The sequence below is a fragment of the Diabrotica virgifera genome, chromosome 6, assembly GCF_917563875.1.
Source record: "Diabrotica virgifera virgifera chromosome 6, PGI_DIABVI_V3a".
NCBI lineage: Eukaryota > Metazoa > Arthropoda > Insecta > Coleoptera > Chrysomelidae > Diabrotica > Diabrotica virgifera.
The window spans coordinates 29,230,382-29,474,345 of record NC_065448.1 but is presented as its reverse complement, the minus strand read 5'-3'; the positions used below and the strand labels follow the sequence as shown (position 1 = coordinate 29,474,345).

At 33.4% G+C, this 243,964-nt stretch overlaps 1 protein-coding gene across 1 annotated transcript; it reads right to left on the bottom strand.

Annotated features, from left to right (window-relative positions):
• Positions 1-50,912: 50,912 nt before the first annotated feature.
• LOC114335751 (voltage-gated potassium channel subunit beta-2) lies at positions 50,913-227,279 on the bottom strand. The gene is made up of 10 exons (XM_050653927.1): positions 226,961-227,279; positions 159,723-159,970; positions 150,230-150,340; positions 140,066-140,162; positions 123,134-123,261; positions 91,713-91,925; positions 84,592-84,758; positions 84,310-84,519; positions 69,960-70,090; positions 50,913-51,632 (listed from the first exon to the last, which is right to left on the bottom strand). Exons 1-9 carry the CDS (start codon positions 227,056-227,058, stop codon positions 69,989-69,991), a joined length of 1,374 nt encoding a protein of 457 aa, XP_050509884.1. The 5' UTR covers positions 227,059-227,279; the 3' UTR covers positions 50,913-51,632; positions 69,960-69,988.
• Between the last annotated feature and the right edge of the window lie 16,685 nt (positions 227,280-243,964).

The window sequence follows — 243,964 nt, the reverse complement described above, 5'->3', positions numbered from 1 at the left end:
CAGTGTTTATCGAGATATTTCGAATATTTGTCAAATCCACCACATATTTGTATATGGTTAAGTACGATTATAGGTCTGGATCCCGCGTATGAAAAAAAGTTGATTAATAGCAAGCTGAAAATTTGTTAACAGCTTAAGGGTGTCTAGTCGGATAAACTTTGATATATGGGAACACTGTAACAGGGGCAGTTTTAATTGTGGAACAGGTTAAAAATTTGGAACGGTCAGAACACGAAAATGGCACATTTATTTTGTCCGACAGAACAGACATAAACTCTCCGAACAGAGATTAAACTCTCATGCAAAAATCAGACTGCTATTTATCACCTGTCATAATTCCTGTCATTTGACATATTCTACATGTTCCACTCATTAAAACGCCAATTTGGTGATAAATAGCAGTCTGTTTTTGCATGAGAGTTTAATCTCTGTTCGGAGAGTTTAAGTCTGTTCTGTCGGACAAAATACATGTGCCGTTTTCGTGGTCTGACCGTTCCAAATTTTTAACCTGTTCCACAGTTAAAACTTCCCCTGTTCCAGTGTTCCCATATATTAATGTTTGTCGGACTAGACACCCTTAAGCTAATAACAAATTTTCAGCTTGCTATTAATCAACTTTTTTTTCATACGCGGGATCCAGACCTATTATGGAGACTTGGTAGTCATGAAAATTTATTTATGATTTACATTTTTAGGCATATTTTGAACCATATTAAAAAAGAAGCCATATCTCGATAAAAGGTGCCTTATCAAAAAAATACAAAGAGGCAAAAAAGTTTTAAAAACACTGTGTTTAACTAATGGTACCGCAGTAATAGTTTAATTGGAACGTACACAAACATTTGGGGGGTTTAAAGGCACAAAACCCCCATAAATTTTTTATGTAAACATGTTAAAAAAGAAGCCGCCTCTCGATAAAAACTGCCTTTATCGAAAAAATACTAGGAGGCAAAAAAGTTTTGAAAATATTGAATTTAACTAATGGTACTGCAATAATAATTTAATTGGCACGTACACAAAAGTTTGGAGGGGTTTACGGGAACAAAATCCCATAAAATTTTTAGGGGGTGCACAAATTTCACTATAATTTTTCCTTACGATGTTCCTGCCATAAGAATGCCACATGTCCATTTTCATTAAAAAATCTCTAACAGTTTTCGATATATTCGAGAAAATTGATTTTCATTTTGTAACTTCAAAGGGCTGTAACTTTTTTTATGTGCATATCTGTACTAAGGTAAGTTAGGTTCATTTGAACTATTTTTGGTCCCAAAATATGTACTTTAATCTATGACCTGTATTTTTGTTACACCTTGTATATCATGAATTACGATATAATCAACCTTTCTTTTTACTTGTTTTCTCCAGCTGTTCCATTCTGTTTTGTAATTGATTCACTTCGTCTTTAATTTTATGTTTTCTTTCTTTCTCTCCTTTAGTTGTTTATAACTTTCAATTTGTTCTTTCCCTACTTGTTTTATTTCATTCATCATTGCTTTATTTTTTGACAGATCACTTTTTGAACAGAAAATGCTGAATTTTTGGAGGTAATCCAAATTTTCGGTGATACGAAAAATGGTCAATCCCCATTAGTTGGTATTTAAGGGTTTCCACGCCATATAAAATTGGGTCAGATTCAAACAAACATTTTCATTTTAAAGGATATATTAATTTTAATAGAAAACTTCAAGCACTCAGTATATTGCACATACCACCGAGTTCGAAACAATGTAACCCACGTGGTTGTTTTCAAACTATTTTATTCAAAATAAAAGAAATAAGAATAAAAGTGAAATAATGTTCGCTATTATTTTCAATCGATAATTAACAGTAGAATCAAATTAAATTTTTAATTGAATTTGATGGTGACACATTTTTTCAGATAGCAAGTGTGGTATTTTCTATGATTCGTAGAAGCCTTGAATACTAGAGTATGAACTTGATTTTCAATGGTAATAAATATCTATATATTGTGTTTATGCCATAAATTATTTTTAATATGTTGGTAATAAATTATCGAATTTTATTAGTAATCTGAAAATTATGGTTTTGTTAATAATATATTTATGTTTATTGCATATCGCAAATTGTGGAATTACATTATCAGTAGGGACGTAAAAATGTGCATTAATCCCATATTTTCCGATTTGGTGTTAATGGAAAGATCAATGCTGGGGGTGAGGCTCATAGACAAAAAAACAAATAAATAGATAAGAAGCAAAACCAAAGTAAAAGAAGCAGGAGAACATGCTGCCAAATTAAAATGGAGCTTCGCAGGGCACAATGCCCGACTGAAGGATAAAAGATCATCATCATTCTCTTTGCCTTATCCCTATGCGGGGTCGGCTTCCCTAATTGCATTTCTCCACACAATTCTATCTTGGGTCATATCAATGTTAATCCCTTTTACCAACATGTCCTGCCTTATCGTCTCCCCCAGGTCTTCTTTGGTCTTCCTCCCCTACTCCTTCCAGGAATCTGCACTTCAGCTATTCTTCGTATTGGGTGATTAACGTCTCGACGTTGAACATGACCAAACCATCTTAACATGTGCTCTCTCATTTTGGCGTCAATTGGTGCCACACCTAGACTTCCCTTAATATACTCATTTCTAATTTTATCCTTCTATGTCACTCCACTCATCCATCTAAACATTCTCATTTCCGCCACATGCATTCTTTGTTCCTCTTTCTTTTTCACTCCCCAACATTCAGTTCCGTACATCATAGCCGGTCTTATGGCTGTTTTATAGAATTTTCCCTTCAGCTTCATTGGAATTTTTCTGTCACACAACACACCACTCGCTTCTTTCCACTTCATCCATCCAGCCCTAATTCTACTGCATGCATCTCCATCTATTTCTCCATTACTCTGTAATACCGATCCTAGGTACTTAAAACTATTGCTTTTCACAATCATTTCATCATCCAAAGATTCCATTTGGATACCTCTGTTTTTGTACTACTAAGTTTTAAACCTTTTTCATCCAGAGCTTGTCTCCACTGTTCCAGTTTTTGTTCTAAGTCTCTTTCACGATTTCCTATTAACACTACATCATCAGTATACATTAGGCACCATTCGCTGTTATCTGGTCCAAAACTAATGAGAATAAATAAGGACTAAGCACCGAGCCTTGGTGCAATATTACTTTCACCTGGAATTTATCAGTCTCTCCCACACCTGTCCTAACACTAGTCGTTACTCCCTCATACATATCTCTCACAATCTTTACATAGGGACTCCTTTCTTATTGAGTGCTCACCAAAAAATCTCTCGAGGAACTCTATCATATGCTTTCTCAAGATCAATGAATACCATATGAGCATTGATCTCTTATTCCTGTATTTTTCCATCGGTTGCCTTACAATGAAAATTGCATCTATTGTTGATCTGCCCTGCATAAAGCCAAATTGAATATCTGATATTTCGGTTTCTTCACGTCTATCAATTACTCTCTCCCATATTTTCATAGTGTGGCTAAGTAGTTTTATAGCCCTGTAGTTTGTACATTGTTGTATGTCTCCCTTGTTTTTGTAGACAGGTACTAATATACTGCTTTTCCATTCGTCTGGCATTTGTCCAACTTCCATAATTCTATTAAATAGACATGCTAGCTAACTTATTCCTGTCTCTTCCAATGCTCTCCATACTTCCCCAGGAATGTCATCTGGTCTGACTGCTTTTCCTTTCTTTATTTTTTGAAGCGCTTGAGCCACTTCCACGTTTGTTATTCTGTTAATCATTGCTGTTACTGTCTCCGTTAACTCCACAGGCTGTCCGTCAAATTCTTCATTTAATAAACTGTCAAAATACTTTCTCCATCTCTTTTTGACATCCTTTTCGTGAACTAGTATTTTATTATTTTCAACTCGGATACATCTAATCTGATTAAAATCTCTTGCTTTCTTTGCTCTCTGTTTGGCTATTTTATATATCTTTGCTTGGCTTTTCCTGGTATCAAGTTGATCGTATAGGTTTGAATACGCTTCTGCTTTAGCTTTTGCTCCTTCTACTTTGGCTTCTTTTTTGGCGACCATATAGTTTTGAAGATCTATGCCCGATCTGGTTTCTTGCCACTTTTTATAGAACAAAAGAAGGCCACTGAAGGATAAAAGATGGAATCACTAAATACAACAATGGAGACAGTGGTTAGGAAGAAGAAGTAGAGGAAGGCCACAAATGAGATGGGCTGATGACATAAAGAAGTTTGGAGGGCACAACTGAAAACAGGTGGCGCAAAATAGACAACACTGGATTGAATTGGGGGAGGCCTATGTCCAAAGTTGGATTACTGAAGGCTGAAGAAGAAAAAGAAGAAGGGTCGGCCGAAAATTTAGCGGTATTTACGTTGTTGTCAGATCTTCCGTTTTTTTGGAAATCTAATGAACTTTATTATTTCAAATAAATCCTGTACCTATACTTTTAGCCTTTTAAATTACTGATTATTTTTTATGTAATATTCTCTATACTGAAATGCCATCATTTCGGAGTTATTGCTACATTTACATTCTCTTCGCCAAAGTTCAAGTAATCCATTTAGTGTGATGACTGTTACAATAACAATTTGACAGTTTCTATAAATTAGTGTAGTTGGTGTTTATTCAAAGTCAGAATCTATCGTATACCTGAAAAAGAACGAATTGAGATTTGAATGCCGTTAGGAAGTGGTGATAGGTATAGAGAAACTTGGAAAGTGTCAAGAAAATGTATCGGACAGATGCAGGTGTTCATAAATAAATGCCTAAGGAAGATTCTTAACATTTACTGGCCAAACCGCAAATTAAACCAAGAGCTATGGACAAGAACTAACCAGGAACCTATATCTAAGACAGTATGAAAAACAAAATGGAGTTGTATGGGGCACACACTAAGGAGACATGACACAGATATAGCGAGGCAAGCCCTAGAATACACACCACTTGGAAAGAGAAGACCAGGTAGACCCGTGGAAACATGGAAAAGAAGTGTCGAGTCGAGAAAGAAATTAATGCTATTGGGAAAACCTGGACAGAAATAAAAATCAGTGCAAAGGATAGGACATAATGGAGGCAGACAGTTGGCACCCTATGCTCCGCATTGAGTGAAGAGGAATAAGTAAGTAAGTAAGATAGGCATAGAAGTCAACAAGAAACGTGTAATATCTTATATCTGTGTTTAATAATTTATGTCATAACCGAAATCCCATACCAAGATCTAAACGAAATTGGTTCAGTAAATGATTTATCCAAATTAGGACGCACAAAAACTGCATCAACTTAAAAAAAATCTTTAGATGTTAAGACTAAGTTGAGATTTCCTAAAAATCTGTAATGAAAATGTTACGTGAAAATAAATTCCATCCATACAAAATAAGATTAGTTCAAAGTTCAAGAGTTGTCAGATGATAATTTCGATAGACGTGAAGAGTTTTTAGACATAATGATAGAAGAATGTTCCACTTAAAATGATCAAAATTTTTTAAGTAATGTTATGTTTTGCGATGAGGCCTCTTTTTTAATTAATGGAAACGTAAATCGGCATAATTTTAGATACCGAAGCTAAGAGTGTTATTAGTTTTTGAGGAAAAGAAGAAGCCAATCAAACCGTAAGCAGAAAGCAACTCAGACGTTACCAGTTATACATTGGAATGGCTCTTAATCAACATTTTTGGCTTGCAGCTTATCTGCGATATATAAGGTGAGTTTCTTCTAGGTCGTCGAAGTACTCATCAGGAAGTTACCAGCCAAGTGCAGAAGTTTGGCTGGAGAGAATGGAACTTTTTCTTGGGGCGGCTAGTGAGTATGAGCTTTATTTCCAGCTCAATTCCCAGCGAGCATCGGTGGTGGTGGTCAGTTGTTGGTGGCAGTGCGGGCACACAAAGAGCTAACTGTTAGCAAGTGATGATGGCGTTCAGCCGCCTTACAAGGGGAATGTATAGATCAGTGGCTATATTATAGTACCGAGCTTTGAAAGGTACGTCAAGCTTTCGACCCCTCTACGAGAGTAATTAACTCTAAAATCTGAGCCTAAGGTTACATAAATAGAAGATGTATACTATGCCAATTAGCTGCTGTATGACCGATTTTGAACAAGAAACAGCTTTCAAAAAAAGTTCGATGAAAACACTATAAACGATCTAAAAAGAGTAGACAGGGATATCAATAAACACTGAAATGTAAGAAATAATAATTAGAAAGTGAAAAAGTGGTTATGTGAATGACACCACAGGTTTCACAGTCAATATTCCTACCACACACAAAAAGTATTGCAAATATCAGTTGTAGACGGGATTATTTAAAAGTTTATTAAAAAAACATTAGAGGAGTGGAAGAGTGAATTCTTAGTGAAAGGTAGTTTCTGGGCTTCTATTTTATTACACACGAAGACTGATATTGAATTCTTCTTCTTCAAATGCAAATCCACTAATGGATGTTGGCGATCACATATTCCATTAACTCTCTGTTTCTTGCAATGTGTATCAGAGATTGTATGTCGGTAATCCCTGTCCATTGCCTTATGTTTCGGAGCCAGGATCTTGCGTCCTATTCCTCTCTTGCCTTCAATTTTACCCTGGATTTTAAGTTGAAGGAACTGGTATTTTTCGTTTCGCATGATGTGACCCAAATACGCCGTTTTTCTTTTCTTGATGTTTTCGAAAAGCTGACGTTCTTGGTTGATTCTTTTAAGGACATCCACATTTGTGACTTTCGCCGTCCATGGTATCTTTAGGATACGGCGATAAAGCCACATTTCGAAGGCTTCTAATCTGTTTATATCCCTCGTTTTGAGTGTCCAGCCCTCTATGCCATATAGCAGCACCGACCACACGTAGCATTTAGTAAACCTTAGTCTCAGTGTAAGGTCGAACTCTGAGCAGCTCAGTACCTTCCTGAATTTTACGAAAGCTTGTCGAGCTTGCTCAATGCGACATTTTACTTCCCTGTCCGATGCCCAGTCTTAAAAAAGCCACGTTTCTAGGTATTTGAATTTGCTCACTCTCTCAATGGACTTAGTATTCAGTGTTATGGTGGAGTTTTCAAATGCATCCAAGTTTCTGGAGATGATCATGAATTTGGTCTTTTTGGTATTAATCTCTAATCCCATTCGCTTACTGTATTCTCCGATTATAGTGACAAGTTGTTGAAGATTTGCTATGTTGTCGAAAATTAAGACAGCATCATCAGCATATCGTATGTTGTTGATTAATACTCCATTCACTTTGATTCCCATCTCTGCATCTTCCAAAGACTCTTGAAACATGGCTTCCGAATAAATGTTAAATAAAAGAGGGGAAAGCACACATCCCTACCGAACACCCCTTCTTATATGTATGGATTTGGATATAGAATTGTCTATTTTTAATTGTGCTGCCTGATACCAGTACAAGTTTTCAATGCATCTTATGTCTTTTTGGTCTATATCAAGCTTCTTGAGGATCTGCATTAACTTGTGATGTTAGACACGATCAAACGCTTTCTCGTAGTCTAGAAAGCACAGGAATACGTCCTTCCTCTGATCGTAACAATTTTGGACCAACACCTGTGTTGCTACTATTGCTTCTCTTGTTCCCAAACCTTGCCTAAACCCAAACTGAGAATCACTGATGTCCCATTCACATTTTTTGTATAATCTTTGATGTAGTATTTTTAATTGTATTACGTTATGAATTGTATTTTGTTATTTCACAAACAAATTAAATAAGTATAAATATTTGATTTTAAACAAAATATTGTTCTACCTACGCATCTATTGAGCTTATCAAATCCTAGAAACAGTTTTACGTGTTATGCCATCCGAAAAAAGTTTCCAAAACATAATTTATAGTTAAATATTAAATATTGAAAATAATAACAACTCGTTAGTTACAAGCATCTTGAGCTTCATTTTAAATATAAACAGTTTAAACAGCTACAATAACAACAGGGCCGAAAAGGGCCCAAAGATTTTTTGAAACATGGCAAAATATTCAGATTTTTTAACATTTTGGTTAAGGAATCTTTCATTTCCGTATAAAAAGTACACACCTACATGGCAATAACTTTAAAAAATATACAGAACACTCTGTAAATTGGTAGACGATAATGAAATTATTTTACACGACGACAATATGAAAATATTACGATTTGCCTCAAAGTACATCTTATTTTAAACCAGAAAGGAAGACCAGAAGTTGGTAAAATTAATATGTTGTAGTAAATATTCTTTATACTTTGTAATATTTTCATAAGAGAAGGATTTTATATTATTTCTCATATATTATCTTTATTAGCACAAAATTACTCAAAATGTTCAGAACTATTCAGTCAAAAATGCGATTTTTAAATTTTGTAGCCAATTCAAAGACAGTAATCTTCATGTGTTCTGATAAGCATGAAGAAAATGATGTTGAACGGTCAAGAAACTGCTCTTGGAAAGCATAATTATCCAGCAGCAAATTCTTCGATATAATCTATGTTTGGACAAGAATTTATTTGCAATAACTTACTAAAGTTTGGCAAGATCTTGGGCAAGGTACTGCGATGAGATTGTGAAGTAAACGTACATACCTAACTTCATTATAAATACGATTAAAAGATAAGTTGATTAGATTCCTTTAACTAATAAATTATACTTATAATATCGGAATTATTTTGCCACATTTATAAAATTTATAAATCGGGACTAGAAGAAATGTTTATAACAAATATGAAACTTTATGAATAGTCAAATTTCAAGTTTGAAAATTTTATGAAATACCGAAAAAGCCAGTTTTTATTCATAAAGAAATTCAGTTAAACATAGTCAATCATATTATCATATTGATTAAAAAGTATAGGCATCTCAAAAGTCAATAGGTATCTCTCAGTTAGAACGTTTTATGATTTTTTAATATGCTACTACATTTTTGTTTGATCATTTTGAAGATACAATTAATGAGATATTCAAGCAGCCATTCTTTCTTCATTTATAATTTTATACAGAGAGAGTCTGTAAAGTGGAATAAATTCAATATCTCAAATACTAATTGTTTTTTTGGAAAATGCTCAGACCCGTCGATTAGTATTTCAAATTGTCCTTTTTGACATTCAATAAAAATGTATACAGGGTGTCCCAATTTAGAGATATGACGTCATCGTCGATTTTATTAAATGGCAACACTGTCATTTTGATAGCTAATTTGATAGGGTTTGTAAAGTTATACATAACTGCAAAATATCAAATTTTTATTCTCTACCATTTACAAGATAATAGAAAATAACAAAGTTATATCTGTAATTTGGAATATATTCAATAATTAAAATACTAACTGTTTTTTTGAAAAATGCTCAGACCCTTCGATTAGTATATCAAATTGTCATTTTTGACATATAATAATAATGTATACAGGGTGTCCCAATTTAGAGATATGACGTCATCGTTGATTTTCTTAAATGGCAACACTATCATTTTGATAGCTATTTTGATAGCGTGTGTAAAGTTATACACATCTGAAAAATTTCAAAATTTTATTCCCTACCATTTACAAGATAATAAAAAATAACAAAGTTATGAAGAACAAGAAGTAATCAAATAATAATTGAATTTATTTATTTCAATTAAGCAAATGCTCATAACGTTGCCCATTGACAATTTGACAATAATTGAGGGCAACATTATGAGTTTTTGCTTAATTTATTGAAATAATTAAATTCAATTATTAGTTGATTACTTCTTTTTCATAACTTTGTTATTTTTTATTATCATCTAAATGGTAGAGAATACAAATTTGAAATTTTGCAGTTGTGTATAACTTTACACACCCTATCAAAATAGCTATCAAAATGACAGTGTTGCCATTTAAGAAAATCAACGATGACGTCATATCTCTAAATTGGGACACCCTGTATACATTATTATTATATGTCAAAAAGGACAATTTGATATACTAATCGACGGGTCTGAGCATTTTTCAAAAAAAAACAGTTAGTATTTTAATTATTGAATATATTCCAAATTACAGATATAACTTTGTTATTTTCTATTATCTTGTAAATGGTAGAGAATAAAAATTTGATATTTTGCAGTTATGTATAACTTTACAAACCCTATCAAATTAGCTATCAAAATGACAGTGTTGCCATTTAAGAAAATCGACGATGACGTCATATCTCTAAATTGGGACACCCTGTATACATTTTTATTGAATGTCAAAAAGGACAATTTGAAATACTAATCGACGGGTCTGAGCATTTTCCAAAAAAACAATTAGTATTTGAGATATTAAATTTATTCCACTTTACAGACTCTCTCTGTATATTTGTTGTTAAGCTAAGGATCGCTTGTATCGTTCATTTTTTTATATAAAGTTAATCAATTCATGAATCACAAAAATTGAAGTTACAAATAATTATTAGACAAGATCATTGTTCTCTTTAATTCTTGTCTAGACAAAGTATCACCGGATAAATGCGCGATATGTTATAGAAAGATAAAATTGTTATAAACACATTTGGATAAGAAATCCAAACAATAGATAGGAACGCTTTACGACGTATTAGCTTCGTCAATATTACAAAATTGATAAGAAGTAGGAACTATAATTTTACATTTCTACAAACATTTCTATCCAATTCATATATAATTTAGTTCTCCAAGTCTAGAAGCTTGGTTACTAATCTTTCTTATTTATTTCTGTTTGCTGCTTTATTTTTTCAATTTGGGTTTTTAAGTTCTTATACATCTTTTTCAATATCCTTCTTCCATCTGGTTTTCGGCCTACCTTTCTTCCTCCTCTTCTTCTTGTTAGTACACTTTTGGGCAGTCTCGTGTTTGGTTTCCTTTGTATATGTCTCAGGATATTCAGTTCTCCATACATCTTCTCTGGCCCAACCATCTTCTTGTGTCAGTGAATAAAATTGAGATAGCTATGATGATATGAAAACCAACGTTCTGAAAGGACATGGTACATGATGAAGAAGAAAGAAGATACATCTTTAGTTCTATATTTGATGTATTTATTTAGATTCCAGTCCATAATTTTCCTCCAAATATTTTCCTCAGGACTCTTCTTTCTCACTGTTGGAACATGACTTGTTCGGATTTGATCGTGGTCAATATTTCACTGCCATATCTTAGCCCATTTAGATATTTTTTAATTCTTAATAACCTGTTTAGAGCAAAGATAAAAAGATTAAAAGTCATCATTCTCGCTTGGATTTCTTCCTTCATATTTCGTCTCCTGGCGAATGTTGCTCCTAGGGGCTGAAACCTTCTTACTTCTTCGAGTTTATATATCTTTCCTTCTGTAATTATTGTCAGGTGTTTTCGTTGATATATAAGTCCTGTCCTATTGATTCCGGCTTCTTTGATGACAAGTTCAAGAAAGATACTGAACAACATTGATGACGATGAATTATTCTCTATTCTGAGTGTTATTTTTATTATTCTTACTAATTTATTACTATTCCCGTTTCAGTAGTATCTTGTATATTTCTTTCTGTTTAACTTTGTCAAAAGCTTGTTTAAAGTTGATGAATAGGATCACTGTAGATTTCCAAAATTGATCTACTGTGCTGCGACTTCTTCTGAATCCACAATGTTATTCATCTAGGTACGTCTTTAACTATTTTTTGTGAAATCTTGTCACCTTTGTTGTGAATTGGGCACAGTGTGGCTGCGGCCTATTTTTTCGGTAGGTTTTCTTGTACTCATATTTCTTTCAGCAACTTTTCCAAATTCTTAATTAGTACTGGTCCTCCATATTTGAACATATCAGGTGTTATTATTTTTCTTTAGTTTCTCTATTATTTCTTTTTCATTAGGCGGTTCTTCCTGTATTCGTTTTTGATCGGGATTCAGTTTCTTCAGTTCTATATCTTCTTCATATTCTGTTTAGGGGTATTTAATTTAAAAGCTGTTCGAACTATTCTTTCCATCTGTATTTCCTCGTCACTTACTAAATGTTTTCCATTTTTTGCTTTTGTAGTGTACATGTTTTCTTTGGTAACATCTTTCTCACTTTTCACCCCTTGATATGTTTCTAATTTCTCTATTTTGAGAGTTTTCTCCTATAATTTTATGTTTCTTTGATTTTCGGCTTGTTTATCCCTTGTTCATTGTATTTTCTCTCTATCTCTGGTATTATTTTTACATCATTTGAATCTTAATTTTCGTTCATCTAGTTCTATTTTACATTCCTCATGGAACAATTCTTTGTATTTATCTTTTATATTTCTATTACTGGCTTGCGCTGCTTTGGTCATGTTGTCTTCTCAGTAATTAAACCATTGATTAAGTGGAGTTGGTGTTCCCTTAAAAAACGAGTTGTTTGTTCAGATATAAGTATTTTAAACCTTCTACCTGTCTGTCCCATATATTTTATTGGTTCTCGAACTTGGTTTTTACCATCTTTATCTTTATTATTATGTATATGTTTGTTTTTGAGCTGCTCGTTAGTTGAATCGTACTGATTTTTTTTATTAGTGAATGAATTATCTATTAGATTTACAACAATATCTTGAGAAGTACTTATACTCTATTATATAGTTTCAAATAATGGATTAATACAATTTTTTGATTTTTATGATAAAAAATATCTTACCTCTTGCTTGTACCAACTGCTTGTATTTCATAAAACCTTCGGAAATTTTTAAAACCAATCATTATCAAATTTATTTTTCATAGGTGTCGAAATAATAGATACGTTTCTTGTATTTACATCGTATGTACAGAATACATAAACTGAAGTTTACGCAATAATAATATTTTGAGATATTTACAAAACTTGAAAGATCAACAATAAATATATAACAATAATATCAATATAGATCAACAAATTATAGTTAGTGTTATTGCTAAAGCGATATGTAAATTACAAACTAGAAAGGTACGTAGAATAGGTAAAATCCCGATTTTTGAGTAAAAAATGTTAATCAGGAACGCTAAAAATGATCAGTTTTATACCAGTACATTGCACTAAAAAGAAGAAGAAGAACGTATAAAATGATTTAACATTATTTTTAATTTACTAATTAACAATAATTTGCCAGCGTTGCAAAATGTTAAAAATAAATGACAATAGTGTTTAGTGTTAATGTGTGCCTCAAAGACATAAATATCTAGTTTCAAAAAAGACTCTGCACAAATTAGTTTCAATCTAGTTTCTGAACAAATTAGAGCAAATTAAGACGGGACTGGGGACGGGGACGAAGAGGACAAGGATTGACGGAAGAAACCTGAAAATAATAGCTAACTTGTATTGGAATCAATCAGCAGTGCTCCGAATAGATGGAGAATATATAGATCAGGTCAAAATCTTAAGGAGAGTGAGACAGGGGTGCATAATTTCACCGATGATATTCAATCTGTACTCAGAGCACATTTTTGAAGAGGCTCTAATAGAATTGATGAAGGCATCTCAATAAATGGAGTCAAGCTCAGTAACCTGCGGTATGCAGATGATACAATAGTGTTTTCCAGTACCAAAGAAAAGCTGCAAAACTTAATGAACAAAATAACGGAAACAAGTAGAACAAAATAATATGGACTGGATATAAACACCAGCAAAACCAAGCATAATCAGCAAGGAAAACATAACTGGAGCAAATCTGTATGTGAACCAAATGAGAATTGAACGTGTCTCACAATACAACTGCGTGGGAACTATTATAATCAATGAGTCTTGGGACAATACCCAAGAGATTAGATGTCGCATCGGAAAGGCAAAAAGTGTAGTTTGAATATACACGCATAAACGTCGCATAAAATTTACTGCTTTCTGAATTAAATGGACTTTAGTTACAACATAAAGATACATCGACAAAAAACCTATATTTTGCAATATACTGGTATAAAAATACTATTAAAGATGAGAGTAAATAAAATTTTAATAAACAATTCTTTTTTATTTAACTTGTATAATATATACCACATACTTTTACTTTTACAACTTTCTTTAAACAAATGTTTTCTTTTGCTTTTAAAATCGCCCTTTACATTTTCGTATTATGTTCTGTTTTGTATAATATTAATATACCAAAACATAACACCTTTAATTTGCATTTGTTTAAAGAAACATATTGAACCATTTCTTACAGGGTGAGACTAGAGTGCTATAAAGAAATTTCTTGTTGTAGGATAGAAAGAGCTAACTCTCTCTGCTATATGTTGTAATTAAAGATGAAAAAATATATAGCTTGGAGCAACAAGTCTCTTAAGACATTACGAATACGAAAGAATTTATTCACATTTCGATTAAAAAATCACAACTTTCTAGGCTGCAATTATTATGAAACAGCCCTAAGAATATACTGGGTTAAGATGGTAAAATCTGCACTCAGCTGCATTCTTATTTGGGATTATGCACTCGAAAGTGAATATTTAAAAATCCCTTTACCCAAATTTTAAATTTGGTGACCTCAGGAGTCCCTATCGCAAAAATGTTTTGTTTTTAAAAAAAAAACTTGAGAGATCCTTTGCTTTAAGACGTCTAAAAAAATTCATAAATACCCATTTTCATGCCAAAAAACACACTGATGTTTTTCAGATTTTTTTGATCAAAAGTGAGCTCAGAAAAAATATTTGAATTTTTCAAAGAATTTTTAGGTAATGTAGGCAATTTTTGACAAACCTCTAAATAATTATATTTCGTGCATATTTTTTCGTTCTTTTGAATGGCTTATAGGTCTGGATCCCGCGTATGAAAAAAAAGTTGATTAATAGCAAGCTGAAAATTTGTTAATAGCTTAAGGGTGTCGGATAAACTTTGATATATGGGAACACTGGAACAGGGGCAATTTTAATTGTGGAACAAGTTAAAAATTTGGAACGGTCAGACCACGAAAACGGCACATTTATTTTGTCCGACCGAATAGACTTAAACTCTCCGAACAGAGATTAAACTCTCATGTAAAAATAGACTGCTATTTATCACCTATCACAATTCCTGTCATTTGACATATTCTACATGTTCCACTCATTAAAACGCCCATTTGGTGATAAATAGCAGTTTGATTTTTGCATGAGAGTTTAATCTCTGTTCGGAGAGTTTAAGTTTGTTCTGTCGGACAAAATACATGTGCCGTTTTCGTAGTCTGACCGTTCCAAATTTTTCCAAACACCAAAACATGACCAAAAAATATTTTGGTGAAAACACCAAAAAATATTTTTTTTTTCAATTTTTGGGGATGTTTTGAAGAGAAAATGGCAATATCTAAGTACACCATTCAAAAGAATGGAAAATAATACACGAAAAACAATGATTTAGAAGTTACCTAACCAATATTACCTACCCTACCTTAGCCAAAAATTACCTACATAACCTAAATTTTTGTTCAAAAATTAAAACATTTTTGAAAATGCACGCTCTTGATTTTTTTTCAGATTTTTAAGGCAAAGGATCGCTCAGGATTTTTTTTTTCTCGAAAAAACACGATAGGGACACCTGGGTCCACATAGTGAGCTAAAAATTTGGCTAAAGAGGTTTCTAAATATGTATTTAACCTGCTACAGTCTTTGTAAAAAGTGCTCCTTTGGAAATCACATTATATGGCATAGAAAATTACTAATTAAGATTCAACCTATAGAAATCATCCTACTTCATTGCTTCTCTGGCCCACCCTGTATAAATCCAATTTAAAACTTACAGCTTTACATTAATGTATTTGTTCAACAATGAAAATGAAAAGTATTTAATAAAAAAAGTTTCGAACTCGATGCTTCATAAGAAATAACTGTTTTTCAAAAATATTCACTGGAAATTTTCAACGCACAAATCTCAGTACCGATATTTTTAAAAAATTATGGATTATTTGAAATTCGCGGAACTTTTGATTTTCAGTATCACTTGAAAATCTAATCTCAATAAGAGCTATTTAAGAAGAGGATTTTATGAAAAATGTATTTAAAAATGTATTTGAAACGGAAATATATCTTTATTTGTTTTTTTAGTGGTTAAGCCATATTTTATTATACATATATTAGTTATTGAAAATGATGTTATCTACATTTTTGTTTCCTAGAAAATTACACAGCTTAGGAAGTTTTAATTTCACCCACTTTATGGAAGACTTTGAGAATTGATCTTGTCTTTTGTGCTTACAAAATTTATTCATGTAAAAACCGCCAGACAATGCGTAGATTCAGAATGGGACCAGAATAAGATTGTTTTTGTTTACGTCAATAAGCATTGACCCATTTAATTATTCAGAAGAAGCAGAAGAACAAGTGTAGATAGGAAAAAGAAATATATTTTGAAGGACAACCTTGAAAGAGATGTCAAACCTTTTAAGCTGATACAGGAGTATACAAGCATATGACTCAATAAACAAGGCAGATGCACATGCACAATTTGACTTACCATCCAAATTAGTTAGGCTTATCCAGATGACGATGATGGACATAGTAGCTCAGGTAGAGATACAAAGCGAGATGACATAACCATTTCAATTAAAACAAGGACTAAAACAGGATGATGGGCTTAGCAGCCAAGAAATCTGTATCCAGGATTTCGCTGACGACACTGTAATAGCGACTAAGGGAAAATTTCCCAGTACTGTAGCGGATCAGATGCAACATGCCCTTCATTGAATAAAAAATTGGCGTCTAAAAGAGATCCTCCATCAATAATAAGAGGACGCCTCACTAAACTGAGTAAGCTGTAATTATTTGTGGAGGAGCTAGAAAGAACCAATGATGTCGAGTATCTAGGGGGGGGGGGGGAAACCCTGATTTCCAAATTCAATTGGAGCATTTATGTTAACAATATAATCATCAGGGTTACGCGACTCTTCTGGAACTGCAGACGAGTTGTGGGAAAAACCTGGGGGTTAAAACCAAAGGTAAACTGAAACCATAGAAAGACAAGCGCTTGCTAGCCTTTATGACTATCCTAGGATTTAAAGCAAACAATACATGGAGACTGAATTATGTATTAAATAGCCACACAAGTAAGTACTACTGGGACTCTACTTGAGGAATCCATCTTTATGATGAACTCAGATATGATGGCACCAGAACTAATTTTCACTGAGATTAACACGATTATACCATCTAAAAAACAGAAAGTTCCAAATATTAATGGGGACTTAATATGGTTTACCAATGGATCTAAAACTGCCTATGATACTGGATCAGCGGTCTTTGGACATACATGTAATTATAACAAATCTTACAACCTAGGTCAATATACAACGGTGTTCCAGGCTGAAGTTTTTGCTTTGGTGGCCTGCATTGATAAAATCATGGATCGAAACTTCAAAACAAAGAGAATCAACATTTATGCAGGTAGCCAGGCAACTATTCTCGTAGCAAAGAACACTCTCATCAAATGAAAACTGGTGAGGAACTGCAAAAATCTCCCAAAGAACCTGGCAAAGGATTAAGATGAGTGCAGGGTCATGAAAGGGTGCATGGGGATCAGAACCGGTGCTATGGTATAAGGTGCCCGCCTGCAAAACTAGTATAGGTACGTTCGTTTTTTTTTAAGTAGGTATTTTGTCAGCCAAATACTAATTAGTACCAGCAAAAAAAAACTTATTTTGAAACAGGGGCACCCGCCTGAAATGCATCCCTTGCAGGCCCGTTATCGCCGGCCCTGATGGGGATGAACTAGCAGATTTGTTGGCAAAAAGTCTCTAGAGAAATTTTTGTAGGCCAGAACCATTTAGGTTCAGAATTTGGTTCCTTCTAAATAAGGAATCATCAAAAATAATGGAGAGCCGCTAAAGGGAACATCTAAATTAAGAAAATAATCAAGAAAGAATGCAGGGGACGAGACCAATTGGAAGACCGATAAAGCAATGGGAGGATGATGTGGATGAGGACGCAAGAAGTCTTCTTCTGAAGATGTTTGCTGAGGGAGGCCATGGATCGAATTGAGCTGTAGAGCCATAGCATGGATGGATAGAGACAGAATTCGCATTATTTATCTCTCTTGCTTTCAGGATTAATCTATATAATGTATATTGGTTGCTTTAAACATACCGTGATGTTTTTGCTATCATTGAGGATGCTAATATTAGGATCATCTGTAGTAACTTACAAACACTCTGTAATTTTCTAAAAAAGTACTAGACAAGCGGCTAAAAATTAGTAGTTAAAGACTGACAAAATCTTTATATATTTTTTATTTCTCGAAAAAGTTTATTCATTTTCATTGTTATATAATATTAATTAATAAATAATAACGAATCCTAGAAACATTTATAAAACTCTTTTCATAAAATTACGCCTTATACGTTTACAAATGTTTCGTAATAGACCAGTAAATGAACGTGAAATACGGCGATACCGTGTAATTTTCCGCCGAATTGCATGAAAATTTGGATTTAGGTTTCTCTTACCCTCTATGTACTTAATTATTGGACTTGAGCCCAGGTTTGCTTTTACATGGGAGGTGAAAGCCACTCCTTCTCGGGGGCGAAAAAACATACGTTCAAAATAAGTCCGGAGATGGATAAACTGACTAATTCTAAGCAACTTTTGTTCTATAGGGATTTTTCACTAAGTGAATACTTTTTGAGTTATTTTTTGCGAGTGAATATGTTCATTTTTCAACAAAAAACTTCGGTTTTAGATGTTTTTTCTCAAATAACTCGAAAGCTTATAAAAAAAAACGAAAAAAATATGTATGTATGAAGTCTGTAGACCAAGTAAAAGCAGAGTTGTATAATAGCAATAGCTCATGAAAAGTAGGTTACAAATACAAATACAAATCGTATATTTCAACTTGAAATATCCAAAAAAAAAAATGAAACACTTTTTGGGACTTTTTTAAAGTCTTGAGTGTTTTTTACTCATTCAACAAAACTTTTTTAAAGTTTTTAAAAAAAGCTTTATTTTTGTTTTTTTTTGTAAAAGTTTGTATGACCATAACTAAGTAAGTCACGTTCAAAATAAATAAAATAACCATTTTCTGGTAATAAAAATCTTGAAGTTCCCTCCCTAAATAGCATCCCAAATGAAATTAATCGTTTATATTGTCTATATGATCTATAAGTTTCACCGGTTCAAAGTGCTTCTTATTTTTGAAAAAGAAGGCTTTAAAGGATTTTTTTTAATTTTAAAAGAATGCCTTTCTCTTTCAAAATACTTTAGAAAGTATTAAAAAAATACACGAGGAAAATAAATTCCTGTGTATACCATGAATCACAAAAAATAGTTAAATTTATTTGTAAAAGGTACACTCACCGGCACAAAATTCCGCCACCCAAATTTTTTGAGTAAGTTTGACAATTTATAACTTTATTATTTATGCTCCGATTTTCAAGATTCTTGCAGCAGTTTGTAGGTATGTGTATTGATATCGTTTGGTATTATTGCAGTAACAAAAAAAATTTGCTTTCATGACATTATACAGGGGTAAATGGAAGCATTGCATTTTCTCCTAACTTTAAAGAATTCTGTGGAAAAATGGAAGAGCTGATTTTGTTTCATAGCTCTGTCATACTATCCCAGAGGCATCACTAAAATTTTGTTTTTTGAATTATCCGAATATCTTTTTTTTGCAAGAGCTAAACCATTTTTTGTAAATAAAAACACTGATTGACTCATAAAATACAGGTTGGATTGATAAGATTAGAATGACCCGCAAGCAGCCCAGATCTCAATCCTATTGAGCATTTATGGGATGAATTAAAAAAAGTTATTCGTTGACATCTTAGGCCTACAGAAAATTTGGTACAGTTATGGCTGTGGTAGAGGAATATCGGGCTATTCCCCATGCAAGGATAACACATCTATTCCATGCCAAACAGATTGCGAGCAGTCGTTGCTGCAAGAGGTGGACATACCTGCTATTGAATTGTTTTGTTTTGTTGTTAATTTTGTTTTGTTTTGTTAGGTAATTTTAGTGCGCTTGATAATTTTAATGAAATAAACCTTCAAAGCAAGTTTTTATTTACAGCTCTTACAATAAAAGAGATATTCGGATAATTAAAAAAACAAAACCTCAGTGATACCTCCAGAAAAACACAAAAGGAGAATGAAACAAAATCAGCTCTCCAATTTTTCCACAGAATTGTTTAAATTTAATTCACCCCCGTATAATGCCATCTAAGCAAAAATTTATTGTTGTTGTTACCGGAATAATAACGAACGACACCAATACATGTACCTACAAACTGATGCAAGAATCTTGAAAATCGGAGTACAAGTAATAAAGTTATAGATTGTCAAACTGAATCAAAAATTTTGGGTGGCGGAATTTTGTGCCGGTGAGTGTATATAACCGTACAATCATACAATACAAGCACATTGAACATTCAAACTGAAAGATATAAAAGTCAATGTTATGACATTATATTGACAGATATAAAATAGAATAAAGTTAATGATTTAAAAATAGTTTCATTTTATTAAGTGATTGTAGAAAAAATGTTGTATGTATTATAAGAGCAAAGTGACATTATTGCTTTCGAGTATCACTTTTATCACTTTTCGCTCTTAATACATAAATAACTATTACATAATATTGTTGAAAAGATAGGATGTTTAAAATATTCCTGGATTTAACTTCAGGGAATATAATATAATTCTGCCCCATGTGAGTTGCAATATCCAGAGGCAACTGTAACAGTTGCCATTTGAAGTTGGTCAAGAGAGGTTCCATCCTTTGGACATTGCAACCCGCATGGGGAAGATCCTATGTTGACCGAAGTTAAATCCAGGAATATTTTAAACACCCTATCTTTTCAATAACATTATTTAAACATTTTAAAAACTTTATAACATTTAAAGGGTTACCCAAATATCTTGGTGGCTACAGCATGTGATTTAATCTGAAATAAACACTGATGATGGAATTGTAATTCCGAAAACGTTTTGTTGTGATGTAGCCCTTCTTAGGGATTTTTTATAAATATACCTTTCACAAATAAATTTAACCATTTTTTGTGATTCATGGTATACAGCCTGCTACGGGAATTTATGTTCCTCGTGGATTATTTTATAATTATTAAGTTACTTTGAAAAAGAGGCATTTTTTCAAAATTAAAAAAGTTACTTTAAAACCAAATTTTTTCAAAAATAATCACTTTGTACCCGTGAAACTTACAGATCATATAAACAATACATAAATAAAGTAATTTGTAAACGGGTAACGATTAATTTCATTTCATTTGTAATTCTAATTTGGGGGTGATTTTTACCACATTTTTTATCAAAAAAGGGACTAACTTTATTTTGAGCGTAACTTGCTTAGTTTCCATGCTAAAAACTTTTATAAAAAAGGAAAAATAAAGCTTTTTTAAACATTTTAAGTTTTTATGAGTATTTCCCGAAAATTGCTTAATTTTTGATTATTTCACGTTGAAATATTCGATTTGGAATTGACGAATAAGACCCTAAATTTCATGAGCTCTAACTCATTCTAATTCTATTGAGTCTATAGACTTCATATATTTACCATTTATTTCTTTTTTTTATAAGCTATATTTTTACTATTTTTTTCGACAAAATACTTTTCGCAAATAACTCTAAATTGAGGTATTTGCCAAAAACCTTCTAAAAACGTGTTTTTTTTGTTGAGAAATGAACATTTTCACTCGCAAATAACTCGAGAAGTATTAGTGAAAAAACTCTATAGAATAAAAGTTGCTTAGAATTGATCACTTTATCCATGTCCGGACTTATTTTAAACGTATGTTTTTCACCCTCGAGAAGGGTTGGATTTCACCTCGCAAGTAATAGCAACCCTTGGCTCAAGTCTAAAAGTAAATTAGAGGTTAAGATTTTTTAAAACTTCCAAATTTTCAAGCAAATCGGTCGTGACGAGAAAAATTGCACTCCAAAACGGTCATTCTCTGGCCTATAATCATTATTACAATATCTAAAATGACTTTTGAAATTGGTCATATTTGTTAAAAGTTTTTTAATTATTGACAAATACTTTTGAAAAAGTATCGCGGAAAAAATATTTTTGTGTTAAGTTTATACAAGATTTTAATAATGGCTTATTATAGCTTTTTATTGTTACCTAAATACGAAGTCTATGTACAAATATCGCAAATGTTTGTTTTAATTTAAAACAATTTCTCGATATATGGCCGTGTTTTGCACTATAAATTAGTCTATTTGATTTCAAGCTGTTCAAAGCCTACTTTTAATTATTTGAAATACTTTTTCGACTCCAAGATCAAATAATACATTCAAACTTAACAGAAGTTTTTTAATTTTAAACTTATAAACTTACGTTTGTAACTTTTAAAAACGTATAGGTATAAATAAAAAATGTTTTGGGACTTTATCAGTATAATATTACGCGTTATAAACTTTTTATTTAATTAATGATACCTATTTTAGGATTTTTTTCAGATGAATAAATGTAAAGATCTTTGTGTTGAGCAAATCCCTTCTGTTACTGCTCGATTAGAAAATACCACATGTTGTAGTCAAAGAGAAATAGCAAGAAAATGTGGTAAATCTCAATCATAAATCCAAAGGTTGAGATTGAGTAAAAAACTTAAAAAAAGAGAAACGCCCTTATATGTCGGTTCGAAAGGGTCGGTGTGACAGAAGGCTGTCAGTCACCCCAGTGGGACTTGAATTTTAAAATTTTAAAGAATTTGGCTATAAAACGCAGAGTCATACATAGAAATATAAGGAATACATTGGAAGAAGCAGGGTGTACAGTATCGGTGGTCACTGTACAACGAAAGCCAAAACTAAGACCATAAATGCCAAAAACCTCTTGTTTTCATACTCCTATAGTATAAGTTTCATATTCTAATTTTTATTCATATTTGCGGGTTTGCTTTCGCGATGAAGCAACATTTCAAATTATGCATGATAAAGCTTAATTTGTCCAAAGACGTCCAATGAAACATATGAAAAGGGATGTGCAATAAAAACTGTTAAACATCCCACCTCAGTAGTAATCTGGGCTGTAATGAGTGGCAAAGGATAGGGACGTTTAGGTACATGTGGAAGAAGAATCCATTCAAGAAGAACATTGTAGACAAGATTGGTGCCACTAATGAATAAATGGTTTGGTAATGATTACAAGGTTTTTATGCATAATGGAGCACCTTGGCATATGCATTAAAAGTTTTTTGATAAGGCAAGAAATTACTATATTACCTGAGCCAGCAACTCAGCAGATCTGAACCCCATCGAAAATGTCTGGAAGTGCCTAAAAAGGAAATTATAGTAGTAATAGGACGTCATAGAATAGGGCGAGGAAGTAATAATAAACAAGGTTAAATTAATAGAGGGAATTCATAAATAACATACCTAGGAGAGTGGCTGCCCTTTTTAAAGTCAAGTAGGCGAAGCAATGAAGTAGTAAAAAGTCCAAATCCTACCATGTTTTTTAAGTTGCATGGATCCTAATGAAATTTATTGCACTTGATTTGTAAGAGCGTTAGGAAATTTTTTGAATTAAAGTGGGACGTCGGAATATACATTGAATTATTGAACAAGAAAAAGGCTATTTACAAAGTACATTTCAAGTGGTAAAAAATAATAAATTTGAAATTCGGAAATAATTGACAAAGATGAGTTCAATGAGAGTCCTCTGGGGTTTTTGGGATCGCTGAATACGAATATCATGACTGCGATAGTCTTCGAGACACCTGGTGCCGGGGATGGGCTTTTTTGGGGTCGCTGATTATGAATATCAGCTCAGCAATGGTCTCCGACGCAACTGGTGCCCAGGACGACCTTCGTCTTCTGAAATTTTGTGAAAATTAGATACAAACTCGGTGCAAACTTATTATCCAGAGGTTTTTGGGATCGCTGAACACGAATATACGTCGGCGTTGGTTTCCAAGGCATTTGGTGCCCAGAACGAGACTCATCTCCCAAAGTTTTGTGGAAATTCGATACAAAATCAGTGCAATCTCGTTACTTGGAGGTTTTTGAGATTGGTGAAAACGAATTTCTTGCGGGCAAAGGTCTCCGAGGGATCTGCCTAAAACGAACTGATTTTGTATAGAATTTCAATAAAACTCCTGCAGGCGAGTCCCTTCATGGGCACCTAGTGCCACGACCGCCTCCGCGTCTTCTGACAGTTTTTAAAGAGTTTTTCGGATAAAAATTAAGGAAAATCTCAGTTTTTTTAAAGTATCTTCATCGATTTGCGGTATAAAAGTTTTTTAAAAAGGCAGAAAAGAGAAATTTTTTCATTATCATCAATTACACAAAACGACCACATTTTTCACCTTTCACTTGTCGCCACTGTCAATAATCATCATAATACATTAAAAGATTAAATCCAAGTGATAAAAACGCTTGAGATTTAGCAGAATTATTGTCACGAATTGAATATTAAATTATTGTCACAAAAGTACGTTATTTACTTGGTCAATCTAACGATAAATTACATCTTGTGGGAAATTAAAAAAAACCAACCTTCTTTTTCTTCGAATAATAAGCATTGTTTCATAGAAGGAATTCGTGACTTCGTGAATGTATTTCTAATACGTTTTATGTCCACAGACGTTTAATATTGATTTGTATTTTCCAGTACAATGTGGTAATTTTTTACAGCACTTACTTAGTGTATGTAATTGTACGTTGTTATTAGGTAGTCTTACTTGAATTTTCATTAATATTATGGACATATAGTTCTTAGTAACATGTATTATTCACATAATATACCAGGGCGCATCTGTAAAAATATTAGTACATTTGGACGTTGAGAGGTGACCCAAATTTTTTTTTTGCAGAAATTGCTTGAAATTGCTTGAAAATAACTCAAATAATAATATTTGAGTTATCCTCCCTCTCAGAAAGGTCCGGAACATTGTTTAAATAATCAAAATGCCAAAAAATGAAGAAAAAATTCGATTTTTTTCGTCGTTTTTTGATTATAACTTTAAAAGTGTTCATTTCCGAGAAAAGTTGAACTGACATAAAAGTTGCGTAATTAAATTTCCTCCGATATAGGATTGGTTAAAAATTTCAAAAATAGTCACCCTTGTTGCAAAATAGCAATAATTGCGAAAAAATCATACAAAAACAAGTATTCGCATTTTACGTTTTTCAACCATTTATGCTATATTTAGGACCTTCATATTTCACCCAGAAAAACTTTATGATACAGTAAAACAATACTGTAAATTTCATTAAGATCGGTTCAATAGATTTTGCAAAATAAATTTTGCAATCTAGCTTTCGCAAAAAAAATTCATTTTTTCAAAATGTTACAGGACTTAAAATAAAGCAGATAGCAAGTTGAATTTTTTTTTGCGTATAGGAGTGTACTGTAACTTTCATTTGCAATGAGCAAAATTAAGAGAAAACAGTAGCGATCAACAGGTAGCGAAAACGCGTACCAAGATTGCGGGTGTAATTTTGAATATTTTTTCGAGATATTTGGCACACGTATTCGTAATTTAATAAAGAATGGCGGTACAGAGCCCAATTTGAAAAATATATGAATATGTGGAAATTACTCTGTAAATAAATACAATATTAAAAAAACGAGCCTGTACCGCCATTACGAAGAACAAAAAAATACACTTTCTTCAAATAAACTTTTTTATCCGATGCCTAGATTTTGTGTCATTTTGGAACTACTAAAATTTTTTATTTCATTAGTAGTTCCAAAATGACACAAAATCTAGGCATCGGATAAAAAAAGTTTATTTGAAGAAAGTGTATTTTTTTGTTCTTCTTAATGGCGGTACAGGTTCGTTTTTTTAATATTGTATTTAATTACAGAGTAATTTCCACATATTAATATATTTTTCAAATTGGGCTCTGTACCGCCATTCTTTATTATATTACGAATACGGGTGCCAAATATCTCGAAAAAATATTCAAAATTACAGCCGCAATCTTGGAACGCGTTTTGGCTACCTGTTGATCGCTACTGTATCACCTTAAAATCGATTAACTACCACAGCGTCAGGAATTTTTTTGAATAAACATTAATTATTGGTGCTACGCGCAGGACAGCGGATAGTTTGCTCTGATTGGGCATTCCAATGACCTTTGATAATGATTGATACATTTTAATTTTTATTACATTTCGATATAAATAAATAAATTTGTTTACTGCAAAATAAAAACACATACTCTATCCTTTGAAATAACACTTTTTTTAGCAAAAATTTTCTTTGTTCATATATTTTAACATAGAGAATAAAAGTTTATTATTTTTAAACATATGCAATTGTTTAAACAATATTTCACAAACAATAATAAAATTAGTTTGATTTTTGTGGAATTAAAATATTAACATGCAACAAAATATAGAGTAAGAAAATAATATATAAGGTAAAGATTGGAAGAAATTTTGGTGGAAATCAACTTGTGTGAATCGAACACCGCTGTCCTGCGCGTAGCATCAAAAATTAATGTTTATTTAAACAATTTCCTGACGCCGTGGTAATTAATCGATTTTAATTTTGCAAATTGCAAATGAAAGGTACAGTACACTTCTATAAGCAAAAAAAATTAAATTTGCTATCTGCTTTATTTTTAGTCCTGCATCATTTTAAAAAAATGAATTTTTTTGCGAAAGCTGGATTGCAAATTTTTTTTTGCAAAATCTATTAAACCGATCTTAATGAAATTTACAGTGTTGTTTTACTATGTTGGTAAAATATGAAGGTCCTAAGTGTAGCCTAAATGGTTGAAAAACGTAAAATGCGAATACTTGTTTTTGTATGGTTATTTTCGCAACTATTGCTATTTTGCAACAAAGGTGATTATTTTTTAAATTTGTAGCTAATTCTATATTGTCGGAAATTTAATTACGCAACTTTTATGTTATGTGAGTACAACTTTTCTCAGAAATTAACAATTTTAAAGTTATAATCAAAAACGAAGAAAAAAATCGAATTTTTCTTTCATTTTTTGACATTTTGATTATTTATACAATGTCCCGGACCTTTTTGAGAGGTAGGATAACTCAAATATTATTATTTAACTTATTGTCAAGCAATTTCTGCAAAAAAATTTGAGTCACCTCTCAACGTCCATCTCAAAACAGATGCGCCCTGGACTATAAGTTTATTAAAGATTTTCCAATATGACAACATGTAGAATAAGAAAAAAAAAATAAATTACAAAATATCAAGACAGCCGCAGAAAAAAAAATGATGAATCTTAACTAGCATAACTCCGGACAATACAGTCAGCAGAAAAGCAAGGAAAAGGATATTTATAGACACTGTTCAAAGCTCGGAAGTGTGAAAAGTGCTCTAGAAAGTGACTCTAGAAAAGAAAGAGGATATTTTGGATAAGTTGAGATGACGAAATGTACTCACTTATGAAGCCGAAAAATTAACACTCACAAAAAGTAGTGAACACATGTCAGAAGGGCAGACCAAAATCGTTGGATAAACCGAATAACAGAGTTTAGCCCGATAGGAAAAAGAAAGAGGCAGACCCCGAAGATCCTTCAGAGACGAAGTGGACGAAGCAATGGAGAGAAGAAATGTACAGGAAGGGGACTGGCAAGCCAGAAAGAGCTGGGTAGAACGGTTGAATGAAGGAATACAGTGAAAACTGTGGAAATCCTTAGTATATGTAGAATTGTAAATATTTTACCTTAATTTTTAAGACTCCTTTATATAATTTTTCTTAATTATTATTACGAAAACGAAATAAGAGTCTCACGCATAAGAACACATATGCGGATTAGCTTGGGGATCGGGAATCGGAGTTAGCTGAGACGCAAGATAAACATAAGTAGCCGCCTTTACTAATTTTATTGGTTTTCGTTTATTGGAAAAAGTCGGTACATACTTTGGTCCAATTTTAATAGGTTAAAACGGAAAAAGGGAGATTAGATATAAGAGAATTTGTTTTAGCGTAGGGATGCGAGAGGCAGTCGATTTTGAGATTCTGAGAAAAGATATTGTATTTGGCAATATTCGAAGGGACGAAGTTTAAGACGTACTTATATATTGACAAACCGGTCATATATTAAGTAGATAAACGCGATTATTTCAAAGACAGTTTCTTTTGTGAGAACTCGTAAAATTTTAGTCGCAATTACACAAACACTTTTACATTTCGTCAATTTAATAGTATCTATAATTTAGTCATCTATTTTATTAATTAAAACTGTTAAACATCACACGGACTTTTATTACGATTGTCTTTAACGAATCCCACATATATATAAAAAGTGCTGAACATGATTCAAGTAACTCAGAGGGCTATGGAGTGCGAGATGTTGGGTGTCTCCTTGAGAGATCGAATCTCAAATGAAGAAATTCGTCGTAGAACAAAAACAACAGACGCTGTCGAAACAATCCTGTTACTAAATGGCATTGGCCAGGACACTTTGCCAGATAATCAGACAACATATGGACAAAACGTATTGGAGTGTAGGCCACGACAAGAAGCACTACGGAGCAGAAAACGCCCACCAATCAGATGGACCGACGACCTAAAGCGTGTTATCATTAACTGAATGCAAGCCGCACAAGAGAGAGAGACAAATTAATGGAAAGAGCTAAGGGAGACTTATATCTAGCAGTGGACACATAAAGTTGATGATGATGACAATAGCAGTAAATAATTGATAAGTTGGAATGGAAAATGTGGAAGATGAGAAAAATTAATTAATAAAGAGTAATCCATGATAAATATAAAAAATATAATCTAAGTTTTAGGGCTTTCAGTTGCTTAATTAAGGACAACACTATTACGCAATAACTAGAAATATTAAAAAATTTTACACTGCCAAACAAAAATATATTTTTTATCATATAAATTAATTTAGAAAAGTAACTTTTATAATTTGTGTTTCTGTAATATTTGATTTTGAGTCTTTCATTTTTAAAATTTTGTGCAACATGCCATATTTATAATAATTGTAAGATCTACTTAGCTTCCGATATACTAATGGTAAAAACCCTTATAGTTTGATGTTTGTCGACATAATTTTAAGAAATATGTTTAAAAAGTATCACATTTTTCTTGAAATAATCGGCGCAAATTCCATACCTACCTACTTGTAAATTATTTCCAAACTTTTACCTAAAAAACATCTTAAATAATAAATTTTTTTAATAATATGTGTAACTAAGTTTTATTTGCAAATATTAAAACAAAGTAAATACACCGGATTTCGTTATACTTATTGGTTTTACTTACGATTTAACTTGGCGGTAATAACCGGCCAAAAAACCGGGTATTCCAAAAATCAGTGTTCGTTTTTTAATGAATAGCCAGTACCCAATAGGTTACAATGTTACATTTACATTGCACTTTAGTTTGCGATACTCGTCGAATCGATATCAATATTATCGATATCGATAGAATATATCGATACCAAGATAATCAATCGATATAACAAACGGTGTTAGCGTGTATTGGATACTGCGTAGCGGAATGGAGGAGGGGGAACTGGAAGTTGGAACTAGCCAATTGGGATCGAAAATAGAAATCACTTATCAATGTTGTCAAATCGGTTTCGGTTAGCTTAAAATGTCAGCTTCGCGAGCGAGGAGAAAAAAATTTCCCCATTTTTCTCTGAATTCATTCTTTTTTCCAGAGGTAACTTATTCGATTTTTTAACGGTTATTACTTTAACCAGAAAAAACAGTTAACAAAAAAAAAAAAAACAACTGGCAAAGCCGAATATTGTGGAGTAACAAATAGGTTATAAAATCTTACCAAATCCTCTCTCTCACTGTTTCCATCTGCGTATTGCGAACACATATGCCGTTTCACACGAAAATTAACTGGTTCACGAGTTTTATTTGTTTTTAACGGATAAACGGATTATCGTCTTTTTTGCCGAGATGTGTTGCAAAACGAAAGCTAAGACACAAGAGAGTTTACTGTTCACAATGTTCTTTTTCATACTGAGATTTAGCCGAAAAGAATGGCTCACGTATTTTGCCTTCAAGCGGAGAAGGCAGTGAATGAGAACTGTCCCGTGTTCAGATGACAATCGAACGAGAAAAAAAGTATATTCGCACTTCTGTTGGCTTTGCAGGTCAATAGTAGAAGAATTTTAACCCAAAAAGAAAAGATCAAGTACTTAAAATGATGTGTCCTCAGTGGCGAGTGATACTCAATAGAGGCTGACTTCATCCTTTCGAGGATGGTACTCAATAGAGGCTATCCGCACTTCTCTTACTTTTGCGGGTTAACAGTGGAAGAGTTTGAACATAAATGAAATGTTCAAGTACTTAAATTGATGTGTCCTCAGTGGCAAGTGACTGAGGCTAAGTTCACGTTTAGGCGGATGATACTCAATAGAGGCCATAAGCACTTCTGTTGCCTTTGCGTGTCAATAGTGGAAGAGAAAGAATCGGGCGCTGCTATCTCTGATCATAATTTCTGTAGTTAGGTAGCTAGTGGGTAAAATCAGTATTAGGATATTAATAAGAGTTGGATTGAATAGTTTATAATTGAGGATGAAATGTACTGAAATCATACAGCAAAAAATATAAGATTATTTTTTGCATGTGAAAAATTGAACAGCACTACAGAATAGCAAATACATAAATCTATTCGAAAAACATCAACCAATGAAGGGTTTTTACCAATACATCAGAAACCGAACCTAAGTAAATTCTAATTGCTGTTGAACCTTTGTTTAGGCAACTCGGTTTAGTGAAGTAAATGACGCGGAGATTTACTCATTACATTTCCACGATTTTTTTTTGCTTACTTACACGTTTTTTTTTCTGCCACAAAGTTCGTCTTTATTTGTTAAAAATTTTAAATTAAAAAAGTTTAAAACTTATCATCTACTGAAACACTATGTACTATATAATATAATACAGCCGCAGTGGCTATGTAGTTAAAAATTTGTTTTGTTTTTTGTTAAAAAAACACTGAACTAGTATCTAGTAGAAACTTCAGATTCACTTGGAAACTTTTAAAAGGTAATATTGTCTTTTAAATTTTTTTTTACAAAGAAATAAACATATCATTAGTTTTAGATGAAATGAAACATCCAATATAGGTTGTTAGTATATTTAGTAAGCTTTGGAATCTTTTAACACGTTGACTAGCTTTTCAATAATTCGTTAAATTCTACATTTAACTAATGGAGCATTGGTCTTGACTGCTTTAAGAATATTTTTAATATATTTTCTTAAAAGTCACTCAACTTTTGAATCTTGTTCTGTTTATATTTTAGAATCTAATCTACTTTAATAAAATGCTACGACGACACGTCAAGCGGAAACTCAGTTTGTCCGGGACGTTAACTTTTAGCGCCATCTAGGAAGGAAATCTGAACTAGCAGCTTTAAATTGTTCTGTAGCGAAATTAGCGTGATGATGGCAATTGACGAACAATTAGATGGAGACGAGATAAAATAGGAGAGAAGGGAACAGGAAAATTGGAGGGAGACACAATAAATTACAGAGAGTCAAGGAAAATTAGAGGGAGTCAAGAAAAATTAAAGGAATTAAGGAAAATTGGAGGAAGTCAGGAAACACGATAGGGAAAAATTAGAGGAAGACACGATAAAAAATAGAGGGAGACATGATAAATTAGAGGGACTCAGAAAAAATTGGAGGGAGGCAGAAAACATTGGAGAAAGTCAGAAAAATTAGAGAGAGATACGATAAAATAAGAGGAAGCCAGAAAAAATAAAGTGCAGTGACTATAGATGGCAATTGATTGGATTTCCCGTCGTATCTCTCTCTCTCTCTCTTGTCGTTTCCCCATTAGGTACTGAGGATCGTGATTTCTTCCAATATTCTTAACAATGTTTCTCCATTGGTCTCTATCTTCAGTTGCTCTAAGAGCTTCTCAGTATGAGTTTCCAGCTGAATTCTTTATTTGGTCGGACCATCTAGTTGGTGATCGTCCCCTTGATCTTCTCCCCGGAACGTTTCCAGAAACAATTAATCTCTTCAAACAGTCGTCAACTCTGCGAACCACGTGACCAAAGAATTGCAGTATTTGTTGCAGACATATTGTGGACAGCCATTTTTAATCTTGAGTTGGTTTAGAATGGAAACGTTTGTCCTATGAGCTGCCCAAGGTATGCGCAGCATTCTTCTCCAGCACCACATCTCAAAGGCATCAATTTTTTGGCGCTCGCATGCGCGAAGAGTCCAAGTCTCTACTCCTTATAGAAATATTGAGAATACAAGGGCATTCACCAGTCTCATCTTGATATTTTGAGAGATAGATTTGTCTTTCCAAACTTTAGTTAGGCGACTCATCGCATTTTTTTGCCATACCAATACGTCTCCGAACTTCTGTTTCACAGTTATCATCGTTAGTTATACTAGACCCGAGATGGACAAAGGTGTTTATTATCTGGTATTCCTGTAACATGTCGACCACCATTATTTTTGTCTTAGCTTTATTGATTTTTAGACCAACTTATTGCTTTCGTACTCAACTCTTCGCAGGAGATCAAACATTTCTTGCTCATTTGCTGCTATAAGTGTAGTGTGATCAGCAAATCTTAAATTGGAGATTTTCCTACCAGCTACTGTTACTCCACCGGCCCATCCTTCTAAAACCATCCTCATGACATGTTCACCATAAATGTTAAATAAATCAGGTGACAAGGTGACAAGGTGACAGGACCCGTCCTATGGCGATGGGAAAAATCACTGGTTATACGAATAATAACAAGTTATAGGATTATGCATTGAATAATAATGTAAATTTGATTGTAAAACAGATGATTACATTTAAAAAAACCTTATATATTTTGATGTTATTTCTGACATTCATTTTGCCATTTTGACCGTTCGAAATTTTGACGTTGTCACTCTAATGTCATCATCATCATAATGGCATCTAGACGCCTAGCGGAGTGATTACAGCCCTCTTTGGGCTCTTACGATTCATTTGTCGCGGTGAATCAGTCCGCATCGTCGTATATCTGGCATCTTCTACAATTTTTCTCCATTCGTTCCTATTATTGCTTATGGTTACCCATTCTCTAACTCCCATCTTCTTAAGGTCCTCGACTATCCGGTTCTCCCATCTGGTTATAGGTCGGACATCTTGGATTTTAAAGCACCCTAAAATATGTGTGTAGATATTGGCATTGAATCCGGCCCGGTCCGACCGTCACATGTAACACCGTTGCCGTATCCTCTATTTTTTCATACTGTCACGTTACAATTTTTTGTGATATTATATTTGTGTGTGAAATGTATAATTTTTGTGTATTTTAGGTATGTTCTAATATGTTATGTATATATAGGTTTTTACTTGATTATTTTAAATCATTGTGACGTTTAACTTGCTAGAAACCTTGTAATATTTGTACCTAATGTGTTAAAAGTAAGTAGTTTTGAAACACCAATTAAGTAAAGTTTATTATGTTGTTGTTTTCACCCATTTTGAAAAAATGTGAAAACATTGAATTGTCCACGTCCGTCTGTCCGTCCGTCCGTCTTGTCTGTCTGTTTGCAAACTCAACTCCCCCGTCATTATACCAGGTAGAATGACAAATGAGGTGTCAAATGAAAGCTTATCCAAGGATGGTACTAAAGGTGAGAAATTTAACCTAGGCTGTCTGTCCGTCTGTCTGTCCGACCGCGTATATGATTCCTTCGTCACTGTACCAGGTAGAATGAAAAATGAGGTGTCAAATGAAAGCTTATAATCCAAGGATGGTACTAAAGATGAGAAGTTTGACATAGGCTGTCTGTCCGCCTGTCCGTCCGACCTGGTATAGTGACGGAGGAGTTATATTCGCGGACAGACAGACAGACGGACAGACAACCTAGGTCTAATTTCTCACCTTTACTACTATCCTTGGATTATAAACTTTCAGTTGACACCTCATTTGTCATTCTACCTGGTACAGTGACGGATGAGTTATACTCGCAGTCGGACGGACAGAGGGACAGACAGCCTATGTCAAATTTCTCACTATTATAAGCTTTCATTTGACACCTCATTTGTCATTCTACCTGCTATAGTGACGGATGAGTTATATTCGTGGTTGGACGGACAGGCGGACAGACAGCCTATGTCAAATTTCTCACCTTTAGTACCATCCTTGTATTATAAGCTTTCATTTGACACCTCATTTTTCATTCTACCTGGTATAGTGACGAAAGAGTTATATTCGCGGTCGGACGGAGAGGCAGACAGACAACCTATGTCAAATTTCTCACCTTCAGTACCAGCCTTGGATTATAAGCTTTCATTTGACACCTCATTTGTCATTCTACCTGGTATAGTAACGGAGGAGTTATATTCGCGGTCAGACAGACAGACGGACAGACAACCTAGGTCTAATTTCTTACCTTTAGTACTATCCTTGGATTATAAGCTTTAATTTGACACCCCATTTGTCTTTATACCTAGTATAATGACGGAGAAGTAAATGTTATTATTCTATTATTCTTGTAGGTACATTTAACATTGATTGAAATTATGAAAGAAATATATAGAAAACAGCATGGCAACACTGTGATGCACAAACATAAAAATCCAGCCACATTCAGCTGTGCCGGCTGTGCGTTACATAGGGTGCTTTAAAATCCAAGATGTCCTATAGGTCTTCCTCGTGGTCTGCCTGATACAGGTCTCCATTTGGTAATTTTCTTGATAACGGCTTCTGGATTTATGCTTTCTATATGTCACATCCATCTGAGTCTCTGTGCCTTGATAAATCTGACGATGTCTTCTCCTTTCAAAAGTTCTCTTACTTCGTGGTTCATAAGTTTTCTAAATTTATTATTACCTAAGTTTAGTGGACCTGCTATCATCCGAACTATTTTCCTCTCTAGTATCCTCAATCTTTCTTCATCTTTCTGTGTCAGACATATTACTTCAGCACCATATGTGATTACTGTTCTAACTTCTATAATTAGTTCCATTATATAAGACTCCAAGAAATAAAGTGTTCTACCCTTTTAAACTCATATTCACCAATATTTAAACTTGTCATATTAGCTGGATTTTTTGTTAAGCATAGTAGGTATTTTGTTTTGTTTTGCTTTATTGCTAAGCCTCTTTTGGATGCTTCCTTACATACCTTCGTAAATTCTTCCTTTAAACTGTTTATGTTTCTGCTAATTAATGCAATGTCGACAGCATACGCCACAAGTTGCGACATCGATATTATAATTGTACCTTTTATTTCTGTAGATCTTACTGTTCCTTCTATAGCGACATTAAATAGTGACGTTGATAGTAGTGATGTTGATTATAGTTACTTTCGAGTATTCGTTACAAATCGTTACTTTTGTATAAAGTAATCATTTACAGTATTCGTTACTTTGATTCGTATTTCCCAGTAGGTAGGTATTCCGATATAACAACGACCTTCACCGATCTTTTAAGGGATGAAAATGATTTGATTACTATGATTCCTTTTGTATTTGAGTACCGGTAATCATATAGAGAATCGTATTTCTCAGTACGTACAAGGTATTTCTCAGTAGGTGCTCAGTTATATCAAATCGTATTTCTCAGTAGGTTCTCAGTTATAGGTATTTTGTATAGGTATAGATATAGATCTAGATAAAAATATAGGGTTCTCGCATTCAATCTTTGTTAATGACATACATTACATATTTTACGTATACCATTATACCTCGACCTCACTCTGTTTCATCTTCTATCTTCTCCTCACCCTCACACTCTTAAAACGCTTCATACCGATAACGATATTCGATAACACTCGTAAAATACCGGGCCCGTCCGTTACTCACTGGGATACGATGGGTAGAAAGTGTACTGGTTGTAGATACAATAGTCGTTACTCGCTCTGATACGATTGGTACGAAGTAATCAGAGTAATCAAAGTAATCAAAGTAGATACAATAGTCGTTACTCTCTCTGATACGATTGGTACGAAGTAATCAGAGTAGTCAAAGTAATCAAAGTAGACACAATAGTCGTTACTTGCTCTGATACGATTGGTACGAAGTAATCCGAGTAATCAATGTAACGATTTGCCTCTCTGTATAGTAATCGTTACTTTCGGTATTCGTAAGTAACGAGTACTTTGTAACGAATAGTTACTTTTTCAACATCACTATTGTGCGTCCCACCTTGACTTTACAGTACAGGTTCTTATGACCAACAGTGATGCCAAATTTTATCAGAAACAGGTTTTAAGCAAACATACTTTTTTCTATAGGATAACTATTGATAACTTAGGAATTAATATTATTGGCATTCTGTGGCTGTCAGGGGTTCTAAAACATTTTTCTTTTCGAAAAATACCTTTGTGAACAAAATAAAAATAATTTTGTATAAAACATTTATATGATAATTTATTCAAGCGCATACATTTGTTAAACCTTAGTAAATACGTAGGTACCTACAGAAATAATTAAAATACATTTAAACTATATATTTTAGCTTCTTTCTATAATCCCGTCTTCCTCACTTTCACTGCCACTGTCGTAGGATATAAACTCATTAAAATGACATTAATTTCATCTTGGAAATCAGTCATTAAGAATAACAATAAACTGTAATTGGGATCCAAATTTTCCAAATAAGCAATGAGTTACTCAATACAATGTTATCAGTAATAATTTTAGGCTTATTTAATATTCTTTGTTATAATTTAATTTAGGTGAACTGACCATCAACAATAATTACACTTTATTTATTGTCAACTGTAGGACCTGGTAGGACAATATAAAACTTTACTTAAACTTGACTGACAATCTATTTTATATTTTTCTTGACATTACTTCAGAACTGTCTATACTGTCAATACATAAATTAACAACCGTAGAACAACATCCACTTTTAATGTTGAATATTCTAACATTCTTAACCAAAAACAGTTATTACGCATATCGATTATAAAATTGCTAATTACTTTTCGAAACACTCACAAACAAACAATGAAAAATATTGTTTTACTTGACTGTAGTGGGTTAGTTTTAATTTAACATTTTTAGGGACCTACATTTTTAGGACCTTGGTAATGTCCGATTAAAAATTCTTTTGAAGAAAATCGGCATCGCCGCGCTAAAAACTCCCATAACGATTGTATTGCCGTATGTTCGTGTACTGTAAAGTCAAGGTGGGACAGACTATAGTTGATAGAGAGTCGCCTTGTCGTACTCCAGTTGCTATTTCTATATTTTTGGTGATCCCGTTATCTGTTATTATTGCTGCCGTCGATCCTTCCATTCTAATTTTTGTAAGCTTTATAAGTTTCATTGGGATATCTAAGTTTTTTATGTCTTCTATTAGGTCGGGTCTTGTTAAGATCTCATTTCTCAATTGACTGTGTGATTATGTGTACTGCATCTATTGTTGACCTTTTCTCTCTAAATCCGTGCTAAATAGTAGTCTCCTATTTTAGTTTAAATGTATTTTGAGAGTCTTTGTCTGATGAATGATGTTAATATTTTGTAGCAGCTGCTTAACAATGAAATGTAATATATTTCTAAATATGGACCGCACCCATTAAAGCAGTGCAATATGGAGCACACTGTATTAAAAAAAAAACAAAAAGTGGTATAGTGGGTAGTACTGTAGACTATAGCGAAGCTTCACACTCATACTACATTTTCTGTATTGTTAAATTTTAAATATTTTTAAAATTTAATAAAGTAATTTTATTATTTATTTCTTATTTTTTATAGATCTTAATAAAATTGAAACAGTTTACATGTTGTGTAACGGACTCTCATCGTCGCGTAAATGAACTCTTCCACCTGTTTACGCCTGTGTTTCGTGTTTCGTGGTGACTTCCGTGACGCTCGCATAAACATTTTATTATAGAGAAAAAGTAATACATACATCAGTATAGCCAATAACGTTAACTGGATCAGTATATTATAATATAATAAAATGAAAAAATAAGGAAATAAGAAAATAAGGTAATGGCCAATATTTTGGGTTCTCACTATTTTAATCCATACTAACAAAATGACAACATGTAAGAGACCCTTGTTTCGCATAATATAAAACATTTCTTAATTTTAAAAGTTTCCAAATGAACCTTACCCATGGACATCATCTTTTCAAAACCTTATCACCCCTCAAAACTTATCTTATAATTATTTGAAACACTATCACAGATTCGAAAGGGTTAAAGTAGAAATATGGAAAAGGAAAGTAGACTTAAGTGCTAAGAGTAATACAGGGTTAGCCATAAATTTGAAAACAGTAGCTTTTCACTTTAGGGACAATTGTACATTTTTAATGCAGTAATTACAATAAGTCGTCATTTACATAAAAATAATAATAAAACAAATAACACACACTGCACAAAGCACAAATAAATTAAAAGAACTGATCGGAGGCTACATTGTCTGTTATGTTTGGAAGCAAAAAACCTCCAAACCAAAATTCGGTTTTTGTTCCAGTATTGGCTGTTTATATTGGAATCAAGGTATGGATAGCTGTTTAACCTCTCAATTGGCTGTTGGTTAACTAAAATCCGTTTATTTAATATTTCGCGCTTACCTACACCATGTACTTTGTTTTTTACGAATTGATTTCTCTCCATATCCTCTACTTATATCTGATATGCGCGATATTATTGCTATATTATTATATCCAAGCTATAGTGTAGCTTATATTATCTAATGTTCTTTAGACTAACTTTAGCTGACTAAAACGTCTTCCTTTAGTTTACTCAGTGATTGCTTGAAGATATGTTTAGAGTACATGTTAATTAACACCGGGGACAGAATGAGTCATTGTCTTACTCCTCTATCTATGGAAATCTTCAACTGGTCATCCACTTTGATGCTGGCAATAAGGTTGTAATTTAAATTATAAATGATTCTCAAGTCTCTTTCATCCAAGCCTGCTTCTTTTAAGATGATTATGAGCACACATCATGTGTTACTCTATCAAATGCCTTTGTGTAGTCGATAAAACAAATATATACGTCACAGTTGAGATATTTGTATCTCTGAATGAGCACTTGTACAGCTAATAGAGCCTCTCTGGTGCCCAAGGCATCGCGGAATTCAGATTGTGTTCCAGACACTTGTTCCTCGCATTTTTTATATTATGTATTCTGCTGTGTATCACTAAAAAAATAAAAACGTTTTAAGTAAGTGGCTCATTAGGCTAATTATTCTGTATGTTTTTACATTTAGGGCCGGTTGTTCGAACGCTAATCAACAATGATCATTATCAAATATTTAATTACTGTCACCAACTGTGAGTGTCAACTTTGTTTGGGTTGCTGAAAACATAATTATTGATTACAATTATGAAATTACTTAATCAATTATGTTTATAATTGTTATGTTAATTGATTAACTAATCTCATAATTATAATCAATTATGTTTTCAGCAACCCAATAAAAGTTGACATTGACAGTTGGTGACAGTAATTAAATATTTGATAGTGATCATTGATGATTAGCGTTCGAACAACCGACCCTTAGGGCCGGTTGTTCGAACGCTAATCAACATTGATCACTATCAAATATTTAATTACTGTCACAACTGTCAATGTCAACTTTGGTTGGGTTGCTGAAAACATAGTTAATTATAATTATGAGATTAGTTAGTCAATTAACATAACAATTATTAACATAATCTCATAATTGTCATCAATAATTATGTTTTCGGCAACCCAAACAAAGTTGACATTGACAGTTGGTGACAGTAATTAAGTATTTGATAGTGATCAATGTTGATTAGCGTTCGAACAACCGGCCCTTTGTTTTTTTGCTATAGTTACGAAGGTCGATTTTAACTGGCTTTGGAGCATTTTCGTAGTTAAATATGTTGGGTTAAATATAGTTGTTATACATTTTATTCCCTGTTCATCCATACGTTTTAGGAAGTCTGCATAAAACTTTCAGGCCCAATAGTTTTACTATACCTATTTAGTTTTTCTAATAGCTGACGTGAATTCTTCTATGGTAATAAGAGGTCCTGTTTGATATTCCATGTCTGACATTCTCTTCACTTCCCAAAAATACTTCTAGATTTTGAGAAAATTGAACATAGAGCATGCATTATAGCTACCAGACTTCTTAGAAAATTTTCAGGTAAGAAATGTTGCTCCCATTGATTCTTCTTCTTTCAGTACTGAATCCTTAATGAACCTTCTGACTCAGTAAGTTTGTTCACAATTCCTCTGAATGATTCTAATGATGTACCCGTCAACTTTCTTAGTTTTTTCAAATAAGAGATTATTTGAAAACTTTAAAACAATACATAGACTCGGCTTACGTAACATATTACAGCGTATACATGTTAGGAATCAGTCCGGAAAGAAGTTTTAAATTCAAAAATAAACAGAAAACAAAGAAAACTTGTTGATAATATCCTGTTATAGTGGGTGCTCCGCTAATGATGGAACAGAAGCCGGTCGTACGACTCGAAGGAAGATAGAGAGATTTCTGGAAGCAGAGACGCAATATAAATAGGAGCAATTAAATTGTAGGGTTAGTCTCATATAGTATTTTTACTACAAAAACGTTATTACGTAGGTCAAAATTTTTGACGTAAGAGAACTGTCAAAACATTAGAATGTGACTTTTCATTATTGCTATGTTTATCATAAACACGGCAATAATGAAAAGTCACATTCTAATGTTTTGACAGTTCTCTTACGTCAAAAATTTTGACCTACGTAATAACGTTTTTGTAGTAAAAATACTATATATACTTTTTAGTGGATACTAAACTACTTCTTGTTAGTGGATACTAAAAAAAAAGAAATACACCACAAGCTTAAGTTGCATTAGTTAACCATTTTAAAATTACTACTTCGCATTAAAAATGTACGACTGTAGCGCAATTCAACTTTACTGTATAATATACCCAACATTCTCAACTTACGCTTAACCCTATATTAAACCGGACAATTTTATAACAAAACTCTTTCTACCATTGCAGATAAATATACTCAGGTTATCTACTTGTGCTCAAGTGATATAAATATTTTATGTTTAGAAATACGATTGCAAAATAATTCATGTTTTGTTATAAAATCACCCAGTTTTAGGAAAATAGTTTTAATCCATTTTAGACTTCGGAAAGAGTGATTCAACAATTACTCTTCTCTTACAAAGTACATAGTAGATACAAGTGATTTAGAGCAGTGTATTGTTTGTAGGTGCCATAAAGATTTACATGGTAAAACTTCCACGTCATGTTTTTTTTGCAGTTATGGTTTCATAAAGATGATTGGTAACTTTCTACTATGTATTTTATGTATACAGGGTTGGGATAAAGTATGGAACTGGATAGAGTGTATCTTTGATGAAACAAAAAAGACTATATATGACAAAAAAAACATAACCAAATTTTTCGTTTCGACTAGTTGGAGTGCTTTTCCACTATTATCGACAATTTTTTAATACAAATATTCCATAGCGATGCATTGGAAAATAGAGTGGCCTGCTGGTTCTTCTTCTTCTTCTTCTTCTTCTTCAACTGCACTGTGCGTTGCGAACGTTGCTGGTTCTCCGGACCTTAATCCGTTAGATTTTTTTCTTTGGGATGGGGTGGCAACCACCCCCATGGTAAAAGCGCTTTTCGGCATCATATAGATTGTGATGGACTCTCCACTACTTCTCAAATTTTCAAGCAAATCGATCCATTCTGTAAAAATTGCGAGGTTTTGTCCTATTTTAAGCTCCATTACTTGGACTACATGTGCAAAAACATCATTTAAAATATTTAAATGACATCCATTTATGATCAGTGTAGATAGTACCTAATCATTTCATTGTATAAACAATACTTTGCTATGTGGAATATGTACGTTTAATACGTAAAGAGAGCAAGATGGCGAGATAGCACTAAGGCGAACTATGTATACGTAGAAAGCGCGTCATGATCGTCCCAATTATGGACGAGATAATTCTCATTATCGTGTGAAGAAAGCGAGACTTTTATAGTAATTTTCAAACGAGGGACGATTTTTTATGTTCTGTGTATAGCTTATAGTTTTGTAAATTCAAAAGAAACAAAATATTTTTCATCCAGCATTAAAAATCTTTTTTAGTGAGAATAGAACGACAAAAAAATGCAAGTGTGCAGTTTGAATTATTAATTATGATCAAAAAAGGAAATTTTACCTAGATTTACTGACGCCTAGATTTGGGATTTCAGATATTGTGTAAATAATATACACAAAAAGGGCCTGACTTATATGTAGGTGTGTAAAAGGATGGATTTAAAATTTTTTTAAACCAGTATCCTCATTTTACTTCCGTCTAGATTTGTCCCTTCAGATATTATGTAAATAATTTTTCTTAGAATAAATATGACAGCTTCTGATTTATGTGATATTAAAAACGTAAAAAAGACATTTAGCGAAAATCGAATTTTTTGTCGATAAAGTAAATATATCACGAAGAAATATAGTACCTACAGATGAGTACTTAATATAACATATGTTACAGGGCTGTAACAGTATGTGTCAATATGGCCCAATTCATTCGTACCCACCTAAAAAGTGCATTGAACATTTAAATTCTTTAAAACTTGGTAAGTAATTTCATGTAATTTTTCATAAACTTATTTCATTGCAACCACAGGTTGATAGCTGTTTACATTACGAGTTCGGCTATAATTTATAGCCTATAAAAGAAGGGAAAAATAAGTATGTTCTAGAAATTTTACCACGTAAATCTCTTTAGTTGCACTTAAAAAATCACTGTAGAATTCAATTTTTAAAACACTCTTTTTATAATAAAATCACGTTAATTTTTATTTAAATAACTTAATTAATTACTAACATATTCGAGTGTTTCTTAAACACTCCCTTGAAAATCACTTTCAAAGTATTTTTATTATTACAAAAACTTCTTAATAATAAAAATCTTATCATTACAAATATTTATTATATTGGTGTTTGACGAAAACGTATACGAAAAGAAATCGTTGTTACAAAATTTAATAGATCACAAATATTCACACAAAGTCAAGTGTTTTAAATGCCTTATTAGAAAGAAAGTTGCCTTCATACATTTGGGATTTTCCAACACTTAAATAGCATTTCAATGCCTTCACACTTCAAATTCGATCTAGACTAGACTATCTAATTTAAAATAGGGTTAATTATATTCATATAAAGTATACAGGGTGGGCCAATGATATTTGACAGTATTTATTAGATTTTAAGGAAATGAGGAAACATGTCGATAGTGGTACTTTTTAAATTTTAACCGTGGCTCTGAAGATGGCTTTATAAGCCGAGAGCGGTCAGAGGAACTAAATATTTTACATTCTTAAAATACTTTTATTTTCAATTTATTCAAATATAGTTTTGTATTAGTTGACCCTCGTCAGCGTCAGCTTGATATACAGGGCAAGCGTTTAGGTATGGACACATAAAGAAAGGTATATACAGAGAGAGTCTGTAATTTGGAATAAATTCAATATCTCAAATACTCATCGTTTTTTTGAAAAATTCTCAGACCCGTCGATTAGTATTTCAAATTGTCCTTTTTGACATACAATAATAATGTATACAGGGTGTCCCAATTTAGAGATATGACGTCATCGTTGATTTTCTTAAATGGCAACACTATCATTTTGATAGCTATTTTGATAGTGTGTGTTAAGTTATACACAACTGCAAAATATCAAATTTTTATTCTCTACTATTTACAAGATAATAGAAAATAACAAAGTTGTGTCTGTAATTTGGAATAAATTCAATAATTAAAATACTAATTATTTTTTTTGAGAAATGCTCAGACCCGTCGATTAGTATTTCAAATGTCACTTTTGACATACAATAATAATGTATACAGGGTGTCCCAATTTAAAGATATGACGTCATCGTTGATTTTCTTAAATGACAACACTGTCATTTTGATAGCTATTTTGATAGGGTGTGTAAAGTTATACACAACTGCAAAATTTCAAATTTTTGTTCCCTACCATTTACAAGATAATATAAAATAACAAAGTTGTGAAAAACAAGTAATCAAATAATAATTGAAATTAATTATTTCAATTAAAAAAATACTCATAATGTTGCCCTCAATTATTGTCAAATTGTCAATGGGCAACGTTATGAGCATTTGCTTAATTGAAATAATTAAATTCAATTATTAGGTATTTGATTACTTGTTTTTCATAACTTTGTTATTTTTTATTATCTTGTAAATGGTAGGAAATAAAAATTTGAAATTTTGCATTTGTGTATAACTTTACACACCCTATCAAAATAGCTATCAAAATGACAGTGTTGCCATTTAAAAAAATCAACGATGACGTCATATCTCTAAATTGGGACACCCTGTATACATTATTATTGTATGTCAAAAATTGACATACAATACAATTTGAAATACTAATCGACGGGTCTGAGCATTTTTCAAAAAAACAATTAGTATTTTAATTATTGAATTTATTCCAAATTACAGACATAACTTTGTTATTTTCTATTATCTTGTAAATGGTAGAGAATAAAAATTTGATATTTTGTAGTTGTGTATAACTATACACACCCTATCAAAATAGCTATCAAAGTGATAGTGTTGCCCTTTAAGAAAATCAACGATGACGTCATATCTCTAAATTGGGACACCCTGTATAAATTATTACTGTATGTCAAAAAGGGCAATTTGAAATACTAATCGACGGGTCTGATTATTTTTCAAAAAAACAATTAGTATTTAAGATATTGAATTTATTCCAAATTACAGACTCTCTCTGTATATCTTATGATATAATAACAAAATTTTGATTATGTAGGTCTATTAGATCGTCTAGAGATTTACAATTTTATATTTTCTACGTTGCCAAATATACAGTTTCTGAGACAAATGGATAATATGTGTACTTTTAAATTAAATATTTATGTAGAATTATATCAAGAAATTAGTAAAAAGATTTTTATTACAACCGTTGATATTAACAAAAGGAGAAAATAAAATGGGTCACTTAGTATTTATTTAAGTTTAAATGGTCTCATTTCGTTAAATCAAGTAGGTTTTATTGTCGGCAGGTACATGGTGATTTACTGTCAGTAAAAATGAAAATAAGACTAAAATACTTCACCTGTACCTACATTTAACAGAGCGTCAAAAAATTGAAATTTTAATACCAAAAGGATGTGGTACAAGTACTTACCTAATAATACCAAAAAATTATGAAATTTGAGTATGTTTTACTTGCGACATTATTTGTTGGACACGAACACAAGAAGAGCTATACACGAAGACAGAACGTCTATAATACGTGGGACTATATCTAAAATTATTTAAAAATTTGAGGAAAGTGGACATTTACGAGACCTACCAGAAAGTGAGAGGAAACATTTTTTTTGTCGATGGTTGTACAGGTGGTCCAATTTAAAAATATGCATATTTTCCGTGTATCTCAGAAACCGTACATTTGGCAACGTCGAAGATATAAAATTTTAAATGGATGGTCAATCTAATATACACAACCAACATTTTGTTACTAAATCATACGGGGTGCCACAAATATCTTTGTTTCCATACATTACGCGCGCACTGTATATTGAAAGATAAACTACAATGCATAAAGGATATTACTTACAAAATAGATTAAGCCATCAGTTTATAGAGTCCCCATTCTTTTCTATATGTAGATTCGTTTTATTTCTAATAGACATTTAATACACATACGACATTAAAGAAAATTTAAAATTCCGTCATATGACCAACACTGCCATGGCAATATAAATGTAGTATAAAATGGCATACTACCAGTATAGTGGTAGTATTGGATGTTTTTAAAACTTCGAGCTTGTCAAGTTTCTTCAAACTGTCCTTAAAAATATGTTTTAGAATGTCCGAAAAAATAAGGTTAGGCAATCATCGGTAAAAGTCATGGTAACTACTCCGCAAAACTTAATACTTCTTGATAACATTGATAACAAGGTTAGATGTCGTAGTTATTTCAGTGTCGTAACACAATCAGTTTTTAAAAACAATTTATATTTATACGATATAAATGCATAATTGATTTTCAGGTTGACAGTTTCTTACTTTGTGGTATAAATAAATAAAAGTATTTTCAATAAAACTTCTTACTAGAAACAGAATTTAAAGATCTAAAGAATAGACACCAAAAACTTACATAGGTCAAACTGGTAAGACCTTTGACAAATGTCTAGCAGAACACAAAATGGCTTTCAATAATAGAAAAAAATATTCTACGTGCGCACTTCACCTTATAGATCATAATCATTTTTTAGCGACGAATTTGAAATTCTTTATATTCAAAATAAAGTCTTTAGGTTATCCTTATTAGAATCTATGGAAATTAATAAATTAAAAAAATACAGATAATTCTGAATGACCAACTTGAGATAAACAGCTCTCCCCTCCTCAACTTATTCAGTTAAGAGACTATAAAGTGTAGACGCAGGATAAAAACTAAAACTAATCACTTGGGAAAGGCACTCTGCCGAAAGAGCTGTAGTGACATTAATTTGTAATAAATTTTCTGGAAGGAGGGATTGAAAACAAAAGTTTTCAATGTTTTATTGTTAGAGAATAGAAATTTTTTATATCAATTAAAAATGAATACATCAGTCCCTAGTTTACAAAAATTATGGATATAGAAATGTTTAACAAAATTTAGGATCATTTTAGTCACAGTACTAGCTACCTGAGACTACAAACAAATAATGACTTTGAAAACCACTGCAAAAATTCTGGAGATACAAAAAATTATCTTGAGGCCGATTCTCTGTATATAGCGAAGATGAAACCACCTAAAAAATCACCGCTTTTCACTTCGCTCTATGTCGCAACATATTGATTACACTCTTCTTCTAATCACGTATGAATATTCAACAGAAACGATTTTTAAAAAGTACAAGTGAAACGAATAGAAAATATATTCACAGTATAAATTAAATAGCATGGCGAGAGAATACATTCCTCTCGTATTCTGCATATTTCACCGTCTCCTTTCGAAGGTTAGCGATCAAACTGGCAATTATTGTAGCTTTGATAGATACTGTAACGAAAGAGCACTCTTGGCCGACCCCCGTATAAAGGTACACAACAAGAGAATTACGTAATCGAATCTTCGCGGCGTCGGCGATAGTTCTTGAACGTACCTCACGTAGGCGTGCTGACAGACAATGGATCGAGTGGTATAGAGATGGGAGATATATCGAGATGGGCGCGGATATTTCTGAAATGTTCCATAATAACTGTATCGCATATATAAATACGGGCAGATTTGTAAATAGAGTTAGTTTAAGCTAGATATTTGTAAATAAAACTTGTATAAATAAATAATAAAGTCGTAAATAAATACGAAATCGCTCGTTTTATTACAATACATACATCTCAGGCATGCATTCTTTTTTCTGTTTCAGAGTCCATTGTTAACTTTCACAGCCATATAGCAAGACAGAAAAAACGTAACATGTGATCATTCGGATTCTGAGCTCATGACTAAGATCTGATCTTGTAAAAAATGTTTTCATGTTTATGAGTGTTTTCCTCGTTTGTTCGATTTTTGATGGGATATCTTTTTGTGGGTTACAGTGGCTCCCTATATCTGCTCCCAAATATTTTATGGCAGTTACCTGCTCTATTATTTGTCTATTGCCATACAAATTTACGTTTATTGGTGTCTTTGAAAATACAAAAATTTTCTTTTTGGAAACATTTGTTTTTAAACTGAACATTTCGCTACGATGAACTACCATTCTGTAGTGTGAATTTATACCATTGTGTAGTTCTTGTGCGTTGCTTGCTATTATGGACGGTGACGGTTGTCATCAGCCTTGTCTATGCTGGTTCCGTTAATCTTGATTCCACCATCCCTATCGTATACCGTTCTTAATACTTGTTTCCTCGAACATGGAGCCTTCATGGAGTTTTATTTTTGTCGCTTGAGATAGTAGATAGATAGAGTAAAAGAGGCAGGAGAACTGTTAAGAGCGAATTCAAATAGCCGCATGAGAAAAATTGGGATAAGTACACACTAAGATTGGAGTGGAAGGACAGTATAGAAGAGAATGCGAGGAAGGAAGGATCGAAAAATTACCAAGTCTTCGCAATGGAGAGGGACTAGTTTCGAACAAACTAGGGAAGAGCAAGTCTCAACTGATGATGACGATTATGTCATCCAAGACATAAGGCAAATCGAAATAGGAAACTATTTTCTATAATTTTATATATTTCTATTACCGTAAATTTCTAAGGTCACATATTAAGAAATATTAAATGGAATATGATCCCATTTTTGCTTTAATAAGTTCGAAATATCATTACAATACGTACAAGATAATTTAACTATGCTACCACTTCAAAAGGTTAATAATTATTTGTGAAAAAAATTTTTTTCTGTCTTTTTCGTTGCTATATTTCAGCTATATTCTTTTAAAACAATTTTGTAAAGACAAAGACCTTTGCAATTTTTACTACAATATAGAGTTAATTGCAAATTGAAATAATAATAATCATTATTGCAAAATTAGGAAAATTATTATTCTATTTGTTTATTAGCCTAAAAATAATTGTAAAGTTGGGAGAAACTTCATAGACTCTCCTATTAACGGATTTCAATGATTAATTTTATTTGAAAGCTTGAATGACCTTTTATATGCAAAAAATTTCAAGTACTTAAAACTTTTTTTATTGGCTCTGTATGCTTTTAAAAATTAGCAACCTTTCTTCAAAAATTTAGATTGTAAAATTGTTTTGCAAAAACTAATTAATCGATCATGCCAAAATTTTGTATAGTGTTTTTTAAATTAATAAAAATTCTGGGTAAATTTTGAACGGTAATTTTTGAATTCACCCACGAATTCTGGGTGAATTTTTGAAAAAATTCTGGGTAAATTTCCGCTAAATTTTTTTCTGGGTATTGAATTATAATTATTGCTTAAATTTGCAATTCATTTTATCTTGCAGCAAATCGAATTGTAAAGCTTTTTTGTCCTCAAAAAGTTTTTCTAAAACGCACAGCTCTATACAGGGTGAGGCAAATAAAGGGCCTATTAGAAATATCTCGAGAACTAAAGGCAACAGAATCATGAAAATAGGAATAAAGGGGTTTTGAAGGATGATCTATTAAATGAAAATATTTTCATCTCTTTGCAACTTCCGGTTATACTGGAAGTTGCTTATAACTTCGTTTTTTTAAATGGGACACCCTGTATATTTTTACATTTTTGGATTCTCTTTGATGTCTTTTTTCTTAAAATATGAGGATTTGTAATATTATGCAGGGTATTTTAAAAGATATTTACGTTTTTTTATTAATTTCGTAGCAAAATTAACACCCTGTAGAATTGTAGTAGTTTGACATCTAAAACTCTACTTACGTTCAAATGATTTTTAATAAACTCTACTATTGTTAAGAATCATTAGTATAGCTAAATTTTTAATTTTAGTATACAGGGTTGGTCGACACTCGGAATGAGTATTTTCTGAGTTTTCTTAAATGGAACACCCTGTATTTTAGTATTGTAATGAAATGATATTTTATGGTACTTTTTTATTTCTTAAGCATTCCCTATACCTAACTGCTTTAGTGTGTGCTTAATTGTTAATCGCACCAACAATCTTAACTACGTAGATATTTTGATAGCTAAACCATTATTGGTAATTTTAAAGACCAGTCTGGATTAATATGTATTTATTTCTGAAAAATTATTTGGGATTGAGTATTTTCACGGCCAACCTAATAAAATTTTACGTATATTTTTTTTCAATTAATATTTAGTTTGAATCACCAATAACTCACAAATTAAAGCAGTTAGGTATAGGGAATGCTTAAGAAATAAAAAAGTACTATAAAATATCATTTCACTACAATACAAAAATACAGGGTGTTCTATTTAAGAAAACTCAGAAAATACTCATTCCGAGTTTCGACCAACCCTGTATACTAAAATTAAAAATTTAGCTATAGTAATGATTCTTAACAATAGTAGAGTATATTAAAAATCATTTGAGCGTAAGTAGAGTTTTAGATGTCAAACTACTACAATTCTACAAGGTGTGAATATTGCTACGAAATTATTAAAAAAACGTAATTATCTTTTAAAATAACTTGTATAATATTACAAAAGCTCATATTTTAAGAAAGAAGACATCGAAGAGAATCCATAAATGTAAAAATATACAGGGTGTCCCATTTAAAAAAACGAAGTTATAAGCAACTTCCGGTATAACCGGAAGTTGCAAAGAGATAAAAATATTTTCATTTAATAGATCATCCTTCAAAACCCCTTTATTTCAATTTTCATGATTCTGTTGCCTTTAGTTCTCAAGATATGTCTAATAGGCCAGTTATCTGCCTCACCCTATATAGTAACAACAATAAAAAAAAATTACAAATTATTTTTTTTCACAAATTGTTTAATAAAAACTTTAGCCCCGCTTTTACAGTGTCCGGATAGTGAACTTATTATTTCTTATAATATTTCGAAGCGATTAAAAATAAGGGTGTTTTAGAACCGATACCACCTGCTCCACTAATATCAGACACCAAGATAACTACGAATCTAAGCTTTGCAGTTTTAGGTTCTGGAAAATTAAAGATATTCCTATAGGAGTTTTAAAAAAATACTTTTGACAAACCAAAAACATTTTTTATAAAATTTTAATAACGAGAAGGTAGTTAATATACATACAGAATAAGCGAAATAAAAACGGAACATATGCAGTTAATACAGTGTATCAGAACTACGTTTGAAATAGTAGACCAATATAAAAGTTTAACACACATAAGTCATAGAAACTCAACTATCTGTCTCGTTTTAGGTTAAGGCTACGGCCAGACAAGCGACAATTTACAGCGCCATAAGAGCAGTAAAATGAAGCGCGAAAATGGGTCCCGCGGTGAGTGTAGTGGACGGCCAGACTGAGCTGTAAAATATCGCGAAGCAATATCGAACAGGTCCATCTTCGGCGTCGTGTTGCAAACAAATGGACCTGGGTCCAAATTTGTATCACATGTAGCCACAACCACGACCAAAACACTGTATTTACATCTTGCGACACGCTGTAATTTACATCCCCGTCTGGCCATGCTTTTTACTGCAGTTACTGCCGCTTCATTTTATTGCTGTTACAGCGCCGTAAGAGCAGTAAAATGAAGCGGCAGTAAAAAGCATGACCAGATGGGGATGTAAATTACGGCGTGTTGCGAGATGTAAATACAGTGTTTCGGTCGTTGTTGTGGTTAGATGAGCTATAAAATTTGGACCCAGATCCTTCTTACCAGGACCCATTTTCGAGCTTCATTTTACTGCTATTATGGCGCCGTAAATTGTCGCTTGTCTGGCCATAGCCTTAGCCTAAAAGGAGACAGGTAGTTGAGTTGCTATGATTTATGTTTGTCAAACTTTTATATTGGTCGACTATTTCAAACGTAGTTCCGATACACTGTATTAACTGCGTATGTTCCGTTTTTATTTGGCTTATTCTGTAGAAGAAAATTTAATAAAGACTTAGTTAAGCCCATTCTAATTTCGTTTGAAGAAACCAATCCAAGTCTTTTAAAACCTTAAAATCGACAAATTTCTCTTCCTACTCGTGACGCAACAAGCAACCTCAAACGTTTAAGTAACGCTGCGGTCAAAGTGTTAAAGTGACTTTAAACTTTTGTATTAAATGAGCACCTCTTCCACGAAATTTGTTTGTTTTCATACCGGCACTGGACTAGAAGCTGTCTTTTTCTCCTTCTTCTTGCTGACGAACGTTTCGGTGGTACATTTCGGGCCCTCGTCAGGACTGTACGACCATCTAACCTTTTCCTTAACGGGTTTTTCGTCGGGCGTTTTACTTTTACGAGTTTTGACAAACTCGGTAGCCTTTTGTCACTGAATCTCGCAGAAGGGGAGTTTTTGGCTGTCCTTAGTGTCCGTGTCCGCGTTGCTTAGTTCGTCGCCTTTCGGGCTGCCCGCTGTGCTGGTGCCTCCCTGGTTGCCACTGGAAAAATAACACACTGTAGAATGCAAGTTGTAGCAGTGATTTGGAAGCAAAGAACCTGCGTGAAAAAGAGTACCCCCCTTTAAGATAGGCAAAATGCCCTCATTTTCAGATATTTTAATTTTTTTTACGTTCTATGCGATAAAAGATAAGACTCAGCGCAAGTTTAGCTAGCTACCCCCACCTCTCCCCCTATTAACATATTTTTCATGTTTATTTTTTTTTGGTGGGTTGAAATCTATTTAAAAATTTCAAAAAATTCACACGGATAGTTAAGGTTTTTACAAAACTTGTCTATTTTTTCATCTTCTTCTTCAGGTGCCATCTCCACTACGGAGGTTGGCAATCATCATTTTAATTTTTGAGGCAGCAGCTATAAACAGTTATTTTGTGCTGCATCCAAACCATTCTCTCAGGTTCTTCACCCATGAAATTCGTCTTCTTCCTATGCTTCTTCTGCCATTTATCTTTCCTTGCATTATGAGTCGCAGGATGCCATACTTTTCGCCCCGCATCACATGTCCGAGATACTGTAGTTTTTTTTATTTAATTGTAAGTTCAACTTCCTTCTCTTTACCTATTCTTCTCAGTACTTCGTTGTTCGTAACTCTATCTACCCAGGAAACCCTCATAATTCTTCTATAGTTCCACATTTCAAAGGCGTTAAGTCGTCTCATTGTCTCTACATTTAACGTCCATGATTCCACTCCATAGTATAGTACACTGTATACGTAACATTTTGTTAGGCGTACTTTAAGAGCTAATGTTAATTCTTTGCTACATAAGACCTTTTTCATTTTCATAAAATTAGAACGTGCTTTTTCGATTCTGACTTTGATTTCTGTAGTGTAGTTATTATTTTCTGTTATAAATGTTCCTAGGTAAGTGTACTTTTTTACTCTTTTCATCTGCTGGCCCTCTACTATCAAGATTTTGTTAGTATTATGGTTGTTTTTACTAATTTTCATAAACTTCGTCTTTTTGATATTGAGAGAGAGTCCGTACTCCCTACTTCTTCTTCTTTAAGTGCCATCTCCGCAACGGAGGTCGGCAATCATCATAGCTATTCGTATTTTAGAGATGGCTGCTCTGAAAAGTTCATTTGATGTACATCCGTACCACTCTCTCAGGTTGCGCAGCCACGATATTCTGCGTCTCCCTATGACCTACTCCCTACTACACCTTACTATTTTACTCATGAGTCTTTGCAGGTCTTGTAAACTATCGGCTAGTATTACTGTATCATCTGCATATCTGATGTTGTTAACTAAGACTCCATTTATTCTTATGCCGACTGTTTCATCTTCCAGAGTTTCTCGCATTACCTCTTCAGAATAAGCGTTAAATAATAGAGGTGGTAGTATGCAGCCTTACCTGACTCCTCTCTTTATTTCAATTTCTTCAGATGTTTCTTTTTAAATTCTTACTATTGCGATTGTAACAGAGGTGTGTTATTAGTCTTAAATCTCTTTCATCTAGGTTTTTAGTTTTCAGAATTCCCATGAGTCGATCATGTTTTACTTTATCAAACGCCTTATTGTAGTCTATAATAAAGACGTAAAGAGGACGATTAACATCCAAACATCTCTGTGTCAGCACGTTGAAGGAGAATAATGCCTCTCTGGTACCCATACCATTGCGGAACTCATATTGAGTGTCACTAATATCCAGCTCCAGTTTAGAGAGTATTTTGGCGTGGATAATTTTCAGCAGAATTTTCAAGGTATGTGACATTAAGCTTATGGTTCGGAAGTCACTGCATTATTTGGCATTCACGTTCTTTGGCAAACACACAAATGCTGATGTCAACATTTCTCTAGGGATGCTTTCCGTAGTATAGATAGCGTTGAACAGTTCTACTATTATGTCCAGGTTTTCCTCGGTGACCAACTTTATCAGCTCGCTAGGTAATTCATCTGGACCAGCAGATTTATAGGTTTTTATAGAGTCTATTGCCTGACTAACCTCTGATTTGGTTATCTCTAGGCCCACATCTCCGATTTGGCTATCTACGAATGTACTAGCTTCTCTCTGGTCATGAAATAGTTCCTCGATGTACTCTTTCCATCGTCGTAGTTTTCGTTGTCTCCATTATAATATTTCCATTTTTGTCGAGCAATATATTTAAGTAATTTATGGATTCGACCGTTACTTGATGGAAGTTCATTTTATCTCACAATAAAACACTGAAAACTTTTGTTTTCTATACTTCCACAAACTTTATTATTTACAACTATGTGACTACCATCCTACACAACACAAATTAGCAGCCTACCATAGCATGATACATAGACTGACATAAATTCCCATGACAAAAAATAACTTCGAGATAGAACTAAACATCATTAAACAAATAGCAGTAAACAACGGCTATAACGAACAAACAGTTAACAAAATTTTAACTCAAAAACTCCATAAGAAAGCCCTGAAATTAGTGTATCCACCACCACAGAAAGAACCCAGTACCTTCTGCTCTCTCACATATACTGGCAAGATAACAACAAAAATAGCCAGATACATAAAAAAGAAAGGAATAATACCAGCTTTCAGAACTACCAACAACTTAAGTAAATATATTAAGAACAATAAAAGCCGAAAGAGAAAGCAACTACAGAGTGGTGTGTACAAACTAACTTGTGGTGACTGTCCGAAAACGTACATCGGTCAAACTGGCAGAACTTTTGACACACGGATAGCAGAACACAAAAGGGCTTTCAACAATAGAAAAACAGACACTTCTACATACGCACTTCACCTTCTAGATCACAATCATTCTTTCAATGAAGAGTTTCAAATTCTGCATATCCAAAATAAAGGCCTTAAGCTATCTTTTTTAGAATCTATGGAAAGTAATAAACTGAAAAATACAGATATAATTCTGAATGACCAACTCGAGACAAACAGCTCCCCACTCTTCAACCTCTTCAGTTAGAGACTTAAAAAGACAAACACATTGTAAATTATATCACTTGAGAAAGGCACTCTGCCGAAACAGTTGTAGTCACATACTTGTAAATAATAAATTTTGTGGAAGTATAGAAAACAAAAGTTTTCAGTGTTTTATTGTGAGATAATATATTTAAGGTTTTTCTATTTCCTATTCCGGCTAGTTCTTTGACTTTTTTATGTAGGTTGACTATTTTTTATAGACACGTATATCTATTGAGTGTATATAACCTAAAAATATATTTTTTTTCGAAAAAAGCGTAAAACTTTTTTTTAGAAATGGCTGCAAGTGTAATTTTTTGTGGTTTGTATTTTATCAAAAAATATTATGTTTTTACATTTTCCATATTTTGCTGTAAGGTGAGGCGCGCCAAAAAACTGGGTTTTTTTTTATGGATTTTTGGCTGTTTTCTCGATTTTATATACTTCAAAATAGATCAAATTAGGCTTTATTATAGTTTGAAGTAACTAATTCCTTTACGATGTTCAAAAATTGAGCGAAACATCTTTAAACCACCAAAAACCCATGTTTTTCAAGGTTTTTAAGCATTTTTACAGAGTTACTCATATTTTGATAAACGATTTTTGACAATCGTCAAAAATAGTTTCAGGCCTCAACAAACAAATACAATCTTTTCAAATACAAATTACAAATACAAATTACAATTAATTCAATTTTTTATGCGAAAAACCAGGTTTTTTTCTTTTTTCAAGGGTTTATTGGGGGGTTTTACTAGGTTTATTAAACTTTTTTTTACCTTTCTACATCACTAAATAGCATGTCTTCAAAAGTTTTATAAACTAACATGAAGACGATGTATTTTCTATATTCAGGGATGCTAGAGATTTCTTGAAACATGCGAAATACCCGGTTTTTAAGTGTTTTTAGGTGATTTTGCTGGATTTTTTTATATTTCTTAAGACCCTTACCTAAACATTATTAAGCCCCGCACAAGTGGGGTAAATCTAGTAAAAACCCCCGAATAACTCTTGAAAACCTAGTATTTCCCATAAATGAGGGTTGTATTTGCTTCTTTGAGGTCTGAAACTATTATTTTTCATACTTTTTGCATATGAATTGGTGACAAATTGATTCAGGTTGTATCGGTTCTAAAAAATATTGACCCCAAAAACGCATAAGCCTTTAAAAACCTTAAAAAAAGTTTCTTGGGGCTTTAAAGGCGTTCCGTCCATTTTTGAATGTCCTAAAGAAATGAGGTACTAAAAATTATACATAAGCTACAAAAAACCTGGACTTGATCTATTTTGAACTCTATAAAATGGAAAAAACCCCCAAAACACATAAACCTGTTTTTCAAGGGTTTGAAGGAGGCGCACCTTACGGAAAAATTTGTAAAAAATCAGGAATATTTTTTTTGATAAACTACACAAAATATATATAAAAAATAGACCTGCAGCTATTAGAACTGCCTGCATTAGAACTGCATAGGTTAAGTACTCTCAACCTACAGATGTATGAAAAATAGACAAGGTTTATAAAAGCCTCAATTATGCGTGTAAATTTTTTGAAATTTTTAAATTAATTTTAACCCATCGAAAAAAAATAAATATGTAAAAAACTGAAAAAAAAATGGAATTCGGGAGTGAGGGGATATTGCCTATCTTAACGGGGGTTAGGCTTTACGTAAATTAAACAGGTTATAAAACGTTGGAACTTTCTTAATAGATATTTAAACAGGTTAATTACCTAAATTGCAAAATTTATTAGCAAATAATATAATAAATAGAAAATAACTTTAAAAACATTAACTTATAGCATGGACTCCTCTTAAATATGTGAAAGTTTAAAAAATTGAATTATTAGCTGCAGCAAGGGAGCTTGTGTACCCTAGAAGTTTGATATTTATTTGGTTCCAGTTGCTTTTCTATTCAATTTCATATGGAGTTTGTTGATTATTATAATTATTGCTTTATAAATTTTTAAACCTAGTTTAGGTAACAAAAAGTTAAAGTAGAGTCCACCAAGTTTATTGTTTCCTGTTTAATCTCAATTGAAGGTAACACAACTCAAACTTGTTTTTTAAACAAGTCATGGTAAATAAATGTTAAATAATTCGGCATAAATACGTAAAATAAAAAACGAGTCCACTTACTAGTATAAATTATTATCAACAGTAGGTAATATTAATATCTAATAAGTATACTAACTTCATTTAAATTAAGGGTACGAAGTCTGAATATGTTAAAAGAATGCTTACTAAACATAGGTATATATCACGGGAAAAAATAAAGAAATATGATCTATAAGAAAAATATCAATAAACATTATTTAATAGCCTTCAAACCTGTCCCAAATAGAACCAACAATGTAATACAGTAATGTAATACAGGTTAAATTTTAGCTATTTATAACGTTGATTTAAGACAGATTAAATAAGTTTTCCAAATTAAAAATTTAAGCAAAAACCCATTTGCTAAGCTACAGTTTAAATTTGTTAAGAACTGTGTTCTTTAGCAGTTTCTTCCTCAAAATTAATCAAAGGCGATCGTCCAACAAAGTGTACTTATGTAACAACATATTTAAATTTATGGACCCATTTTTTAAATATTACCTTCAAGCATTTTTTTAACTATAGTTTTGACGAGTATACGCAGATGCAAATGACTCCCTATATTCACACTTATCGGAGAAAATTAAAATTAAATTACCTAAAGAATGTGCTGTTTCCGATGCCAGACTGGTCAGACACAATTTACTTCTTCAATATTATAGATTGGATGGACGATGATTAATGACAACATAGTACCCAGACACAGATATAACTTATAAAGTAGGGCAGTCAATGAGGGTATGTGGCTCCGAATTCCATCCTACTATATCGATTTACGTGAAATTTTCACAGTAAGTAGGGAATAGCCCAAGAAATAAAGTCTACCCTATGCCGATGTGTGCTTTTGTCTTGGAGGCGGTTCCCACCCCTTCTCGGCGGTGGAAAATTTTTTGCTTAAATAACTACGGAACTTGCTAGAGAACCTAATACTAAGCAAAAACTGTTCTATAATTTTTTTTTTCGAAAACTCCATACTTTTTGAGTTATTCCGGGTTGAAAATTGGCAATTTTCATTGAAACATAACACCTTTTCAAACGGTTTTTTGCGAATACCTTAAAAACTATGCATCTAACTAAAAAAATTATATAAAACATTTTTGTAGCTTATAAAATAACAAAGATATTCTTTCCTTCATGAATCTTCTAGTTATAACACAAAAAGAGATATGGTAAGTGAAAAAAACTTGTTTTCTTGGTGCATGCTCAAATCAGTGTATTTAACTTGAAATAACAGAGAAACGGTCGATTTTAGGTGTATAATGCTACCAATAACTTTTGTTGTGCTTGAAAAGACCTTTAAAATAAGAAATATTAAATGTCGATTACATTCAAATTCTGCGAGATAAACTGTAAAAAATTTGATGACTAACGTATTTTAAGAAAAAAATGAGAAGTATAAATATTTAACCCCTCATCCACAAGAATTTAAATGCATCGTTTCCGTTCTACAATACATTTTACTATAGTGTTCTTTTTATGTTCAAAAATTTGGGCGGGTTTAAAATGAATGGTTTTTGAAAAAAATAAGATCAAATTATTGAGCGCATTTTTAAATTTTCTTAAAAATCTTCCTATTTCTCCATGTACCTCGAAAATGATAAAAGATGCCATACAAAAATGTAGGTTTCTTCTAGATAAACATTCTGATTTTATTTTATTTTTTATAACAGTATCTCGTATCATTTTCAGGTTACATGGAGAAAAAGGAATATTTTTAAGAAAGTTTAAATATGCGCTATATAATTTGATCTTATTTTTTTCAAAAACCATTCATTTTAAACCCGCTCAACTTTTTGAACATAAAAATAACACTGTAGTAAAATGTATTGTAAAAGGAAAACAATGCCTTTAAATTCTTGTTGATGAGGGATTAAGTTAAATACACTTCTCAATTTTTTTCTTAAAATTCCTTAGCCATCAATTTTTTGCAGCATATCTCGCTTAGTTTGAATGTAATCGACATTTAATATTGCTTATTTGAAAGGACTTTTCAAGCACAATAAAAGGTATTAGTAGCATTATACACCTAAAATCGACCGTTTTTCTGTTATTTCAAGTTGAATACACTGATTTGAGTATGCAACAAAAAAAACAAACTTTTTTTACCTACCATATCTCTTTTTGTGTGATAACTAGAAGATTGAAGAAGGAACGAATCTCTTTGTTTTTTTATGAGCTACAAAAATTTTTTATTATATAATTTTTTAGTTAGATGCATTGTTTTTAAGGTATTCGCAAAAAACCGTTGGAAAAGGTGTTATATTTCTAAAATTTCATTAAAATCCATGCAGTAGGATATAAATCGGAAGTAATAACCTGTTCTTGTGCTCATTGAATGGCGTAAAGGTATAACAGGTACTTTTTCAAGTGTATATTTGCCCACGAAAAGGCACGAAAAATTGGATACGTGGGCCATATCCTGAGAGGGGAAAATACACAATCTCTCAACTAGTCATCTAAGGAAAGATTGAGGGCAAGAGCGGGGTAGGTCGCAAACAATTGTCGTGGCTGCGAAATATAAATAACTGGACAGGCATAAATAACCCTGGCGAAATTTTGCACGCCGTAAAAGACAAACGTCTGACTTTAAGATAGTTCGCCAACGGCACCATAAGAAGAAGATATTTGCCCACGATAGGGATAATATGACAGAAGAAACACTCGATCTAGACTACAGAGTTTTACCTGGTACACAGACGGATCTAAAACTGCAGAAGATTCGGGTGGAAGAATAATCAGCAGTGACGGAAATTTAAATATTTCTATTCCCCTAGGACAGTGGTGGGCAAACTTTTTTAATGAAAATTTAAGAAATTCTAGAGGATGGCCAAAATTATAGAAAAAATGCGTTTTGTGTTAAAGCGGGCCATATACTACCAATGTTCATGGATCCTCGGTGGGCCGGATTAAATACTTTCGCGGGCCGCAGTTGGCCAGCGGGCCTTACTTTGGCCATCACTGCCCTAGGAAGATATCACTTTATACAGGCTCTGCATTAAAAATAACGAAAAAAAAGAAACAAAGACCAACATATACATGAAAAGAGTAATACAAAAGAAACTAAAAGAAAGTAACTTAATATAGTAAGAAGGAAACATAATGTCAAAAAGAGGAGAGAATGCAAAAAGCTGGCAAAAAGATCAAATTGGGCTCAAGAGTTATTTTGCGAGATTAGCGGTCTCATTATCAATATGTTTGGTAATTGAAACCTCGGATGGTATCTTTTGTAATAATGAAATAAAGATACGAAAACCTACCTAACCATTGAAAACCTACCATGAAGCTACTTAGTGCAGAAATGGACTTTTTGAGGAGAAGTTGTCGAGATGTTTTCGAGATTAGAACATGTAAGAAATAAAACAATTAGAGAACATATGAAGGTGGAAAAAACTATAATAGACGATATTGGAAGGAGAGAGCTGACATGGTTCGGTCACGTTAAAATAATGAATGAGACTCGCTGGCCGAGAAAATATTAGAGTGGGTCCCACCGAAGAGAAGAAAAAGAGGACGACCACGGAGAAGCTGGAGGGACAATATTCAGGAGGCAATGGATTAGAGGCAATTAGATGAAGATATGTGTTACGATAGAAAAAATAGAAAGCTGGGTATGGAGAGGCGGCGACAGCCGTAGAAATCCATTATATATATAAATAAAGATACGAAAACTGCAATACCTTGACCACATGATATGAGGAAAAAAGTAGCAGCTTCTACAGAATATCAAACCGAGAAAATTTTTTAGGAAAGCGTAGGAAGGCGATGAATGTCATGGCTGCGCAATCTCAGAGAGTGATCTAATTGTTTATCTCACCAGATATTTAGAGCAGTGATGAACAGAGTTCTAATAACCATAATGATCAATAACTTTCAAAAGAAGCCGGCACCTTAAGAAGAAGATGGTACCTTTTGGCCCACTGTAAACTATGTAACATATATATGAAAACATAATTAACGTAAGAAACACCATAATACTTGAAGTTAATAAATTGTTTAGATCTTCTTATTCTACCGCACTACAGCCCAAATTGAGCCTTGGCGTCCTTTATTTTTTGCCTCCACCCTTGCTTGTCTGTGGCTGCTCTTCTCCATACACGGACTCCTGAAAGGCTTGTGCGTCGCTGTTTACTGTGTCTTCCCAGCGCTTTCTTGGCTTTCCAACCGGTCTCTTTCCCTGCATTCTAGCATTCAGTGCTCTTTTTGGTAGCCTAACCTCTCCCATTCTTATCACATGTCCGGCCCATTGCAATCTTTGTATTCTAATGAAGTCCGACAGGGGTGTTTCCTTATCAAGTTGATAAAGCTCGTTGTTGTTGTTTAGATCAGTGTTTCAGGGACCCCTTTTGGTCCCTCATCAGGGACCCCTTTTGACAAACAAATTAGTTGGCAACCCCTCGTCCTATCGCACCCAGGTCCTTCGCCATTTAATAATATTTACTAATTAATCAGTCTCCCACCACGTTTAGATCTTAAACCGTTACTTCCCAACGGTACTTTTAAGTCCGCGTCATATTTTGCTCATAACTTTTTAAAATAAGCTACAGCGTTGTTTTTTCTTAACGATCCTTTAGAGTTTTAGAGTACCTACAAATCTTATTGTGTATTTACTACCAAATCGTTTGAACGACATTTGAAGTTAAACATCAGCTGATAACTAATAAATGCTATTTAACAGAACATTCTCTGTCATTATTAGATCTACTTCAATACTTGGGATATAAGGGTACCATAATTTGGTGGTACTCAAAAGTACCATGGGGCCACTAAGAGTTAAGCGGAAGATCAATACGCTTAAATACCTACGAAAGAAAAACTTCTATTAAAAATATCAAGTGATGGAATGTTATAACATTTTTCAAAAAGGCTTTTTTCACAAAGACCGTATCAGTTTTGGACCAGAAGGATATGGAAATACCCCGAAGTGACTTAGAACTCGAAAATTATATAATTTTTTCCATATCCAATACAGATCCCAGGATTGAAAAGCTAGTTTCGGAAAACCAGTCACATACGTCGTATTAAGACATATTTCTCGACCCTGTTAATGTACTTGTTGCTGAATTTAAACATCGGTCGTTCAAGTCTTGAAGACAATTCACAACAAGGACGTCGAAAAACAGCAACAACACCAAAAATCGTGGAAAAAATACAGGATATGATATTGGAAAATTGGCTAGTTGACTGAAAGGGATTGAGTAGAAGCTAAAGCTAAAGTAGAAGCTAGTGCATCTCATTGAGCAATATATGCAATATTTTGACTGAAGTATTGGGTTTCAGAAAGCTGTGTTCACAACAAGCATTAGCATTGTTAGCATTCGCTAACAACAAATACACAAAAACAAAAAATTCAACTTTTTTTTTTCCAATTTTTGGAACAAAAAGCATATTCGAATGCGACTTTCTCAGCAACATTTATAGCGTTTTTGAAAGGATAAAGTATGAGAAAATAGATGAGACTTGACTTGGGCATATCCACATGATCCTGAATCAAAATAAAGAGGTGAAAGAGTGGTGTGATTCTGATTCTTCGGCTCCGAAACGATTCATGTCCAGAAATCGGCTAAGTAGGTGTTATCATCAGTTTTTAGAATGCGAGAGGAATTTTGTTTGTGTATTACTTGTAGATTGTTAAACAATAAATTCTGGATTTTATTATAACCTTTGCCGAACCTTTTAAACCAGCCGAAGAAAAATATCCACGAAAAACAGGCCCCGTTTTCAGAAGAAACCAAATCTTTGGCAACTAGCGACTTCAATATGTTTCAATGCCTAAAAATTCATGCGTGGAAAGTGTTTTTCATAAAATGATGAGGTCAAAACAGCTGTGGAAGCGTATTTTGCAGCCCTTTCAGATTGATTCTCACTTCAGGGATGGAATTTATAAATTGGATTCTCCTTGGAACAAGAGTATTTTTGGAAAAAATAAACGACAAAAATATTATGATAATTAGGGCATTATATTCTTATTTGAAAAGTTTGTTATTTAAGATATGAAACATCATCCTAAAAAACGTTTTTTTTATATTCATATTGCGACCCCCTCAGCTATTTTACGCGACCCCTCAAGATCCCCACAGGGGGTCGCGATCCATACTTTAAGAACCACTGGTTTAGATTATTTACTAAGAAGTAATGTATTCATTAAATAAAGAAAATGCTCGAAAATAATATAAAATATTATTCAAAATAGTTCATAGCGATATCCTAGCTACGTTTCAAACATAAGGTATTGAAGCATCGCAAATGTTTAGCGGTAAAAACGGTAAACTTTTATTGATATACTTTAAAAAAGCGAAAAACAGCTCTTCAAAGGGTTGCGTGGTTTGTCCTGCGTGGGAATCTACAAAAAAGGGGAAAACCTATTTTACCTTAACTTAAGAGATAACACATATATCGAGAACGTAAGCCCTTCTTCGTCTAAAGTAAATAAAAATTAAAAAATAATGTATATATAACTTATAGAATAGAAACAATTAATTTTTATCTCAGATTTATTTAACTTATTTTGTTTTAGCATTACTTTAGTGAATACTTTAGAACATTATTAAAATATATACAAATTCAATACGGTGCTTCCTTTTGGACACATATGTGGCTATTGTTATGATATGCTATTCTTATTCTTTGTACTCAGCCAGTTTCTTTTAGTAAACCCATCTTACGTAAGAATGAAACGAATCAACTTGAGGTTTTGTAAAGACAGACTCCAATTCAGCCACCAAATTGAGTATCTAGTTAGAAAAAAGTTACATACAAAACGTACATTTGGCATCAGATTGAACATAGAGCACTCTACAATATCTACACTCTGTTCAATCGAGACCTCCCACAGAAGCTGCTAACTTTGAAAAGGAGTATTCTGCAGAAAGTAAATTAAAAACTCAGTCATTTTTCTTCATGGTTCATTTACCTTAACTAATTTGTATAGGTGTTTTCTGAAACAGCAATTCCCAGTTACCATTTCGGTGCCCGTTTTACTCTTTCGTTTATTAAGGTTCATCAATTATTGTTCGAGAGTTTTTTTATCAATATTCGTGATTATTTTATTAGTCTGCATTTGCTCTTGAGTGGCTTTCCATTCCTTTTGATGACTCTTTATCAGCCACTTCTGAACCTCGTTTCTTGCATCGTTTTTGGTGATAATGCTCTGGGTCTACAAAGGTTTTCTCGAGTCTTGCTTTATCAATAAACCTGCTTGTTCATTCCTATGCACCTTTTCATGACCTGGCACCCATAATAAAGACACTTTATTGTCTTTTAGTAATCAGTCTTCAGGGCAAGAGGTGCCCTGGAAGTAAACATATATCCTGGCCGGCCAATCTTCGGAAATCGACTGGTCTAACATCAACTGATCTATTTCGAGTTGCTGTGAATAGGATAGGATGGGTCAAATTGGTCGCTAAAATCACTATAAGATAGGCACTTTTAGACGGAGATTGTCTTTTGCCAGGTTGTTGAGGAGATCCTCGGACAAGCTCTACTTGTCATACATAGATGATGTCATAAGCCTTTAACACTAGAAAGTCGGGCTTAGCTTACCTACCTAGAAAGCCGGAAGGGATCATTTTGGTCCCACGTTCTTTAATCAATTAAAACTCAGTTTAAAGAAATTAAATCTACTCTAGACTCTAGTATAGACGATAGAATCTGATTTTATTTGTTACTTTCATTGTTTAACACATTCGCTGCCTATCAAAAACATTCGGAACACCATAGAGTTAGCAGTTTTTGATATTTGCCACACATTGCCTTGTTACAGCCGCGGCAATGATTGGAAGTATGATTTCCTTTACAAAATATTTTCAACTGATATTTTTGTCGTTTTTGGATAGTAACAGTGATAGTTGTTGGTAGACCTGGTGTTGCTAGGCGTAGTTCCAGATTTCGGGAGGAAAAGTATGTTGCCCATAATTCTTCACACAACCGAAGAATAAACTTACAAAGACTGAGTCTACTTCCAGTTATTTCTTTATAAATAATCCATGCATTTATTGCTTCCAAGTCAAGAGTATTATAAAACACGTACATGGGTCATCGTCTTGAAGTTACTTTTGTAGTATAAAGACGCGTCATTTGGTCCTCTACACCCACAATAATTGTATCTTTGTGTTCACTTGTATTCGCCAACAATTGTATCTTTATTACGTAGATGATCAGTACCAGTATAAGGGTAACCATTTACAATAAACATACATAAATATAATTTTACCCATCCGACAGGAATTTGAAAGAAAGGCTCGTCGAATTTACCAGAAAACGATAATAACTTACACAGGGCCAATTTGGTCCCTTTAGACTTCTATGGTAGATTTGTTAGAAAAACCATTTAATAAATTTAGTAAACAATATTTTTTTGTGTTAAATAAGTCTTTGTATCAAAATATTAAAAGTCATAAAATATGAAATCATTATTGCCTCAAATAAAAAAACTACAATAACTTCAAATCGCAACAGGGGCCAAATTGGCCCCTCCGACTTTCTAGTGTTAATACTTCAAAAAAGTAGATATTCAAAAAATATTTTAAGCTTGTTTTTATGTGATTTATTAGCCGAAATAAATAAAAATCTGAGATAAAAATGTTAAACAAATGTTAAAAAGAAGCTTATTTTGTAACCTAATGGCCCATGATGATTCAAATGCTTATTTGCTTAGGGAATCAATTTCAAGAAAATTTAAATAAATAAAGTAGGACATAGTAATTACATATTATTTACATATTACAAATCAAAATGCATATTTGTCCTATGTCCAATCAATTCTGTGAATTGGGTAATAATAAGAATATTACATTGTAATCACAATTTAGCTTCTATTTTTATTTGATTTCTTTTAATTTCATAATTTCTCTAAGTACGTTGAGTTGCCCAATCTAATTTTTACATGAGCGTTTTTGTTAGACAATTTTATGTTGTTTTGTCACTTTTATTCTTGAGAATTTGAAGAATTTTTTAAATCAACAAACTAAACTATATTCCCTTCTACTTTAACTTAATTTGTGTAACTCATATATCGTTTGTAATTGTGATCAAACCTGGACAATTTGAAAAATCCAGATTTAGAAAAGCGATTGCGAGAACAATTGAATATATGACTCCTAGAACAGAGGGAGGAAACAATACAAGAAGAACGAAATAAGATTAAGAGTGAATTAAAATGAAAGAGCTTTGGTTTTAAGAAGAATGTAAAAGCAATAGACAAAATAAATTAACTACACCTGCCGCTTACTCAAAAACGAACAGGAGAAAGGCGTGAAAAATTCGAAGAAGAACGAAGAAAAGTAAACAAAGTCAGAACCAGAGAAATGAATAAACATACCTATCCACAAGACATGCACTGAAGCATAATACAGCTCCAGATATTAATAACGTACCAACTAAAATTCTCAAAATTGTAGGACAAACACTAATAGATTTAGTAAACTAATAACAAATATCTGCAACACAGAAGAAATTCCAGGAGACTGGAAAAATCAGTTATACAGGGTGTCCCGACAAGATTGGTCATAAATTATACCACAGATTCTGGGGTCAAAAATATGTTGATTGAACTTAACTTACCTTAGTACAAATGTGCACATAAAAAAAGTTATAGCCCGTTGAAGTTACAAAATGAAAATCAATTTTTTCCAATATCTCGAAAATTATTAGAAATTTTTTATTGAAAATAGACATGTAGCATTCTTATGGCAGAGTCATCTTAACAACAAATTATACTGAAATTTGTGCACCCCATAAAAATTTTATGGGGTTTTGTTCCCTTGAACCCCCCCCAAACTTTTGTGTACGTTCCATACGTTCCAATTAAATGATTATTTTGGTACCAATAGTTAGACACAATATTTTTAAAACTTTTTTGCCTCTTAGTATTTTTTCGATAAGCCAGTTTTTATCGAGATGCGGCTACTTTTTTAATATATTTACATAAAAATTTTATGGGGGTTTCGTTCCTTTAAACCACCCAAATGTTTGTGTACATTCCAATTAAACTTTTATTGCGGTACCGGTACCATTAGTTAAACAAAGGGTTTTTAAACTTTTTGCCTCTTAGTATTTTGTCGAAAAGCCAGTTTTTGTCGAGATGCGGCTACTTTTTTAATATATTTACATACAACTTTTATGGGGGTTTCGTTCCTTTAAACCCCCCAAATGTTTGTGTACATTCAAATTAAACTTTTATTGCGGACCATTAGTTAAACAAAGGGTTTTTAAAACTTTTTTGCCTCTTAGTATTTTTTTATATTATAAAAATGTAAATTAAATTTTTTTCATATTATTACCAGGTCTCTATATTATAAAATTATATATGTACCATACTATAAAATTATTCAAAATATCTCGATAAAAACTGACTTTTCGAGAAAGTACTAAGAGGCAAAAATGTTTTAAAAACACTGTGTTTAACTAATAGTACTATAACAATAATTTAATAGAGGAACATACACAAACGTTTAGGGGGGTTTAAGGGAACAAAACCCCCATAAAATTTTATGGGGTGCACAAATTTCACTTTAATTTTTTGTTAAGATGTTCCTGCCATAAGAATGCCACATGCCTATTTTCAATAAAAAATCTCTAATAGTTTTCGAAATATTGGAAAAAAATTGATTTTAATTTTGTAACTTCAAAGGGCTTTATTTTTATGTGCACATTTGCACGTGACCAGACACCTCGTAACGCGACAGTTCGTAACCGGACAGTTGGTAACGGACAATTCGTAACAGCGACGGTTCGTAACGGCGACACTTGGTAACGGCGACAGTTCGTAACTAGACAAATTCGTAACGGACAATTCGTAACGTCCAAATTGAATTATTCTGTTTATTTCTGTTAATGTGAAAACTAACTGATATCACAGTTATAATTGAAATTATCTTTATCAATTTAACGAAGCAGTACGGGGATAAACATGTTTAACACATTTTATATTTTGTGTTTCAGAGTACCTATATTAAAAGCCTTTAAACAGAAACAAATATTTGAATACATAAAAACTTTTAACAATATCCTTAAAAGTTTATTTCTCTTATTGTTCCTTAAATTTTCATATACAGTAAAACCTGTGTTACCGGCCACTCGCCAAAAACGGCCAGCTGTACTAACAGCCAGTTTAAAAATTCTCCAAACCAATTATGTATACAAGACTACAAAAACTGGCAATACCGGCCACCTTTCTATATCGGCCAATAGTTCTTTAATTTTTAGTGGCCGTTACTGACAGGTTTTACTGTACCTAGACAAAGGAATAATGAAGTACTTAATTCCTGAAATCTTTAATCTGACATACAACTTTTTAAATAAACATTTTGTAAAGAAAAGATTATAATTACCTGTTATCATAAACCTTGTGATTGGTAATAGCTTTGGGACATTCAATCAACGGTTATACATAGTTGATAAGAGGGATGGCTTTTTTATTATATTCTGAAACACGAAATATGAAATGCCTTAAAAATGTTTATCCTGATACTGATTCGTTAAATTGATAAATATAGTTTCATTTATAATTGTAATAACAGTTAGTTTCCACGTTAACAACAAAAACCAGAATAATTCAATTTGGACGTTACGAATTGTCCGTTACGAATTTGTATAGTTACGAACTGTCGCCCTTATGAAGTGTCGCCGTTAAGAACTGTCGCTGTTACGAATTGTCCGTTACCAACTGTCCGTTTACGAACTGTCGCGTTACGAGATGCCATGGAACCACATTTGCACTAAGGTAAGTTAGGTGCAATCAACATATTTTCGATCCCAGAATCTGTGGTATAATTTATGACCAATCTTTTCGGGACACCCTGTATATCAAATCCACAAGAAGGTAGACAAACTCAGATACAAAAACTACAGAGGCATATCCTTACTCTGTGTAAGCTATAATGTGTTAACGTGGATCATAAACAGAAGATTAAGCCACTTCATAGAGCAAATCAAAGAAGAATACCAGGCTGGATTCAAACCAGGACGGTCTACTATTAATTGACCAGCTGTTCAACGTAAAACAAATATTAGCTAAAGCCTGGAAGCACGATATAGATATCCATTAAATCTTTGTAGATTTTCGACAAGCCTATGACAAAATAAACAAAGATGAAATATACTTAATTATGCAATTTGCACCATATGCACAAATAAATTGTGGCTTATTTCCAAATTAAAATACTAAATTGTATCAGATACCACAAACAAATAGCTTCAAAACAATACTTAATTATGCGATAATTTGGTATACAAAGGACATTGTTACAGTGGAACCTCGATAACTCGGATTAATCGGGACCACGGCCGATCCGGGTTATCGAAAATACGGGTTAGCCGAAGAGTATGGTAAAAATTAATAAAATACGGTATACTTATAGATAAAGTCCCTTATAATTGAAATAACATGAAATATATATGCACAGTACACATCTAACTTACCTATAGTTGTATAGAGTATAGTATAGACAGTATAGAGTATTGTTCATTTCTAGGTAAAAAACTCAGTCAGTTTCGGTTTTGTCAATTTCGTCTGCCATCGGAACGATGTTATGTTATTTAAGAACAGTGGCCCTTTCATTGTTTAAAAGACCATTATTAAAAAAAAATAATTTTAAATATTCTTTTAGTCTTTTTTAAACAATGCTAAGACAGTTGGAAATAAATAAAGGAATAACAGGTGCCTGTTGCTTCCGATGGCCCGAGTAAATGAACCATAATGAACGTCGCTCTGCTGCCGCCGTGTGCCATAAGACATTTTTATTATCGTATAGTTCAAATTACACAAATACCCATTATCTCTCAAATATTATACTATGGTCGAAGCGAAGATCGATGGGATATGCGCATTTTATCAATGAAATTCGATATTTTTAAGACATTCCAGAAGCGGCTACAGATAAAATGTTTTAACATAGTACATACATTTTTATTGTTGAAATGTTTGTCTGATGAAAATCGGTCCGGGTTAGCCGTACTTCCGGGTTATCGAGGGCCGACTTATCGGGGTTCCACTGTATATGTAATTATTTCAAGCCACCCTAACTCACAGAGAAACGCGTACGAGTCCAAAACTAATAATTGACAGGTCTCTTCCAGATAAATAAGAGGCTAAAACATTGGTGGGAATATTTGTGGTTTGGAACAAAGTTTTAAAACCATTTCATTTGAATCGCCATGAGCCACTATAAACTTTGTTATCAAAAAACATACACTTACATGTATTTTGTACCATGCAGAAAAGTTGTAAAAATAATGTTTTAGTATTATGTTGTGCTTATTATGGAAAATTAGTGTTATTTTGTTAATAGAATATAATTTGAACATAATTTACCTGATGGAGCCAGGGGGGCACATTGATTGTCATCTAAGCGCTAAAGTAGAAACCATAGGAGGTCGGGTTGGTTTATTTTCTAAAATTCGCTCAATTTCCGCCACCATATTCGTGTTCAACTTCGGAATAAGCTGCAGCAGTCAAATAAAAAAAGTTCAAATATCAATTTATCATTAAATTCATGGTTTAAGTACATATCCAACTTAACAAAATTAAGAAATTGTAACCTACATAATGTTGACTTCAAAAAATCTGCAGGACACGACTTAATTAGTGCTACAATTATTCTGATCGAACTTTTGTATAAGGGACTGAGGTATTTGACACAAATAGCCCATGATGTTTTATGGACGAGATACTTTCTGCATTTGTGGAAGGTAGCCCAAATTATAGTAGTCCCTTCTTCTTAAGGTGCCTTCTCCGTTACTGAAGGTTGGCTATAACTACAGCATATTGCTCTCTATCTTGAGCTATTCTTAGTGTCGAACGTGTGTCTATGCCTGTCCTGTCTCTTACGTTCTTTAGCCAGGAGCATTTTCTTCTTCCTGGACCTCTTCTTCCTTCCACTTTCCCTTCCATTACAAACCGTAAAAATTTGTATCTTTCTTCTCTGTAAATATGTTCTAGATAACTCATTTTTATGTTTTTCACAATATTTAGGAGTTCTGTCTCCTAAATATTGTAAAAAACAGTCCCCATTCTTCTCAGCACCTCGTTGTTGGTCGCGTGCTCTGTCTAAGAGATCTTCAGCATCCTTCAAAAAACCTACATCTCAAAGGCTTCGATACGCCTCATATTTGTAATTCCGAGAGTCCATGTTCCACTCCGTATAGTAATATGGAATAAATAAATGTTTTTACAAATTGGTATCGGATATCCAACGATAAGGTAGAGTTTATAAGGATTTTTTTCATTCTTTGAAAAGTGGACCTACTATACTCTATACGAGCACGTATTTCGACCTGGAATCGACCTGGAATCCTTGTACAGGTTATATCTGTTTCTTATAAATACGAATATTAATGTCGGAATTTGGCGCACATGTAACAGCCATTAGTTTTTTTATTTGTGTTTATATTCAGCCCCAAGCTATCTCCCTCTCTGGTTATGACATTCAAAAGTCATAACCATGAACGGTGAAGTCATCCATAATTTGCGACATGCGGAAGATACAGCACTCCTAGCTTCTACTCAAGAAGATTTGCAAACATTACTTGACAATGTCGTTGAGAGCTGTACAGAAGCAATTCTGGATCTGTATATATGGAAAACCAAAATACTCGTAATAAGTATATAAGACAATATAAAGCCATCTATTAAATAGTACCAAACTTGAGCAAGTTGATCATATTGTTTACTTTGGATATTAAGCGTCGTTTAAACACAACGACAAGTCACAGCAACTAGTTGTGATGACAAGTTGAAACGCTGTTTAGACGCTGCGATTCAATGCGATACCACCTTCAACCCAACTCCAACTTTGATAAGTTGTGCGATGCACCGTTTACACACAATGATAAGTTGCAACAACTCGATTGACCTTGATAAGTTGTTTGATTTATCGCTGTGTTTAAACGACCCTTTGTTAAATTGTAACACAGAGAGTCACGGTGAAATTAGATCCAGAATTCAGCAGACCAGAGATGATTTTAGAAGGATGTCCAAGGTATTATGTAATGCGAGACCTAAAATTAGCATTGCGGATTCGCCTACTTCGCTGCTACATGTTACCGCTCTTACTTTATGGGTGTGATCTAAATCATGTGAAAAGTGATCTAAATCATCTTGAGGCTTTCGAAATGTGGTGCTATAGAAGAATTTTAAAAGTTTCTTGGGTAGAGAAGATTCGAAGCTCCACAATACTAGAACGTCTCAGCGAGACTACTGAGATTATAAAAAGCATCAAGTAGAGACACTGGAGTATTTCGGACATGTAATGAGAGGTCCCAAATATAGGTTGCTACAAAATATTATGTAAGGGCAAATAGCAGACAAACGCAGTCTAGGACTAATAGTTCAGAGAAATAAGGGAAAAAAATAGCCTGTTGGTGACACAACCCCCTCCAGGCCGAAACCAAATTTTTTGAGTAGTGTGGACATCTATAATAATCACCTATATGTTTCCTGCAGCCGATTTTGATGATATACATAGTTATAAACAATTGAAGATCAAAAAACGCTAAATTTTCGCTTTTTTCGTTTATTGCCAAATGGCTAAGCATTTTAAACAAGTTTGGAAGTAAGAAACTCATAAACCATATAAAAAACTTCAATATGGCTCCCGCTGAATATGTCTATCCTTATTGGTTGCTTAGAAAATTGCAAAATAATTCATAAATTTTGAGTTTATATAAATATTCATAACTTATGTAAAAATGAACTTAGAATCTTCTTATTATACGGAATGTTGGGACTTCTAATGCTTAAATTACACACTAAATTTCATAACAATTGGTCAAATAGTTTAAAAGTTATTTAATTTGTTTATCCCAAATAAATTTTTTTTGTAACACTATAAGTCAGAAAATGATGCAGTTACAGTAATACTTTGGATAGTTTATGAAAGAAGAAGATTTATACTAATAACTTAATTAAAAAAGAATGACAAAAAATAATTCTAAGTATCGCAAAATTATTTTGCAAAAACATGTCGATTTGTTGCTTATACACAATTATAATAACTTTTTAACCATTACCCGTAGAAAAATTATTTTTTCACATTTAGAAAGACTGAATTTTTATACAAATTTAAAAAAAGAAAAAAATTGTCCTAGGACAATTAGGGACGAAGTTGCCGCCCCCCATTTTTTAATTCACAGCAGCTTTCTTTATAACAATTACGAAATAAAATCAGTCACATTGGAAAGAGCATACTTCAGAGTTTTAATGTACCAAGTATAAAAAATATATACTTTAAAACAAATCGTCCACAAAACTTCAAAATGTGACCCTTAAAATCGGCCGGCCTCGAAACTTGGGAGATCGATGAGAAGGGGGAAGGAAATGTTAGCTGTATCTCTTGTTCTCGCCTATGAATTTCGACGTTTCTTTTTTTAATTTGTATGTACTTTTTGCGTACAGTACGAGTATGCATTATTTAAATAAATTAATTGTTATATACACCATCAAATTTGTTTAAACAATTTTTTTTCATTTCTTTTAATAATATTTGAAGTAATTTTAATCACAAAACATACATATTTATGAATAATATAATAATACATAGTTTTTTATTAAACTTGGTAATAATTTAAAGTATGAAAAAACAAACTATCCCATTCGATTGTTTCTAAAAATAGTATTGGTCTATGGAAATCAGAAAATCTCAAATAAACTAGGTTTTATTTTTTTAGTAAACATGCTATTAGATGAATAAAAAACTGAAGTTACAGAACCACCAAAAAAGAGATAAACGTAATTGATTGGGGTTGGAAATTAAGCTAAGAACCGTTAGTGACGATCCGATCAACAGATCTTCTTTATATCAGATATTTTATTAAAATAAACTATCTGCTCTTGCAAAACTGGTTGCACCGAGTACTTGTTAGTACAGAGATATAAATAGTTTATGGACTTCGGTTATCAAAACCTCAATCTTTCTCTATTATCTATTTTGGAGTTTCTTTTTTTAATCTGCATGTACTCTTTGCGTACGTTACGGATATGTTTTTTGTTAATAAAGTGGTTATTTAATTAACTATGTAAATTGTGTAAACAATTTTTGGAAATTCTTTTACGATATTTTTAGGATGACTTTGTTGGCAATTATAGGAGTGGATCATATGCACTTGACTTTACAAAAACTTATAATAAATGGGTAACTAATAATTGTTACGTTTTTCATATAAATACAAGTATTCCTAGATAAACCTCCTTTAATTTTATTTTAATAGTCTTGCTATCATACCAAAATGTATGAAATATATTTTGTTTTTTTGCAATCTTAAAATTATAACTTTCAATGTTGTAAGATACAATTATTACAATATTGTAGAAAATTTCTGAAAATAATTTTGTTCTTTTTATCCACTCTCTAATTTTGTTACATTTCATTTTTCGTTTATCTAGTAGCATGTTTATCAAGAAATAAATCCTAGTTTATTTGAGATTTTTTATTTTCAGTTTAATATTATAAGCCAATTTTAGATTTAGGAATAATTGAATAGGATTAGTAATATAATAATTACAGGGTGTAACAAAAATACAGGTCAAAAATAGTTCGATTAAACCTAACTTACCTTAGTATAATTATGCACATAAAAAAAGTTACAGCCCTTTGAATTTACAAAATGAAAATCGATTTTGTCCAATATATAGAAGAGATTTTTTATTGAAAATAGACATGCGGTATTTTTATGGCAGGAGCATCTTACAAAAAAATTATAGTAAAATTTTGACACTCCATAAAAATTTTATGGGGGTTTTGTTCCTTTAAACCCCCCCCCCCCCAAACTTTTGTGTTCGTTCCAATTAAATTATGAATGTGGTACTGTTAGTTAAACACAATGTTTTTAAAACTTTTTTGCCTCCTAGTACTTTTTCGAAAAGTCAGTTTTTATTGAGATATTTTAAATATTGTATATGATAAATATGGTTAAGTACGATTATGAAGACTTGGTAATCATATGAAAATTTATTATTTATAATTTACATTTTTAGGCATATTTTGAACCATATTAAAAAAGAAGCCACATCTTGATAAAAGGTGCCTTATCGAAAAAATACTAAGAGACATAAAAGTTTTAGAAACATTGTGTTTAACTAATGGTGCCGCAGTAATAGTTCAATTGGAACGTACAAAAACATTTGGGGGGTGTAAAGGAACAAACCCCCATAAAATTTTTATGTAAACATATTAAAAAAGAAGCCGCAACTCGATAAAAACTGCCTTATCGAAAAAATACTAAGAGGCAAAAAATTTTTAAAACAGTGAGTTTAACTAATGGTACCACAATAATAATTTAATTGGGTTGTACACAAAAGTTTGGGGGTTTAAGGGAACAAAACCCCCATAAAATTTTTATGGGATGCAAAAATTTCACTATAATTTTTCTTTAAGATGTTCCTGTCATAAGAATGATACATGTCCATTTTCAATAAAAAATCTCTAATAGTTTTCGATATATTTGAAAAAATCGATTTTCATTTTGTAACTTCAAAGGGCTATAAGTTTTTTTATGTGCACATTTGTATTAAGGTAAGTTAGGACCAATCGATCTATTTTTGGTCCCAGAATTATGTGATTTAATTTATGACCTGTATTTTTGTTACGCCCTGTATAACTAATATGTACGTTTTACAATAAAAGTTACATAAAATATTATTAAAAAAATTGAAAAAAATTGTTTAAACAAATTTGATGGTGTATATAAAAATTAGTTTATTTAAATAACGCATATTCGTAATGTACGTAAAGAGTACATACAAATTAAAAAAAAGAAACAACGAAATAAATAATCGAGAACCAGAGATACAGTTAATAGCTCCTTCCCCCCTCTCATCGCTATCTTAAGTTTCAACGCCGGCCGATTTTAAGGGCCACATTTTTAAGCTTTGTGGACGATTTCCTTAAAACGAAATCTTTTGTGTACTTGGTACGTTAAAACTTTGAAGTATGTTCTTTCAAATGCTGCTAATTTTATTTCTTAATTGTTATAAACAAAGCTGCCGTGAATTAAAAAAAGAAGGGGGCTAACTTTGTCCCTAATTGTCGTAGGACAATTGTTTTTCTTTCTAAATGTGTATAAAAATTTAGTCTTTCTAAATATGGAAAAATAATTTTTCTACGAGTAACGGTTAAAAAGTTATTCTAATTGTTTATAAGCAAAAAATCGACACGCTTTTGCAAAATAATTTTACACTATTTATAATTAGTTTTTGTCATTTTTTTAAATTAAGTTAATAGAATAAATCTTCTTCTTTCATAAACTGTCCAAAGTATTACTGTAACCTCATCGTTTTCTGACTTATAGTGTTGCAAAAAAAATTAATTTGGGATAAACAAATTAAATAACTTTTAAACTATTCGACCAATTGCTTTGAAATTTAAAATATAATTTAAGCACCAGAAGTCTCAGCAATCTGCATAATAAGAAAGTTCTAACTTAATTTTTACATAAGTTATGAACATTTATAAAATCTCAAAATTTATGACTTATTTTGCAATTTTCTAAGCAACAAATAAGGATAGACATATGCAGTGAACGCCATATTGAAGATCTTTATATGGTTTATCAGTTTCTTACTCTAAAATTTGTTTAAAATGCTTCATTTTTTATTAATAGACGAAAAAAGCGAAAATTTAGCGTTTTTTGATCTTCATTTGTTTATAACTATGTATATCATCAAAATCGGCTGCAGGAAATATATAGGTTATTAATATAGATGTCCATACTACTCAAAAAATTTGGTTTCGGCCTGGAGGGGGATGTGTCACGAGAAAAATCTTATTTCTCTGGACTATAAGAAAGACTTCTAGTCCAAGTAATGAAGCTTAAAATAGGACAAAACCTCGCAATTTTTACAGAATGGATCGATTTGCTTGAAAAATTGAGAATAAGTAGTGGATAGTCCAAGGATCAAAATTTATCATCAGAATCACTTTTACCATGGGGGTGGTTGCCACCCCATCTCAGGGGTGGAAATTTTTTATTATATCTTAAACACAAAAGTTGGTAAAAACGTTCATTCTTAGCAAAAAACGTTCTATCCATTTTTTTTAATAAAATTGATAGTTTTCGATTTATTCGCTATCGAAACTGTTGGTTTTATATCGAAAAAATCAATGTTTTTAATAAGTTCTCTGCTAATAACTCCAAAAGTTTTCGTTTTATCAAAACAAATTTACTTAACAAAAATGTACCTTTTGAAAAAATAAACAAAAACGTGTTTTTAGATTTTCTTTAAGACCAATAGTAATCGAGCTATACTTTATTATATGTTGGCTCTTCTTCGTCAAATGCTAAATATTGTAGTTTCAAAGTCAAAAGACGAGAAAACTATGCATTTTTCGAGGACAACTTGTTCAAACTAATTTAAAGTATTAAAAATATCTATCTCCAGAAATAAAAAAAGTCTCTAGCTCAAAAATTAAGTAACTTATAATGAAAAGAATGTCAGTCCCTATTTTTTTCAGCGAAAAAGTGATTGGAGGCAACCCCTAATCACCACCCTAATTAAAATTGGTCATTGACCTTATTTGGTCTTTTTTATTTTGTATTAATAATAGGTTCTAGAAGTTTGACCGGCTTAGAATAAATAGTTTAAAAAAATGGATTTAAAAGCAAATAACGAATTTCTGTAGTTCGGAAAAAATTGCCTTTTCTTCAGAATAGCAAGATTAGCATCAGAGATACGAAAAAATGTTCAACTGTGAAATTGTAGCCGATTTTATTTCCAAAAACTTGGTTTCAAAAATTTTTCCTACGGCAAAAATTGAGTGAGCTATCGACAATTAAAACTTGTAATAACATGCAAAAAACCACCTTTACCAACCCTTTCAAAGTCACCTCTTTTTGCGACTGAGGATTTTAACAAGAATTAGTATTAATAGCCTTATAGTATAGACCTTATAAAAACCTACAAAATTCTTTTTTGTCAAACTTCTAGGATCAAAATTAAAAATGTTAGGTTTAAAAAATCAATATATTTTTTTGAAAAAAAAAAGAGAAATCCAATTAGAAGCATAATAATGTAAGTTAGCGGTGTTTTTAGTCATTGGCCTTATTCATTCTTATTTATTTATGTATTATTATAGATTCTAGATGTTTGACTGGCTTAGAATGATTAGTTTTTAAAAACAGGAGTTAAAAGCGAATAACGAATTTTTGTAGCTTGATAAAAAATGCCATTTTCTTCAGAATATAAAGATTAGCATCAGAGATACGAAAAAATGTTTCAATATAAAATTGTAGGTTATTCAATTCTCAAGAACTTGGTTTGAAAAATTTTTTCTACGGCAAAAATTGATAAGATCGTAAATGAGTATACCTATCAAAACATTGATTTTTTCGATATAAAACTAATATTTTCGATGGCAAATAAATCGAACACCTAATTTTATCAAAAAAATGTATAGAATATTTTTTGCTTAGAATGAATGTTTTTATCAACTTTTGCGGTCAAAATATAATAAAAAAAGAATGTGTGTACTTTGTACGCACGTAAGAAGTTATACTTCTATTATATGATTCCAACGATATCAATATACTTTTAACAGTTTCTCTACTACTTTCCAAAAATTTTTATTAAAACAATACCAAAAATTAAAAAAAATAAAAGAATAAAACACACACAAACACATTGAAAAATGCCACAAATGATTTCTGAACAATAATTGTTGCCAAAAATTTTAATTAAATACGTATTTTCTGAAAAAAATTATATAATAATATACTTACAATCATAATATCTATAAAAAAAAAAAATAACAACTTGCTTGGGGCTTGAACCCACTTCACGTCTATCGCGCCGTACGAATTTCGAACCGATTTTCCACTGGACCACCTTCGCGTATACGTCATGTGGGAATATACACAAACTAAACGTTTACGCCATAAACTTTTTGACATTTTGTTTATTTATATGAATTTAATTAAATTATTAGTTTGATTTTTGTCGAATTAAAATACAACAAAATATATAGTAAGAAAACGATATATTAGATGACGATTTGTAGAAAGTTGGTTCGTAATCAGATTATGTAAATTAAAGCATTGCCTACTAATAGGTAACTAACTACATTATTTTTTTTTACATTTTCCAAATAGATAGGTATGAAGATAATTTTTTATTGGAATACAACTAAAACATTTAGAATTACGTACCTGCGGCTTTTCAAAACTATTTAAAAAGTCAGTATAATTATAAATTTGATTTTATTTCCTCCATATTGAACAATTATTGACAGATCATTTCAACACCCAATCAGAGCCCGTATAACGACTAATACCATACTGTCGGTGTGCGCATGCGCCCAGATTATTAAAATTTCACCCTCAATGAAATCGCGCCTAAAGAAATATAACTTCAAAAATTTCCACCCCCGAGATGGGGTGACAACCACCCCCATGGTAAAAGCGCATTTCCGCATCATATAGATTTTGATTCTTGGTCTATCTACTACTTATTTTCAAATTTTCAAGCAAATCTATCCATTCTGTAAAAACTTCAAGGTGAAAAGCTTCGGTTCCTGGCCTATTCATGGTTAAAGAACTTGCGAAATTGGTGCGGTATTGATGCAAGCATGCTATTTAGAGTGGCAGTGAATAAAATTAAGGTAGCTATGATGGTAACCAACGTCCTGAAAGGACATGGTACATAAAGAAGTTGATTCAAAAATAAAACGATTGCATACATAATTTACACTTTATTGAGACATATTTACATTTTCTTTTATCATAAATAACGATTTTTTATTATTAAGCGTTTGGCCAACTTTCTTGATATTGTGGATAATTTTGATACTTATCATCACGATCTTCATTAACTTGGCCTTCAGGACATCCCTGGTTCAATAAGGTTTGCTTATATTTCTCAACTAGTTCAACATCCCACTCACCTTCAGCATGTACATTTGGATGAGGCTCTTCCTTTTTAGGTGGACAAACTTCTTGAGCCTCAACAGTTTCGTATGCATAATTATTATAAGATTGTTCCTTTGTTAATCCTTTAAACGTATATCCTGTATCTGGGTTTCCTACTACATTATGAATTTGTTGAGGCACGTTTTGATTTTGATTTCCTCTTAATTGTGAAGGTTCAGCTGCTACGTAATTTTTATAAGGTACACTTGGAGTCCTCTGTCTCTCTACGTAGGGTCTCGCATAGTTCTGAGGAACAGGGATATGTGAAGTATGAGGTTTGGTCCAATTTTCGGCAATATACCGTTGGTCCGAAGAAGTTATCCTTGGACTAGACGGTTGTCTTCTCTCGTATGCTGAACGTGGAGCTGTTTGGTTCCGCTGCACAGTTGTTTGGTTTCGGTGAACAGTTGGATTTTTGGGAACTTTAAGAACTATAGTATCGTTAGCGTCGAAAGCCCCTTGTGGAATTATAATAGTTTTTACCTTATTTTTGCGATCTAGTTTTTCCATTTTTACGAAAAATTTGGACGGTTGATTGAAAGTTTAGCTAATTTTATTTATTTGACAATTATGCCAATGCCTACTTCTGACAAATAATTATTAGTATTTAGATAAAAGGGTAGTACGATTATGTTTATTCACTTCAAAATACGTATTATAAACAGCGACGTACTCAAATTTTTCCTAATTTAATGATTATAAAAATCATTTAAAAATTATTGTCTTATAGGAAAGGCAAAGTTTCCAACCTAATAGAAACATTAATAATATTGGAAAATATTAAAAATAACATTTAACATTTGTTGGTTGCAGCTCTGAACAAACTGTATTGAACTGCACCCATACCACTCCCTGAAATTTCGCAACCAGGAAATTCTCCTACGTCCCACATTTCTCTTTTCCGACATTTTTCCTTGGATTATGAGTCTTAGCAGAGAATACTTTTCTCCTCTCATTATGTGGCCTAGATATTCCAGTTTTTTCGTTTGTATGGTTTTTATTACTTCGCATTCCTTCCCCATCTTCAGCAAAACATCTTGATTTGTTACTCTTTCTGTCCATGGTATTTTCCACATTCTCCTGTAGCACCACATCTCGAATGCCTCAATATTTTTGATGTTTATCTTTTTCAGTGTCCAAGCTTCCATGCCGTACAGCAGAACGGAGAAAACATAGCACCTTAACATTCTCGTTCTTAAGTTTATATTTATGTCCCGGCTGCATAGGAACTTTTTCATTTTGACAAACGATTGTCTCGCTATCTCTATTCGCCTCTTGATTTCTCTTGTCTGGTCATTAGTATCAGTGAACTAAACCCCTAAATATTCTAACTCTTTCAACTGGCTGATTATTTATGGTTAAATTCACATTGGTGTATAGCTTCTTTGTTACAATCATGAATTTAATCTTTTTGATGTTCAGTTTTAGACCACACTTATTGGTATGGGTGTTTATGTTTTCCATCAAATATTACTAAAGGATTTTTAATTGAAAACTTATTGATCCATTTCCCTGGTATAATGAATATATGAATATGAATAGGTATATGAATAAAAATGATATACATTTTTATTGTCTTATACTTATTTATTTTTATATTTTATTCCTATCGGAGGTATATTTCGTATCGCGGCGTCTCCTTTCGAATATTCATCATCATCATCATCATCATCATCATCATCATCAATGGCCTTACAACTCTTCTTGCGTCTTTGCCGCGTTTACTATTGCCTTCCATGTTTGTCGGTCCTGTGCCACTAATTCCCATTGTCTCACTCCCATTTTCTTCAGATCTTCTTTGACTGCATGTTTCCACCTTTTTCTAGGCCGTCCTACAGACCTTCTTCCATTTGGACTTTCCCAGAACACATTATTTATAAGGCGATTGTCGTTACTGCGTATCACATGCCCTGCCCATCTGAGTCTATTGACCTTTATATATCTGACTAGATTTTCCTTTCCGAATAGAGACGCTAACTCGTTATTGTATCTGCGCCTCCCTCCGTATGTCACGCTGTCTCTGCAGGGGCCATATATCATTCGAAGGATTTTACGTTACCACAGCAGCAATTTATTTACTTTTGGATATTTAAAAATATATATAAAAATATATTCAGTCGATATAACATCACAGCGCCGACCAGACGCGTTCTTAGGGATAATACTTAGAAAAGACGAATTTAGACGGGTATTATATTGATTAGACGCAAATTATCTATAAATACATTTCGTTTTTGTAAGAATAAGAACACGTAAGATTTTGGTCGCAATTACACACTTTTACACTTTTACATTTCGTTAATTTAATGGTAGCAATAATTTAGTCATCTATTTTATTAATTAAAACTGTTAAACATCAAACGGACTTTTATTACGATTGTCTTTAAAGAAAACCTACATAAATATATACCTTTTATAAAGGATTTTACTGTTTTTTCTCTTGAAGCAAACGTTGAAAAGTATGAGCGACCAGAGGTAACCCGGCCGTACTCTTCTTTTAATATTAAGAACCTATGATTCCAAACCGTTTTCTAAAACTGATGCTGTTTGATTTCAATATAAATTTGCAATTATGCGAACGTCTCTGTCATCCAAGCCAATATCTCTTAGAACGTCGATCAATATAGAGTGCTTAACACGATCAAATGCCTTTTGGAAGTCAGTAAAACAACATTACATGTCTACTGATATATCACGGTATCTTTGAGCAAGCACGTTTATCCCAAACAGAGCCTCTTTCGTTCCAAACCATTACGGAAACTAATTGACTAAACTATGTCACTTAGGTATTTCTCACACTTATTATAGATATGGTCATGTATACTGAAATAAGAGATCTAGCGTATGAGAAGAGACACCTACACACCTAGAATACTGCACTAACAAAACACCAAACAATTACCAACAATACAGAGACACAAGAAATTACATCAATTCTAAGATAAGAAATATAAAAAGGGAATATTGGACACGCTTTACCAAAGAAATGGAACACGATTTGTATGGGGTGCAAAGAAAAGTTTGGAAAATACTAAAAAATAGGAAATACCCATTAACGAATATAGAAGTTTAAATAAAATAGAAGCAGAACAATGGACCGCCTATATAGAAGAGCTATATAAGGAAGATACTATAACACCTGAAGAAGAGGAAGAAATAGGAAATGAAGACGAATCCAACATAGACACAGAACTAAAAATCACAAAAGAAGAAATAAGGAATAACATACGTAAATTAAAAAACAAAAAAGCACCAGGACCCGATGGGATACCAAATGAACTCCTGAAATACGGAGGAAAAACCTTAATCGAAAACATAGAGATCCTCTTTCAAGAAATTATATGTAGCCAGCGTGTACCAGACCAGTGGAGGACGAGTATAACAATACCTATACACAACAGAGGAAACAGCAAAGACCCTAGCAACTACCGTACCATCACCTTGCTGAGCACAACTCTTAAACTCTTAACAAAAATACTTGCCAATAAAATAAATGAAGAATACACAATAAGTGAGGAACAACAAGGTTTTCGGAAAAATATATCCACAATAGATGCCATATTCATAGCCAGACAAATTGCTGGTAAAGCACTGGAATATAATACACCTGCATTTATGTGCTTTATAGATCTGACTAAGGCCTTCGATTGTATAAGATTGGAAGATGTGCTAAGATTGCTAAAGGAGAAAAATCAGCCCAGAAAGATGATAAGGATAATTAAAGACATTAATACGAAGAACAAAACCAGAATAAAAGTTGAATACTCGGGAATCAGACAAGAGGATAGCTTGAGCCCATTGATTTTTAATTTAGTCATGCACAAAATCATAGAAAACATTAAAGGTACTGGAAAAGGATATAAGATGGCGGAAAAACAAATAAAAAACCTCTGTTATGCTGACGACGCAATCTTAATCTCCGATAACGAGGATAACCTACAGCGAATGGCACAAACTTTCAATACAGTGGCGAAGAACTACAACATGAAAATACCAACAGCCCAGACAAAACCCCTGATAGTGTCAAGGGAACCCATAAGATGCAAATTAGTAATTAACAACGAACTAATTGAACAAGTCTCGGGATTCCAATATCAGGGAATCGAAATATGTAGTTATGGAGATGTTAAAGAGAGCGTCGAAAGCAAGCAAATAAAGCCAATTACGTGTCAGGATGTCTGGGGGGTGCCATCTGGAGAAACAAAGATATGAGGCTGGAAGGGAAAGTACGCATATAGAAATCATCTGTAAGACCGATCATGACGTACGCGATAGAAACAAGATGTGACACTGCAGAAACCAAGAGGATACTGAGAACATCAGAAATGAGAACGTTGAGGTCAATAACTGGGAAAACACTGAGAGACAGAATACCGAACGACAGAATAAGAGATCTCTGTAACATACAAGATATAGTACAGTGGGGAAGACAGAGACGACGAGAGTGGAATCAGCATGTGACGGGAATGGACTGCGAGAGAATAGCCCGTATAGCCAGGGATTCGAAGCCAACAGGAAAGAGACCTTTAAAAGGTGGCGAGATAGCTGGCAGTCAACATCACAGCTACGAATACAAGCTCAAAATCGGTAAGGAACAGGCCAAGAGGCCTATTATAAGAAGAAGAAGAAGAAGACGGTCATGTATTACCTTTAGAAAAATTTTCAATAAATAGCTTAACAAATTAATGGTTCTACAATCAGTGCACTAAGCTCAGACACTTTTAGTAAATCATACCTAGTATAACATAACATTGTATAATTCTTACCTGTAGGGATTGTATACTATCGTACAGTTGGTCAACGGAGCTAGCTCCTAGCAATAAGCACTGTACAGATTCATTTTTCAAGCACCACGCTATAGCCAACTGTGTCAAAGAGCAACCGAGTTTCTCAGCCAACGCATTCAGTTCCCGAATCTTCTCAGCTTGTCGTCTGGATTCATCAGGTTGAAGCCTGTCTTTCATCCAACTGTAACCCTAAAACAATAAAATAGTTCATTTTAAATATCTATCTGGACTGATAAATGAGTAAAACTTTTATATTCTTACTTCCTTGTTGGCTGCTGTGGTTTCGTCTTCGGTCCACGAAAATGAGCTATATTTATTTTTGAAACTAGCACGAGAAAATAGCTGCACGCTGCCTCCTCCTCCACTTCCACTTCCATCCTCACGACCCTGAGTGAATCCCATGGAAATAGGCGACCAAGCCATAAGACCTAAAATATTTAAAATGTACATGAAGAGTACTTATATCTACCAGATGATCTAATGTTACACCTTAGAATGGTTTTTAAAATAAATATATTATTTATTATTGTAGCAAACAGTACCTACAATTTAGTATTAATTTATTGACGAACGACGAAGTAGTTTTCAATCCTAATAGTAAATTATTAATATTGAAAATATTAAAAATATTACTAAAAGATTTTTAAATTGAAAACTTATTGGTACACTTTCCTGGTGACACCTTCAAGACTTCTACAATTTGCAAGTCAAATGGATGCTGCAGTGAAGACGAGAGGGAAGGAATTCTACACTATGCAATTCACATCCCCCGTCTGCAGCTGGTAAAGTTCCAACGGAAAAATGCACCTAGTTATTCTACGGAGTAATACGACTATAAAATAAAATAAAATAAAAATAAAAAATAATATAAAATAAAAAATAAAAAATAAAATAAAATAAAAAAATAAAAATAAAATAAAATAAAAAAATAAAAAATAAAAAAATGGTATACATTTTTATTTTATTAATTTATTGTTTCTAAATTCTAAATAGATCCTTCTTCTTCTTAACGTGCCCTATCAAGTCCCCTTGACGTTGGCGATTAACATGGCGAAACTATCTCTGTCTCGAGCTATTCTGAATAGTTGCTCTGCTTTCTTTATACCTGACCACTCCCTGATATTCTTCAACCAAGAAGCCTGTTTTCTACCAATTCCTCTGCGTCATTCGATTTTACCAATCATAATAAGTTGAAGAATATTATAGTGGTCTCCCATTACTAAGTGTCCAAAATAAGCCATATTTCTACATTTGATATTATCAAGCAGCTCGCGAGTAGCATTTGCTCTTTTAAGGACTGCCACATTTGACAGCATAGTCGTCCATAGTATTTTTAATGTACGTCTGTGCAGCCACATTTCAAAGGCCTCCAAACGATTAATGGTGGATATTTTTAATGTCCATGCTTCGAGAACGTATAAGAGGACTGACCCAATGTAACATTTAATCATACGCCTTCGAAGTTGAAGTTGCAAGTTATCATTACAGAAGAATGACCTCATTTTTAAAAATGTTGTGAGGGCTATCTCGATTCTACAATCATTAAAATAGATCCACGGTCATTAAAAAAACTTCATGAACTTGTTTCAGTGTGTAAATGTTTGCACAACTATTGCAACAAAAATTTAACGTCCGGAAAGAAATCTAAATTTAAAACAAGTTTCTATACAACAAAATACAATTACAGATATTTCCTCCTACTCTATATACGCTCCGAAATATATCAGCTTCACTTATCGTTTCAATACACGTATTCAAGAATGGTCTAGAATTTTAGATAGTTGTATTGGTTCAATATCTCTAAAATTGGTGCAAAATCCTCTAGAGTATATATTCCTTTCTTCCTCAGTCTACTTCGGATATAGCCCCGAGAGATCATATCTACTTTAACGTTCCTTATGGTTCATCTACGTTTGTGTGATTTGAAATAAGGCACAGAATGTCCCTTAAAATTTGTGTTTTTAAAATTATAATCTTTTCTTAATCCAAACGGAGTAATAAATCAAAATATTAAGGAAATTTACAGCACTGACGGCGCAAACAAAATATGTACAGGGTGTTTCATTAATAATTGTCCATATAGTAACTGCAGAAAGCTTAGCACAAAATACGAAGATTTAACCTAAAACACTTAAATAAAATGTGGTTCCTTACTGAGTTACAGGGTGTTTTATCTACAAATTTAAAAATTATTTTTGCTCAGCATTTTAAAACTATTCGACGTATCCTTTTCATACTTGGCAGGAAGTATATTTACTGTACAAACTACTAAACTATGTTAAACAAACGTTTCTGGATATTACCCGATGCGTACGACGGGGAAAGCGAATGGTTGACCCTTTCCAAATTCTACGCCACTGGCGGAATTCCTATTTAAGCTCAATTTTTGGATACTCCAATACTTTCTATGAAATTAACATACTCTTCATTCGTAACGATAAAGTCATTAGTTTTCGAGATCTTTGAAGTTAAACATGAAACGATACGGTTGTTTTGATTAAAGTATTGTGTCGCTTCATTTTTAATTTCAAATATCTCAAAAACTAATCATTTTATCGTTACGAATGAAGAGAATATTATTTATATAAAAAGTATTGGAAAAACAAAAAATTACACTAAAATAGCAATTTCGTCAGTGGCGTAGAATTTGGGAAGAAACGTATATTTATTTTAATTTAGTAGGGTGTACTGTACAGTACCTACACTTTCTGCCAAGTATGATAAGGATACCCCAAATAGTTTTAAAGTACTGGGTACGAATAATTTTTAAATTTTAATAATATGCATCATACATAAATTAATCAAAATAACTGTGCCGTTTCATATTTAACTTCAAATATCTCGAAAACTAATGACTTTATCGTTACCAATGAAGAGTATATTATTTACGTAGAAAGTATTGGAGATTATAAAAAAGGCACTAAAATAGTAATTCCTCCAGTGGCGTAGAATTTAAGCAGAGTCAACCATCCACTATCTACTGTAGTACGCCTCTACTAGTAGCTAGAAACGTTTGTTTATAATAATTTAGTAGGGTGTATAGTAATCGCACTTTCTGCTAAGTACGAAAAGGATACGTCGAATAGTTTTAAAATGCTGAGCAAAAAGAATTTTTAAATTTCTAGATAAAACACCCTGTAACTCAGTAAGGAACCATATTTTATTTAAGTGTTTTAGGTTAAATCTTCGTATTTTGTGTTAAGGTTTTTCCAGTTACTATATGGACAATTATTAATAAAACACCCTGTATATAGGGTGTGATAAAACAAGCGAGATGGTCTAATATTTGGCGCATTAAACACCGCATCGAAAAACTGAAAAAGACGTATTCAATATTTTTCAAAAATCTATCGAATAACACTAAACACGACCACTAGTAACACCCCCTAGAGCAGGGAGGGGGACAACCATGCAATCTTAAATGGAAACCCTCATTTTTATTACAGGTTTAGAGTTCTTATAAAAAATAAATAACTTTTATTGGAACATTGTTACTTGGAAATAAGCGACGGTTTAAGTTAGAAATTAAATTTATTGATATTTTGACTTTCGCTTCGGATATAGTTATCGAAATACAAAAAATTAATACATTAAACCTTTTTTTTTTTTTTTTTTTTTTTTTTATTTACAATTTGCTTCAACCACAAGGGTTATTAGCAATGAACTGTATTTACATCAAATTACAAAATTTAGGTATATTAAATTTGGTTAATGAGTCCTATAGTACGTAAAAAATTAAGAGTCTTACATGAATTACTTTCACTTAAACAATCTTTAATTGTAGTTGGTAACTGTTGATGTTGCCGTTCTATAACGTAGAGGGGACAGTCTATTATTATATGTTGCACTGTTAGTTCACTATCACACACATAACACATCGGAGGTGCTTCCTTCTTTAATAAAAAGTCGTGGGTGATCTTCGTATGACCAAGTCGCAATCTGGACATGAGCACTTGGTCTCTTCTCTTTGTAGGATGTTTCGACGGTGATATACTTTGTTTGATTGTTCTTAATGTAGAGTTTGATTCGTTCCAATTTGTTTGCCATTTTGTCATGATCTTGTTTTTAAAATATTGCTTTAGATCAGTATGAACGCAAGTAGTTATGATGTCTGTTAAGGGATTCTCACTCGCATTTTTTGCTAATGTGTCAGCTTTATCATTTCCACTTATCTCGCAATGTGATGGTACCCAGAGGAACTGAACTAATCTTTGATTTTGTTGGCATATCAAGAGTTCCGCCTTAATTAAGAGGAGGATAGGATGTTTGGGGTATACCCGCCTCAAGGCCGTTAATGCACTTAGGGAATCGCTAATGATTATTGAGAATTTGATGTCATGTGTGTTAACAAACTTTAATGACTGGAGGATAGCAAAGAGTTCAGCTGAGAATATGGAGGTTTGGGGAGGGAGCTGGTAGGAACTGTTATAGTTATCTGTTGTGAAAGCCGCTCCTACTCCATTTGCAGATCTGGATGCATCGGTATAAATATGGATGTGATCATTAAAACCATTTAATATCTCTAATAATCTCTGATTGAAGATTTTTGCTGGTGTGTCACCTTTCTTGAATGCAGATAGGTTTGTATTACAAGCAGGGAGAGCAATTGTCCATGGTAATATGTGTTGGCTGACTTTAAAAGTATTGTAAGTGTGTGGAATTATTGTGTCTAAGCTCTGTAACGTTGCTCTCACTCGATGATACATTAAACCTTGAATTGAATAAATTAAATTATACAAATTGATAGATGGCACTATAATCCGAAAAAATATTCATCGTGATACGAATCATCATCATCATTCCTCAATCTCTTGCATCCACTGTTGTATATAGGTCTCCTCCATATTTTTCCATTGTTCTCTATCTTGTTCAATATCCCATTGTTTTTCTCGTGATACGAATACTCTAATAAAATTATGGAAGTGGTTAATATCTCTAGAAATAAGTACACTTCCAAATGAAAAAAACCAAAAAACTCTTTTTTGTTTTGGATGTTGTGTAGAATCAGCATCTGCAATAAAAATGGGAATTCCTATTTACAATTTTAAAGCTGACCCCTGCCCCACCCTCAGAAAGTGAACCCTGTCGTGTTTGGTGCCATTCGATAGAATTTAAAAAAATATTAAACACTTTTTTATTGTCCATTTAGAATTCTATTTCTTGAGATATTGAACCGTTTCAAGGGCATCTATCAACAATTAAAAAAAATTTCTTTATAAAAGTAACTTATTTTTTATAAACAATATAAGCTATTCAACAACGTTAGGCCATAACGTACTATGACGATGTAAAGAATATTAACGCTTTCTCTTTTTATTGATTATAAAATACTTTAACTCTATTATATTTAGAATGTATGTATTAATTTTTAATACAATAACAGAAAAATTAAATATACTTTTCCTTTGTATTTCAGTTAGATATTATAAATTTATATATTTATTTTTAATATAAATAGGTATATCAGAAAAGAAAAGTTGTTTTTCTTTTTTTTTTTAACAGAACCAGGTCGTGTTAAAGAAATATAAAGAAGTATAAGTAAGTTTTATCGACATGGAAAAAGCATTTGATTCAACCGAATGGAAAACTATATGGGAGAGCTTGAAAAAGAAAGAAGTAAACGAAGACCTGATACATGGAACGAAAAAGATGTATATGAAAACAATACAATAAGAACACAAAATATACAATCGAAACCATTTGAAACAACGCAAGGAGTTAAACAAGGAGGTAGTTTAAGCCCAATACTTTTTATAAATGTAATAAGTAGATGAAATAGTGAAAGAATGTAAAAAAATCCTTAAAAAGTACTGTATGGGATGGAATATAAGGCAAATGATAAATGCAAAGATATGTGTATTTGCAGATGACATATTATTATTCGCCGAAACAGCAGGAATACTGAAGCACAATTTAGAAAAATGGAACTCAGTGGCAAAAAATACAACCTATATGTAACTAAACAGAAGACACAGATAATGAAAATAACAAGGAAAAAAGTCACGGATGACCTAATCGTATTGAATATAGATCAACAAAAAATAAAGCAAACAACCTTATAAAAATACCTAGAAACTGTACTCCATCTCCATAACGGAAGAATAATCGGGGACGATCTCAATAACAGACTAGAAAGTACAGGAAAACTATTCCAGGATCTAAATAGAGGACTATATATATACAAGCTATACGCTCCCGAAGAAGCTGAAGCTGTTTTAACTTGAACATCCTTTTTGTGGGGGATCATCCCATTCTGAGTTTGGTTTTACAGTTGCTGGTGTGACTTCGCTGTTTCCACTACCTTTCTCCATTCTTCTCTCTCTTTTATTTTCCTTCCTATATTTCTAATTTCCATACTTCTTAAGTCTTCTTCCACTTGTTGTCTCCATCTAAGTTTAGGCCTGCCTCTGGTTCTTGTACCTGGTGGTATCCATTCGGTTATAACTCTTAACGGATTGTTCTTCTCTCTTCTCATTATGTGTCCATACCATCTAATTCTCTGTGCTTTTATTGCTCTAACTATGTTCTCTTCACCCATCCATTCTTGTATTTCGTAGTACATCCATTGTCTTGCCTCCTCTTCGTTTTCCCTCTTTGGTCCCAGAATTTTTCTTATAATTTTTCTCTCAAAAATTTTCAGCTACTCTTCTTCTCAAATAGAGGATTACCCCACAATAAATATCAAGGAAAACGAAGATCACAATATATAGGCCAACACTGACATATATAGCAGAAAACTGGATCTTAAACAGAAGACACCAGAGTAGGATACAAGCACGAGAGATAAAATAACTCAGAAGAACGATAAGGAAAGAGAGACAGACAGTATCAAAAATGAAGAAATAAGAAACAACTTAAAATCAAATCGCTACATGACACATAACAATAAAGGAGAAAATATTGCATGGTTCGATCATTTAACACGAATGGACAGTAACAAGCAACTGAAAAGAGTATGGGAAGCTAATCCAATAGGGAAAAACAAAAGAGGTAGACCAATAAAAGAGTGGAACAGCGACATCGCAGAGATATTACAAAAGAGATTATAGCAGAGATATATTATAACATAAAGGCAAATATTGGAAAGAAGCAACACAAATGGCGAAAAACAAGAAAAAATGGAGAAAATTCATCAAAGGCTAAAAGCACCTCCCTCGACATCTGACGGTAGATGAGAAAAGGTTATGTATGGATGAACTTAACACATAATTTTTGTTACTATGAGTCAAAACCTAGAAAACCACTTCTACTCTAAGGAAAGAAAAATAAGTGGAAGAGTGTAGAGAACAAGTTTAAACGAACAAATTAGCAAATTCCTATGATTGTAATCTGTAACATTATTTTTTAAATATAGCTTAATAATTGAAAAAACCTTAACTTACCTACTCCTATTTTGTTGTATAATTCAGGCATATACAACTCGGTCTTTTCCCTACAAAACATGTGGTATTCCGTCTGTTCTACGATCGGCGTCACGCAGTTGAACTGCCTGCAGTTGGTGTACGCTTCCATTATTTCGACGGGAGACCATCGAGCTGTTCCCCAGTACATAACCCATCCCTGGCATATGACGTAATGCATTGCTCGTACAACCTCTGAAAAACAAAAAGGAACATAGTTAAAAAACGTAGAGCTTTGCTAGATTAATGTGTCTGTTGGATTTAAATAGTCAATGAACAGCCGTAGCTTAGCGGCAAGATACTGGCTTCCTAAGTCAGGGCGCACGATTTCGAATCTCGGCAATAAAAATATTTTTATTTCTAAAAAGATACGAGCTGTTCACCGTGCTTCTCAAACATCAATACGAACGTTTAGAGCAGCAGTCTGTAAGTCCGAAAAGCTATGATGATTGCCGATCTCGATACATACATTAATGGATCTGACGTACTTCGATCCACTATTCCCGTACCTTTGGTATATAAATATAAATATAAATACAAAGTACAGCATTAATCTCATAACAATACACTCAATTGGAACATCGACATCCAAAACACCTTAAATAAGGTCATGATTTTGCATAAAAAGTAATTCGTGAATAATTTCATGCATGTGCAAAGATATAATGGAAGAACTATATAGTCCATGTGGTGAGACCGCTCCCGTCTGGAAAAATTTCTGATTCGGTTTCTTTGTGGATTCCTATTCAAAAATGTCCCCTTTAAACAAATCTGAAGGGTGCTGGGCGGAATTTTTGGGCAGAAATTGTTTAAACAATTTTTTTAAACAAATACAAAAGATCACGTTTTTTGCTCCGAAACATATATTTTTAAGTTTTGTGAGTAATTCTAAACAAGAAAGGTATCTTGTAAATTTTCTCAAAAATTGTTAGTTTTCGAGTTATAGGCGATTCAAAATCTGAAAAATGCTAAAATACGCATTTCCAGGCCTAAAACTCATATTTAAATTAGTATTTTTGGGGTTGCCAGATACTTAAATTGAAGTTTAGACATTCAGCTTCAAGATTCTGAAGAGTGATTGCGTCTAACCTTAATTTATACCGTTGTTTTTAATTGTTAAATATGCGTGTTTATCCGATATTTTTCCGGTGCGGCGAGCTCTATTTCAAAAATCTCCTATTTTCCTCCGAAAAATATTTTTTCTAGTTTCTTTGGAATATTCTAAATAAAATAAGTTTCTTAACATTTTTCTCAAAAGTTAACAGTTTTAAAGTTATAAGCAATTTAAAATCCAAAAATGCGTTTTTTGGCATTTTTCGGATTTTAAATTGCTTATAACTTTAAAACTATTATTTTTTGAGAAAAATGTCAAGAAACTTATTTTATTTAGAATATTTCAAAGAATCTAGAAAAAATATTTTTCGGAGGAAAACAGGAGATTTTTGAAATAGAGCTCGCCGCACCGGCAAAAAAATCGGGTAAACACGCATATTTAACAATTAAAAAACAACGGTATAAATTAAGGTTAGACGCAACCACTCTTCAGAATCTTGAAGCTGAATGTTTAATCTTTAATTTAAGTATCTGGTAACCTCAAAAATACTAATTTAAATATGAGTTTTTAGGCCTCGAAAATGCGTATTTTCGCATTTTTCAGATTTTAAATCGTCTATAACTCGAAAACTATCAATTTTTAAGAAAAATTACAAGTTTTTTCTTGTTTAAAATGACCCAAAAAACCTAAAAATATATGTTACAGAGCAAAAAACGTAATCTTTTTTTATTTGTTTAAAAAAATTGTTTAAACAATTTCTGCCCAAAAATTCCGCCCGGCACCCTTCATATTTGTTTAAAGGGGACATTTTTGAATAGGAATCCACAAAGAAACCGAATCAGAAATTTTTTCAGACGGGAGCGGTCTCACCACATGAACTATAAGGAATAGAGCTAAACTCCTTGAAGCGCTATCTGGAAGGTTTGGAAGCACATCAAGCAAAACTTTCCTACACACCTACAAAACATACATAAGGCCCATTGTCGACTACAGAGCTGGTCTCTATGCCTCACTCAACCACAGACACAATAACACCATCCTTGGTTGTGAGAGTAAAATCCTTAGAAAGTGCCACAGGAGGCACTGGGTTATCCGTCGGTGTTAGTACACCCATTTGCAAAAATTCCCCCCATAAAAGAAAGAATCCGTTCTCTCAGTAACAAATATGTAACACGAACGATTAATGGTACAAATGTTAGAGCTCAGAACGTTCTAAAAATCCCTTGCAGGATTTCTAAAACCAAAGTTCCATTCCATCCAGCCAATCTTCTACAAGTGGACAGAAACGAACTTCCTGACGAGTATTATGAAATTCTAGAACAAATTCCCCTAATATATCACAGATAACATAAGCTGCATCCACACACGCTGAGTCCAAGAGCCGTTCCCGATTAGTGGCAGCTTGGCGTCCTCGCTGGTTTGGGCAAGTTCATGGCAAAAGTTCTTCTCCTTCAACTTCTACAGCTTCTGCGCTAAAATAACAACAATACCACCTTCTAAGACCCCCGCTTCACTAGCAGTTTTGCTTCTCCACTTACATTATTTTAATGTCCACAGGTTCACCTACTCAATATCGTCCTTACACTCCTGAAAGGGAGTTTCCAGTACCCTGAAGAGGCTTAAGCCTAAACGGGGTGTTAAATTTTCACATGTTAAAAATATTATTATATTTTTTACTGTGTTTAATCTCTTATTAAAACCCTTAACTTTAAATAAAACTCCAGTCAGCCCTGTTCAATAGTACCAATTTATCCCTCCTATTTCTTACCCTCTCTCCTCATCCCTTACAGACAGACAATATACTTGGATTCGCGACAGGAGAAATCCTTCGTTCTTCTCGTACACCCGCCAAAGCGTGAACCTCTCTCTCTCATAAGCTATTCGACAGTCAACAAGCACCACTCACACGTGAGGGTGCAATCTCTTCGCCACGATCTTTCGACGTATACAGTCGGTACCGCTCATCTTTTGTTGACGGTCCAGCCTTTCTTTTGGGCTGTTTCGTTTCGAACAATAGCAATACGTGCACGAACAGTAATTCGGGAGTGACGCCATACACGATTTCTCAACAGTCAAATCGCGAGGCATGCACGTCGTACGGAAACAGTCATCTCGTATGTGACCGGCTTTAGTGTTCCGGACAAGATTTCACAACTTGGTAAGACTTTATGATACATATGAATACTGTCTGTATAAAACCTTTTTACTCCCCCTTGAACCAGTAAACTAGCAATCCCTAACTACAGTCCACACCCTCTGAAAGTATATTCATACTCTCACATATGTACATATTTCGTACACGGGGATAAAAGAACGTGTGTTCGTTCGTTCGTTCATTAATCTCAACACGTATTTTTAAATTCAATTTTTTATGAAATGTAAAAATTGTATATATTGAATATCTAGGAAAATCCGTCCACGGCCAAGTTATTGTTCCACTGTATTTTTCAATAAATTTTAAATGAAAATAAAAGAAATTTGAAAACGCTGGCTGCTGGCTAATGTGCGTATGAAAGAATTATTTTCTTTCTATGAGTATACCACCACGCCAGAGTTAAATTTTGATAAAACACGCTGATATATACATTTCTCTTTTATCACATTATTTTTATCGTTTTTGTTTTGTTACGACCACTAAGTGCCCTAACCACGTTCATATATTATTCGCTAATGTTTTTCCACCCCATAAACTTAAAATGCTGTACGTGCAAAGCAAACTCCACGAGCAAAAGTGTCTTCTTCGTGAGAATAAAAGATACCAATCAATACATTCCTTTTTTTATTTGTCTATTACGGAAAAGGGAAGTAAAATAATTTTCAAGATATTATCTTTTATTTATTTACAAATCTCAACAAGTCTTGAAGGCCTAGAGCTAAAAATACAATTAATATACCTAATACAATAATATAATATTGATATACTACAAAACTTCTATCAAGCAGGCCCGCCGAGAGCGGGGTACAGCCGGTACATTTTACCGGGGCCCGGCGATGTAAGGGGCCCGGCGTCGACCAGACAAAGAAATTTTTCCCGTTTTTTTTGCTTCTCACTTTATGTGCATAATGCGTTTAATTAACAACCGTCTAAGAGCTTTACCTCTATTTTGAAATATATTTTATTGTTTTATTTTAAAAACGGCGCAAAAAGCTTGCCACATTTTTTGATGATTTGCCTGGGCCTAGTAGTGACACGACTGATAATTTTAAGCCCGACTAAATATTTCGCTACGAAATATTTAATATTGTCATAGATAGTTTAAGCAATAATAATTAAGCAATTTAACCCTCTGAAGAGGAAAGATCATTTTAGTTGTCTTTCTCGCATTAAAAATGTTATGAGATCTACAATAAAATAGGATCCGTTAACTCTCTTGGCAACTTGATGCATTGATAATGATTTGGTAAAAGCATGCGATTTTTTGAAAAATATAGAAATCTTTGCCAATCATATAACTCGAAAAGCGCCTGTATTATAAAAGTTTTCCCTATTAATATAATCAAAATTTAATAAAATTTATATTTAAAATGTTTGTTTTTATTTATTATTAATAATTTTAATCTCTATATAAACAAAACAATTTTTGTTAAACTAAACTCTTCACTTGTTACCAGGTCCCGATCATCCCTCTCGGCGGCCCTGCTATCAAGTGAGGTAGCTTCTTGTCAAATCATGCCCCTTGCCTTCTAAATTGACTTACTATTCTCCTCGATTTATCCCTGTTTGTTGCTCTTTCTTAACAACCAATAATTCCCTCATTTCTAACATCTTCCCGTAAGCTGTCAAACTATCTTTGCCTAGGTCTTCCTTTCCTTCTTTTCGTGATTGGACCCCGTTTTAGAATCATCTTTGGCCTCCTCTTACTTTCCGTTCTCATCAAGTGTCCCGTCAATCTTACTCTTTGTGCCTTTATGATGCGACTGATGCTTGGTTCGTTATACAGTTCCTCTAGCTCCCTGTTTGTTCGTTCGTACCCAACCTTCCACTTCCACCATGCTCTGAGCATTTTCCTTTCCTATCAGTGAAGGCCATTGATGCTGGTTGTTGAAGACTGATCCGGTCGTTTTAACTCGGTTATTACTGATTATTGTTTCCAATATTAAGTTAAAAATCGCCGTGGATAACGGATCTCCTTATTGTTCGTCCGCTATAACTTTTCCCATGCGTCACGATTAATTTTCAAACAAATTAAGTCAAAAATAAAGTAAAACGAACGTCGATGTGTACTTTTGTATACTTTTGTAACTATATACTATGGATACGAAGAAGAAGAACAATGCGGGTTTAGAGCTGGAAGGTCCTGTACGGATAATGTATTTTCGTTAAAACAAATCATCGAAAAAATATTAGAACGGAATAGGCCAATACACCTAGTTTTTATAGATTTGCAAAAAGCATATGACAACATACCGATACCGAAACTATGGGAAGTATTGCAAAACTCCAACATTAACTTTACTCTCATAAAAGCTGTCCAAAATTTATACAGTGACATGAAATCTGCAGTAAAATTAGGAAACAAAATAACAGATTTGTTTACAGTCAACAAAGGTCTACGACAAGGATGTTGCATATCACCGAGTCTGTTTAAGATTTATGTCGCCAAAGCCCTTACAATATGGAAACGAAAATGCAGTGGGATGGGCATCCAAATCGACGACAACACCTGCATGTACACCCTTCAGTTTGCAGACGATCAGGTAATATGTGCAAACGATAAAGAAGATTTGGAATATATGACTCGCAAATTGAAGGAAGAATACGAAAAATGGGGATTGCAGATGGATGTAGGAAAAACACAATATTTATGCCTAGGTGAGGATTCAACTGATATTATATTGGACAATAATCAGAAAATAACTAGCTGTGATAAATATAAGTATTTGGGCATTAATTTCAACAAGGAAGGTACTGACGATGCAGAAAATAAGAGCAGAATAAATAAAGCAAGAACGATAATTAAATCTTTGAACGGAGTTTTGTGGAGTACGGAGATAGGGAAACAAAGAAAAATGCGAATATACAACACCATGATTAAGAGCACATTGGTATACGGATCCGAAACATGGAGAATAAAGGAACACCAAAAACGAAAAATAGAAGCTACTGAGATGGACGCCCTAAGAAGAGCAAGTAGAACATCGAGATTGGACCGGGTTAGAAATGAGGAAGTAAAGCGAAGAATGAATTTACAGGAAACGGTTGAAGAATGCATTGAGAAGAAACAATTAACGTGGTACGGACATGTTCAGAGAATGGGGGAGGAAAGACTGCCAAAGAAAATTATGAAATGGATACCTATAGAAAACAGAAAAAGAGGAAGGCCAAGAACGACATGGATACAGGGAGTAAGATGATCAATGAGTGAACGAGGATTAGAAGATGAAAACTGCAATGATAGAAGATATTGGCAACAAGGCATCGGACAACGTCGGAGGACGTTTTGAACCCGAATTTATATATATAACTATATACTACATATATCGGCGTACGTTTCACTTTCTGTTTTGACTTAATTTGTTTGAAAATGAATCGTGACGCACGGGAAAAGTTGTAGCACTAAGACTTCTGTTTACTTCAAATTCATTCGAGCAGAATCCTTTTCATAGCCTTCAAACTTACCGTCAAAGCCGTCATTCTTACTAACCTAATCAATTTTGCGAGTATGCCCAAGGAGCTCAGTGCTTCATATATTTTATTCCTTCTTATCCTATCATTCTTCTTCTTCTTTTAGCCAATTTCTATCCCACTTTGGACATAGGCCTTCCCCAAATCTTTCCATTTCCGTCTGTCCTTGGCTGCGTTTTTCCAGTTAGTTCCTGCAGCTTTTACAATATCGTCGTTCCATCGCATCTGAGGTCTTCCTCTTCCTCTTCTTCCTGTCCACGGTCTCCAGTTTTGTATTTCAGCATTCCATCTTTTATCTTCCTGTCTCGCATTGTGGCCCGTAAATCTCCTAGTCCATTCTTTCACGGTTTTTGCTCTAAATTTTAAAGAACCGCTTGGATTGACATGAAATTTAGCATACATATAGCTTACATGTCAAAGAAAAAAGTGATATTGTGCCGATGTGTGCTTTTGCCATGGGGGTGACTTTCACCCCCTCTTGGGGGTGAAAAAATATATGTCCAAAATAAGTCCGGAAATGGGTAAACTGACTAATTTTAAGTAACTTTTGTTCTATAGAGCTTTTTCGCCAAGTCAACACTTTTCGAGTTATTTGCGAGTGAATATGTTAATTTTTCAACAAAATAACCACATATTTAGACGGTTTTTTGCAAATAACTCAAAAAGTAAGTATTTTGTCGAAAAAAAAGAACGTTCTTACCAAAAATATAGCCTATAAAAAAGTAAAAAAATGGTGTACGCGTTAGGTCTCTGGATCTCGTAGAACCAGAGTTATAGCCAATGAAAAATAGATTCATACTCACTAACTCACTAAATTTCAAATAGAATATTTCGACGTGAAATATCCAAAAAATTAAGCACTTTTTGGGGAAACCCATTATAACTTTTTTAAAGTGTTTAAAAAAAGCTTTATTTCTACTTTTACAAAAAGTTTCTAGCATTAAATTTAAGCAAGTTACGCTCAAAATAAAGTTTGTCCCTTTTGTTTTTACAAAAAAAAAAAAAAAAAAATCGAGAAGACCACCCCCTAATTAGCAACTTAAATGAAATTAATCGTTGCCGCTCCATAAATTATTTTACTTATGTTGTGTTTATATGATCTGTAAGTTTCATCGATTCAAACAAAGTGCTTATTTTTGAAAAAAATTGGTTTCAAAATAAAATTTTTAAAAATTTAAATTTTGAAAAATATGCTTTTTTTTAACTTACAAATTATTAGAGATACCAAAAATCTCGAAAAACAAAAAAAGTCAGATTTGTTTTTCTGAATATCATGTATTTTTTTTGTTTTTCTGTTAGACAAAAATTGATTAAGATTCGGTGTTTCTAAATTTGCATACATTCGTGATCAGTGACTCGTTCAACCCCTTTTAACTAGAGCCCTTTCAATAATAAAGACTTTGAACCGATGAAACTTACAGATCATATAAACAATATATACAAGAGTCAAGAAACTTGTGAAGTCGTAACGATTAAGTTCATTTAAAATACAAATTGGGGGGTGATTTTCTCGATTTTTTTACCAAAACCAAAAGGGACTAACTTTATTTTGAGCGTAACTTGTTTAATTTTGATGCTAGAAATTTTTTTTATAAAACAAAAGTGAAGCTTTTTTAAACACTTTAAATAAGTTGTAATGAGTTTTCCCCGAAATGTGCTTCATTTTTGGTTATTTCACGTTATAGTATTCCATTTGGAATTTAACGAATATGAACCTATTTTTCATTAGCTATAACTCTGCTTCTACTAGGTGTAGAGACGTGATATATACACCATTTTTTTTTTAAATTTTTTACAGGCTATATTTTTGCTAAGATTGTTTTTTCGACAAAATTCTTACTATTTGAGTTATTTGCGAAAAACCGTCTAAAAGCGTGGTTATTTGGCTGAAAAAATGAACATATTCACTGCCAAATAACTCGAAAAGTATTGACTCAGTGAAAAAACTCTATAGAACAAAAGTTACTTAAAATTAGCCAGTTTATCCATTTCCTGACTTTCTTTGGACGAATATTTTTTCACCCCCAAAAGGGGTTTTCACCCCCAAAACGGGGTGAAAACCACCCCCAGGGCAAAAGCACATATCGGCACAATATCACCTTTTTTCTTTGACTTGTTAGCTATGTGTATGCCAAATTTCATGTCAATCCAAGCGGTTCCTTAAAATTTAGAGGTTTTGCAATATTTTACCGTTAAAGAACGGACTATCCATTTTAACCCTGTTATATGTTCAGTTACATTTTTTACTTTTGTTTTTTTTCTTCTCCATTTGTTTGATTTTCTGTCTTGTAGTTTTATTCCCATCATGGATCTTCCCATTTTTCTCTGAGTTATTTCAATTTTGTTTATGTTGGCCTTTGTTAATGTCCATGTTTCTGAGCCATACGTCAGAACAGGAAGGATGCACTGGTTAAATACACGGGTTTTTAGGTACTGTTGTATCTTTGTGCTTTTTAGTATCCATCTTAACTTTCCAAATGCTGCCCACGTCAATCGGATTCTTCTCTGTACTTCAATTGTTTGGTTCTCTTTATTACCTTTGATTATTTGACCCAGGTATATATATTCGTCAACAACCTCAATATTGACATTATTTATATTTACATTTATTCTGTCGTTTGTATTTGTCATGATTTTGGTTTTACTCATAATCATGTTCATATCATGTTCATTTTATATCATGTTCATATTATGTTCATTTTTTTCCTATCTTCTCCGATGCGTGTGCTAGTTGAGTCAGTATTGTGGCTAGTTCTTCTTGATTGGTTGTGATAAGGACAACATCATCGCAATATCTGAGGTGATTGAGAATTGAGATTATTTCCGTCTATGTTGATACCCATTCCAGTTCTTTAAAGACGTCTTCCAGAGCTAAGGTGAAGAGTTTTGGGGATACTATCCTATCATACGCTTGTTTAAAATCTAGGAACAACGCATGAAGGGATACCTTATGTTCATAGAAGGTAGTTTGGATTTCTTTTAGTGTAAAAATCTGATCTATCACTGATATATTAACTCTAAAACCGGCCTGATATTCATCTAGTTTATCTTCAGCAAATCTGTTGAGTCTCTCTCTTAGCATCATGGGCAATACCTTGTAACAAGTATACAACAGAGCAACACCTCTGTAATTTTCACATGCCAATATATCTCTCTGTTTGTATATTAGGTATCATAGCGCTTTGGTCTAATCTTTGGGCATATTTTCCTATTCCCATATCCTCTTGATAAGGCTATACATCATTTTTTGTAGTTTGTCCCCTCCATTATTTAGCATTTCTGCAGCTATTTCGTCTTCTCCTCTTCTTTTGTTGTTTGTGAGCTCATTGATTAAAATTTTAATCTCTCCTTCACTAGGCAGTTTTATATTATTATGCCATCATCCTCTATAAAGAAATTTTCATTATCATCTGTATATAAACTTGAAACCGCTGTACGTGCAAAATAAATTCCACGAAGAAAATTGTCTTCTCCGTGAGAATAAAAGATACCAATCAATACATTCCTTTTTTTTTATTTGTCTATTACGGAAAAGGGAAGTAAAATAATTTTCCAGATATTATCTTTTATACTAGAGAGCAAATAAAATAAAGAGCACAATAAGATAAGGTACCGATTTGGCTTTATTTTTATATCGGAATGAAATTTCTCGATGTCGGTTCACTTGAACCGAAATAAAGGAATTCTCATTAAATAAAACCTATATCTAAGGAGATAAACAAACAAAAATTGAAAAGTAATTACAGTTTAAAAGTTAATTAATTCAAAAAGGTTCTGAAATTGTTTTCTTGTGGTATGTTTCTAGAATACTATTGAATGAGAGAAAATAGAAACCACTATGTGTCTTAAAACACTTGTTCTATTTGTTTTTTCGAGCACCTATTTTTCTAATTCTACATCTTTTTCTTCAGTCCTTGTTTGTCCACTGCTGGACATAGGATTCCCCCTTTTGTTTCCATTGATATCTAATCTTACCGAGATGTGGGCCATAGAACAAGCTATTAATAATTGTAGAATAAATTCGAGATATAGGCAACTAATGCCTGGTTGCACCAACAGATCTTAAGCTTAAGACGTGCTTTAAGTTCAGCTTACGAAACCTACACATTGCACCATTGATTCTTAGATTAGTTTTCAGCTTACCACATAGATTGCCTCTTATATTTCGTCTTAGCTATGGTGCAACGTAAGTGAGACTAAGACGGCCCTATTTATAAGCTGAGCTGGGCTAAGCTATAGCTTAAGATTGAATTGAAGTGTCTCGTTGTTTCTTCGAATGTTTCACCGACGTTAGTACTGCAGTGTCGTCTGCAAATATGGCCAGTTTCATATTGTTTATCTGCAAAGTTGGTTTTTGGATATAGATCGCTGTACGTTCAGTACGTTGACTTAAACGTTGTGAGTGGATCCTATCAAGAAACTTGATTGAATTAAGCATGCTAGTTTTATCGACTAATGTTTAAAAAGAAGCTTTTTAACTGTTACATAATTTTTTATTTATTATTAGTATTTTTCTTCTGGTGTCATATACTTGAATGGAATATGTCCTTGTATATAAAGAAGTAAGACAGAGAAAGATAAATTTTTATTAGTGTACACAAAATTTTAGTTTATAAAACCTATACAAAAATATTGTATCTTAGTAATAAAATGACGAAAGGATACAATAAACGCTAAACCAAACTGAGATATATTTCATATTATATTTATTGATGTGATATTACATCATTAATTATTAGACCGGGCAGTATCGTCGCCCCCGCTAGCGAAATTATTCCGATTCGATTTTTTTGCACAAACTTACTCAAAAACAGGTCCTTATAACATATCCACAGGGTGCCAGGCGGTGCCGTGGTCTAAAAATTGTTTAAACAATTTTTTTTAAACAAATTCACAAAAATAATTTTTTTATTTCGAATAAAATTTTTTAGATAAATTGGCTTATTCAGAGCAAAAAATGTCTCGTATCATTTTTTTCTAAAATTGATTGTTGTCGAGTTATATGCGATTAAAAATTTGAAAAATGCGAAAATGGCCATTTTCAAGGCTTAATAACTCGATTAAACATTATTATTATGAAATTCAAAAAGTCACCAAATCAAGTTTTAAATCCCTTCTTCAAGGTCCTGAAGAGATTTTTGTCATTATTTTATTAGAAAGTTGTTATTTTTAATTATTAACAATTAGCGCTATATCCAGGATTTATGGTCGCCCCCGTTAATGAAATTATTCCGATTCCATTTTTTTGCAGAAACTTACTCAAAACGAGGTCCTTAAAACATATCCACAGGGTGTCGGGCGGTGACGAGGTCAAAAAATTGTTTAAACAATTTTTTTTTAAACAAATTCACAAAAATAATTTTTTCACTTCGAACAATTTTTTTTTATATAATTTGGGACATTCTGAGCAAACAATGTCTCTTGTGATTTTTTTTCTAAAATTGATTGTTGTCGAATTATACGCGATTTATAATTTGAAAAATGCGAAAATGGCCATATAACTCGACAACAATCAATTTTAGAGAAAAATCACAAGAGACCTTTTTTGCTCAGAATAACCCAAATTATCTAAAAAAAATCGTTCGCAATAAAAAAAATATTCTTGTGCATTTGTTTAAAAAAAATTGTTTAAACAATTTTTCGACCACGGCACCGCCCGGCACCCTGTGGATAAGTTATAAGGACCTCGTTTTGAGTAAGTTTCTGCAAAAAAATGGAATCGGAATAATTTCACTAACGGGGGCGACGATGCATCCTGGATTATAGCGCTAATTGTTAATAATTAAAAATAACAGCTTTCTAATAAAATAATGACAAAAATCTCTTCAGGACCTTGAAAAAAGGATTTGAAACTTAATTTGGTAACTTTTTGAATTTCATAATAATAATGTTTAATCGAGTCATTAAGACTGGAAAATGGCCATTTTCGCATTTTTCAAAATTTTAATCGCATATAACTCGACAACAATCAATTTTAGAAAAAATGACAAGAGACCTTTTTTGCTCAGAATAAACCAATTTATCTAAAAAATTTTTTTCTAAATAAAAAAATTATTTTTGTGAATTTGTTTAAAAAGAATTGTTTAAACAATTTTTCGACCACGGCACCGGCCGGCACCCTGTGGATATGTTATAAGGAGCTCTTTTTGAGTAAGTTTGTGCAAAAAAATCGAATCGGAATAATTTCGCTAGCGGGGGCGACGATACTGCCCGGTCTATATCACCCTTTCACTAATAGCTTTTCATTAAATGTAATATCAATTGTGCATATTTTAAATACATTGCAAATTAGAACTTTGTATCCGGGGTTGCAAAACGAAAACGAAACAGAGGAATTATCAGGAACTGCGTCATTTTTGATTAAAGGCGGGCATATACCGGAAACATACATTTTTCCGGTTTTTTCGATTATTTTACTTGGACCCATGAGCAAGGGTAGCGCTCACTCCAACATTTTTTAATGGCAATGGGGGGGGGGGTCAAAGATATCGTTTGAAAGCACTTACAATTCCCTATACATTAATTCTTAAATTTTTAAATTCGGTCCAATGCTGTATTTGATTTATTAAAAAAGAAATACAATTCTTGTATTTCTTTCAACTTTAAATTGTATTTCCCTGATTAATTAGCTGATTAAGCACCCAAACGGTTTAAATGTATTATGATTATTCGTATAGTTTTTGTTTTTTGTCACATTTGTCACACTAGTAAATGATAAAATAGATACGAACACATAAAAAACGTAAACTTAGAGGATTTTCTTGTGAATATCAGTTGTGAGCATTAATTTGTAGTCTTTGAAAATTTATTACCATAGTTTAATCCATTCCAAAAAGGATACATATTCGTTGTATTTTATGAACAATAAATGTGCCAATATGATAACTCAATAACTTAATGAACGACATCAAGAAAAACATGTCAGTAGGAAATATGTTTTGACGTTCTGAAAACAGATCAAGAAACTGCGAATGTAGGTAATAAATGAAAAAATATGAAAAAAATACTTTTAAGAAACGCTTTTCTTATTATATCATATTATAAGATAATCAACTAAATAGCAAAAAAAATTGAAAAAATCTAACATATTGGTCAAAGAAAAGCGTGGCGCGTCGTCATCGAATAAACGGTTTTTGCACCATGCTCGAAGGTGTTAGTTTTTTCAATTTTTTTTTATTTTTTGCTTTTTAGTTGATTTTCTTATAATATGTTTAATTTTAATCAGTCGTAACTAAAGAAAAGCGTTTCTTAAAGGTATTTTTTTCATATTTTTTTATTTTTTACTTTTTAGTCTTAGACTTTTCAAACATTAAATATATCGTCATGTTTATTAAAATATGTATAAAACATATTATGATGTACAAACATGAAAAAATAGTCGGAATCGGCAAAACATTTGAAACTTTATTGTTTATTTATAGAGCAGAAAAGTGAAATTATTTACAGTTCATATAATTAGCTACAATCTGTAAAAGTTTAAAGTTTCTTCATTGTAAAAAACAAGAGAATTTAAGCATTTTCCGTTAAAATCGTTTTTTATTTAAACAATTAATAAACAAAAAAATATTTTATTGACTATTTGTGTATTGTTCCCGCGAATGCATATGTCTGCAAAATTTTAGTCAAGAAAAGGCAGTCAAATTAACGTCCAAAGATTTGAACCAAACGATTGAACTAAAACGTTTAATTAATTAATACGACAAAACGAATTCTATTGTTAATTGTAGCACAAAACATCTCTACCGGTGGTTTTTCTAAGACTACGATAAAAACACGAATTTTTTGAATTCGAGTTTTGGTTGAAGTTTTGTTTCGTATCGTTTTGAAATTTGTCACGATAAACGCCGATTTATATATAAACAAATATATAAGCGTTTAAAATTTAAAACTTTATTGTTTATTTATCAAGCATAACGTAAACAATTAACGTAAAAAGTGAAATTATGTATAGTTTATATCATTAGCTACAATCCGTAGAAGTTTCAAGTTTCTACATTGTAAAAAACAAGAGAATTTAAGCATTTTCCATTAAAATCGTTTTTTTTATTTAAACAATTAATAAAAATAAAAAATTGTTTTTATTGACTTTTTTATTTATTTATTTATTATTTATACATATGACCTGGCCTCTAGTGACTAATCCAGGTCGTTTTTTCCTGATGGGATTACAGATATTTTTTTTTATATTTTTACATTTTTTACTCAACTATTAAATCTATTTTTACAATAACAATTTTCCATAATCTCTTAATTACGTATAACAAACAAATTTAAATAAACAATTTAAAATATTTTTGGTACTATCAACTCCCTTCTAAGTTATAAAGACAGTCCCTCTATTTTCAGAAGAGAGTTGGTAGTTTTTTTTTTTTTATTTTTTTTTATTTTTATGAATTATGTATTGAATTATTATTTTTATTTATTTATTTTATATTGAATTATTATTATTATAATTGTAAATATCTATTTTTGAATTTATATTTTATTTTATTTATTTTAACTTTATCTTACTCAACTTCATCAGGGTTGGATTATTGGTTGTCTTCTTCTATTATTATAGATTTCTTGTTGTTTTTTAGATATTATTTGTGCGAGATTGTTTAATATTTCAAAATATTCTTCATTTTGTAATATATCTCTTATTTCAATTCTTTCTAATCTTCTTCTCATTTCTCTGTGTTCTTCATTTTCTATAGTATTTTCACAATGTAACACTATATGTTCTGGTGTACCTAGTTCTCCACATTCACAATATGCATCATCTTTTAAGTTAAATCTTTCCAAATATGTTGGGTACGGTCCATGTCCTGTTAAAAAGTGTATTAAACCTTGTTTTGGATTAAAATAATTTGGAATGTTTTCTAATGTTGGTATAAAATTGTATAAACGTCTAGATTTTGTTGAATTTTCCCATTCATTTTGTCTTTTTCTATTTATTATTTCTTTTAATTCTCTTTTATTTCTTATATCTAATCCTATTATTTGTATTATTTTTTCATGTTTTTCGTTTTTTAGCCAATAATTACATGCTCTTTTTTGTGTTTCTAAATGCATTGGCATTACTCCAGTTAAAACTGTGAGTGCCTGTGTTGCAGTTGTTCCAAATGCTCCCGTCATTCTTACAAGAAATCCTCTCTGAGCTCTATTTAATTTTTCTGCGTTTTTTTTATTTATTAATCTATGTGCCCATACACTTGAACCGTACCCTACAATTGATGCAAGTATTGTACTTAGGTATATTCTCATCTGTCGGAACGAAATTCTATATTCCTTCTGTGCTAGACTAGCAATGCTATGCATGATCTTTGTTGCCTTTTCACAGACACAATTCATGTGTTTTGTAAATAATTTTTGTTCGTCTATTATAATACCTAAATATCTTGTTTCCATTTTTCTTTTTATTGTTTTCCCTCTAATTTTTATAATTGGATCTCTTTCTAAATTTCCTTTTATTAAACTATATGTTGTTTTTGAATCTGATATTGTTAATTTTACTTTATTCATCCAATCATTTACTCTTATTAATACTTCATTTGATTTATTTTCTAATTCTCTTCTTGAGTTTGCATCTATGATCAACAACAAATCATCTGCATATGCTATGCTTCCAAGCACTTCAGGATCTATAGTCAATTGTTCCAACAGTTCCTCTAGCATTACATCCCAGAACATAGGTCCACAAACTGATCCTTGTGGACATCCTTTTGTGATATGTTTTGTCTTTTTTCCTGTTGGACAGCTTAGGCTTGCATATCGGTCTTGACAGTAGTTTCTGAGACTTCCGTACAGATTCTTTGGACATTTCATTCTTCGAAGTCTTTCAAAGAATGACGGCCACCAAAGATTGTCAAAAGCCCCAGACACGTCTATAAAGATCATTAAAACATACTTTTTTATGCTTTCGTTTACTATTTCAAATACTTTATTTATTGCATCTTCTGTTGATCTACCTTTCCTAAAACCATACTGACCAGGATGTAATCCAATTTCTGTTCTTATTGACTGTGTGCTTCTTTTATTCTTTTATAGAATTTTCTGGTCTCGTGTCTGTTATTATGTTCTAGGATTTCTTGTACTTGTTTTTTCAAAGCCTCTCTTTTTTTTCTTCTGCATATTCTGGTCGCTTGTATTCTCTTTTCATTATAAATTTCTCTGCCCTTTCTTGTGTTTCTTTGAAGTCGGTTAAGCCTAGCTTGCCTTTTTCCCTCTACCGCAGTTCTGCATTCATCATCATACCATTCCGCATTTCTTTGCCGTTTGTAAGGGTTTATCAACATCCAAAATTGAGATCAACACATATTCATTTAATTCTTAAATGTACTAGAAACGAAAACCAACACATACACATTTGTTCACATTTTTACTGGGTCACCTAGTTTTGTTAGAAGCACCAGTCGACGATATTGCATAGTCAACTAATTCATATTTTCGTATGTCATGGCCACGCTGAGTCGACAATATAAACAAACTAGATGTTATAACAAAAATGAATAACCATTTTCAATTTCGTTGCAAAACGAAAATACAGCCGAACCATATTCCAGTCCAATCAGAGAGTGCCGCAAGCACCTCTACCGGTTTCGAAACTTATTAGTCTCTCATCAGGAGGCACATATGCTGCTCTCCCTGATCCAACCAAAACAAACCCCAGCGTGCAGTCCCGAATTGCAACGAACGAAATGGCATAGATGCCCTAGCGGCAACTGCTAGCAAAAGACTAAGTTTTCACTCTAATGGCATACAACATATCCCACCAGAATGAAAACAATGGGAACCTTCTCTGGTTACACCTCCGAGGCTTCTACAATTTGCAAGCCATACGGATGCTGAGACTAAGGAAGATGAGGGAATTCTACAATTTACAATTCACGTCACATCTGCCCAGCGCGGTAAAGTTCCAACGAGACTGGTTCCCTTCATACTCCACACAGAGTAAATGTAAAACAAAAATGAATAACCATTTTCAATTTCGTTGCAAAACGAAAATACAGCCGAACCATATTCCAGTCCAATCAGAGAGTGCCGCAAGCACCTCTACCGGTTTCGAAACTTATTAGTCTCTCATCAGGAGGCACATATGCTGCTCTCCCTGATCCAACCAAAACAAACCCCAGCGTGCAGTCCCGAATTGCAACGAACGAAATGGCATAGATGCCCTAGCGGCAACTGCTAGCAAAAGACTAAGTTTACACTCTAATGGCATACAACATATCCCACCAGAATGAAAACAATGGGAACCTTCTCTGGTTACACCTCCGAGGCTTCTACAATTTGCAAGCCATACGGATGCTGAGACTAAGGAAGATGAGGGAATTCTACAATTTACAATTCACGTCACATCTGCCCAGCGCGGTAAAGTTCCAACGAGACTGGTTCCCTTCATACTCCACACAGAGTAAATGTAAAACAAAAATGAATAACCATTTTCAATTTCGTTGCAAAACGAAAATACAGCCGAACCATATTCCAGTCCAATCAGAGAGTGCCGCAAGCACCTCTACCGGTTTCGAAACTTATTAGTCTCTCATCAGGAGGCACATATGCTGCTCTCCCTGATCCAACCAAAACAAACCCCAGCGTGCAGTCCCGAATTGCAACGAACGAAATGGCATAGATGCCCTAGCGGCAACTGCTAGCAAAAGACTAAGTTTTCACTCTAATGGCATACAACATATCCCACCAGAATGAAAACAATGGGAACCTTCTCTGGTTACACCTCCGAGGCTTCTACAATTTGCAAGCCATACGGATGCTGAGACTAAGGAAGATGAGGGAATTCTACAATTTACAATTCACGTCACATCTGCCCAGCGCGGTAAAGTTCCAACGAGACTGGTTCCCTTCATACTCCACACAGAGTAAATGTAAAACAAAAATGAATAACCATTTTCAATTTCGTTGCAAAACGAAAATACAGCCGAACCATATTCCAGTCCAATCAGAGAGTGCCGCAAGCACCTCTACCGGTTTCGAAACTTATTAGTCTCTCATCAGGAGGCACATATGCTGCTCTCCCTGATCCAACCAAAACAAACCCCAGCGTGCAGTCCCGAATTGCAACGAACGAAATGGCATAGATGCCCTAGCGGCAACTGCTAGCAAAAGACTAAGTTTTCACTCTAATGGCATACAACATATCCCACCAGAATGAAAACAATGGGAACCTTCTCTGGTTACACCTCCGAGGCTTCTACAATTTGCAAGCCATACGGATGCTGAGACTAAGGAAGATGAGGGAATTCTACAATTTACAATTCACGTCACATCTGCCCAGCGCGGTAAAGTTCCAACGAGACTGGTTCCCTTCATACTCCACACAGAGTAAATGTAAAACAAAAATGAATAACCATTTTCAATTTCGTTGCAAAACGAAAATACAGCCGAACCATATTCCAGTCCAATCAGAGAGTGCCGCAAGCACCTCTACCGGTTTCGAAACTTATTAGTCTCTCATCAGGAGGCACATATGCTGCTCTCCCTGATCCAACCAAAACAAACCCCAGCGTGCAGTCCCGAATTGCAACGAACGAAATGGCATAGATGCCCTAGCGGCAACTGCTAGCAAAAGACTAAGTTTTCACTCTAATGGCATACAACATATCCCACCAGAATGAAAACAATGGGAACCTTCTCTGGTTACACCTCCGAGGCTTCTACAATTTGCAAGCCATACGGATGCTGAGACTAAGGAAGATGAGGGAATTCTACAATTTACAATTCACGTCACATCTGCCCAGCGCGGTAAAGTTCCAACGAGACTGGTTCCCTTCATACTCCACACAGAGTAAATGTAAAACAAAAATGAATAACCATTTTCAATTTCGTTGCAAAACGAAAATACAGCCGAACCATATTCCAGTCCAATCAGAGAGTGCCGCAAGCACCTCTACCGGTTTCGAAACTTATTAGTCTCTCATCAGGAGGCACATATGCTGCTCTCCCTGATCCAACCAAAACAAACCCCAGCGTGCAGTCCCGAATTGCAACGAACGAAATGGCATAGATGCCCTAGCGGCAACTGCTAGCAAAAGACTAAGTTTTCACTCTAATGGCATACAACATATCCCACCAGAATGAAAACAATGGGAACCTTCTCTGGTTACACCTCCGAGGCTTCTACAATTTGCAAGCCATACGGATGCTGAGACTAAGGAAGATGAGGGAATTCTACAATTTACAATTCACGTCACATCTGCCCAGCGCGGTAAAGTTCCAACGAGACTGGTTCCCTTCATACTCCACACAGAGTAAATGTAAAACAAAAATGAATAACCATTTTCAATTTCGTTGCAAAACGAAAATACAGCCGAACCATATTCCAGTCCAATCAGAGAGTGCCGCAAGCACCTCTACCGGTTTCGAAACTTATTAGTCTCTCATCAGGAGGCACATATGCTGCTCTCCCTGATCCAACCAAAACAAACCCCAGCGTGCAGTCCCGAATTGCAACGAACGAAATGGCATAGATGCCCTAGCGGCAACTGCTAGCAAAAGACTAAGTTTTCACTCTAATGGCATACAACATATCCCACCAGAATGAAAACAATGGGAACCTTCTCTGGTTACACCTCCGAGGCTTCTACAATTTGCAAGCCATACGGATGCTGAGACTAAGGAAGATGAGGGAATTCTACAATTTACAATTCACGTCACATCTGCCCAGCGCGGTAAAGTTCCAACGAGAGAAGGTTCCCATTGTTTTCATTCTGGTGGGATATGTTGTATGCCATTAGAGTGAAAACTTAGTCTTTTGCTAGCAGTTGCCGCTAGGGCATCTATGCCATTTCGTTCGTTGCAATTCGGGACTGCACGCTGGGGTTTGTTTTGGTTGGATCAGGGAGAGCAGCATATGTGCCTCCTGATGAGAGACTAATAAGTTTCGAAACCGGTAGAGGTGCTTGCGGCACTCTCTGATTGGACTGGAATATGGTTCGGCTGTATTTTCGTTTTGCAACGAAATTGAAAATGGTTATTCATTTTTGTTTTACATTTACTCTGTGTGGAGTATGAAGGGAACCAGTCTCGTTGGAACTTTACCGCGCTGGGCAGATGTGACGTGAATTGTAAATTGTAGAATTCCCTCATCTTCCTTAGTCTCAGCATCCGTATGGCTTGCAAATTGTAGAAGCCTCGGAGGTGTAACCAGAGAAGGTTCCCATTGTTTTCATTCTGGTGGGATATGTTGTATGCCATTAGAGTGAAAACTTAGTCTTTTGCTAGCAGTTGCCGCTAGGGCATCTATGCCATTTCGTTCGTTGCAATTCGGGACTGCACGCTGGGGTTTGTTTTGGTTGGATCAGGGAGAGCAGCATATGTGCCTCCTGATGAGAGACTAATAAGTTTCGAAACCGGTAGAGGTGCTTGCGGCACCCTCTGATTGGACTGGAATATGGTTCGGCTGTATTTTCGTTTTGCAACGAAATTGAAAATGGTTATTCATTTTTGTTTTACATTTACTCTGTGTGGAGTATGAAGGGAACCAGTCTCGTTGGAACTTTACCGCGCTGGGCAGATGTGACGTGAATTGTAAATTGTAGAATTCCCTCATCTTCCTTAGTCTCAGCATCCGTATGGCTTGCAAATTGTAGAAGCCTCGGAGGTGTAACCAGAGAAGGTTCCCATTGTTTTCATTCTGGTGGGATATGTTGTATGCCATTAGAGTGAAAACTTAGTCTTTTGCTAGCAGTTGCCGCTAGGGCATCTATGCCATTTCGTTCGTTGCAATTCGGGACTGCACGCTGGGGTTTGTTTTGGTTGGATCAGGGAGAGCAGCATATGTGCCTCCTGATGAGAGACTAATAAGTTTCGAAACCGGTAGAGGTGCTTGCGGCACTCTCTGATTGGACTGGAATATGGTTCGGCTGTATTTTCGTTTTGCAACGAAATTGAAAATGGTTATTCATTTTTGTTTTACATTTACTCTGTGTGGAGTATGAAGGGAACCAGTCTCGTTGGAACTTTACCGCGCTGGGCAGATGTGACGTGAATTGTAAATTGTAGAATTCCCTCATCTTCCTTAGTCTCAGCATCCGTATGGCTTGCAAATTGTAGAAGCCTCGGAGGTGTAACCAGAGAAGGTTCCCATTGTTTTCATTCTGGTGGGATATGTTGTATGCCATTAGAGTGAAAACTTAGTCTTTTGCTAGCAGTTGCCGCTAGGGCATCTATGCCATTTCGTTCGTTGCAATTCGGGACTGCACGCTGGGGTTTGTTTTGGTTGGATCAGGGAGAGCAGCATATGTGCCTCCTGATGAGAGACTAATAAGTTTCGAAACCGGTAGAGGTGCTTGCGGCACTCTCTGATTGGACTGGAATATGGTTCGGCTGTATTTTCGTTTTGCAACGAAATTGAAAATGGTTATTCATTTTTGTTTTACATTTACTCTGTGTGGAGTATGAAGGGAACCAGTCTCGTTGGAACTTTACCGCGCTGGGCAGATGTGACGTGAATTGTAAATTGTAGAATTCCCTCATCTTCCTTAGTCTCAGCATCCGTATGGCTTGCAAATTGTAGAAGCCTCGGAGGTGTAACCAGAGAAGGTTCCCATTGTTTTCATTCTGGTGGGATATGTTGTATGCCATTAGAGTGAAAACTTAGTCTTTTGCTAGCAGTTGCCGCTAGGGCATCTATGCCATTTCGTTCGTTGCAATTCGGGACTGCACGCTGGGGTTTGTTTTGGTTGGATCAGGGAGAGCAGCATATGTGCCTCCTGATGAGAGACTAATAAGTTTCGAAACCGGTAGAGGTGCTTGCGGCACTCTCTGATTGGACTGGAATATGGTTCGGCTGTATTTTCGTTTTGCAACGAAATTGAAAATGGTTATTCATTTTTGTTTTACATTTACTCTGTGTGGAGTATGAAGGGAACCAGTCTCGTTGGAACTTTACCGCGCTGGGCAGATGTGACGTGAATTGTAAATTGTAGAATTCCCTCATCTTCCTTAGTCTCAGCATCCGTATGGCTTGCAAATTGTAGAAGCCTCGGAGGTGTAACCAGAGAAGGTTCCCATTGTTTTCATTCTGGTGGGATATGTTGTATGCCATTAGAGTGAAAACTTAGTCTTTTGCTAGCAGTTGCCGCTAGGGCATCTATGCCATTTCGTTCGTTGCAATTCGGGACTGCACGCTGGGGTTTGTTTTGGTTGGATCAGGGAGAGCAGCATATGTGCCTCCTGATGAGAGACTAATAAGTTTCGAAACCGGTAGAGGTGCTTGCGGCACTCTCTGATTGGACTGGAATATGGTTCGGCTGTATTTTCGTTTTGCAACGAAATTGAAAATGGTTATTCATTTTTGTTTTACATTTACTCTGTGTGGAGTATGAAGGGAACCAGTCTCGTTGGAACTTTACCGCGCTGGGCAGATGTGACGTGAATTGTAAATTGTAGAATTCCCTCATCTTCCTTAGTCTCAGCATCCGTATGGCTTGCAAATTGTAGAAGCCTCGGAGGTGTAACCAGAGAAGGTTCCCATTGTTTTCATTCTGGTGGGATATGTTGTATGCCATTAGAGTGAAAACTTAGTCTTTTGCTAGCAGTTGCCGCTAGGGCATCTATGCCATTTCGTTCGTTGCAATTCGGGACTGCACGCTGGGGTTTGTTTTGGTTGGATCAGGGAGAGCAGCATATGTGCCTCCTGATGAGAGACTAATAAGTTTCGAAACCGGTAGAGGTGCTTGCGGCACTCTCTGATTGGACTGGAATATGGTTCGGCTGTATTTTCGTTTTGCAACGAAATTGAAAATGGTTATTCATTTTTGTTTTACATTTACTCTGTGTGGAGTATGAAGGGAACCAGTCTCGTTGGAACTTTACCGCGCTGGGCAGATGTGACGTGAATTGTAAATTGTAGAATTCCCTCATCTTCCTTAGTCTCAGCATCCGTATGGCTTGCAAATTGTAGAAGCCTCGGAGGTGTAACCAGAGAAGGTTCCCATTGTTTTCATTCTGGTGGGATATGTTGTATGCCATTAGAGTGAAAACTTAGTCTTTAGATGTTATAAGTTTGTTTATATAAACACGAAGGTATGGTGATTCATTCTAATTCAGCGGTTCTCAAACTTTTTGAGTCATGTACCACCTACAGTTCTTTTTATTATTTTTGGTACCACATATACAGGGTGTAACAAAAATACAGGTCATAAATTAAATCACATGTTCTGGAACCAAAGATAGTTCGATTGAACCTAACTTACCCTAGTACAAATACGCACACAAAAAAAGTTACAGCCCTTTGAAGTTACAAAATGAAAATCGATTTTTCCGATATATCGAACTATTCGAGATTTTTTAATGAAAATGGACATGTGGCATGACTATGGCAGGGACATCTTAAAAAGAAATTATAGTGACATTTGTGCACCCCATAACAATTTTATGGGGGTTTTGTTCCCTTAAACCCCCCCAAACTTTTATGTACGTTCAAATTAAATTATTATTGTGGTACCGTTAGTTAAACACAATGTTTTTGAAACTTTTTTGCCTCTTAGTATTTTTTAGATATACCAGTTTTAATCGAGATGCGGCTTCTTTTTTAATATGTTAACATAACAATTTTATGGAGATTTTGTGCCTTTACACCCCCCAAATGTTTGTGTACGTTCCAATTTAACTATTATTGCGGTACCATTAGTTGAAAACAGTGTCTTTAAAACTTTTTTGCCTCTTAGTATTTTTCCGATAAGGCACGTTTTATCGAGATGTGGCTTCTTTTTTAATATGGTTCAAAATATACTTATAAAATCTGTAATTTATAAATAAATTTTCATATTATTATAGGGTCTCTATAATCGTACTTAACAGTATACAAATATGTGGTGGATTTGACAAATATTCAAAATATTTCGATAAAAACTAGTTAGAAAAATTACTAAGAGGCAAAAAGTTTTAAAAACATTGTGTTTAACTAATGGTGCCACAATTATAATTTAATTGGAACGTACACAAAAGTTTGGGGGGTTTAAAGGAACAAAACCCCCATAAAATTTTTATGAGGTGCAGAATTTTTTTTAAGATTTTCCTGTCATAATAATGCCACATGTCCGTTTTCAATCATAAAACTCAAATAGTTTTCGATATATTGGAAAAAATCGATTTTTATTTTGTAACTTCAAAGGGCTGTAACTTTTTTTGTGTGCATATTTGTGCCAGTTAGGTTCAATCGAACTATTATTGGTTCCAGAATATGTGATTTAATTTATGACCTGTATTTTTGTTACACCCTGTATTTTTAGAGTGTATTATCAAGACTTACTAAGTACTACTATTTTAATTTTTTTTGTGTTTTGTGTACCACCGCAAGTAATGAATTGTACCACCAGTGGTACATGTACCACAGATTGAGAATCGCTGTTCTAATTCATTCGTATTATTAAAAAAGAACATTCTCAATCCAGATGCTCTAGCAGATGGTTTTACCGCGAGCACATCAACTATTTACTGTGGTATTTATAGTTGGTAATAAATAAGCAGTTATACATATTGTTTAATTCAGCAACCCCTCTTGGTAGGGGGTAACTACCCCCAACTACCCTAAGATGTTTCCCGAGGGTGCATACCCGCATACGTTTGACTATTCCGACAGTTTCTTCTGCAGATTCAGTTATTATTGTTTTTAATTGTCTTCATTCTTCCTCTGCAGTATCTTTCTCCCTGATTCCGTTGAGTTTTATTTGGAGAGTATTTTGATACTCTTGTGCCTTTGTTGGACTTTTGAACCCTTCAACATTCCATTTTTTAATTTGGCTATTTTTCCCTTTTGCCACTGTCGCGATTTTCTGCCGCAATTTTGCTCCCACAAGATAGTGATCTGAGTCAGAGTTCGCCCCGCGATACGTTCTGACATTAGTTATATCATATTTTTGAGATGAGGATGTGGTCAATTTGATTGGCTTCGTTGGTTCCTGGTATTTTCCATGTTCCTTTATGGATATCTTTTCTCTGCACATTGCAGCGAGACACATTGAACAAAACAGAGAGAGTCATGTCTATACAAAAAGAAGAAGAAAAATAGAATACAATAGAATATAATAGAATAGAACCATTAATACGAATTTTGACTTTTTCCATAAAATACGATTGAGTTTGACCTCTCATTTCTAATTACATACTTTATATTTAATAAAATAACTTTTTTAAAAGAGGTAAACTAAAAATATAAAAAGCTCTCATAAAAAGTGAACTAAAGACCTTTCCGTTAAATTAACCTTCTTTTATTTTTCCACTGCTGCACCTCTAGCGCAAATATTTCCCGGAAAGAATGTATCAAAGGAAATTCTTCTCTATAAAGAGAATTTTTTTTATATATATCTACAGTTTTCAACTTAACTTTTATCAATGTTTCAAATTAAAGTATTTTTTATCAGGCATAATTTATTATACAGGGTGTTAGTAAATAAGTATGACCAACTTTAAGGGTTAATTCTACATGAAAAAATAATAACAATTTGCTCTATAAATGTATGTCCGCAAATGCTTCGTTTCCGATATATGGGGTGTTGAAATTTTTATTTCAAACTGCTAATTTATTATATAAGACTGGTTGAGCTATGAAAATGAAATTTGGTGGGTTTTAAGACGTAGTTATTGCGCATTTTTTGATATACAACTACGAATTTTGCATTCATCATTGGAGCGCATACGGATAACCGTCTGAATTTTTTTAAAGAAAAAAATAGTACGCCACTGAAATATTCCAAATTAAAAATCATTTTTAAATTCCACGTTTAATTTATAAAAAAAACTTTATTGTCTTTTTTTCATATGGCGCACCGTTTTTATGCAAAGAATAAAATATCTTGGCGCGTATTTTTCATTTCCTAATACATTATCAAGAACTATACAATACAATAATACTAAACTGGAACAATTACAGTAAATACCACTCAGAAGATTTTAACTAGGTGCAAATCTACAAGAAATTTTCAAAATGACCTCTTTTAGAGGTGACAGAAGAATTTTCTATTCATCATTGGCGCGCGTACGAGTAATGGTCTGAATTTTTTTAAAGAAAATATATTACGCCAATGAGATATTTCAAATTAAAAATCATTTTTGAATTTCTCGTTCAATTTATGACAAAAAAATCTTTTTTGTCTTTTTTTCATATGAGGCGCCGTTTTTATGCAAAAAATAAAACATCTTATCGTTTACAAAGTATTTGAAGTAATTATGTAAACTACCTCGAATACTTTGTAAGTGATGATGATTTATTTTTTTGTATAAAAACAGCGCATTATACATATAGTCCGTCCGCTATAACTTTTCCCATGCGGTACGATTCATTTTCAATAAAATTAAGTCAAAACAGAAAGTGAAACGTACGCCGATGTGTGTAGTATATAGTATACAGTATACACAATGTATATACACATCGACGTTCGTTTCAATTTATGTTTTGACTTAATTTGATTGAAAATGAATCATGGGAAAAGTTATAGCGGACGGACTATATATGAAGGAAAGGCAAGATATATTTTTTGTCACAAATTATACCAGGAATTCAAAACTAATTTTTAGTTTGACATATCCCAGTGGCGTACTATTTTTTTTTAATTTCAGACAATTAGGTAACCGTACGCGCGCAAATGGTGCATAAAAATTCTTCTGTCACCAGTGAAGACTGCCATTTTGAACATGTGTTGTACCTTTGCACCTAGTTAAAAGTCTATTAGTAATATTTTCTGTTATTGTTTTAGTTTAGTATTACTATTTTGGATAGTTCTTGATAATTTATTTAGCGTATGGCTTAAGTATATCACAGAATATATTTAGATTTATGCATTATACAATGCATCACAAACAGATGTCCAATTTTTTTATATATTCGATTGGCCCTTCGGTTGCCATTACAAAGTCTATAGGGTCGCCTGTGTATGCTCTGCGTGGGCAGTCCTGAACAATGTGACTGATCGTCTGTCTTGCAGCGCCGCAGTCACAAGAAGGCGAGGGGAGTTTACCCCATCTGTGGAGGGAGTCGGCGCATCTTCCACAGTTTGTTCGAATTCGATTAAGGGCTGCCCAAATCTTACGGGGACGTTCAAATTCGCCAGGTTTCCCTATGATGTCCGGTAGACTATGGTAATGCGGATCTGTCCTACTTTTCCAATCTTCTCTCCATCGGGTATTTAAGTCAAAGTTGGATTGCTGCAGCGCTTGAGCAGATTGTAGAGGGGGTAACCTGGATCGGAGACGGTTTCCAAGAATATCGGGGATGTCGTTGTGGACTAGAAGCTGGCGACTGTCCATTATTTTGTTATATTCTTTAACCAATGCATGTTCGCGGCGTAGGTTGGGTGGTGCTATATTACTAAGGGTAGGTAGCCACATTGTAGGGGTGGGCTTAATTGTGCCTGTTATCATACGCATAGTACGGTTTAGTTGGGTGTCGACCAGGTGGGTATGCCTGCTATTTAGCCACACTGGAGCACAGTATTCTGGCACCGGATATATCAGGCCAAGAGCAGAGGATCTTAATGTTGATGCTGTGGACCCCCATGTAGTGGCGCAGAGTTTCTGTATTATATTGTTGCGTGTTTTCAATTTTGCTGCTGTTTTCGTCAGGTGTTCTCTGAATGTGAGCGTTCTGTCTAGAGTAACCCCAAGGTATTTCGGGTATTTATTGTGTTTTAACAGCTTGTTATTAAAATACACTCGCAATTCTGTGTTTGCCAACTTGTTGTTTAGATGAAAAGCTGATACTTCAGTTTTTGTAGTACTTGGCTGTAGTCTCCATTTCTTAAGGTATTCGCTGAGGATGGATAAGTCATTCGTGAGAGTGATTTCTGTAGTTTCTAAAGATTGGTGGCTTGTTGCAAGGGTCCAGTCGTCAGCATATCCAAACTTCCGAGATTCGGTTTCAGGCATGTCAGCAATATAGAGGCTGAAAAGTAAAGGGGCAAGGACAGAACCCTGTGGAAGACCATTGTTAAGTTTCATCTGTCTACTCGTCTCCTTTCCCATTATAACCTGGAAGGCTCTGTTGGTCAGCATGTTGTCAATGAGGTTAATTATCTTTCTGCAGGGGATAATGCGGGCCAGTTTATATATTAATCCCTGTCTCCAAACAGTATCATATGCTGCTGTTAGATCTATAAATACTGTTGCTGTCTTTTGTTTCTTTTGAAAACTAGCTTCTATAAAAGTTGTTAATGACAGCACTTGGTCCGTACAGCTTCGATGAGGGCGGAAGCCAGCTTGTTCAATGGGGACATTTTCTAGTATCCTGTGACTAATTCTGTTGAGGAGAAGCTTTTCTAATAGTTTATATACCATGCTGAGTAAAGCTATGGGGCGGTAGTTTTCTGGCTTATCGTTTGATTTGCCCGGTTTCGGAATTGCAATTATCTTTGTTCGCTTAAGTGAGAAAGGAATGTTACCTGACTGAAGTATATCATTAAAGAACATTGCAAGCCACTGTTTCGTGTATGCACCACTGTGTATCAAGAACTCTGGATGGATACCATCAAAGCCAGGTGCTTTACCTGATTTCATTTCTTTCAGCGCATGTGTGATTTCAGAAATAAGTATTCTTGCTGAATATTCGGAGTTCGTTCTGTTCATTTGTTTTAATGCCCTTAAGTCTCTTTTCACGTTGGTAGTATGTGTTCGATCTCGTGGAGCTCTGGATAGAGATACTATATGGGAGGCAACCTTGTTAGGAGACATTTTAGACTCTCTGGATTCCAGCTGGTTAGCTCCTCCAATTTTCCGCAACAAGGACCATGCCTGCCGGCTTGATTTTTTGAAGTCAAGGTTTTCGACAGTCTTTATCCATTTTTGGCGTCTAGCTGTATCGATGTTGTGTAAAAGCTCATCGGCTATTTCTCGGTCACCACTTTCGAGAAACTTCGTGTATAAGTCTTCACATGTTTCAGTCCATCCAGGCACATATTCTTTGCGATACCCCCTAGGGATGGTTTTCTTGGCAGTGCTTATTACTGCGCCCACAAACCTCTCATAATGTTTGCTTGTTGGAGGGACCCAGCTCAAGGTCCGGTCTAGTTGTTCAGAGAACTTCTTCCAGTTTGCTTTTCTAAGATTCCACCTGGGTCGAGGATATGATCTAATTATTAGAATTGATATTCCGATGGTGATAAGCACCGGACGATGTTGAGTATGTGGGAAGTCTGCAAGGACACTTCTCGCAGTTGTTAGTGGTCTGTCATTGGTATCTTTTGAGACAAAACATAGGTCTGGGTTATATTCTTTTCTCCATGCAGCTGATTTAAATGTTCCTCTGTCTTTGGCATCAAAAACTAGGTATGTGTTTTGCTCTTCGGACCATTCTACTAGTGCCTCCCCATTTTCATCATTCGTGGTGTACTTCCACATTTTGTGGTGGCTGTTGAATTCGCCGATGTATATAGTAGGATGTGGATGAGTCTTTAGCACTTCTGGGTTCCATGTAGTGGCTGGAGGTTTGTATATGTTAACTACGGTAATATCTCCAATCTTGGTGACTACTTCATGTATATTATTTTCATTGGAAGCAGAAAGTAGGAAACCATTTTCTATATTGCAGCGAATGTAGGTTGCGACGCCGTAATGTTTATCATAGGTGGCTCCCAGTAAATCGTAGCCAGGTATCTTTCCCCTTAAATCAAGCTGGACTTTGTCTTCAGTATGGGTCTCTTGTATGGCAACCAGGTCAATGTCGTTATCGTGTAGGATTTTTTGCAACACTTGGCATTTTGCCTTGATAATTCAGTTCTTGATAATTCTAGTTCTTGATAATTTATTAAGAAATGGAAAATACGCGTCAAGATGTTGTATTTTTCTGGAGAAAAAACGGTGCACCATATGAAAATAAGAGAGGATAGATTTTTTATCGAGAATTAAAGGTAGAATTTAAAAATGATTTTTAATTTGAAATATCTGTGGCGTACAATTTTTTTCTTTAAAAAAATTCAAACCATTACCCGTAGACGCGCCAATGATGAAATTTTAAATTGGATGTCAAAAAATGCGAAATAAGTACCTCTTAAAACCCACCAAATTTTATTTTCATAGCTCAATCAATATTAGAGCAATACATAAATTGGCGGTTTGAAATAAAATTTTCAACATCCTGTATCTCGGAAACGAAGAGTTACTTACGTGACAGAAGCGAGCGCGACTGCTCCCAAGTTAAGTCATTGGTAATTGTTACTAGGTACTCATTTTACTACATATTTCTGCAGCGGTTCTAAAGAGTTCTATTCTATTCTATGCTTTTCTTTTTCTATTCTATTCTATTCTATTCTATTCTATTCTATTATATTCTATTCTGCCATATTCTCTCCTGTCCTTATTCTATCCTTCTATATTCTTTAATCCTATTCTATCCTATTCTGTCCTATTCTATTTTATGCTAGTCAAAGTATTCTAAAGTGGCTATAGTAGGTAGTAGCTCATTTTTGTTGAGTTTTTCTTTTTCATTTTCATATTTCTTAAGGTTTCCGTGTTTGTTACCTGTTTTGTTCATCATATTTTCTATATTCTTCTTTTGTTACTCAGCATATTGAACGTTTATTAATTTTATTATCTTTGTAAAAAACAAAACTTCCTGTCGTTTATGGAGCGTTAAAAAATTCCAAGCTGCTCACTTATTTTCTGAGGTAATATTACGGTTCCGCGAAGACATCGAACATCAATAACGTTGCAAAGGAGAAAAAGGCCATCGATCTTTGCGCAAAGAATGCAAAGAATAGAAAGAATTGAATGTAAAATATGTGTGATATTTACCTTCCATGGGACACATCGGATCGGCTTTGTGAACAATGACAACGTCGATGTAAGACAGTTGAAGTCGCACCAGGCTGGCTTTTACGCTCTCTATAATGTGTTTTCGGGAAAGGCCCCGCTCCTCAGATCTGAAATTCAAAAAGTTGCGATAAAGCTTTTAAAAATTCCTTCATTTTAAACGTATATTTTTATAACCTTGTATTTAAGGTAACATTGTTGATTAAAAATTGTTATCTAAAAAATAGTGGGGATTTCGAGCAATAGTTGATTTAAATTCATTTTATTAATTACTATTATCTAATTAATATCACTAACTATGATATAGTTTCAAAAATGTGGGCAAGTTTCCAGAAAAGCAAATGCCTTAATACGATGTCAATTTGCAATAAATTAATCATTCCCATGAAGACAAAGAAGATATAGAAATTCTATATCACCTAAAACTTATCCAGGAGCGGACATATCCTCCGATCACAAACCTGTTGTTTTGTCTATGAAAGTGAAACTAAAGAAGGTAAAGAGTCCTAGCTCCAATAAAATCATTGATACAAGACGGCTCAAACAAGACAACATATATAACGAAAGTTAAAATAAACGAGAACTTAAGGAAAGTCAAAGAAGATAGTACGGAAACTCTGACTATTGACCAAAAATAACGAAAAATTCAACATGCCTTAGTGTCAATTGGAAAAGAAACCCTTAAACCACTTGAAGAAACAACAAAACCTTGGATGACAGTAGAAATTCTTGAACTTATGGAAGAACGAAGAAAACATAAAACAAAAGACCCGAATAAATACAAAGAAATTCAGAGAAACATCACAAAGAAAATTCGAGAGGCAAAAGAGAGGTGGCTCTCCGACAGATGCAAAGAAATAGAAGACCTGGATAAAAAGTATGACAGCTTTAATTTACACAATAAACTCAAAGAAATGACAGGTTCTAGAAAAAGCACAAGAACGAATACCCTTAAAAATGTTAAAGGGGCTATTATTACTGACGTAAAGAAGAGATTGTGTTACTGGACCAATTACATCCAACAACTATTTAATGATGAAAGAGGAGAACTGTCATTAGAAATCACAGAGGATACCGGACCACCAATATTAAGAGAAGAAGTCATCTATGCCATTAAAAACACGAAAGAGAGTAAAGCTACTGGACCAGATGATGTGCCCATCGAATTATTAAAACTTATTGATGAAGATGGTATTGATGTAATGGTTCAGCTCTTTAATCTAATATATCAGACTGCCACAATCCCCAGACAATGGCTGCAATCGACCCTTGTAGCATTCCCAAAAAGCCAAGTGCAACAACCTGCTCGGATCACAGAACAATATCTTTAATGAGTCACATACTTAAAACATTTTTAAAAATAATACATAGCAGAATTGTTAAAAATCTCGAATATGAAATCAGTGACACACAAGAGGGAGTCCGTCAGGGTTGCGTGCTGTCTCCACTACTTTTCAATGTCTACATAAGTGAAGCGGTATTTTAAGAAGCGCTCTCAGATTCAATAGAAGGTATATCTATCAATGGAGAAGTTTTGAACAACTTACGTTTTGCAGACGACACAGTAATAATAACGGATAACAACAATGATTTACAGAACGTAATGCAACGCCTTAATGAACGCTGTCATGAGTACGGACTGAAGATGAATTTAAAGAAAACTAAATGCATGATCATAGCTAAATAGCACACGCAAACATCCAATTAACTGTTGAAGATACTGTAATTGAAAGTGTGGATAACTACAAATACTTAGGAACATGCACGTGCATCATTCATTAAACTTAAAAAGTTTCTTTGTTGTTGGGACATAAAGTTAGAACTACGCCTAAGGATGCTTCGATGTTAAGTGTTCTCTACTCTTCTTTATGGCTTGGAAGCGTGGACATTGAAACAAGTCCATTTGAATAAGTTGGCCGCCTTTGAATTTTGGTGTTACAGAAGAATCCTACGAATATCATGGATTCAAAGAATGTCGAACCTGGAAGTAACTAGAAGGATAGGAAATCAACCGGAAATAATACTAACTATCAAAAGACGAAAACTTGATTACTTGGGACATGTAATTAGAGGGCAAGAAAACTCATTATTACAACTTATTCTTCTTCTTCTTCAGGTGCCATCTCCGCTACGGAGGTTGGCAATCATCATAGCTATTTTAATTTTTGAGGCAGTAGCTCTAAATAGTTGTTTTGAGCTGCATCCAAACCATTCTCTCAGGTTCTTCAGCCATGAAATTCGTCTTCTGCCGATGCTTCTTCTGCCATCTATCTTTCCCTGCATTATGAGTCGCAGGATGCCATACTTCTCGCCCCGCATCACATGTCCGAGGTACTGTAGTTTTCTTTCTTTAATTGTCAGTTCAACTTCCTTCTCTTTACCTATTCTTCTCAGTACTTCATTGTTCGTAACTCTATCTACCCAGGAAACCCTCATAATTCTTCTATACGTCCACATTTCAAAGGCGTTAAGTCGTCTCATTGTCTCTACATTTAACGTCCATGATTCCAGTCCATAGTATAGTACACTATATACGTAGCATTTTGTTACGCGTACTTTAAGAGCTAATGTTAAATCTTTACTACATAGGACCTTTTTCATTTTCATAAAATTAGAACGTGCTTTCTCGATTCTGACTTTGATTTCTGCAGTGTAGTCATTATTTTCGGTTATAAGTGTCCCTAGGTAAGTGTACTTTTTTACTCTTTCGATCTGCTGGCCCTCTACTATCAAGATTTCGTTAGTATTATGGTTGTTTTTACTAATTTTCATAAACTTTGTCTTTTTGATATTGAGAGAGAGTCCGTACTCCCTACTACACCTTACTATTTTACTCATGAGTATTTGCAGGTCTTGTAAATTATCGGCTATTATTACTGTATCATCTGCATATCTGATGTTGTTAACTAAGACTCCATTTACTCTTATGCCGACTGTCTCATCTTCCAGAGTTTCTCGCATTACCTCTTCAGAATAAGCGTTAAATAATAGAGGTGATAGTATGCAGCCTTGCCTGACTCCTCTTTTTATTTCCATTTCTTCAGATGTTTCTGTTTCAATTCTTACTATTGCTCGCTGATTGTAATAGAGATGTGTTATTAGTCTTAAATCTCTTTCATCTAGGTTTTTAGTTTTTAGAATTTCCATGAGTCGGTCATGTTTTATTTTATCAAACGCTTTATTGTAGTCTATAAAACAGACGTAAAGAGAACGGTTAACATCCAAACATCTCTGTGTCAGCACGTTGAAGGAGAATAATGCCTCTCTGGTGCCCATTCCATTGCGGAACCCATATTGAGTGTCACTAATATCCAGCTCCAGTTTAGAGTGTACTCTGGCGTGGATAATTTTCAGCAGAATTTTCAAGGTATGTGACATTAAGCTTATGGTTCGGTAGTCACTGCATTCTTTGGCATTCACTTTTTTTGGCAAACACACAAATGCTGATGTCAACATTTCTCTAGGGATGATTCCCGTAGTATAGATAGCGTTGAACAGTTCTACTATTATGTCCAGGTTTTTCTCGTTGACCAACTTTATCAGCTCGCTAGGTAATTCATCTGGACCAGCAGATTTATTGGTTTTCATAGAGTTTATTGCCTTATTATTACAACTTATTATGCAAGGCAAAATCCGAGGAAAGCGAAATGTGGGAAGAGGAAGAACATCCTGGCGGGAATGGTTCGAATGCAGTAGTGCAGAGCTATTTAGAGCGGCAGTCAACAGGATCCGCATTGCCATGATGATTTACAACCTTCGATAGAAGATGGAACTTAAAGAAGAAGAATGAAGACCAATAGAACTTCAACAAATTTCAACAAAATCAGAGTGGTCAGCACAAGAGATTTAAAGTTGGAGCTAAGACTTAGGCTGGCACTACAAGTACTCAAACTTACAGAATACAGCTGCTGGATTCAACGACAAGTATATACAGGGAGAAACTTGAACATGAAGGACTGACATACAAAATAAGAGATTATGGATACAGTGAGGTATTCTATCTGAACACGGAATCCCGGAAGCTGGAATACTATACACTACTATACACTATCACATCTCGTGTATAGCATATATACAGCAGCTGTTCCAATAATACCCGGAATTCTAATCAGCCATTATGGAGACAACACTGCAATCGAGGCAAAGCACAGGAACCTGGATATAGCTGTAAGTAATCTATATACGGCATTGAATACGACAGAAGAATGGTGTATTCAATGGAAAATAGCAATAAATAAAAAAAAAGACCCAAACGGTTATCTTCAGAAAGAGAAGAGATAACCCAGGAAGATAGCTAACAGTTCGAAGACGGACCTATCGAATGGAAGCTAAATACCTAGGAGTTATAATGGACCAATATCTAACATTCACACCATTTGTTAACGCGATAATCCAGAAAATAGCAACGACCAGAGCCACAATAAGAGGACTTACAGGAAAAAGAAGCATAAGAACCATACTACCAATTATTACATACAGTCCGTCCGCTATAACTTTTCCCTTGCGGTACGATTCATTTTCAATCAAATTAAGTCAAAACAGAAAGTGAAACGTACGCCGATGTGTGTAGTATATTTATAGTATACAGTATACAAAATGTATATACACATCGACGTTCGTTTTAATTTATGTTTTGACTTAATTTGATTGAAAATGAATCGTACCGCATGGGAAAAGTTATAGCGGACGGACTATATGTATCTCTTGCATGGGAATACACAAGTCATAGAAATAAAAAGAAGATTCAAGCAGCACACAACAACTACCTTAGATAAGCTGCAAACGTGCCCAGATACAACGCCGAACGGTTCCTATTCAGAACCTAAAACAAATAAGGGTACTGGATATGATGAACAAAAAAGCCAGAACAAAATTAGCTCAGCCAGAAGATCACCCAAACCTTATCCCGCGAGAGAAGCAAGATATGATGTATTCGATAGATTTAAGTACAGAAGGCCCAAACAGCAAATATTAGCTATTATATAATATTATATATTCTATAAGTCTAGATAATCGTAGCCGTATCAAAAGAAGACAACGCGCTGACCTTTGGAATCGCAATGTATTTACTAATGTTGATTTTATATGTTTCAGACAGCTCTCAAAAAAACTACAAACAACACAAAAACAGCTGCGGACACTAAAAATAAACTAACAAAATAACAAAAACGAGCAAGAGCACATCCTCGAGCTCCCAGCCACCGAACTATACGTACCCCAGAGCGGGGAATCGGGTTTACGGATGTGCTGTTAGTTCAAATAAGTTCTGTCTAGTTCGACCAACCACAAAACGCTAAGTACCTAAAGGTGCTTTTAACTATGTCAATATTTTCCTATAAAAAGCACATAGATTGTGTTCCACTAGCATTCTCGTCCCGGTCGTCGAAGAGTAAGGTCACTGCTAGCACACCCCACTCTTACCGACGAACAGCGAGAAGCCTGAGAGCACCAAGTGCTGAAGAAGCGGCGCACGGTTAGCCCTAAGCGATTAGTTTGGACTCAGTGTGAAAAACCAACGACGCTTGGCCGTGTAAACCAAAAAGGTAGACGGATTGCGGGGTTTCAGAGGAATACTCTGGCCCTGGGCTCGAGCGAGTTCGCTCGCCCCGAACTCTACCTAGTGTTCACATACGGTTCCAAGAACAAGTGCGAGTAAGGGGGCCAAACTAACCGCGAAAAAGGCTTACAACGAGGGACCCACCAGCAGCAGGGTAAACTGCACCCATCAGGTAGATATAGTCACTGTCTAACGCCGGAAAAGCACGGAGGGGTGGACAAGCCACCTTTATCCCTGGGGTTTACCCCCCAGAACACCTTGAGGCTGAGGTGCCCTCCGATCGCTAGACTTGCATCCTCCCATTTGTCATGCCTTCATCAGTAAGGTCCGTCAGTTCCACCCGGTCGCTTCGTCCTCGGACGACGACCTCGACAAGCGTTGCCACCACCACCACCACCACTACAGCCACCACTACAGCCAACCAGTTTGCTTCCTTGCAACAGGAAGGCACTGTACCCCCATCCAGAGGCTACAACCGTGTCACGGCGGAGCTGGACCTCGAGACGCTTAGCGCGGAGATGCAAATCGTCCGCGATAAGTATCGCGAGGCCTACCTCCGCATCGAGCGGGACGACGCCTCCAACCCCCTTCTGCAGCGATATGCAAACGATTTTCCGCCTTTAACTGGTCCTCAGCGTCAGAGCGCTCGGAATAGGCATGGTGCTATACCAAAAATTCCAACCCAACCGTCTAAACAAGCACCCCAACAATCGCAACAACAACCCCCGCAACAGCAACCCTCTCAAGCATCCATCAGCGCATCCAACAATCCAGAACCCAACGATTTCGTCTTCCAAAGAAGACAACTAAGACAAATGTCTTATGCCAATGCCGCAGCCAATCCACGCCCCAAAACCCAAGCCAGAAACCAAAACGTCATTAACGCCATAAACGATCCTACACTGTCCGAATATCTCATCAAAGATCTCCCAAAAGATCTGTGTAACAAACGCACCTTCTTTCGGCAAATAAATGCCACCACTCTCTTAGCCAACAAAATCCATTCTTGTAAAGTACTCTCACATGGAATCGCACATCTTCGACTTTTCAATCCGATAAATGCAGGGGATATAGAAAAAGCTATCCACACAGCAACTGGCCAAACCATGGTTACGGTGCACAGCCGTAGCAGAAATGCTAACACTTCCACTAAAGAGCCCACCTACCTCCTCTGCATTACTGGTATCGACGTGGATTACTCCGAGCAGGAGGTCACCGACTTGCTCACAGAACAACAATTCCCAGTCGAAAGACTGTGGAGAGTCAAAGCCTATAAAACAGGCAAGGACTCTAAAGTGATCAAGGTGGTGACCAAATCCTTGGAGAAATTCACGTCAGCATTGAGCCGAGGCATAACTCTAGATGGTGAAATCTACAATGCCGAACTTCCTCATGGCTCTGACCCTACAATCCCCACCCCAAAATATTGCAGCAAATGCTGCATTAACGGACACTCCATCGACGAATGCCCTCAAAAAGCATTCGTCTGCCCCCACTGCGGCGGCAACCACAAATCCAGCGCCTGCACCAAACAGCAGGAACCCAAATGCCCGAATTGCGGCGGTGACCACCCCGCATACTCCAACAAGTGTCCACAAAGACACACCATCCCCTCCGCCCAACACGAAATACAGCCACTAACGATCGAAAGATCATTCCCCCCTTTCGAACTCCCAACAGAAACTTAGAACATCTTGTCGATTCAGACTGCTCTGTTGCTGAACTTGTTGCCCGAACTTCGCGAACATATCGCTGCAATCACGGCTAATTTAATTAGCCAAGTCTACGACCACTCGACAGTGGTCCACGGGTACGGGAGCAATGTCACGGTGACATTCCGCTCCAACCACTAAAACCCTCCCTTTATGGATTTCACCCTAGGCACAGTCAACTGTCAGGGTCTCTCCAAAAAGAGACCCCTCATCAAGAATATCCTGTCGAAGCACAACATCCAGATCCTCGCACTCACAGATACTCTGTCGAAAAACGATCCACACTTCGCAGGATATTCGATCATCCATCGAAGCCGCTGTCAGGTTTCACGTGGGAATGGTATTCTCGTGAAACACGGAATACCGCACAACACACACACATTCCCACAAAATTTTCGTCCACCTGATGTGGACTTCCTGGCAATTGACGTGCATATCCCCAATAACGAAACCCTCACGATAGTCTCTTACTACAAACACCCGGGTCAGCCACTCAGCAGGCACTTGCTTGAGTATTTTTCAACGCTCAGCAAGGCCGTGCTGATGGGTGACCTAAATTGTAGACACACTCAGTTTGGTGATCACCGTTTAAACCCAGAAGGCATCCGCCTCACGGATTATCTACTAGACCTTCCCATTTCAAGAATCACCAACACTGAATTCACGTTTTTGAACGCCAATGGGGCCTCTATTGTCGACCACATCCTAGTTACTAGTAACATTCTGGATCGGTTCGGGGATAGATGCCACATGGGCGATTCAATAACGTCAGACCACTTACCTCTTCTTGTCGACACCGACATACTAATTCCAAAACAACCAAACCCTCCAAGATCTATAAGAGACTATCGTCACGCTAACTGGACTGAATTCCAAAACTTCATCACACAAAATCTCCCTATGTTAGGCGAACTCGATACTAACGATAGTATCGACACCAGTGCAACCGAAATCGAGAACCTCATCACTGAGGCGATCACGCACGCAATTCCACTCAAACAAATAACCTATACATCACCGGCACTTCCACAATACATCATTGCCAAAATCCAACAAAAACGACGTCTTCTACGTCAATACAAGGCCAACAGAAATCCACTAATCAAAACAGAGTACAACCGGATCTGTGCCAGGATAAAGAGGGAGATATCTGTCCTAACGGCTCGCCGGTGGGAAGATACTACCTCAAAACTGGACTACAGAGACGGAGGTAAATTCTGGCCAAAAATTCAAAGTCCTAACAAAACAAAAACTATCTCAACCATCTCATCTGTTGGTCAACAATCACATAGTCAATTCCCCAGAAGGGAAAGCCGAAGCATTCAGAAATTCGCTTCAAAACAATTTTCAAACTCCAGATAACCCGAACTTTGATCGCATATTTAAATTCAACACAGAATACATTGTAAATGTTACTCTCAACCACTACATTCCAGTCTATGATCCTATCATGGACCCCCTCACAAACAGGGAAACGGAGAGCTTTTGCCAAATCGGCAAAAACAGCGCTCCCGGACCTGATGGCATCAACCGAAGGTGCCTCAAAAAACTTCCAGAGAGTATCATTCCTCTTCTAACTAAAATATTCAATGCATGTCTCAAAAACAGCCACTTTCCTACTCCTTGGAAGGTGGCCAACACCATCATGCTTTTGAAAAAAGGCAAACCCCCAACCGACGTGGAATCCTATAGACCAATTTCATTAATCAATACTCTGGGTAAAGTTCTTGAGCTAATCCTAAAAGAGAGGCTCAATGACTTTCTCGAAAACCACAATATCATACCAAAATTCCAATACGGATTCCAGTCAGGTAAATCTACTAAACATGCATTAATAGATTTCAATACCAAAGTTACTCAAACCATCAACGATGGTTCATTCGCCATAGCCACATTTCTGGATGTGCAGAAGGCTTTCGACCAGGTCTGGCACGACGGGCTTGTTCGGAAACTTCTGGACATCGGGCTACCATTGCAATTTACCAAGATTGTACACTCCTACCTCCACAACCGTACTGTCAGAGTTAAAATAGGCGATCAAAAGTCCACCCCCTTCACTCCACAAGCTGGAGTTCCCCAGGGTTCAGTCCTAGCACCGCTGTTGTACATCATCTACAACAGCGACATCACTAACCAAAATATCCCAGGTACTCGGCTGTTTCTCTATGCAGACGACACGACTCTGCTCTCAACAACCTCTCGATACAACCCAAGACTCCTCTTCAGAAGAGCCCAGGCTCTGTTGGACGGCGTCGGCGAATGGTGTTGTAAGTGGAGAGTCACGCTGAACGCGAATAAAACATCAACAATTGTGTTTCGCGCCCCTTCTGTGTCAAATAGAATCATACGCAATGAAGACGACCAATATCCACTGAGACTGTTGGGAGAAAGGCTTGTTGTTAGCCCGACTGCGAACTATTTGGGAGTACTGTTCACCAGGACTCTCAACTGGAACGCAGATCTAAAGGCAACTTTAGATAGGGTAAGGAACAGGGCCAGACTTCTCAACGCTCTCTCGGGAAAAATTGGCAAGACACACAAGAAGACTCTCATTCACACTTACAAGACCTTTATTCGACCCGTCATGGAGTACAAATCATGTATCTACTCTCTTTGTTCAAAACAAAAACAAGAGTGGTTGTTGAGGACAGAACGTAGAATCTTGCGTAGATGCAACTATGAGCACTGGCGATATCCCTCAAACGAAATCCATAACATCTCGAACACCCCCAAAATCACCGAGAGAATAAACTCTCTGAACAGGAACTTCACAATCAAAGTAATCAACGGCCCCCCTTCCGACACACAAGAATCTCTCAAATGTTTCTGTTCATCTTCCGGCCACGTACTCCACCGAAAGCCCAAACGCAAAAAGATTCATGTACCGTCCGCTCTAATGCAAACATGCATTGACGAACTCCCGGTGGAGTACGAAAACATCCTTGAGGCTACCCCGTTAGCCTACCGTACCCACCTCTAACATTTCCTCTTCCCTACCCCGAACAGGGAGAAGTTGGTTTTTTGCGGTTTCCCAACTTCATTGCACAATTATACCTGTTCGTCCCAAGAAAATAGCCGCAACTATTTTCTCCACTCGAACGCACACTGTCCACGCTGCGCTCAAAGCCACCTCCTGACCGCCGACGAGGGACGCAGGTTCGCCTGTCGTTGTACAATGGTTTCTAGGGAGACTGGTCGAGAGCAAAGCACGGACAGTACACGTAAATGTCTATGGAACCAACAACAATCCATCAAACTTTCTTCTCTGTTGACTTCTTAGCCTTCTGGACACCACCGTCCGGCATAACCCAGGATCCAAGAACACCAGGACACGGCGCTTGCCCCAGTGTGTTTTTCGGACTGTTTGCTTTTGCTGCCAACACAATACATTCACCTCAAACCCTGAAGAGGACAAAATCCTAAACGGGGAAGCACATTGCACGCATTTCTTCTAAGCATTTTCTAGACAAGCAAATCAAACAATGTGATGATGATGTTCCACTAGTGTTTTAGAGACCCCTGCTAAAGGGTAAGATATTTTTTGTACCTTTGTATTCTTTATATTTTTATCTTTTACTTCCTCATATAATTTGACTTATTTTCTCCACCAAACATTTAAAAACGGTAGCGCCTTTTATTTCGAAGAAGTGTTCTCTTCCTTGTTTCTTTTTTGTTATTTTATATCTATTATTTCTTGTTGTCTTATCTATAGGAACGACCCCGCTCATAATCTTTTAGGAGTGAGCAACGGTGTCTTCGAGGCAATAGTTTACCGGTATTCTAATTTTAATTCTTCATAATCTAGTTCACTATGAACTAGACAGGTGGAGCCCATTCATCTAATAAAGTATTCATTAACTTGTGTCAATAATTTCTTAGTTATTTCTCGGAAGAAATGTCCTGTGTTATAACACTCAGTGTGTAATTCAACAAAATTAGGAAATGTTTCAAATAAATAACGATGGCACAGAGCAAACACGTAAAGTGCTTTAACGCACCATATACGCGTTAACTTCGCTTGTGCCTTATATATTTATAACACTGTGCTTTTGCTTAATTACAACCCTGTAGTGCGAATGTAAGCCTAGTTTATTTTCCCTAAGAGCTATCAATGGCGCATTTACATAACCACAACAACAAACAAGATACCAAGATGAATCTCTCTTTGTGAAGTTTACATCAACAGAGCACACATTTCAACATTCGCGTTTGTTAAAGGAATTCTCGTCTGTTGCACACAAATGAAAAGCAAGCGGGAAAAGGACCAGTTATAACTAAGTTTAATTAGTAGCAGAAAATATGATCCCTCATCCACATACTCTACAGTTTTGTATTGTCTATTGATATTTTCATTGAGATTACGTATAATCAGCACTGTGTACGGTAATTTGATTTTGTGAGTGAGATTGGAGGACAAAACATTGTTGAGGAAATTAGATTACCACTAGAGCCTCATTTTACAGTTCTTAGAATAAGTTGACATTTGACTAATGTTCTGCTAGTCTCAGATATTGCAGACGTGAGAGACAAGGCGAAAAGCTCAAATACGCACTAAAAAATATTTCCCTGAAAAATAATTATTACGAATAAACATATAGCCGGATCAGGGAACACAAAATTTTACGAAAACCTCCAAAAAACTAAAGGAAGGATGAAAATTTGGGAATAGGTAGTTGAAATTGTCTATTATTATATACGAAAAAGTTTACAATTCTACATACCTTCCATTTTGCAAAAATTGGGAAATATGGGGTGAAAAATATTTTCTCGGGAGTAAAAAAATTTACGTTCACGTTCAAAATAGACCCGGATTTGAATAAAATGACTAAGTTTAAGCAACCTTTGTTCCATAGAGCTTTTTCATTAAGTCAATACTTTTCGAGTTATTTGCGAGTGAATATGTTCGCTTTTAACAAAAAAAACATGTTTTTGGACGATTTTTCGCAGATAACTCAAGAAGTAAGTATTCTAGCTAAATAAATGTTGTTAGTAAAAATATAGCTTATAAAAAACTGAAAAAAAATACTGTACGCAGAGGTCTGCAGTCTGCAGACCCAGTAGAAGCAGAGTTGTAGTTAATGAAAAGTAGGTTCTTCTTCGTCAAATTCCAAATCGAATATTTCAATGTGAAATAACCAAAAAACAGAGCACTTTTCGGGGAAAATTCATTAAAACTTTTTTAAAGTGTTTAAAAAAGGTTTATTTTTGTTTTTTAAAAAAACTTTAACATTAAAAATAAGTGAATCAAGCTCAAAATATTGTTGTTCCCTTTCATTTTTTGGTACAAAAATCGCGAAAATCACCCCCTAATTAGCCTCCCAAATAAAATTAATCGCTAACGCTTCACAAGTTACTTTACTTATGTATTGTTTATATTATCTAAGTCTAGCCCAGAAAGCCACTGCGCATCCGCTAGGAAAAATATTCTAATTCGGATTTTTTGCACAATCTTACTCAAAAAGGACTCCTTTTAACAAATTTGCATGTTGCCAGGACCAAAAGGTGGTCAAAAATTTTTTAAACGTTTTTTTTTGTTTTTTTCCTAAAATTATTTTTATGCATGGAAAAAAGTTTTTTTAGGTTTTTTGGATCATTCCAAATAGAAAAGGTCTTTAGTGACTTTTCTCTAAAAATGATAGTTTTTGATATATAAGCGATTAAAAATTGAAAAATTGCGAAATCGGCCATTTTTAACCCTCAAAAACTATGTGAAAAACTGAAAATTTGGATGTTGCCAAGGTAGGTAGATATTCTTTAAACATCGATTGATGAAATCCCGAAGAGTTTTTTCCAATACAATATTCAAAACTCCTTTGTTTTTTAATTGCTAATCAAGCGTGCGCGACACTATTTTCCAGCGACAGTATGGTGCAAATGAAAGGAATAAATTCGTTATTTCGTAAACCGGCGACTTTAAGGAAAAATCCCGAAACAGGTCGATTTTTATTTTTAAGTTATGATATTGTGGCATATATGGTATACTAGTGACGTCATCCGTCTGGGCGTGATGACGCAATCGATGATTTTTTAAATAAGAATAGGGTTCGTGTGCTAGCTCATTTGAAAGGTTCTTCAATTCTCTATTCAGTAATATAAACATTTGCATAATTATTGATACAGGGTGTCCAAAATTTTTTTATTAAATTTAATTATTTGACAAAAAAGGAGTAGAACGACACCCTGTATAAATAATTATGTAAATATTTACATTACTGAATAGAGAATTAAATACCCTTTCAAATGAGCTACCACACGACCCCTATTCGCATTTAAAAAAATCAACGATTACGCCATCACGCCCAGACGGATGACGTCACTAGTATAACATATATGCCACAATATCATAACTTAAAAATAAAAATGGAAGTAAAATACCTTGGAATTACATTGTCAAGTTACGGAGACCTAGACAAAGAAGTGAGAAATCAAGTACAAAAAGCAAATAGATTGGCAGGATGCCTTAATAACACTATATGGCGAAACCGACATATTAACACTGAGATGAAGTCAAGAATTTATAAAGCCAGTGTAAGACCAATAATGACATATGCATCAGAAACAAGACCCGATACAGCCACAACACAAAGACTACTGAAAACGGCAGAGATGAGAGTACTGAGAAGAATTACAGGAAATACACTGAGATGTCGAAAGAGGAACGAAGATATTAGAAGACAATGTAACGTACAGTGTATAAACGAATGGACACTAAATAGAAAAAAAGAATGGAACAACCATATAACCAGAATGGGGGAGACATGTGTGGTCAAAATAGCACGAGATAAATCACCAATCGGCAGAAGAAGTATCGACCGACCGCGCAAAAGATGGAGCGACAACCTTCCATAGAGGTATCAATCCGCCAATGAACAAGCAGAATTGCTTATAAAGAGGAAGAAGAAGAAGAAAAATAAAAATCGACCTGTTTCGGGATTTTTCCTTAAAGTCGCCGGTTTACGAAATAACGAATTTATTCCTTTCATTTGCACCATACTGTCGGTGGAAAATAGTGTCGCGCACGCTTGATTAGCAATTAAAAAATAAAGTAGTTTTAAATGTTGTATTGCAAAAAACTCTTCGGGATTTCATCAATCAATGTTTAAAGAATATCTATCTACCTTGGCAACATTCAAATTTTCAGTTTTTCACATAGTTTTTGAGGGTTAAAAATGGCCGATTTCGGAATTTTTCAATTTTTAATCGCTTACGTGTCAAAAACTATCATTTTTAGAGAAAAGTCACTAAAGATCTTTTCTATTTGGAATGATCCAAAAAACCTAAAAAAACTTTTTTCCATGCAAAAAAAATAATTTTAGGAAAAAAAAGAAAAAAAAAAAACGTTTAAAAATTTTTTGACCACCTTTTGATCCTGGCAACATGCAAATTTGTTAAAAGGAGTCCTTTTTGAGTAAGATTGTGGAAAAAATCCGAATTAGAATATTTTTTCTAGCGGATGCGCAGTGGCTTTCTGGACTAGTATAAGTTTTATTGGTTCAAAGCGCTCATTTTTGAAAAAAATTGGCTTTACAATAAAAAATTTTTTTTAATTCTGAAAAAAAAAATGGAATTGTTCATGGAATTAACTTAAAAATTATTAGTAACACCAGAAATCTTAAAGAGTAATAAAATGTTCGTTTTCCTTTTCTGAATATTTTTGCTTTTTTGTTTTCTTGTTAGACAAAAATTGGTTATGCTATGGCTGTTCAAAATTTGCCTAAACTCGTGATTAGTTACTCGTTCAAGAAATTTTAACTTCAGCTTTTTCAAAAATAAGCACTTTGAACCGATGAAACTTATAGATCATATAAAATAATAAATAAGCAAAGTAACTTGTGAAGTGGTAATGATAACATTTATTTGTGATGCTAATTAGAAAATTAAAAGGGAACAACAATATTTTGAGCGTAACTCACTTACTTTTAAGGTTACAAGTTTTTTTTTAAACAAAAATAAACCTTTTTTAAACACTTTAAAAAAGTTAAAATGAATTTCCTCCGAAAAGTGCACCGTTTTTGGGTTATTTCACATTGAAATATTCGATTTGGAATTTGATGAAGAAGAATCTACTTTTCATTAGCTACAACTCTGCTTCTACTGGGTCTACAGACCTCATGCATACACCATTTTTTCAGTTTTTTTATAAGCTATATTTTTGTTAAGAATATTTTTTCGCTGAAATACTTACTTTTTGAGTTATTTCCGAAAAATCGTCCAAAAACATGTTTTTCTGTTGAAAATTAACATATTCACTTGCAAATAACTCGAAAAGTATTGACTTAGGGAAAAACTCTATAGTTTCAACTCTATAGCAACAAAAGTTGCTTAGAATTAGTCATTTTAACCAATTCCGGACTTATTTTGAATGTATATTTTTCACCTTCGAGAGGGGGAAATTCTCCTAAATTTTTGAAAAATGGAGGGGATGTAGAATTTTAAACTTTTTCTTATATATTAATAGACAATTTCAACTACCTATTCCCAAATTTTCATCCTTTATTTTTTTTGGGGTCAGATTGTTCTTTGATCGGGCTAATAGGCAGCTACAAGGAAATAAATCCGCACGTGGCTATAGCTAAAAGGTTTTGAGTTTTTTATACATACTTTACAATCCTTATTATTATACTATGGATAATTCATTTAAGGGCGTAGGCGCAAAATTTCGGCTCCAATGCTTTTTAAATGTATTAATTTTTTTGCGAATCCTGGGAAAACTAATAAATATTTGTAAAAAATTTAAACGCAGAATGGAAGATTACATTATTACCGAGGGCCGAAGGTCCCTTAGAATAAACAAAAAGTTTCGTTTGAATGAGATATTTGAAATTAAAAATCACACTAAATTTTCCCTTTTTGTTGCACCTCTGTATCTTATTAAAATAAACATAATATGAGTTTCAGGGACTTTCGGCCCTCGGTAATAACGTAATCTTTCATTCTGTGTTTAAATTTTTAATAGTTACATATTTTCCTAACAAGTGCAGAAAGTCATACTTTTCCGCACGCGACTGCAGTTTGCCGAACGACGCGAAGCGGGAGTTCGGCAAGCAGTCGAGTGCGGAAACGAGACTTTCTGCAAGAGTTAGGAACAATTTTTTTTCTACGAGCCTTTAAAAAATAACCAAATCTTAACCAATTAATTTAATTACATAATATACATACACAAATTAATTCTTTGGCAAGGTTGTCAAAACCAAACTTTCAATATAATTAGTTAGCATGACGATGATCTTGGTTTCCATGACGATGATTCAAAACGACTGTTATTGTCTACCGATTTGACTTCGAATATTATGTCAAAATAATTTTATTTCATCAAATTGTCGCGTTAATTTCATTAAAACAGTTAGACAATAAGATACATTTGAAATAAAATAGTAAATAATATCTAAATATTAGTTTATTGCATGTATTATAATTATATTAAGGCCATATCAAAATATCTAAACGCGTGCGGAAAAGTAAAACTTTCTAAACTAAAACGCGTGCGCGAAAGTAGCCATTTTTGAACGCTCATAGAAAAAATTCTTATTAGTTTTCTGAGGATTCGAAAAAAAAATAATGCATTTTTAAAAAGCATTGGAGCCGGAATTTTGCGCCTAGCCCATTAAAGCTTAATTATATGAAGGATAACCGATTTTTACATACCTTGTGCTCCAGTATATTTTAGTAGTAACGATATAGCTGGTTCTTTTCCATCCTTTTCTTGATAATATCCTACCCAGTTCTACTTCAGCTCTAGTACCTATAAAGAAATTCTAAATTTAACCATATTTTGTAATATTCCTGTTTTCTTTAAGAAAAATTTCTGACTTGTGTTCAAAATTTTTCTGATGGGTGAGAGGAGTGTGTAACGTTACAAACATCATATATTTGCTATTTTATTTTTAAATAATTATTTTATTCTATTTTCTTTAATATTTTATTAATAATTATCTTCTTCTATTTGTTTTACCTGTTTTCTTCGTTAAAAACTCGTTGGTGCCCTCTTTTGTTATTCTCTTTCTCCTATCTCTCTTTTTATTTAAATCATCAACTGAACATACTAAACGTACTTCATATATTCTTACTCTCTAGATATCTGTCTTTCATTCCGGAACATGCCTGCCATCGCCTACGTTGCCCTGTCGTTTTAATGACAGTGACAATAATGGAGTGAGGGTAAAATTTATTTATTTAAAGACATGAAATTTAAATATTAGCTTCATTTTATTCCAAACAGACAATCTCTTGGGACAAGAATCTTATCATATTAATTAAAATCATTATATTCCTACATGCATATCTAGCTTTTTATAATTAGTGTTTTTTTATACCTAACCTCCCATCTTCTAAAGGCATATGTTCTGATATTTATTTTCATTTATTAATATGCGTTTAGTAATCAAATTTTAACTAGTAATAATCATTCTTGATTTTATTTAATTTACCCCTTGCCATCTGCTACTTTTTGAATACTTTTTGGCAAGGTCCTTTTCTTCTTGATGTCAAACTTATACACGTTTTGTATTCTAGTTTTTGGATAGAAATCACTTTTCTCCCTTCAGGAGCCACCTGCCCTAATCACCGGTGATGCACACTTACAGGCCAAGACAACAAAATGCATCGAACATACAGCAGCACCCGACATCTCTAGTTGCAGCGACCTCGACCAACAACATCTGCCCAGGTCTACAAGTCTACAGCTGTACCATCCGACATTAAGAAGATCTACATCAAATACCACAAGCCATACATAAGTATAATCCAGAAATTGTTAGTTTTTGGCAAGAATTTAAATATATTTGTTAATGCATTTAATAAGTCACATTTTTATTATATCTTTATTGAACAATAAACATGATTAGTTAAGATATTGTTTTGTTTGCTTCCATTCTGAATTTTCCTAGTTCATATTTAAGATTAGAACACACACCTTGAGAGACTGAGCTGGACCAGAGTGAACGATAACAACTATCTTAGTTGTTATTTTCGTATGGTATTATTTTCGTATGGTATTTCGATCAAGTGGGCTAGTATATCGGTTTTTTGTTTCAATTTTTGCTATTTTTCAGAAGAAAGTATTTCTGGAATAACTAGAAAAGCATATAAATTATAAAAAACTCTAACATGAAGTAAAACACTTCTATGTAATTGGTATATTTATTAAAATTTAAAAAATAGTTTTTTAACTATATGGTATACAGCCAACCTAGGGAACTTCCCTTTTAGTTCATATAAATTATATTCCTCATCTAATATTTTTACTAAAAATATAATATTTTTGACCAATCATTTTCTACCCAACTAGAACATTAGTATTGGTGGGCAAGAAATAGAACTCGTAGATAAATATAAATACCTAGGACATGAAATTATGATTGGCATGGATAACCAGCAGCTACGAATACCGTAAATGACGACACTAAGAACAATAACAGGGAAGACAAGAAGGGATAGAATACGAAACAACATCATCAGGGAAAAATGTGGCGTGCAAGATGTAGTAAGATGGGGTAGGCAAAGATGAAGAGAATGGTTAAGTCATGCACAAAGAATGGAGGAGCACAGATAACCAAGAATTGTGCTAGAAGGAAAACCAGCTGGCAAGCGTCCACCGGGGAGACCACCCAAAAAAAGATGGAGAGGTAGTTGGCAGTTTACCTCTCAAGAAATACTTCAACGACGTCGGAATTAACACATCGATAGATCTACAACAAGTATAAGAAGAAGAAGAAGAAGAAGAAGAAGAAGAAGAAGAGGGATAATCAGACCCATGAACTGAAGAGAAGAATCTGTCTTAGGTGGGCTGCATATGGAAAACTGAGAGAAACTTTCAAAAGTAATCTGCCCCCATGCTTCAAGAGAAAAGGTTTTGATCAATGCGTCCTCCCAGTGTTGACATACGGAACAGAAACAATTACCTTAACAAAAGCCTAAGCTAACAAACTGAGAGTCACACAGAGAAGAGCGATCCATGTGACGAATAACTCTGCGAAACAAAATAAAAAACGGAGAGATCTGGGGAACAACCAAGATGACTGACGTCATCGAAAGGATTGTCAGACTTAAATAGAGTTGGACAGGACACATAGCTAGAATGACAGATTGACGATGAACAAAGAGGTTATTGGAATGGAAACCAATTGAAGAGTACAGGGGAAAAACAAGGAATGTCATTTTTTCATTAATTTTGGCTTTTCTCGCCAAGTGGTAGCAAAAACTGAGTACTATCGCCTAGGCTATCGATTCAGGACAATAAACAGAAAAATCAGTCTATATAATTTTTTTAAGAATTTGTATGCAGGCAAAGGACCAGGATTGACCGCACGCCACTGAACAAAACTAAGGAATATTAGCAGTTTTTTGGTGAATTATTAAATTAATAACTTAATATAGATTCATATTTATACTAAGATTATAGAAAAAGAATTGCAAGAATTCTGCTAAGAATCTCCTAAGTAGTTTTTTGATATTTATCATAAGAATTAAACCTATATTGGTGTTTATTTCAATACGTATAAAATGTGACATTCCTTGTTTTTCCCCTGTACTCTTCAATTGAAGACAAGAGAAGCGTCGGTTGACCACATACACGATAGACTGACTATTTAAAAAGGCTAAATACAAACTGGATAAGAGCGGCGCAAGATAGACGGGTTTGGAAACACGAGAAAGAGGCCTAAGTTCAGCAGTGTACTTTTGTGGCTGGACGATAAGTGTATATTTTTATATTTTATTCTATTAATGTCTTCTTTTTCTTCTTCTACGGCACCACAGCCCAAATTAAGCCTTGGCCTCCTTTATTATTTGCCTCCACCCTTGCTTGTCTGTGGCTGCTCTTCTCCATACACAGACTCCTAAAAGGGCTTGTGCGTCGCTGTTTACTGTGTCTTCCCAGCGCTTTCTTGGCTTTCCAACCGGTCTCTTTTCCTGCATTCTACCATTCAGTGCTCTTTTTGGTAGCCTATCCTCTCCCATTCTTGTCACATGTCCGACCCATTGCATCTTTGTATTCAAATGAAGTCTGACAGGGGTGTTTCCTTATAAAGTTGATAAAGCTCGTTGTTGTATCGGCTTCTGAAGATTCCGCTTTCCCTCACAGGTCCTAGTATTCTCCTCAGTACTTTCCTTTCGAATGTGTCGAGTTTGTTTTTGGATGTTTCTTTCAGGACCCATGCCCATACTTCACTGCCATATCATGCTATTGGTCGAATTAAGGTTTTATAGATTCTCATCTTTGTATTTCGGTGGACATTTTTAGACTGAAATATATGGGAGGGGCAAAATAAGCTCTGTTTACCTGCGTTATTCTCTTTCGTATTTCTCCATCTTCTGATCCGTCGGTATATACAGTAGAGTCTCGGTTATCCGCCATAAACGGGCCGACGGAAGGGCGGATAAGCAAAAATGGCGGATAATAGGGAGCTTTAAATGAAACACAAGTTTAGGCCTTGGTGATTTCCAGTCTCCGATAGGAGTGGCACAAGAAGAAGAAGAAGAGAATCAGTTTAATTTTGACTGCCATTGGACATTGTAGATAGAATGATTTAGGATGAACGAAAAAAACTAGCGATTTTCATCTCGTTTTGTTGCTGCCAATACTGGCCATCTTGTTGTAGCATCATAATATCGACAGCTCTGGCTTCTTGTTGCTCGGCGTATTTTATCTCATCTGAAAAAATTTTTACTCATTCTTTAATATTTTCAAAGTTATATAAGTTTAAAAAAAAATTTTTGCTTAAATGGTGCGGCGGATAAAACGGAACGGCGGATAACCGAGACTCTACTGTAGTTCTATTCCCAGGTATGTAAACTTTCCAACCGTTTCAATGTCATCTGCATGTATAATGTTTTGTGGGACTATATTTCTTCTCGTCTGTATCATTATTTTTGTTTTTCCTGTGTTAATTTCCAGACCCAGCATTTTTGTTTGTGTTTTTAACTCTGCGTATATTTCCTGTGCTCCTATTGATGTTCTACTCATAATATTAATATCATCGGCATAAGCGGCCAGATAAACCGTTCGGTTGGTCAGTAGGTTTCCTCGTCCAGTTTGCATTTGCCTAACCGCATACTCCAGTGCCAGGTTAAACAAAGTTGGGGCCAGCCCATCTCGCTGCTTTAGTCCCTGCGAAATTTTGAAATAGTCTGTCCGGTGGTTTTGTATTCGTACACATACCTGAGTTTCATCCATTATGGCTTTAATGAGTCTAATTATCTTGTGTGGTATTGCCAATTCAGCCAATATATTGTAGAGTTTGTTCCTTTTGACTGAGTCGTATGCCTGTTTGAAGTCTACAAACACATTGTGGACATCAATGTCGTGTTCCCATGATTTGCTCAAGATCTGTTTGACTGTAAATATTTGATCCAGTGTCGATCTTCCCTGTCGGAAGCCTGTCGATACTCTCCAATAATATTTTCTACTAGTGGTTGGAGCCGCTGGTTTATAATATACGTGAGGACTTTATATGCTGTACTTTATATGCTTTATATGCCTGTTACCATTATATTCTATTAATATCCCTGTACCATTTTATCTCGGCTTGCATTTTTTGTTTGTACATAAATAGCCAAATAGCCACAGCAATCTATTCCAATTTGCCAACAGGGATGCGTCAGTTAAACACATTGTGTAGTGTTTGAGCCTCAACAAACACAATGTTGTTTGTTTTTGTTATTTACAGTAAACTACATTTCATTAAAAAATGTTTCAGTAGACCTCGAAATGGGCACAGCATTTGTGAGTATTGACTGTAGGTTTTTTTTAAAATAGGTACATACTCTGTTTTTAATGGGATTTTGTATGTTTATAAATAGAGAGAGATTGGAGAAGAATTATTTGAGCATAAAAGTTTATTTATCATTACTATTAAAGCGAAACTGACTTAGCCTCTCTTTGTTTCCATTGTTCTCCTTTCATCAGGCCTAATATTAACAGTGCGTTAATATTTTCATTGTAAAGCATGGAAAAACGAAAAAAACACACGGTGCTCTGTAGACATCGCAAATACAATAATAAACCAAAGTAAACAAAAATGCTACCCCATTCAAAATGACTATACAAATATTTATTTATGTTTTGCTTCTTTATATACAGGGCGCTTATTTCATAGCGACATTGACAATATTCATTGACAATATAGCTGTAATAATATTGTTGCTAGAAAGTCAAACTTGTATACCGGGTGTATAAATCAAACTGTGTTTTTTTCTCAAAGTTCGCATCACCCTGTGGATTATTCTAACATTTATAAAATACTGAAATTAAAACCCAACTATAGCCTCAGGTTTTCTTAACATTTTGTCTTTCGATTCATTCGCATATGTTGGATAATAAAAAAGTTAGGTACTTTAACAATTATGGCCATGTTCGTCATCAGTACAGGGTGTTTCTAAATAAGTGCGACAAACTTTAAGGGGTAATTTTACATGAGAAAATAATGACAATTTGCTTTATAATCATGTCCGCAAACGCTTCGTTTCCGAGATACAGGATTTTCAATTTTTTTTTCAAACTGACGATTTATTTATTTCTTTAAAACCAGTTGAGATATGCAAATCAAAGGCTATAGCGGGATAAGATGGTCAAAAATGCCCCCGCACCGATCAGCCCCGCTACTTATGTTTTCGATAAAGGATATAAAATTATGCCCTCATGCAAATTTTTAGCTTCCCAGAGGTCCTAAAACGTCTTAAATCGAGAAAAGAAGAATTTTTAGGTTTTATTTTTTTGTAAGCGCCATTTTACTTTAAAAAATCTGAAAAAATTCAAGAGGTTGTATCTTTTGAATGCAAAACAACCTGATTTTTTTCATATTTTTGTAATGAAAAATGAGCACAGGAAAAATTTTTGAAATTTTCAAAAAATTTTTAGGTTATGATAATATAATTTGGCCAACTTTTAAATAGTATTTTTTTGTGTACTTTTTGCCGTTTTTTTGAATGGCAGAGGCAGAATTTTTAATATCTGAGCGGAAAGAACGAAAAAATCGAAAAAACCGTTTTTTGCTGTCTCGAGATGCATCTCGGGACAGCCAATTTTAGGATTTGGGATCCTGACTACAACAACTGAAAAAAACTAAAAGTGTGCATTGTGTCATAAAATTTGGTATGTGAATAATAATATTTGAAACAACTTTTTCCGATATCTTTAACGCGAAGCAAATCGAATCGCATATCGAAAATTCACCCTATTTGTGGATTCACAGTAGGCCGCGTTTAAAATTTAAAGTTCAGTTGACTATTTTAAAAATTGTGAAACATCACCCTGTATGACTGTGCAAAATTACAAATCTGTATAATATATTTTGATAGCCGAAACATAGGGGTGTCTTCATCTTAAATGCGACACACTGTATCTTATCAATTTGATAATTTATTGCAACTAACATAGTCGTATTTTTTATAGATTCAAAATATACAATCAAAATACTGACTAATTGAACTGATTCACTAATTTTATCATAAAAAGTTCAAATTGATTGCATTGAAGTATTGAACCAATTAATGTGTAATAATATAATATAATATACAGAGTGAGTTTTATGTATGGAAACCCTCAATTATCTCGGAAACGGCTTGCACGATTTTTATAGATTGTGGTGGGTAGGAGTTTTCTAATGTGGCCGATATTAAATAGTATACCTAAACGCCATAATTTTGGAGTTATTGCTACATTTACTTAAAAAAACTTTTTAAACAAATTATAAAAATCAATTTTTTCGGCTCGGGTAGACATAGTTCTTCGGCCCATTGGGAACAAAAAATTTCTCGTAATTTTTCTCTAAGCTAATCGTTTTCGAGTTATAAATAATTTAAAACTGAAAAGAAATCGAATAATGATGATCTTCAAGGTTAAAAAACACGCTAAATTCAAGCTAAAGCTTTATTTTAGCAGTTAACAGTAAGTAATTTGAGCTGGTTTCATTCTAAAATATTGTTTTTAGTTGTTAATGCATCCCGTTCGCCCGTCCTCTCATATGCTCTTCATTAACATTTATTATAAAGCAATGTTTTTGAATAAAACGTGCCAAAATTTTATAACGAGCCCCTGGAATAAGGGTTTAGCTTGAATTTGGGTACTCCGCAGTTTCAAAAATAATTTTTTATTTTTTATTTGTGTATTTGAACCTTGAAAATCGTCATTATTCGATTTTTTTAGTTTTAAATTGTTTATAACACGAAAACGATTAACTTTAGAGAAAAATTACAAAATACCTTTTTGGTTCCCAATGATCCAAAGAACGTAAAATAATGTCTACACGGGCCGAAAAAATTGATTTTTATAATTTGTTTAAATTTTTTTTAATAAATGTAGCGATACTTCTGACACCATGGCATTTAGGTATAGGGAATATAACATGAAAAATAATCAGTATATTTAAAGGACTTCGAAACACAAAAAATATATATATCACATTTGAAATAAGAAAGTTCATAAGATTTCCAGAAAAACGGAAAATCTGACAACAATGTAATTATCACTGTAATATCGGCTGCATTAGAAAACCCCTACCCACCAAAACCTATAAAAATCGTGCAAGCCGTTTCCCAGATACTTGATACTTACTATTTCTATACATAAAACTCACTTATTATATTAATTATTATAATAATATTATATTAATAATCATTAATTGGTTCAATACTTCAATGCAATCAATTTGAACTTTTTATGATAAAATTAGTGAATCAGTTCAATTAGTCAGTATTTTGATTGTATATTTTGAATCTATAAAAAATACGACTATGTTAGTTGCAATAAATTATCAAATTAATAAGATACAGTGTCGCATTTAAGATGAAGACAGCCCTATGTTTCGGCTATCAAAATATATTATACAGATTTGTAATTTTGCACACTCATACAGGGTGATGGTTCACAATTTTTAAAATAGTCAACTGGACTTTAAATTTTAAACGCGGCCTACTGCGAATCCACAAACAGGGTGAATTTTCAATATGCGATTCGATTTGCTTCGCGTTAGAGATATCGGAAACAGTTATTTGGAAAAGTTGTTTCAAATATTATTTTAACCCCACATATCAAATTTTATGACAAAATTCACACTTTTAGTTTTTTTCAGTTGTTGTAGTCAGGATCCCAAATCCTAAAATTGGCTGTCCCGAGATGCATCTCGAGACAGCAAAAAACGGTTTTTTCGATTTTTTCGTTCTTTCCGCTCAGATATTAAAAATTCTGCCTCTGCCATTCAAGAGAACGGCAAAAAGTACACAATAAAATACTATTTAAAAGTTGGCCAAATCATATTATCATAACCTAAAATTTTTTTTAAAATTTCAAAAATTTTTCCTGTGCTCATTTTTCATTACAAAAATCTGAAAAAAATCAGGTTGTTTTGTATTCAAAAGATACAACCCCTTGAATTTTTCCAGATTTTTTAAATTAAAATTGCGTTCACAAAAAAATAAAACCTAAAAATTCTTCTTTTCTCGATTTAAGACGTTTTAGGACCTCTGGGAAGCTAAAAATTTGCATGAGGGTATAATTTTATATCCTTTATCGAAAACATAAGTAGCGGGGCTGATCGGTGCGGGGGCATTTTTGACCATCTTATCCCGCTATAGCCTTTGGTGGGTTTTAAGATGTAGTTATTGCACATTTTTTGACATACAATTAAGAATTTAATATTCACCATTGGCGCGCAAACGGGTATTATGACCGATAATATTACCCGAACGCACGCCAATGGTGAATATAAAATTTTTAATTGTATGTTAAAAAATGTGCAATAACTACGTCTTAACACCCACCAAATTTCATTTGCATATCTTAACTGGTTTTAAAGGAATAAATAAATCGTCAGTTTGTAAAAATAAATTGAACATCCCGTATCTCGGAAACGAAGCGTTTGCGGACATATGATTATAAAGCAAATTGTCATTATTTTCTCATGTAAAATTAGCCCTTAAAGTTTGCCGCACTTATTTAGAAAACACCCTGTACTGATGACGAACATTGCCAGTTGTTAAAGTACCTAACTTTTTTATTATCCAACGTAAGCGAATGAATCGAAAGACACAATGTTAAGAAAAACTGAGGCTATAGTTGGGTTTTAATTTCAGTATTTTATAAATGATAAAATAATCCACAGGATGATGCAAACTTTGAGAAAAAAGCACAGTTTGATTCGTACACCCGGTATACAATGACAGTTTGATTGTCTAGCAATAATATTATTACAGCGATATGGTCGAGGAATAAGACTAGAACGTGGTAAAAAATCGCTTAAATCGGACAACATGTTTAGGAAATTCGAAACATCAAAAATGACCAAATTTTTAGTGGATCGATTTTTTGCACCGCAGTGTAGTACTGTGAAAGTTCATATTATAAGAATAGGGATTATGGTAGGAATTTATATATGTATGAAATATACACAGTGTCCTATTTAAAAAATTGTGTTTGCCATTGCAAGTGTGATCTTGGTTTTCCGGGTCTTCGTCTACCTTAGATTTACCATTCCAGAACTGATGTTATGTCTTATTCCCATCATTTGTCTGATTCTTTCATTTGTAACCCTGTCTCGACGCGACTTTCCCGCCGCTGTTTTTTCTACGTTTACTTCTGACCCCAAATAATGATGTATTCCTCTACAAGTTTGCGTGTCATATATTCTATAGGTATACATTCTATTTCCTTCCATTTATTTTACGTGACAGTATCGGATTAGCTATTTGTTTGTTATCCCATCGGTTATCGAATATGTGATTTAAAAAATGGCTGGATATTAAATATTAAAAACTTCTTTAACATAAATTTATAAATAATTTAAATATCAATGTAAAATAAAATAAAGTATTTACCTGAATGAGCCTCTGACAGATCGAAGACGTTGATTCCGCTTTCCACAGCCAAAACGATTATTTGTTCCGCCTGTTCTTCAGTTAAATTTGGACTAAACGTAGGCCACGTGCCTGTAAAAGAAAGCTAGTTACAGTTCTACAATTTCAACTACTACAGAAAATAGCCCACTACAAATTTCTCCATTTTTCAGCAGGACGGAGCGACCGGTCATACGGACAGAACCTTAAAATTGCTTTAGAAAACACAACATAGACGTCTTTTTTGGCCTTCTAACAGTCCTGGCCTAAATGCCATTGAAACAGTATGACATAAAATAAAACGTACACAAGAAACAACCCACTAAGACTATTACATGAACTTAAAGCCAAAATAATTACTAATCAGGACGTCTTATTAAGAATGCAAAAAGAAAAAGAGCTATTAACCACAATGCAAACAGCCAAAATAAAATACCTCGGTCACATCATGAGGACCAGCGAAATATATGGATTGCTACAACTAATTGTACAGGGAGAAGTAGAAGAAACACGAGGACCAAGAAGGTGAAGAATTTTCTGGCTGAAAAATCTACATGCGTGGTTCCACATAACAACCACAAATGTTTTTAGAGCAGCAGTGTATAAAGTGCAAAGAGACAAGAACAGCGTCCCAAAAAATCCCCCAGAATAAACCAACACCATTATGGAATACCGAAGTTCTGCAGGATAATGAGACAGACCAGAAATTTCAAAAGGCTATAGATTTGGCTTTAACACAGACAAAGGACTATAACAACATAGACTAAGCTTGGAAACATATAAAATTTGCTTTGACAAACGTGTCAGATAAAACAATTAAAGGACACAAAAAAAGAACAATAAAATAATGGTTCGATAATGATTATGGATGAAATCCATACGAGAAAAAATATGTCTAGAAGGAACATGCTACAAAACCCCTCGCACAACAACAATGAAACATATAAACAAACAAGAACAAAGACAAGAAAATTAATGAAAAGGAAGAAGAGGGAGTATCAGGAAGGAATAATCAGAAATATAGAAGAAAACAGGAAGAACAAACAAGCTAAACAGTTCTTCAAATGAGTTTCAGAGATCAAGACCGAGTATCAAGCAAGAATAGGATACTTCCTTCAAAACGACATCGGGTAGTTTATTACTGATGACAAGAAAATCCTAAAAACCTGGAAGGAATACTTTTGTCAGGGACCAACTGTTAAATGACGAATCTAGCAAAAATACATCAAATTATATAGAAAGAAGTACATACAGCTGAAATAGAAGACCAACACCCGACATACTAAGAAGTAACCCGCAAACAAAACCAAGATCTATAGGACAGTAGTTAGGACAATTATGACTTACACTGCGGAAACAAGACCTGGCACCACAAGGACAAAAAGACTGATAGAAACGTGCGAAATGGAAATAGTCCGAGATATCACAGGAAAATTATTATGAGATAGACAACGTAGCACAGACTTCAGGCAAAGCTGCAATATAGAGAATATAAATGACTGCACACTGAAAAGAAAAAAATAATGGTATAGCCATATAAGCAGAATGGGAGAAGGAAGACTGGTAAAGATACCACGAGCAAGGGCGCCCATATAAAAATTTTTAGGGGGGGGCCAAACGTGAAGATGTTGCACATTACATTTTGTATATTTCGGATGACAATATATACAGTAGACTCTCTCTATAACGAACACGGATATAACGAGGTACATTAGGTGTCCCATGAAATTCCTATTGAACTATAACGCTCTATAACGAGGCATATTTGGTTATAACGAGGAAAATTTAAATCGAAGAATACTTGTCTTTACCTGTTTTTAGCGTTCTAATGGTCATAAATAAATAAATGCCCCAACTACCTGTACATAGAAATGCCCAACATCTGTCTTATTATCGAAGCCAGTGCTATAATAAACTCGGCCACCTGTAATAAACATCTGCCTGTTTATCGACCGATATGGCGAAGTCTCATTGTTCACTGTTCAGGTTGACCATCGACACATAATAAACTACGTAAGAGGCATCAAAAGATTTCAATATTATTATTGTTTGATATAACGAGATCCGCTTATAACGAGATAATTAATTCACCATTTCAGTTCTCGTTATAGAGGGAGTCTACTGTAGTTTAAACCACCTAAAAACCTAGTTTGAACCCTGTTGTGAGGAATTATTCATACATTTAAACACTAGACCAAGTTTTTAAATGGAAATGTCATGGGTACCACAAAAGTTGAGCCTCTCTTTAAAACCCGTTTGAAAAGAATACAATGCTTGCAAAGCCTTCCCTTCAACTTTGGCGAGCAGACTAACCAAGAGTATGTGTCGAACCAAGTTTTTACTTTAAAATCTTAAAAAGGAGCCCCCTTTATTTTTGCAGATATAGAATCCTTATGAAAAATAAGGCACACATATTCCAAACATTTTTAGAATTGTTGATAGATGGCGCAAATAAATCGCATTTTCCGAATATAGCGCCATCCGTCAACAATTCTAAAAAAGTTCGAATAAATGTTACTTATTTTTTGAGGAGGAAACTCAATCTGCAAGAAAAAACGGGGGTTCCTATTTAAGATTTTAAAGTTAACTCTCACCCCACCTCCAAAGTGTGGAATGAAAAATCCTGTTTGGTGTCATTCTATAGATTTTTGAAAAATATTAAACACGTGTTTTTTAGTTTTATTTGGAAGTACATATATTTCTCGAGATATTAGACCGTTTCTATAATTTTGCTGTGGTATCACGATATACCGTTTTTTTCCGATTATAGCGCTATCTACCTATCCACAATTCGCAAAATGGCTCGACTAAAATTTGCTTATTTTAACAAGGAAAATCCAAATCTGCAACAAAAATTAGGGGTTCCATTTAAGATTTTAAAGTTACCCGCTCCACACCCAGGGGTTGAAGTGGTGGACTTGTTTAGTGTCATCGCATAGATTTTTGAAAATTATTGAACACGTATTTTTCAGTTTTTCGATCCGATGTTCATTTCGCGAATTATTCGGCTTTTCCGCTACTTTTGGGACACCCTGTATATAACACTCATTCATCATGAAAGATCACCTGTTTTTCATTTAAATAAAATTGTTCTGTTCATCATAATGCACACTTTAAAAATAATCTACTTACTAAAAAAATACTTTTGCAAACTAAAATTTGACTATGTTCAATAAATTTTAAAAATTATTTTTGAATATGAATTTTTTCAAAATATAAAATATAATTACTTTATACCAGTTGTTTAAGACAAATGGCTCATTAGTGATTATCGATCAGAGATCGGAATTCTTGCTGATATGGTTTTTTTGCAGTATAAATGATTCATTTAATTTGTAATTTTGGGTGTCGATTACAGTGTATATGTTTCCCACGCCTCTAATCTCTGTCAATGTTTTCGTTAGTAGCATACCCTGATTGTGGGAAATGTGTATTATGCACATTCCATACAGACCACTGTCGCAGACACAAAGATTTTCTGTTAAACTATTAATAACTACCCAATATGTGAATTTTTTTTATTAATAAATATGTTGTTTCCAATTTATCTCTCAAAATTATCCAATAATGTTTTGACAAAAATGCGTTTATGTAATATAAATTTAAATTTTTTCTTTCCCGAAAAGCTAGGGGGGGGGCACGGCCCCCCCCTGCCCGTGTGTATGGGCGCCTATGACCACGAGATAGATCACCAAACGGCCGAAGGAGTATAGGAAGGCCAAGGAAGAGATGGTGTGACAACCTGGATATCTGATGAGGAAGCATCCGAAGATACAGGGTGGGGCATTAGTGTGACAAAGTCCAATTACTCGTTTGTCGTAAGAGATACGAAAAAAAGTTATTTACATAAAAGTTGGGGCACGGATAGGACCATAAATAAAAAATATTTTCAGATATACAGGGTCACCCGTATTGACAGGGTGACACAAACTTATGTTTTTTTTTTAAATGGAATACTTCTGAGATACTGAGATACTGTATCTTCTTACATTTTTCGATTCTTCTCGATGTCTTCTTTCTCAAAATATAGGGTTTTGTGATATTATACGAGGTAGTTTAAAGAGTAATTACGTTTTATTGTTAATTTCGTAGCAATATTCACACCCTGTAGAATTGTAGTGATTTGACATCAAAGTTTCTATTTATGGTCAAACGATTTTCAATATAGTCTACTATTGTTAAATATTAATAATATGGAGAAAAGTTTAATATTAATATACAGGGTTGGCCAAAACTCTGAATCAGTATTTTCTGCGTTTTATTAAATTGAACACTCTGTATTTTAGTATTGTAATGAAGTGATATTTTATGGTACTTTTTTATTTCTTAAGCATTCCCTATACTTAACTGCTTTAATTTTTGAGTTATTCGTGATTCTTTAATCCAAACATTAATTGCAACAAAAATTACGTGAAATTTTATTATCTGGCTGTACAAATATTCAATCAAAACTAATTTTTCGAAAAAAAGTAGATATTAATCTAGACTGATCCTTAATTTATTAATTTTGGATGAGATATCCAAATACCTACGTAGTTAAGATTGTTGGTGCGTAAAATATGAATAAAACATACAAGATTCTACCTAGTTGGCTATGACAATAAATTTGCTAAAACATTGGACATTATACTATTTTTATAGTTCCAGTTGCTTTCTTACCATTACTACTATTAATTTTTTTAATGAGTAACTGATCAAAATGGTTTTTGTGCTAGGAGAGTATAACAAAAATCTGCTACTAGCAATAAGAATTTTTCATCAGCAATTCCCTAATAGACGAAAATCAAGAAGAGAAACTTTTGAAAGTACCTAAAACGATTTCAACAGTTTAGGTCTAGATAGTTAGATTATAAGAACGTTCTTCCTAATATGCAGATCCTCAGTTACACTAACGATTACATTTAATTCATTTTATTCATTTACAATAGTTTTATTCGATCAGGTTTCTCGTAATTTAAGTATCCAGTCCATTGAAACCGTTTTAGTATTCTTTCAAAAGTTTTGCTTCTTGGTTTTCGTTTGTCAGGATATTGCTGATGAAAAATTCTTACTGCTAGTAGCACATTTTTGTTATACTCTCCTAGCAGAAAAACCATTGTAATCAATTACTCATCAGTTACTTATTAACAAAATTAATATTAGTAATGGCAACAAAGCAACTGAAACTATAAAAATAGTATAATGTCAAATGTTTTAGCAAATTTATTGTCATCGCCAACTAGGTAGAATCTTGTATGTTTTTATTCATATTTTACGCACCAACAATTTTAACTACGTAGGTATTTGGATATCTCATCCAATATTAATAAATTAAGAATCAGTCTAGAATAATATCTTCTTTTTTTTTTGAAAAATTATTTTTGATTGAATATTTGCACAGTCACCTAATAAAATTTCACGTAATTTTTGTTGCAATTAATGTTTGGATTAAAGAATCACGAATATTTCAAAAATTAAAGCAGTTAATTAGGTATAGAGAATGTTTAAAAAATAAAAAAGTACCGTAAAATATCATTTCATTCGAGTACTAAAATACAGTGTGTTATATTTAAGAAAACTCAGAAAATATTCATTCCGAATTTTGACCAACCCTGTATATTAATATTAAACTTTTCGCTATATTATTAATGTTTAACAATAGTAGACTATATTAAAAATCGTTTGACCATAAATAGAAACTTTGAGGTCAAATCACTACAATTCTACAGGGTGTGAATGTTGCTGTGAAATTAACAATAAAACGTAATTATCTATTAATCTACTACATATAATATTACAAAACCCTATAGTTTGAAAAAGAAAACATCGAGGATAATCCAAAAATGTAAAAAGATATAGGGTGTTCTATTTAAAAAAACATATGTTTGTGTCACCCTCTCAATATGGGTGGCCCTGTACATTTGAAAATATTTTTAAATTATGGTCCTATCCGTGCCCCAACTTTTACCTAAATAACTTTTTTTTTTGTATCTCTTACGACAATCGAGTAATTGGACTTTGTCACACTAATGCCCCGCCCTGTAGAACAGGCGCGAGCCTGTATCACTGAATATATCACCAAGTACAGGGCAACCTACCTTAAACTTATAAAATCAGCTAAAAAAGACTACTACCATAACCGTTTGGGAAGCTCAAAAAGTGTTGCAAAAGAAACTTGGTCCATAATAAACGATCTTCGAAATAAAACCCACACTGCTAAAACAATTTCCCTTCCAGACCCTGAAAATCTAAATGAATACTTTGTTAATGTGAGTAAAAATATTACATCAACTATTTTGCCACAACAAGATCCCATTGCTTATCTTCCTAATTCAAGAAATGTCTCGAATTCATTCTTTATAAAACCAGTCGATGAATCTGAACTGATCCAAACAATCAATAGTATCAAAATCAAATCCTCCTGTAGTACTGATGGTCTATCGATAAAAAATTTTTCTAATCTCCCAGAAAATGTGTTAGAAGTCCTCATCTCACTAATTAATGATTCCTTTGAGAAAGGTAAATTTCCAGAGTGCCTGAAGACAGCCATCATTATTCCTCTTCATAAGGGTGGTGAAATATCTAATACCTGCAATTATAGACCTATTGCACTACTACCGGTACTCTCCAAAATTATTGAGAGACTCATAAAAGCCCTACTTATGTCCTTTCTAGTTGAAAACAACATTTTATCACAAAATCAGTTCGGCTTTTTAAATAATAAATGCACCACTAATGCCATCTTTTCTGTACTACATGAGGTTTATCAAGCACTGAACAATAATCTTCACACTGCCACCGTTTTTTATGACTACGCCAAAGCTTTTGATTGTGTAAATCATAACATTTTGATAAGAAAACTAAATTTCTACGGAATTCGAGGTATTTCTTTAGATTGGTTCCAATCTTACTTGGATGATAGGAAACAACTGGTTAGAGCAAATGATACAGACTCTAGTCTCAAAAACATTGTATGTGGGGTACCTCAAGGTTCAGTATTGGGTCCTCTACTTTTCCTTATCTTTATTAATGACATCACTAGTTTAAAAATCGATGGAAAAATCTTTCTTTTTGCTGATGATACCAGTATCACTTGCAGCAACTCAAATATTGCAACTCTTCATGCTACTATAACTTCTGATCTACTTACAATAAAAACCTGGTCTGACTCTAATTTACTCTCGTTTAACGTAGATAAAACAGTAGCATTGTCTTATAAAGGAGTCCTTCAACCCTTACCTCTTAATAACAGCCAGATCAGTACCGTTGATTCTGTGAAATTTCTTGGTATTTTTTTAGACAGCAACCTTAAATGGTCCCACCATATTGATTTGTTAAGGAAGAAACTATCCTCAGCTTGCTATGCTATAAGATCTGTTTCGAATGAACTCAATTTAGCATCTTCCAAAATAACATATTTTTCTTTGTTCGAGTCACATCTTCGTTATGGTCTTCCTTTTTGGGATTCTGGTACAGCTGCCCAATTCGATGTTATTTTCAAATTACAAAAAAGAGCAATTAGATATCTGTTTGGCCTCAGAAGAACAACACATTGCAGAAGTTACTTCAAAGATCACAGAATTTTAACCCTTCCATCTTTGTATATTTTAGAAACTGTTTGCTTAATTCGTAAACATCTACATGTCTTTCCACCAAGACCTAATCATGACTACTTCACGAGAAATTCTACGTTTGACGTCTATATGCCGACCCCGTCCTCTGAGTTAGTAAAGAAATCTATATTATATTCCGCAAAAAAACTTTACAACCATCTCCCTCTATAACTTAAATCTGCAGCATCTTTCCCCAAATTCCGTAAACTGACAAAAGCCTACCTATCTGAAAGACCATATTATTCAGTAGAAGATTTTCTTAATCAATAACTAAGAAATTACAGTACCCTTTGCACACGTAGTATTTTTATTATCATTTTTTTTTGTCTATATTTGGGTGTCATATGCAGCAGCTTAACTTTTAAATTTATTAATTGCTAGGTAGACTTACTATGCATTTGCAATTTACTTAAATTTTGCAATTGATTACTTCTGTTTAACTTCATTATTATTGTTATTATTGTAAATATATTGACGATTTATGTAATTTTATTAAATTGGATTGTTATTGTTTTGTTTTCTTGACTTTTTATAAGCTTTGTCGATAAAATTGTACAATTTTTCATGACAATAAAGCATATTTCTATTCTATTCTATAGCCTATTAAGGAAGCAGGAAGAAGAAGAAGAAGAAAAATAATAAAGCACCAGGTGGTATTGGTATACCCGCAGAGTGCTTAAAACACGAAGGAGAAGCGTTGTATAGTTCCATATACAAGCTAATTCAAGACATTTGGCGAGAAGAAATAATGCCAGATGAATGGAATCAAGGGGTTATTACACGGGTGTACAAAAAAGGAAACAAAAAGCAATTTAGTAACTACAGGGAATAATACTCCTAAATACCACCTACGAAGTCCTTGCAAACATCTTGCTAGAAAGAACCAAAATATACACAGAATAAATCGTTGGGGATTATCAATGCGGATTTAGACCGGGCCGTTCTACTCATCATCATCAGTGGCATTAGAGCTCTTTATGAGCCAAAACCTTCTTCAGAACAATCCTCCATTCGCTCCTGTATCGTTGAACAAATCGTTGGGGATTAGCAATGCGGATTTAGATCGGGCCGCTCTACTCATCATCATCAGTGGCGTTAGAGCTCTTTATGAGCCAAAGCCTTCTTCAGAACAATCCTCCATTCGCTCCTGTATCTAGCAACTCTTCTCCATGCTTTAATTCCAATAGATTTCAAATAATTTTCCAGATTGTCTTGGTACCTAAATCTCGGTCTTCCTCTTGTTCGTTGTCCTAACGGCCCTTTTCGGTCAAAAACTTTTCTGACTATGGCATCTTCCTCTCGTCTGATTACATGACCTATCCATCTAAGGCGTGCTACCTTAATGAATTTTAAAACGTCAGGTTCTCCAAAACTTCTATACAACTCAAAGTTGTAACGCCTGCGCCTAAAACCTTGTTCTTTTATGCCTCCATATATTCGTATTAGTAATTTTCGCTTAAAACGTTTGAGCAGTTCTTGGTCATTCTGTGTAAGTGACCAAGTTTCTGAACCATATGTTAGCACTGGTCTTATTAGTGTTTTGTATACAGTCAGTTTAATTTTTCTAGGCATTTTTGAGGCCATCTGTCTTCTTAAGCCATAGTAACACTTATTGGCGAGCACTATTCTTCTTTTAATTTCTTCGGCCGCTCTACTATTGACCAGATATTTACAATAAAACAGATAATGGAAAAATGCGGGAGTTATAGGGGAGAGGAGGGAGGATAGATATGAAACACTGCAGCTGATTCTCAAGGAAAAAATATATCGTCAAAGAATTTTAAGTAGAAAGCAAGCTTTATGACTAAGTAAGATTTTTTTTTTCGTACAAAAAGAAGAAGACAAAGTAGTGTATGTGTATCTTCGTGTTTGTCTTAACTTACCTAATCCAATATTTGAAACCCTTAATCCACTTTTTCCTAAGTTTCTGTACCTCAGTCCCGGCGTGACGCATGCTTGTCTCGCTAGCTGTAGAGGAACTGCAGGAGCAGAATGCGTCAGACCGCTGAGCAGCAGTTGTTCCTTGGTAATGGTGGACTCGCCTGGACCTCCTCTTTCCGCCAATGCGCTAAGGGCACTGCCGGCACTAAATTCCTCCATGCAGTCGAGACTGGCTATAGGCGCGCGACACCTGCAACAAACAAGCATATTTTTTTATGAAAAATATTGTTTTAATATTTAGATGAAAAGTAAAATAATCGAAAGATGTCAGTCAATGTAAAATGGAAAATCTACTATTTACAGAGTAAAATATTTTGAATTAGGTACTACAAAATCAAATTATACAATGCACTGCAACATCTTTAGATCTACTTAATGAAATTTAGTTTTAACAAGACAGCTAGCTGCCTTTTACATAACGCACAGGCCGTCAAGGCGGGTTTTGACTTGTCAGTTTCGCTGACGCAGTCTGACTGATTCATTAACAGTAGAAAGCCGGAGGGGCCAATTTGGCCCCTGTTACGATTTAAAGTTATTGTAGTTTTTTTATTTGAGGCAATAATATTTTCATATTTTATGACTTTTAATATTTTGATACAAAGCCTTATTTAAAACAAAAAAATATTGTTTACTAAATTTATTTAATGGTTTTTTTAACAAATCTACCATAGAAGTCTAAAGGGTCTAAAGGGGGAAAGGATTTGTCTCCAGAAATCTGGAACTACGTCTAGCAACACCAGGTCTACCAACAACTATCACTGTTACTATCCAAAAACGAAAAAAATATCAGTTGAAAATATTTTGTAAAGGAAATCATACTTCAAATACTTCAAATCATTGCCACGGTTGTAACAAGGCAATGTGTGGCAAATATCAAAAACTGCAAATTGTATGGTGTTCCGAATGTTTTTGATGGGCAGCGAATGTGATAAACAATAAAAGTAAAAAATAAAATTAGATTCTACCGTCTAGAGTTAATTTAATTTCTTTAAACTGAGTTTTAATGGATTAAAGAACGTGGGGCCAAAACGATCCCTTCCGGCTTTCTAGGTAGGTATGCTAAGCCAGACATTCTAGTGTTAAAAATGAAAAATAAAAAGCGAAAATTGCATTCACACGTTTCATGTTTTGCTCCATTCAGTCCTCAGTTAGTCCAAAAATTTTATATCGAAGTAATGAAAATATTTAAAAAAAAAATTGAAACCAGCTGTTCGCGAAGTATGTTTACAATGATTAGTAAATGAATTAAGGTATCTGAAGGTAATATCTCCAAGCTAAGGTTTAGAATTTTTTTGTTGGATAGTAGGTCATATTAAAAAAGATGTCACAACTTGAGCTATTCAATGAACTACTTGAAATTACGTAGAATTCACTAAAATAATAATTTGGGTATTTTTACACATTTACTGAACAATTTAAAAAAAGTCATCTTTGGCGATATTTCCAACCCTTGTTGGCAATATCGCCAACCTGTTATTTCGAATGCAATACCGTCTAACAATTGAACATTATACTTCAAAATGATATATTTGCTGAAAAATAACAATAAGTAAGTATTTAAGAACACTAAGATTTTTGTACAATAATCTGGAGTGGTTACCAAAATAAAGTGTCATGTTTTTCTTCATCTGATGTTTCCATTTCACTTAACTCTATATCATCTTGTAGATGCTTGTAGATGACTCTACGCTAGATGACTATTGCTATGATTTGATGATTGATATGATTGCTAGATGTAGATGCTAGATGACTATTGCTTGTAGATGACTCTACGACAGAGCGCTTTTTAATTTTTCCAACCTTCGACGTATCTGGAGAAGGTTGCCAAGGCAACCTTATCCAAGTAGGGATCGTAACGCCAAAGCGTTATCACCATCCATTGGACGTGGCGATATTACCGACATGCACATAAATTTTTTGTAATTTGGTTTTCGAAGATAAGCAAAACTATCTTAAAAATCTGAATGCATCATTTTATTCCTTAGGAAACACAGTACAAATTACCGAAATCAAATAATATTACTCATCAATAACGCCGCTCCAATCTAATAAACACAAAATATGTAAAATTATAAACGGTACTCCTTCTACACCGAACACTGATACTCAACTGTCATAAACACCGCTGGCGAATCTAAGGTCATCGCAAACATGATAACGTGGTTTAGAATACTTACTATGAGGAACATATATCCATGTTGCCATTTATTATTTAGCAAACGTACTTTCTGAGAAATCACGAGTTGGCGATATTACCAAGCTGGGGTTATTACCTGCACATACCTTACAGAATATTCCAGTGCTTCAAAAGAAAAGAAGACATCGTAGAAACTATGTACCTATATTGAAAGAATTAGCTTTGGATGATTGTGATTCATATAAAACTACTTAATAACGAAGACAAATTTCAAGAGATTCTGCAAAAATTGCTCAAAAATTGCTCTAAAAACTTACCACATTGAACAAATCACGAAAATTTATTTTTTCGCGTTTCAGTTTCTATTCACTATGCAACCATGATCAGTAAATAATGATAAAAAGTAGAACTGGCTTTCACTTTAACTGAAAGTATGAATGTACTGATCATTTAAAATGAAACTGGCTTCTCATGTTCATTATTTGTTCAGTTCTGAATCAGTTAGACTGCGACAGCGAAACTGACAAGTGAGAACCCGCCTGCAGCGACAACAAAATGATTCAGTAAAATGACCTTCTCGGTCACCAGATTTTACTCCTCTAGATTTTTATCACGTTTTACAGACATAGGTAAATTCGAGCAAGAAGTCAATTTTTAGCAACTGAGACACAAGATTGAAAAGTTGAACTTAGCCAAAAATATCAGCAAATGGACCTGTAGGTAAAGAGAAGGAAGTTGAACTTACAATTAAAGAAAGAAAACTACAGTACCTCGGACATGTGATGCGGGGCGAGAAATATGGCATCCTGCGACTCATAATGCAAAGAAAGATATATGGCAGAAGAAGCATCGGAAGAAGACGAATTTCATGGCTGAAGAACCTGAGAGGATGGTTTGGATGCGGCTCAAAACAACTATTTAGAGCTACTGCCTCAAAAATTAAAATAGCTATGATGATTGCCAACCTCCGTAGCGGAGATGGCACCTGAAGAAGAAGAAGTACCTGTTCAAAGACATAAGAAAGATGTCGTGTAATAGGTTTGGTTTCTGTTGGCACAACTTGACTCAATTACACTAAAATTTGCAGCAAACTTTCGCTACATTATGAAATTGACAGATTTAATTTAATACACTTAATTAAGATTTAATTACATTTAATACATTTGTGGTCCCCCTACATATAACTTAATATAACTTGTTTATTGCTTGATGGCCTTGTAACGGTGAAAATAATTTTAAACTTTAATTATAAACTCTATTAATTACTTAGAAGAGTCCCGAACCATTTAATTTTCCATTACTTACCTAATTAGCATCCTGAGCTATCAAGAAGTCAAGTGGGAAGAAGCTAAAAAGAAATTTTACACCAGTTACCTCAACCCGGTGTAATTATAATTACTACAGTAATTTAGAACACACTGTTACTGCCATATTTACATAAGTCAGTTTTTTGCAGGTGAATAATTTTTTTAGATATAAGCGCTAATATTGTTGATATGTTAAACGAACGTAAAAGGCTTGTTAATTATCAACGATTAGACGAGATAATTCATATTCCTCTTTATAAAAATAAATCAAAAGGAAGACTGCCATTGTCCTAGAAAAACTTGTCTCTAAACATCATCCTATAGGAATTTTTTATAATCGACTAACAGAATGTCCTATTCGCAATAACAAGAAATTGACCAATTTTCACATACCAATAAATGAGGATTCTTACCAACATAGAAATAATAACGTATAATACCTACACTATTCATAATAAAAATTCAATCTTGTGTAAAGATAGCTTCGTCTGAAAGCAAAATATGTGAAAAAGTCTTAATTTTGTTTTTTACTTTATCGTACTACATACGTAGTATAGTATAATAGATAGAGTTATAGGATCGTGCAAAATTTTTTTTTCAGATTTCACTCTTTTTCGTCGTTTTGAGTCCCCCTGAGTTTTTTACTTTATCGTACTACATACGTAGTATATAGTATAATAGATAAAGTTATAGGATCGTGCAAAATTTTTTTTTTCAGATTTCACCCTTTTTCGACGTTTTGAGTCCCCCTGAGTCTAAAGAGCAATTAAAAAAAAACATGTCGGAAGTATGTACGTACATATGTACGTATGTCGCCACCGTCCAGCAAAAACTACCAGACCGATTTCGATGAAATTCGGTATGAGTAAGTTTAAGAGAATTTTGTCGAGAAACTAAGCTTTTAGAAAAAACCTCTCAAAGGGGAGCCGAAATAGGGGGTTATTTAGGGCCCATTTTTGCAAATTTTGACCGAAACGAATGAAATTTAACTCAAAGTTAGCTTATCAATAGGTAAATAGAAATACGGAATTTAATATTTCTAAATTCAAAATGGCGGCCAACATTGCCGACCGCCCACCCGACACATTTCCCTACCTATCTAAAAACTTGTTTAAGATAAGTTTAATTTGAAAAAGTCGTTATATAGCCTAAAGATGAGGCTATAAGAAGAATATTATCGTTTTTCAGAAAAAGTTATAGGTTGCCTATATTTAAGGGGTCAATATTTGACATAACTTTGAACTAGATTTTCTCAAAAATTGCTCAAAGGAATTTGTTCATTTTTTGATATATTTTTGATATCCTTTCGGTAAATTGAATGACATTAGTCAGATTTCCTATTTTCCAATTTCTATATCCAATTTTCTATAAAAAATATTCAAGTGCCCGTAACTTCCTTTGTAATAGAAACTGAAATTTGAAATTTTGCAGACATATATGGTACTTTATTATCTATTATCACAATAAAGTTTACCCAAAATGTGGATTCCGGTTAAACGGGAAATGAAAAAAAGAATGCAAAATTACCTTTCCAATGACATAAAACTCGTTGCTGTAGCTCAAAAAATCGAAAAGTTACAGTAAACAGAAATTTTGCTATAATCTTGTGTGTGTCCTCTCTCACGCGATCATAGCAGAACATTATTATAGGGCAGTCAATGAGGGTATTTGGCTCCGAATTCCATCCTACTACATCGAAGTACTTGATGTTTTCACAGTAAGTAGGGAATAGGTCAAGAAACAAAATCTACCCTATATACTATGGCGCTTTTTATCTTGGGGCGGTTCCCACCCCTTCAAGGGGGTGGAAAATTTGTTGGTCAAAATAAGCACGGAAGTGGCTAGAGAACCTATTTCTAAGCAAAAATTGGTCTATACTTTTTTTTGAGAACTCAATACTTTTTGAGTTATTGAAAAATTACACCTTTTCGGACGGTTTTTTGTGAATACCTTAAAAACTATGCATCGAACTAAAAACACTATATAAAACATTTGTTTAGATTATAAATAACAAAGAGATTCGTTCCTTCGTAAATGTTCTATTTATGATACAAAAAGAGATATGGTAGGTGAAAAAAGTTTGTTTTTTGGTGCATGCTCAAATTGGTGTATTCAACGTGAAATAACAGAGGAACGGTAGGTTTTAGGTGTATAATGCTACCAACGCCTTTTGTAGTGTTTGAAAAGGCCTTTTAAAACGAGCACCATTAAATGCCGGTTACATTCAAACTAAGCGAAATATGGTGCAAAAAAAATATATTTGACTAATGTACTTTAAGGAAAAATGAAAAGTAGGTACACTTCGCGTCAAAAAAAACTGGTACAACTCTTATAACCGAAAATCGTGTTTTTCAAGTTGTGTAAGGTGATCTTGTCACAAGTGTCATTCCAATTTCTAAGGCAACGTTGCCAGTTCAACGAAAATATTATATCAAACTAGGTAAAAACGTGGCTGTGCGACAGACCGCATTTTTTAATATACTAAAAACTAAAACAATTATTGTAATTTTCCGTCATCTTAATTAAGTATCCATACATTGATTCGTGTTTTATTATAATTTTTGAAAATATAAATTTAATTTGAAATTAATACAAAATGAATAACTTTTACAGTGAACAAGTGTGTAATTTAAATGTATGTTTAAATGTAAAAATATATTTAAATATATTTTTTTTGTATTTAGATTTAGTGCAATTCCGTTATCTGTGATGGCAACAACGAAGTGATTCACGAACAATAATTGTCAGTCTGAACACAGGTTTACATTGGGAAAAAAAAGTTTACCAGTTTTATATGACGCGAAGTGTACATACATTTAACCACTCATCCACCAGAATTTAAATGAATTGTTTTTCTTCTGCAATGCCTTTTTATATAGTGTTATTTCTACTTTTAAAAAGTTGAACGGGTTTAAAATGAATGGTTTTAGTAAAAAATGTGATCAAATTATAGAATGCCTTTTTAAATTTTCTTAAAAATCTTCCTTTTTCTCCATGTAATTCGAAAATAAAAATGTTCCACCCCCGAGAAGTGGTGGGAACCGCCCCCATGATAAAAGGGCCATAGTATATAGGATAGATTTTGAATCAGGAGATTGGGCTACTCCCAAAATTTCATTAAAATCCATGGGATAGAATTTGGAGGTAATATCTTGTTCTTAATCTCGCGCATTGACTGGCGTCATAGAAATAGAATGAAATGCAAATATTGTAAACTATTAATTTCTCAGAAAAATGAACTAATTTTAAATGAAAGTATGACTATAGTATTCTATTGATTTATGCAATAATCTATACATCTATAGTGTGTCCCCGAAATATGGCATCGAACATTTTCTCAAATGCAGGAATTAATGATGAGTAGAACCATAAAATATTTTCAAGTATAGTATACAAGGTGTTTCTAAAATATCAAAATAGCGAGTAACTTTGCTATTTTTATAGAATTCCAGTATCTAGTACGATAACAATAATAGATCGGTACGATAAAGTTCTCGGGCGGCCCTTCCGTCCAGCGTTTTTTATTTTGTAAATGAAAATCACCCTCATTCATGACCTGCACTTTTCTAAAATGCAAAGGATATAGGCAAGCGGCACACCCCTAATTTGAGGCTTAGAAATCGAAAAAGTGACCATGATAGGTGAATGGCACATTTTGGTCATATTTTATATTTTCTGGGTAGGTGAATCCGAATATGAAGTTTATTTTTATCTAGACTTTGTGGAACATGCTCAAAAATCAAATTCTATGCAAAAATGCGAAAAGTAAATTTTGATGGTTTTTCATATTTACCTCGCTGTATCTTTGGTCGCTGTAAATATTTCCTTGTGAAAATTTTACTTTATCATCTTTCGAGTATTTACATGACGACCGGATTTGTCCAAAATGTTTAAATATATTAAAAGAGTAGTTGTTAATTTTTAAACATTTTGTCTTCAGATTTCGTTAGTTTCATGTTTATTTAAAAAAGTTGAGTGACAAATTTTTTAGTTTATAATTTCTACCAACACAGCAATAAAATATAATTCATGAGGAAGTTTTTTGGAAAATTTCAAGTAAAAATATTCAATAAGAAAATAGTTATGTGACTTTATAGACGAGGGGCACTCTTCCTAAAAACGCTTAATTCTCGAGATACTGACAACGGTGTGGTGAATGGCTAATTTTGGTCTTATTTTATATTTTTGATGGTTTTGAAAGTGAAAATATGGTTTATTTTGAATTTTAGGTGGAGAAACATTGTCAAAATTGCAATTTTACTCTAAAAAGAAAACAAAATGAAATTACGTTTCTTTTTAAATTAAAAGTAGCATTTTTTTTTCTATAAAACATTTTATTCTCTTTACCCTATATTTTAACATTAACTTGATTAAAAAGCTAAATTTTAAATTTTCACTCAACTTTTGCGATTAAATTTTGAAATTCAGGAATCTTCACCTTTCACTTTAAACAATTCATAACTTTTATTAAAATGAGACAGAAATATTGAAGCAGGTACTGTCTTCAGAAAGGTAACAATATATACATACTACAAAAATTTCGGAAACAAATATTAAAATGGAACTGAGTTATTAAACACAAAATATGTGATTTCATTTTCTTTTATTTTTATGGTAAAATTGCGATTTTGCCAATGTTCCCCCACGTAAAATTTAAAATAAACCTAATTTTCACGTAAAATTCAAAATAAACCTAAACCACAATCAAAAACATAAAGTATGACTAAAATTAGCCATTCACCACAACGTGGTTATCACACCACACAGTATCTCGAAAAATAAGCGTTTTTTGTGGTGTGTAGCCCGTCTATTAAGTCACATAACTTTTTTTTTGAACATGAAATTTTCCAGAAAACTTCTTTATGAATTATGTTTTATTGCTGTGTTGCTTAAAATTATAAGCTAAAAAGTTTGTCACTTAACTTTTTTAAGTAAACATGAAACTAACGAATTCTGACGACAAAATGTTTAAGAATTAACAACTGGTCTTTTAATTCGTATAAATATTTTGTACAAACCTCGTTGTTATCTAAATACTTCAAAGATGACGCAGTAAAATTTTCAAGGGGAAATACATATTTACAGCGACCAAAGATACAGCGAGGTAAAGTTGAAAAATCATCAAAATTGATTTTTCGCATTTTTGCATAAAATTTGATTTTTGAACATGTTTCACCAATTCCAGATAAAAATAAACTTCATATTCAGATTCAGCGACCACGAAAACATAAAGAACCACCAAAATTGGTCATTCACCTTAAAGTTGATTTTCGTGGTCGGTATAACGTAATTTTAGGGGTTGCTGCCGCTCGCCTAATATAAGTTTTACGATTTAGAGATATGGGGATACATTGCGGTCATCTTCTTACCATAATTTAGGGATTTTCTTCAACTTCCATCACAGTAAATAACACTCTCATATTTCTCTTCTAAATAATGAAATAATTTGGGCACGGTGAGTATTCAATATGGTTTGATAATAAATATATAAAAATTCCAAATTAAAGATCCTCGATAGAAAGAGAAACTACCCAACAGTAATAAGAAACATGGCTGGGTACGAAGTGGTCAGACAATTCCATTACTTAGGCCGTCCGCACATCGGTCGACGCTCGAAGTAATCGACTCAATTCCAATCGCGTAGATCTCTCCCCGCCACTCAAGTTGCTTCGTTGTGGCATTGAGCTCCGTAGACTGAGCGTTTAGTAGGATTGCAAATTTTCTCGTTTTGTACGACTCTCGTCCCTTCAGATCGGTAGCACACGAGAAAGTTCGAGTGAGACACACGTTTTCAGTCATGGAGGGAAGTTTATTTTATTTGTTTCCATCGTTTTTTGTTGATTTTTCTTCTTCTTCTTCAGGTGCAATCTCCGCTACGGAGGTTGGCAATCATCATAGCTATTTTAATTTTTGAGGCAGTAGCTCTAAATAGTTGCTTTGAGCTGCAAGCTGCATCCAAACCATTCTCTCAGGTTCTTCAGCCATGAAATTCGTCTTCTGCTGATGCTTCTTTTGCCATCTATCTTTCCCTGCATTATGATTAGCAGTATGCCATACTTCTCGCCCCGCATCACAAGTCCGAGATACTGTAGTTTTCTTTCTTTAATTGTAAGTTCAACTTCCTTCTCTTTGCCTATTCTTCTCAGTACTTCATTGTTCGTAACTCTATCTACCCAGGAAACCCTCATAATTCTTCTATAGGTCCACATTTCAAAGGCGTTAAGTCGTCTCATTGTCTCTACATGTAACGTCTATAATTCCAGTCCATAGTGTAGTACACTATATACGTAACATTCTGTTAGGCGTCCTTTAAGAGCTAATGTTAAATCTTTGCTACATAGGACCTTTTTCATTTTCATAAAATTAGAACGTGCTTTCTCGATTCTGACTTTGATTTCTGCAGTGTAGTCATTATTTTCGGTTATAAGTGTTCCTAGGTAAGTGTACTTTTTACTCCTTCGATCTGCTGACCCTCTACTATCAAGATTTCGTTAGTATTATGGTTGTTTTTACTAATTTTCATAAACTTCGTCTTTTTGATATTGAGAGAGTCCGTACTCCCTACTACACCTTACTATTTTACTCATGAGTATTTGCAGGTCTTGTAAATTATCGGCTATTATTACTGTATCATCTGCATAACTGATGTTGTTAACTAAGACTCCATTTACTCTTATGCCGACTGTTTCATCTTCCAGAGCTTCTCGCATTACCTCTTCAGAATAAGCGTTAAATAATAGAGGTGATAGTATGCAGCCTTGCCTGACTCCTCTCTTTATTTCCATTTCTTCAGATGTTTCTTTTTCAATTCTTACTATTGCTCGCTGATTGTAATAGAGATGTGTTATTAGTCTTAAATCCCTTTCATCTAGGTTTTGAGTTTTTAGAATTTCCATGAGTCGGTCATGTTTTACTTTATCAAACGCTTTATTGTAGTCTATAAAACAGACGTAAAGAGAACGGTTTACATCCAAACATCTCTGTGTCAGCACGTTGAAGGAGAATAATGCCTCTCTGGTGCCCATACCATTGCGGAACCCATATTGAGTGTCACTAATATCCAGCTCCAGTTTAGAGTGTATTCTGGCATGGATAATTTTCAGCAGAATTTTCAAGGTATGTGACATATTGTTGATTTTTGGGCTAAATTATGTTCGTTGATTGTAGTGCTAGTAGTTTTGTGAAAATATATTATTTTTAATATATAATTCTGAAAACATTGAACTTTTATTTCTAGGTGTTAATTATAAAATTCGTTAGAGATGAAGAAAAATACCGTCAATTGTATAATGCTCATTGTGTACAAATTATACTAAAAATGTAACAATACCGTACTTTTTACAGATCGAAATAGTCGTTTTGGTTGATATATAAAAAATGCGTTCTTCTTGTCTGGAATATGTGAGCAAACTGAATCGACAAGTGTACGGAGAACAATCGCTTGTGCCGCAGTGTTCGTGAAAAACGAACAAGACGCGCGAACTTCGAGACGTGTCTTTGATCGACCCATGTGCTTGCGGCCTTATGCTCCATCATCACTAGCAGTGGATGGTGCGAAGATGAGATTCGTCGACGCATCACAATGTCGACACTGACATTACAAAGTATACATAATTAGTTCTTGGTTAAGTATTAATATTTCCTATCACCATTTACGCTTCAGAAACAGGGATCATCAAAAAATTCGATTCAAAGCGTATATTGCCTTTTGAAATATGAGTCTACCGCAGAATATTGTTTAATGGACCACACATAGCACAAATAATTCAACACTAGAAGAACTTAACATAAAACTGGTCTTTCCACAACTACCAACCAAAATATAGGTACTAAAATATTTTGGACATACCACACTAAGAAGAGAAGGAGGAAAAGGCAGTTTCTGTTGTTGAACCACCATCTCCAGAGAGCTATTTCTGCGTCTCATGCGTCCTCGGTGGAGCTATGCAGTCACAACTCTAAACCAAATATCAACAGCCTTCCTATTTAAGGGAAATCACCCCGAAGCAATGATTCCACCTTGGAGACGCAAAACAGCGACATCTCTCGTAAAACGAGGAAGACAAAAATCCCTAGATACAAAGTTTCAAGTTCAAAGAAGAGAAGTCATGGAACGGATGATAGTTAAAGGTAACATATAATTTGTTTACGAGTGTTACGTATGCATTGATACATGAAAAGTACAAATCGATTTTTCTCGATAATGATTGGGACTTTAGATAGACGCATCATTTGATAAAAAATCGAAATTTTCGGGTTTCCCATTGTTATCAAAATATCATGGTTTCCTTATCAAATATGGAATCCCATTTTGCCTCTCACACATTCGCACCTCAAATTATCCTTACCGATGAAGACATCTTGGCAGTGGACATACACTTCAGTGAACAACAACAAAACACTGAGCTAGTCTCTTATTTCAAACAACCAGATAAACTCCTCTCATAAACGTTGCTTGAATACGTGTTCAGGTAATAAAATTAAAAATAATAATTGTAAACATATCACACAAAATTGAAAAATGTATCCATGAATATTATAACACACTGTAAATTTAGATTATAAGTAGGCTTATATGATTAAATTAATTGTTATTGTAATACCATATAAAAACAAATAGTCTGGCTAATTGGATAAGCCAAAGCCATTATAAATAAAAAAAGCCTGAATAAGCAATCATCCTTGGGGACTTTAACGTCAGGCATACAAAATTTGCCTTAGAAGAAAATGTAGTGACTCGCCTGAAGCATTTTTTATTTCGCTAACCTTAACAGAATAAGATTTGACCGAAGGAAAAGAGGAAGGATTGGCAGTTGACTTTGTCACTTGACGCTAACACATTCGTTGACAGAATATTTGACAGACGGACAAGAAAAATAATTTACTTTGTTTGTGTGTTGAATGTCCGGCGTCCCCTTCCATTTGACGTCTCACACGTCACGATAGGACCAATAGAAGCAAATATATGATGTAATACCCTTTTGGTATGCTCCAATATGCATGTCACGTAGTGCATTCAACCCCATTTTTCATTTCTTTTTCAACGATACCTCATTCGTCAGCATACGTTAAGCCGTTTGGCATTGATAACCGGTGGTTACGTTTTAGAGGTTTCAATTTAGGGGACGTGATCCAACCGACTTTGTCTATGTACTTAATGTCTAAAATATTAATATTTTTTGATATACATTGTTTTCGATATGGATAATTAAAGATTTTCACATTTTTTCAAAATGGGTGAAAACAATAATTCAAGGATTTAACATTTTTTCCAAATTGGCAAAGACAACAATTCAAAGCTTTAACATTTTTTCAAAATGGGTAAAAACAATAATATAATTTCTTAAAAATAATATGAAGCTTTTTTGTAATAATAAATGGGTTTTATAATAATATTTTTTAAATTCTATACATTTCTTTTTTAAAACCCTTTTAACGTTCTCGACAACTAATAATTTTTCTATTATTTTTATAACCGCTTCTACCCTAAACGTATACATTTTCTTTTGGCAGCTTGGAGTTTTATCTTGAAAGGAAAATCGCTCGTCTTTGCTGTCGAAAAGAAATCGTGGAAATTGCTATAAAAGCGGACGATTTCCGTTGCGATTAAACAGCTATAGGAATAAAATATGGCTCTTTTTAAAATTTCCTTTTTTTTTAATCTACCATTTGCCACGTCAAAACGAGGTCAAGAACATTCAATTTAACTCCGGATTTTCCATTGTGACAGGTATTTGTGTTGACACAACGGCAAATTTAATAATTAGTTTATTTAATAATTTTTATTACTTTTATATTCTTTTTAACATGCTCCCCCCTCAATGGAGGTTGGCTTCTACAATTGCAAACTCCTCTCTGTAATCAGTGTTATCATTTTCCCCGTTAGAGGGCGTTCTAACCATACTACGGTATAAATAGTTTTATTTTGTACCGAGAAACTACGGACGTTTTGGTGTAAATTTGTCTTCCGCAGAGCCTCCTTGACAACAGGTAGACCTAGAAATAGTACTATCGGGGATGGCAGGAGACAGATTTAAATCAAAACGAAACCGTAGATTTTCTTATTTTACTAATGCCATACTCTGTATTAGAGTACAAAGACTCGTTTCATACAGGTTCTCTGAACCGCAAATTGGAATATTTTCCTAGCGGTGCCTTTTAGTATCGTCATACCTGGGTTAAACAGTGAACTTGAATCGAGTCGACATTCATTTCACTTATTCCCTGTTAGAGGGCGTTCTAACCATACTACGGTATAAATAGTTTTATTTTGTACCGAGAAACTACGGCCGTGTTGGTGTAAATTTGTCTTCCGCAGAGCCTCCTTGACAACAGGTAGACCTAGAAATAGTACTATCGGGGGGTGGCAGGAGACAGATTTAAATCAAAACGAAACCGTAGATTTTCTTATTTTACTAATGCCATACTCTGTATTAGAGTACAAAGACTCGTTTCATACAGGTTCTCTGAACCGCAAATTGGAATATTTTCCTAGCGGTGCCTTTTGGTATCGTCATACCTGGGTTAAACAGTGAACTTGAATCGAGTCGACATTCATTTCACTTATTCCCTGTTAGAGGGCGTTCTAACCATACTACGGTATAAATAGTTTTATTTTCTACCGAGAAACTACGGACGTTGGTGTAAATTTGTCTTCCGCAGAGCCTCCTTGACAACAGGTACACCTAGAAATAGTACTATCGGGGGATGGCAGGAGACAGGTTTAAATCAAAACGGAACCGTAGATTTTCTTATTTTGTTACCATTCTCTATCTAATTAGCCTTCTTCGGTCCATCTTTGGACATAGGCCTCCCCAATCCTTTTCCATTCTTCTCTGTCTGTCGCTACAGTTATCCACCTAGAGCCCACGTGCTTCTTGACATCATCTGCCCATCTCATTTGTGGTCTTCCTCTGCTTCGTTTATATTGCCACGGTCTCCAATTTATGAGAATTTTGTTCCATCGGTCTTCCTTTTGTCTTATAGTGTGTCCGGCAAATCTCCATTTCAACTTTGCAACTTCTTGTCTAACATCCCTAACTTTGGTTTTCTCTCTTATCCACTCGTTTCTCTTTTTATCCAATAGTTTTATGTGCAACATTTGCCTTTCCATTGCTCTTTGCGTCTTTATGATCTTGTCCATGTTTGCTTTTGTAAACGTCCACGTTTGGGAACCGTAAGTGAGAACAGGGAGTACGCATTGATTGTATACCTTGGTCTTAAGATGTTGTGGATATCTTTTGTTTTTAAGGATGTAGCTTAGTTTTCCAAATGCCGCCCATGCCAGTCTAACTCGTCTTTTGATCTCTGCTGTTTGGTTTTCCTTGTTAAGTTTTATAATTTGACCCAGATATATATAATCATGAACTTGTTCTATTTCATCTTGTCCGATCCTCATTGTGATGTCCTCATCTGTATTTGTTATGATTTTGGTCTTGCTGTAATTCATATTAAGACCTATCTTTCCGGCTTCTATGTCCAGTTCTTTCATCATTTCAAACCATTTGTTACCATTAGCTGTTCAAAATTTAGCCCTCTCCATTGTCGGATGTTTCTTAGATAAGAAGGTCTTTTCCCTCCTATTTTGGTCCCCTCTTTACCTCGATCGTTCCTTTCACTGTTAGTTGAGCATGTTGGTACTTATTATTTCTTAGTATGTAGCCTAGATATGATGTTTTTCTAACTTTCACTGTGCCGAAAAGTTCTCATTCCCTGCTGCATATTCTATGCAGCACTTTTTCGTTTGACGTATTTGATGTATATGAAATTTTCAGAGTTCTCCGGTAGATCCAAATTTCAAAAGCCTCCAATTTATTTACGGTTGATGTTTTAAGCGTCCACGTCTCGAAGAGTCGACCAAACGTAGTTTTTTGATATTGTATATGATAGTATTATTGTTTTATACAGATGTATCTTTCTACGTCTTGTTAGTTGCTTCGATTTTACAAGGTTTTAAGGGCATAAAGACATCTGTTGCTGGCTTGTATCGTCAGTGGCGTAGCTAATGTGGGGCGGAGGGGGCGTTTCCCCCAGGTGTCACCCGTTCGGGGGTGACACCGTTGATTTGTAACTTTACTAACTTTACAATCAAAATACAATTCGATATTATTTTGTAAAACAAAGAGGTATTTCTTGGATTTTTTAAGTTAAAAGCAAAAAAGCTGTTAATCTAAGTAAAGAAATTGTCAAGAAGATTGAAATTGATGATTTAGATATTATGAAGTAGGAAGTACCGTTCACAGGGAAACGATACTGCAGCTGTTATGAGCAGCGTGCATGGAGGAATAGAAGCTATTATTAAAGCAAAAAACAAAAGGCTATTTTCGTTGCATGTATTGATCATTTAATTAATTTATCTGGCCAGCACTTTTTTGTACAAAATACATCTTGTGTAACATTTTTCAGAACTCTAGAGGCAATTTTTCATTTTTCTTCCACTTCTTCTTTTTCTACGGCACTACAGCCCAAATTAAGCCTTGGCCTCATTTATTTATTTTTTATTTTTTTAATTTTTATTTTTTTTTCTGCTTCCAGTAGCTGTTGGGAATTGCTTATTAAACACAGCAAAGCATCTGTTAAGCGACTATCCACAATGCGTTGGAGTGCTCATTATGCTGCAGTTAAAGTATTGACAGAACATTTTGATAGTGTTGTTGCTGCAATTGAGAAATTATGTCATCAACAAGAAAATTTATACGCCAGAGATGTTGCAAAACCTTATGCCCGCTATGTGTAATTTCACATTTTTTTATTATATTTTCTGTTGGAATTATGTACTAAGAGAAATCAATTTTTGTCAAATTTAATTGCAAAGTAAAGACATAACCGTTGATCAATCAGCGACCATAATAAGACTTCGTCTTTATATTGAAGAAAAACGTTGTCAAAAGCAATAGATTTTGCCACGAGAATATATGAGGACGAAGACATTCCCGCCGAAAAACGAATTCGACGTCAAAAACGAATGGATGATGAGTTAGCTACCGATACAGGACTCACACTTCAAGCCGAACTTTAAAAGGATGTGTTAGAATGCTTTGACCTATCCAATGTTGAACTCGAAACCAGATCAAAGTCCATTCAAGATATGGCTTCATTGTTCCGAGCTTGGATGATATCCAAGAGTTATTGAAACCTTTCTCAGACGACTTCGATGCAGATCTTCTCAGAACAGAGCTGAAGATGTTGTCAAGTCTTCAATTGGACCAACGCCCAGAATGTTGTCAAGATTTAGCTGAATTCCTTTCCAAAGAATCTAAAACTGTCAAATCGATGCTTCAGCAAGTCCTTCAACTGCTAATTATCGTGTTGACTGTTCCGGCATCAGCTGCTTCAGCGGAACGTTCGTTCAGCGCTTTGCGACGTTTGAAGACGTACCTTCGCAGTACTATGACCCAAAAACGTCTTAATCATGTGATGCTTTTACATGTACATGAAAACTTGGCAGGCCAACTCAAACTACAGGACATAATGCGTGAATTCGTTTCCAGAAATGACGAAAGAAAACGTGTTTTTGGTCGAGTGTAGACTTTATGTAAAAATTTTATATGCAAATAAAGCATTTTTGTTCGTTTCATACTATTTTAACATGTTTTATCTGAGCCCACCCATCAAAATTTACCTTCCGACGCCACTGATTGTTCGAGATTGTGCGTGCAGACACACACTTTGCTTTTCACGAACAGTGAAGAGTTGAAATTAGCTGTTTCAACATTTTGTGACTTTTGTATGAAGAAGTATTAGAAGCAGACCTCATGCTAGAAATACCAAGTTTCAGAAGACATTTACAAGCGGCCAATATTACAGCCCCTCTAAATGGTTAGCTGTAGACATTTTAAAATCCATTGTGGAATGAGATTTCATGGAATCCCTCCAAAACTTGATGGTGGCATTAAAATTGTTTATGACCATTTGTGTATCGGTTGCTTCATGTGAGAGAAGTTTTAGTAAGCTAAAATTATTCAAGAATTACTTGCGAGCAATAATAACACAAACAAGGCTAAATAACCTCGGTGCAATTTTATTAACTACATATAATTCTTATTTTTTTTTAAATTCAAAACATACGTTTATCGGGTTTTCGTTGACTTTAACAATCTTTATTTTTTCTTTTTGGGGTGACACCATCGATTACCGCCCTGGGTGTCACCCATACTAGCTACGCTACTGTGTATCGTATTGCTTATTTCTTGTGATCCGTTATTGTCTTCGGTTATTGTTGTTTCAAGATACGTAAATTCTCTAACTAGCTCAAAGTTAAAGTCATCGATGGTGATGTTCTGACCGATCATGTCTCTGTTTTGATTATCACGGCTCATATAGATATATTTAGTTTTACTTTCATTGATTAGGAGCCCCATCTTATCTGCTTCCTTCTCGAACTTGACGAAAGTCTCCTTCATCCTTAATCTGGTGTTTCCTGATAGATCGATATCGTCTGCAAATGCCAACAGTAAGTTTGATCCAGCTCGATGAAATACTGTAGTCGGGTTTCGACTCTTGCTCTTCTGATTATGTGTTTCAGAGCTAAAGTTGATGAGTTGTGGTGAAAGTGTATCTCCCTGTTTTAGTCCATTGTTGTCCAGCTCTCACCTTACATCGTAACCGTTTCATACACATCCATATCAAATTTACTAGATTTTTTTCAAAAGTCAAGTTCCTGCATCGCTCTCCACAGTCTAACCTTGTATACTCTATCAAAGGCCTGTTTAAAATCTATGAACATCATCAGTGTTACCTCTCACTCTTACAAATAAAAATTGTACGCCACTGGAAGACCAATAATAACTCAGAATGGTCATTAACATTTTCTGGAATTTAGTGTTGACAATTTTGAAACTAAAAGTGTGATAAGTAAAAATATGATATCCGACCAGTTCAGAACAACTGAAGGTGTAAGACAAGGGGAAGCTTGAGCCCGTTACTGTTTATTACGTTTATAGACGAAATAATAAAGCAAACAGAAAGAAAAGTCAGACCACTACACATAGGGTATAGAAATCTAAAAAGTACAGAGATCAGATTGTACATTTGCCGACGATGTAGTAATTTTAGCAGCGACTGAAGACGAGTTACAAAGAAGCGTAAAAACATGAAACACAGTTTTAATAAAAGAATGTGTGTGTACTTTGTACGCACGTAAAAAGTTATACTTCTATTATATAATTTCAACGAAATAAATATACTTAACAGTTACAATACAGAAAATTAACAATAATTACCAAAAATTAACCAAAACTTAACAATGCCAAATATTAAAAAAAAAAGAAAAAGTATGAATCGTCCGGGATTTGAACCCGCAATCTCGCGATTTCTCGATCTCTGGTCCAATGCTCTACCAACCAGATATACATAATTACACATCACGGTGACAAGTGAAATATAAAAATAGATGTTTTATTATTTTACGCCCAAGGAAGACAAATAAAATGCAAAGACACAAAATTATAATAAATAATACATTTACTAAAAAACACTAATTTATTATTTTAATGGCTTATTTGCTGATACACAATTTGAAAGATTAGCAACTAAACGTCATACTGTCTGTGTGCGCATGCGCGCAGATTTATGAAAAATTTTACTCTCAATCGCGCCTAAAGAAGTATAACTTCAAAAAAGTATGGTATGACTATGAACAAAGAAAAATCGAAAATCGAAGGTAATGGTAATAGCCAAAGAAAGAGAGGATGTACATGTTCAGATAGATGATACAGATATTAGACAGGTACAATCATTTGAGTACTTGGGAGTAACCGCTGAAGAAACAGGTAAACAGGGAGCTGAGATCAATAAAAGAATTGATAAAGTGAATAGACTGTACCACGCAATAGGAAAAACAATTATTAACAAGAAAGAAGTATCGAAACATACGAAAATAGAGGTATTCAAGGACCAGTACTTACATACGGATGTAAATCCTGGGTACTAAATAGACAACAGAAAAATAAGATACAGGCAGCAGAAATGAAGTATCTACGCAGAGCTCAAGGAGTCACTAAAAGTGATAGGGTAAGGAATAAATACATAAGAGAAGAACTGAAAATCGAGACAATGATGGAGTATGTTGAAAAAACACAATTAAGTTTGTGGGGGCATTTACCGACTACAGAAAGAAGTACCAGTTAAATAGATATGGGAAACGAAGGTGCAGGGGAAAAGAAGTAGGGGAAGACCAAGAGAGACATGGATCGAATTGGTGGCAAGGATTCTTAACAAAAAAGGAATATCATGGAACGAAGCAAAGGCTATGGCACAGGACAGGAAGCAATGGAAGAGATTTGTGCACTGTTGACAGAGCACACGTTAATACCTACACCCGCGAGGGTAGAAGGTTTAAAGATTATATATATGACAATTTTGAAACTATATATACTATAAGATAGAGCTTCACGATACGATACAATATCGATGCTTTTTAAGTATTGTGTATTGTATTGGTTATGCCAATGAAGTATCGTATCGAGTATCGATATCGGCAATACTTTCTTATAAAAATATCGTATTGATTTTGATTTCGATACGATATCGATACAATGCTCGATAAAATATCGACATAAAAAGGATTATACATCTGAGCTGTGTAGGCCCTTTATGCCCACTTTTGCATGCTTGGCAAATGGACATTATTCTAAAAATATTACGAATATTGCTTATAACTTATATGTATATTCTTATAAAGATTGAATATGGCTGAATGCTTCTTTGAATGTCAACAAATACTTACTAATTCTCTATTGTTTAAAAACTATTTTGAAAATATATGGAAATCACCGGAGATTCGGAATAAATCGCAATTCAGTATTTGTTAAAAATTATTTTTGAGTCATCATCACTTACTCCCATAATTTTGCCACAAATGCCACATGATATAAACAGTGTAATCATAACAGACATTTACTCACTCTCAAGAATTTCAAGTTCATGCACTCAAGTGTAAAATATTATAACAGCTGATGCTTGGGTTGCAGATCACTTATACTTTTATGTAATAAATAATTATGATCTAAATACCTATTCTGTAAATATACAAAATATAATCAAACAACTGTGGTATTTTTTTTTCAATAATATCGAGGCAAGCGTATCGACAATACAAGAGTATTGTATTGATTTCAGATAATGAGTATCGTATCGACATTAACATTGCTAAGGTATGTATTGTATCGGTATCGTATTGGTTTTCGATACGATATCAATACAATATCGATATTTTTATCGAATATCGTGAAACTTTACTATAAGATCGAACATTAACTAATTAACACTGAAGACATTATGCTTTATAGACGTTAGATCAGCGTTTCTCAACGTTTTACCATTTGCGCCCCAATTTTCCATAATTATTTTCACCGCGCCCCCCTCGTTCAATAACAATATATCTATGCAATAATACATAATATACCTTGAGCAGCATGAAACCTAATAAACTAAAAAGACATTGGGAAACGCTTCACAGTGAATACATTAACAAACCCCGAGAATTCTTCGAGTTAAAATTAAAATGGCGTGAAAAGCAAAAATTAGTTTTAATAAAAATTTTGACTGTGAATGAAATAGCTTTACTTGTCTCATATAAAGTCTGATATTAAATAGCCAGATCTAAAAAGCCTAACACTATTGGTGAAGATCTTATATTACCAACTGCAATCCAAATTCTAGAAACTGTGTTTGGAGATAATTTTGCTAAAAAATTGGAGTTTATACCTCTATCAAATGATACTGTTGCCCGCCGAATTAGTGATATAGCTGAATATGTACAGGATCAGCTAATCAGGAAGTTGCGTGAAAAGCTGTTTTCGATTCAGCTTGATGAGGCAACAATAGCAATAAATATGCTTATTTTATTGCCTACGTTCGATTTTGTGATGGCAGATCAGTAGTAGAACTAGTTTTCTGCAAACCAATAGAATTGATAGCAAAGTCGCTTGCATTATTTGCTATGTTAAATGATTATATAAATGAAGCAAAAATAGAGACACTGTATGATCAACAAAGAAGCTCTGGCTTGAATATTGTGCTAACTACGATTGTAACAATAGTTAATTATCTACATAAAAATGAGACCTTTGAAAACTAGAATCTTTTCTGTACTTTGCAAAGACATGGATGCGGTACATTCAGCATTATTATTTTATTGTGAGGCAAGCTGGTTATTACGTGGGAAATTTTTATGTGTTTTGAATTAAGACATGAAATCGCCATTTTTCTAGAAGAAGAAAAGAGGCCGCAAGCCAAGATGTTTCACAATGGTTTATTTTTGATGAAATTGAGTTACTTGGTTGATATATTCGAGAAACTAAATATTTTGAACCTACAACTTCAAGGGGCCAATACGAATATATTTGATACGAATGATAAAGTTAACGCTTTCTGTAGAAAACTGAAATTGTGGAGCAGAAATTTAAAGCAAAAAACCTAGAAATATTTGAAAATGTGGATGAATGTTTTAAAACTTACCAGGTTGAAGCACAACACGTGAAAGTTGTTTTTGTAATCATTGAAAATCATTTAGCAATGCTGACAAAAAATTTTAAAAGATACTTTTTTGCCGACGACCAATTAATAAGTACCTAATAGTTATGAGTGGGTCGGGAATCCGTTTCAAATAACACCCGAGGAGCTCTCTACTGCAGAAGAAGAAACCTTCATAGACTTCACAGCAAATGCCGAAATCAAGAAAGAGTTTAATTTAAGATCTCTCTTTGAATTTTGGGCAGGGGTAAATGATGAGTTTTCTGCACTGAAAACCAGAGCGTTCCGTATACTATTACCGTTTTCACCATCCTACCTTTGCGAAACAGGATTTTCCGCGATGGCTGCTTTAAAGACCAAATATAGATCGCAGCTAAATATAGAGAAAGAACTGAGAGCGTCTATTTCTAATATTACACCCTGTTTCGATAAGCTTTGATCTGCAAAAGAGGCCCAAGGAAGTCATTAATTTACATTAAACTTGTTGATTTAGTGTTCAGTGCTCATAACTATGTATAGCTCCTTGTTCATGGGTATTTTATTTTTTGTTTGTCAGAATTTTGTTTTGCTTTGATTTAGTAAATTAGTCAATGTTTTAAGTGTTTTTTTTATATTTTCACGCCCCCCCATGGCTAAAAGCGCGCCCCCCTAGGGGGCGCGCCCCACAGTTTGAGAATCACTGCGTTAGATGATAATTACTATCAAAATTTTAATGGATCATTAGTCACCATGAAATTTATACTATTAATTTTGTGTCGCTTAAAATCCTTCCTACAAACGAAAAACGCTTTTATAATTAGCAAGATGCCAGCGTTTTACTGGTTTTCTTTATCGATCGCATTCGAAGTCAAGAAATGAATTTTTAATTATTCTTAAAAGTTAAATCGCGACTCTGTTTTCGATACATTTAGCTTTTTGTTCTTTGTAAACAGGAAAAACGAAGATAAAAACAGCTTCCGTTTCATTCCCTTTAGAAGTAGGTCAAACAGAATATACCGAACGAGGATTTTTTGTTTTGGGAGATAGGAGGACAGTAACGATAAGTTCGGAACATCTGATTTAAACTTATAACGAGAATCTCCAATAAATAAAACTGCACTACAGTTAAAATATAAGTACATACACACATAGAAAAATACGACGCTTGTTCAATTGAAACCCAGAAAAAAATTATTGGCAAATATATCTACAGTCTCAGTAAGGGGCTGTCCATTAATCACGTGAGGCTCGAAAGGGGGGAGGGAGGGTTCCATAAAAAATCACGAAACATCACAAGGGGGAGGGGGTCTAGTAATAATATCACGTGTATTTATTTTTTGAGGAAAATGCCCGAAACTCAACTGAAAATTGGCGTTACATGTATTTATTTTTTCGTCAAATGCACACAAAAATCGAAAGTGGCATTGGTGTGACTGATAAAAAAAATTATTTCTGATTCTAATATTATATAAACGAATAGTTCTTACGAATTCTTTTGTTTTGAATGCACTACTAGATGTTTCCACTTAGGAATACTGGTCAGGACTCTGCCGTCTTCGATATGGACTTGGTCGATATGGACTATGGTCTTAACATATCTATTATAACTATATATATACACCGTTATTAGGCGTTAACGCCCTTCGGTAGGGATCTATGGAGGAGTATCACCAAGCCGCAAGCTCTTATCCCTTGCCGTACCGCTCCTCCATAGGCCGATCAGACGCCAGTTAATTCTAGACCAAACCGTAAACTCTATTGAGTTTTATACTACGGCGTTGGCCTTTTATTAATTTCATGACCTAGCTGAGGCTCGAACCAGCGATCGCAAATCGTAAATCCACTAAACTTGTCGATCGACTGCGCCTCAGCTAACTAGACCGTCTAGACCGACATATCTATTATACCTACTATTTGATAAATTGGTAAACTGGTGGGAGTTATTCTGTTGTTTTGGCACTGAATATCTAGGAATCTGTAAGAATCGGATGCACATTCAAACATATGTTTATTGTCACAAAATTTTGTACAGGTTGATCAAAATATTATACTATTCTATTAATAAACTCAATATTTTAGCTCATGTATCAATACTTCAAGAGTATTGCCCATGCCCTACACAACTTTGTCAAGCATGATCTAGCTATAGCAATATTTATCTTTACAAATGCACAAGCGCGTTCAATCGCGTTGACAGAAGAACGGCGTCTTTCAGCCGGGAATTATCTGGACTTACACTATCGCATGATTCTTATGGAACCCATTTGGATGAACAAGGGAGAACAAAAGATCATGACCTTGAAAAAAATACCTTTCAGAAGGCTGGTGAACTTCTCTCAGAAGTATGGAGTAATATTGTTATTGACGGCCATGGCGTCGTAGCAGAGTATGTCAAGCCAGATAACATTGTCGAAAGTTTTATTCCAGATTTGTCTTCCCAGCAGTGGTAAAGCGAGCATGTGTGAGAAAGTCAATATTTGCTTTAGGTATATAATATGCGGAGTTCTATACGATTAATTCTTTCGGAACGCTTCGTTATACCTCCTTACCCGATTTTGCAGTATTCAGATACTTTTGAAAAGGACATATCAGCGGTGTGCACTGGATTTCTGTACAAAGAAAAAGCTAAAGCGCCTGTGAATACTTGTCACAAGCAACTGAATCTGAGCAATAATACTCTAGAGATGCACAATGTTCGTCCTTCCTGCATCCTCAGTCGACAATCGAACGGTAGATCGAAAGAGCTTCTCTGCGTAGTGCGCGAAAATATTGACACCAAGTGGTTTGATGAAACTGATGTTGATCTTCAACAAAGCACTGTGCCAACAACTGACTTGCTAGATGCTTATCCAGTTATTGGTGTTGCAGAAAGTTTGCTCATTAGTGATCCGAGGATACCGTACATTAAATAATGTTTAAGTATACTTAATACATTTAGTATTTAATACTAATTGAGTACAAAAGTTAGGATAGCCATGCTGATCGCCAACATCCGGAACGGATAGGCACCTTAAGAAGACGAAGAGTACAAAAAAGTTTTTCGCATTTATTTCATTATTTTTGTCAGTCAAAAACAACCTGCAACCTTTCTGTCTACCTCTAAACGTTATTATTGTAGTCTTTAATGTTTTATAAAAAAATTAGATGTTACTTATCTATCTACTATACGTGTATTTTATAGATATTAAAAAAATAGATTTTTTGTATATCCTAAAAAATACACGTGATGTAGGGGGTAGGGGGGGGGGTAAGTCTTAAACCTCACCATGTATCACCAATGGGGAGGGAGGGTTAAAAAATGCCAAAAAAACATCACGTGATTAATGGACGGCCCCTAAGGAATATAGTGAAAAGGTCAAATTTGTAGGTTTTGATAGATCGGCTTTAAGCTATAGTGCGGCGGCTGATTTTTTCTGGTAACTAATTACGTAATAATAATCTTACCAAAGGTAGAGGTACTCGAGAACATCTGTTGAATGTAAGACAGATAATGAAAAATCAAGAAAATTCAATATTCCACTGTACATACGCTTTATAGATTATGGAGACAAATGGAGACACTTATCTTCTTCTTCAGGTGTCATTTCCGCTACGGAGGTTGCCAATCACCATAACTATTTTAATTTCTGAGGCAATAGCTCTAAATGGTTGTTTTGAGCTGCATCCAAATAATTCTCTCAGGTTCTTCAGCAATGAAATTCGTCTTCTTCCGATGCTTCTCCTGTCATCTATCTTTCCTTGCATTATGAGTCGCAGGATGCCATACTTCTCGCCCCACATCACATGTCCGAGATACTGTAGCTTTCTTTCTTTAATTGTAAGTTCAACTTTCTTCTCTTTACCTATTCTTCTTAGTACTTCATTGTTCGTAACTCTATCTACCCAATAAACCCTCATAATTCTTCTATAGGTCCACATTTCAAAGGCGTTAAATCGTCTCATTGTCTCTACATTTAACGTCCATGATTCCACTCCATAGTATAGTACACTGTATACGTAATATTTTGTTAGGCGTACTTTAAGATAGTGCGGCAGATTCGTGCAAATATTTATAAGAATTGCACATTTAATGATACAAGCATATAAATTGGGCCACATATACTGCACATATAAAGGTTCAAATTTAGATATGAGGCCATCTCAGATTTTGCCTTTTACAAAAATGGCGGACATTCAAAATGGGCGACTATACATATGTGACTAATAGCACGATATCTTTTGAATGAAAAGTCCCATTTCAACCAAATTTGGTACATAGGTTCTTTTTGTGATTTACAAGGTATATGTCGTGAACTGGAAGAATCGGTTTACCAGAAGTTGTGTTTTTCCTGGTTTTTCATGTAAAACTATTTTATATTATGTAAATAATTTATTTTCAACTTTTTTACCCTGTATATATTAATTTTTCATAATGGTAATACCACCATTGAAAAGAGCGTAAGAATATGTTTTAGAAAATATTTTTAACTTTTTAGTTATGTTAATTACCATTTAATAAATGCATAACGTATCTTCACATGTACCTTTGTGTGGCAGATTCGTGCAAATATTATAAGAATTATTGTGAATTTAACGGTAGAAGCATATAATTTGGACCACATATACTACACATACAAAAGTTCAAATTCAGATATGAGGCCATCTCAGATTTTGCCTCTTACAAAAATGGCGAGTATTCAAAATGGCGGCTATACATATACGTCTTACGTATATGTATAGTTGTATGTAAACGTATACGTATACGTTTTACGGCAACGAAAAGTCCGATTTCAGCCAAATTTGTCATCAAGGTTGTTTTTTGGATGAATAAGATCGAGGTTTTGAACCGGAAGAATCGGTTCACCAGAAGTTGTGTTTTTACTGTTTCTTTTTTATGTAAAAATCTGTTGTTTTTTTCAATTCTTTCATCCTGTATATATTAATTTTTCAAAAAGTTAATACCGCCATTGAAAAGAGTGTAAACATAATTTTTACGCGAGATTTTGAACTTTTTAGTTATGTTAATTACAATTTAATAAATGCATAACGTATCTTCAGATGTACCTGTGTGCGTCAGATTTATTTTGAATGCCCGCCATTTTTGTAAAAGATAAAATCTGAGATGGCCTCATATCTAAATTTGAATCTTTGTATGTGTAGAGTGTGTGGTCCAAATTATATGATATAACCATTAAATGCACAATAATTCTTATATTATTTGCACGAATCTGCCGCACATAAGTTTATAGGTACATGTGAAGATACATTATGCATTTATTAATTGGTAATTAACGTAACTAAAGAGTTCAAAATATTGCGTAAAAATATTTTTACGCTCTTTTTAACGCCGGTATTATCTATTTGAAAAATTAATATATACAGGGTGAAAGAATTATTAGAAAAACAACATGTTTTTACATAAAAATCAGGAAAAACACAACTTCTGGTAAATCGATTCTTCCGGTTCAAGACTTTGGTCTTGCATATCAAAAGAAGAACCTATATACCAAATTTGGTTGAAATCGCACTTTTCGTTCAAAAGTTATCGTGCTATTAGTCACATATGTATAGTCGCCATTTTGAATGCCCGCCATTTTTGTAAAAAGTAAAATCTGAGATTGCCTTTTATCTAAAATTGAACCTTGATGTGTGTTGTATACGTGGTTCAAATTATATGCTTCTACGATTAAATTCACAATAATTCTTATAATATTTGTACGAATCTGTCACACATAGGTATATGTGAAGATACATTATGCATTTATTAAATGGTAATTAACATAACTAAAATTTTCAAAATATTTTCTACAAAATAATTTTATGCTCTATTTAATTGAGGTATTACCTTTTTGAAAAATGAATATATACAGAGGGAAAAAATTGAAAAAAAAACATATTTTTTACATAAACAACCAGTAAAAACACAACTTCTGGTAAACCGATTCTTCTGGTTCACCACATCCATCTTGTAAATCAAAAAAAGAACCTATATACCAAATTTGGTTGAAATCTGAAGTCTCGTTCAAAAGTTATCGTGCTATTAGTCACATATGTATAGTCCCCATTTTGAATCCCCGCCATTTTTGTAAAAGGTAAAATCTGAGATGGCCTTATATCTAAATTTGAACCTTTATATGTGTAGTATATGTGGTCCAAATTATATGCTTGTATCATTAAATGTGCAATTGTATCACATATCGGCCGCACTAAGAGCTAATGTTAAATCTTTGCTACATAGGACCTTTTTCATTTTCATAAAATTAACGTGCTTTTTCGATTCTGACTTTGATTTGTGCAGTGTAGTCATTATTTTCTGTTATAAGTGTTCCTAGGTAAGTGTACTTTTTTACTCTTTCGATCTGCTGGCCCTCACTATCAAGATTTCGTTAGTATTATGGTTGTTTTTACTAATGTTCATAAACTTCGTCTTTTTAATATTGAGAAAGAGTCCGTACTTCCGACTACACCTTACTATTTTACTCATGAGTCTTTGCAGGTCTTGTAAACTATTGGCTATTATTACTGTATCATCTGCATATCTGATGTTGTTAACTAAGACTCAATTTACTCTTATGCCGACTGTTTCATCTTCTAGAGATTCTCGCATTACCTCTTTAGAATAAGCGTTAAATAATAGAGGTGATAGTATGCAGCCTTGCCTGACTCCTCTCTTTAATTCCATTTCTTTAGATGTTTCTTTTTCAATTCTTACTGTTGCTCGCTGATTGTAATAGAGGTGTGTTATTAGTCTTAAATCTCTTTCATCTAGGTTTTTAGTTTTTAGAATTTCCATGAGTCGATCATGTTTTACTTTATGAAACGCTTTATTGTAGTTTATAAAACAGACGTAAAGAGGACGGTAAACGTCCAACCATCTCTGTGTCAGCACGTTGAAGGAAAATAATGCCTCTCTGGTACCCATACCATTGCGGAAACCATATTGAGTGTCACTAATATCCAGCTCCAGTTTAGAGTGTATTCTGGCATGGATAAATTTCAGCAGAATTTTCTAGCTATGTGACATTAAGCCTATTGTTCGGTAGTCACTGCATTCTTTGGCATTCACTTTCTTTGGCAAACACACAAATGCTGATATCAACATTTCTCTAAAGATAGACCAACTTTATCAGCTCGCTAGGTAATTCATCTGGATCAGCAGATTTATTGGTTTTCATAGAGTTTATTGCCTGACTAACCTCTGATTTGGTTATCTCTGGGTCTATAGTTGAGGTTCTTCTATTTCCTATTCTGGCTAGTTCTTTGCCTTTTTTATGTAGGTTGAAGTTGTCATATGTCACTATGTCACTTATGGCGAATACTAAAAGGAATAGGCTTACCGCAACACCTTATTTCGCTTATCTCTGAGCTAAACGAACACATTACTGGATCAGTTAAATTGCTTGACATACTTTCAAATGAATTTCATCCAGAACGGGTATCAGACAAGGATGTATACTATATCCACAGTTATTCAATATATATATGGGGAGCATATTATAATAATAGCACTAGAAGGATGGGAAAAGGAGATACAAATAAATTATTACAAAATAAACAACCTACGTTTCGCAGATGACCAGTGGCGTAACAAACTCCGTCGGGGCTCCCCCGCAGAATTTAAAATGGGGCCCCTTTTAACCAGGGAGCAGTCGCGCCGTTAGAAAAAATCCAACTTTTTATCATTTTCCGTGATAACTTAATGAAAAATTTTGCAACATAACTTTCCACTTGTACGTGCCTCGAAGAAGATTGTAGTAATGGGTAGGATTTTTTTAAAAATTTTTAATTTCATTTTTATTTTTTCTTTTTGTGGAATTTATGGCTTTGGTGGGAACCAATTAGTTTTAAAATTGTTAGAAATAGATATTTTGAACATAACAAGCAAACAAACATATTATAAAATTGAACTTTGTTTTAAATTCGTATTGTTAGATTTTGTTCTACGCGCGACTGCTCACGCGTTAAACAATTATTAAATACGACTTATTTAACAAAAACTTTTTTGTGTTAGCGTTATCGTTCACTGTTCATAACAACTTACATTTCTCATCTTTATTGGTATACAGACCCATTCTAAATAAACAAATTCTTTTGTTGTTTTCTGTACAACTTACCTACAATACATTTAATAACCAGCTTTAAAAATAGTAAATATTAAAACAATTCTTTCTTGATTTCTTATACAGTGTGTTTGCGTAGCTTGGAACCTATGGGAAACTTTTTTATTACATATCTATATTACGAAAAAAAAGTTATTCTTCATAAAATGCTCTGCATGGTATAAAACTTAAGTTGCAATAATCAGATATTCAATTTTATTGATTTTATACGAGGTATATCAAAAAATGTTAATTTCGCTCAATAGTACCTATACCACCTTTATATTTTATGATATTGAAAAATTTTATTATAAAAAGTTGTTCGCAATTAAAAACTATGTTTAAATATGCAATTATATCATTCCAGTTGAAATATTGTGAACTATAAAGGTACTTAACTCTTAGAGAGAAATTCATATTTTTCGACATACCTCGTATAAAGTTGGTAAAATGTGATATATTACGATTGAATCTTCGTTTTGAGATAATGCAGAGCTTTTTATAAAGAATCTGATAAGAATTTTATAAAGAATTTTTTCGTAAAATTAAAAAATTAATAATAAAATAGTTATAATTGTAATAAAATGATGTTGGTTATCGGTAATTTGAGAAATATTTGGAAAAATTAATTTTTTATTTACAAGGATGTAATTACATATTAAAATTAAAATCGTATATTGTTAAATATAAAAGTACTTTATCCTTGAGTTAAATTCCTATTTTTTGACTTACCTCATATAAAATTGATAAGCTTTGATATCTGATGGTTTATCTGGCTTATTTTGTATCCCAGATTTAAGATTATTCAGAGCATTTCATGAAGAATAACTTTTTTCGTAAAATTGATAATAAAAATGTTTCCCATATGGTTCGAAGCCACGCAGACATAATGTATAAGTGTCCAAAAAATTTTATTTTGAATTTTCAAATTGTAATGTCTGACACGGCCGTAACTACCATTGGGGCAACCGTGGCAGTGCCTCGGGGCCCCCGACGAAGGGGGCCCGCGATTGTAATGGCGTTATACTGCCTATAGCATATATATAAAACTAAAAAGATGTTGATGGTATATTGATGGTAAATATTTAGCTTAAAATAATGTGATTTCAAATTTGTTTTGTGTTGGTCAACTAAAATAGCAATACGTAGGTAGGTACAGGAAACTTCAGTCATGGAGTACATTAAAATGCGTTTTCAAGTGGTTAAATATCAATTTTCCCGGACTCCTTTTGCTGGGTGATTAACCCCAGGCCCCCGGTAGGATACCCCCAGATCACGTTTGCCCCGGGACCCCCAACATCGTACTTATGGCCCTGATTTAGTGACATATTCGAATTCAGCATAATCAAAAAGCAAATAGAAACATTTTTGAACAAAGTAAAATGATGAATTCACTGATATCTTTTAAAATTATTTAATATAAAACAGTTTTATTGTTTAAAGAATTAATAAACAATTAGAGGCATCTGTGAGTAGAACTTTTCACTTTAAGATAAGATATATAAACTAACAAAAAATGTTTTAGAAAAATATAAGCTTGTTTGATTTTTTCTGAAACCGAAACAATGCAAGTTTTTCTACATTGACTTCCCTAAAGCGTAAGTGTTATAATTTCCTTATCTTACCGTTTATCTGTTGAGAGATTGTCCAATGATTACATAAGAAAAGTCGTCAATAATTGTTAAATAAATGCGTACCAAACTGATGCAACTATAACCGTAAAACAACACAAACATAAATACCATTCAATGCAAACAACCAATATGAAATTACTGACGATAATATTGTATCGAAATACTAAAAGTAGGTAAAAAACAGAGAGAAAGAAAACCCATTTTTAGATTTAAAAATATTGTTCTTAAATTCGGCAAATTGCAATTCTAATATCTTTCAATAGTCACGTACAAAGCATTATATAGTTTTTTGGACGATTGATCATTTTTGACTGTTTACCGTGACAGATTTTACGTCAGTAGGTGACATTTACTAGCAACTCGACGGTAAGTAATCCAACTCGACGGTAAGTACTCCAACTCGACGGTAAGTAATTCACTTACCGTCGAGTTAAAAAATCTCTTAATTTTAATTTATTTTTTGAAAGAATAAGGAAAACTAACGAATTATTTATTAATATTGAAACTTATGGTACAATTTGTTAAATTATTTAATGAAATCCCACTTGTTTGGGCTGTGGTTTCACTTCTAACAGAAACTCCTGCAGAATCGCATACATTAGTAGTATCCAACATTTTTTCTCTTCAAATACGCGATCAAAGTTGAAAACTTGGAAATATCCAATGCCATCATAAAGAAAAACGGTGGATTTAATCATTGAATATTCTGCCCAGAGGCTTCCAGGAGCTTTCAACTGCATATGTCTTTGAACGAAATATGCCAATAGAGTCTTTTCTTCGATTCTTAAATTCTTGCCTTCGCACCATTTTTTAAAACTTTGGTAGGTATTTTGATAACGGATTTTGGATTTTTCGGGAATAATTGCGGAACACCCTTCTTCCCAAGCCCGTTCAATTTCTTCAAATTCACTTTCGCTCATATTTTAATTTATAATAATCAAAATTGTACTTAAAATTATTGACAACTAAATAAAAACTCAATTCCCCATTATTGTTATGCACCCTAGTTACTACCTAACAACTAAAGTATCTATCTTGATAAAATGAATGAAACTAGTCAATATGACGAAAATGTTTAATTTTATAATTTATAATGGTATCAATCGTGCAAAAAACGTTATAAGCATGTCGAACGTTAAGGGTAACCGATCTCAGACAATAATTGGAGTCGTCGCTCTGCTCCTCCTCCAAACAATTGTCTTCGATCGGTATAAAACCCTTACCGTTCTCCATACTTAATATACTATATTGTCCCTGCCATAAAATTTCGGTAGGCCGGAAGGGATTAAGTTTCTAGACATTATGAGATGATTCACTTGGCAAATACGTCTAGTTATATAGAAATTTTTACGTTTTTAAATTTAAACAGACAACGTAAAAATAATATAACAATAACAGATTTTTACATAATATCAGATGACAAGATGGGGCCCTTAAGAGATTGGGGCCCCCCCGCAAGCTTCATGCTGCGGGGCCCTCTGTTACGCCCCTGCAGATGACACAGCCTTTCTTGCAAATAGTTCAAGCATAGCTGATTGACTTTATACGACTGGTCGAACACGAAAGTTATTATTTGGTCTGAAATTAAACATATCAAGACAAAAATCATGATAGTGGTTAGACTACATAACAAGCATCCACACATAACCACAATTGACCAGTTTGAGGTTGTGAGCTATACTTATATCGGGGATCATTGATCACAAACACAGGGTCACTATAGGAATAAATAAAACGCAGATGTGATTTAGCAAAAGTTGCCACAGCAAAAATGACCACAATATGGAAGGACTGTCAAATTTGGTTGGTTAACTGCTTAATATTCTCAATACTGACCTACGGATGTGAATCTTGGACCCTAAGAAAATCAGAAAGAAGAAAGATATACGTCACTGAAATGTTATGTTGGAGACGAATGCTGCGAATTCCTTAGACCGACCGTAGGAAAAATAATTCAATTTTAAGAGAGCTCAAAGTTAGCCAACGAGTCTCCAGTAAAGTCCATCTCTAAGAATTAAAATACTTTGGAGATATTTTGACAGATTCAATTTTGTAATCCACCCCAGAGACAAAATTTTGAATATGTGACGATCGGCAAACGTAGGACGTCATTTATTTGTATTTATCGTATATCACCAAAATGGAACATAGAGAACTAAGGATTTTCGCTGAGTGACCCTTCTAATGCTTTATCATTATACTGTGGTTTTATAGTGCAGCCGATATGTGAAGCAATTGCGCATTTAATGATAGAAGTATATAATTTGGAAGACATATACTACACATATAAAGGTTTAAATTTAGATATGAGGCTATCTCAGATTTTGCCTTTTACAAAAATGGCGGGCATTCAAAATGGCGACTATACATATGTGACTAATAGCACGATACCTAACTTTTGAACGAGACGTCAGATTTCAACCAAATTTGGTATATAGGTTCTTTTTTTGATGTATAAGATCAAGGTTTTGAACCGGAAGAATCGGTTTACCAGAAGTTGTGTTTTTCCTGGTTTTGGTGTAAAAATATGTTGTTTTTTTTCAATTATTTCACCCTGTATGTATTAATTTCTGAAAAAGTTAATACAGCCATTGAAAAGAATGTAATAATATTTTTTAGGAAATATTTTGAACTTTTTAGTTATGTTAATTACCATTTAATAAATGCGTAACGTACCTTTACATGTACCTATGTGCGGCAGATTCGTGCAAATATTATAAGAAATATTGTGCGTTTAATGTTAGAAGCATATAATTTGGACCACATATACTACACATAAGTACAAAGGTTCAAATTTAGATAGGATGCCATCTCAGTTTTTGTTTGTTTTACAAAAATGGCGGGTATTCAAAATGGCGACTATACATATGTGACTAATAACACGATAACTTTTGAACGAGATGTCATATTTCAACCAAATTTGGTATTTAGGTCATTTTTTGATGAATAAGAGCGAGGTCTTGAACCGGAAGAATCTGTTTAACAGAAGTTGTGTTTTTCCTGGTTTTGATGTAAAAATATGTTGTTTTTTTTTCAATTCTTTCACCATGTATGTATTAATTTTTGAAAAAGTTAATACAGCCATTGAGAAGACTGTAAAAATATTTTTTAGGAAATATTTTAAACTTTTTAGTTATGTTAATTACCATTTAATAAATGCATAACGTACCTTCATATGTACATATGTGAGGCAGATTCGTGCAAATATTATAATAAGAATTATTGTGCCTTTAATGGTAGAAGCATATAACTTGGACCACATATAGTACACATAAGTATAAAGGTTCAAATTTAGATAGGATGCCATCTCAGTTTTTGTTTGTTTTACAAAAATGGCAGGCATTCAAAATGGCGACTATACATATGTGACTAATAGCACGATAACTTTTGAACGAGATGTCATATTTCAACCAAATTTGGTATTTAGGTTCTTTTTTGATTAATAAGAGCGAGGTCTTGAACCGGAAGAATCTGTTTAACAGAAGTTGTGTTTTTCATGGTTTTGATGTAAAAATATGTTGTTTTTTTTTTCAATTCTTTCACCATGTATGTATTAATTTTTTTTGGTTTTAGGACCTACTCTTCCCAACCCAATAGGTCCCCATAACGCTCGAGTGACTGTACATTTAGCATACTTTGCTCCCGTGTGGTCCAAATTATATGCTTCTACCGTTAGATGTACAATTCTTATATTAGACCAGGGCGCATCTGTAAAAATATTAGTACATTTGGACGTTGAGAGGTGACTCAAATTTTTTTGCAGAAATTGCTTGGAAATAAATCAAATAATAATATCTGAGTTATCCTCCCTCTCAAAAAGGTCCGGAACATTGTTTAAATAATCAAAATGTCAAAAAATTAAGGAAAAATTCGATTTTTTTCTTAGTTTTTTGATTATAACTTTAAAAGTATTCATTTTCGAGAAAAGTTTTACTAACATAAAAGTTGCGTAATTAAATTTCCTACAATATTGAATTGGTTAAAAATTTAAAAAATAGTCACCCTTGTTGCAAAATAGCAAGAATTGCGAAAAAACCATAGAAAAACAAGTATTCGCATTTTACGTTCTTCAACCATTTATGATATACTTAGGACCTTCATATTTCACCCACAAAAACTTTATGGTGCAGTAAAACAATACCGTAAATATTTCATTAAGATCGGTTTAACGGATTTTGCAAAATAAATTTTGCAATCCAGCTTTCGCAAATAAAATTCATTTTTTCAAAATGTTACAGGAGTGAAAATAAAGCAGATAGCAAGTTGAAATTTTTTTTACTTATAGAAGTGTACTGTACCTTTCATTTGCAATTTTGCAAAATTAAAATCAATTAACAACACGGCGTCAGGAATTTTTTTAAATAAACATTAATTATTGGTGCTACGCGCGGGACAGCGGATAGTTTGCTCTGATTGGGCATTCCAATGACCTTTGATAATGATTGATACATTTTAGTTTTTATTACATTTCGATATAAATAAATAAATTTGTTTATTGCAAAATAAAAACACATACTTTGTCATTTGAAATAACACTTTTATTAGCAAAAACTTTCTTTGTTCATATATTTTAACTTGGAGAATAAAAGTTTATTATTTTTAAATATATGCAATTGTTTAAACAATATTTCACAAACAATAATAAAATTTGTTTGATTTTTGTGGAATTAAAATATTAAAATACAACAAAATATAGAGCAAGGAAATAAGATATTAGGTAAAGATTGGAAGAAATTTTGGTGGAAATCAACTTGTGAGAATCGAACACCGCTGTCCTGCGCGTAGCACCAAAAATTAATGTTTATTTAAAAAATTTCCTGACGCCGTAGTAACTAATCGATTTTAATTTTGCAAATTGAAAATGATAGGTACAGTACACTTCTATAAGCAAAAAAAATTTCAACTTGCTATCTGCTTTATTTTCAGTCCTGTAACATTTTGAAAAAATGAATTTTTTTTGCGAAGGCTGGATTGCAAAATTTATTTTGCAAAATCTATTGAACCAGTCTTAATGAAATTTACAGTATTGTTTAACTGTATCATGAAGTTTTTCTGGTTGAAATATTAAGTTCCTAAGTATAGCATAAATGGTAGAAAAACGTAAAATGCGAATACTTGTTTTTGTATGGTTTTTTCGCAATTATTGCTATTTTGCAACTAGGATGACTATTTTTTAAATTTTTAACCAATTCTATATTATAGAAAATTTAATTACACAACTTTTATGTCAGTTCAACTTTTCTCGAAAATGAATACTTTTAAAGTTATAATCAAAAAACGAAGAAAAACATCGAATTTTTCCTTCATTTTTTTACATTTTAATTATTTAAACAATGTTCCGGACATTTTTGAGAGGGAGGATAACTCAAATATTATTATTTGATTTATTTTCAAGCAATTGCTGCAAAAAAAATTGAGTCACCTCTCAACGTCCATCTCAAAACAGATGCGCCCTGGACTATATTATTATTTGCACGAATCTGCCGCACAGAGGTACCTACATGTTAAGATACGTTATGCATTTATTAAATGGTAATTAATATAACCAAAAAGATCAAAATATTTCCTAAAAAATATTTTTACGCTCTTTTCAACGCCAGTATTATCTTTTTGAAAAATAAATATATACAGGGTGAAAGAATTGAAAAAATAAACAACATATTTTTACAAAAAAATCAGGAAAAACACAACTTCTGGTAAACCGATTTTTCCGGTTCAAGAGCTGTATCTTATACATAAAAAAAGAACCTATATACCAAATTTGGTTGCAATCAGACTTTTCGTTCAAAAGTTATCGTGCTATTAGTCACATATGTATAGTCGCCATTTTAAATGCCGCCATTTTTGTAAAAGGCATAATCTGAGATGGCCTCATATCTAAATTTGAACCTTTGTTTGTGTAGTATAGGTGGTCCAAATTATATGCTTCTACCATTAAATGCACTATAAGTTATGCATTTATTACATGGTAATTAACATAACTAAAAAGTTCAAAACATTTTCTAAAAAATATTTTCACGCTCTTTTCAATGCCGATATTACCTTTTTGAAAAATTAATATATACAGGGTGAAATAATTGAAAAAAAAACAACATATTTTTACATAAAAAATCAGGAAAAACACAGCTTGTGGTAAACCGATTCTTCCGGTTCAGGAGCTCGATCTTACACATCAAAAATAGAACCCATATACCACATATGGTTGAAGTCGGATTTTTCGTTTAAAAGTTATCGTGCTATTAGTCACATATTAGTCATCATTTTGAATGCTCGCCATTTTTGTAAAAGGTAAAATCTGCGCTGGCCTCATATCTAATTTTGAACCATTATATATGTAGTAATTATATGTGGTCCAAATTATATGCTTCTATCATTAAATGCACAATTCTTATAATATTTGCACGAATCTGCCGCACTATTATTGAAATTAAGTTAACCTATACATTTGACAAGCATTACATCACTATAATGTAGAGTAGAAGTAAGAAACCATTTTATATAATAAACGTACAATTTCTATAGGCCATTCCAGGAATATACGACTGTTTTGGCTTATTGCGACAACGAATATTTTAGTGTGCAACATAATAAGTACGAAAGTAAATAGCTCTAATAATTATTCCAATAAACAACAATGTAATTTGCAATTTACTTTCGTTCTTCATATTTTACCCAGTAAAATATTCATTGTCGCGATAATCCAAGAGTCGTATAGGTAGGTATTCGTGGAATAGGGTATATTGTCCTTTTCATGATCATTTTTCAGTGCGTAACAAATGATAGGAAAAAGGGTAATGTACGTCAAAAATTGCATAAAGCTACTGTCTAAACTAAAGTCTAAATCCATTATCCTGAACTATTGTAAACAATTTTCTGTAGTTTATTTAACCTATCCTTACAAATTTATTCAGCAAAACTACAACTGTTGGATAAAATGACAGATTTACATTTAACAATGCATGACACACTTGTATTCATTTCAACATTCACAAAGTTTGTGTTTAGACTTCGATTTTACTGGTCTAGGTGTATACCAGTCAGAAAGAGAGAGATAAAGGAAGAGAGATAGGAAAACTCGTTGAAAAGCGGCGAGGAAATGCTTCATGGAAACAATGAACCAAACACCTTTTGCCTTTTGAACAAGTTATTTGAATATGCTTCGCATTATTTACAATGAAAAATGAAACTATGTACTCTTAGAAACAAACGCTCGCTGCATCTTTATAATAGTAGACTTTTGTCCGACGCGTCTGTATTATTCGATGTAGGTAGTAAAATATTAAATCTAGGTAATGAGTACGAAAAAAGGAATTTTTACTTTTTTAAACATGATTAAAAGAAGCTTTTTATTATAATGCAGGCTGTGTGGACTGTGATTAACCACCCTTAAGGGGATCGGTACATAGTTTCGGCTCCAATGCTATTTAAATGGAATTAATTTTTTTCGAATCCTGAATAAAAAGTAATAAATATTCTTCCTGAGTAAGATACAATTTTAAACATTTGACATGGCATTGGGAATATTTTGAGTTGTTGATTAAATAATATTGATAGTGTATTTGATAAATAATTGATTTAAGACGTGAATTTGATAAAAAGTTATTTATAGTTTATTATTCATGGAAGATCCAAGCAGAGAATACACCAGGATATATTCTGTGATCCAAGTATATTCTGTGATCCAAGTATTTTGTTGTTAAAGATTTGTCGATTTAGTTGGTTTGCCCTGTTTTTCTCTTCCAGGATTCTTGTTTTTCCGGCTCTGTTCTCTTCCCAAATAATTTCTCTTCGTTCGGGGTTTATTTCCCTAAACCTACTCCTATGGATCGTATGTTCTTCTCAGGTACTTACAAGTCTGAATTGTCTATGTTTATCAATGTTTGTGTCATAGTTCTACATATAGCATTCTGTTACATCAGTTTTTTATGTCTAGTTTAGATGTCTAATTAGCTGTATTTTGTGTGTTCTTGCTTGTCTTTGTCTCTCAAAATTCTGTATCTGTATTGTATCGTGACAGCCATTTAATAATTTAAGGTTAGCGTTAAAAATATAAAGATACCTAGTTTTTTAGTCACTCAAAAGAGTACTAACTTTCACGTATTTGTTCTTGGCAAATTTAGCAGACGCTTATATTAAACTTTCAGAGAGAACTTCGCGATATTTCTCAATTTCTAAAACATTTCGTTTATTTTCCGATGCGTCAAAATACACAAAATTGAGGAGGCACTTACAACTCGAAAAGGATGTACTTATAAAAATAAATAAAATAAATTTAGCGCAGAGATATGTTTTCTTTGATATTCATATACAATTTCATACGGAAAATAGACTCATGTTTATTTACGACATCGAGATGTTGGCAACGTACATACGAGGTTTCAGATGGATATGCAGTTTTGTTTATTTGTTGTCTAAATATAATATGGGGAGCAAATATTTATAATTGTAATTCACAGCTTAGTAGAATAATATATGTATTTGCATATACAAGGCCAGATATGCAGTGAACAAAGAGAAATAAAATGAGTCTGGAACTCACACTTTTAAGCTTTGCTAGTAGGCTAATCAAGTTAGGTTTTTACTAGACATAACGGAAAAGACGAGGTTTGACAGTTGAAATGTGTAGTATGACATATTACAAAAAGACTACCATCTTGCGATTCATCAATTTTTTAGTGGAACATTTTTTAAATAAACAATCAAAACGTCAAACTTAGTTTTTTGCTCATAACTTAAAAACTTGTTTATTTAGAAATTTGACGTCCACAGGTAACTTTTTCAGAAAAATAAGATACATCGAATGAGATAAGCTTAATGAAAATCGGTTAATAAACAAAAAAGTTATTGCAAAACGGATGACAAAATCACTGTTTTTGAATATTGTTAATAATAATTTTATTTTTTATTAAAATATGTTTTAATATACCTAAAATTGAGGGCGTTATGGTGTTTAAATGGTGTGCAAAAAATGGTCCATTTCTGTTAAATAGTTTTCGCAAAATTGAATTTGTTTATAAAATTTTTTGAAAAACGAGCTAATTTCTGAGGCTGGTCCAGTTAATATGGTTAAATGTATCTCAATAATCCGGGGCTCATTTCCTTCGTTAAGATGTATACTAACAGCCTATTAAAAAAAAGTAAAAAAAAATACATATACGTACACAAAATTATTTGTTAATAAATAGCAGTTTTTAATCTTATAAACAATTACAATAATTTCGTAGAAATTTCATCAAATTAAATAACAATAAAAAATACGGAAAGCTGGTTAAAATACACAACTTTCTAAAAAAAATTTTTTGGTCCTACAACCCTTGGGGTCTGAGATGGCCCCTTTTTTTTTGAAAAAATCACTGTTACGTTAATTAACAAGACTAAGAGCAGAAATTAACCAATCTTTTATAAGAAAAGTCAAAGTCTTTAACAAAGTTTTTAGCAAGAAAAAATGTTAAAAATTGTTTAAACACTAGTGTTATAAACAAAGAGAATTTTGCGTTCCGACTAAAGAAAAAATAGCGGGCGTAGTAGTGATGTTGAAAAAGTAACTATTCGTTACAAAGTACTCGTTACTTGCGAATACCGAAAGTAACGATTACTATTCAGAGAAACAAATCTTTACTTTGATTACTCTGATTACTTCGTTACTTCGTACCAATCGTTGATTACTTTGATTACTCTGATTACTTTTAATACTCTGATTACTTTGATTACTCTGATTACTTTGATTACTCTGATTACTTCGTTACTTGATCGTATCAGAGCGAGTAACGACTATTGTATCTACTTTGATTACTTCGTTACTTCGTACCAATCGTATCAGAGCGAGTAACGACTATTGTATCTACTTTGATTACTCTGATTACTTCGTACCAATCATATCAGAGAGAGTAACGAATATTGTATCTACAACCATTACACTTGATTACTTTCTAAACTGGCCGTAAAAATGTGGAAATGATAATGTTTCTACAATATGATCAACAACTTTAATTATGTATGTGTTGCATTGGTTTTATTAGAATTAGACCACGGCATTTAGCACTAAAATCACCGGAATAAATAGATTTTTAAATAGAGCACCTAGATACTTGCAACTTTTTGCACTGTGTTCAGGATGAACTCAAAAATAAAGGTTACAATAGAAAAATGGATAGAAATGCATAAGTGCATTTTAAAATGTATAAAATGCATCCAAAAGTGCATAAACATGTCAAAATCACTATACGGTCAGATTTTGTTATTCAGGGGGTTTTTGGGGTTACTGAACACGAATGTGCAATCAGAACCGACCTCCGAAGCACCTCTGTTACCCAGGGTTATTCAAAGATACGTAATCTAGAGTTTAGAGGGTTTTTGCCACTTAATTGATGCGAACAGATTACTCGAGGGTTTTTAGGATCTTCTTCTTCTTTAAGTGCCATCTCCGCTGCGGAGGTCGGCAATCATCATAGCTGTTCGTATTTTAGAGACGGTTGCTCTGAAAAGTTCATTTGATGTACGTCCGTACCACTCTCTCAGGTTGCGCAGCCATGATATTCTGCGTCTCCCTATGCTTCTCTTTCCTTGAATCTTTCCCTGCATAATCAATTTAAGCAAGCTGTATCTCTCTCCACGTGAAATATGTCCGAGATATTCAAATTTTCTTATTTTGATGGTATTTAGGATTTCCATGTCTTTATTCATCTTTCTCAGAACCTCTTTGTTTGTGACGTGTTCTGTCCACGATATTTTCCGAATTCGTCTGTACACTCACAGCTCGAATGGTTCTAGCTTTTTCATTGATGCAGTATTCAAGGTCCAAGCTTCCATTCCATAAAGCAAAGTCGAGAAAACGTAGCACCTAGCCAACCTAACTTTTAGCTTCAATTTCAAATCTCTTGTGCAGAGCACTTTTCGCATTTTGTTAAAATTTGCTCTAACCTTTTCTATTCTGATTTTGATTTCCTGTAAGTAATCTCCTGTGGAGTTGATCATTGTTTCAAGGTATTCATATTGGTCGACTCGTTCGATATTGGATCCGTTTATGAAGAAATTTTCGTTATTTCTTTGAGTTTTCGATATTCTCATAAACTTTGTCTTCTTAACATTCATTGTTAGCCCGTATTGCATACTCTTCCGAGTATGCATTAAAAAGAATTGGCGACAACACGCATCCCTGTCTCACTCCACGTCTGATTTAAATTTTCTCTGACAGCTGATCGTTAACACTTACTTTTGCTCGTTGCTTATAGTATAAATTTGATCTAATCCTGAGCTCATTGTAGTCTATGTTCTTTGATTCCAGGACATGCATTAATTGTTAATGTCATACTTTGTCGAATGCTTTATTATAGTCAATAAAACACGCATATATATCTTGATTGACGTCCAGGCACCTTTGTATAAGTATGTTAAGTGAAAAAATAGCTTCATGAGTTCCCAGGCCTTCGCGAAACCCAAATTGCGTATCATTAATGTCTATGTCAAGTTTATGATATATTCATAAACATATTCATATAGGTACAAGTGTACATGTACAACTATACGCTTTTAGTCGAAGGTACTACGGACCATAACAAATGCACCTTGGTTTATACCAAACAGGGAAATCCGATACGATACCAAGTAGGCACATTTAAGGAAATATGTAGTAAGTGAATACAGCAGCCGCTATTTTTGGTGAAATTGAAAAACCACCAAAACAATCTTGCACTAATCTTGATAGATAATAGTGAGCACTGAGCAGACTCGGAGACTGAAGAGCCACAAACCATTGGAGCTACCATATAGGTTCTTAGGTTCTAAGCAGCAGTGAAGTGAAGTGCAGTGAAGTACTTAGCGTTAAAGGCACATTTCAATAATCTAAGAGACTATTTGAGTTTTTGTTATCACTGGATAACAAATCCAATCCAAATATTTATACATAGGTACACCCTTTTGTACAAACAAAAAAACCTGTTTATAATTTTTATGTATGGATTCACTCACCATAGATAAAACCCTTATTCACCACCAACCCTTCTTCTATACCTCTATGTACGTTTAGTTTAAAAATATTTACCTTATTCTAACTTCTCCAAAAATTAATAAATTCTGTCATATTATATGACAGAATTTATTGGATGACATAATATATGACTCATATATTATGTCCTCCATGTCAGTCTATGAATCAAAAAAAGTAAGAAGGCAGCTCTTGGTGAAAGTCTGTCAGAATATATCGGCAGTTAACGTGTTAAAATACTTTGGTACCGCGAAATTGCGAGACATTAAGTTCCCCGAACCGCTTTATTTCACTTCCTTGACAGGTTCTTGTGTTAGTTATATCTACTTTTAATGGCAATTCTTACGCATTAACAAAAGACATGGATTTTGAAAATTCAAAAGCCACTCATAAATTTCTCTTACAACATATGGACTTACAACTGAGCGACAGATCTAGTTGTGCCCTTTCTTTTTACAAAGGAAGTGAAGTATTTTTTGGAATAGTGTAGTGTGAGTGTGATAGATAAAGTAATTTGTCTTGTCTTGTCAATTGTGTATTATTTCGAAGTTCGAGATAAGTTGCTACGAATGAATATGTGTGCTTTTTGACCATCGAAATTCAATGGACAAAAGGATAAAGGGTTTAACGTTCTCTCTAGATAGAAGGAAGGGGGTTAGGTATTTCGTAATTTCAAAAATGTTATTTTAACTATGTTTTTTAGCCTTAAAAATTGTCATTTTTCTTTTTTTTTGGTTTTAATTTGTTTATAACTTGAAAATGATAAACTTGAGAAAAGTGTGAAAAATTACAAAACACCTTTTTTGTTTCGAATGATCCAAAAATCTAAAATAGGTACTAATAGATACCTGCACGGACCGAAAAAAGTTAATTAGAATTTATAAACAAAGTCATTTTTTAATTAATAGATAACTAATTAAGTCTGGTCAAAATTATATCAGGCGCCCGTTGTTATTTGTAATTTTTAAAATTATAAATTACATATCAAATTTATGGAAATAAAAGGCAAATATCTAGGTGCTAGGAAAGCAACTAGGTGATATCTGATATCTGCCTTTTATTTCCATAAATTTCAAATATTCCATCTCCTATTTTATATATCAAATCATTTTTATCCATTAAACAGATCGGTGAAGGTCATTGTTATATAGGAATACCTATACAAAATACCTACCTACCGAGAAATACGATTCTCGATATGATTACCGGTACTCAAATACAAAAGTAGTAACAAAAGTAATCATAGTAATCAAAGTAACGAATACTCTAAATGATTACTTTTGTTATATCGGAATATCTATACAAAATACCTACCTACTGAGAAATACGATTCTCGATATGATTACCGGTACTCAAATACAAAAGTAATCATAGTAATCAAAATAACGAATACTGTAAAGTGTAAATGATTACTCGTTATATCCGAATACCTATACAAAATACCTATCTACCGAGAAATACGATTTTCGATATGATTACCGGTACTCAAATACAAAAGTAATCAAAGTAATCAAAGTAACGAATACTTTGAATGATTACTTTATACAAAAGTAACGATTTGTAACGATTACTCGAAAGTAACTATAATCAACATCACTAGGGCGTAGTCGACTGACTGAATAGTGGGCGCGGTTGGCGACCAGCAGGAACCACTAAAATTACGTTATACCGACCACAAAAATCAACTTTAAGGTGAATGACAAATTTTCGTCATTCCTTATGTTTTCGAGGTCTCTGAATCCGAATATGGAGTTTATTTTTTTCTAGAATTAGTGGAACATGTTCAAAAATCAAATTTTATGCAAAAATGCGAAAAATAAATTTTGGTGATTTTTCAATTTTACCTCACTGTATTTTTGGTCGCTGTAAATATTTCCTTTTGAAAATTTTACTGTGTTATCTTTGAAGCATTTAGATAACAATGAGATTTGTCCAAAATGATTAAACACATTAAAAGAGAAGTTGTTAATTTTTAAAAATTTTGTCGTCAGATTTCGTAAGTTTCATGTTTACTTAAAAAAGTTGAGTGACAAACTTTTTAGTTTATAATTTTAACTAACACAGAAATAAAATAAAATTCATGAAGAAGTTTTCCAAAAAAATTTAATTTAAAATATGCAATAGGAAAAATATTATGTGACTTTATAGACGAGCGGCACACCCCAAAAAAAGCTTATTTCTCGAGATATTGATACTAATTTTGGTCATACTTTATATTTTTGATGGTGCTGAAATCGAAAATTAGGGTTGTTTTGAATTTTACGTGAAGGAACATTATCAAAATCGCAACTTTACCCTAAAAATAAAAAAAAAATCACGTTTTTTGCGTTTAACTTGCTACAACTCTGTTCCATTGTAATATTTTTTTCTGAAATTTTTATAGTATATATTTCTCACTTTTCTGAAGACAATGGAACCTGCTTCAATATTTCTGTCTTGCTATAAGGAAAGTTATAAATTGTTTGAAGTAAAAGGTGCAGATTCTTGAATTGCAAAGTTTAAACGCAAAAGTTGAGTGACAAAATTTTAAATTTAGCTGTTTAATTAATTTTATGTTAAAATCTAGAGTACAGAGAAAATGTTTTATAGAAAAAAAAGTGGTGTAACTTTTAATCTTAAGAAAAACGTCGATTTCATTTTTTTTATTTTTAGGCTAAAATTGCGATTTTGACAATGTTTCCCCATCTAAAATTCAAAATAAAACTCATTTTCGTTTTCAGCACCATCAAAAACAAAGTAAGACCAAAATTAGCCATTCACCACACCGTGGTTGATATCTCGAGAAATGAGCGTTTTTTTTGGGGAGTACCACTCGTCTATAAGGTGGCGTAACTTTTTTTCTGTTGCAAATTTTGACTTGAAATTTTCCAGAAAACTTCTTCAGGACCTATTTTTTAATGCTGCATTGATTAAAATTATAAACTAAATAGTTTGTCACCCAACTTTTATAAGTAAACATAAAACCAATGAAAAAATAGTTTAAACAATTTTCCGGCCGCGGTAGCTCTTGGTACTCTCTGGATTTGTTATAAGGAAGTTTTTTTTTGAGTAAGTTTGTGCAAAAAATAAATCGGAATAATTTACATAACGGGGTCGATGATACAGCCTGAACTACAAACGGATTCAAAATAGAGAAGAAAAAATGACCTATACCTACCAATCGGGTTCTACTGTACCAAGTTTACTATTTTTTTTATCTATGCTACCACATTGAAATAGTAACATTTATCTTATTTCCATTGCAAAATTTACCAAAACAAAGCAGCTAATGGGATGTATAAACCTTTTTTGAAGTGGCGTTTTTATTGTTATTTTTTAAATTTATTTATTTAAAATATAATTTTACTAAATAATTGTGCAACATAATAATATTCACAAAATTCAAGTTTCTACCAAAATATTTAAATATAATATTAAGCTTCAAATCCGGTATACTGTCAATGTTAAAAATGGGCTGCAACGGTCTAGCGCTAGCGAATGGTAGTCCGCGAATTTTATTCTCATTCGGCTACGCCCATTATTTTTTTTTACTTTAGTCGCAACGCAAAATACTCTTTGTTTATAACACTACTGTTTAAATCATTTTTAACATTTTTTCTTGCTAAAAACTTTGACTTTTCTTATAAAAGATTGGTTAATTTCAGATCTTAGTGTTGTTAATTAACGTAACAGTGATTTTTTCAAAAAAGGGCTATTTCAGACCCCAAGGGTCGTAGGACCAAACATTTTTTTTAGAAGTTGTGTATTTTAAGCAGCTTTCCGTATTTTTTATTGCCATTTAATTTGATCTAATTTCTACGATATTATTGTAATTGTTTATAAGTTTAAAAACTGCTATTTATTAACAAATAATTTTGTGTACGTACATGTAATTTTTTTACTTTTTTTTTCATAGGCTATTAGTATACATCTTAATGAAGGAAATGAGCCCCGGATTATTGAGATACATTCAACCATATTAACTGGACCAGCCGCAGAAATTAGCTCGTTTTTAAAAAAAATTTAAAAACAAATTCAATTTTGCGAAAACTATTTAACAGATATATCATTTTTTGCACACCATTCAAACACCATAATGGCCTGAAGTTTAGGTATATTTAAACATATTTTAATAAACAGTAAAATTGTTATTAACAATATTCAAAAACAGTGATTTTGTCGTCCGTTTTGCAATAACTTTTTGTTTATTAACCGATTTTCATTTAGCCTATCTCATTCGATGCATCTTATTTTTCTGAAAAAGTTACCTGTGGACGTTAAATTTCTAAATAAACAAGTTTTTAAGTTATGAGCACAAAACTAAGTTTGACGTTTTAATTGTTTATTTAAAAATTGTTCCACTAAAAAATTTTTGTAATATCTCATACTACACATTTCAACTGTCAAACCTCGTCTTTTCAATTATGTCGAAAAACGGCTTATTTTTTACTAACTTGATTGATCTATAGGTATAAAATAAAATTACTAGCTTCACCACTTCTAAATTCACATCTAAATTTTATTGCTGACTACAAAGTTGGTCATAAATTTTGTTCTTTGAGGTGTTAATTTTAAAACCAATTGTTTTTGACACTTTGTAGAGCATTTAAGTAGAGCATTTAGTAGCAACATCTAAGTACAACACCACCAAGACCATAGCTGCAGGGGCCTAGGGCCGAACATCTGCCCAGGTCTACAAGAAGTCAACAGGTGTACCATTCGACATCAAGAAGTTACCATCGAACCAGATACCAAAGCCATAAGTATAATCTACAAATTGTTAGTTTTTGGCAAGAATTTGAATATATTTGTTAATGCAATTTACTAAGTCATATTTTTATTATATCTTTATGAACAATAAACATGATTAGTTAAAAATACTGTTTTGTTTGCTTCCATTCTAAATTTTCAGAGTTCATTTTTAAGATTAGGATAAGACGAACACACACCTGAGTGACTGAGCTAAGCTAAGGGTGTAATGATGGCTATCTTGGTTAGTTGAGGTAATATTTTGAATATTATTTCAATTAGCTGGGGTAGTCCATCGCCTTTTTCGTTTCAATGGTGAATACCTAGTATTAGTACAAATGCTTGTGCGTTAATATATATGGAAAGATGAGAAAATTCCTAATCATCGAACAAAAAGTATGATTTGCAAAATCTGCCAGAAAGGCTACCAGCTGAAATATGTACATTAGCACAGCATCGCTCAGGATTTTAATTGCAAAAAAACTGTTATTATTTAAACACTTATAAGGTATTATTTCCTTTAACAAGACCTAAAAGTCTGTCTCTCTGGTAAACTTATAATAAAATTGTAAAAGGATGTGCATGTGCATGCTACTCAAAACTACAATTTATTTGATATGTATTAGGCTATTGATTATATTCAAAATAAGATAGCTAAAAGGAACTACAACGTTAACGGGGTTTTATTATTTCATATTGTCAATGGACATCTATATATGAAAAAACCGCGGAGTACTACCATTTAAAGGGGTGCGTTTTGAGAAATGGGTGAATTAGTCCCTGGGCACATGTTACATTAGGGTGAGTTCTATGCACTTTTGGAACAAACATACCTACATAAAAATTGTTTCTGGTTAAATTTCCTATTTAAATATCACTTTTTAAAGTCAATGATACTTTTTTTTACAAAAATATATTCAAAAGAAAAAGCACAAAGAAACCCAAAAGAAATAAATTTTGTATTTTGCCCCATAACTTTTGTCCACGAGAATATAGGTATAGACATTGCTCTACAGAAAAAAACCTACATATTTCTTCTTTAAAATGTTGTTTAGTAGAGGAAATTAGGATTTATAGTTTTCGAAATATGATTTTTCAAAGTTCGCCACTCACAGCAATTTTGGGCAATTTTCCTTGTTATTTCGCAAATATTGTTCTGTTTGTTGTTCTGTTTTGTTTTTTATTTTTCTACGTAACTTTAGGTATATGCGATGGTACACGTAATAGGAATAGAAATCAATTGCCTTTATAATGGCCTACTGTATAACGTTGTACGACTTTTTTTTAAAGAGATTATGGTTTTTCAAAGTTTTATACTTTTAACGATTTTTTATATAATATAAAAATAAAATAATATTATTATATAATATATTATGTATTATATTATATCATATATAGTATATATAATATAGTATTATATTATATATTATATAATATTATATTATATATCTCTCTCTCGTTCCATCCCTCCTTGTGGAGTATTGGGCGCTTATGCGTTTCTTGGCCAAAAGTGTAAGATTGCTGTCTGGCCGGGACAGCGCATCTTCTTTTGTTTTTATTCTCTGGATAAATTGTGAACTAATTCCCTCCACTCTCTTCTATCTTTTGCTCTCTTTTTGACTTCGCCCCATCTTAGTCCAATTTTTTCGTGTTCTCTCGTTGTTGTTCTTTTCCAGCTGTTGTCTGGTCTGCCCCTCTTTCTTTTCCCCTCTGGTTGGTATTCAAGTGCTTGTCTTGCTATGCTGCTTTGGTCTTTCCTTAAAGTGTGGCCGATCCATTTCCATTTTTTTTCCTTGACTGTAGTAGATACGTTAGTTTGCTTTGTCCTTTCCCATAGTTCTGTATTAGTTATTTTATTTGGCCAGTATATTTTCAGGATTTTTCTTAGAGATTTGTTTACAAATGTTTGTAGTTTTTTAGTTGTAGTTTCGTCCTGTTTCCATGTTTCTGCTCCATAGAGTAGTATACTTTTAATGCAACTGTTAAAGATTTTAATTTTTGTTGTTTCCGATATTTCGTTTGTTTGCCAAATTTTATTTAAAGCGTTGAATGCGTGTTGCGCCTTTGTTATTCTCGTCTGTATATCCTTTTTACACCCTCCGCTCCTTTCCATGACAGATCCCAGATATGTGAACTTGTCTACCTCTTCTACTTCTTTAGCGTTTATCATTATTTTATTATTTGGATGGTTATTATTTTTTAGAAGTTTAGTTTTTTCTGTGTTTATTCGAAGTCCGATCGTGTCGGAGTACTGTGCCAATTTGTCAATTTTTGCTTGCATATGATTTCGGTGTTCAGTTATAAGGCAGATGTCATCTGCAAATTCGAGATCTTCTAACTGTTTGAAAAGGTTCCACCTGATGCCTGTTCGATCGTCGATTACTTTCCTCATTACCCAATCTATCATAATAATAAATAGGGTAGGGGATAGTACACAACCCTGTTTGACTCCACTTTCTATGGATATTTCTTCTGTTACTTCACCTGAATGTTCTAGTTTGGCTTTGTATCCTTCGTAGAAGAGTTTAATAAAGTTTATGATTTTTTGTGGTATCCCATATAATCTAAGGATTTTCCACATCTGTGCCCTATTTACACGGTCAAAGGCCTTTTCGAAGTCGATAAAACTCACATCTATATCTTTATTCCATTCATTTGTTTGTTCCAAGATAATTCTAAGGGTGCAAATGTGATCAATAGTGGAATGGTTGGAACGGAAGCCTGCTTGGTTGTTTCTCAGTTTTTTATCTAGTTCCGGCTTCAATCTTTCCAAAATGATTTTGGTCAGCACTTTGGATGTGGCACTTAGTAGTGTTATTGCACGCCAATTGTTGCATTTGCTCAGGTCTCCTTTTTTTGGGTATTTTTATAATCAATCCCTCTTTCCACTCCTTTGGCAATTCTTCGTCCGTCCATATTTTATTCAAAAGTGTATGTAGCATCTCTACTGACTGCTCGGTGTCTGCTTTTATTATGTCAATGGGTATATTGTCGATTCCTGCGGCTTTGCCATTTTTTAGTAGTTTTAGGGTGTTTCCAATTTCTTCCATTGTAATTTCTCCAATATTCACTTCTAGCTCTGGTGATTCTACTTCATCTTCTATGATTTGAGTTATTTCATGCTTAGCATATATCTCTTCGAAGTATTCCTTCCATCTTTGTATTATTTCTTTCTCATTTTTTATCCTATTTCCTTGTTTATCCTTTACTTCTCGTATATTTCGTTGTGCTTTTCCTGTTAAGTTTCGTATGATTGTATATTGTGTTCGTAAGTCGTTTTCTTTCGCTGCTTCTTCTGATATATTTAGCATCTCATTTATATAGTTTCTTTTATCTTTTCTGGCTTGTTTTTTTACTTCTGCGTTTTTTGCCTTGTATTTCCTTTCAAGTGCCCTCTCTTCTTTCGATCCTTCCTTTTGTAGAATTTCTTCTTTAATCTTTTTTCTTTCTTCTATCAGTAGTAGAGTGTCTTTGGTAATCCATTTTTTATTTTGTCTTCTTTTTAATCCGATTGTTTCTTTTGCTGTATTCGTCATCACTTCTTTAAAATATTTCCATGTTTCTTCGACTGACTCTCCAGTTTGTTGTGATACTGTTCGGTTAATTGCCAGTTTCTCACTGAATTTATTTCTTATACATTCTTGTTTTAGGGCATCAACGTTATACTTGTTCCTTCTGCTGATTTTTTGGTTTTTATCTCTGGCTAATTTCATTTTTAGTCTCGCTTTGATTAGCATGTGGTCTGATCCCACATCAGCACCTCTTAAGCTCCTGACATCTTGCAGCCAGCTTCTCCATTTATATTCAATTATTATGTGGTCTATTTGATTCTTGTATCTCCCTCCCGGTGATTTCCATGTTTCCTTATGTATCCGCTTATGTTTAAAGATGCTTCCGCCTATTAAAAGTTCATTTTGCTCACAAAATTCGATTAATCGATTTCCATTGTCGTTTCTCTCTCCGATTCCCTCCTTTCCCATCACATGTTCATGTCCTTTATTATCATTTCCTATTTTTGCATTAAAGTCTCCGATTACTATTTTTATATCTCTTCTATATTTATTATTGATCTTATTAAACGTTGTTTGTAGTTGCTCGTAAAATTCTTCCTTCTCATTTTCGTCGTTTTTATTTGTGGGAGCATATACATTTATTACTATTATGTTATAATATCTTGCCTTCAGTCTCGCCCAAATAATCCTTTCTGACACTGGTTCCCACTCTACTAGAGCCTTTCTCCCCTTTTGGGTTAGCAGTATTGCCACTCCCTTTTCGTGTTTGTCATTTACATCCGTATTCCCAGAATATATCATTAGCTGTTGGTCACCTACTCGGGTTGATCCACTACCATTCCATCTTGTTTCGCTTAGTCCGACAATGTCTAATTTGTACTTATCAATCTCTTGGCTTACCTGCTCCAATTTGCCGGTTTCGTGTAGGGTTCTTACATTCCATGCACCTATAAATATGTTCTCTCTTATGTCTATTTCATGTTTATCTTTCGTTTTTGCTCTATTTCTATTTTCGTCCTTGCTCAATTCCTTTTTCTGTGCCTTGTCTGTCGTGATTTGTGCTTTTGTTTGTGTATTTTCGTCTTCTGTTAGTTTTTTGGATTTCCCTGGTCTTCTTCTAGCTGGTTGCTGTATTGATTCCATTTGTGTGTTTTTCCATCTATTATTAATTTATTATATTTTATTGTAACACTTTTACCCTTATTGATTTCTTCATTTGCGACTTGTCTTATTTTTTTCTGTGTTTGTAGTTCTTCTTTTGTTATGTCATTATTTATATATACTTTATTGCCTTTTATGTGTTTTAGTTTAGCTTTATTTTGCATGATCTTTTCTTTTTCAAACTTGTTCTGTAGTTTGACCAAACATGTTTTTTCTCCCAGTTTGATAACTTCTTCGATTTGAACATTGATATTCATTTCTTTTTCCATGAAGTTTCCTACAGTTTGTTTCAGTGCATTTCTATCGATTGTATCTATTGGCAAGCCTTGTATTACAACATTATTTACTTTCCTTTCCTTTTCTAGTCTTTGTACACGTATTTTCATATCGTTTAGTTCTTTTTTCATTTCTTCCTTCTCCTTGTGTTTAGTTTGGTTTTCTTGTTTAACTTTCTCCAATTCTGTTTTCAGGTCGTTTAATTCCTCCCAGTACTTATATAGTATATATATAATATAGTATTATATTATATATTATATAATCAAAATATATCAAAAAAAATACTATTTTTTATATTTTTTACGATTATTTTTGAAATTTCTCATTATAACTTTTTTCTTCTACATTTAGGTTAATATTAAATTATATAATAAAAAAACTTATTTTGGTTACTTTAAAATGGTGTATTACAAAAAATTCTAGGATTATTTTTGAATAAGATAACATTTTTCAAAATGTAATAAGTACTTGCAACGATTTTTGATTTTAGGATTATTTTTTAAATTTCTCATTATAACTTTTTTTTTCTTGTACATGAATATACTATATAGTATGTATATTGCTCTATATTTATCAGTAAACATGTATCATCTATATTTAAATAATGGAAACCGAGTGATTCTTTGATATTTTTTTACCTGTATTATTTAAAATTATTTCTTTTACACAAATTACATAAACATTAGTCTTAGAAAACATCACTTTAGTTAAAATTATTTAAACGTTGACATTTAAAAAAATTTCAAAATCAAAGTCCATCTCTTCGTTAGCATTAGCTTCAATATCTTCCTCTGACACCTCAGTTATCTTAGAGTTCCCACAATTAGTACCCATGCACATGCTCCCTTTGCAGAATATTGAACAACTAATTCCTATCTTCCTACAGCCGCAGTTTTTTGTACATCCTTTGGTACATTTACATGCTATTTTTTTAAGCAAAGCTTGTGGTGCAGGAGCTTTGACAGTAAATATTGGAATTACTCCATATTTTGAAGTTTGCCCGGCCGAGTCAAGTGGATCCAAAGTATTACCTATAAAAAATAAGATTCAATCATAACACACAATCACATAAAAAATTTATGAGAAATTTAAAAAATAATCCTAAAATCAAAAATCGTTGCAAGTACTTATTACATTTTGAAAAAGCATATCTTATTCAAAAATAATGCTAGAATTTTTTAAAATACACCGTTTTAAAGTAAACAGAATATGCCTCCTTTTTTATTATACAGGGTGTCCCGTAAAGAATGGTCATAAATTATACCACACATTCTGGGGTCAAAAATAGTTCGGTTGAACCTAACTTACCTTGGTACAAATGTGCTCATAAAAAAAGTTACAGCTCTTTGAAGTTAGGTAGAAAGTGAAAATCGATTTTTTCAATATATCGAAAACTCTCAGAGATTTTAAATTGAAAACGGACATGTATCATTCTTATGGCAGGACCACCTTAAAACAAAATTATAGTGAAATTTGTCCACCCCATAAAAAATTTATGGGGATTTTGTTCCCTTAAACCCCCCAAACTTTTGTGTACATTCCAATTAGTTCATTATTGTGGTACCATTAGTTGAACACAACGTTTTTAAAACTTTTTTGCCTCTTAGTATTTTTTCGATAAGCCAGTTTTTATCGAGATGCGGCTTCTTTTTTACTATATTTACATAAAAAATTTATGGGGGTTTTGTTCCTTTAAACCCCCCAAATGTTTGTGTACGTTCCAATTAAACTATTATTGTGGTACCATTAGGTACACAAAGTGTTTTTAAAACTTTTTTGCCTCTTAGTCTTTTTTTGATAAGTCAACTTTTATCGAGATGTGGCTTCTTTTTCAAAACATACCAAAAAATTTAAGTTATAAATAAATTTTCAGATTATTAACAGGTGTCTATAATCATACTTAACCATATACAAATATGTGGTGGATTCGACAAATATTCAAAATATCTCGATAAACACTGGCTTATCAAAAAAGTACTAAGAGGCAAAAAAGTTTTAAAAATATTGTGTTTAACTAATGGTGCCACAATATTAATTTAATTGGAACGTACATAAAAGTTTGGGGGGTTTAAGGGAACAAAACCCCCATAAAATTTTTATGCGCTGCACAAATTTCACTATAATTTTTTTTAAGATGTTGCTGCGATAAAAATTCCTCATGTCCATTATCAATAAAAAACCTCTAGGAGTTTTCGATATATGAAAAAAAATCGATTTTCATTTTGTAACTTCAAAGGGCTGTAACTCTTTTTGTGTGCACTATTGTATATAGGTAAGTGAGGTTCAATCAACTTATTTTTTACCCCAGAATCAGTGGTATAATTTATGACCAATCTTTTCGGGACACCCTGTATAATATATACCTAAATGTAAAAGAAAAAAAGTTATAATGGGAAATTTAAAAAATAATCTTAAAAAATATAAACACTCGTTAAAAGTATAAAATCTCGAAAAAGATAAGCTCTTTAAAAGAAGCCGTACAACATTATACAGTAGAACATTTTAAAGGTAATTGATTCTATTCCTCTTAAATGTACCATTACATAAGCCTAAAGCTGCGTAGAAAAAAGTTACAGAACAATATTTGCGAAATAACAAGGAAAATTGCCCAAAATTGCTGTGAGTGGCGAAATTTGAAAAATCATATTTCGAAAATTTTAAATCCTAATGACCTCTACCAAACATCATTTTAAAGAGAAAATATGTAAGTTTTTTTTCTGTGAAGCAATGTCTATACCTATATCCCCGTGGACAAAAGTTATGGGACAAAAAACAAAATTTCTTTCTTTTGGGTTTCTTTGTGCTTTTTCTTTTGAATATATTTTTGTAAAAAAAAGTATCTTTGATTTTAAAAAGTTATATTTAGATAGGAAATTTAACCAGAAACAATTTTTATGTAGACGTGTTTGTACCAAAAGTGCATAGAACTCACCCTAATGTAACCTGTGCCCAGGGACTAATTCACCCATTTCTCAAAAACGCACTCCTTTAAATGGTAGCACTCCGCGGTTTTTTCATATATAGAGATTCATTGACCATATGAAATAATAAAACCCCGTTAACGTTGTAGTTCCTTTCTATAGTACATAATCAATAGCCGTTCGTCATTCATTTTCATAGTACGATTCAAACATCTCAAACATATAATAGTGTAGGAAACAGAGGTTGAACCTCACAAAATGGACACAAGTCCGGTTTTATTTTTTTTCTGATATATCAAGGGATGCTTATTATAAGACTAACTTTTTCTTACAAAAAAGCGCAACGGAACCCCCCTTTTCACCTCTTTAAAGGGGGTAATTTGTGGTTTTTGCGAAACGTAGCCCTTCCTGTACGTTTTGTAAAAAATATACTTAATAGTAAAATGAAGAGGACTATAATTTCTACTATTTATTTCCCAACGGCATATGTCTATCACCCACCGTTTAGCGGGGGTGGGACCCCAAAGTTGACAAGTTTTTAAAAGATATGTTTAAAAAAAATTATTTTCCCTAACTGTAATGAAAATTAAGAAGAAACACTGGGGAGATTTATAACAAATAAATGGCTGATTTTTTGGTATAGGTTTCATTTAAGGACAGTTGTCCATTTTTTAATTACAGGGTGTTACATTTTAAAAAACTCTTTTTATACCATCTGAACCGCCTATGCTAGAGTAAAAAAACTTTCAGCTATTATCCATGTACTGGTGTTATTTACAAATTTCTATAATGCACCCCCATTTTTTTCCGGAACCAATAAACACCCAATACAACCCAAAAAAAAAGAGAATTAATAAAGAAAGTGATTTTCTTGGAATCCTTGACACACCATGCCCTTTATTAAAATGTTTCATATATTATTTTGTGCACGTTCTTATTACCCATGCATGGACATCAAAACCGATTTCTTAATGCAACTCCTGTAGCAAAAAAAAAATAAATAAAGGGAGGGTTGAAATTTTTTTTTTCTTTTTGACCCATATGGACATATGCTCCATCAATAGGGTTTTTCATAAATATATATGATTATTGCAACATCCCTGCGGAAACTACCCTTATCCTTGAAAATAAACTGCATAAACTACCCCTATCTCTTGGAGAGCATGTTTTGACGATTTTCTCATTATCTATGATGTATTTTTTTAAAACAAAACTTATACAGAATTAACGATCACTATTTTCTCTACAAATAAGGTCCTATGCATTTTTTTCGTATAAGCAACCATTACGACACAGTGGCGCCGTAAACCTCAGAAATGCTTTGGCGGGCTCCAGTTTTTGTGTTTTTTTTCGTTACCTATTCATTTTATGGATAACGTACTTATGGAAACTAAAAGAACACACTGTCTGCTACACATTATGGCCCATGCATATTTTATTTTCTTTGCACCCTAAAGCTACAGTGGTGGCCCAAAATCAATTTTTGATTATTTTCTTTATTAATTCTCCTTTTTCTTAGGGTAGTTCCGGGAAAAATATGGGGGTGCATCATATAAATTTATAAATAACACTAGTATATGGATAATCGCTGAAAGTTTTTTTACTCTAACATAGGCGTTTCAGATGGTATAAAAAGAGCTTTTTTAAAATGTAACACCCTGTAATTAAAAAAATTGCAATTTCCCTTAAATGAAACCTATATTAAAAAATCAGCCACTTATTTGTGATTAATTGCCGCAGGGTTTCTTCTTAATTTTCATTACAGTTAGGGAAAAATAATTTTTTTTAAAAACATCTTTTTTAAAAATTTGTCAACTTTGGGGCGCCATCCCCGCTGAACGGTGGGTGATAGACATATCATGTCGGTAAATAAATAGTAGGACATATATTACTCTTCATTTTACTATGAAGTAAATTTTTTGCCAAACGTACAGGAAGGGCTACGTTTCTCAAAAACCACAGATTACCCCCTTTAAACGGATTAAAAGGGGGGCTCTGGGGCGAAACTTTTTAAGAAAAATTAGTCTCATCATAAGCACCTCCTGATATAATAGAAAAAAACCGGACTTGTGTCCATTTTGCGAGGTTAAACCTCTGTTTCCTACACTATAAAAAATTATTTAACCTGATCATATGTTAGGACATTTTTTTACCACTACTAAGTACATTGAAATAGGAATGGGATATAAATAGGAATAAATTCTATAAATATTTCTAAAATTGCTCAAATACACAACGTAATTAACAATCTGAGCAACATATTTTTGATCTCCATGCATTTTCAAAATAAAAAAAAATACAAAAAATCAATGGCAAACTGACTGAACTTTCTACTATACTAAATATATTATAATGTATAGTTATATAAGTGCATTAAAACTTCAAGTTCATGTTTGTGATGCATGCATAGCCCTGAAACCTATGTACAAAAGGGATTATAGTCTGAGAACTTAAAACGGATTATTACATAGTGAAACTAATAATTCCAAACATAATAAGACTTCAGACGTGTATCGAAATATGACTAAATTTCAATGGTTGATTTTCATGAAACAAAAAAAGTAAATAACTGCATATGCATCCTGAAAACAATATTTACACTAAGAAATGCAAAGGATATCTTCCCATTGAAAAATACTGGAGATTACTGTATAGTCCAGGGCGCATCTGTTTTGAGATGGACGTTAAAAGGTGACTTATATTTTTTTGCAGAAATTAATTGCTTGGAAATAATTCATATAATAATAATTGAGTTATCCTCCCAGTCAAAAAGGTCCGGAACGTTGTTTAAATAATCAAAATGTCAAAAAATAAAGGAAAAATTCGATTTTTTTCTTCGTTTTTTGATTCTAACTTTAAAAGTATTAACTTTCGAGAAAAGTTGCACTAACATTAAAGTTGCGTAATTAAATTTCCTACAATATACGATTAGTTAAAAATTTTAAAAACTGTTACCCTTATTGCAGAATAGCAATAATTGCGAAAAAACCATAAAAAAAAACAAGTATTCGCATTTTACGTTTTTCAACCATCTATGCTACACTTCGGACCTTCATGTTTTACACAAAAAAACTTTATGATATAATAAACCAATACTGTAAATTTCATTAAGATCGGTTCAATAGATTTTGCAAAATAAAATTTGCAATCCAGCTTTCGCAAAAAAAATTCATTTTTTCAAAATGTTGCAGGACTGAAAATAAAGCAGATAGCAATTAGAATTTTTCACATATAGAAGAATACCGTACCTTTCACTTGCAATTTGCAAAATTAAAATCGGTTAATTACCGCGGCGGCGGCGTCAGGAATTTTTTTAAATAAACATTAATTTTTGGTGCTACGCGCAGGACAGCGGTGTTCGATTCACACAAGCTGATTTCCATCAAAATTTCTTCCCATCTTTATCTAATATATTATTTTCTTCCTCTATATTTTGTTGTATTTTAATATTTTAATTCCACAAAAATCAAACTAATTTGATTATTGTTTGTGAAATATTGTTTAAACAATTGCATATGTTTAAAAATAATAAACTTTTATTATCTAAGTTAAAATATATGAACAAAGAAAGTTTTTGCTAAAAAACAGTTATTTCAAAGGACAGAGTATGTGTTTTTATTTTGCAATAAACAAATTTATTTATGTATATCGAAATGTAATAAAAATTAAAATTTATCAATCATTATCAAATGTCATTGGAATGCCCAATCAGAGCAAACCTATCCGCTGTCCTGCGCGTAGCACCAAAAATTATTGTTTATTTAAAAAAATTCTTGACGTCGTGATAGTTAACCAATTTTAATTTTGCAAATTGCAAATGAAATGTATAGTATTCTTCTACATGTAAAAAAATAGTCAACCTACTGTCTGCCTTATTTTCAGTCCTGCAACCTTTTGAAAGATTTTTTTTTTCGCGAAAGCTGGATTTCAAAATTTATTTTGCAAAATCTATTAAACCGATCTTAATGAAATTCACAGTATTGTTTTATTATATCAAAAATTTTTTCTTGGTGAAATATGAAAGTCCTAAGTGTAGTAAAAAAAAAATCGAATTTTTTCTTCATTTTTTGACATTTTGATTATTTAGACAATGTTCCTGACCTATTTGATTGGGAGGATAACTCAAATATTATTATATGAGTTATTTTTAAGCAATTTCTGCAAAAAATATGAGTCACCTCTCAACATCAAAATGTACTAATATTTTTACAGATGCGCCTTGGTCTATGTATACCATTTACAAAATCCTCGAGTGTCCTGAAATATTTCAAGGTGACCGGTCAATCGATGGTGATAATAATTAGCTGATCAATTGCAAATGTTGTACCAAAGAGTACCACAAGAGATCAGGTACCTACAAAATAATTAAAATATACAAAGTGACAGAAATCTAAACACCAATTATAAATCCAACATTGGAATGTTAAAGGGCATATTTGTCCGTCATTAAAATTTGTTTTTTCAACACTAACTTTTTTAGTAAGATCCAACGAATTTACATTTTCTAGACTATTACTTCAAAACGGCATTCCTCAAGGATCTACTCTCGAACTACTTTACTAAAGTCAAAAACTCTTTCTAATTGCAATAAATAGTATTGTTAGCAAAAGAAAATATTATCCTTATTTTCAACTGTCATTAAACCGAGATTTTATCCTGAAACACACAGAAGATATAAATTTCTTAGAACTTTACGCCAAGTAACCAATCTGCAACGATCTTGCCAATCCAGAATGAACCTACTAAAAATCCTGTTAAATACCTCTTGCAACAAACTTAATTTATATAGATAGATCATTAATAGTATCCATCCATCCAATGGGACTACAGCCCAAATCGAGCCTTGGCCTCCTTCAATAAGCTTCTCCAATCATTTCGATTTACCGCTGTTCTTTTCCATGAACGCGTTCCCAGGAAGTTCCTGGCATCCTCATCGACTTCGTCTTCCCATCTCTTTTTAGGTCTTCCAACCGGTCTTCTTCCCTGCATTCTTGCATTCAGCAATTTTCTGGGGATTCTATTCTCATGCATGCGGACCACGTGCCCTGCCCACCGTAATCTCTGTAGTTTAGTGTGTTGTGCTAGAGTTGGTTCGCTATATTGCTCGTAGTTTCTCTATTATACCTAATTCGCCAGTTGTTATTTTCCCTTATTGGGCCCAGTATCCTACGTAATACTTTTCTTTCAAACACATCTAATGCATTGGCAGATTTCTGTGTCACCACCCATGTTTCGCAGCCATAACTTACTATGGGCCTGATTATTGTTTTATATACCCGGAGTTTTGTTTTCCGGTGTACGTCTCGCGATTTGAATATGTGGCCCATCGCGAAATATGCTTTATTTGCCAGCACAAGCCTTCTATTTATTTCCGGTTCTTCTTCACTGCTTGCAACCAGATCCATTCCTAGGTACGTGATTCTATTCACATGTTCTATATCGTCAATAAAGTGTTGTTGCGCCGATATATTTGATCTGGTTTGTATGAGTAGTTTTGTTTTATTTGTGTTTATTGCTAGCCCTACTGCTTCTGCACTCTGTTTCAACTCAACGTAGGTTTCTTCCGCTGCATTCATTGTTCTGCTCATTATGTTTATATCATCCGCGTATGCTGCTAATTGGGTAGATTTGTTTGTAAGTATGTTATTTCCGCTTACCGTCAACCGTCTAATTACATATTCAAGAACAAGATTAAAAAGCGTTGGAGCCAGTCCGTCGCCTTGTTTCAGTCCTTGCGTTATCGTAAACGCATCAGTGATCTGTCCTTGAATACATACTTGTGCTTCTGTTTCTGTCATTGTCATTTGCACTAGTCGTATTAATTTTGATGGTATGCCAAATTATTCCAATATATTAGGTAGAATTGTTCTATCTATTGAATCATAGGCTTGTTTAAAATCTACAAAGAGATTGTAAACGTCCATGTCATATTCCCATGCTTTGGCTAGTATTTGTTTAACTGTAAATAGTTGGTCAATGGTAGATCTATTTTGCCTAAACCCTGCTTGATATTCCCCGATGATTTTTTCCGTGAGAGGTTGAAGTCTTCGATTAAGGATGTTTGTGAATATTTTGTATCCCGAACAAAGTAAAGAGATGCCTCTATAATTCTGACACAACAGTTTGTCTCCTTTTTTATGAATAGGGCAGATTGTTGTCCACATACTTTTCTTCCATTGTTGGGGGATTTTTTCTTCTATCCATATCTCTCGTATTAGCTGATACATCTGTTGTGTCAAATTCCTTCCTCCTTGCTTGAGTAGTTCTGCCGGTATTTTATCTATTCCCGGTGCTTTATGGCTTTTTTGTATGTGGATTGCCGTTTGGACCTCCTCTAGCGTTGGGAGTCTAGTTAATTCATTTTCTTCTCCATCTTCCCCCAGCTCTTGTTGTTGTACCTCCTGCCGTGCCTGCTGCTGTCTCTGTTGTTGTAATGGTGGTTGTGCCCCTTTCTTTAATACTTCCTTAAAATATGTCATCCAGGTTATCTTAATTTCGTCCATATCGCTAATGATTTCACCCTTCTTATTTTTGCAGAGGCTAGTCTTCGGTTTGTATCCATGTCTTAATCATTAATAGTATAGTATGGTATAACTAGACCCAAACCCAGATATCCAAAGTGAAAGTTATCCTCCAACACCAAATTGTTATATATGGTCCAGATAATGTTCAGAAAAAAGTCACACCATTTTGAGCGTCGGGTTTGGGGGGAGAGGGGGGAGAAATCGGCAAATTTGTAGTTATTTACGTTTTTCGTCAATATTTCTAAAACTATGCGGTTAAGCATGAACAACCTTTTATACAAAAATGTTCTACATTAAATTTGAAATAAAAAAAGCCCTATACATAATCCTTCTAAAATGAACGGTTCCAAAGTTACGGTGGTAGTATTATACTATAATATAATTAAACATCCAAAGTAAAAGTTTTTCTTCAACACCAAATTGTTCTATATGGTCCACATATTGTTCAGTTACACCATTTTGAGCATCCCGTTTGGGGGTGGGGGGGGAGATGATGGAGAAGTCGGTAAATTAGTAGTTTTTTTATGTTTTTCGTCAATATTTCTAAAACTATGCTGTAGCGTAAACAATGTTCTATACAAAAATGTTCTACATAAAATTTAAAACAAAAATGGTCCTATACATAATTGTTATAAAATCAACGGATCCAGAGTTACGGAGGGTGAAAAGTGGAGGTTTTCGATACTTTTTATATTTTTTGGGCAATTTATAATATTATTACTGACGAAAGAAATTTTCTTTAACAGGATTGTGTTTTGCAAATACAATTTGCTATTTCAGTGGCCGATGGTATGTTAGTGATAAGCCCTTGAAGAAACGTCAACCTCACCACCCAAAATCATCATCAATTGCCCAAAAAATTATAAAAAGTATCGAAAACCTCCACTTTTCACCCTCTGTAACTCTGGAACCGTTGATTTTATAACAATTATGTATAGGACCTTTTTTGTTTTAAATTTTATGTCGAACTTTTTTGTATATAACATTGTTTTTCTTCAAACGTCAAATAATGATGACATTACTTATCTAACTTGATCCTGTCAAAGTTTGATGTCTCCGCCGGCAGCAGTTTTTTTTCCCATTTCTTTACGGCGGAGGGAAAAATGTTGTCATGGCAACAATATGAAACATGTCACAAAGCAACAATACAAATGTCATTAACAACAATTAAACATCATTTTTATTTATAGTAATATTAAAAGTACAATTAGTTAATGAGGCATTTTCAAAACTGTAACCAGGGAGACGCAAATCCCACCGACGACTTAATTATTTTAATTTCTAACATCTAGACGACTTTGATAGTTGTCACAGTTAATTTCGAGTAAAAATAGCGTATGAATTGTACTATTCATGGTTGAAAATTGCTACGTTTGAAGAAAAAATAGTATACTTTATTCGGCAAAGAAGCGACTTTTCTTGACTTGCCCTCTATTATGCGCCTCACTTCGTTCGGCGCGTAATATCGGGCGCGTCAAGAAAAGTCATGCTTCTCCGCCTCATAAAGTAATATACTATTACGCTACAGCATAGTTTTAGAAATATTGACGAAAAACATAAAAAAACTACTAATTTACCGACTTCTTCCCTATCTCCCTCGCAAACCGGACGCTCAAAATGGTGTAACTTTTTACTGAACAATAAGTGGACCATATAGAAAAATTTGGTGTTGGAGGAAAGGTTACCGATTTCTCCCCCCTCTTCCTCCCAAACCCGATGCTCAAAATGGTGTGACTTTTTTCTGAACATTATGTGGACCATATAGAACAATTTGGTGTTGGAAAATGTGTCTAATAAAAACAAAATTTAGAATCTACAAAACAGTTATCAGTCCTACAGCTAGATGCATGCGAAACATGGGTGCGTAAAAAATCAGAAGTAGACCTTTTAAAAAGATGAGGGAGGAAAATACAACCAGCAATATACGGATGTGTAAAAATAGATGATCAATGGAGAAAAAGGAATAATAAAGACTTGAAAAACTGTATAACGAATAAAAATAACGACTGCAATCAAAGCACAGAGAATACGATATTTAGGACACATTCAAGAATGGGAAAGGAAAGAATGTAGAAAATGCTACTATCACGAAAGCCAATACAAAAAATAAGAAAAGGTAGGCGACGAAAGAGATGTAAGGACAGCGTATATCAAACAAAAAAATTATTTTAAGAATTGGACAGAAAAAGCTGTGGAAAGAAAACAATGGAAGGAAGTGGTTAAGAAATATGTGGAAAGACTATAAGAAAAAATATTAAACGTAATTTATATAAATAAGTGTACATGGTAACTGTAATGAAAATTAAACTTTTCAGCCCTAGGCCTTCCAGACCTGTTGAGCTTTATAAATAAATAAACTTTTTATAACACAAAATTTTTTAATAGTCCGTTCTTTAACGGTAAAATATTGCAAAACCTCTAAATTTTAAAGAACCGCTTGGATTGACATGAATTTTGGCATACACATAGCTAATAAGTCAAAGAGAAAAAGTGATATTGTGCCGATATGTGCTTTTGCCCTGGGGGTGGTTTTCACCCCCTCTTGGGGTTGAAAAAATATTCGTCCAAAAAAAGTCAGGAAATGGATAAACTGGCTAATTTTAAGTAACTTTTCTTCTATAGAGTTTTTTCACTAAGTCAATACTTTTCGAGTTATTTGACAGTGAATATGTTCATTTTTTCAACAAAATAACCACGCTTTTAGACGGTTTCTCGTAAATAACTCAAATAGTAAGTATTTTGTCGAAAAAACATTCTTAGCAAAAATATAGCCTGTAAAAAATTTAAAAAAATGGTGTATATGGCACGTCTCTACACCTAGTAAAAGCAGAGTTATAGCTAATGAAATATAGGTTCATATTCGTCAAATTCCAAGTGGAATACTTTAACGTGAAATAACCAAAAATTAAGCACATTTCGGGGAAAATTCATTAAAACTTATTTAAAGTGTTTAAAAAAAGCTTCATTTTTGTTTTATAAAAAAAATTTCTAACATCAAAATTAAACAAGTTACGCTCAAAATAAAATTAGTCCCTTTTGGTTTTGGTAAAAAAATCCAGAAAATCACCCCCTAATTAGTATCTTAAATGAACTTAATCGTTACGACTTCACAAGTTTCTTGACTCGTGTATATATTTTTTATATGATCTGTAAATTTCATCGGTTCAAAGTCCTGATTATTGAAAGGGCTGTAGTTAAAAGGGGTTGAACGAGTCACTGATCACGAATGAATGCAAATTTAGAAACACCAAATCTTAATCAATTTTTGTCTAAGAGAAAAACAAAAAAATATATGATATTCAGAAAAGCAAATCTGACTTTTTTTGTTTTTAGGGATTTTTGGTATCTCTAACAATTTTTAAGTTATTTTTGGAAAAAAGCATATTTTTCAAAATTTAAATTTTTAAAAATTTTACATTGAAACCAAATTTTTTCAAAAATAAGCACTTTGACTCGATTAAACTTACAGATCATATAAACACAACATAAGTAAAATAATTTGTGGACCGGTAACGATTAATTTCATTTAAGTTGCTAATTAGGGGGTGGTCTTCCCGAATTTTTTTTTGCAAAAACAAAAGGAACCAACTTTATTTTGAGCGTAACTTGCTTAAATTTAATGCTAGAAACTTTTTGTAAAAACAGAAATAAAGCTTCTTTTAAACAGTTTAAAAAAGTAATAATGGGTTTTCCCCAAAAAGTGCTTAATTTTTTGGATATTTCACGTCGAAATATTCCATTTGAAATTTGGTGCTATAACTCTGGTTCTACGAGATCCAGACACCTAACGCGTACACCATTTTTTTTTACTTTTCTATGTGCTATATTTTTGCTAAGAACGTTTTTTTCGACAAAATACTTACTTATTGAGTTATTTGCGAAAAACCGTCCAAAAATGTGGTCATTTTGTTGAAAAATGAACATATTCACTCGCAAATAACTCGAAAAGTGTTGACTTGGCGAAAAAGCTCTATAGAACAAAAGTTAGGTACTTAAAATTAGTCAGTTTACCCATTTCCGGGCTTATTTTGGACATATATTTTTTCACCCCCAAGAGGGGGTGAAAGTCACCCCCAGGCCAAAAGCACACATCGGCACAATATCACTTTTTTTCTTTGACATGTAAGCTATGCGTATGTTAAATTTCATGTCAAACCAAGCGGTTCTTTAAAATTTAGAGCAAAAACCGTGAAAGAATGGACTATAATTTAAGATTTTAATAATATAATCCACAGATTCTATATTTAAATTTATGTTTATAGGTTTGTCTTATTGTTAAAACAAAATATTATGTATAAAATATTTAAAATATTTAAAAATTGTCGTACAAATAATATTTTTATTGACTAAATTTCTACAAAGCACTACGGAAAATAAAAGCCAACAATTTTGCGATCTATAGAGAAAAATATAGAGAAACGTTTAACTCCCCATGCACTACTCTAAAAGGGAAAATGAATAGTTACCTGTAGATAGTCGGCAGTTGAGTGGAATCCTCACTAATGTTGTCATTATTATTGTTAGTATCGTTGTTGCTATAGTTACACAGCGCTACTTGCGACATTGCTATAATATTATTATTGTAGAAGAATTTGATTATATATTCGTTTAGGCTACTTGTTAATTACTTTCTACGATGAATTCATCAGTGAATTGATTTTTTTTTATAATAGTGGCGTATTGACGTTGTTATTATTATTTTAAACTAATTGTCCAGGCACTACTGGGTTGTTCCTTGTTTTTGAATGTATCATAAGGCGATTATAAGCAACTGGTGAATTATTTTAATAATTAATCTGAAATGATATCTTTAATGTATCAAGGTGCATAATAAATGTAAAAAAATAATGACGTGTTGTAGGCCAGTCGTCAGAGATCCACGTTGGATTTGGAACCCAGAATAGATGTAAAAGAGTTTGCCACCCCTACCCCCAAGCTTCCTCCTATAACTTCCCTCGTAAGGGGAAAATGAAAAACATCGATTACTCAAGAATCTGTACGCGCGCCGTAGAAAAAATATTTCAAACAAGAAATGTAGCTGAGATAATTTTGGATAAAAATGTTTATTAGCACTTTTTGTGTAGAACGAAAGGTTTTCTCAGAAACAACGCTTAGAGCGACCAGCGATTTTGAAAGTGTTACGCCGCGAAATAAATTAAAAAATAAAAAAATATAAAAAAATATTTTTAAGAAACGCTTTTCTTTAGTTACGAGTGACTAAAATTAAACATATTATAATAAAATCAACTAAAAAGCAAAAAATAAAAAAAAATTGAAAAAATCTAACACATTCGTCAAAGAAAAGCGTGGTTGATTTTATTATAATATGTTTAATTTTAGTCACACGTGACTAAAGAAAAGCGTTTCTTAAAAACGTTTTTTTCATATTTTTTTATTTTTTACTTTTTAGTATTACACTTTTCAAACATTAAAATATATCGTCATGTTTATTAAAATATGTATAAAACATATGATGTACAAACATGAAAAGTAGTCGGAAACGGCAAAAAATTTGAAACTTTATTGTTTATTTATGAAGCATAACGTAAACAATTAACGTAAAAGTGAAATTATGTATAGTTCATATCATTAGCTACAATCTGTAAAAGTTTCAATTTTCTTCATTGTAAAAAACAAGACAATTTAAGCATTTTCCGTTAAAATCGTTTTTTTATTTAAACAATTAATAAACAAAAAATTTTCTTATTGACTATTCGTGTATTGTTTCCGCCGCGAATGCATATGTCTGCAAATTTTTAGCCATTTGCATTGAAGAAAAGGCAGTCAAATTAACGTCCAAAGATTTGACCCAAACGACTGAACTAAAGAAAAGCGTTTAATTAATTAATACGACAAAACGAATTCTAATGTTAATTGTAGCACAAAACGTCTCTACCGGTGGTTTTTCTAAGACTACAATAAAAACACGAATTTTTTTAATTCGTGTTTTGGTTGAAGTTTTGTTTCGTATCGTATTGAAATTTGACACGAATAAACGCCGATTTATATATAAACAAATATATAAGCATTCAAAACTTGAAACTTTATTATTTATTTATGGAGCATAACGTAAACAATTAACGTAAAAAGTGAAATTATGTATAGTTCATATCATTAGCTACAATCCGTAAAAGTTCCAAGTTTCTACATTGTAAAAAACAAGAGAATTTAAGCATTTTCCATTAAAATCATTTTTTTTATTAAAAGAATTAAAAAACATAATATTGTTCCCGCGAATGCATATGTCTGCAAATTTTCATTCATTTGCATTGAAGAAAAGTCAGTCAAATTAACGTCTAAAGATTTGATACAAACTATTGAAGTAAAGCAAAGCGTTTAATAAAAATGTTTATTAGCACTTTTTGTGTAGAATGAACCGTTCTCTCAGAAACAACGCTTGGAGCGACCAGCGATTTTAAAAGTGTTACGCCGTGAAATAAATTTAAAAAAAATTTATTAACTCGGCGGGAAAAATTTGATATTTTGATGAGAATGTCCTATCGAAAAATATCAAAATGAGTTTGAAAGATAAAGAGTGCAGCTTTCTTAAGCAATTTTTGCCGCAAATGAAGTCACATCTAATGCCGCACGGCGACCAAGCTGTTCGTCGCAAATATTTGCGTCCTCGAAGTAAGTTGTGCTAGTGTGGACGTGTCTAAACGCAATAATTTTCGACGCACACAACGCACACGCTCCATCGGTTGTTGGTTTTCGAGCGACATTTTTGCTTTTCGAGCACCGCGTCCTCACTGGTAAAAATTTGCGACGAACCATTAGTTCAAAACGCACGAAAATTTACCAGTGAGGACGCGACATAATGTTTCGTCCCATTCAGCTTGTCACACTGCGATGAGCATGATCCCCTTGTCATATCTACCATTTTCTTAGATGCAGGGCCGGATTTACCACTAGGCTGACAAGACACTGGCCTAGAGCGCCAAATTTGTTAGGGCGCGGAACGGGCGGATTTGGTACGCAATGCCTAGCTCCGATTACACGCAGGCACAGTTTACCACACATTAAATGTTTAAAAATATAAGAGCTATGATTTAACGTACCACCTTTAAACATAACCGTGAGAATATATTATTTACTACTTCTGTTACTTTCTTTACGTTGTACCTGTAGACCGAGTCACAGCGCAGGTAAGGTAAATCCCGCTCGCTTTGCTATTTTTCACCTATTATATCTGTCTCATTAGTCATCGCCCCCTCCAACCGCCCCTCCAAAAACTTTTGCATAAACACTTTTTATGTTGTGGTAGATTCTCTCAGCACTGAGCTAGGGATTCGAGCAGAAAAGCACAAACACTTACAAACTTTGTTTGGTTTTTTTGAAGAGCTGAAGCAGCTGACATCGTCCACGATTACTAAGAAGGCTACAGAACTATGGACAGTGTGCGTGAATGATCTTGAAGAGTCCGTGGTTCAAGAATGTTTACATCTTAAATCTTTTTTGTTAGATTTCTAGCAAAGTGACATGAAAAAAACTGATTTAAGTCTCCTTGAACTGAATAAACTATTGAGGAAAGAAGATTTAACTGATGTCTACGTCTACCCGAATGATGAAATAGTATTAAGGATGGCTACACCAGATGTATACACCAGTTACAAACTGCACGGGGGAGCAGTCATTCTCTATATACTTCGCCGAATAAAAAACTACCTAAGGTCAATATCTACTAATAAATTTTCTTACAAATTTCCTCATTGTTTATGTTGTCATGAACTTAATAGTATCAGTGATTTTGTGTCCTTTTACTAACAATTACCACTTGTTAGTTTACGAATATAACACAAGAATTACCTTTCTTCTATACTGAATAGGTATAGATCATCTCTTTGTGTAACTAGGATTAACTAACAATATTATTTTTATGTGTTTTTTAAGAAAACTGTAAGTACTCTCTCTGTATTATTTTAGGTTCCATGACCATACTATTAATTATTATTATTAAAACCTTAGAAAACATTAATTACGGTAATTTTGTATTTATTATTTTCAATTCTTGGCACACTTTTCTTTTATAACCATAGAATATTGTTAATAGAGCAAAAGAACACTAGTGTATAAGTTTTTATTAAAATAATCAACAGCGAAAGCCAAAAGTCGGTTGGTTATGAAGGGGTTGTGGGAGAAGGGGATATCAAGGCGTGGGGCGCCAGAAATATTAATGCTTAGTCGGTTTCAACATGCAAATCCAGCGCTGCTTAGATGCATATATCACATGGCTTTACCACATGCAGTCTGTTAGTCTATTAACATGAAGGTTAAACAACAAGGGATCCATGGAATGTCAGAAATAAGAACCTTCAAATATAAAGTGAAAGCAGGACGAGACAGAACATTAAATAAGAAAATTAGAGATATCTGTAACATCCAGCAACAACAACTTATTTTTGAAGTTATACTTCTTTACGATCAAGAGTGAAATTTTATAATACCGGGCGCATGCGCACACAGACAGTCTGTAGTTCGTTGCTAATCTTTCAAGATATGTATGTATCTGCGTTATCAGCGCAAATAAGTCATTAAAAGGATATATTAGTGTTTTTAGTAAATGTATTATTTATTATAATTTTTGTGTCTGGATTTGTCTTCCTCGGGAATAAGATATTTTATAATAATAGTAGTAAATATATTTAAAGTATTTTTGTATACTTCACTTAGTCTATTAAATTTGTCAGTATGTATAAGAAATCTTGAAACCTGTCAAAGCGAAGGGAATATAGCTCAGTGGGAGAGCGTGTGACCGGAGATCGAGAGGTCCCGGGTTGAAATCCCGGACGATTCATATTCTTTTTTTGTTTTTTTTTTTTAATTTTTGGTATCGTTTTAATACAAATTTTTTAAAAGTGGTAGGTAAGAAAGTTAGTTTAATATTTAAATAAAATACAAATAACCTGTTAAGTATCTTTATTTCTTTGAAATTATATAATAGAAATATAACTTCTTACGTGCGTACAAAGTACACTCACATTCTTTTTTTATTTTATAAAAAACAAACAAATAGGTAGTGAGAGCCTTTCCAAAACAGGAAGATATCTTTAAAAGATAAACCGATATCTGTCAGTATGTAGATATCAGAAATAAAACATTAAGATTGAAAAGAATAGCTCTAAAGCCTAATATAGGAAAACAAAGAAGAAACTGCACAAATAATTAATTGAAACAAAATACAGTATAGCCTGCTGGCGAAAAGGATTGTTGAGATTGTTGAGAAAGGAAAATTATTCTGTCTACTTTTTATGATCAAAGATAAGAGCTAATTCAACTCAAGTTCTATTAATATAGGCGTCACTTATTCTTTATAGTACATAAAATCAAAGCCGTAATTTGTGATTATTCGAGCTAATTTTATAATTTATGACCTCATAAACCGTTATTTTATTTGCTAACATGGATGATTGATTGAAGTTATCGCAGTACATTTCATCTTTGATTAGTAAAAAGAATAATTACCCTACAAACACAAGGTGTTTGTATTGTAACTATTTGTTCATAAATTCTATTTTGGTAACACTGGCTTTTACTGGTAAAGAACTTGTTATTATTTAATATTACCCTACCGAAAGAGTTAGGTTTTGAGCAAAAATTATGATTCTGATGAAGGTTAAATAAAACATATAAAATTTCAGTAAACTAAGAATTGAAGTATTATAACAGTCTATGCAACTTAGGCCCGGTCTTTTCACCTCCGGATAACTATGGTTTGCTTTTAAACCAAGAGGATTAATTCAAATTTACCGCGCTGTAATGCTTGTTTGTCATTGGTCCAACCGAAGGCAATTTTACTTCACTGTCACAAAATTTTGACACTAATGACATTTATTAAATTTTGACACTTTTGGAATTTCATAGGTTAATTAAGTTATATTCTTTTTCTCATGATCATCTTTCAGTGCGTCACAGTTTTTCGATTTCTTTCTAACGCATTAAATTGTATGTGACAGAAAAAAGGCACGTCCGTGATTACAGGCATTTACAACATTTATTCTAGTTATTCTAGATGTCGATAGATGGCGCCATAATAAAAAAAATAATTTTTTTTAATTAGATAATAATATTACAAATATAATCTGTATAATTTATAAGACTATACAAATCAAAGAAAATACCATTTTATAAATGCAAGAAACACATTTGATTTGTTTTTATTCCAAATTGAAAATAAAATGTGACAACTGTCAGATTTAACTAAAATGTCATGTTAGAATAAATGTCATAAATGTGTATTATCACAGACTTACCCTTTTTCCTATCATTTGTTACGCACTGAAAAATGCTCATGAAAAGGACAATATCAGCGAATTGTTCTGTTTTCGGTGTTATTCCTTTAATTTTTAGATTTTTAGTCTGCTTTTATATAAAAAGCAGTTGTTTTTAGAACTCTTTAGCGACGTATTAATATAATATAATATTTATAGGCCAGGGTAATAAGACAAAAATATACCCTGTTCGTGACACTCGAGCAGCCAGGGCACTGAAGCGTTTTTTAGACAAGTAATACCTATAGGAACAAATCGTAACTATTTCCTGCGTAGGATCTGGCGGCCATTCTTATTTATAAACAATTAACTGTCAAGAAATGGCATTTTTCCTTTTTTTTCAAATCAATGGAAAACAGTGAAACTTATGATTTTGTTAGTACAAATATCTTTGAGATTATGGAAAAAGCTTTAAAATGACATAATACAAAGTTTGATATACTCATTTATTGTTAATATAATTGCGAAAAAAGGTCGGAATTGCAAAAAAATATATTTTCGCAATAACTGTTGTAAAAATTAGTGTACAGGTGTGTCAAATAAGGGTTTTTTGGTGCTTAATATGAGATAAAAATTTCAAAGCGATTCATTCAATTGTTTAAATTTTATTCGAATTGTTTATCTCAGAGAGCATTTTATTTGCAATAACATAAGTCAGAAAAAAATGACGTTAGAACCATTCCACAGGTGTCAAATGGAAGAGCATGAGCTATATTTTCAACTTGGTTAAAAAAAAGCGAATAAAAATGCATTTATTAGTAATAAATAATTATGCAAAAGTATCGTAAATCTTTCCTTATAAACTTTTTGGATAACTTTTTCCAAAATAATTAACTTTTTTACCCTGTTTTAAGTGCACAACTACCAAGTAATGGTATTTATATCATAATTGATAAAAAATTGTAATAAATATATATAATTTCTTATATAACAAAATAAAAAGTTTATAAGGAAAGATTTACGGTACTTTTGCATAATTATTTATTATTAATAAATGCATTTTTTATTCGCTTTTTTAAACCATGTTGAAATATAGCCCATGCTCTTTCATTTGACACCTGTGGAATGGTTCTAATGTCATTTTTTTCTGACTTATGTTATTGCAAAAAAATGCTTTCTGGGATAAACAATTCGAATAAAATTTAAACAATTGAATGAATCGCTTTGAAATTTGTATCACATATTAAGCACCAAAGCACCCTTATATGACAAAAATTTCAAAGTTGTACACTAATTTTTACAATAGATATTGCGAAATTAATTTGTTTTGCAATTTCGACCTTTTTTCGCAATTATATTAACAATAAATGAGTATATTAAACTTTGTAATACGTCATTTTAAAGCTTTTCCATAATCTCAAAGATATTTGTACTAAAAAAACCATAAGTTTCACTGTTTTCCATTGATTTGAAAAAAAAGGGAAAAATGCCATTTTTAGACACTAAATTGTTTATAAATAAAAATGGCCGCCAGATCTTACGCAGGAAATAGTTACAATTTGCTCTTATAGGTATTACCTGTCGAAAAAACGCTTCAGTACCCTGGCTGCTCGAGTGTCATGGGAAAAACCTTATTACCCTGGACTATTATGGATTATCGTTGAGGGCCGACATGATCAACCAAAAAAGAATATGTATTTGGTGATTTTTCTAGTGACTTTCTTGGGTGTGAATTTGTCTTTTTAGTTTACTCCTCCTGGTTAAAAAATAAACCATAGTAGTCTAAGATACGATATAAGGTCGATTTGCACCGATCTGTTTAACGGATAAAAATTATTATTGGATATGTAATTTAGCATGTTAACAATTACAAAAAACATGGGTTGCCCGATCTAATCTTGTTCTAACTATAATTAATTAATAATAAAAAAATTACATTTTTTTTATAAATTTAAAAAATCTTTCGACCCGGGCAGATCTTATTTCAGATTTTTTGGATCATTATAAACAAAAAAGGTCTTTTGCAGTTTTTCTCTATAGTTGATCCTTTTCGAGTTATAAATAATTGAAAACTGAAAAAAGAACGAAAGATGACGATTTTGAAAACTCAAAAACATAAGTATAAAATATCATTTTTGAAATTACGAAAAACATAAATTCAAGTTCAAACCTTATTCTATCAGTTCTTGATAAGTCTTTTGGACTTACATAGTTTATTCTGAAACATTGTTTTTTGGTTGTTAATGCCCGTCTTCGCATAAGAAACCTTCCCCATTAACAATTAAAAAAATATGTTTTAGAATAAAACATGGCTAAAATTCTTATCGAGACCTGAGAGAAAAAGGTTTGATCTTGAATTTATGTACTTGCTGATTACAAAAACGATATTTTTACTTGTGTTTTGAGCCTTGAAAATTGTCATGTTATTTTCTTTTTTCGGTTTTCAATTGTTTATAATTCGAAAACGATCAACTATACAGGGTGATTGATTATTGGGGTAAAGCTCAATAGATCCGCTATAGTAATAGATAGCAATAAAGGTTACTAATAAAAATTTTAGCCACCTTTGAGCTTCACATTACAAAATTAGTTAGAATGTTACAGGGTGTTCGATAACACTGTGGCAGATCAAACTTATGTTTTTTTTAATGGTACACCCTATATTTTATTTTAAATTCGAAATTTTGTTAACTTATCCCTCACAAAAATATAAAGGTTTGTTATGTTATACAGGGTATTTACAAAGTTATAACCAATTTTATATGAAAATCGTAACAAGTTCAACTCCCTGTATAAATAAAAATAAGCAAAAGAGCAATGGGTTATTAATGCCATATTTTTTATTTATTGTCAAAGTTTTCTAGAATGATTGACATTGCTAATTTTCTTTATATAAAATACAGGGTGAGTCAAAACGCAAGTACATTATTTTCTCAGTAATTTTAAATGGAACACCCTGTATTTTACATCACTATTGAAAAGTAACATTACCGTACTTTAATTTTTAGATAACATTCCCTATGTCTAAATTTAGTTTTCGAGATATTTTCATTTTTCAATGGACCAGTAGCGTGGCCACCCAAATCACCAGAATTTAATAAACTGGACTGATTTTTTTGGGGTTACGTTAATAATGAAGTTTATAAAATACCTCCAACAACAAGAGATGAGATGAAAAATAGAATACAAAGTGTTTTTCGATGTTTTAATTTACAAATGCTCCGTAGAGTAAGTAGCTCATTCAATGATCGTTTTTAGGCGTGCATAAATGTGTTGATAATTTTGAACACCTTATGTAATTAAATATTAAAAATATTTTATTAAAAGTAGCTTCTAATTTTTTCAAACATGTTTTTTTGCAAAATGTATTACTGATAAATTATGTTTTGTTCTTTATTTGTTACAATGTTACATTTACATACAAAAGTAATGTTTAATTGTCTTCACAAAATGTTGTATTTTGTGTTTGTGTGTTTTTTTGTAAAATTTATTACTAATTTTCTTTGTTTATTTGTTGCATTTACATAAAAAGATAGTTTTTAATTATTTCAAAAATGTTGCATGTTGTGGTTGTGTTTTTGTTTGTAAAATGTATTACTACTAAATTATTTTCATTTCTTTATTTGCTACAGTGATAATTGATTACCAGATTGATAATCGGTAATCGTCAATTTTGTCAATTCAGTCATGGCTTACTTAAAATTTAGATAAATTTAAACACCTAAAATAATTTTCTCTTTTATTAAAAATTAAAGTACGGTAATGTTACTTTTCAATAATGATATAAAATACAGGGCGTTCCATTTAACATTACTGAGAAAATAATGTACTTGCGTTTTGACTCACCCTGTATCTGATATAAAGAAAATTAGCAATGTCAATAATTCTTGAAAATTTTGACAATAAATAAAAAATATGACATTAATAAACCACTGCTGTTGTGCTTATTTTTATTTATAAAGGGAGTTGAACTTGTTACGATTTTCATACAAAATTGGTTATAACTTTGTAAATACCCTGTATAACATTACAAACCTTTATATTTTTGTGATCGAGAAGTTAACAGGATGTCGAGTATAAAATTAAATATAGGGTGTTCCATTTAAAAAAACATAAGTTTGGCCTGCCACTGTGTTATTGAACACCCTGTAATATTCTAATTAATTTTGTAATGTAAAGGTCAAAGGTGGCTAAAATGTTTGTTATTAACTTTTATTGCTATCTATTACTATAGCGGATCTATTGAGCTTTACTCTACCAATCAATCACCCTGTAGATTGTATACTATAATTAAGTCACACTTTTTGTTCGCTACCCAGGGTTCTCGCCTTGTAGTGATTTAAAACTCCTTAAAAAACCCCATAAAAAGTATTAAATAACAATATTACAATAAAATATAGTACAGTAAAACCTCGATATAACGGACTAATTGGGAGGAGTGCGTGTCCGTTAAAGCCGAAAGTCCGTTATATAAAAATATGTTTAAAATAAATCCTGCGTTTCCAGATTGGGGTACTTTCCTACAATTTTGGGGTAATTTGACAGCGTCTGGGGGAATTTTTATAAGCTTAAATTTCTTATTAAATTTCGTAAGGTAGATTACGCAATTTGCATTTTTTTTTAATTTTGCAATAGATTGTTACTGATTTTTATTTGACTGATTTTTATTTCACTTTATTATGTTTTATTTATATTGACGATTTGTATAATTCTAGTAAATTGTATTTGTTATTGTTTTTATTATTTATGATTCTTGTAAGCTTTGTCTATAACATTGTTAAATTTTTCATGACAATAAATCATATTTCTATTCTATTCTATTCTAAGCACAAAGGGTTGGGGGATTTTTTGCGAGGGAAAATTATGGAGGAATTTAAGGGGTCATGGTAAATTAAATTTGCGAATGTACATAGAACTGTATATTCTATCCTCATAATATGATATTCGAAGACGATAGGACTTATGAATTATTTCCAGCGCTCTCTATTGATAAGCAGTATAATTTTGGTTTACTGTTCTCTAGATTTGACTGCTGATTTAATAAAATGTGGCAAAAATTTAAATTTGAGACTTGAACTTTTTGAGAGAATTTCAGTTTCTGACTGGGTGATTTATAAAATCATATCTGGCAACTCTTTGTATGGGTAGGGTTAAGAAAGTATAATATGTATTAACAGGAAGTTTTTAATTTTTTTACATTTGACCGGATTTTTTGTCCGTTATATCCGAAGTCCGTTCAATAGAGGTCCGTTATATCAAGGTTTTACTGTACAGTTAATTTATAATATTGTTATTTTCTAATTCAGAATTATTAATAGGTACTCTGGATTGAACTGGTCAACGACCATCGACATTGACCGATGTATACAGGGTGAGGCAGATAAAGGGCCTATTAGAAATATCTCGAGAACTAAAGATAAGAGAATCTTGTAAATTGGAATACAGGGGTTTTGAGGTATCAACTATTTAATGAAAATAACTTCGTTTTTTAAATGGGACAACCTGTATATTTTTACATTTTTGGATTCTCCTCGATTTCTTCTTTCTTAAAATATAAGGTTTTGTAATATTATACAGGGTAGGTTAAAAGATAATTACGTTTTCTTATTAATTTCGTAGCAACATTAACACCCTGTAGGATTGTATTAGATTGGCATAATAAACTCTATTAATGTTAAAATGATTTTTAATATAGTCTACTATTGTTAAGAGTTATTGGTATAGTTAAATTTTTCATTTTAGTATACAGGGTTGGTCGAAACTCGGAATGAGTATTTTCTGAGTTTTCTTAAATGGAACACCCTGTATTTTAGTATTGTAATGAAATGCTATTTTATGATACTTTTTAATTTCTTAAGCATTCCCTATACCTAACTTCTTTAATTTGTGAGTTATTGGTGATTAAAGCCAAACATTAATTGCAACACAAAATAGGTGAAATTGTATTAGGTTGGTCGTGAAAATATTCAGTCACAAATAATTTTTTGGAAATAAATACATATTAATCTATACTGATACTTAAAATTGCCAATAGTGGTTCAGGTTTCAAAATACCATCGAAGTTAAGATTGTTGGTGCGATTAACAATTAAGCACAAACTAAAGCAGTTAGGTATAGGGAATGCTTAAGAAAGTAAAAAGTACCATGAAATATCATTTCATTACAACACTAAAATATAGGGTGTTCCATTTAAGAAAACTCAGAAAATACTCATTCCGAGTTTCGACCCACCCTGTATACTAAAATTAAAAATTTAGCTACACTAATAATTGTTAACAATAGTAAACTATATTAAAAATCATTTGAATATAAATAGAGTTTATTATGTCAAACTACTACAATCCTACAGGGTGTGAATATTGCTACGAAATTAATAAGAAAACGTAATTATCTTTTAACTGACCCTGTATAATCTTACAAAACCTTATATTTTAAGAAAGAAGAAATCGAGGAGAATCCAAAAATGTAAAAATATACAGGGTGTCCCATTAAAAAAAAACGAAGTTATAAGCAACTTCCGGTATAACCGGAAGTACCAAATAGATGAAAATATTTTCATTAAATAGATCAGTCTTCAAAACCCCCTTATTCCAATTTTCATAATTCAGTTGTCTTTAGTTCTCGACATATTTCTAATAGGCCCTTTATCTGCCTCACCCTATATAGCTATATAGGTAAACATAAACCGACATTGGTAAGTCGCGAGTATCTTGATATAAAGAAATATAAACACGAGTACACACCTTTTAGGAGATTTATTATAATTATTAGACTATTGCTCCACAAACGTTAACGTTGATAAGTATTGTTTATTTACAAATATGTTCGTTTACCAAGAGAGAAAAGAAAAAAAACATAGAGGACGACCAAGAAAGAAATCGAGAGATGTAGTAATGGAATATATCAGAGAGATGGGAATCAGAGATTAGAAGCTGACAGCCAAGAGCAGACAACGATAAAAAATATCCATCCAGCAGTGGGTCAAAAAGGCCTATTAACGCTATACATACATACAAATGTACAATTCGTAATGATAAACAATGTTACTATTATTAAGTACCTATCAGCATTTTTATCAACCCTTCCACCACCACAGCCTGGCCCGCTTGGCTATCTGACCGACACAGCATATTAGCTGGAATAAAAATAAACGTTTTTAATAAAACAATACTTTGATGTTAAATATTTGCCCAATAAAACGAATTATATTGGGTATTTATTTTATTTTAGTTATGAAAACATTCAACATTTGTTAAATTATTCCAAATTATTTATGTAAAATATTAATTAATATATTTCAATTGGGAGAAAATAACAGGTATTATATTAACATTGTTTTAATTGAACTAAAACTGAAATTAAAGTTCAAAATTGTATCAGCTTCAATAACAATAAAACGCCGAATAAAATAAAAATTGTCAAGTGTTCCAGGTAATGAGAATAGTAGATAATGTTTTAAAATACAGTAATTTATAGATGTAGCAACAGTGTAAATATCAGATTGTCAAAATTAATTGTGTAAAAATTCGTTTTTCCTACCACGGCAAGTGTAAGAAACGAAAAACTACAAACTAGGGTGACAGATTAAAGTAATATTTGTTTATATGGTATTAAACCGGAATTTATTGTAATGATTATTACATTTTACATTTCTGTTTAGACATTTTGATATCCAATGTGGAAATAGTTTTCAAAAAACTTCCAAAATAAAATTTTTTATTTATTTAATCTGTAAATATTTTTAAATTGTTGCTGGGTGTGGTAACACCAATTAGGAGAGTTGACTTAGTTGGCCGAGTAAGCGAGTCTTCGACTCATAAGGCTAATAAGATCTCGTATGTAAGAGGCCAGGTAAGTCAACTATCAAATTGGTACTAGCGCCAATTTGTAAACATTTAATCCATAGAATTGGCTGCGGATAAGATCGAGGCTATAATTCTTAAGGGACCAAGGACGGGATAACATTCGAATGCGCAGGAAAGAGAGTGGTTCCAAAGAAATGCGCAAGATATTTCGGTGTAAACCTGAGTCAAAACGAAAGGCGGTGACTCAAACAGTTGCGGTGAGATCCGCTGCTCTGGGGGGATCATTCCCAATATCGCAGGGACCAAATATCGGCAGTGGAAGACCCAAATCTGAGTGGAGGAGGGCCATTAATTCTGTTGTGCAATTGATACGGCAGTTTTAACAAACGCAGCTTACCCGAGCAGATAGGAAGAATCTGTTGAGGGTGGCATGTGCATACAGAACAGTGTCTGCTGAGGCCCTTGGAGTTATCACCGGGTTTATTCCGATGCATATGCTAGTGAAGCAAAGGGAAAGAATATACGAACAAAAATGAAGACATAACAAGAGACAGTTTAAAAAAGAAGACAGGCAGAGATCCATTATCGTATGGCAAGAGGAATGGGACGAGATGAGGAGGGTGGCGCAATGGACGAAGTTACAGATTGATTGATTCCTGATCTGAGACGATGAATGGGCTGCGGGCATCGGAGTTTGGATTACTTATTGACGCTAATGCTCACAGGATTTGGTTGTTTCAGCGCATACCTTTACAGATTTGGAAAGATAGAAAGTGACAAATGCTTGTACTGTCGCATATCAGACACTTTCCCACACACTTTATTGGTATGCGATAGATGGATAGCCGATAGGAGCCTGATTGAAAGAGGGCTAGGTTGTAGGGTACTCAATCATAGAGCTCGTGGAGGAGATACTTAGGTCATCAGATCGGCGGAGAGCAGTTAAGAGATATGTGAAAATAACGTTTCAAAAAAAGGGAAAAGGTAAAAAGGCGACCCGAACGGAGGCACAGCGCCCACGAGTAAGCAAGAAGATAAGGTAGAATGAGAAGTGGCGAGATTGAACATGAACAGAGTCGAACAGAGGGAGATAAAGATTAAGCAGTCAGTTGCGCCCAAATCAGGGCGTTTCGGCCGGTAATTCATGGTTGAGTAAGGTGTTTGTTTAGCAGATAGGTCTCTGGCATTGACGGCGATGGTGTCCGAACAAGCCTTGCGTGGGATGTCGGATGTCATTGTGGCCAGGCTAGAGAAATCCTGCATAACTGAGGCTGGATGGCGGTCCTGCCCACCTACTAGGACAGAGGTATGTTTAGAAAAAAGTTAAGTAATTGATCATTTTTATTTTAAAGATTTTTTGAAAACGATTTCCGGATTGTAAATTGATTAATTGAATTCCGGATTAACCTTTTATAAAATACTCTTTATTAAACATACCACTACTGTAAGTGATGTTATATAAAGAGTGAGTTAGTGGAAATAAGCGGGCTTTTACTTATGGTAGGGGGGCCCAAGCGGGGATTTTTGGTAGTTACTCGAGCGCGTCAGAAAATCCCATGGGGAGAAACCTTGTACCCTGTAAATGTACCTCTACCATATATTGGCTCTTAATATATGGGAGTTCGTTAAGGGGGGTGCGAAAAACATCTATCCTTAGAAAAACTCGAAATCGTCATATTAAGATAAAAGTTGAGTACATGCAGAACAGTGTATATTTAAAAAATCTGACGATTTGAGCTGGGCGTAAGAAAATGGGTGAGTCACAAAGTTTCACAAGAAAAAAGCGAATATTTCGAGAAATAAACGTCAGATCGAAAAACTAAAAAATACGTTTCAATATTTTTCAAAAATCTATCGAATGATACCAAACACAACCCCCCACGAAGAGGGGTGAAGGTAAATTTAAAATTTTAAATAGGAACCCCGCGATATTTCGCGAAATGAACATCAGATCGAAAAACTGCAAAATACAAGTATTAAATATTTTTGAAATATTTTTTGACATCAAACACGACCCCCCACGGAGGTGGGGTTGGAGATTACTTTAAAACCCTAAATAGGAGCTCCCATTTTTTTATTGCAGATTTGGATTTCTTACGTAAAAATAAGTAACTTTTATTCGAGACATTTTTTCGAATTATGGATAGATATATATATAATAATAAATAAATAATGTTTATTCAGAGAAAAGATACAATACATACAATGGTAATACATTAAAATCATTATAATTTCCTATAAATAAACACAAAAATATCACTTGAAGCAGAATGCTTGTGCAGTGGTCAATTTGGTTCATTATGTAACAAAAATATCCTGAGTAGGTACACACTATCTTTTCACAGGCAATACAATAATATAATATCTATTACTTAATAATAAGAGAACAAAGAAAAAGCAAAGAGCATTACATTGTTTTTTGAATACTTAAATAATTAAAGAAAATAATTATATTTCAATATCTGGAAAAAATTTAAAAATACAGCATCCCTACGATGTATTTATCAAAAAATAACAGCAACAAATGAGAAAAAAAAAACACAATTAAGTACAACAACTATGAGTCCAATATCCAAACACTTGTTTTATTTTCTAACTTCAATTAATTCATGTATTACTGAAAGAGGCGTATCTATAATATATTTCTTTAATTTATTTTTAAATTGTTTTATGTTCTTGACATTCTGAACATTTATGGGTAAAACGTTAAAGGACCTAGGTCCTAGGTAAGTGAAACAACGCTGTCCAATTGTTTTTTCACTTTTAGGGGGTATCGCTTTATTCCTGTTTCTGGTGGAGTATTCATGCAAGGGAAACTGTAGTGTTTGTTTATTTTTATATTGATATACAGTAACCGCTTTAAAATAAAGCTGCCTAATATCAAAAATATTAGTTTCCTTGTATAATAATTCAGTGGAGTAAAGCTTGGGCTTGCGATAAATTGATTTTAAAATTTTTCTTTGGACGACATTTAGTTGTTCCAAATGATTGCCATACGCCCCGCCCCACCCAAGAATCCCATAGCATAATCTAGATTCTACTAAGGCAAAGTACATAGTTTTTAAAAGGCGCTGTTCTAAAATATTGCTTAAGGTGATACAGTAGCGATCAACAGGTAGCCAAAACGCGTTCCAAGATTGCGGCTGTAATTTTGAATATTTTTTTGAGATATTTGGCGCACGTATTCGTAATATAATAAAGAATGAAGGTACAGAGCCCAATTTGAAAAATATATTAATATGTGGAAATTACTCTGTAATTAATTACAATATTAAAAAAACGAGCCTGTACCGCCATTAAGAAGAACAAAAAAATACACTTTCTTCAAATAAACTTTTTTATCCGATGCCTAGATTTTGTGTCATTTTGGAACTACTAATGAAATAAAAAATTTTAGTAGTTCCAAAATGACACAAAATCTAGGCATCGGATAAAAAAGTTTATTTGAAAAAAGTGT

What these genes read in the sequence shown, in the direction of transcription:
- LOC114335751 (XM_050653927.1), bottom strand. Translation starts at nt 227,058, where the DNA reads ATGTCGCAAGTAGCGCTGTGTAACTATAGCAACAACGATACTAACAAT. An exon ending in CCACAGCAGCCAACAAGGAA is followed by an intron (nt 84,520 to 84,591) that starts GTAAGAATATAA and finishes TTATTGTTTTAG; the next exon opens with GGTTACAGTTGGATGAAAGA. An exon ending in ATAGTATACAATCCCTACAG is followed by an intron (nt 70,091 to 84,309) that starts GTAAGAATTATA and finishes TGACTGCTGCAG; the next exon opens with CTTATTCCGAAGTTGAACAC.